Source organism: Miniopterus schreibersii (assembly GCF_964146895.1).
Source record: "Miniopterus schreibersii genome assembly, chromosome: 11".
NCBI classification, from domain to species: domain Eukaryota; kingdom Metazoa; phylum Chordata; class Mammalia; order Chiroptera; family Miniopteridae; genus Miniopterus; species Miniopterus schreibersii.
The window spans coordinates 38,089,210-38,314,910 of NC_138111.1; the positions used below are offsets into that span (position 1 = coordinate 38,089,210).

At 39.0% G+C, this 225,701-nt stretch overlaps 1 protein-coding gene across 1 annotated transcript; it reads right to left on the reverse strand.

Moving 5' to 3' along the window:
- Nucleotides 1-32,658: 32,658 nt before the first annotated feature.
- Nucleotides 32,659-184,449, reverse strand: TMC1 (transmembrane channel like 1; the record flags this gene model as incomplete). The annotated part of the gene is made up of 23 exons (XM_081150770.1): nucleotides 32,659-32,681; nucleotides 33,717-33,768; nucleotides 33,869-33,947; nucleotides 37,528-37,653; nucleotides 41,800-42,039; nucleotides 45,782-45,849; nucleotides 54,298-54,426; nucleotides 58,729-58,890; nucleotides 59,004-59,183; nucleotides 61,740-61,934; nucleotides 62,516-62,660; nucleotides 67,161-67,303; nucleotides 78,609-78,707; nucleotides 81,883-81,989; nucleotides 92,123-92,204; nucleotides 92,373-92,463; nucleotides 110,382-110,510; nucleotides 115,514-115,682; nucleotides 118,754-118,801; nucleotides 149,391-149,576; nucleotides 176,403-176,554; nucleotides 177,086-177,190; nucleotides 184,313-184,449. 23 exons carry the CDS (start codon nucleotides 184,447-184,449, stop codon nucleotides 32,659-32,661), a joined length of 2,847 nt encoding a protein of 948 aa, XP_081006896.1.
- Nucleotides 184,450-225,701: the final 41,252 nt, after the last annotated feature.

Genomic DNA, 225,701 nt, shown 5'->3' on the forward strand with positions numbered 1-225,701 from the left:
TAGGTAGACAAGTTAATATTATAATGGCATCAAACCAGAACATTTTTTAAATGTATAACAAAGAGGGCTGAACACAGAACAAGACAAAAGCCAGAAGCAAGTTTAAGTATTTGAAAATTTAAACTTCACTGTATAAATAAGACATTACAGGATTAAACAGAAAATATCTGCTTTATATTGGCTCGTTGTGAGCCTGCAGACATTATTTGTATTCCTTTTTCCCCAATTTATAAAGCCACACTGGCAATAATTCTTTAAACCTTGAAAAGCTAAAGGTGTTTTATTAGTCCATGTGCTGCAGGAAATACAAAAACATATGTGATCTCATTGTCCTCAATATCCACATGGCAGAAAGCATTTTTTATTTTCAGCAATACCAGACTAAGTCACAGAAATTGGAAGTATTTGTTCGTTAAGAGACAATATCAGGACTTAGATATGGATTCTCAAATGTCCAATGTCCTTCCCCACCCCTTCCCATTTTTTAGGCTATATGCTTCTAAATTTATTTTAAAACAGCCAAGGAGAAATAGGAGGAAACATTTTTTCTTAAATTTTTGTGGCCAATTGAAAATAGGGCTAACCAAAGTAAAGAATTTTAACTATTTCTTCACATAATTTGGGAGGAAATGATGAACCCCAAATGCCCCTTTCCCTGAGTAATGCTTGTAATCTTTTGACCAAGGAATTTCACTTGAACCTTTACAAGTACACATGTACTAACAACTAAACTTTTATATTTTGGTGGCATTTTCAGAGTATGTCAAATAACCAGGTTATGTTTTTACATGCAGCACAAGTTCCCAATTAGAACTTCATTTTCTGGTTTACTTTGGAATTTTAAAAAATGTTTTCTGGAGATGGCGTTTGAACCTCCCTATTTTGGTGGTGAAAGAATCTTAAGGGTCCAAGATGGCTGTGGAGTAGATGTATGTTACACTCACCTCCTCCCAGGACCAAACTGGGAGGTTCAAACTAAAATTGCAGCTAACTTTAGTTTGAATTATGTAGTTGTTAAATTACAACTAAAATATAGAGCAATTAGCCTGAATAAAAAACTGAAGACTAGCTAAAGAGAAATCTTATAACCAAGGATTTACAGAAGAAGTCACATCAAGACTGGTAGGAAGGGTAGGGATGTGAAAAAGGCTGTCTCCACTCTTATGGGTGATGGCTGAGATTCCAGAGGGATATCTTAGCTGCAAAGTTTCCTCCTGAGAAGCATGGGGTTTCAACCCCATACAGGGCTCCCTGCTCCAGAGCACCAGAACTGGGAAGAGGTGCCCACATAATATCTGGCTATGAAAATCTTTGGGAATTCTGTCTGCCAGGGAGGGACCGGAGACTATAAGAGACAAAGGTGAGCTTTTAAAGGGACAATGCACAAAATCTTGTTCACAGCCACTCACTCTGGGCCCTGGGGGAAGGAGGAGAGGATTATAGTCATGGGAAGAGAGACTGAAGTTTGTGGCTCTGATGAGAACTGAAGAGACAGCTGCCAGGAATCCTGTGCTGAGTTCCTCTTGCATACCACAGATACTATCTTTCTTGGGTGGAGCACTCCCCTCCATATGGCATCAGCCTGGTGGGGAGAAGGGAATGCAATAGCTCCACACTCTGGACTCACTGTTGCCCCACCATGTAGAGCTTTCACCCTGCTGAGGAGTCAGCTGCTGGGCAGGGATGTAGAAGTCTGGGTAGACTCAGGGGATGTCAGTGACTGAGTTGTGTGGTTTTGGGGTGGGTCTGTTACCCCCATTTTTTCCTGAACCTGACTGGGGCCTCCATGTCACTAGAGATACACTAGCCCCACTCCCTGGGCTCTCAGCAGCCCCACCCTCCTGATTCCTGGTGGTTCTACCCTGTGGAAGTCGGCAAAATCTGGGATGACTGAGTTGTGCTGCTCTGGGGAGGGGGTCACTACCTCCACCACCCCTAAGCCTGACTGGCACTTTCCCCTCATTGGAGATCCATTAGCCCCATCCTGACTCCCAGTGGTCCTGCCCTGCTGAGACTGAGCTTCTGGTAGAAACTAGGACAGATTTAGCTCTGTGGCTCTAAGTCAGGGGCCATTTTTCTCATGCACATCCCAATGGTTCAGAACCCTCCCTTCACATGGCCAAATCTAGGTCTAGTTAGCCTGATAAACTTTGCTTATCTCACCCTGATGACTCTCTGAGACCCTGCACCATCACAAAGGTGTGTGATTAACCAGTGGATGGCAGCTAAACTTGGTATAGTCTGGGACATTTGCTGAGTGGCCTCAGACCTAGCACTGCATAGATCTGCATAGATCTGGTGAACACCATTGGCCCCTACCTGGTGACTCACTAAGAACCTACCTCATGCAACTTGAGTACTGCCAGAGGTTCTTTCAGTAACTGAGATTAATAGGCAATTGGCAGGCAGAGGTAGGCAGAGGCGGATCTTGGGGATCCTTGGGACTTTTGCTGACCTGACCTTGGGCCTGGTTGGTAAAAGCCAGCCTTGGTGCACATACCCAGGCCCAGCAGAGGCAGCCATTAGTAGCTCCAAACAGGATACCCAGGGCCAGTCACAGGCAGCATCTAACATTAGCTTGCACCAGAATCCCTCCCAAGAGGCTCCAGAACCAAGACAACCAGTGGCCATCTTCAGACAACGTCAGAGCAGGATCCCACAAGGGGCGTATACAAAGGGAGGTCATGCCAAGCACCAGACATAGAGTTCAATAAAATCGTTATAAGGATGCTCACAGAACTTAAAACTACAACAGCATGAAAAATGACATAGAAACCATTTTTTAAAAGTCAGAAATGAAGAACACAATAGCTGAAATAAAGAATACACTAGAAAGAATTAACAGTAGGTTGGATAAAGCAGAGGATCTAATCAGTGACTTGGAAGACAAGGTAACAAAACACACCCAATCAGAGCATCAAAAAGAAAAAAGAACTTTAAAAAATGAGAATAGTTTAAGGGACCTTTGGGACAATGTGAAGCATATCAACATGGGCATCACAGGATTACCAGAAAGAGAAGAGAGAGAGCAAGGCATTGAAAACATACCTGGAAACAAGATAATATTTTCACAAAACCATTATCTAATTTGTCAGTGTTTATCTAACACTAACAAAATACTAATATCTAACACACGATCCACATATACTTTTCTCTAATGGTCCCACTAATGTCCTTTATGCCATTTTCCCCTTGATCCAAAATTTAATCTAGGATAGTGCATTGCATTTACTTATCATGGCCTCCTCCAGTCTTACTAGTCCTTTATAATGGCAATAGAACTCATAAACACACTTAATATTTAGTCAGGTTGGTTAGCACTGCCTTGGACAGGAGAGAAATCTAGGGGACACCAAAACTTAGAGTTACTGAGTTAACAAGAATTAGAAAAAAGAGGGTTGAATAGTTTTACAGAATAGATGTTTTATTTTAAGATTTGTTTATTAATTATCATCTGCCATGATAAACAAACAAGAACGTTTATATAGGCTGAAAAATATGTTTTCTCCCTTGGACAATTTTGAAGAAAAACTGTATGTTAGACAATTATTAAGCCTTTCTCATTTAGCAGTAATTCAACAGATAATGGTGGCTGTTGATATTTGGGAAACAATATGTTCTACAAAATAACATGGTCCTTAATGCCAAGCAATCTGGTTTCAAATTCCTGCTCTGCACTCTCCTTGGGATTTGAGACAAGACACATAACCTTCCTAAATTTGAGCTCCTTTATCTGCAGAAAGGAATTAATGACAGTAGTTATCTAATTGGGTTATTCTATTAAGTGAAATAATGTAAAACACTTAGTAGGATTCCTAAGATATAACAAGTGCCTAATACATGTTACTAATCTACCGATGAATGACTTGATATTAATAACAACAATATCAACAACAACAAAAAAGCCTCTTTAGACTCCAAAGAAATTATCTTTCTCTTAACATTGACTTTGTACCTTCAACATGTTCTTTTTCTTATTCTCCCAGTGTCATAGCTGTTAAGTTAATCTCAGTTAGGACCTCATACTAGTGATTTGTCCATCCCTTCCATCATTAAATAATAAAAATAATAATTTCCTTCGATAAAGGTTAAAATTTACCATCAAAGAAAGAACAGGGTGGAGAAGAATGAGTGCAGAAAAACTTCCCTTAGAGTTGAGGTTAGGAATTTAAATACATTTAATACCAAAGTGGAGTAAGTTCTAATTAAATGAACTCAACTGCCATTCACCGCTGAGTTTCCAGTCATCACGGTTAATCTTTAAGTTAATAGTCGGGACCGTGGAACAAAGTGAACAACAAACAGAAAAGGCTGGTTTCAAATGCAGCGCAGGAGCCCACAATGACGTCGGTCGCCAGTGGCTGATTCAGAGACTCAGCCCACATGAGTTCAATGGGAAGGATTAGTGAACTTAAAAGCACATGGCTTAGTATTTGCGCTCTCTGTTCAGTCATTCCACAGTCACATAACCACAAAATGTCAGAGCTGGAAAAGAACCCAGTGTTTTTCTAGCCCAGTAACTTCATTTCACAGTGGCGTGGAGACATCGAGAGACGTTTGGAAGGCCACTAAATTACCACCCGCACAACTTGGCTAATGCCTTCTGTGTTCTGACTGCTTGTTTGGTGTCACTGCCTGTGTCCCAGGTGGCACTAGAGATGTTTGATTGATATTTCATTAAATATATAACATTTATTGTTGTACTTTATTATATATTTTTTCCTTTTGTCCAAGATTATGTAACCCCACTGTTGCATTTGGTTGTATGTATTTTATTTACTCCTTTTTGTTTAGGAAAGAAAAAGTTCTAAGTGATAGTTTTTTTTATAAGTTCTCGAATAATACAAATTAGTTACAATCACCTGCAAGGCAAAGGGCCGTAATTTAGCCACAAAAATTAAAATCTATTACATTTACTTAACAGTTATTGGAAGTCTACTGTGTTCAAAATACCATAAGCTGCAAAAGAAATAATGAATATTAAGTCTTTGTTCTGTGCAAATACCTTTCTAGGTGTCTTTCAGACATTATTTGCTTCATAGAAAAGTGAAAGATCTTGCTTTTACACTGCTTAACTCTAATAGTGGAGATGAGAAATATGCACAGAATGATGGAAATAAAAGATAGAATATACAGAGTATGATAAGATGGATAGCAACAAAATCTGCAGTTGTTTGGAGGAGCAAAGTGGTTTCCCCCTGGAGTGGCTTTCACGGAGGAGGCAGCATTTGTGTTATTGTGTGGTTGTGATATTGTCCTAGAGGCTTTACAGGATGTTAGCACTGGAGGGAACTGGGTAAATATATAAAAATAATATTATATTTACTTATATTATATATGAGAGTAAGTATTATAAAATTCTCTGCCCAGAGATGTTCAAAACAATGATCTCCACAAATCTAGTGTCCCAGGTCTTATGCAGCCAAGTGAAGTGATTATGGCATTTCTATAACATCAAGCCTTTTAAGCTACTTTCAGATGATTTTCAAAGATAAAAACATTTGATTAGGGCTCATCTACAATAATAAGAAGAGCGCCAGTTTTTAGGTAAGTCAAGTCTTAAGGGAAAGGGTAAAGAAGGAAGTATTTAGATTTAAGATTCTTTTATAGCTAAATTATGGCTAAGGGAAAAATCAGCGCAAGATTTGGAGAAATGAGGAATGAAAACACAGGGTGATTTGTTGCATGGATGCTGAAGGGGGAGGAAGAACTGTATTTTATTATTGTGTTAAGGTTGGCAGTGTTTCTATATGGCTTAAGTCAGTGGTCACCTTCACCCAGAAGCCTCCCTCCCACACAATTGTCCCTTCCACTCTCCCCATTAGTTGCCTGTCCTGTATGTCCCATAGCACACCCAGTTAACCTCTCACTTAGAAGTCATCGTTCCCAACTCTCACCCTCTGTTTACTCGCTCGCCTCACACTTTAGGCTGAGAAACGACAAGCCGAGATTTGGCTTTTGTTTTACATTCCTAGATCCAGTACAATCCTCAGCACTTATTAGGAGTTCCAATAAAACTTATAGAATGAATTTGCACTCTGACACCCTGTTCTTTTGCATGCTCTGGTTACACTTCCCAAAAATATGTTTTATTTGTAAAACGTGTATGTTGCATTGGCCACGACTCCGGGTTTTGCCTTTTGCTCTTCCCAGTCCTCTAACTCTGGGGATGATGGAAAGGGCTTGGATCCTGGGATCAGGGAATGGAGGCTGAGACAGAACCAGGGACGCTTGTCTTGGCACAGGCTGCAGGTGCCGAGGAAAAAGCGAAGCGGATCAGAAGCGCACCCTCCTTCCCGCAGGCGGGCCTTCGATCCCTACGAGGGGTACTGCGGAGATTTCGCCTGAGAGCGCTAACGTCAGCGGCACACAGACTTGCTTCAAAGAGCCAGCTCCTGACTCTGATGTGGATAATTGTGCCACTTTGGGTAGAATAACTATTCTAGGCTTCCCTTTCTCCATCTCATCAGTGAAATGGATACCTGAGAGTACCAGCTTCAGAGGCTTGTGAGAATTAATCCATGTAATTAACTAATTTAGCATGGTCTTCAGCTCATAGTCTGAGATTCGTAAAAGTTAGCAGTGAATCGTTAGCTGCTCCATCAGTCATGACAGTTAACATTTTTGCTGCGTTTCCTAGGGCACTTTCACACACGTTATTGTATTTGATTCTGGTAACATCTCATGAGGTGAGCTGGGAAGGTGTTGTTATCCCAGTGACTATATAAGAAATCTTAACTTCTGAGAGATTTACAGACTTGATCAGAATCACACAGGGAAGGCACCATGGCACAAAGGTTATGGGGAAACTTTTGATTTGATTCCTCAGGCTCCGAGACGGGGCCCCCAACATTAGGAATTGTTCTTTCTCTCACTGTACTTTTAAAGTCAGAGCCTGCCAGAGAAGCAGCTATGGCAAAGGACATCAATTCACTGTTGGGGAAGGAAAGGAAAGAAGAAAGGAAGGTGGTTCTTATGCACTGAGGTGAGGTGGCATTTCTCCTTCATGTCACCCATAAGCTGCATGGTGTTAGTTCTGCACGGGGAATGGGTGCATGTAAGGGATACGGGTCTCAATGCTACTGGAATAATGACCCCATAAGTTCACTCCTTAGGGGATGCTCTATTTCCCCTTCAAATCCTGCCTGCTAACTCTTTCATGTTCTCTCACCATTTCTAACACTGCACAGAACATAGAACAGGGTCTGCGGGGACAGCGTAAGAATGGAAGGGACAAATTGGAGAGTGCCATCTGGACATCCCAGAGTCCTCTCTATTTGGGGCCTGAGAATTTGATCACAAATCCAATCATGTAGAAAAGATGAAGAAACACTCTAAAAGAATGTCTGAATGGTGATGGAAGTGGGACACCATGGAAATATCTGGATCTTTCATCCAAACAAATCCTAGAAGCAAAATGATGGTTATTAAAGAGCCCGAAACCCTCCCCTAAACAGGACTTACAGCAATGAGCATTCTGAAATATAAACCCTCCGATCCTTGCAAATCCCAGGCCTCTTTGTGTATAACTGAAACGGAGAGGTCTGCCGAAGCTTCTCTCCAGGCAGAAAGGGCTGGGGGTAGATGAAAATGTTTAGCTGCAACCTGCCCTTGGTATAATTGCATGTTCTGAACAACATCAAACAAAAAGGCAGCCTCGACTTTATTGGCATGAGGTGCTATTAGGATGTCAAGAATCCTGTGATCTCCAACTGCAAGAATAGGCAGAAAATGACTGTGCAGAGGATATTAAAAGATTGAAGGATATTCTCTCGTTGCGCTATCATTTTTTCCCTTCAATCATTCTGAGTCACATTCTGGAAGGGAAAACTAGGTAGGATTTTCCCATAAGGTAGATGGTGTAATTTAAAGAAAAAGAGTGGTTTTGCTAGGTTTATAAAAGTCCCATCCAATCTCTTGGTTTATAAGGTGTTTTTTTTAGATCCAAAGAACTGAAGGTAGCTATGCCATGATTATATCCAGCAAGTCAAAGGGAAGCACTGAAACTACATTTCTGTAAGTTGTCCACATTTCAACGAACTTCCCAGGGTTGTTTGGTTGTTGTTAGTGTGACAGATTGTTTGCCATAGATCTGAGGAGGAAGTCAGAATAAAATCACCACAAAGTCAAACTCCTCCCTCTAGAAACAGACAAAATCTTTCTAAACCTGCCGTGGGATTATAAGTGGCGAGGGATCTGGTATACATTTTAATCCCAGGCCTTTCACTATATAGACAAAAATATTGAGGCTTCGAGAGCTTAGTCAGTGGCAGTGTCATGATCAGCACCCAGGGTTGCTAATTCGTAGACCGAGACGTGCCCCACTGTCAAGCTACCTGCAACTTTTCCAACATAAACTATTTGTATCTTCAGGTTGGACATGACTTGAGGGTTTCTGGCACATGTTGCTGATTGTTGTTTTGTTTTGCTAGCTTAGCATGTGCTTGGGGAACCTGTTTTTCTCCATGCTTATCCATATAGTTTGGGGAAGTTGGAACCCATGTACTTCCTCTAACTTCTGGGATGGGTTTTAAGTCAAATCTAGTCAATCAGAGATTTTATCTTCCTGGGCTCGACGATGGTGGTGTTGAGTTAGGCACATAACCCCAGCAAAGCCAATCAGAACACTATCTGGGACAATTGCTAAAATTATAGGTAATGATTACTGGCACACCTGGCATATAGAATAAATGAGACTTAGAGGACCTAATTGGTATACGGCTTTGTTTTTACTGCCCACTGTCTCCTTTAGTGGGAGAATTCTTCTGATCCTGTATGAGAACTCCAATAGACTGATGAATTTATTTCACTTTCAGGGAATAAAACATTCTTTATATTTTTTAAAGATGTAGTTCAGCATTTATCACAACCTTCTGAAGTATATGCTATTTTAACGTCCACTTTACAGATGAGAAAACAGGTTTAGTGGTGTTATGTAAAGTCACAGGGTGTGGCTGACCCTGAACTCAAACTCAGGTCAACCTCTGAATAATAACCTTATTCTGACTTCTGTTTCTGCACCTCCTTTTCTTCTCTCGGGGCTTTATCTAATGAGCATTTCCTTAATACTCCTGAATTAGTCAGGATAGGCCATACTGTGCTGCAGTAACAGATAAAACTTCAAACCTCAGTGGCTTTGCACGGTGGAGGCTTATTACTCTCACATAAAGTCTCATATGGGTACTGCAGCCTCCCTGCATCTTTCATCTATGCCATCTGGGGTGCATGACCTTCTACACAGTCACTCCAAGGGAAGAGATAAATGGAAGAGGCACACTAGATTTGAACTCCCTCAGCCCAGAAGTGATACATTACACATGTAATCTGGCTCACAAAACATTAAGAAATTGTATTGGCTTTTTATAACCCATGTCACCATCACAAGAAAATGCATTCTATTTCAAAGTCAACTCAAAACTGTACATTTTCCTAAATATTAAATAAGCTCATTCACTTTTCTGTATATTTCCCAATCCTCTCATCACTTTTGCCAGGCAGACCCCACAATATACAGATAGAATTATTATGAAAGGTCTAGAAGAAGAAAGCTTTGGGTGACTCTAATTTGGAGTTTATCGGGTATTCATGTCTTCTTCGTGTGGGCACCCAGTTTTTGTAATATAAGGAACCTGCAATTAACCCTAGAAACATCTGTGTGCTTCTGCCACCTCACTGTCAAATATAACATCTGTGAACAATCACTCCTGTGTCCAGCATCTACACATTAAAATAGCAAGATTCTGTAAATCCTTCAAAGCAACTGAGGAAAAAGTGAAGAATCTATTACTATCTAAAGAACATTAATCAAAATAAGACATCCTAAAAAGCCCAAGGATAAAAGAAATGCAGAAGCTATCAAAAGGCCCTATCCTTCAGTAAGATAATGCAAGATGTTGAAAAAATGTCTTACTAGAATATAAGTGGAAGAGGAAGACAAGCTGCTACTCTGACAATTGTTTGCCCACATTTATCATGTTAATCATGACAGTTCAGTTGGGATATATATCTCCTCTTAGTTTTTGTTTTTGTTTTTGCCTTTGCCACCACAATAAATGACAGCCATGTTTACTGAGCTATAGGCACGAGACTAAGCACTGTGTGTGTGTGTGTGTGTGTGTTCTATACAATTTCGTTTCATCCTGGTAACATCATAAGGGAATAAAGAATCTTTCTTCATTATATGGTGAGAGATATTGAAGTGCAGAAGGGAAAGTTATTTTTTATAGCTTTTTTAAAAAATTTATCTTTATTGTTGAAAGTATTACAGATGTCCCCTTTTATTCCTCCACTGATTCCCTCTCCCCCTCACCCACCCCACCCCCAGGCCTTCCCCACACCAATGTCTGTGTCCATAGGTTATGCATATAAACATATAAGTTCTTTGATGAATCTCTCCTCACCCACTCCCCCACCCCCACCTTCCCTCTGAGATCCCTCAGTCTGTTCCATGCTTCTATGTCTCTGGATCTATTTTGTTCATCAGTTTATTTTGTTCATTATATTCCATGTATGACTGGGCCATGTGGTACTTGCCTTTCTCTGACTGGCTTATTTCACTTAGCATAATGCTCTCCAGGTCCACCCATGATGTCCCAAAGGATAAGAGATCATTCTTTTTCATAGCTGCATAGTATTCCACAGTGTAAATGTCCCACAGCTGTTTAATCCACCCATTTACTGATAGGCACTTGGGCTGTTTCCAGATCTTAGTTATTGTGAATTGCTCTGCTATGAACATAGGGGCCCATAAGTTTTTTCTGATTGGTGTTTCAGGTTCCTTAGTATATATTCCTAGAAGTGGGATCACTGGGTCAAATGGCAGTTCAATTTTTAATTTTTTGAGGAATCTCTGTACTGTTTCCCATAGTGGCTGCACCAGTCTGCATTCTCACCAGCAGAGTATGAAGGTTCCCTTTTTTCCATATCCTCGCCAACATTTGCTGATGGCAGCCATTCGGACAGGTGTGAAGTGATACCTCACTGTGGTTTTTATTTGGATCTCTCTGATGATTCATGACTCAGCATTTTTTTCATATGTCTCTTGGCCATCTGTATGCCCTCTTTTCAATGTCATAAGCCTACTAAGTTGTAAGCCAGCATTCATAACTTCATTGAGATGACTTCAAAAGGAGTCCTCTCACCAAATTAAAAAAGGGGAGTACAAGACCTCAACCAAAACCTCTTAAAGTATTCCAAGTAGCCTCTACTCTGTCTAGACCAGCCAACATGTGGTAGAAATAAGCAAAGAGAATAGGAGGGAACCCACAGAACCAGATGGTAAAATAGGTTCCAGGGCCTGGGGGGTGGGGAAGGTGGAAAGATGTTAGTCAAAGGGCTCAAACTTCTAGTTATAAAATGAATAAGTTTTGGAGATCTAATGTACTATAGTTAATAATGTGACTTTAGTTAATAATACTGTATTGTACACTTGAAATTTGCTAGGAGAGTATACCTTTACATACCACACCAAAAGAAGGGGGGAGATAACTATGTGAAGTGATGAATGTTTTTACATATATCAGACATCACACTATATACCTTAAATATATACAATTCTCTTTGTCAGTTATAACTCAATAAAGCTGAAGAAAAAATAATGAGACAAGAAGCTTGAGGCTTTTCTCTCCTCTCATCAGAACCCAGCCAGGGTTAAACAAGGTAGTCCCTCTGCCCTTACATGCTTTTACTCCACCAACTAATTCATTCATTTCTTCATTTGTGGGTTGGTTTATTGTTGATTTATTAACTCAACATTTTTGCCCCCTTGTGTACCCAAACTTCTGAATGTTCTGCTGCTTAACCCCTCCTTATTCAAACCTCCACACCCAGAGGGACTCCTGAGCTCAAAAGAACCTTCCTGCCCAGCCCTCTGAGTAATGAGGACTCCAGACCCACACCACCACACCCAGCTCCCCAGTTACTGTGACCCTACTAGTTTTATGACAAGCCGGTAGCACAAAACCAACTGGCAATAAAACACTTGAAAAGATTCTCCTCATCAAGAGAGTGGTTTTAATTCAATGGAAACTTTGCAGACAAGAAAGTAAGACTGAAAGCCTAAAGTCTCTAAAGCCGGGCAGCCCCGACTTCAAATCATGGTTCCACAGTTCACACTGTAGGACCTTGATCAAGTTAAGTTTAAAGTTTTCCCTTGCAATATGGGGGTAAAAATGACACCCAGCCCATGGGTTAAGAAGATTAAACAGGATCATATAAAACACTTAGGACATATGATACTATGCATTCCAGTCACCATTCTAGGTGGTAGAGACACAGCAAAGAAGAATACTGAGAAATGTCATGCTTTTAGCCAGTATATGCTCTAATGGGGGATAGAGGTAATAAATAAATAGACAAAAATTACAATATTTTGGATGGTTATAAGTGCTAAGAAGAAACACAAAGCAACCTGGCCGGGCGTGGCTCAGCGGTTGAGCGTCGACCTGGGACCCAGGCGATCGGGGTTCGATTCCCGGTCAGGGCACATGCCCGGGCTGCGGGCTCAATCAATGACTCTCTCGTCATTGATGTTTCTGTCTCTCTCTCTCCCTCTCCCTTCCTCTCTCTGAAATTAATAAAGATATATTTAAAAAAGAAAAAAGTACTGCCTTCCCCATTTAAAAAAAAAAAAAAGAAAAAGAAAGAAACATAAAGCAGGATAAATGTCTAAGAGTGGCCCTCGAGCAACTGGGGTACTCTCGAGGAAACATGGGGTGAGGAACATAGAGTGATTGCTGATGTACCTGCTCCCCAGTGTGAGCTGCCCATAACAGGCCTCACCAAGTAGACCTTAAAACTGACAGTTCTGTTGTGGAAAATGAGAAAGAAATTCATAAAGTTGCCATTTATATCAATGTTTCCTTACTCTCCCTTTGCCTGTGTGAAGGCTATCCAAAGTCCCTGAAAATATCCGACTGGGTCTTTTTATTTAACAAATTGCTGATCAAACTCACTGTTTCATCCAAATTTGTTAGCCTGCAGAACCCAGAGCACTTTCAATGAAGGAAGGGGCATGAGGCCTTGCAGGCTTCATAGTCATATGCCATTTCCCATTTGTTAGAGTCAGCATCTTACATGTGGTAACATCCCTGAGCTAGGATATTTGAAGAACCACCAGCCTTTTATGCTGATGGAGAAGGTAACAGACAGTGTGGTGATTACCAGAGGGAAAGAAGGGTAGGAGGAGGTAGGAGAGGGTAAAGGGGGGGTAAATGGTGACAGGAGACTTGATTTTGGGTGGTAAACATACAATACAATATACAGGTGGTGTATTATAGAATTGCACACCTGAAATCTATATAATTTTATTAACCAATGTCACCCCCAAATATTCAATTTTTAAAAACATCTCCCCCAAAATGTCACCAGTAAATTCCAAACCAACCCCTAGAGGGCAGTATCTCTCCTTTGACCTGGCCATTAGCAGGGCCCTCTCTTCCTGGATTGTCTTTTCTTTCTGAGACAAGTGAAGCTTCCTCACAGCACAGATAACTTACCCAAGGCAACCACACGTGCTCAGAAAAAAGGAGAGCGCAAAATAAGGTTTTTCAGAGATTTTTAAAAACTTTTTCTCACTTTTTAAATCGACTTAGTTTTACCTTTCTTAAATTTCATATAAATGTAGTCATTCAGCACCTTTGTGTTTGGCTTCTTTTGCTTAACATAATGTGTTTGAGATTAATTCACGTTGTGTGTATCAGTAAATCGTTATTGTTGTTAGACTGTATGGATATAACTCAATTTGTCCATTTACTTGTTGGACCTTTGAGTTGCTTCCAGTTACGAGATATTATAAATAACGCTGATAAGTATAAACATTAATGGGGGGGGGGGGACCACATCAGTGTTCAGAGTAAAAAGAGATATTTGGCAGCAGTTTCCATGGGTTTCTTATGACCCTCCCCCTCAACTCCCCCTCTCACCCCCTATCCCCACACACATGCTCCCGACTATTGGCTCCCTATAATGCATCCTACACAAAGAAATTGCCTCTTAAAAGCCTCCCTCATTCCATTCTTCTGTCTGGGGCACCCTGTTGGGGTGTTCAATCTTCAAGGTCCCTTTAGCAGGTCCCAAGGCTCCGGGAACCACTAACACTTTCCCACACGGTCTGCCTGGCTCTTATTCTCCACGGCAGCCCTGAGCCCATGCAGCTCCTTACTGCTTATGCTGAATCCTCACCGCCTTCCTCACTGCTGTGGCCCCACACCAATAACCTGCTTAACGTGAGGCCTATTGGACAGGACAGCTGACCCCACGTGCTTCCAGTCTTTCTCTTTCAGTATAATGGCTCTTGCAGCTGAATTTTGATATGCTGGCTTCTAAGAGGTTATCACCCTTTGGCTCAACAGGATAGAGGCTGGCTTTAAAGTGGCAACACCCTCCTTAGGGTGGGTTCTGGTCTGTGCAAACTGACCCACATGGCCCACATGCTGAAGCAGGGCAGGAGGTGTTTGGAAGGCGGAACGAAGCACAAAGAGGCCAGCTTTGGAGAGCCTGTCCTGCTCCCTCCAGCTCCAACCAGAACAGCTTCTGTATCTCTGCACAGTGTGCTTCAACAACAGGTTTTTAGTGGAAAAGGGCTATGGAAAAGGTTGAAAACTTCTGGTTTGGACTGACTCCAGCTTTGCCCCTTAAACAAGTTTCAGGGTAGTGTGACTCAATGCACTACAAAACCCCTTGCACACCAACCACCTATATCTCAAAGTGGAGCCCTGACTGGCTTTATCCCACCTTTCTTCACGCAACAGTTGATGATTAAGAACATATTCTGTACAGCTGAATGTGAGCAAGAGAGAACACCTACAAAAAAGACAGAGTAATATAGATCTGCTCTCTTTTGTGTGAACATCTTAATGCTGGTTTCCAGGGCCTGGCTTCTAGACCTCTAAGGTCCCTTAAAAAATATCTCCCAGGAAGGCCTATGACTGCCATGCTTCCTTGACATCCCAGGGTCCCTGAGTCATGCTCCACATGTTAGATATTGAAAAATCCTCAGGGTCACTAAAATCAGCTTGGTGGCATCACTTAGTAAGCTTAACACCAAGCAGGTGCTTCTCACATCCACAATAAACTATAATGTTTTTAAATTTTTCATTTCTTGCCAAGAAAGATAGATCCCATAGGAGAGATAATGAACTGGGTCTCATACCACACCAAGTGAGAAAGAAAGAAAGAAAGAAAGAAGAAAGAAGAAAGAAGAAAGAAGAAAGAAGAAAGAAGGAAAGAAAGAAAGAAGGAAGGAAGGAAGGAAGGAAGGAAGGAAGGAAGGAAGGAAGGAAGGAAGGAAGGAAGGAAGGAAGGAAGGAAGAAAGAAAGAAAGAAAGAAAGAAAGAAAGAAAGAAAGAAAGAAAGAAAGAGAGAGAGAGAGAGAGAGAGAAAGAGAGAGAGAGAAAGAGAGAAAGAGAGAAAGAAGAAAGAAAGAAAAAAAGAAAGAAAGAAAGAAAGAAAGAAAGAAAGAAAGAAAGAAAGAAAGAAAGAAAGAAAGAAAGAAAGAAAGAAAGGTAGATAGAGATAGATGATAGATGAGATAGATGATAGATAGATAGATAGATAGATAGATAGATAGATAGATAGATGATAGATAGATAGATAGATAGATGATAGATAGATAGATGATAGATTAAGAAGAAAAGATTAAAGAGGAAAGATTGAAAAGGAAATAATTTGGGGCCACTCTTTGAGTGGGGTCTATAATTCTAGTGTCTGGCCTGCTGGGCATAATGGTGAACTGGTCTCCCGCTGGGAGGACAACAATATTTCACACTTCGTCCTCAAGATTTCCTCAGGTTTGAATATAAAACAAAAATCCAGCCCAAATAATACATCCCAATACAGTTCATCCTAATACAGTTAATCCTAAGGCATAGCTAAGTGAGCTAATAAAGTTTCCTTTTAAGTTGCATCTCTGATACTTGCAACCAAAATAAGAAATAATTATCTCTCTCTTTCACTCACAAATACAGTCAAATAAAACATATTCCCATATTATATATAAGGAAATGTAGGCTCCAAAATTTCTTTTATTCTTTTCTTCCCCCTGGACTGTCATAAGTTTGATATATATCACTTTTCAATGTTTTGGCAGCTTCATCTATGCATAAAAAAAAAAAAAAGGGGGACAGGGGCAGAAAGTGACAGTAATTATCACAATTTATTTTTTTCTTGTCACATGTCCTAGAAAAGATACAAGTCATTCTTGGATAATTTAACACTTAGAAGGATGGCCCAGAACGCAAGTAAAAAGCCTCAGTGCTTTCTCAGTCAGTGTAGCTGCAGGAACAAGGGTGTCCAACTTCTTTCGAAGAGAGCTTTAAATTCATCTCACTCCTTTGGAATATGTGAAAATATATTAAAATGTCGGTCTTTGGTTTTTTTGCTTTGTTATGTTTCCTTCCTGCTGCTCGCAAGAGTATGAAGAGAGGAGGTGCACAAGTAAAAAGGACAAGTCAGAACTACGTCTTCTCTTGATTTTTTTGCCACTGAAATAGAAATGTTATAATAATAATAGTTGCTGGTTATTAAATCCTGCTAAGCACATCATGGTTTCATTTAATCTTTGCAGCATTGTGCACGGATGTTATTATCTCCACCTGACAGATGAAGACTGTGGCTGGGGAGGTGGGGATGGGAATTTGGCCAAAGTCTTAACAGGTCCCAGTTGCTAGGAGCCATTATCCTGAACTAGGCACCTCACATGATGATCTTGAGAAACCTTCCTAGCATCCCTAGCATAAATGCATGACTACTAACGTGCTTGTAACTTGTCGAAGTCACAAACTAAGTGGTAAAACTTAGGTCTTTCTAACTCCAAAATATGTGCTCTGACTACTGCACTACATTCTCATACGTCGTCAGAAAAAACGTCCCGTGTTTCGTTAGCTCAACATATATGGTCACCATGATAGCCCACAGTGATAAATTTAGGTGTTTACTATGGATTTTCTGAAAAGCATTTTGAAAACATTCTTCAGCAGGCATTAGCTGAGGCTTCCTCTGGGCCAGGCCCTGGGCTGGACACTGCAGGCATGGCCATGATAGAGGTGACTTTGGACTTGTCCCTAAGGAGCACACAGTTTAGGAGACTTGGAGGTAGGGGGAAATAAATTAGAGAACAAAGGGCAAAGTTGCACACTTGTACAACACACACCCAGTAACTCAGAGACCCACCAACCACTAAAGCAGAGTTTCTCAGTCATGGCACTATGGACATTTAGAGCTGGATAAGTCTCTGTTGTGGGGGCTGCCCAGTGCATTATGAGATGTTTACCAGCATCTCTGAATTCTATCCATTAATTGCCTGTAGCACTCTCCTTCCCCAGTTGTGACAACCAAAATTGTCTCCAGAATTACCAAATATCCCTTGGAGATGGGAGGCAAGGGAGGCCCCCAGTTGAAAAGCACTGCCCTAGAGGTACATTGTGGAAATGATAAACAAAGAAACCAATAAAATCGTAGGTTGCTAATGATGCTACCTGATTTTTAAATAAGGGCTTTTTATGTGCCAAGTACTTTAAAAACCTAATCTCATTTCATTCCTTTTTACGTTTAATTTACTTTTCAACTACAGTTCTCATCATAACCTTATGATATGTAAAAGTTGTGATGATGCCCATTTTATAGGCCCGACTGAGGCACAAAGAGCTTAAGTAACTGACCCAAAGCTGCACAACAGTGACTGGGGAGAACTGGGATGGGAACTCTGGCTTGTCATCTTTATCAATGCACTGAGACATGAGAAGCATTTTCAAAGCCTTTCAAGGTCCACTCATTTTCTCTACATGTCTGCAGACCAAAGATAAAACCTATCAACATAAGAGAAAGAATATTTATAACTTTATGTTCAGTGTAATCCTTTATATCTTACTCATCCTGGATCTAATTAATCCAGCTTATTGGATGATTCAGTTATGGGAGTCTTGCCACATACCTAGAGAAAATAAATTTTAATTTGGAACAACAGAATAAGTTTCATATCTTGGTTTATATCTTTGTGATTTGGCAGTCCAATCACTAACTGTGTGGAGGCCAAAACAAACCCTAAAGAAAATAAAATGCTACTGGCTGAGAGAAAATACATCGTTATTTCTATTGGAGTGACTTAACAATGGGAAAAAGAAAAAAAAAAAAACACACCAGGAAATCTCCTCCCCATTTAATAAATACCTGTAAGGGATCATCAAGGTTACTAGAACGTTTTCGTTTAATTTGCCAATCTATCATTTGAGCAATGAAAGCCAATTTACATTAGTTACATTTCCCAGAAAGTTCCCACTCAGGAAATTCTAAGTGGATTTTTTTTATAGATGGGGTTTTTAAATCGTCCATTTGGTAGGCTTGCATAGACAGGATGGAATAGTTATCGTTTCCATACTTTTACTCCAATAGACTATTAGCATCTGCTCTTTGTTATCCAATTTACTTTTCTGTCTACGGTCTATTAGTGCATTATCCAAAATCCTGTAAGTACAGGAACATCAACCTAGGAATCATAATTGTCACTGAAGCGTTATTAAATCAATGGATTTAATTATGAATTGTAGTCTGTGAAATCAGGAACTGGGGGGGCGGGAGCCACCAGAAACATTCTGACTCAGGGTGACCAACTCGATAGCTCCTAATTAGCCCGCTGCATAGGCGGGTCAGAGAAGATAAGGAATGTATGTCAGGCCTCTCACAGTCACGTATGTAAACCCTGGACAGATGCGTGTATGTCAGGTTGGTATCGTGGGACTCTCAATGAGTTGATTTAAAAGAAAAATCGTTTGTAGGTAGGACATGACATGTATGCCTGGTTCAAGTTTGCCTTTATGTCATTTCTGTGGAGAGAAAGAGAACCAGATCTGCTAGTAAATTTAATATAATAAAACTTGTCCAAGAAGCAAGGAGAATGGCTAATTCTGATAGGATTTCCCCCATTCACCACAACTATGTTTACCCCACAATAAAATAAGCCTAGTGCTCATGTATACAAAGGAAACAGTTAAATTCTTCCTCATTCAAAGTCTTTATAACTGAGCAAACTTCCTGCTCCACTCTAAGCTGGCTGACTTCTATTTATCTTTTTAGGTCTACACTTAAATGTCACTTAAAAAACTTTTTCCCCTAACCGCCTAATTGTAATTAAGTTCCTATATGATGCTCTCTTAAAAGCTGCACATTTTATGCATAGCATTTATACCCATTTATGATTTTCCGTGTTGTGTTTATGTATTTAACGCTAGTCTTACCACTGAACGCCTGGCCGACCCCTGCACCGCAAGGCCCCAGCAGCCTGTGGAGACTTGTGCATCTTTCATGAATGAATAATGAATAGATGAGCAGCAGAAACGAGCGTGACTGTTGTCTCCCCTAAGAGAAGCCAAGAGCAGCCCCTGCTCCTGGTAGGCGCTGGCTGTATTTTGTTTCTCTTCAAAAAACATCTGTAATATTCCTTCGTGTATGTTTATATTACAATTCTTTTTTCTTGGTCCAGCTGGAATAAGTCTCTACTCCTTGCAACGGAAGTGTCCTGTATCACAACCAGAGAATGGAGCGCTTCAATGTCACCGTCAGAGCCAATAGGATAATGCCACATTCTGGTAGGAAACATCAGAGGATAGAAGCTCCCGGATTTTGCCTTGTTTACCTTGGCTTCGCCCAATCTGATACAGAAACCCTCAGCCAAATGCCCTTCCTAAATTTAACCCTTTCATAAACCGGCCTCTGCCTCCACCTGGTGGAGGTATAGAAACCTGCGGCAATAAACCAATCCAGCTGAGGGTTAGGAGGCCCCAGGCCTATCTCATTTCTTGAAAAGACACATTAAGAAGCACAAAGTCCCAGCTCTAAAAACAGTCACGGGGATGTAAAGCATGCCCTAGGGAGTATGCCCAACAATACTGTGATAGCTTTGTATGGTGTCAGGCTTATGGGGTGATCACTTCAGAAGGTATAGAAAGGCTATATACCAGGTATATCCTACGCTGTATACCTGAAACTAATAGAATATTCTGTATCAATTGCAGTTAAAAAGAAATTTTAAAAGATACAGAATGTGTATGTTCCAAAGCAAATTTAAAAGAAAAAGAAAGAAAGGAAGGAAGAAAAGGCACCGACCCAGAACGCCAGATGACTGACCTCCTGTGATGTGACTTGCTGCTCAGAGGCCCAGGAACAGGCAGGGCCCATCGTCTGCCTCAGCTCTCTGCCTCCGCTCTTCCACCCTGTGTCCCGCCGTGCATTTTAAGAGTCCGGGGACCTGCATATTCCATTTGCCCAGGTACTTGGCAGCCGGCTTCTGGTTAGCTTCCCCTGAGGAGGCTACTGCAGGAGCTTGGGAGGCAGAGCTGGGAGAAGGGGTTTGCTTCCTGTCCCATGTCCTGTTGGCGTTTTTCAGTGGCAGGGGGCGGTCGGCGCCCCATCATCATCTTTTAGCACTTCCAGCACCCACAGCTGGAAGATCTAGTCAGAGCACACTCATAAAAGTATGTGTTATTAATTGGGGTTGGAAGAAGAATTTGTCAACACACTAGTCCCTCCCTATACCAACACCATAGATACTGAATTACCAGAGACCAGAAGCCTAGCAGGCCTGTGACTTCAGCTACCTTTGGCCTTTGATATAGCGAGACCTTTTACATTTTATATTTTTATATTTTACCTATCATTGTCATAGGGGGCATTGCAATCATAATTCTCTAGTGGCATCTAGATTGAAAATCTGTTATTGGGCTTTTAAAACTGAACTGGAAATATATATTTATGTATCTATATCTCCTACTTAATCACAAACTCTTTGGGGCTTCATTCATTCATCCAGGCCCCGGCACATAGTAAAGTGTTCAATAAATATTTTTGAAGAAACTACTGAGAGGATAACATTTTGTGAATACTATAAATGCTGCAAAGGGAAGGCAGAAAACATTGCTCATATATTATTGATGGGAAAATAAATTGGTGCAACTCTTTGGAACTCCAGTTAGCAATGTCTTATAAATATGATCATTAGCTTTGACTGCACTTATAGGAATCTGGCCTTAGGTAATAATGAAAAAAAAAAAAAGTGAAGCAAAACAAAATAATTGGAAACAAACTGCATGTGTACCCACAGGGAATTGGTAAAATATATTACAGTTCACTCATTGGGTGAAAAATTAGCCCTCCATTAAAAATACATTTTGAATATGTTTTAGCATTATGAAAATTTATTTATGGCATAAGCTTATTTTAAAGGCAGCATTCAGAAAAAATATGACAATATTATGAAACATACAGATTAAAAACTGGAAGGAAATAGCATCAAAACTGTAACTATTAATTCCTTCCCCTTTCCATTTCTCAAGTTATGTAAGGCATGGTTTTGTAAATTGCTTTGCCTTCTGTCCTTGCATTTGCATCAGAATTAGATGCATTTTAAAAAATTTTTATTTCCTTCAACTACCTATTTAGTTGCAGGAATCAAACAGAGGATACATTTTATAAAATGTAATGTAACCTAGGAACAAATTCTACTTTCAGATTTTAGCTCATAGCAAGCATGAATTTCAGGAACCCCATTACTTTTGATATATCATATTTTTACAAGTTGTGTACATATGTTTAACATAAGTAAATGTTGCCTCTGCCTTTGGAAAAATAAGAAAGAAGGGGAAAAATACAGTAAGTTGAAATTACAATGAAATAATGACTCAGAGAGACTTAAAAACATTAAAACATTGTTAAGCATCCCAGCCAATGACCACCACCAACAGGAGAGTGAGGCCATTGGACTTTCCAGCTAAGCCCAGCCACCAATCTTTCAAATCATGACCACATTGAAATCATGTAGCAGTTTCTCTCAGAAAGAGAATTCTTGAAATACTCCATAATGTTAAATGTTTTTTTATGACCTTGATGATGTAGATTTTTTAGCACAGCCTCTATGGCAACCTCAAGATTATTAGCCCAAGCTCAACAATCTAGGGAACTTAATATTCTCTCTAACTGCTTTTCTTCGTGGGATGGGGACAGTGGAGAATACACCTTTTCCAGATACTGTACCTAATTTTACCCAGGATCCCTGTTAGTCCGAATAGATAGTGGTAATTGAATGTTATTGTGCATAAATAAACCTAGGGAGTTTTTTTAAAAAATATAGATTTTAGGGCCCCACTCAGCAGAGACTAAGACTGAAAAAAATAAAAGGGTAGAGTTCAGAAATTTGCATACTTAATGAGCATGTATAACTACCATTCCCATCCTACGAGTAAATCTGATGAAGGTGGCCTGTTTATTGAGAAATAGTGTCTTAAACACTTCTCAGAATATATTGATCATGAAAATGCTGCCAATTTGGGGGCCTTCCTTACACTCACAGTGGAATGAACTAGATTGGATTTCTTCAAACTTGCCTCACTTGCAGCTACTTCCCAGTCTATTAGGCAGCATCCTATTGATTTTGTCATTAAAGCTTTGGGAATTTGTATTGACTCAGTCATTGTCTTTGTGAGAAAATTTAGTTCCTCTTTCTAACATGTATATGATGACCTATTTGTTTACCAATATACCAGATACATCATCAAGTCCACACACTAGTGTAATGATTATCAGTGTTCAAGATAAAGTCTACATCTCAACTCTATATGTGGATTTATTTGAAACCCAAGCTCCATTTCTAAGCTGACATCTTGTGGCTTGAGAGAAGAAAAGATGGTAGCTTCAGGTATGCCATCATTATTTGCTCTCCAAATTGCCTTTTCATCTCCCGAGCTGCCAAATTAATGCTCACCTCTTCAAATATACTGACCACCTGTAACCACTGCTGGTATTCCTTTATTCCTTGGTACTATTGTTTCAGACTCTCAAATGCTCCTTCTCTTCACCACCTGCTTTTCTGACTCTTATTAACATATGTCCTTGGATGAGCCCTGAAATGAAGCATGACCACGTATGATTATCATCATCATCGTCATCGACATCAAGTAAACATTTATTGCACACATACTAAGTGACATATTTTTCTAAGTACTATAGATTTCATTTTATTTCATCTCCACAATTTTATGAGGTCTGTGTGTTATCTCTAATTTACAAGCAAGGACATTTTATAGTGGCTTTTCTCCTTTCATTCTTTCTTCTTAATCTGCATTGAAATTTCCTCAAAGGAAATTCCAAATACCACCATGTCTCAGAATAACCTTGTTTTGTTAAAACTTTGTTGAGATGCTGTAGGAACTTAACTCTTGTTTATATCGATAACCTATGATAAACTGGTTTCATTATATGTTCTTTTGCTTAAAGTTGCAGAACCTAATGATCACATTAAGTGAGGACTTCTTCCCAGGTCTCTAGTCTGCCAGCTTTTGGACGGTAACTACACCACTAGCTCTCCTGATTCTCAGGATTTCTGGCTCAGACTAGAACTGCATTATTGGTTCTTCTAGGTTCCCAGCTTGCTGACTATAAAATTTGAGACTTGTCAGCCTCCATAACCATGTGAGCCAATCAAACATACACACACACACAAATCTATATATACTGTATACATCCTATTGGTTCTGTTTTGTTCTCTAAAGAGCCCTGATTGATACAGGCTGGGGGCTTGGAGGCCAGCCAAATTCATGTCTAACCATGCAGCCTGCCATTTCACTAGCACAGTATAATGGAATATTGCACTTGATCAGAAAGTACTGATAAATATATTAAAGCAATTATTGCAGTGAGAATGATTCATATTAATAAAGATTTAAAAAACAAAACAGGAAGCAAACCACTGTTGATCAAATTACTTATGTTCTAGGCACTGGCTATAGGGAAAGCTCAATGCAGTGCCATTTATCTCTAAAGCAGGGGGCATCCTGCCTCTCCTTCTCTGACACTATTTATAAAGGGGACCTACTTATCTCTTTACTGTAGTGATAGAGTTTGAAAATGAAAATGCTGAGCCTCTATTACAGGACAGTAGCACTGACATATTTTTCCCCTCTAACAGCAAACATCTAGAAATAACAGAAAACATATTTTAAGGGATTGTCAGCCATGCTGAATATTAAAAAGAAGAAACCTTAGAATAAGCAATATATGTGAGAAATCCTGGAAATACTAAAAGCCAACAAGCTGGATTTATAAGAAAAAAATCATAGAACAAGAGGAGCATGAGGAAGTTCCAGGGGAAAGGTGGGATCAGTGCTCAGGGTATCACACACTAGGATTTCAATGTGGAGATTCTTTCCCTGGATGTTGTGGGAAATTTTTGTTTTTTCAGAATCTCAGGAAAAAAGGAAAAACTACTTAATTCTTCTGAGAGGCTAACAATCAACCTGGAGGCAGCACTGGTTCCAAGAAATTCACTGATATCTAGATGAAAGCAAGATGTTTGGGGCCTGAAGATTAACGTGGAAACCTCCAGGAGCTGGACAGCAGGAGAGATGCAGGAAGGATTCAGTAAGCTAGTTTTGCGGTCCAATAGTTGTTGTCATGTTATAAATGGGTGTTCAGGGCACTGTTTGCTGCTAAGTGAGTTATTCTTGCAAATAAAATAAATATCAATTATTTTAACCTCATAGTGTACTTTTAAAAAAATCCCATGAGAGGTGTGCCAAGAAATGACAAGTTTGGAAAGTAAGATAGGTCCTTAAATTAACAACTTCAACTGGTGATTCTGTGCAGTACTGAGAACTTGCCAGCAGGTCTAATGTTGTGTCACTCCAATACTCCCCCAAGAATATTTTCTGGCATTTTCCAGTGTTTGACTAGCTGATCTAGGCTGCGGTTCTTTGTAAGTGCCTTCAGGGAGGACATGCAAGGAGAAGACGGTGAGAACATCATTGGAGAAGACTCCCTTGGGAAATCTGAAACTGATCTCGGTCCTCACTGAGCTTCATGGGGGAAGTACTGTTACTCTCCAGGCTTTACAGGGGAGGAAACTAAGTCTACAAAGCTGTGTGCTTTCCCCCAGGTCATGAGTGAACACATGGCAAAGCTGGAGCCATGCTCTTCTCCATGGGTCCATAGCACCACCCCCCATGCTGTTTGGACAGCCTGGAGCTGGCACAGTGACAAGTCTTGGCCTCTGGCCTTAAGAGCTCAAACTCTGCAGGGTAAACAGGCACATAAATAAGTAGCTGTGAGATGATCATGAGCAGGAGGAAGAGAAGGAAATGGAGAAGGGAAAGTTACAGGGCTAAGACGAGGCCATGAAGCCCAGGCTGGACCATTGCGCATAACCCAGCAGATAGGACTGCCCAGTCCCAGGGCCACCATCCTGCAGATGCAGCCTCTCTGCCTTCGTCACATTATGTGCAAGACAGGAGACCCCTCACCCCACCTCAGAGACTGGTGTGAGGACCGCAAAAGTGGATCCAGGGGAGGTGTCGAGAGCCTGTGTTAGTATAATTATGATGAGGGATGAGTGGGTTATTAAAGTGGACTGAAAAGATCTGGCAAGTCTTCTTGGATAGCTTTAGATTCCAGCTGAGCCTTGAAAGAAGAGTGGTTATTTGAAAAACAAAAACAACTCAAGTCTAGATGCAGCCAACAAAGCACCTTTCAGACAGCAGGAGCGACTAGGAAATGAAACAACAAACAGACTACATCCCAGCTCAGGGCGTGGTGTGTGGGCTGATGTAACAGGGCAGGGTGTGGGCTGATGTATTAGGACGGTGTGTCGGCCTTTGTATTGGGACTGAAGTGCACAGAGATTTCAAGAGAAGTAGAGGAAACAAAGCTGGAAACCTAAGCAAGACCTAGGTCTTAAGCCGGAGAGGCATCTTTAGGTACTTCAGGTCATAGGGACTAACCACTGGTTTTCTGTTACCTAAGTGAAAATGTATTTCTTGTCTCAGGTAATCCTGTCTTTCCTTCTACTTTAAACCTAAAATTTGAGCTCTAAGCCTATAGAACCCCAAATGGCTCCAAACTTTATGTTCTTCTTGCTACTTTACCTCTGTCTGGAGCACATATCATGGTAAAAAAAAAAAATAAATTAAATGCATAACATAAAAATAATAAAATATAAAATAAAAATTAGACTGATATGCTATTATGCTGGATTTTAGGGCGTTTGCTGTCTGTTTTTACAGTTAGTGAAACAATTCTTAACAAAGTCAAGCCCTGTAGGCAATCTCAGCAGCAAGAGATCACCTAAAATGTTATAGGATAATGGTTTCAATTTTGCATGAATTAGTGTTAACGTCATTTAAATTTTAGAAAAAAAAGTGTGAGCTCCCCCTAGTGGTAGTACATTTTGAAATCGGAACTAAACCCAAATTATTTGTGCAGGGAAAGCATGAATATGTCTTGGTGACCCACGATAGAAATTTCATTTTTTCAAAGACAAAAAGACCAGCAATGCCCTGGAAAGTGGTTTCAGAATGTGTAAAAGAGAGCTGTTTATTTGAAGAACTTTTAATATCGGAAATATCAGAGTGAACACTGATAGCCCTTGGATAGCATCTTGACAACAGTTGGAATGTGTGTGTGTGTGTGTGTTGTTAATGTGTGCTAATTACTAACATTTAAAATATTTTAGTGCATGGTATAAAAATCCAGGTTTCCAGCTTCTCTTTAAAAATTGGAAGATCTGGGAGCCCTGAGTCTAATAATTAGCTGGAACTGAGTAGGTCATGCTCCCTAAAGATAGGAGTTTTCATTTTGCCACAGTCCCACTAGACAACTTCACTTATTGTGTTCTTTCTTCGCTGCTCTTGGATTCTGGGCTTGGGATCCTGATAAAGCAGAAGTACATAGCAAAAGGCTCCAATGGTGTTGAAAGAGCACAAAATTTGGAAAAAGGACTCTTCTGGTTCCCAGCTTTGTCACCTCCTGGCTGGGCCACCTTGGGCAAAAACAGTCTGTATCTTTAAGCCTCTGTCATTCTTGCATTCTCATCATTTCTTATATTTATACAATCCTGCTCTGTGTGTGTGTGGGGGGGGGGTTCTAAACAGAGTAAAAATAGAGCATGTAGAGCAGGTATGGATTATACTCGACAAAACTCTTTTTGCTAAATGATGTTTATTTCTCTAAAACAAGGAAATGATGAAAATTTAAACACTTTTTATGAGGTCCTTCCTACTCCCCATGAGGTCTTAAGTAATCAAAACCATTCAAAAAAGTGCCCGCTGGTTGTCCCTTTCTTATCAGCTATGTTTGGACTCCAGTGCCACCTTCTCAGCCAAGCCTCTCCGAGCGCCTTGCCCACGCAGCCCTCCCAGCCACTCTGTCGCACTCAACTCATTTCACCTCTTTGCTTAGTCATTACCAGTAGCAGAAGTTGCTTCATTTTTTAAATTTACTGGTGTTTATTCAGCTTATTTGTTTTCGTAGTGGTTTATTGTCTGTGTCCTCCTTAGGGAAAGAGACCCGTGAGCGCCTGGCACTAGCTGCCCCACAAGCCTTGACACACTTCCTAGGGTAGTGTTTTCCGCTCTGTACTGAAGGCTGGTTGGTTCCCTACATTCTCACTTGTTCTCTCCAAAGAGCTTAGAAAGGACAAGAGCAAGTGAGAATCGTGGAAATCCAGCTGTTATCAAAGAAGACCAAGAAGATCTTGCTGTGTACTCTCTTGTAGTTCCCCCAGTCCCTCAAATCAACGCCTGAGGGGTGCCTATCATGGGTGTCTGTTGTGAGGACGCCACAGTCCTTTCCAGGGGGTCACCTGCCATGCTCCTCAGGCTGCCACTTGATGGTAGTGTCCAGTGGTGTCATGTTCCATCCACACGTGAGCAGATGTCTCTCTCCCCTTCCATGTGGCAGGCTTTACTTCTCAACCACCAACAGAACATCACATGTACCCCCATGTCCCAGATCCTCCCTCCACCAACCTGCTCCGTTAGCTTCTATCTGCAGTCTCTGTCTGCCTCCACTGGGCTCTAACTTAGGCCATTCCATTCCCCCATTTCCTCAAAGCAGCATCACTCCCGTCCCCCCCATGAAAGTCAAATGCTCCTATCAGATGGGTGGGAGCCACCAGCTCTATCAGCCTATCAGGAAATTTCTAGCAGTTCTGAAACCCAGCTCTGTGTGATTTAATTGAAACCCTTATTAAAATTTATTTCATATATTCAGGTTTTTAGAGCAATATTGTCCAATAGAAATGTAATGCAGTCACATGCAAGCTACATGTTATTTAAATTTTCTAATTAGCCACATTAAAGAAAAGGGGAAGAGTGGAAGTAGTTTTACTAAATTATTTTATTTAACCAAATATAACACTTTTATTGATTTTTAGAGAGAGAGGAAGGGAGAGGGAGAGAGAGAGAGAGAAACATCAACGTGAGAGCAACTGCCTCCTGCACACCCCCAAGCCCACAACCCAGGTAAGTGCCCTGACCAGGAATCAAACCGGCAACATTTTGGTGCATGGGAAGAAGCCCAACCAACTTAACCACACTGGCCAGGTCTTGAGATACTTTACGTTAGCTTTTTTAAACAGAGTCTTTGAAATCCAGTGTGTATTTCACATTTAAAGAAAATTTCAATTTCCAGTCACCTTGCAAGTGTTCACTGGTCACATGTGGCTAGTGGCTACCCTACTGGGCAGCTCAGGTTTAAAGCATGGGGAAGAACTTTAGGAATCACCCTTGGCAACTCCCTTATATTGTAAATGAGACTTACAAAGGTTACATGGTTTCCAAGCAGTCAAACAGCATCAGTAGCAGAAACAGGAGTAGAGCACTGAGACCCTAAGGCTAGCATGCATTTTCATTCATTAAATGCTGCTTTTCTTAAGATGGTCAAGCCACTCTGCTACAAAACGTTCCCATCAGAAAAATTACTAAGAACGTGTCAGAATAATCTGGACAGTTGTTTTCATAGGATCTATAAAGATTGGGGATTTCCAATTGAGTAAAACCTTCTTTGCAATTGGCTTTTGATTAATATCCTTTTGAATCAGATTAATTAAAATAATTCTAAATTTTTAACTAGAAGATAACTAAAATTTTCAAATAAAAATATTTTATGAACAAAAAAGGAGAGCCAGGGGTAATATTTATCCAACTCTTAACTAAGTGCCTGGCGCTCAGGGGTTCTCAGCATCATCTTATAGTTTCTTTAGCAACTTGAGTGGAGACAACTACAATCCTTTTTAAAGATGAGGTATTTGAGCTTAGTGAGTGTAAATAATTAGCCCCAGTCAAAAAACTCCTAACGATAACAACAACAACATCACATGACCAGTGGGTAAACTTAGTTGGGAACATCGAGAACAGCACTTGAACACAAACTCTGGCCCTGACTCCCAGGCCAGTGCTCTTTCCTTCCACCACTCAGCCCCCACAATTACCTAGTCATCTGCTGACTAGAGATGCCTGGGGACTTTTCTGAGATCTAGGTCCAAAAGGCTATTTCCACTGGGTCTTATGTATTGTTCCACTAGGGACAAACATTTCCTGTGGAATCAACTTATTCCATATTCAGTTGCAATCAGTTGAAATTCTAGCCATGGCTCCTCTTGCAGCAGGCTAATTCTCATCTGCTGATGAATCCTTCCAGTCATTTATGCAATTCTGAATTCTATCTCAAATATATTTATTAACTCTGAGGTCAATAACCCAAGCACCTTGCTTTTCAGACCTATCTCTATGTGGCTAATTCACATTTCAACAGTGTCCTTAATTACTTCACAGAGTTTATATGTATGGTCAAGCAGAAAAATTAATTATACCATGGCTGCAAATATTTCCAGCTTCATAAAAACAAGAATGACAGCCATGGTTATTGCTGAGCACTAACCACATCCTAGGCACAGTACTATGTTCTGTGTAGGCTCTATCTCTTTTAATCCCGAATAGAGAAACTCTATGGAATAGGACTCTTATTATTCCCATTTTTAGAGATGAGAAACATGAGGTTTTGAGAGCTCAAACAATTTCCTTAAAGTCAGGTGACATATGTTCATTTTTGCCTATTTTAAATGAGCATGAACATTTCCATGAAATGTTTGGTTGGCTAACAAGCAAAAAATCAAGGCATGACTACTGAATAAAAGGAACAGCAAATGAGTAACAAAGTGAATAACATTTTGGTGCCTCCTAGCCTGCAGTATTGAATAAAAGCAAAAGATGCCTTCTGTGGCTCCATTTGGACACATTCTCACTAATACTGCAAGCCAGCGCTGAGCCCTGAGCCCAGCTGAGTCATTCAGATGCCTAAGCACGAGTCGATGTCAAGTTAGATGGAGTCAGCTAAGTTTACACAGCATCTACCTTCGAAAGTTCCAAAGTTTTGCAAAAATATCTCCAGTTGTATTAGCCAATTTTCTTTATTAGTTGCAAATATTGTATTCCTATTTTCAGTAGAAATGATACAGCTCAGAGAATAAAGCTGTGGAATTCTTTCTTTTGGTCCAGTGCTCAGTTTAGCACAGCCCCATTCTCCCCTCTAGGATCTGAGCTGAAAGAAACTTCCAGAACCCTGCAAATTCTGATCCATGGTGTTTCTACTTACTGCAATGGGAGGGTCACCTAATTTGTGTTTGTCTTTGTTGCTTGCTATCTAAAAGGAGCATAATTATATTCCATCTCAATGGAAACCATAAAGCTAGAACTTTGCTTTCCCTTTGAAGACCAAGGCATCCAAAATAGCTACTAATAATTATCCAGCATATTGGCAAATGTGTTTTCCTATCTGATGTACTAAATGATCTTTAATTATTCTTTCCACGTCTTCCTCATCGCTTACTTAAACATAATGTGCTGGATGGTGCAGAATATGTTTGTTTACAAAAGAAAGAAAATTCAGAAAATGGACTAAATGATGGGGTCTTATTAAAAAACTATATCTAGATCCACAGATACTTGTCCATGTAGAGGTATGGAAATAATTTCAACAGCTGTCTGGAAACTGAAAGGGTAAATTTTTCTAAAAATGCTTAACTTAAATCAGGTAGGTATTTAAGTGCACCTAAAAACCAAACTTATTTTTTAATTTATAGAAAGATTGAGATGTATACCATAAGCATTTGTTCAAAAAGCACATTGCTCTTAGGAGGTAAAGTCCTTGGGGGATAGTTTGTCATCTCTCACCATCTTCATTATAAAGTAGATCAAGAACAAGGGAGTGTAATTCACATTGTAAATTTGGCAGCACATATAAACCAATTCTCTAATTTTATTACTGCACATTGCAAAAATGATTCAAGTAGAAATAAGCAGTAACTTTATTTAATAATCTTCATTATAATCTAATGAGACAAGAAAGTCAGCATATCAACAGATAATTTCATTTCTTACATCATAGTGATATTTTCATGCAAATAACAGAAGTTTTTGATTCACAATGCAACTGCTGTAAGTTAAATTGATTCAATTTAATTAACAAGCATTTATTCAGCGCCTACCTGTGCACAGCACTATACTAGGCATACAAAAGAGTTAGAAGATAAGATCCCTGCTCATGGAAGCTTACAGTCTGGATAGGATAGATAACCCATGCATTCAAGAAACAATAAAGAACCATTATAATTCACAGGAAAGTCAATAAATTAATAAACCCTGAATTAAAGACACAAGAGTCCAAATAAAGACTATCAAGGGAGTGATACAATTGGGAATAAAGACTAGTCTGGATAATTTGACCAGAGGAAGGAAGCCTTGAATTTGGTATAATGGAAGTGATGAACACATGAATTGGTAGAGGAACAGGGTGATAACTCTATGGCCAGTCGAAGATAGAAAAGAAGGAGAAATATAAAGACAGGGTGATAAAAAACCAGTAAGTCAATTGCAGGGAATGGCAGGCAAATTGGCTTACCTCTGGAAAAGAGCAGGAGTTAGGGGGTGTAAGTGAGGTTCACACAGGCTGGCCAAGGGGATCGATTGTTACTATTCAAAGTCACTTTAAACTTTAAATAAATAATAATGCTTAAGCACATCTAAAACTGAAGGCCCCCCTAAAAGTGTGTGTTTTCCTAACCTTAACAAAAAGCAAAGAAAAATTATGCAATATGAGAATCTAAGCTGAGGAGATATGATCATTGGAAGTCAAATGATCAGACTGCCATGAAATAACAATCACTTGTGGTGTCATTTTTAAAACAAAACTCATAAAATTTGGTTGTCTAAGAGCCATGTACCCCCTTAACTCCTTGCTGATCTGGTCCCTAATTCACTTAGGATATTATTCTTCTAAAACACCCATTCTATTTCATATTAAATCCAGGAACAAATAAAAAGGCCTTGGGTGAATATTTCAGTGAGTCATAGATGGAGACAGGTAGAAAAAAAGAGAAGAGAGAATGTTTGTTTCAAAAAGTGAGTTAATGAGTGCTTAAAATGAGTACTTTATGAAGATAGCGCTAAACTTGGAAAAAGAGGGTGAAGTAATCCTGCTCCCAGGCCAAGAAAACTAAGGCAGAAGAAACGTATAAAGTGAAAGTCCATAGTGAGCAAAAAGTTTCTAAATTAACCTGTATCTCTGAATTGAACCTTCTTTTAAACTCAATTTGTTAGAGAAAAATGTCAAGGAAATGGGTCAGGGGAGAAAATGGCAGTGCAGGAACAAACCCTTCGTTTGGAATAAGGTGGAGGTCCTTCTCGTTGCGTCAGGACTGGCGAAGCCTCATTGACCTGTCTGACCTTGATACTCCGACAGGGGAACAGCAACTCCACAGTGCTGTTCTCTGGGCCTTCACGTAAGTCAGTGCTTTTAAACAGGAAGGCAAGGAGTACCTCTGGGCCCCCAACTTGTCTATGAAAGTTACTGGCCACCAGCAGCTGCAGCTGTTCAAAAATAAATAAATTAATTAGTAATAAGAGAGAGAAAAGGAGGAAGCAGATAAAAATTTTGCTTTCAATGTGCTTAATGGTTTTGAATGAAGTACTCTGAAATCCATATCTTCCAAATGTGCTGTGTTACTGATGTCGTGTTTTCCACCCCCCCCCCCCCCCCCCCCCGCTCCCTTGGTCCACCTGGTTCACCCCCTGCCCCAGGCATTCACCACCTTATTGTCTGTGTCCAGGGATAATGAATATTTGCATATAAGTTCTTTGGCTAATCTCTTTCCCCACCTGCCCCTTTCCCTCTGAGATTCATCAGTCTATTCCATGTTTCCATGCCTCTGGTTCTATTTTATTTATCAGTTGATTTTGTTGGTTAGATTCCACATATAAGTGAGATCATGTGATATTTCCTTCTCTGACTGGCTTATTTTATTCAGCAAATACTCTCCACGTTCATCCACGCTGTCTCAAAGGGTTAGAGATCCTTCTTTTTTACAGCTGCATAGTATTCCATTCTGTAAGTGTACCACTCATCTACTGATGGGCACTTGAGCTATTTCCAGATCTTAACTATTGTAAACAATGCTGCTACGAACATGGGGGTGCATATGGTCTTTCTGGTTGGGGTTTCAGGATTCTTAGGCTATATTTCTAGAAGTGGGGTCATGGGGTTAAATGGCAGTTCCATTTTTAATTTTTTGAGGAAACTCCAGACTGTTTTCCACAGTGCCTGCACTATGTTTCTCTCTTGCATCGATATTTCTCTCTCTCAATCCCTTCCTCTCTTTTAAAAAAATTAATAAAAAACATCCTCGAGTTTATATTCCTGAATTTTTCTTTGTCCCACTGCAAAAACAGCCAACCCCCCTGGCTATGATGCCTGAGAAAGGCTACACAGGTGGACAGTAGGAATGTGGAATGATTTGCTTAGTTAGGGTAATAATGCCACTCTGCTGCAAATGCCCCCGTTTAAAGAAAAAAAAGGATCATACTGTTTGTAGGAAAAAAGTTTGCAAACATAAACATATCTCCAACCTGCGCGTGCGGCTGCCATTTTCTTGTTTCTCAGTTTGTTCTCCAAAGCTTGCTATACGATGAAAAAAAGAGGGAAGAAAAACATGAGATTTCCTGGTGTTTTCCACTACTTGAATAAAGGCAATCATTCTGCGAACTACATTGTAACCTACCTGTTTCATCTTCTTTTGTAGATCCAGGTTTGCTGCCTTCTGGCCCTTTGCAGTAGCATTAAGGTAATAGATGGTCAAACTAAATTTAAAAAAATAATAAAATATATAGTATTTTTCAGTTCCTCAATATTCCTCTTAAGTTTACATTAAATCATAGACTGTTGGCACTGGAGTAGACGTTAAGGTATTTTCTACTCTAAACCTCTTATTTGGTGGATAAGAGACCAGGTGAGGTACAGAGAGGAAAGAAGCCACTCAGTTGCAGTGACTAGGGGTGGACCTGGCAAGTTGGACCTCAAGTCTTTTCCTCCACAGCCAGGGGCTCTGTTCACTGTGACTTATTGCCTAATTTTAGCCTCTTCTTGGAAATATGTTATCAGTTTAAATTATAATTGAAAGTAATATTTTAAATTGATGTTAATGGCCTCCAAGAGAATGGACTATTTACTGAAGCTTAGGAAATGTGTCGAATAAAAAGGAACTGACTTTCTGCATTAAATTCCTTCCTTCGGCTTTTACAACTAAAATATAATCCCTCCTAGTCATAGTTATTTAACATGACTGCTTTTTCCATAGGAAGTATTGTTTGTATTTCTCCCTCCTTCAAAAAAAAAAAAAAAAAGAATATTCTTGGCTTTTAAGTAATATTTACATTTCTAGAAAGAGTAAATTCCAGCCAAACATTGCTGCAAAAATCAGTATGCTCATCATTACTTAAAGCAACACAAATAAATAAAAAAAGAAAATATGCAGTAAAAAAAAAAAAAAAAAGGTAACTGGCATTGCTCTTCGTTGTAAATAACTGGATACTGAACACATTTTCTCTACTCACCAACATGCCAGATTATACCCTTTATGAGCCATCTGGTGCTGGCTACACAATTATCGATATGGTTTAGCTGGGTTTGTTTATCTCTTCAGTGAGTGGCAGGAGTTTGAATGAAATTACATACATGAAAGCATCTGGTACAATATCTGGCATGAAATCAGTGTTCAATAAATGTGTTTGTGTGTTATAGATTTTCTTAGAAAAGTGCCCAGAATTGGAGGGGAAACTCAGACCTCACAAGTCATTTGCAGCTCTGGAATTCTCTATTTTCCACTTTTTTTTTGTCTTGTGATGCATCTTAAATGTATATTCCTTATAAATCATTTTTTAGTCTCCAAAGGAATAAAACTGCCTGCAGAGAACTAACCTAAACTCTACTCAGTTACCAAAAACCACCTAAGCTGATTTAATATGACCCCTTGGGGAAATTCAAAATGCTTGTAACATGTAACATTCTCTAATTAAAGATAATAAAAAGCCAAGTTAATTGTTTGGGCCCCATAAAGTACAACATGAGACCTCAGGGTTTGAAAGATAAAATCAGCAATAAACTGAAATTTGGCTTTTAAATTAGAACTTCAGAACTAAAATGAACCTTGCAGCACCTCTATTTGGCCTCCTATCCTGCTTGCTTTCCTCTAGACCTGGTCACTATCTGGGGTGGGCAAATGATGGCGTCCAGGGAAAATTTGACTCCCAGCCTCTGTAGTAGGGCCCATGAGCTAAGAATGATTTTCACATTTTTTTAATGGTTATTTAAGAATTTGCATAATACCCTCAATTTTACCTCTTGGTCCACAAAGCCTAAAACACCTACTCTCTGGCCCTTTAAGAAAAGGTGTGCCCACCCAGGGTGTAGACCATCCCTGAGAAGTGGCTTCTAGCGCTTCTGAACATGCCCACTCCTCTGAAGCTCAGTGTTTGGTGCTGCAGATGAGTGAGGGGACTAAGACATGGGAAATAAGACATGGGTTTGAATTCATTTATTAGCCATTAAATTTGGGGGAAATCTTCAAGCACTATCAATAATATGATCAGTGAGGCCAACTTCTTCTTAAGGTTCTTGTGAAAATTAAATGAGTTAATATATGGAACAAAGGCAGCGTTGGTTCCTCTACCACATTCCCAAGACAGCTTATTAAATATTTAGTTAGTGATATCGGAACATTGTTGCTCCTTTGCTTAAAAATAAATCTGCCTCTCAACTAGTTAAGAATATAGTCATAAAATCTGACATTAAATTGTGTGTATGTGTTTTTTGAAACAAGATCTCATTTATACCGCTAACGGGCTTTGACTTTTGAAAGCCACAGGAAACTTAACCAGCTCTCAGAAGCCGCTATATCATAAAAATATGGAGAAGGAAAAGTTGCTCAAGGCCATCTGGTGAAACATGCCGCCTCTGGCTTGTCGTTTTCTAACACATCTGCACCAGAGATTCACTGTCAGATCCTAAACGCCACCCCATGATCGAGGTTCTAATATATAATAGTAATCCGTCTGATAAGAATTTAAAAAATTCCTAAGCTACAGTATCTTACTTTCTTAAACACTGGGATGGGATTTTGCAGAAAAATTTCAGTCATCAAATTGAAATGAAGCAAGTTGAGCCAAATTTCATCTAACTGAAAAGCAGTCTCTAAAAAAGAGGACAGGAATCTGTTTTACTGTTTAATTATCCGCACAGGCTATTAGCTCTCCCTCAAAGAAGGAGTCATAGTGTAAAGGGGCGGCTGTCGGATTTACTGTCGAAGTCCTACTGTTACTATTCTGCTATGGTCTCACCTGGGGAAAGTCACTTCACCCCTCTGGGTCAGCCTCTTAATTTATACAATTGAAGAATATATCACCTGCCTTCACTGATGTGGCTCATGACCGTGACCACCGCAAAGACGATGGTAACAACTTGGCCCAGACCAGCTCATTTACCTCGAACCACTGGGAATTCTCTCACTAAGATTTCCTCGTTTTCCTTTTATTCAAACAAATCCAACCCTTGTGTCAGCTTTGTTTCTAAAGTTTCCCTGAGGATGGTTCCACGCGTGCCGCCTGACTGAGAGCTGTGGCAGTTCCCGGCCTCCTATTTGGGCGGGTGCTGGGGAATGGAAGGGAGGCCTAGGGCACCGTCCCTAGCTCTTCCATAGCAAGCATGTATTTTTACTTAGAATGTAAGTTTATCTGTGGCGGCCAGGAGTCAGGAGCCAGTGAAAGGAATGTGGGAACAAAAGCCCCCTCCCAAGTTCACCTTTAAGCATCACCTCTGACTCTCGAAGGACAGGCTGGGTGACCCTTCCAAGACCCTTCTGGTCCTCTGATTCTGTTATTATGGACACAGTTACTGATGGCCTCCTAGGTACCAGGACAGGGTAATTTTTTAAGACCCCTTAGCCCTGATCCCTGAAATATATTCCCAAGGAGAACATTAACTTAGAGGTTCATCATTTCCGTGTGTTCACAGCCATCTGCTTTATGGAACAAGAGGTGGGGGCCAGGAGCTGGGGGGAAGCTCGATGTGCTGATTAGATCTAGCATTTAACATTTATGTTTCCCTTGCTTTAGCTGTTTACAGATAATTATTTTGGTTACTTGGGAACAAATCTTATAATCCTAGGCAGGCAAAGACAGATGCAGACTGCTGTGAAATATGTCCAAGAGGATCAGAATATGGCTCATAAATTTAAGCCTCTCACCACCATGTAAATCAGCACTGAATTTGGTTTGGTTGTAGCACAACCCTTGAAGAGAGTGAAGGAGCTGAGAAAGCTGAGACTGAAAAGGAGCCGGGAAGAGCATGACACAGGCTCTTTCTGTGAGGAGAGAAAGCACATACACCATAACCAAAACCACGGCAATGACCAGGCCGGGGTTAGAAAGCTGTCTCAAGATCTTCGCCATCCAGCTTGGGAAATCATGCTCCAGTGTTTCTCCAATGACTTCGAACATCCTATTTTTGCCACTGGGGGGTGGGAAAAAAGGAGAGATTTTATTTAAAGCATATGGAAACCATGGTTACAGTAAAACAACAACAGAAACTAGAAATCTTTCACAAACGCTGCCTAAATACTCTTTCAGGATAGGAATCTGATGTTTCACTGTAACTCCTGATACTCTGACCTTATATTGTCAATTTACGAATAAAATATGATAAATTTTATCCCAACATAAACACATAATTAAAGCATATAGGAAATTCACCACAGAATTGGGAGACACATTTTAAAAGCTGTATTTCTAAGATTTCGATTGAAATATGTTCTATAACTAGCTTATCAGCCTCCCCTCAGCCAGCTCTCCTTATAGAACATAAACAGTGCACTCAGTTTTTAAATTAGCCTTGGAAATGAGCATAAGGAATAGCTTAATGGAATCAAATCCACATATAATCCAATACATCTTTCCATGCAATAGCTTCTATCTCATTTTTCCACCCAACCCCTTTCATGAGAGCTATTAATAGGTAACCACACTGAATGAGGAGTCCTTTTTCTCTCAATATTTCTTCTGGACAGGTCTTAAAAAATACCAGCTCAGTTCCACTGCCAAACACATAAAATCAGAAGAGAAGGAAAAATAAGCTTAAAGGCAAAAGCCCTAAATGGGCAAAAGACCCAAACCCTATAAACTAAAATAATGAGAGCAGATGTCTGCCTTAACTTAGTATATAAAATTATAAAGTAATGTCCATCTTGCTAAGTGATTATTTTGGTTATGCATATTGATTTTACTATAGAAAGATGTAATTTTCAGAATAGAAACTAGGTATTTATCACCAAGTTTTATGTATCATCAGAATAAAGGTTGGGATAATACAGTATATAATATTTTGGTTTCATTTTATTTTATCTTTAAACATTCACAGGGTCTGGATCTGGATCATTTTATTTCTCCTGAACTAATAATATCTTTCAATAGACTGAGAATGACTCCAAGTATCTTCTCAGGCGTCCCTGGACTACTGAAGTACAATTTTTGCTACATGAGTTATAGATCTCCACACTAATGAGAAACACCTATGATACATAAAGGAGAATAGAGTTTATAGAAAATTTAAGGTTATATCAACTTATTCCACTAAAGTTCCTTCTTCATCATCCGTCTGTATCTGAGCCACATGGAATACAGCAAGGGTAAGGTAAGCAAGGAGGAGAGAAGACGAGACAGCCTACCCTCCCTTCTCCGGCCTGTCCAGCTGAGCTAATGAATGTGGTTAGAACGGGGAGACTGGAACTTGACAAAATAATCCCTAACTACAAAGGTCTGCTTTGCATCCTAGTGTGTCCCAAATGCAAAGTGATTGGCAGCTCTGGGGATTGTCAGATAACTTTCCTAGATCAGGTCTCTTACCAAGAATCGAGCTCTCTTCATTTTGCACAAACTATAAAAGCATCTATAAATCCTTGGCAATCCCTTTTTCTAACAGGTCAACATATGCCACTTCGCAGTATTCCCAGAAATCCTTTCCAGTCTGCTGTGGCCACAGTCAAGTGAAATGCTGCTACATTTACCCTATAGTTTTCCTATGGACATAGCTCCATCGGAATGTAATAGCAGTGTCACAATATAATATAAACCTAAACATATTGTAGGATCTCAATTATTTTTAAAAATCAGCATAAAAAAGAAAACCAGGATACAAAGTGCCAAAATGTTGATTGTTATTTCAGGACTTTGTGGGTTATGGGTAGTGCTTGTTTTCATGTGATGATGTTTCTACAGTTTCCAGGTTTTCTAGTACAAACACATATCACCATTGCAGTAAGATGAAAAATACATAAAAATATAATTACCGTAATGTTAGCAGAGAAGGGTATGAGAATCTAGAGAACTGGAAAATGTTCAGATTATTAGAGAGGAGGGTGGGAAAGAAGTGTCAGGAAATATGGTGGAGCAATTAGAAGAATCTTCTTCATCTGAATACCAAAGAAATAGTTTTTAAATTATTGAACTATTTAAGGTAAATCCATTTAATAGTCTATTGAAATAATTTTTCTGGGAAATTCACCCTCTCTAGCCAGGTCTTGTGAAACCAGAACAAGCTAAACTATCTCACCAAATTGCTTTGCAGAATGGATCTTCTTAGGTATTGTGGCCACTGTATCTGAAAACATACTTGCCTCTAGGAGCAACTGGCCATCACTGTGATGTCTCCATTGACTTACTTCAAATGCATGTCTGCCAGCTGGCTGCCCACCCAGGTATTAAGAAGGGTCAGACACTCTTTGCTTGGCAGACTGGGGAAACCTACTCCAACTCAGGGTCCCCCGGATGACAAGTCATGAGGCTCCTTCATTTTCACCTAATTTCTAGGGATGAACAACTCTTTTAAATTTTTAAATCCCCACAAATAAAAATGTATACATTCTTTTGCCCCCAAATGAGAAAACTGACAGGAAAAATAGACTATCTAAATAGGATAGAGACAACCCTTTCCCCAATGCTTCATTGAAAATATTTAAATTTTCTTGATCTCAAAATAGTGATATATATTTAGTAATTTTGCCTAAGTTTGCCAATTAGAAAATACTTGGTAAAAATCATATATTATCCCTTAGACACAGACAATTTTTTTTCATTACAATCATCATAACTTGTGATATAGAGGCAAAGAAGCCAGAGCTCAAAAATCTGAAATTGTGCAGTCACTGTACGTGTCCAGCTCAATATCTTTAATGTGAATGCACCTCTAAATCACCACCCAGCTAGGTGTTGACATTGTGGAGTTTTCCTTGTAGACAGCTAAGTTCCTTTGATATATTTTTCTGAGAAAGATCAATTTCCAATTAAAAAGTTAAAAGCACACCTAAAATTTATCCTGGATATTTAGTTGTGTGGGTAATCTGCGGTTAACTGAAGTCTTTGCATGGCTTATCTCTTGAACTTTGTGCTCTGAAATTCATCCAGGATTTATCAAGACCAATCTCTCCTTTAAGACTGCAATTTCATATTTAGTCTCCAGATGTCACTCTCTGCATTATTTATTTCAGCCCACTGGGGGGGGGGGGGAGGCGGGGAATGAACAGGACTTGTCAACATCGGCTTCCTGAATTGACAGAACTCCAGCTATTTTTGCTCTATCCGATGACTTAACATTTTCTTTCTGTCTTTCCCAGTAAAGCAATAGTAACTCAGACTATTATTAGAGTGAAACGCCTCTTTTACACTTAAGTCAATGGGCAACAAACCTTTTGACTTAATTTTAGTAACTTGGGTCTGACAGCATAACAGGGAAATTATGTGAGGCCACTGTGACATCGTGGTTGTCGTTTACATGGCTTTTCACATTTATATTTTCTTCACTGAAAAGGAGAAAAAACTCCAGTGTATGCTGCCCAGTGACTCAACATGCAGAGCTTTGCGGGGAGACTTGTGGTGGAGTCATCCCCTGATGGAATGAAATCTCAGTCTTCCAGATCGTGGGGACTTTGCTGTCTTGATAAGTGTCAGAGAGAGAACTATGTCACAGAGAACTGTAGAAGGTACACTTCCAATTTGGATCAAAGAGCCATCTTGACTCTTTATTACTGCTTAAGCGATTTATCCCTGTTACCTAGGGAGAATATATGTGAGAAACAACGTTTACATTTTACTGGCATGTAGCATTTGGATTATAAATTGTGAGACCCTCTTTATATTATTATCTAATAAGGATCCCATGTCCAAGGTGGCATGTGGGGTAGTCTACTATATTTATTTACTCTATATTTTATTTTTTCAACTTGATGGTCCACATGAGACATAGCAATAGCTTCAAATGTCTGGAAGTGAAGGCCCAGCATCAGGAAAACATTCCCATCCAGACCAGCTCTTGGCTATCTCCTTATATGGAAATCACTCGGATTAACTGTCCATATTTTACCCAGGCAGAGCCTGGAGCAGTTAAATTATTTTCCCTTTTATGATTCTCAAATGAGAAAATAGATGGAACTTGCTTAAAAAAATCTCCATGACACAGAATGAGCCTGAATACCCAAAAGATCTCATTCCTCCATACCAAAATGCCATTATGTGCAAAAAAAAAGAAATAACTCATACAACGATTGACCATTCCTATGTCCAAGCCCGAAAGAAAACTACGCCCCAGTGGAATTTCAAAGGCAAGAACCTGAAGGGGCCACAGTCGAAGGAGGGCGGCAGGGAGACGATCATGTAGAGGACGGGCATGGTGGACAGGAAGAGAATTAGCAGCAGCATGCCCAGGTAGAAGTTGTTCGATCTGGAAGCCTTGAAGACTCTGGCCTCGGGGACGTTGCAGCACATCACAGCCCAGCACTGGAAGTACATGGAGGTGTGGAGCCGGAGGATGTTGATGCCTGGGAGGCTGGGAGCGAAGAAGGAGCCCATCCTGGAAAGGAAAACAGGGCTCCGCTCAATTCAGGTCTTGGCTCCAGGACACGTTTGTTTCCCATCGCGCCTGTTTGCCAAAGGCGGGAAACGTATTGCGATTCTCAAACACGCAAGCCCTTTTTATAAATAAACTGGGCTCCTCTGTTTCCATCTTCTATCCACATTTTACCACCTCCCCCATTATTACAGGTATTGTATATATAATCCCTTCGTAGAAATTATCTAGATCCTTAATTATATCTGCTATCATTAGTAACTTTAAATTGGAGCACAGTAAACTATCTATGTATTACATTTATTTTCCTTCTGTCTTCTACTTCTAAATTAAACTTAATTTCCCTTAATACTCATATCGCTGATTAATATAACCTCCAAAAAATAACTTTAATAACTGACTCTTAAAACCACTCATTTTATTCACATAAACTGCACATTTGGATTAATTACTTTTGCCATGGCTAATAAATTTTTGTTTAATGAAAGAGAATTAAATATTTCATTTTCTGATACTATTTTCTATTTGTTTTAGAGCTGATGGGAAGGATATATTTATTTGTGTATAATATGCTGTGTTTTGTTGATACTTCATAGTAAGCTTTATGTATTTTAGGGATGAAAACTTAACACATAGTTTATCACTTACATGTTTACTTTATCTTGCCCTGGAAACCCACTGTACATCAGATTTTTAAAGAGTATGTTTAAATGCCGTTTTTAAACAAGAATCACTTTGGTGAGGTCATTCTTATTTGATAGCTTCATTGGTTATTGCAACAAAATAAATTTTATTTTCTTTGATTCGAAAATCCATTAACATCATAAAACCAAAAAAAGTTTTTAGAACTTATTATTTTAGAAATTTAAGCAAAATCCTATTTTTAAAGCTGTCCCAACTATAATAAAGACCTCACTCAACATTTCTAGTTAGGATTAGCATTTTAATCAATCCAATGTAAATTTGGTATATTATTTGAGGGAGGGGAGTTGAGTTAGATGCATGCATCATTTGTCTGTATGCATATATATGTACACACTTATTATATGTACATGCATCTTTAGATAATTAAATTTTAATTTTTCCAAATGAGTATCACATAGGCATTTTGAACAAATGAAACAAGAGCCATAACCTAGAAAAACTGGTCCTGGCACAGCGATATCTGAACCTTAATGCTCATCTTATCTTTGTTCAGGACTCCGTAATCAGCTTGGCTCACTAAGTGCCTTACCCAGACGTGATCCCATCATCTGTCAGGCAAAGATCACTGTAATACCTTAGCCCGATAAAATGCTTTTCTTTCAAGAAGATCAAAGCAAGTAAGAGCTTCTTTTATTTAGCTCTTCTTATTACTCCAGTGACATGGTACATGTCAAGCAAATTATTCACGTGTGATCAACTGAGAAAATGAGGTAGCAAAAGGTGACAAGCCTGGGGGGGATGGTGTACAATGAGACAGTGATGCAGCAATGTCTAAACTCCTCTTCTCTCTCCATTGACTCTACATCCTGCTGTGATAGAGATAATTTGTGCTTTCGTCACTTAAAAGCATGATTACAAAAGCCTCTGCTGCCTATTTCAAAAGTAAGTGTGTAATATAAAGATTTACTGATCATTTCAGCCAATTCATAACAAAACAGATTTTAACCTATAAATGTTTGACTTTAATAACATCAGTGGAAGCTACCTCTACTATTTAGAAGCACCTAAAGCAGTCATCGAATGTCTCCAGTCACAGACTGATGGAACTGGATACAAAATCCCCATATTCTTTTAATTGTTTCTGTAGCAAATGGTCAAACTCAGTCATCAGATCCTCATACATCATGAAATAGATGACCATGTGTGAGAGCCCTTGTGCAGGAGAGCCTGCTGAAGTCAGATTACACAGCCCACACACCTCCCTCACCAACTTCCTGGGAGTTAGGAAAAGAGAGTTTGTGCCAAGGGTTGACCTAAAGGTGAATAATAGTTCTTTTGCTCTGGAACTCTGGTATGTGCTCACTGTTGTCCACTCAGAAAGCACAGTCACTTTCTAGAGTCCTGTACAGACTCATCAGAAGCGAGACTTGATCCACAGCTGAAGGATGAATACATAGAAAGTAATAGTGCCGTGATACTGAGGGATTTAGATGATGCATCTGCCCATGAGAGAACTGGAGATTTTTAGATATTAAAGAATGTAAATATGAACAATAGTGATATAGAGAAACAGCTGTAAAATTGCAAGTGAAACCAATCAGGATATCATTGCAACAGCTTTTCTGATAATGAAAGGGAATTTCTAGGCAAGTCTGTTGTCTAAATTCTTTAAGAACAAGAAAGAGACATACAGCCTATGTCTGCACAAATGATGCCCTTCAGGCCCGAGGGGTTGACGGCACTCTACAAGAGCCAGGGAGTTTTAAAACTAACATAGTACAGTGATTTCTCATTCCTCCAGTAGCAATGTTCTCCATTTTTCTGCCATGACGGGGGAATCCTCTCCAGGGAATGAAGTATCCGGGACCCACAGAAGCAGCTCCCTTGGCTCTGTTAGTAGCTGTATGTTGGGCCACCTTGACTTTCCTTCCTGCTTGGAGAATCAAGGATGCATTTCACCCCTTCATGACTCTCTGGACACATGACCCATAACTTGCAAATTTAGCCAAGAAGTACATTTTAAAATACACCCAACAATGGAGAGCATAATCTGTTCTTCGAAGTGATTGATCTAATGAGGCCCAAGAATTTGACAGGCCACATGGCAGCAAGACGGGGTCCTTGACTATGGTCTTTAAAGCACTAAAGCAAAATAATTTTAACATTTGCAGACAGGTCCAGTCTCACAAAGGTTTAATAATTCAGGCCAGCAATGGTTGAAAGATTTGAATGACATATGATACTTGTGCAGAAACTGAGACTAGTCACTAGTACTTGTACATAAAAATGGTGTGGTCAGTGGCACAATATTATACTAGGCATGTATCAGCAGAGTAAAGAAGCTCAATTGTAACTGCTTGTGGGTTGGCGTGCTCTTAGTTAAGAGTGACAGATTTCCAAGACACATGGTCCCCAGATGAATTGCATGCTGTGATTCAATTTTCAAACTCAAAAACGGTTTCGACTGTATCAATTCATCTTAACCTGTCAAGGATTACAGGGAGAAAGCTTTCACTTAATAAAAGATATGACAGTCCTTTGTACATCAAAAGGAATAATTCTGATGTGCAAATGGCCCTGTGAAACAAGTTCCAAAGTAACGATCATATTTTTAACTTGACCTTCCTGAAACAGGTGTTTCATCTCTATAAACTATTGGATTTGGTAAGAAACTATTTTTAACAGTAGCTATAAGTTGTGTTTTAAATATATTCAATAGTGATGACAAGATAAAATCAGTTTCTCAGAAAGAACTTACATTAATTTATTTCATACTCAACATGTAGTAATGTGATCATTAATGTTTCACTGTTAGATCCTAGATAGATAATATAAAACACCTTCCAATAATCTACCAACCAGAACATAGATGTGCATCATTTGATGGAGTGCTCTGCCAAAGAGGCAGATGCCTTTGAAGACCAAGACTGAAGATTTGAAAAAGAAAAAAGTAAACTGTTCATAGCCATCCATTCTGCAAAGGCAGATGTTGACTTAGACATAGGTTGTGGTCTCCCATGACACCAGGCTACAGTGCTTTATGCGGTAATGATCTTGAAGGCTTTTCAAAAAGTGGTAGACTATTCAACAGCTGGCCTACCAGATCATGCCTTGGTTGAAGATCAGGGCGAGGACGTTGCCACTGATGTCAAATTCGGTGTAGGAAGGCTAGAAGAGACACAGACGTTCATTGGATTAGTATCTCAAGGGGTGAATACTGAAAGGCATGTGTTCTCTGTTTCTGTATAGGGTGGCTAAGCTCTCAATTACGTTCTTGCAGCAGCAACGGTGTAACAACCAATATAACAAATAATTAGCAATAAATAAAATAATAAAGCACCCTTTTTAACATTGTAAGACTAATTTTAAAGTGCTGTCATTCAATGCTGTGAAAGTGTCGTGAGACAGGCTCCCCTACACTGCTGGTGAAAGTAAATATCGGAGTAGTCTTTTAGAAAAACAATTTGGTGATACATAATAAAAGCTTTAAAAACCTCATTCTCATTGATTCTGTTAAGTCTATTTCTTGGAATGTTTTTTAACAAAGTAATTTTAAATGTTGAAAAATATAAACAAGCAGAGGTGAAGCCATCTAAATGTCTAATATTGGTTAAATTAATATGGTACATTTATACTATGACACATATTGCAGCTAATTACATCACTGTTGGAAGAGTATTGACATACACAAGAGCAAAAAAAAAAAAAAATATATATATATATATATTTCCATTGCTTTTCAGAGAGTGTGAAAGAGAGAGAGAGATAGAAACATTGAAATGAGAGACGCACTGACTGGTTGCCTCCCACATGCGCCCTGACCGGGGCTGGGGATCAAGCTTGTAACCGAGGTACATGCCCAGACCAGAATTAAACCAGAGACCCTTAAGTCTGCAGGCGAATGCTCTAACCTCTAAGCCAAACCAACTAAGGAGAGAAAACTATATTTTAATGTTAAACAAAAAATATACAAAATTAAACATTCATTATCTTTGTCAACTCATTATGAAAGTATGCATAAAGAAAAGACTTGAAAGTACTCACCAAAATTAATAGTTATTTCATGTCGGTGATGGGTTATGGCCTTTAATTTCTTCAAGTTTTGTATATTGTAAAACATTTTTCAACACAAATATGTGAATTTCTTTTACAATAAAATAAATATAGAGAAATATAGCAAAAGGTAAAGAAGTTATTTAACTCAGTGTCCAGTGCTTGTCTCCTAGATAAATACTGCTTAGGGCAGCAGGACCAAGCGGTTCTTTGCGTGGAGGAGCCACTGATAAGAACTGAGGTAGGTATCTGTCCTAGGGTGGCCCATCCAAAGGCTTCTTGGTGACATAATAGGCATTCTAGAAAAAAAGCTCCCATCAATGGGGTTAATGCTCATTAGCAGAGGAAATAAAGTTTGCTTCTATTTAATTTAAAATAGAAAATAGTCAGGCAGGAGACTGAGTAATTGGTAACAAGAGAAAAAGAGACCAGGAAAAAGATAGGAAGTAAAAGGACCAAGAGACCAGGAAAGAGAGACCAAGAGACTGGAAGGTCCCTATCACTCACTGCCCCAGATCCTGACATCTGCCGGTGTGACTTCAGACCTTATGTATCCTCATAATAACTCCCTCCCCAACACACACACACACACACACACACACACACACACACACACACACACACACAAAACCTGAAAGGGTCTCTGTTCTGCCCAGACCCAAGAACCCAGACATATATTTGTAAGACGGTAGGACAAGTCTTTGATTTGGAGCTCCAACAAAATTATCACAAAATTCAAATGCTTTGTTCAAGAATTCTTGAATCCAGGTCAACTTCATCGCTTTCCCAAAAGGCAGTGGTACTCTCCTAGTCAACTGAAAGACACGGGCAATGTGCCTCATTAACAGGTTCCAGGAATATACAGCAAGACTAGTACAACAAAGTAGTTAAATAACAAAATAAAATGATACAGAATGAATGAATATGTAGCCCTACTGTATTAAGCAGGACAAAGGTGACCTGGATGATTTCAAAGTAAATTCACTCAAGATACTGCTAAAATATATAAAAAGTGTTTCACTCGTTTGTCAATGTGCAAAAAAAAAAACCGAAAAAAACAGGATTTTGTTGACAGTTTTTGTCTTAAAATCAACAATGGAAAAAAATATGGCCTTCATGGAGAAAAATAAATTGCTTCTAATCACAAAAAACATTAATTCTGAGTCTCTTTCCCTGGGAGCACTTTGCTCTGGATCATATATTCTCCTTGCCTGGAGCCCTGTTAGATCACAGAACACATTTGACAAATGCTCAGCCGGGTGTCAGGCAACATCTGTGGCCTTAGAGCAGCTCTGCTCTGTGTCAGTTCCAAATTCAAACCTTCACTCTTGAATGCTCTAGAATAGTGTCATGATTTAGCCTATTGAACTACAGACGATGAAAAATCCAACCTTTTAGAACTGCATGCCCTTATTCTCATGAGCACACAAACCTCTTAAAGGTCATTTGAGATGAGATCTTTTTGTTACCAGGTGACTAGAAAAGCTCAAAGGACACACAGAGAACCCCTGCCCCTGTCTGCAGCAGGGCAGCTGGAGGAATAAAAGCTTTGATGCATAAACTGACCCGATGCAGACAAAGGGTACAGGGCAGCCTTGCCGTGCCAAGCGTTCTGTGACACTGATACTTTACAGAGAGGCAGACCTGAGTGTAAGACGCTGCCCTACCTTTTCCTAGCTGGGTGGCCAGTCACTAATCTCTTCAGGCCTCTGTTTCCTCATAGATAAATTTATGAAACAAATTAGATTAGGGGTTGGCACACTATGGTCCATGAGCCATATCTGGAGGATGGGGGAAGAGGCTGAAAGTTTTAAGCTTCTAATCATGGCTTGGACTTTCTGGTGACCAGCCTCCATCCTGAAGCTATCCAAATCCACCAAGAGTTGCTTCATTAGAACAAAAGATGTTCCTATCACCCAAGAAGTTCCAAGGAATTGAAAAGCTCTGTGTCAGGAACCAGGGTCAAAGACCAAATATTAGAACAAAAGATGTACCTAGCACCTTTATTGTCTAGAACATTAGAAAGGTATTAAGGCGTTCTCTGCCAGGAGCTTGGAATGAAGACCAAAATAGGTATTTCTCATTATATCACAATAATATACTTGCAGAAGCAAACACACTATCCAGCCCCTTATTGAGAAAGTTTGTCGACTTCTATACTAAATAATTTCTAAAATCCTTTTCTAATCTAAAATATGTAATTGGTTGAAAATTAAACTCAGTTATTAAAGAATTGCTTTTCTGTAAACACCTTAGAAATATAATTTAATAATGTAGACTCAGACACTCCCACTTTAAAGATAAAACAAAAGTGAAAAGGCAACCCACAACACACACACACACATGCACACACACACACACACACACATACATGCACACACAGAGTAATAAAATGCAATGTTCATTCCTTTAGAGGTAGACTTTTTCTAAACATATAAGATTATATTATAGTTTAAATTTTAAAGCAATACTTTAATAACATCAGTGTAAATCAATTTGCAATGTGTTTAATTGCCTCTAAAATCTAAAAAGCTTAAAGGTAAATGAAGCTTGAGGAATGAAAAGGTTTCCTTGAAATCTGAGATAAGGAATGTTTCAAGTGGAATAGTTGTAATAAATTCACTAATAAGATTTTTAGGGGTGAGTAACCAAAGAGCCCATTTGACTTTGGGCTGAGGTCCTTAATAGTCAAGAGATTGGAAATTATCTTGTTTTATAGTTGGACCTTTGTTTGTGATGAGCTAGTGTTAGTCATCTACCCAGAAGGAAGACATGGTGCTCATTGGACTAAGAGCCTGGGAAAACCCACTCTGTCTGTAAGTTTAGTTATTTGGGGCAGATCATCAACCTATGAATATTGTGAAATGGAATTCAGGATCTCAGAGGGAATTCAGTTATTGCAAGGAACTGCCTGACTTTCTTTACACAAATCTCACTTCCCAAAGTTGGAAGCACTCCTCTTAGAGCTGCAGGCTAGCCTGCCTGTGGCTCTAAGGCAATACTTCTCAAGTGCAATCCCCAGACAAGAAGCAGCAGCTTTACCTGGGAACTTGCGAGTAAATTTTCGGACCCATCCCAGATTTTTTGAATCAGAAATACGGTTTTCACCTGCAGCTCTCTATAGACAGATTCCTATGTTTTCACCTCCAGTTCCCTGTAGACAGATTCCTATGTTTTCACCTGCAGTTCCCCGTAGACAGATTCTGTCCAGTATTCAAGTGGAGCTTCAAATCCAACCTGTGCTGTCCCTTTTCCCATGTTCTCATCCCTTATGGGATACCCATGACTGCTTACTGATCCTTTATCATGCCATCTTCCTGGACGGCTAAATAATATTTCATTCTTAGCTGGAAAACATCAGTTTATCTTCTAATTCTATATCCCAACCTCTCCTGTTAACTCCATTCTACTGAAAGTGACCTGTCTAAGCCTGGGGGCACCTTAAGTCACAAATGCCTTAGATTGGCTCATGAATTAACTGTGATGTGCAGAGTCCTTGAAATTTCTAGGGTTAAGCATTACAGTGAAAATCAACATGATAGAAATCCAGTTGATGGCTTTGAAGTTGATCAAACATGGTTTTGAGTCTTAACTCCACCACTGATCAACTAGCTATATGTGTAATTATAATATATTCAAATACAGAATATCACACAACCATTTAAAAACTATGTCATAAAAGAAGAGTTAATAGCATAAGGAAATGGTCACTGTTAGTTTAAAATAGCAGGCGACTAAGTCATTAACTATATATTTTTATAAAAATGTAGTTTATATATTTTAATAATATATATAAAATATGCATTTATAATATATATACATTTAAAATATATGTTTATCAAAATCTCTAATGAGCTTACAGTACTTGTTTATCTACATTTATATAAATTTAATACTATGTGATTCAAATAATCCAAATAAGTAATGTCATGAGTGGCAGGATTACCTGTGATTTTTATTTTCATTTTTAACTCATACTGGATTTTCCAGATTTTCTGTTCTCTGCCTGCACTGCCTATATTTTCCAGCTGCTGAGCCCTGTCTCATACCTGTCCCTCACTGAGAATGCTTCCTTCCATCTTAAGCTTTTGAAATTCTGATCATCCTTCAAGATTTGGCTCAAATGTCTCTTCCTCTGTTATGTCTACATTTCTATTGACCTCTCCCCTTCCCTTCCCAAAGTAGCTTTCTCCTATGACATTTATATCTTCTGCCCTGTATTGACAATGGGAGCTTCCAAGATTAAAGAGGAGTAGAGTGTGAGAAACTGGTGCATGAATAAGACTGAAGAGGGCAGTGGTTTTTCAGTTCCAGCCAATTTCTCCTGAGTGGGAATATGGGCCTCATGTTTCCAAGCCTTCTAATACATTAAAACAAGCAATAAACCCATATTTCTTTATGTAAACCTCTCAGTTTTAAAATATTAGCTCATTAAAAACAAACAAACAAACAAACAAACAAACCACTCTGTGGACCAAAGGAAAAAATATCTGTAAGTTGAATCTAGCTTGCAGGCCCAAGTTTGCAACTACTCAGGCTTACATCTTTTCTCTCTCTGTATCCCTTTATTACCTAGCACAGAGGTTTGCTCATAATGTTTCCCACCTAGTAGGCATTCAATTGTGTAAGCTGTCTACTTGGTGGGCCAATGATAATCAGAATCATATCAAAGATCCATCATCCAACCTTAATGTTTGTTTGTTTTTCCATTGATCTCCAGAGATAGTAGAAGGGGAGAGGGAGGGGAGAGGGAGGAACGGAAAGAGAGGGGGAGAGAGAGAGAGAGAGAGAGAGAGAGAAACATTAATGTGAGAGAGACACTTGGTTGATTGCCTCCCGCATGTGCCCCAGGGATAGAACCTGAGACCCAGGTACGCGCCCTTGACTGGGAATCAAACGCACAAACCTTCAGTGTACAGGGCAATGCTCTAACCACTGAGCAACATCGGTCAGAGCCCATCCTTAATGTTTTAAAACTTGTTTTAATGCTGAACTTCTCCCTGAAGAGCTTTCCAAAAGTAACATGGAAGAAAATTTTTTCTCTATGGCCTAAAACAGGAACTTGTCTTTTTTCCCGTACTTTGTACTAACTCAGGAGCACTGTCAGCACTCAATGAATAATAAATTAGCCATTTAATTATAGCTTTTATGCATCCAGGCCGTGTTGTATTGACTTCATATTTGAAGCAAAATTTTCTAGCACTTAAGAAGAAAGTGGTAAGGGATAAAAGGCAAGCATAAGCTAAGTGATAGTCTAACAACAAAAAAAAAGGCAATTTTTATGTCTGCTTCAGAAGAGCTGAATCAGGCAAGGAAAATAGAAATGAAACCAAGCCAGCTGAATACCTCATAGCAGGGAATGGGAAAGCTACACAACAGCGTTCTGGATCTATGGCATTACCTCACTGTCGTTCACCAAAGAGCATTACCTAACTGCTTTTGGCTGGTCCGAGAGCCACTTTCAGTGAGGATGGTAGAAATGACCTAAGAAAAGGTACGATCTCAAAGTCAGATAGCCAGGCAGAAGAGCTGGCCTGGAGCCTTGGAAACAGTTCTGAACGTAGGGCTTGTCCTGACACTTGGGCATGAGACAGGAATGAGGTCAAGGGTAAAGGATATCCCTTCACTAGTGAGAAGAGAAACATCATTGGCTCAAGAATACTAAGCCGGAGCTGACTCCATGGGCACATGCTTAGAAGCAAACAGAATTCTGTCAATAGATGGTGTTGCCTTGATGGTGCTAGAATGAAGAGGTTCATCATTGAACCAGCCAGTCAACACCTAATGCCTGCTATGCGACAGGCATAGTTCTAAGCATAGAGGTCAAGGCTTCTGTTTCATAGAACTTTCATTCTAACAGAGGGAGACAGATAATAAGCACTTTTTTAAAAGGAAATGTCAAATGGTTATACATCATCTGAAGAAAATGAAATTGTGTTGAGACTGTCTGCTAGGCTATATTAAAAGAGACTGTCAGAGAAGAGCTCTAAGGAGGTGACATATTATCTGAGTCCTTAATGACAGGAAGCAATGACTCATGCCAAATTCTAGGAACCTGTACCCCTGGAGGGAGGAACAGAGACACAATGGAAGGACCATCTTGTGTTTGAGCATAAGAAAGACTCCCAATGTTTGTGGACTTTACAATGAAAGAGCTAAAGTAGTAAGAGATGAGCTCAGAGGGAAAGAAAAGGAACAACTCATACAGGGTATCGAAGGTCCTAGACAGGGATTTGGAATTCCTTCTAAGTAAGCTACTGGAGGATTTTAAGCAAATGAGTACGGCCAACCCCCAGGTCATATTTCCCAAGATGACGGTTTCATTTGCAAAAGAGGGACAGCGGGCAGCCAGAGTGTGTTAGATCGCAGAGCAGTAGCATGCGCTCTGCCGCCGCCTTGGAACTTTGTGAGGTGAGCTGGGGTTGAGCATAGAGGGTGAGCTGGCGATGGAGTCAACACCGGTGGAACTCAGAGGAAGTGTGCTGTTGCCATGGGAAAGGAAGTCAGCTTGCTGGAATTCAGCTCCACCCCTTGCCAGAGACCTATCAGCGCCCTGGGCCTTCCTCAAAACTTCCTCAAAAGCCCCCTGCTTGTCTCTGCTGAGCTCTTACTAGACTGTGAACTTTATGAAGTAAGCACCATATTTATTAAATTCTTCTATCTCCCATGTGCTGCACAGTGACTAGCCATGATATGTGTCTAAGAGTTTATTTAGTAGAATTCAAAGAAATTAATAGAATAAGCAGTTGACACTGCCCATTCTGCCTTCTTTCTAGAAATGCCAGCAAGCTTCATGAAGAGGGGGCTGATTATGGATCTGAGATTTACTGAGTTTACCATCCATTGTTTCAGCCATCTCGTGCTAATTTATGAGAATACTGTAAGCCATGATGCTCAAGCCTGACCCCCTCTGAATTAGAACTATACTCATTGGTCTTCATTTACAGTAGTTCCCCCTTATTTGCAGTTTCATTTTCCATAGTTCAGTTATCCATGGTCAACTATAGTTCAAAAATACTAAATGGAAAATTCCAGGAATGAGCAATTCATATGTTTTAAATCGCCCGCTGTAGTGTGATGAAATCTTGCACCACCCTGCTCTGGTCTGTCCCGCTCAGGACTTTGTCCAGTGTATCCGTGCTGCAGATTCTCCCTGCCCTGTAGTCACTTAGTAGCCATCTCGGTTATCATATCAATTGTGATATTGCAGTACCTGTGTTCAAATAACATTTTTACTTAATAATGGCTCCAAGACACAAGAGTAGTGATGTGGCAATTCAAATATTTTAAAAAGAAGCCATAAAGTGCTTCCTTTAAGTAAAAAGGTATGTACATAAAAAAAAAAAAAAATAGTATATATAAGGTTCGGTACTTTCCTGGTTTCAGGAATCCGCTGGGGGCCTTGGAATGTGGTCTCCTCAGATAAGAGGGGGGACAACTGGATTGACATCTACAGAGGACATCCTACCCCTAAATTCCAAGATGTCTTCTGCTTGAAAATTATGTATAAACAATGAGTCACAAAAGAATAATCTGATTTAAAAAAATGGATATCATACTTACATATCCATATTCTAAATCCCAGCACCAGCAGTAATTGCAAAATCTTACAAAACATGCCCGGAGAAAGTCCCCAATGAGGATTGTGACATAGGTGGTCAAAACATCAGAAACGGTCAGCCGCACAAATTCCTGTTGAGATATTATTTACATTAAAATTTGCATTTCTCTCTTTAAAAGGTCCTAATGTTGATATCAAATTTGTCATGTTTCTAAATAGCATGAGCACAGAAACTGCAATTAGTGGTAAAGAAACCAGTTAGGCACATCTAGCAAATGAAAAATGTTTCATCTTTATTTTATTTGTCTACGTAATTATTTTCTGTTCCAAAATCACTGTATCAAAAGTCTTCTTACTGATAAACTTTTATAAGCATGAAGCAAGAACCCCAAATAGGAAGTTACCGGTCACACAGAAATTTAAAATTTAATCTGGCAAACAACAATATTTATAAAGTTAAAAGACAAACTTGGAAAAAGTATTTGCAGCATAGAAAATAGAAGATTAATTTTTCTAACACATTAAAAAACGTTTACAAATCAGTATGACAATAGATGGGTGATCCAATTAGGAAAACAATTGACAAACAGCACAAACAAGAAGGCGAAATTAGCCAGTCAGAGAAAGACAAGGATAACGTGATCTCACTCTTGTGTGGAATCTAAAGAGCAAAATAAACTGAACAAAATAGATCCAGAGACAAAGGAGCATGGAACAGACTGACGAATCTCAGAGGGAAGGCGGGAGGGGGTGGGTACGTGGGGAGAGGTTAACCGAAGAACTTAACAGCATATATGCATAACCCATGGACACAGATAATAGTGTGATGAAGGCCTGGGGCAGCGGGTAAGGGTGAGGTAGAAGGGGTCAAGGGGGAAAAAAAGGGGATATCTGTAATACTATCAAAAATAAAGATAAGTAAATAAATAGAATAAATCCTCAGGAGAAAATACAAAGTCAAAACATTCAGAAATGCTCAAGCCCCACAGTAATATAAATTAAAACAATGAGTTGTTACCTCACAGAGTGATAAATACTTAACAGTCCATGCCTCTCCATGTTGGCAAGGGTGAGGGGAAATAGGCACTGTCATAAACTTAAGGGGATGCCAGACTGGCACAATGTTTGAGGGAAATTGGTGAAGATGCATCACATTTTAAAGTGTGTGGAATTTGATCAAGGAAATCCAGTTCTAAAAAGGTATCCCAAGGCAATATTAACAGAAGTGCACAAATCTATATGTATAATATGAAAGTATAAAAATTGGAAACAAGTCAAATATGCCCCCAGATAAAAATTGAAAACAAGTCAAATATGCTCAGGAAGAGATCAATTAAATAAAACAGGATGTCTACACAACAGAATATTGTGAGCTCTTAAAAGAAAATGTTGCCCTAGGTGGTTTGGCTCAGTGATTAGAGCTTCAGCCTGTGGACTGAAAGGTCTTGGGTTTGAGTCCAGTCAAGGGCACGTACCTCGGTTGCAGGATCAATCCCCACCCTGCAAGCAGGAGGCAACCAATCGATGTGTCTCTCTCACATAGATGTTTCTCTCTCTCTCTTCCACTCTCTCTGAAAAGCAATGGAAAAAATATCCTCAGGTGAGGATTAAAAAGAAAAAAAAAAAAGAGAAAGTGTTATTGTGGTTATGAATGCATAACTATGTGAAAGAATATATACTAGAGTCATTGAATTATATACTTTGTGAAATGTATGGTCTATGAATTGTATCTCAATAAAGTTGTTTAAAAAGTGCTAAAATGCTATGCTCTAATAAGAAGGTTTTGAAAAATTTACAAAACAGGATAATTGGTGTGAACTAATTTGTTGACAAAAATCCTGTGTGTGTGTGTGATTGAGATATATATAAAAACTTCAAATTGTCCAGCAACCATGCCCATTAATCTAGTATGGCACTATGTGTTATTAATGCCCCACTTGGTGAAATTGAGAATCTCTGGAATAAAGGTAAGAATATACGTATAGCTCAACTGAGATGCTGTCAGGTCACAGCTATATGTAGTTGTTTGCCGCAGCAACAGATGGAGTAAAAAGGTGGGCCAGAGAGTGTGAGGCTACTGCATAATCTGAAGATTTCTGTCTAAGCCGACTCCTGTGGCTCTAGCTGTCCATACTCTTCTTGTATTGCTCTTCACTCTGTCTTCTCTGCTCCAGCCCCACTGGCTTTCTTTCAGACCTCATCCTCCACACTCTTCAGGCTACAGGACCTTTGCATGTGGTCTTTGCTCGATCCCTCTGACCTCACCTTGTGACTCAGTCTGTGCCAACAAATATACATCACCGCATCATCGCTGATTTAGGGAAGTCTGGCTCACTTCGCCGACAGGGCAAGCTTCCCGATAAGAAGTTCTCAGGTCCCATGCATTTCATTCTTATAGTGCTTGTTGCCATTGTAAATTTGCAACTTTTGCATAATTATTTAATTACTGGCTTTCTTTCCCCCGAGATTAACATTTTCACAAGGGCAGAGAACTGGTCCACTTTATTCTCCTTTTCATTTCCCAGGCAACTTGAGTTCAGATTCTAATAACCAGTATCACTTAGAGGTAGGCTATGAAGGATATTTTTAGGTTCCCACTGCCAGGTTAGGAAGGCTTCCTCAGGCAAGAGAAAAGTTCAGAGTGTTTTTGAAGTCCTCCCCAGCCTCCTAAGAACCCTCACTCCAATGCTTAGGATTCTTTTTTTTTTTCCTAAGAAGTGTCCCAGCTTTCAATTAAATAGCATAAGAGGATTCAAACATATATTAAAATATAGCCCGGCTGGCGTGGCTCAGAGGTTGAGCATTGACCTAGGATCCAGGAGATCAAGGTTCAATTCCCGGTCAAGGCACATGCCCTGGTTGTGGGCTCGATCCCCGGCAGGGGACTTGCAGGAGACAGCTGATCAATGACTCTCTCATCATTGATGTTTCTATCTCTCTCTCCCTCTCCCTTTCTCTCTCTGAAATCAATAAAATATATTTTAAAAATAAAATAAATGTAAAATATTTACTTATATACTATAGAAGCAATACACTGCTTTATAAGAAAGGGAATCTCAAAAATGGTAGCCCAGCCCATCTCTGGGATATTGTCCAATCCCAGATCTAGCATGCTAGTCAGGATGGGAGCATGGTCTCCACACAGACTTCCCATCGAGCCCTGAGCTTCATGACGAACAACTTTACATTCAATAATATTTAGTTAAAATGTCTGGCCAGCTTTGATCAATAAACTTAAGGGATCATTAGCAGGTACAAGGAGGACATTAGACAAGGGGCATCACAGAAGGCCTCAGACAGTGGGTATTCCATGGCAGGAGTTTGGAGAGCATGGGTAGGTGGAAATCATGTTTCTGGGGGAGAGTTCAGCACTGCGGGCAAGGACACAAACTCGTTAAACTCCACGGGGCTCCAGTCATTGACTTCTTTTGAGGTTTGAGCAAATTGCTTTACCTTTCTAAGTCATAGTCTCCTCACCTATAAAATATAGAGCTTATCTCAGAGGCGGATTTAATAACATGACTTATCTCAGAGGGTAATTTAATATTCAAGTGTTTGGCATATTAGAAGCATTCAATAAATTGTTATCTTAGGCCAAAATTATTCAAATAATTTTTCAAAGATCATATTATTGCTGGCACTAAACCACTGTCTGACAGAAGCACTATGACATATTTTTAAATGTCTTTTCATTAATGATGAACCAAAGTCCAAAATCAGTTCATAAAATGTACATTAGAAACGTCAATTCTAATGAGATAAACTTAAAGGCTTTTCAAAATATAAATTGGATCTGTATAGAAATAAGGGACCCAAAGTAGATTTTGTTGTTTTTCTTGAGTTTGGTTTCTCTTATTGGGCAGAAAGCCATCTGAAACATTATTTATTTTCTCTGGTAAAAATCACTACTTTTGAACTGGGCTATTTACACAATCATCATGAAAATGACTAACCTAAAATTATCTTTCCTTTAATGCTTAAGAGGCAATTATTTGACAAAAATTATTATTACCGAAATTAGTATTAGTGCATGCTCCCAAAGAACCTTTTTTTTTTTTTTTTTTTTTTTATGGCAAACAGGTGACACTAAATATAAGTCTATTTAAATATTCTCTTGGATCTGTATCTAAATCTAGGTGCTTTATTAAAACACAAATAGATAGTAAACAACTCACTTTGTTTGAAAATAATCATTCCTTTATATGCAACTGTAAAAGGGGTGTAAAGTAGAACTTCCCTCAGTGGATGGATGTGAGGAGTGCATGAGTTAATGTATATGAAATTCACAGCCAGCACATGGTAAGCATTCAATACATCTTAGCAATTTTTTATTAGTAAGCAATAAAACAAAACAAAACGGCTACGCTTACAAAAGAACTACTGATTCTGCTCCTTTTTAATCCATTGTCATGCACTTCTGTTTGTGACATTACCTGTCCCACCATCGTTTCCCAGCAGGGTCCTCGAGGTACATCTGCAGGGTGCACATAAAAAGGTGCCCCAGTGCTATTTCCAGTGAGTGTTGCATTGTAGGCCTTGATCATGTTGGCTTCCCAGATGGTAATATTGACCCTTACTAGCTTTTCCTCTTCAATCTAGGAAGCAAAGTGTTAGAAACAAAAGTGAAGATAACAGATTTCAAATGCATGTCTGGCAATCTTGAGACTGGAATGTAACAATGCGCTGATGGCAAGGACACAAGATTTACCTTGTTGTTGATCTCATCCATCAAAGCAAGAATGAATACATACAAGTTGCCTAAAAGAAGAGCAAAAATGCGTAGCAGTAGCCATTTCAGAGCAATGAGGGGATGGTAGTCTTCTAATTCAGCAAACAAGTCAAACAATGTTGGACAGAACATCCCCAGGAGGGACATGACCATGTTCATCTACAAGGAGACACAAGGGATAAACTAGGTTAATAGTATTTAGAAATTATCATTGCTTTCCTCTAGAATTTTGCAAGATTCCTGCTAGATTCCTTTGATCTTTTATTAGACCAAAGAAGATGATCCCATGCACTTTTAAAATTCAATCTTACTCAAACATCAGGGACAATATCAACTCACATTCTCAAGATTTGGTTGTATATGAGCTTGTGTATGTGCCAGTAATAACAGTGTTTCCTGGTATAAGGAGGGATCCAATTTACATCACTCTCTATCCAAAGAGCACGTGTTGTTCTACACGGTAACAGATTCTGACATGATGACGCGCTACACTACATATTTCCCAAGCAATAGGAAATGACCTGCTTGAAGAATGAGGTACAAATTGGAAACACTAGCTTGACAATCATCAGATGCATATGGGCTAGTTTAATCGCTTAGAATGAATGAATTCCTTGAGATGGACTCAGGACTAAATACTGAATTTGAGGAAATGCAAACTCTTAGGAGCAAAAAAAAAAGTGCTTTATCCAAGAAAACAGAGGACATTCAGAGAAACAAAAAGAGAACACATAGCATGATGTTATTGAAGCCACTGAAACCAAGGCAAGACAGATTCAAAAATGAACTGGTTTATGATGCCGAAGGCAGGAGAATAAAAAAGGGGGGTGGGGGAGAAAAAGAGAAAAGGAGAGAGAGATAGGACAAGTAGGAAATGTGTGATCTTTAACTCCTGATTGACTGGCACTCTCATGATTATATTATCTGGCTAAATTAAATCAAAGGAAAGAATCTAGAGCAGGTACTACTCTCATGATGGGGGAAAAAGTCTTCTTTAAATTAGAAAAGATTTCAGGTAACTTTAGCAATTGTCTCTCCAAAATCCTGGCTCAAGCTGTCACCATTAAATATTTTCTATTTCCCCCTGTGGTCTCCATGTTTTGAATGATTTAAAGCACCAGACTATATTTAGAAAATAATCGTCAATAGATTTTTTTCCATTTTTGTTAAGAGCATTGTATATGCATGACCAGCAGGAGCTAAAAATCAGCATAGCATAAAATCAGCATGATATAATTTCAGCCTAATGTAAAAACTTGGCAGATCCTGTGCAATCTTATATAAGGTAAATTTAATTCTGTTTCATCAAATTTATAAAGTTATTCATAAATCCCCACTATTACATTTGTTGGCTCCTAGGACTCAGGGGTCCCCTAAAATGGGTATTAAATAGGTTCTTACAAAGAGTAACCCTTTTAATGGTAATCAACTACCACCCATCTTTTTCTGTGATTTATTTATACAAAAATATGATCAGTATGAACCATGGACCAAAGTGGCATGATAATTCTGCTCACAAATACTATCACAACTATAAGAAAGAACTTTGACAGCAAACTTAGTAAAGGCTTTGAGGTTTGTTTGGTTGTTTAAGTAAATAAAATCTTTCCACCAATTGACTGTCTTATACATTTCCATGAGATGTCTGTGTTGTTATAGTCTCTTAAATGAATGGTCTTTCATCTCCAGTGTTACCACTTCTGAAATGCCTAGAATGTTTTTGTTTGAAACCTTTGTTGTAAGTTATACCATTTTCTGTCCAAAAAATTTTAAGGAGATGGTATACTTATGAAGACTTAATCTTTTTGGTCTACAGGCTCTGCAGAAATTTCAGTGTGGGAAGTCGATACTTCCCACAGACTAAATCTACCCAGACTTTGAAAATGCCCAAGTTCTAAATGGTATGCTGGAAAATTTCATTAAAGAGAACGGGCCTTATCAACAACATATGATCAATGATTTCCTGATTCTAAATATCTACCTCTGACCTCCCTTCTCTGACCTGCTAAATGGGCAGATACGCTGGGGGGGAAAATCACATTCATAACATTTAATTGCTGGCAAAGCGCTAACCTTCCTAATTGGAATAGCATTCAGAGGGGGAGGAAATAAGGCCAAGGAGGAGAAAACGGAGATAGGCAGCTGGCTGCTAGTGAAAGACAGAGAGAAGGCCAGACTTGCCCAAAGTGGGGGAGGCAACCAGGATGTGTCCATGAGAGAAACACAGGAACCAGGGCTCTATCACAGCTGCTTCAGAGAATTCGGGCAACAATTGGATCTTTCAATGACAGATGCAGGAGCTACAGCGAAATCAACATAAGGTCCTGAAAAGAGTGTGGGGTTTGAAACCAGGAGTTCTAGCTTTTAACTCTCACTTTTCTCCATGGTTCTGTGACCACAAACAAATCACCTAATCTCCTGAGATTCATCATCCCCATTGGTAAACTGTACTGGTTGGCATATATATGTGCTAATATCTCTTCCAACTATATAAACTTCCAGAATGTCCCAAAATGAAAAACAGACAGACAGTAGGCAGATTTGCAAATAAGGTTGGAATAGAGTGGAGCATGTGGGACAGGGCTGGTTAATTCCTGGGGCAGGATGGAGGGGAGAGGTAAAGAGTGGCCTTATTTGCTGTTCCGCCATAGAAGCATAACCCACAAAATCTCAAATGTCAGGTTCTAAGCACATAAAAAGCATGCAGAGACGAACTTCATTTTTTTCCCACCACCCAAGGGTGTCAGGATCTTGCTGAGCAAATTCCTGGGATCGCTTCACAGCCCAAAAGATGAGGTATCCACTCCCGGCAAGTGTTAGAAACACGAAGAAGTTGGCGAGAAACCTCAGGAATCTGATCAAGTGGACGTTTTCTTCTACTTGGGCTGCTCTTTCTTCTATTATAGCTTCCTATATAAAAGAAAACGGAGGGCGGGGGGACATCTGAGTTACAAATGTATCATGAACTCAGGAATTAACTTTGCAAACATCAGAATGTGAAGAATGAAAATAAACTAAATCTGGAATTCCACAAATCAGTGAATATTGCAAGCAAGGGAAAACAAGTGAAAGGAGGAATTCTTACAAACCGACTCTGGTCCACCTAATAGGATAGTCCTCATTATAAATTCTCTTTTGGTACAGTTTTCTTAAAGCTACAAAGTAATACTTTGAAGTAATTTTAAATATTGAGCTATCTTATTCCTGTAAATAGCGAGCATTGTTCTATTATGTAAAATATCTGATTCTGATTACCAATGGTCTCCTATTTTTAAGCCAATGGCATTATTTTATTACCAAATTTAGAGAAGAAATAGTGCTCTCATGGGTAATCAGATATTTTCCAGTCATAATCAGAACCTGGTAAGCAGAAATTATGAGTAAATCTTTCTTTTAATTCTTGAGATACTTTGCTAGCTGGAACATAAGGAATAGCTCCAATTTTACTCTTAACGATACAAAGGAAAGACTCTTGAATCTGGCGTCTTTACCTTAAAGTTCATCGTGATAGAATTGAATTTGTTGTCTGCTGTTTCCGGATTGCCAATCAGGTAGTCCCAGCTACAGAACACCTTCCAGCTGAAGTTGAAGGTGTTGTCATCACCACCCCCATCGTCACCAATATTTTTGGTCATCCTATAAAAACAGAGAGTTTAATCCAGCAACCAGAATATATATATACATATATATATATATACACACACACGCACACACACACAAAAGGAAAGGGCAGTCAGGGTCAAAATATCATAATTATAGGTTAATTGGAGAAGCAATATGTAAAAGACAGATTTTCAAACATGATTTTTTAATAATCAGAAAATACAAATTTATTTCTAAATTTTGCTTTAATTTTTTAAACTGCATTTTTCAGGCTTTCAAGATTAAAAGACTAGTAAACATTAATGATTTTAACAATAAAACTGGTTATATAAAATACATGGCTTTTATTTGTTTTCCTAAACTCTTTTCTTAGCCTCGTATACTGGGCTCTTAACCTTTTGTGGTATAAGACTCTCTTTAGGAATCTGAAGAAAACCATTGGGTCCCTCCCCAGGAAAAGAAAATATGAGTAAGCTCTGACACTTTTCTACACAGTTTCAGTTGGTTCCCAGACACCCTGAAGCCTAGGATGGACTAAGTCAGGTCAGGTCAGGAAATAACTGCATCTATTTCAATTCTCCCTAGAATCGCCTCCCAAACCATGATTACACTGAATACATGAACTTTCTCCCTGCTCTACAACTCTTGATCAAAAATAAAGATTTTTATACATCCTTTATGCCAAGTAGTTACATATATTCTACTTAGTAATTTAAAATTTTTTTTTGATTGGAGAGTTTAAAATGCATTTATTTACAGGTTAATTTGAGTGGTTAGAGAACTATATTCTATTTATTCCACTTCCTTTTTTCCCCTCATCACTATAAGTAGCAAAAGTGAAATTTCATATGATACATATTTTAAAATGGTCTCATAAGGTTTCGGTTTTTAAAACTATTATAATGATATGGAAGCAAAAAAGAAAGGAGCACAATTACATAAAGCTGACATCATAGGTCGTCAGGCATCTTTAAGGTCATCTAAAGTCCCCCACTGTCTCCACCCCTTATGGAAGTTTATATATTTTAAATGGGCTAATGTGTTATGAAGAATAACCAAATATAATTATTCCTTATATTAATCTACTACTTTATCCTTTGCAAATGGTGTTTATGTGTATTATTATACTATTCTTCTCAAAAACTTAGCAGGAGGTCAGAGTAGTTAATATCATTTTCTTCTTACAGCTGGGGAAGCTGAGGGTTAAAATGACAAAGTCATGACCTGTACCTACGTTATCCAGCAGGAAACCACAGAGGTGGGTAAAGGGCTTAGGTTTCCAGCTTCACTCTGGTGCCCAAGCTAGGACACCATGCGATATGTTGAACCATATAAAGTGCCTTTTATTAGGTCAAAAAGCATTGAAATTAAATGTTTTCCATGGTTTAACCAAGGGAGAAAATTATTTATTTGAGTAAGATGCCATCATTTGTCTTTGCACTGGGCCTCAAGTATATATGAAAGCTTGACAGATACATTTTGAATAAAAGCTGATCACTGGCAAAATTCTGTAGCCATTGATGACCTCCCAGAGAGGGGAGTTGGAGCTGGACAAGCAAACTGGGAACATCCAGTATGTGGGAACTGGCAAGACAGGGAGCAGGGTACTGATAGGAGTTAGGAAGGAGATCCCTGGCAACCTGCCCACAACACATCTTTGTTGAGAAATGGCCCTGCTAGCTATAAAATGTTCCATGTACAGCTCTCTACCCCTTGTCTATAGAGGAAGACAATGTACATCCTTATGAAACTTTTTTCTTTTGCAGGAAAGTTATTGTTTTGAACTATTATATCTCTGAACAACTGCAATGAATCTTTGTTTTTCTGGCAGGTTGTAGAAAGCAATTGTTCTGTTTATGCCTTTGCCTAGGGTTTTATACTGAACTTCTTGCCTTAGACCACAAGTTTACATCTTCCTTTACGTATCGGGGTCATTTGGTCATTCTGTGGATGCATGTGGAGGTTTTTCATGTGTCAAATAAATGCTTTCATAAATCCTAAACCAACAGGGTCACTATAATGTAGCCTCTGCTAAAATGAAAGTCAGGAAGGAGAAGGGGATGGAGAGGGAGGTAAGAAGCAACTCTGCAGATGCTCACAGCATAAGAACATGACAGAAGGGAAAAAAGACAGAGACAGAACTATTCTAAACAGCATGCACACATTCTTGAGAAAGAAGAAACTGCAGCAAGTATTTGATTTGAGTAATGTATCTCATAAAGCCACCCATGTTTATTACAAGAACATATTCTGTCAGGGCGGGGAGGAGGGGGAGGAGATGATAAAGGATTTTGTACAATCATTTATATCTCATCAATTCTTTTTCTACCAAACCTCGTTCCCAGGGCTAGGGGTGGGTGGGAGTCACGGATTGCTTTGTAACTGTCTTGCTATACACATCAATGAGTTTAAACCACTAGCCAATCAGGTAACAAACAACCAAAGGACCATGACTGGAGGGAGGCACCAAAACCAGGTTGGTTTGATTGGCATAATATGAATGACTTTGAGGGGGAAAATGTGGACTTGGTGCCCTGTGCCTATCCTAAATGGCATCTGTAAGCCAGTTAGTAAAAACTGCCATTTCCTCTAGGCCAGCATTATCCAATACAGTCACCACCAGAAGCATGTGTTTAAATAAAATATATTATTTAACTTAATTAATTCAATGTTTATCTCTCCTCTCTTTCAAAAAAATTTCAATAAATTTTTTAATTAAATTAATTGTACCTGTGTGTTTATTTAATAATGGATACTAAAAAATTTTTAGGTGAAATGTGTGGATCATCTTGTATTTCTTTGCACAATGCTGCTCTATAGCCTTTAAATTCACCTGCCTGAAAATTATTGTAATGAGTACACAAATCCATTAATGTATAACTGCATAACCATATATGACTGGCCTGCCATTGGGGCTATGTTTGATTCTTTAATAAGCCAATGGATTATAACCCTAACAAAATTATTAACATTTATTAATTACTTACCACCAGCCAGACATGATCTCACTGCTTCTATGTATTAACTCATTTAGTCCTCAAGGCCATTATGAGACCAAGGTGTTATTACAATTTTATTAAGATGGGAAACTAGAGAACAGAACATTCGTGCAATTTGCCAAAGGTCTTCCAGTACATGGTAGAGCTGGGATTTGAATCCATGCAGACCTGCTGGGGAGTCCACCAGGATACACAGCCTCTGCGGAGTCACTAAAAGGAGCTGAGTACCTGGACCATACACAAGCTTGCTTTCCCAGTGACTAAGGAGACTGATGGACCAACACAGAAACAATACCCATGAGGCCTCTGTAATGTAACTGGCACCCTTGACTTTAATCTTGCCAAATGGAAATGGTTCAAGACTAGAAATATTTTAGATTTTAGAATGTAGTAGTACTGTATCAGTTAGATAGATACCTAATATTTAAGATCTCTGATTAGACAGTAAATATTTTGGATATGGGGTATCCCTTAAGACTTTTGTCGTATCCTGAAAGGACTTAAAAACTAAATATGACAGTGTTCTTTGGTGAAACCAATAATTGTGACAGGGACAAGACCCAAAGTGTGTCACAGACTGTTCCAGAGAGCTCCGCTCAATGTGACTTGGACCCTCAGACAGAGGTTCTTCCCTGAACTGAAGCAAATGGCCAATTTACCCTTTGCACAGTCAAATAAGAGGGTTGGGGCGTTAACTGATGTGTCTCAACTCTTCTCCTAAGCTAGTGAAGAGAATTGGCTGAAGGACGGGTTATTCATAGCCCCAAACAACTGTGCTAGGTTTCTGCAGTGTCTTTACTCAGAGTAGTACAAATACAGGGTGGGCAAAAGTAGGTTTACAGTTGTGAGTACGTGAAACAGAGTTTATTCTTGTATTCTTATTTATTAATTATTGCATTATTTTCCATACAAGCAACTGTAAAGTGACTTTGCCCCACCTGCATATTTGAGGCAGAGGGGAAAGTGGACTGCTGTCTCATCAGTCCCCAGTAAAATTCTTCCTCATGCTGTAATAAATCCCTCTCCAAGACAAATCATGATGATACAGTTGATCATGATGGTCTCGCTGGGGGCCACTTGTTTTTGCTGTCTTTCGCAGCTGAAATTTTTGGATGAGTAATTATACTGGTTTAAAAAAAACAAACAGAGAACAACAGTTTCTGCCTATTGAATAGATTCTGCAAGTCACAAACCTCTGTACACAAAACGAGGGGTCAGCAGCTGTTTCCCAGTCTTGTTTGCAACATTGATTCACACTTCGAAGTACAAAAAGGCCCATATAAAAACACGCTTACAAGCTGGATGGGCACGTAGCCATCAGTGCAGCCCAGCGGGGTGCCCCGAAGGCCTGTGCCTGTGCTCAACCCTTTTGTTTAGAGGATGTAACAGTCTCCCATTAGTGTCGGTATTAAAATAACATTTTATCTCATAGACGCTGCATCCCCCAAATGTAAAACAAAAAAATATATAGATCCATTCTCCCATTTGATTCCAGAAATCATTGCTTGCTTCCCAAGAGGCCAATGAAACTTACGCTTTAAGAACAACCAGGAAGCTGTATCCAATGCACATGATCCCCACCAGAAAATAGGAGAGCGGCAATCTGAAATTCATCCATCCAATTGTTCGTTTATTGTCGTAATAGCCATAAAAGAGAACGGAATATTGCGCCAAGCCCTAAAAGCCAACAACAAAGCCACTTAGCAGATGTTGTAAACAGCGACTCACAGAAAAAAAGATGGACTTCTAAGAGGAATGACAACATCAGTCATTTTCAAACTTGGGAGATGGCTCTGACATGGGCCCTATTGTTTTTGCTTCACAGAGTAAATGTTTCAGCTGCCATACTGATTGGCAGTTACTTAGTTTATTTGAAATTCAGGGACTTCTAAATAGACCCAATTTTTAATCAAATATAGGTTTGCTCAGCTGTGGAGCCATTACCATGAAATGCCCATTGAGTGAAACATCAAAACAGAAAAGGAACAGGCTCAAAGATAGAGAACAGACTGACAGCTATGGGGGGGGGAGGGGCAGGGTTGGGTGACAAAGGTGGAGAGATTTAAGCAAAAAAAAACCCCAAAACAAAAAAAATCAAAACTCATAGACACAGACAACAGCATGGTGATTGTCAGAGGGTAAGTGGGATAGGGGGTTAGAAAAAGGTAAAGGAGGGATAAATGGTGACAGAAAGAGACTTGACTTGGGGTGGTGAACACACAATACAATAATATGAAGTATTATAGAATTATACACCTAAAACCTATATAATCTTATTAACCAATGTCACCCCAATAAATTCAATAAAAAAGCAGTTTATGGTGTCATTAGATTTATAATTTTAAGAGCTTGCTTAATGTTGGGCAGAAGTTCTGAAGCATGCTTCCTCAAATTGTTACGGCAGGTTTCCACTTCCAGTCACCTGAGCTCTCCTAAACCAAAGAAGCTGTGTCTTAGCTCAAGGGAGAAACCAGTGAGATGACAATGGAAGCAATCTACACAACCTTCTTTTCATCGAGACTATTACAGCAGTCTCCCATAACAAGCTTGTTTATTTGTGTGATTACACGCCCTTTCCTTAAAATTACCCACCAGTGTTGGAATCACCACTTTCCAAAGCCACCTGGGTAGAACATACACAGAGGCTGGCATATTCTGATGCTGCTTCCTTTACAGTATTTTCATCTTTCTTTCCTTCTCTGTGTTTTTCACTCTCATCATGGAAGTATTATTTCCATATTACTATGCATCCACTTCCTGAGCTGCTCTCTAATTTCATCTCTCTGGCAATAACTTAATTACTGTGCTTCATAAAGTGAGGAGACAATAACATGCCAATGAGGGGCTTCCTCTTGAGGTCAAGTGAGCCACCCTTGAATCTTAGAAAATCCAATTGGCTGACTTTAACATCATTTATGCAAAGCCAGGGACTTGGAAGCCCACTGTTGAAAAGGGAGGAGAGGAAATGGGAAAGGGAAGAGTCGAAAAGAAGGAGGAAGTGACCTAGATGCTAATTTCCAGGGGAAGAATGAAGAGAAGTCATTTAGAAAATGGCCTTAAACAAAGATTATGCCTAGCTCAAATAAGAGGTTAATGAAGATCTGAAAAAGCTATTGCTTTCAAAATTTGCAGCAAATTTATTTAATATTCTGTAAGAATTAGCAAGGGGGAGAAAACATCTCCAGAAAAATCTCAGAAGAGCTCAAGGGCTTAAGTAGGGGCAGGATGTGATGGGAGGGTATAGGAAAAAACAAAGTGACTCCCTGCACCTTACCTGCCTGTATCTGCATTTTTTAGCTCAAGAAAAAATAAAGCCAACCCCCAAAGAAAATTTGAGGCTAAACAACTAGCAGAAACCTCAAGTAGGAGAAGCAAGTGAGCTAATCTTGTGTCCAAGATAGTTAACAAAATAGACCCAAGTTGGCCAACTGCCCAAGACCCAGAAATCATTCCAGGAGAATAATCATTGGGATGACTTCCCTGCACTTGATTCCATGACATATTCTTCTTTCACATTCATCTAGGTAAGGTCCCTGCTTCCTCTCAGCTATTTTAAATCCAATCACCTTCTACCCTGTCCAGAACCTTCAAACTGGCCCTCTTGTCCCCAGGAAACAATGCCAGAGCCTGGTAAGTATTGGCATTTGGCCCTTTGTCTAGTTTAAAGACATCGTGAGCTGTTTATTTTTTCCCCTAACTCTAAGGCATTCATTTTACAAACTCCTTTGTTATTCCCTGCAACTGACCCTTACCTCATTTCCTAGCTACTGACTTGCCACTTGGTGATAATGATTGTGGCTATAATATCAATCAATGAGTTTTGATGAGCACGTCGCATTTGCTGAAAACTTGACATCATCTCACAGAATCCTCACAAGAACCCGGTGAACTCGCTACTGTCAGGGGAAATAGTTTTCCTTAACTCTTTTGAAAAGCTTTCAGAAGGCCTCATCTCTATATTTATAAACATTACAACCTGAGATCTTTTTCTAATTCATAATGACAGTATTAGGATTAAAAGACACCACCAAAAGAACATGAAAGGAGCTATCTAACAAGCATCTGGTGAACCTGTTAGGTTAGCACAATAGCTACTGGGGCAGCTGGCTCATCTGGTGTATGTACCAGTCAACACATGCTCAGTGACTGGCACTTCATAAATGTTAGATCACATCCAGTCGTAAAGGCCTGGTTTTTGGAATCCTGATTATTTGACAAAGGCTTCTTCAGTTTGCCTGTTACTACATATGCAGTCAAGTTTAAATGACAAAGGTAGTGTTGAAGAGAGAAATTTTAAAAAGCTTTATCCAATCTATCTTGAAGGGTGGCTTAAAAGAGAGACACCCTTCCTCTTCCACCCAGCTGGCGCACTACACTCCACACATTTCTCTCCTTTTCTTAAAACTCCAACAGCAGACATCTGGAAGTGACTAAAATAGCAATGACTCGTAGCCCAGCCAAGGTTCTACTCGGTTTCCATGTGAGCACGCATGGCTTTCTGTGCGGGAGCTCTCTCCCACCCCTAAATCGGTGACAGAGAAGCCACAGTTGGAGCCAAGTTTCAAATGAGCGCTGAGAGGTCCTGTCCAACTCTGGGTTCCATGCTTATTCATCATCTATCAATCGAAATTTTTGTCTCAATGCTGCAGATGGTCTAGTCTATAATCAATGACACCCTTCAGCAAGAAAGAGAATGTTTTGATGATATAGTCGCTAGGAAACAACTTGTGTATTTATTTATCTAGATAACTTGTATTGAGTCCTTACTATTTGCCAAACACTATACATAGGTGGAGTAGGTGGAGTAGCAGACTGGACTATAGAGGCCCTCAAAAAAGTTCTGTACATCAAATATTCTCTTCATAAGCACTTATCACCTGAAATTACATTAGAACTCCATCCTTGTGGTGTCTCTCATGACTACAAATAGAGTGAAAGAAACACTCTATACCCAGAATGGTAAATGAGTTTCAACATCCTTAGCAATTCTTTTCAATTTGTAGTTACTGTCAGACCATTATTCTGAAAAAAACAAATCATAAAGTCAAACTGATAAGAAAGGAAGCTGTAACTTCCTTTCTGTTAAGACATGAGAGGGCACTACGTCAGTCAGGGTATATTTCTACTTCTTTTTGAGTTGTTATCAGTCATTTACACTTTAGTGTGTTTTAAAAAAAGTTTCAAGTGTGGATGAAAAAGGAATGATGTCACAATATCTGGTAGAGTGGGACACAGGAGAGAAGCAAGAAGTGAAAGTCTAATAACACCCATAACAAAGCTTAAGTAACTTAATGTAACAACTGCACCCAGCCTGGCACTTATGGGTTATGTGCTGAATTCTAGCCCATGACCACCCTCCAGTCAGACTCAGCAAACTTCCACCTCATGCTCCTCTCACCTCTGAGTTTACTTTCCTTTTGCTACAACCCAGATCCAGAGTTATGAAACAGATGCTATATGACTCTTAACAAGGGAGCAAGTTGATTGCAAAGAGAAAGCTAGATGGAGCCTTAGCAGATCTAGTTTTCAGTGGAAGGAATAAGCTTCTACCTGTCAACGGTATTATAGACAGTGAACTCTGGGCCCTCACGAAGCTGTAAAGTAGACAGTTCCTTTCAGTGCCCATCTATGTGTTGGTGAACCTTTGCCTCCTTCCCAGATAGGTGTCATTGTTGCTGCCTCCCTTCCCCTTGCTGGCTTGTGGATCCCTTGCTCTCATAATTCAGGGCTCTCTCTTCCTGCCTCTCCTTCTCAAACAAATCATTCAGAACTTGCATGGGAAATAGAGTTACTGTTTACTGGATCCTCTCAGGACTCCAGTAAACTTCAGTACAGAATCCTCCCTCCATGTGTCTAGGATATATATTTGTTAGTTTGAGACTGTCGCATTGTATGGCACATTTAATTAGACCATAAGGTCCCTCTGGGCAGGGATTATATGTTAGTTATTTTTTTATTTCCCAGCATCTGTCATTCAACTTATGCTTGTGGAATGACTGAATGAAAAAAAGAAATTGCTTCTGGTGGTCATTAGCAATCCTCAGTTAGATTAAGTTCCTTCAAGTTTTTATCTAAACAACCCTTTTCTAATTTTCTGCTCTTTACTACCCCATTTTAATAAAATAGAATAAATCATTCAAGACAGTAACATGACAATAACAATCTCATGTTGGAAATTAATGAATCAAAACAACAAAAAAGTGTCTGGGAGACACTAAAGCTGGCAAAATGCCTTAATTTTTTCTGCTGTCTAATTGCCTCAAACTCTTACAAAATGAGACATCCCAGTGCTAGAAAATGAGCTGCTATGTATGAATTCTTCCCACATAAGAAAACTAGTCTTCATTTGTTTCACAAGATAGACATTAAAAGCATTATATTATGGGGGTTTGTTGTTCTTTGACGTCTAGACTTGTAAATCTGCCCATTAGTTCTTTGAAGTCATGCAGAATGAAGCATTGTGAATTCATACATGAAAAGCAATGGGTGTGGTCATTGGGATACAGCTCATGCTGGGAATTACCTTAGTATTATCTATTTAAGAATGAATTTTTGAACAAATAAAAATATTTTTAAAAATAGAGAAAATATTGAGACTTAGAAAAAAGAAATGAATTCAAAAATTTTCAATCCCATATAAGTAGTGCATATTTTATTTCAAATAGTTAAGATGATGGAATGTAATTAATTTGAGGTACTTTTTATAAAAAGCAAATAATGTCTATTGGAGATACATGATGTTAGAACATAGGATAAAGTTTTTACTGAATTGCTTTCAAATGTTTATAAATTTAAATAATCTATTTGTCACAGTAGATGCATTGGACTCTGATTTGGTGCTATTTGTATTATATAATGTAATTTAATAGTTTGCAAGGTTCTAGCCTAACTCAATGGCTCAGCCTTTAATCTATTAGGTTGACAGCCAGTATTTAGATATCCGCAAATTCCTACCATGTAAACTGAGCTCTTTCAAACCACCTTAGTCTCTTACTTGGTCATAATGATAGATTGTCCCTTGTCTCACATTTATCTTGTCTTCCTCCAATCTGTTGAGTTTTTCAAAATTCGAGTCTGATAATGCCACTACCCACACACCACCCACTTAAATTACTTTTAATTGCTCTGAGAAAAAAAATGATCATGTCTTAAATTCTAGAATGTCCCACATGGTTTGATATCCTTCTATCTCTCCACTGCCACCTGTCCCTGACACCCCTTCACACTCTGAACTCTAATTTCACTGTCATTATGGTTCCTTGAGTGAGACAACCCTCTTTCACCACAAGGCCTTTGCATTTGCTGTTTTCATTACCTAGAATGTATCTCCCTTCTCTCAAATTGAGAGCTTGTACTGACTTTTCAGAGCCACTTTCAAATGCCACTTTCTCAGAAAAACTTAGCTCCTATTATCCACCTCCCTCCCTTAGGTAATAAGTAAGGTCAGGTGTCCTGCTATATGTTCCCTAAATACTATTTACCTTACTTTCATAGCACTTGGCACAGTTTTATGTACGTTTAGTTTTGTGATTATTTGATTACTCTACTAGACTTTAAGTTTCTGAGGACAGAGACCTTGTTGGGTTTTGCTCACCTTCGCTTAATGCCTAGCACACTGCCTGGTACCTAGATAATCTTCAATAAATGTTCACTGAACTGATGAAAAGACTCATTTCTGAAATCACATCCAAAGAAGTTATGCTTCATGTTAAGCGTGGCATCAGGATCATAAGCATTCCAAATTTTTGCAAAAATAAGCTCATCTTTTGTTTGGCCAGGCACAGCTTGAGGGAGATACTGAAAAATGGAAGTTATTGCTGAAGATGAAACAAAGCCCTGGTAGGACTACAGACCATAAGGAATCAGTTGTCCAAGTTTAAGAGAACAGAAGGACACCAAGAAAGCTAAAAGCAGGCCCAGGGATGTCTCCTATCACAAGCTATAGATATGTCATACAGAAGTCCAGGAGCAGCAGGTTAAGAAAGCCGTGAAACAAAAGAACCTAGGACCTATAACAGAATACAAAATGCCTCTCATTTTAATCAAACCTCATGAGTCTTTGAACCAAATGGAACTGCACTGGACACTGAGGGAGTAAAGCAAATACAGGAGCCCTTAGATCCTGCCAATCCCAGTCCATGTGCCCAAGCAGGGCCACCCTCTGCTCAGTGAAATCTTCAAAGGAGTAATACTATGGATAGAGATGAGAGGATTCTCACCCTTTCCAATCTAAGATCTCCAGTCCAGGGAAGAATCATATCCCTTGGACTCTACAAGCCCAGATTTGTCCTCAAGAGGCTTAGCAATCTGGCTTGGGGTTATACTTTTGCTCTCACCAATGAATAATTTATGATCTAGGAGTTCAGTCCCTGCTGAGTCAGCACTTGACTAGGTTGAAACAATGGCTGTGGCAAAGAAGTCATGCTAGTGTGTTTGAAACTTGTTGAAACTAAATACCAAGAACAAAGCAACAGAAACAGTTCTGATCTAAAGTAGAGGAGCCTAGTCACATTTTCAGAGCCAACAGACCCTTATAGCAGCCCTTCAAAAGATAGCTTCCAGTTACCACCACTTTGGATTGACCAAAATAGATTATGATGTGTCCATCCTGAGACCACACCCCACCAGGATTCCTCCAGCAAATGACTGAGCATGGTGAGGAACACTAGACCCAGGTTATTCTTGAGTGACATGGGAGTCTTCCAATAGTCATTTCTTGCTTAGGGACTCATCCTTAGCCCAGCCAAGACTTTTTTCAGAACTGTACTGCAGTCTGAGACTCTTCTTATCAACTCTTCCTTCCCTCTCTCCTTTCACAGGTATCAGACCTGCTTTGCCACCGGAAGCCTCTCTCTTACCCCATTCTGCTCATATTCCCTTTTCTCATTTACAGTCACCCCCTCCCCTATTTTTCCTACACCTAATATCATTTTGGTGTCTATTTCTCAGGAAACCTAAAGTGATTTACCTCTTCCAAAAGACTCCTTGAAAATAAAGATGCATTTGAACTGCTGAAATAGTCCAAAAAGAAAAGCTATATTATTCCACATGTGAATCATAATGTGTATCTTCTAAATGTGGTCAGTACAATAAGAGATGAAGGGACTTAAGATAACAGATATGTTTGAGAGGAGATGCTCTCACTTTGAAAGATCATCACTTAAAAGAACTGTTGATGATCGTGAAATAAGGAACTGAACTGCTATTTGTTAACATTCAGAATGTCTGTGACAGTCTCCCTCGAGTATAGACCTCCCTCAAGTAGGAAATATGGCAGAAGTGGGCAGGGAAGAAGAATAGGCTTTGAATGATGTTAGAGTAAAACAATTTGACATTAAAGTCAGCCACATTTTAGCTTGAATTTCAGTGTCTCCTCTAATTACAAGTTCTGTCTTTGGCAAACTAACTTCTCTCAGTCCCAGTTCTCTCAACTATACAATGATTATTGATTTTCATCTTGAAGGGTTGTTATAAAATGCAATGCATGGGCCTCATTAACACATAATAGGTGTTAATTTCCCCATCCTGCCCAACAGAGCTTCCCCCACCTCCCACAGCTATTAAGACCAGCAGAACAGGCAAGGAAAAACTGATGTACTACTTATCCATAGGCAATATACAAGATGCCCTCAAGCTGGAAAGCTAAATGCATTCCCCTTTTTTCACAACTCAAGCCTTTACCCATATGATCTCACTGTCTGATGTCAGCTCAAGCTCCTTCCAAATTCCACCTCAGTTCTTCCCTCTCTCTCCCTTAAAAGAATATCACAACTATACAGTCTCTTCCTCTTTATCATTCCTACATCACCCTGTGTCTCCAAGTATCTTGCCAACACATGCATCTTCTTCTTACTGACTTAAACTGCTTCTGATTCTACAGCTTCAAATACCATTTCTGCTAATTGGATTCATAGTATACATATTAGATAATCTCCCTATTTCTTACTATCTTAATAAAATGTATTTTCCCCTGATCAGTAAGATCAATCACTAAGCATTCAATAAAAGGATTAAAAATATAGTGCTTTCTACATGATGACTTTGAGAAGCCGTAAGACTGACTGACCTAGAATATATGAAATGGTATTTGTCTGCTATTAATTAAAGAGAATTTGGATGAATTGCGATACACGCTTATAAGTCACAGAACATCGAGCTTCCGAGGAGTTACTCCATGGGGGAGGGGAGTATAGGGGGAAGTTTCAGGCTTCCAACATGAAGCTCAACAGAGAAGCAGCTCCTTACAACCTTCCCCACCTCCATCCTAAAGGTTTTCCTGGCCCTTGCCATTTTATAGCCCCCTCTACCACAAGAGGTCATGCCTGCCTCTATTAACTGTGTTCTATAAATATTTTCCGCTTCTCTTTTCCTGCATCGATATGGCATTGCTTAGCTAAACTGGCACATTAATCTTCTTAGATGCAACAAACCATTAATCCATGGTCCAATTAGACTGTTCAGGCACCAGTCATCTATGTCTTGGGCCAGAAACATGTCTTTCCCCCAGGCATCTCTGGAAGTGCAGAATTCTGAGTTTTCAGGGATCCCAAGGACATTTGGTCAAGGGTTTCCTCCATGGTGTCATGATAGATGGAATCCGGGGCTGTCCAGTTAGGTCATCTTATAATACAGAGCGGGCTCCTTTATGAGGTAATTGTTCTGACGATCAAGTAAAAAGCTCAGGCAAGAGTAAACACTAAACCTGTCATTCTATTTGAGGAGCTAATTTAGAAATTGCATATTTACTGTAAAAGCTGAAAATGGGACCCTTTGTGAGGAAGATGTAGCATTAAATGAAGTCAGTCTGTGTTCCAGGAACACTCCGTGAGAGGCTTGTTGGAAATCAATGCAGGAAAGTTACGACAGGCAAAGGACATAGGAAGGGCACTAGATTAGGAACCACTCATTAGCCGTAAGATCCTGAGCGCGCTTCCATAACTCAGTTTCCCTAACTTTATAACCTGGGACATGGGATGGAAGATCTCTAAGGACACCTCTCTCTCTAAAAATCTCTTACTTTGTGATACGTCAGACAACTGAGTGGTTACAGGATGCAGAAAAATGAAGAAAGCCTAAGTGAATAATATCACTTTTATTTTTTCTTGGCCTTTTGACATTCTCTCACTGCCTTAGACTCATTTTTCTTCAGGCAGGCTTAGACTGATAAAGGAAAATGAATATCGAAGAAGCCACCTTCCTCTTCATCTTTTCCAACTGATTAAATATCTCTCAGATCCCAAATGGACATTTTTACCAAAGCTTTTAATTTCAGTTATTTGACAAATGTGTATGTACTTAAACTTCCAAAATATGCTTAAAAACAAAAGAGGCTTTTGTTCATATTTTCAGTTCTTCTTTTCTCTGATACGACCAGACATCAGAAAATGAAGATGATATTATTAGTTCTTAAACTTATTAACCAGACTTGAAGTTCATTATCTTGTTAGTCAGAGGAAGACATTGAGAAATCAAAGTGGTGTCAGGGGGCATAGTAATATTTTTTTTGAAATTTAAGCAAGAGAGGGGGGTGGGGAGGAAGAGAGATGGAAAAAGTAAGAAGTAACAGAAAGGGGACATAAAAGTTAAGAAACAAAAGCTAACTTAGAGGCCATCTACTTTATGAAACCCAGACCTTTCCAGGCAAAATATCAACCACTTCCTCAGGGTTCCCCAGTATCTTTTTATACATTTTGCTCCCTTAGTACATAACATATTGTATATTAGTTGCCTATGTATATTTCTTCTGCAGTCATGAGTGCCTGGAGCTCAAGAGAATTATGCCCCATTCATCTTTGTAAAACCAGTGTGTATTTATATTCCATAAATAAATGCTGAACTGAAATGAAAACTCCACTGACGGGTGATTTCAGATTTCAAAGGCCACAGAGTGGGGGGGCTCCCACTATGCTTATTCTATATTTTCACTTATTTATTTACAGACTGGGAACTTTCTTAAAGCTTATGTTTTCCAGTGCTGGTCACATAAATTAACTCCTATGGTTCTTATCTCAAGGCTGTAAACATGCTCCCTCTTACTCAGATCACCAGTCAACAGGATTTATTAAGCTTCTACTGATTGAGGATATAAGGGTATGAAAGAAGATGCAGCACATGTGCCCACTCTTTAGGAAGCTCACAATTTAGGGGGGTTGACGATAGAATTCAAAACATCTGTGAAAGAGACATTTTAACACTATGAACGTGAAGGCTGCTTATTGTTTTTCTCTCCTTTCTTCATTCCCCAGTCTACATAAAAATGTGTTCTCGTTTGCTCGTTTTCAAAAATTCCTTGAATCATCAATTCCCCAATCTCCACTTTGCTGCTTTTTCATCCTGTGCACTTTCAAGCATTTCCAATTTGGTCACACTTTTTAAAAGAACATGTGTCACAGACCTGAATCACACTCCAAAATGATTCCCAATGGACAGGGAGGAGTCTCTGCCATACCAATAGACCCCACCCAGGGGAGCTCAAAGACGAATACTCATTTCAGTACTACAGGGGAGAAATCCCCATTTGGGTACCACGAGCAAGTGATCCTCATTTTGGTATTATTTAGAAGTTAGAATTTAGTATTGCTGGTACTTAATATTTAGCTTTATTTGGTATTGACTGTTTAGTAACACTACATAGGCCTGTTTAGAGAGTGAAGAGGGTAATGTGCAATCTAAAAGCTCTAATTTCCTAAGAACACTTATGCAAACTCTTCCTTTAAGCCAGAGGTAAGAATGTTGCTTGAACTCTTTGAACCCTGAGCTCACCTTCAGTCAGTAGTCAATGTTCCCATTTAATCATATTATCATATTCCCAAACCCTACCCACTTTTCTTTTCTTTCTTTCTCTCATTTTTTTTTTTTTTTTAAACAGGAGCAAAACCATCTGTCTTAAGACCTTCACCCAGCCCCAGCAGAAGAGGCCACAGGGTTTCAGAATCAGGAGAGATTCCTCTTCCTACTGACACAGCTGTGCGGAGACACTTACGTTGAAGTCGTACAATACACCAAAGTTCGCTGCAGATGCCTCTTCAGCCCTGGGAACTGTTTTTCTAGGTAAACTGCCATATGGCAAACCCCAGAGGTACTATATGGAAAAGCAAAGAGAGCAGTTAACGATTGGATACAAAGTCTGACCCACACATGTGATCACAAATCATTTTGTTTAAATGCACCTCTGAGGCCTTTTCATGAGGACTGTGGATCTCCATGTGGGGGTCCCATTCTCCGTGTGAATCTCCTATTAAATTCAGAATTGAGAACAAAGGGAGTGCTAAGGACCCTGCATTTTGAGTTCAGTGGGCCACCAGCAGTTGGGCCAACCACACTGTCCAGAAAACTACCCACCAGCATTCTTCAAACTGGTCTCATTTAGGGGAGGTCTGGAAAGGACAGAGGTGGCCTTTGGGGACTTCGGTGTTCTAGGAAACCATACTACCCACACCTTCATAGGGGGTGAGGTGGAAGAAGAATCTCTCCCTCATGTCAAGGAAGAGAGTTCTTAAAAGAATCACGCATAGGATTTGAGGGTGACAAGAAGAGGAAGACTGACTGCACCCTGATTATGATACCTGCCTCACCATTCACTCAGGCTTACTGCCCTGGTCTTGGGCTATCAGATTAGAAGAGAGGTTATTAAGGGCGGAGCAAGCCAGTAAGGGGGCAAGAATAATATCCTATCAGGAGCTTTGGTGAAAACTGGAAAAAGCACCCCACTAGCCCCAGGGTATGCACATGGCTTGCCAAGCAGATGCTGCTTCTTGTATGAGATGAAACGTTCCCTTCCCCGGGGTAAGGCTACAGGATGAATGTGGATGGAAACCTGGGTGCAAAGCCTGACTGGGCAAGGGCTGGAAATCAGCCTCTACTCCCTTTTTCCACACAAGCTGCGCTGTTTCCATGACAGCCCTGCAGCTCCTCTGGCTTCCTAGGATGAAACAGAATAGAGGATGAATTCGACCAGTTCTATCTCACCCCAAAGTTGGGAGGCACAGAGGACCAAAGAGATTAGGGTTTTCCCAGGGACACAGGAACTCTCGGCAAACGGGCATATGCATTAGAGGAACACTGAGTGGGGCTGCTGGGTGGAGGCATCTGAAAAATGGAGCCTTGTTACCAGGAGATGACCAGCCCTGGCTGCTGTGGTTGTGTAATGTTAGCACGAAAGATACCCATCCTCTTTTGTTCTTTTGCTGGAGTTGGTAATCATTGCTCAGAAAACAGGATGCCCCTAACATCTAATACAACCTGTAAAAATGCATCCCAAGCTGCCCTGGCCTGTGTGGCTCTGTTGGCTGAATGTCATCCAATGCACCAAGAGGTCTCCTGTTGATTCCTGGTAAGGGCACAACAGGTTGTGGGCTTGATCCCCAGTAGTGGGCGTGCAGGAGGCAGCTGATGGATGTTTCTCTTTCTTATCGATGATTCTCTCCTTCTCCCTTCCTCTCTCTCTAAAATCAATTTAAAAAAAAAAAAAAAAAAGGGTCCAGCCCTGCCGGGCATGGCTCAGCAGTTGAGTGTAGACCTAGGATCCAGGCGATTGGGGTTCGATTCCCTGTCAGGGCACATGCCTGGGTTGAGGGCTCGATCCCCAGTCGGGAGAGTGCAGGAGGCAGCCAATCAATGACTCTCTCATCATTGATGTTTCTATCTCTTTCTCTCCCTCTCCTTTCCTCTCTCTGAAATCAATGAAGATATATTTTAAAAAAAAAAGCGTCCAAAGTCAATATACTTCCTAGTTCTAGGATTATATCCAATCAAATATATATTAGCTCCCTCCACTACATACTATTAAGGGTTCTGCAATTTCATATAGTTGGGACAAATTAGCTACAACTTTTCATTTCCTCTACATGGAGGTAGCATGGGATGGGAGAAACAGTAAATGCTGCTGATAACTCTCTGTGGGTATATACCCTGAGTCTGACACTAAGGAGTATCAATAGTAGCCAGTGTTAAAGTTTTAAGTTTTCTTAGAGAGATGAGCAAAAATAAAGCTAGGGTTAATTTGAAGTAGATAATACAAACACATTCTCCTGCATCTCCTGAAAGTTTTTACCTTGGAGATGAACTATACAGGACTTCTGATCTATGTCCACTGTCTTCTATGAGCCAGATAACTGTAGAACCCCCAGAGTTATCTCAGCAATTATAAAACTAGTAGGTTAGGGTGCAAAATCTAAAACAAGATTAACTCTGGGATGCTAGCTAAATTCAATAAGCATTATGGACTAAATTTTCACATTTTTAAAATGGGGGAACAAAAACTTTTATAATCTACCTCATAAATTTGTTGTGAGGCTCATTAAGTAAAAGAAATGAAAGTGTTTTGCACTTATAAAAAGCAAAGAACTCAATGAATATAAGGCAGTATGAATATTATTATGCTAATGGAGGCTGGATATAGGAATGGGCCCTGATTTGAAACCATGGCGATAAAAACTTACAACACCAAGTTTTGGCTCTTTTCAGTTCTGTACTGAACAAATTGGCTTTAAAATATTGGCACTTAACAAGACTGTTTGCAGGTTAAATAAAGCCTAACTCAATTTATGTATGGTACACATCCACAGAGGTCTTTGAGTCATTTAACTTCACATGGGTGAAAGACTCCCAACCTCACTCTTGCTTCTTTGCCTTAGCTGATTCTCACCACGTCAGCTCAGGGCTTTTCCTTCATCTGTCTTCAGTTTATTTTAGTCTCCCCTCTGATCTTGGTCCTAAGGAACCCCACCTCATTTGGGGTGTGTGTGTGTGTGTGTGTGTGTGTGTGTGTGTGTGTCTGGGTTATCTTACTTTATATCTGTAAAAAAATTTGCTCACTTTGTGTTTCTTTAGTATATAAAAGCTGGATGCCTTGAGTTGCTTTAAGAAGAATTTCTTTCAAAGCAAACTTGGCAAAATAAATTCAACTCACAAGGTATCAAAGCCTTTCTCTTGGGCAACTAACATTTGGGCACAGGGACCACCTTGGGAATCTGACAGAAGACATGAACCTTTTCCCATAAAAATGTACATAAAAGCATACACATGACATTTTACATATGACTTCAGGAGGCTCACATACCCTTTGGAGCAAGGATTAGGACTTCTGGCCCATGGGCACCATTTCGAAGATTAACTTTGCCACAAATGCTATGACTCTAAGGGTGGATTAACCAGTTAGTCATTCTACACTTAAAGAAAAAAGAGCTTTCCTGGGAGAGTGATCATATTAGAAACTTGTTTCAACATGTTTTGTAAACTGGAAGTCAGAGTCTTACCTCTGGCAACATGATGAGGCTAAATGTCAGGATGAAGAGAACCATATTTACTCCATACATCCATCTCATGAAGAGGAAGTATGAAGCCACTGATGAGCCAAACTGACCTATTAAAAAGAAAATTAAAAAGTTAAGGATTTCCAGGCAAGATGGTAGCATAGGTAAATGCAGTACTCAAATCCTCCCTCAACCACATCAAAGTTACAACTGAAGGAGAGAACAAACATTATTCAGAATGACCTGAAATCTAGCTGAATGAAAGCCCTACAACTAGGGATTTAAAGAATAAGCCACATCGAGAGGGATAGGAGGGCAGAGACACAAAATGAGCTAGTCCCATACCTACGTGTGGTGGGTAAAAATCAGGAGGGATATCTCGGCTGCAAAGGTTACCCCTGAGGAGCCATGGATCCCAGCCCCACACCAGGCTTCCAAGCCCAGGGCTCCAGTGCTAGGAAGAGACGTCCCCATAACTTCTGACTGTAAAAATCAGTGGGGATTGTGGCTGAGTGAGATTAGACTTCTGGAGTCTCAGGCAGTTTCTCTTAAAGGGGTCACACATGGACTTACCTAGACTCCCTCCCTCTGAGCTCCAGCACTGGGGCAGCAGCTTGAAAGGAACCAGGAACATATGCGGAAAAACTGAATTGTCTGGCATCAGTACAAGAGCTAGGGGGCAGCTTTCTGCCAGACAAAAGTGCTGTCAGAGGCCATTTTCCTTTTCTGAGACACCCCCACAGGGCCAGCAGGCAGATGCCATATTTGAGTATCCATCAACCTGACTGGCACTGTTTTCCCTGCCCTGGTGATTTCCTGAGACCTTTTCCCACCCAACTTTCAGGCCCACCCAAGCTGTTTCCAGTGCCTTTTCCATACAAGTGGCTCATGCTTTGGACTTTCCTAAAATTTCTCAAATAACATCTGGCCTCAGTGTGCCCCATACCTCTCACTAAGTGGCCCCAGTTTGACTTCTCCTAAGCACCTACAAGTCCAGCACAAATAACCGTCATCTTCAGATTGCCTTGTAGCTCAAGCCAGGTGGCCCAGGGCAGAACAGAAGCAGCAGCTGGCCTTGACCTGCACCTCCCAGGAGGCCCCAGAGCCAGTGCCCCCAGAGCCAGCACCCTCAGTGGACAGCTTCAGACCACATCACAGCACCATCTAACCACCTCCAAAAGCAACATACTCAAGGAACAGACTCAGCTGGCACCAGAGACCCACTGAAGTAAGCCCTACTCTGTGGATTGAGCCCCTGCACAGCTCATCCTCTATGGTGGTTAGGGTTCACAGCTAGTCCTTGCAGCTGATCATCCTGGGGGTAAATCCCTTCCATTGACGTGCCAACAACAATCAAGGCTCAACTACAATAGGAGGGTGTACACAGCCCATACAGGGTGGGAGCAGTGCACAACTCAGGTGAACAGAGAGTCTGTGCCACTGGACCCTACAGGGCACCTACTACATTAGACCACTCTACCAAGCCCGAGACACATATCAGCTCTACCTAATACATAGAAACAAACTTGGGGAGACTGCCAAAATGAGGACACAAAGAAACACGTACCAAATAAAATAATAGAACAAAACTCCAGAAAAAGAACTAAATAAAATGGAGACAAGCCATCGACTAGATGCAGAATTCAAAACACTGGTTATAATGAACTTAGGGGGAGAGTTGATGAACTTAGACAGAACTTCAATAGCATAAATAAGGACATGGAAGCCATAAAAAAGAATCAGTCAGAAATGAAGGAGACACTAACTGAAATGAAGAATACTTTACAGGGAATCAACAGTAAAGTAGATAAAGCCAAGAATCAAAACAGTGATTTGGAATATAAGAAAGCAAAAAAGCCCCAATCAAAATAGCAAAAAGAAAAAGAGTCCAAAAAAATGAGGATACTGTAAGGAGACTCTGGGAAAACTTCAAGTGTACCAATATTCACATCATGGGAGTACCAGGAGGAGAAGGGAGAGAGCAAGAAGTTGAAAACCTATTTGAAAAAATAATGACAGAAAATTTCCCTAACCTGGTGAAGAAAATAGACATATAAGTCCAGGAAGCACAGAGAGTCCCAAACAAGAGGAACCCAAAGAGGCCTACACCAAGACACATCATAATTAAAATGCCAAAGTTTAAAGACAAAGAGAGAATCTTAAAAGCAGCAAGAGAAAAGCAAGTAGTTACCTACAAGGGAGCTCTCATAAGAGTATCAGCTGATTTCTCAACAGAAACTTTGCAGTCCAGAAGGGAGTGGCAAGAAATATTCAAAGTGATGAAAAGCAAGTACCTACAACCAAGATTGCTCTACTCAGCAAAACTACCCTTTAGAATCAAAGAACAAATAAAGAGCTTCCTAGACAAGAAAAAGCTAAAGGAGTTCATCACCACCAAACCAGTATTACATGAAATGTTAAAAGGTCTTTTTAAAAAGAAGAAAAAAAGATAAAAAATATGAACATAAAATGAAAATAAATACATATCTATCAACAATTGAATCTAAAAGACAAAGTAAATGAACAGGCAGAACAGAAGTGGGCTCGTGGACACAAAATATTTGGCAGTTGCCAGATGGGAGTGGTGTTGAAGGAATGGGTGAAAAAAGTGAAGGGATTGAGAAGTGCACCTTGGTTATTGTGGAATGGTCATGGGGGTGTGAAGTGCAGCCTAGGGAGTATGGCCCATAGTGTTCTAGTGGCTGTGTGTGGTGTTGGATGGGTGTGGGCTTTGTTGAGATGATTATTTAGTAAGTCATATATAATTTCTGGTCACTGGAGTGTGCACTTGAAGCTAGTATGATAATGTGTGTGTGTTTAAAGAAAGAAAAAAGAGGATACAAATTAAAAAGCTGAAAGGACAGAACAAAAGCTATGTCTTGACACCTTCCAAAATAAATCTGTTCATTGCAATACACTGGTTCCATTCACATGTACAGTCTCTAGCATACTTCTTTTTCTATTTGGAAGAGAAGATGTTAATGATGGAGATGCCCTCTTTTATGTAGCTATAGTTGTATAAAATGATTATGACCTACAGCTTATACTCCATCCAAGGAAAAGCTGCTTTTTGTTTAGCAGCTAGGATTGCCATCTGAAGAGCCCATTTTATTCCTTGAGTTAATACAGTTAAGTGAGCAAATATATATAAAGTGGTTACTACAGTGCCTGGCTGGCAGTTAGCTATCATCATAATTACACGTATTTGCTGTACTTCTCCCTCCTTTTTCTCAGGCAAACAATACTCTTCTCAAAAAGTTTTCCCAGTCTTCCCAATTCTCATTTTCAGTTGCTCAAGAACAATGGACAGCTTTGGCCACGTGCTGCATCAACCCCTTTGTCCTGTCTCATTCAGCAAAATACCTCCAGTGACCATAAAAGGAAGTCAATGTTTACATAGACATTTAAAAAGAAGTCAATTAGTTTGAAGTCTGAATATTTGGATTCATTTCACTTTGTAGAGGGGTGCAGAGTTCTACAAGATTTCCAAAAGTGTGTGGTTTTCATAAGTGCACTCCACCTCCCCACCCCCCCACCCCACCTCCCCAGGTTCTGTAACCAGATGCACTGGCCCGTGTGCAGAAAGGCTATAGCAGATCCCCCCTTCTCAGGACATCTGATCATCCACCTGGCTCTCAGTGATTTCATATTGTTTCATGGCTCTTATCTATGTTCTCTGGTAACTACTACCTGAGGACTGCTTCAGCCAGGCTCACTCCTCATGTTTTATTGAAAGCAGTGGACTTCCAGCTTGTTAATAGTTACAAGTACTCATTAATGGGAGAAGAACCTTGTCTCTAGGTTTCTAGGGTCAGCTTTTCCTTGGAATCACTCTTGAGATCCTCTGGTGCAGAGTCTCAAGCACAGGATATGGGCCCTTCCTTCCTTCCTTCCTTCCTTCCTTCCTTCCTTCCTTCCTTCCTTCCTTCCTTCCTTCCTCCCTTCCTCCCTTCCTCCCTTCCTCCCTTCCTCCCTTCCTTCTTCCCTCCCTTCCTTCCTCCCTCCCTTCCTTCCTTCCTCTTTTTCTTTCCCCTTCCTTCCTTCCTTCCTTCCTTCCTTCCTTCCTTCCTTCCTTCCTTCCTTCCTTCCTTCCTTCCCTCCTTCCCTCCTTCCCTCCTTCCCTCCTTCCCTCCTTTCTTCCTTCCTTTTATAGTTTTGGTCTTCTAATTAACACCACAGCCCATTCACTCCCAGCCCCTAAGACACAACCCCTGGCAAATGAGTGTAAATATATCTAAAGGTAAAAAAAGAGGGGCATATTAAATGTTTCAGAAAATATCTCCTCTCCCTATATAATCCATACATACTATAGATGAAATACTTTAGACTCCAGCACTTCCAAACTCCAGTTCTCGGACTTGAAATTGGCTTCACAACCATTTTATTGGGGAATAGAGAAGTCATATCTACCTATTTTCTTTACCAAATCCTAAGCGTCGAGAAAATAAATTGCAGGGAAATCAATTTCATTAAAACTAGAGTGATTGTAGGAAAGACCCAGACAGGTCAAAAAGACAGAAGAATCCAGAAACCAATGTTCCTTCCGCATGGCACCTACTGACGGCAGAGGGGCAAGAACACTAACAAAACAAAGAGCTTGAAGGAGAGAAAACAAATCAACTGATTGACATTAAGTCTCTAAAGGACCTTTCTCTGTCTCAACATAAAGATGGAAAAGAAATCTTCCCTCTGCATGTCCATTTATCCTAGCAGTCCTCTCCTACTGGAGGCTGTTGACAAAAACTGGCATTCACTAAAAACAAGCCTTAATATAGTTTGGCTAAAAGAGCATGATGAAAAAGAAGAGTCATTTTCATCTACTTTGTCTCTCAGATAAAACTCATTTATTCTTGTAAATAACAATAATGAGTAATAATAATAACAATAATAACAGCTAACATGCAGGATGGGGCAAAAGTAGGTTTACAGTTGTGAGCATGTGAAACACAGCATTTATTCTTATATTATTATTCATTAATTATTGTATTATTTTCCATACAAACAACTGTAAACCTACTTTGCTCCACCCTGTATGTTGATGGCCTACTATGTATATGAAGAACTTTATCAGCATCAACTTGTTTTACTGCCTCTAGAACTTGGTGAGGTTAAGTATTATTAGTCCCACTGTGTGGATGGGGAATTAAAAACTTAAAACACAGACAGTACCTGAACCAAGAACTTCGTTAGTAATGATAATAGGTACCATTTAATGAACCTTTGTTTCAAACACCTATTAGACCTCTGCATATTAATTCATTTAACCACCATCAAATCCCTGCAAGTGCAGAATTATTGCATTCCCATTTTACAGAGACTTGAGCTCATAGATTACACAGCTAGTAAATGATGGAGCCAGGGTTACACAGGTAGTTATATAGGTGGTAAATGATGGAGCTGGTAGTGTTGATTTATATGTGTTTGACTCCAAATCTAGATCTCTCTTAGTCACAGTACTACATTACTCCTCAAGTAGAATCATAGTTCAGTTTTAAAAATAACAACTATGTTATACAGAATAAATATGCAATAAATGTGTGTGCCCTCAAGGATATAGATAACATCCATCAATCAGCTAAGACCAGTCAAATTCACCCATTTGGACGGACCCATAAGTTATCAATTATTTTTTCTTTAATATAACTAATGAATGCTGTTTCCATAGTATATTATTAATATAATAAAACAGAGCCTTAGGTATGTATAATGTGAGGCCTTAGGCATATGCAGTATTCTTGTTCCTGAATTTTCTTGTGTTTATTTTAAATTAAGTTTAAAGTTTCACCTTTCCCTCTGGTTATTTATTATTAAGGCAAAGTAATTTGTAGTCTGTCATCATGTATAATTTCCTCTTGAACAGATGGGTAAGAAGACAAGCAGATAAATGTGAGCATTTCGAAATGGGAAAAGACCAATTAAATCACCTGCTGTATGAGTACAATATAAATGCCATCTTGTTAGGCTAGGATACAAAGTAGTTCCTTTCAAACTGGTCTAGGCATAGATTGTTAAATGTGGCAAATTTGATTTGTATTTTCTGGAGCCCCTGAGCTAACAAAGAAACATGAATGAGTTTTTAAAGTCTGTGCTTAGGGCTGCCTATCTGGAGATCTTTCCAGTCTGAAAAGCAGGCCAATCATACCTTAATTTTGGCCTTGTATCCTATTAAGAAGAAGTAGATTTTGATTCTGGAAAAGACTTGTAATCTGTAGTTTGAAAGACATTCAATAATTTAATCCATGACTTGAATAGTAATGTTAGTGTCATGATGGGTATAGATTATATTTCCCAGGAGTACAAATATACAGCTTCTTTGGTAAAATAAGCAATGCAATGTAGCTAATCATGTGAATTACTTCAGGCAACACTGGGGTTTTAAGCGTGACCTCTTCATAAGGCTGGCATGCAACAAAACTCCATGGCATCCTCATGTGATATAGAATTTCACAGCATCCTTTTGTGGTAGGAGTTACCAAATCTATTTTTCGTATGAAAAAAAGTTGGGAGTCATCAGGTGAGTACCTGGTCCACGTTGGTAAAGGGGATCCAGGTCTTACTGGAATCGAGATGGAAACAGCATAAGTTTTAGACTTAATTTGAGTTCCCCTCTTGATTCTGTCAATTATTGCAGAGAGCTTTGTGAAAACTCCTTGAAGGCTGGTAATCGTGAACTCTTTTAAAACCACATTTTAAAAATATTTGTTCAATATTTACTTAGAGATTGAGCAGAGCGAGGGCGAGTTGGATTCGAAAGACTACTGGGAGTGGAGCTCAAAAGCTCCTCTTTTAAATATGCCATTTACCAAAATCCATAATCATCTTCATTATATAATTGCTTATGTTTTATGATCTGTCTACACACATATACACTCACACACACACACTACCTCATTTGAATGTAAAATCAATGAAAGCAGAGTCTTTACCTGTGCTCATCAGCACATCATCTCCAGTGCCTAGAAACATGCCTGATAGCGACTGACACTAAGTGAGTGTTTGCTCAATTAACTAATCAATCAAGTCCGGCTTATTCTGAAGATTAAATGAAGTATTATGTTAGACAATTCTGATTACAAAGTGAATTAATCATTTTTTTTAACACTTTGTAAGATTTAATGGTCATTTCTTGAAGAGAAACTAATATATATTAGTTTTGTAATATAAAATATACGATTTAAAAATAAGGTACTCATTTAACCTATATTTTTCTGAAAATAAATTGCAGAGAAAGTAAATTATTCAGGCCTCTCTTACTATAAACCTGTTTTCCATTTAACAGTTTCAGTAATTTATACTCAAGAGTATAAAGATGCTTGCCCGGCTGGGTGTGGCTCAGCAGTTGAGCATCAACCTAGGATCCAGGAGATCCCAGTTCAATTCCCAGTCAAAGCACATGCCCGGGTTGTGGGCTCGATCCCCAGACGGGGGAGTACAGGAGGTAGCCGATCAATGACTCTCTCAACATTGATGTTTCTCTCTCTCTCTCCCTCTCCCTTCCTCTCTCTGGAATCATAAAGACATATTTTTAAAAAGTATAAAGATATTTATACATACATCTAAAACTGGTTGTAATTAATAAATTATAGAACGTTGGATTGAAAATGGCCCTGTGTAGTAACTAGCTAAACTCTGAAATTTGTGGAAACTTCCAATGGGGAAACGGAGGACAGGGATATAAAAGGATTACCCAAACTACAAAGTCAATTGGGGCAAAAAGACTTCAACCTTTATAAAACCAATTCCATGTTCTACTTCTCCTATTCAGTCAGCTTCAGAAACCATCACAGACACATGCTTGCCCTGGCTTTGGAAGACTATTTTCTATGAGATGGTGAGTCCAACCCAATATACCCCTAGAAAGGTTTTAGACTTTTCAGCTAATACAATGGCCCCAAAGCATGTGATCTGCTTATGACTATCATTTAAATCATAGTACTTTAAGAATCTTATAAAATGTGAAACGTATGAGTAACTAAATAACTCATTTAAAATAAAGATATGATAATATTTATTATGGAAAATAATGCCCCAAATAGGTAAACTATTAAAGAAATCTGCAACTATTCATCTTGCTATTGACCTGGTAGGATCCCCCCTAGGACCCAATGCAAAAGAAAAAAAATTATAATATCTTCCTCAAAGTAGAAATTGTTTCCCACCTTATATCTTAACTCCTCTACTAACAAATTCTGGAACAACTTAGCCACAGCTCTAAAATAGGAAGGCCAATGTGCACATGGCAGGCACTTTAAAGATTAAATGAAATAGTGTTTGTAGAGTGTCTGACTCATGGTGGTACTTAGTAAATGATTGTAGTGATTGCTGATAGAACAGAAAATAAGGGTCAATTCTCCACAGTGAGGCAAAGCACCATTAAAGGTGAAGAAAATAGGACAACCTAATCAAATAATAAATTATATATTGAAGGGAAAATAATCCATGTTTGTTTGAATTGTCCAGTTTGACTATTTCAAATTTTCTGGAGGAAGGGGGGAGAAGAAAAGATAACTGAAAGTATTGAGTAGCTCTCAGTTTGATTTTTCCACTGTAACACACATGATAGATGGTGGTCATAGGGGTAACTCATTTTTTGTGTGCAATGTCTGGCAATAAAAATAAAAATAATTCTGTTTCTATTCCACTCAAGGCAGGCTACTGCAACACAAATGAGCAGGGCATCATTATTTAGATAGACTGGAACCTACTCTAGTGTACCTTAAACATAAGTAATTTGCAAATATATATATAGAGAGAGAATATATATATTCTATCAATAATTATAAATTTCTTAGAACACATCACATAACATCAAGATTCAACCCTATCATTTTCAGAAAAGAGTAGACTGTTGCCTAGAGGGATGAAATGGCTAGTTTAGTCAGAGCCAACCACTAATCTATGGCAAAGCAAGAACAAAATTGCATCGGGATCTTAATGCTCCAAATGGCCTTCTGTTCCTCAATGCCTCTCAAGGTGCCATCTTTCAGCTGAATGGTTAAAACCTAATGATTCCATGATGTCTGGATTTTTTTTTTTTTATGTACCTAAATTCCTTCTGTTTCTCAGAATGGTAGATATTTGGAGGATTTGTCTATATTAAATTTTACTCAGCACATATTTATTAAGGCCAAACATGTTCTAGGCCTAGTGATCCAAGAATCAATAAAACAAAGTCTCTGCTTTCCTATTGTGTAGAAGAAATGAGCACAAATAAAATAAAACCAAATTATATTAAAAATTCTAGTAAAATACAGTATTTTAGATAGTTATAAGTGCTAAGGAGGAAAATAAAGCAAGGAAGAGATGGTACAGAAATATGTTGGAGGAGTGCAATTAATGAGCTGATGTATTTTAACTCATCGCCATTTGATAACGAGAGACAGAGGGCTGTGCGTGAATAGCACCCGCTAGGCGTGAGCAATGGTGCGGGTGCAGCGTCCCTCAGCTGTGCTGTCTCCCTGTGGAGGCTCTGTTTTAATGATGCAACGCCACACTTACCCAGCGGGGGAAACGGGGCCTGGAAGAAAATCAGGCCCTAGTCTAAACCTTTTGAAATCAGAATATAGCAAGATGGTGCTCAACACTGGCTCTAAAAAATGGTATCCCTTTTTCTTTATATTCTTCCTTTTAAAAATAATTTCATTATATTTACAATATTTAAAAAATTGTATTTGCCTTATTCTAAGCCTAGAGCACTGTTCTAAATAGGTTTTTAATGAAGTATATTCTCCTGCCTTCCCTGTACACTGTGAATATTGTGTAAGATGCAGGCACAACATGATATTCAGATTGCAAGCTCCTGGATGATTATTGCTTACTCTACTTCAGAGGTTTGAAAATGGGGCTTTAAGATTTCTTCATTCTCTTTAGACATGCATTTTGATTATTGTCGTGAGAGTATTTATATTTTCAATGTCATGTTCACTGCCAAAATAAAATCTCTGCCTTCCTGATGGCATGACTCAATGCCACTGTCCAGGAGGCTGACTTCCCTTGTAGGAGAGAGCGCAAGGTCAGAGGGAGACTATTTTGGTCTCACATTGGAAGGGAGAGTGAGATTCCAGCACTGTGATGGGTAAGTGCTGGCCAGTCTTCACAGTGAGAAAAAAAGATGTAAAAAACAGGTTGTTTGTTTATTTATCTTCTTGTTTTTAATCTTTCCCACTAAGAAAGGCATTGGATAAGCTAATGAGACATTTATGCAGGACAACTTCCCATCCAATGAGATCTGTTGAGCACTTACTTTCAATTGCTTTGATTTTATTTTCCCACGGGACACAAGCAGCTTTGAAGTTCTCAAAATCACGGAGAAATTTGACCCATTTCTGAAAAGGAAGCCAAGAACATCAGTAAAACCCAACCTCCTATTTGTCAAGATGTTGTTGTTTTCTTCTCTTTCTCAGAACATAACCAATTTTCTCCCCTTTACGGGTCAATATGACCTCCATTGAGAATATATGGCATCAGCCAAATTGAGTTATGAAAATACTTACCTTGGCCATCATCATCTTAAATGCAAACCACCGTTTTCCTTTCCCTTTCCCAAGAGCGCCTTCATTTTCACTCACAAATTTTTTTGCTTCCCTAAGACGAGAGAACAAAAGAAGGGGTGGGTGGGGGTGAGTGGAGAGTAATAGAATATAAAGGTAGTAAACATTTAATTTTGTTAATTTTTTCAATCTTATTCCTTCTAGACCCTTAATAAGTGAATCTGAGCTGTATTTCATAACCTAGGGACTTGTAACAGATGCTTAGGTTGTTTGATTCTGACCAGGGAGAATAAGACATTTTAGTCTTGCTTATTTATCAGCTGAAGGCATTGAAAAGCAAGGCATTTATGCTAAATGTCAAAATAGAGAACCCAAGCTCTTCTCATTTCTACCACATATAAAATTGAATCTGAAGTTTACTTCAGATTTTGGCAGTCAGAATGTTTATTTTAAAATACTTTCTTTCCTTCTTTTTTAAGGATTATTATTTTAGCAAAAATAGGGCAAAGAGTTTAGGGCAAATTGACATGCAACACAGTTACTGACCTGGTATTAATCTTGTAAAAACAATTACACCTTAAAACAGAAAAATCATATTATGCAACGCAAATGAGGTTGAAGGAAGAAGAAAAAGGAAAGGAATCCTCTTTAGCCTTACATTTAGAAAGGGCTTCAAATTTATACTTTAACATTATTTTCAAATATTTATACATTTACAGTAGTTATATTAGTGTCTTTGTGTGTGTTAAAAAGCATCTATCAAAATGGGTAATGTGAACATATTAAAAATGTACACTATTTATAACTTTGGTGAACTTTGTTATTGTTGTTTGTTTGATATATATATTAAAAAAAACTTTATAAAGTAGAGGTGGGCCAGGCCTGTTTGGACGTCTCAGGGGCCATAGAGAACCCAAGAGATAACCCAGCCCTGGACGGTGATCATACAGGTGCAATGCTGGTGTCAGCTGGAGGGTCCCTGGAACATGCAGTATTACAGATAAGACCGTTCAGCACATGACTATAAATAAACCTATTAACAAACAAAATAAATCTTGAAAAGTCGGTGAAGGAATTTTTGTAACGTGTTCTTTAGTGTTGAAGTCACAATTTTACAATACTTAGTGACCAAACACAACACACACAGGCTGACATGGTCGATAACTAGACGGCGGTGCCTTACTGTTCACCTATGTATGTGTGCCACCCATGTTCTGCCATTAAACACACAAGCACAATGAGGAGATTCTCTGCAGTCATCAAACAGACCCCCCAAAATCAGTTCCTTGACAGCAGGGCCAATATCTTTACCTTCTGTGTCTCCCACAGTGCTGACCACTACTTTGACTATAGGAGGTGCTTAATAAACCTAAACCTCCTGCAAATACAGCTGAACGGCATAGAACTCAGGCTAGAAATAGAGGAGTACGTACTAATTGTATTTTCTACATCAATGCTTGAAGACAAAGTCATTCTAGACATTAGGATAATACTTTTCCTTGTTAGTCTTCTCAGAAACTTAATAGGGAAGCCTCCTGGAAATGGAGAAAAGCTATTAGACTGGCCTTGTTTTCAAATGCTCTGACATTTGACATGACCTCTGGGCTGTGAAGATTAATTGAAAAATGATTTCTAAAACATTCTACAGGTTCTAGAAGATTCAATAAAGCCACATCAAAAACAATAAACTGAGTTCTCAGGACTGGGTTTTAGATGCACACAATCAGGAAAACGTTACATTTAAGCATTACCTATGTGTTATAGAGATGATAAGACAGGCGTGTGGCACCTAGCAGGCATTTATAAATGTTGAACTGATCTAAACTGAAAATCAGGTTATAGTTCTAACTCAGCCTCTGAGATTTGTCTCTGTGACCTTGGGCATGACTTTGATGCTCTCTGGACACACATTGACAAGTGTTCTGTGTCTCAAAAGAAACACACGGGCCCAAGACTCACAGAGACCTGAGCAGCTTCTGGCACAGATCCCCTTTGTTACTCTGTGGCCTTTAACAGGTCAGTATTCCCCAACAAACAGACAAAAATCAGGCAACTGTTTTCCTCCCTGCTTGCCAGGATGGTGGCAAGAATAAAGTGAAGTCATCTATGTGAAAGCTTTGAAGGGATTATTACACAGTCAATAGTTCTACAGTGATGCCTGTTTTGCAACTGCAAATTTGTTCTAGTATGATTGATAGATGATGGAACAATCTGAGCATAACACAAGTTTTTGTTTGCTTATGTGTGATTTTTATCTACAAAAAACACTAGGTGAATGCTGAAAATTGCATCCAGCTAAACCTAGCAGTATAATAAACAAAATGTACACACTTCAAGTTACGAAAGCCACATCCATTCACAGCTGGTGTTACAATGACCCTCCTCCCACACTTTACAATAACACAAATTGCCACCCTGCTAAAACACTTCCCCAGCAAACTGCAGGTCTTTTTCACAGTAAACTGCCACGTTTATTGTAGTAGTTATGTATTTCTTCACCATTTAACATGTATAAAATGTTGCTGTCATTTTACACCTTTTTGTGTATCACTAATGACATTTCTGAGTATTGTTCCCCTATTCCCATTTTTCCTATAAATCCTATCGTTTTCATTGCCTATTGCATATTGCAGTGATTTTAAGGAACCTATACAACTAGTTATATAGCAGAACTGATTATAATTCAATTAGTTGGCATCAAGAATTTTGAAATCCATAAAACCAATTATACATAGGAATTTTTACATCATTCTCTAATATAATAACACATACAAATAGAAAATCAAAAATTCTTAGTAGTTAAATTTGTTTTTCAAATGTCAAAGTGCCTACTTTATGGAAGTATTCACTACCCTGGATACTTAGCAGATAATTGAAAGGTGCTCAGTTGGGCCTATTAGAGTTGTATCACTTACTAGATGAGTGGCCAGTTAGAAAACTGGACTGCTCTAAGCAGTCAGAAGTGTAAAGAGATAGCCATTCTACTCTATATTTCTGACAATATTTTTAATTTTGTAAGCTGATGGTGGTACAGAAAGAACTATCACAATTTAAGAGAGAGAGAGCAAAGTCAGGGTTATAACCAAATTGAAATCACCACAAAATTAATTATAAATTCATTGACAATATAGAAATTTATTTACATGGCAGCCATAGGTTTTCATCATTTATTATTAATATAATTTTCCTTTGAACAATCTAAACAAGATTTTATTATCTGTCTTCAATTGCCAAGTCCTGACTCTAAGCATAGTTTCACCTTTCCCAATGACTACCCCACACTGCCCTCAATATACATATATAAAAGTCTGGACTTCACTCTACTCCACATAGTCTCAGGTGTGAATTTCTTTTCTTCCCTGAGTCCCTAATCTCTCCTCCATTCTTCAAGAGATCTCCCCCCAAATTTAATATAAAAGGGATCCCCGAACAGCCACTCTATCTCCTCTTGCTCCACAATGCCCACCCTGGCCAAAATAACTACTAGACAATTCATCAGGAATCTGGGGAATGACTTGAAAACAAAGTCAGAGGCCATAGAATGGGTAGAGAGTAACTATTTAACAAGAACAGATTCTTGATTCCCGTGATGTGATACTCTTGGGATGTAAGGAAGCATGTTTGCTGCTTGCAGGCCTAGAAGAAGGAACACTGGACTGCATGTGGTCAGTGACTCAGGAAGAGAACATGCTTTAACACTATTTCCACGGCTGACCTTTGCAGTGAGTTGGCATGATGTTAGGATGAAAGAAAATCAGTATCACCCAATCCCATCCTTCTTGATAACAGATTTCTTAACCAGAAGACATCTTTCACTGCGCTATTAGAAATAAGATGCAAAAAGAAACTATCTAATACGGAGCTAAACGCTGAGTAATATTTATCCCACTGAAGTGCCCGTGATATATATCAGAATGCAAGAAAAGAAAAAGCAATGTATTTGAAAACTAAAAAGCAAGAGTATTTCTTCATATTTTTCTTATAGTTAATCTATTTCCTACCCATTTATATTTATCTGGACAACTTAAAAGGATTTTTCTACATGACTAAAATGAAGTAGACTTTTGTGGATAAACTTTGAATATCTAAACTGTCCAAATTTATGACTGTAAAATGTGTGTCATCCCCTTGAATTGCATTCAACAAAAGCCACCTGCCAAGACTATAAGCTGGCCTCCAGGTCCCAGAACTCAAGTAAGCCCTGGTACAATATGCACAGCTCTCTGAGCTGTAACCCCAGACTCAGGGATGAATAATTGAGTGAGGTCTATTTAATGACAATGATACCTGGCCTCATAATTAATTTATCAACCCCTTGTGTTGGTAATTAGAATAATAAGGTTTCATAGGCTTTCAAGAATGCTTTCACAGTTAGTTGAAGGAGCACACTTTGGCCTAACTTACAAAATAGATAATTTACCCATAACACATGATACCACCCTGATTGCACAGGGGATTTAGGGCATGCTATGTTGCCTTTGACGCATACTCATCCCAGGAAACATGTTCTCTGTCTGAGTTAGGTTAAGTTGACTTTTCTTCCCTCCTGTTTTCATTTTGATAGTATGATTGAGCAACCCATTTATTGCTCCAGTAAATGAAAGACATTTCAAAACTTGTCTTTAAAGAAACTGTAATCAAAACTTGTATTCATGAATACTTCCCAGTAAAGGGATAAAAAGAATGAGAAGTCTTCTTTTAATAAGCAAATTTAAAAAAAAATGACCATTTAAGTGAACTAAAAGTTAAAACTCTGATTTTCCTAAAATATTATTGAGTAATTGAAAGAAAACTGCAGAGGTAAGAACTAGTCTAATGTGCAGAAACTAAAAATAAGGACTATAAGCCTCCTAGATAATAGAACTCCATAGTTAGACTGTTAGAATTATTTAAAATCATCCTAATACTGGAAGTGATGGTTCAAAAATCTGTTTCTATAAAGAGGCTGCTGGTGGCAGTAGTTGTAATTGTTAAGATGCTCAGGTGCTGCCTCTATAAAATAGAGATGATAGCTATCTCACTGGGTTTTAGAATGCTTTATAGAAAATAATGGATGCATGTATGAATGTATGCAATGTGGTCATGGCAAAAAATAAGAGCACTATAAATAGCACTCTACATATTTGGAAACTTGATAAATTGCCCTTGATAAATAAAAACATCAGAAACAATCTGAAAACAAGTAACAAATAAACAAAGAACAAGTGAAACATTAGCCTGTGCATTCATATAGCCTCTTAGCCTACATGCCTGGCTTATTTTGGTGTGCTTCTATTTAGATAGTACCACTTCACAGATTTTATATATATATGGAGAGAGACCGAGAGAGAACCAAGCCTCTAAAATTTTTATTAGCGGTAAACTTTAGCGATAAACTGTATACAAAGAGTTCTTAAGGCAATTTTTTCACTAGCTCTGATGCTATCCATGGAAATGTGTGAAAGCCAGCTGTTGGTGTTGATGAGTAACTAAAGCAATGCTTGGATATGTTGAATTTATATTAAGTTCAAAATTACTACCCATGGAAATTCTTCAGACCTAGGAAGGCTTCTTTGCTCCTTGGAGCAATGAAACAATGCTAATTTTCAGGGCTGCCTTAAATGTCAAATAAAGACTCAAACACATTTTTGTTATACACTAGAGATCAGTCAGTCAGCATCTCAGAGTAATTTCAGATGACTCAAAGTTGAAATGACATAGTTGGGCTTTAGTTGTTTAATAAAAAAAACTACACTAGATCCACTTGTACTCACTGATTAGGTTTTTTTCTAATTCTTCTCTGTACCTGGCTAATTTAAGACACAATCTATGATTTAAAATGTATTCCTTTGTATTATTATAACAGGGGAGTGGGGAAAAAGGACCATGCAGATTTTCCCAGGAGCTAAAAGATTGTGCTGACTTTTGGTCACAACAGAAACTGGTTTTCCACCATAGAAGGACACCAAAAAATGCTAAGATCATCAGCAGAGATAATGAATGTACAACAAAGTTACCGTAATGAATTCTTTCTCAGTGGAAAGCAATCTACAATCATAACTTTATAAACATCTCTCCAGATATTCTTATTCATCTCTATATTAAGGATTTTATCCTACTTGGTTTTGTTTTAATGAATCAATTGAGCATGCAATTAACAACACTAATACCTGAAAGCAAGGGTGATATTATGTGGACTGCGAAGAACCAGGCCATATCCCTAAGACATCTAGGTATATTCTAGCCTACAATTATTGCTTTGTTTTTTGAGCAGAAATGAGATTTGAGAAGAATGTGACCTTAAAGTCACAAGTAATTCTTAAGATCAGGAGCCCAAGAGTCATAAGAAAAGCTAAATCTAAAACCTTATTTCAACCTTACATCACTAAAAATTTGCAAATGGCAGGGTTCCCCACCTACCCTCTCCCAACCCCTTTACTGTGGGGAAACTATTCTCAGAAGTAGATAAAAATAGGACTGAAAATATAAGTTGCTATCCATTGCTATGGCCATCCAAAATTCTGGTCAATGAGCAAATTTGTTTCACTTTTATCATTCTTTCCTTCTCTTTTAGTGGCCATTTTTAAAAGAATTTATTCAGTATGTTTTATGTTCTTAGGAATGCGTTTAGTGCTTTGAAAGAAATAAAACATGTAGATTCCTTTCTAAAGCTTAAATTCTATTAAGAAAAATGAGTTATAGGCCCATAAAATTGTTGTATAACAGTGCTGCGCAGCCTTGAAGTGAAAAGGGATTAGAGAGCGGAGGCCTGAGCTTGCTGCAGATATTGTAGACGAGACAAGAATGAAGCTGGACTCTAAAGGGCTGATAGAATTTGAGTAGGCAGAGAAAGGCATTCTAGGCGTCGGTTTGCAAGAATTTCCCTAACAGAGGAGGTATTTCCACCATGAATCACATTTACAATCTTATATTCTTAGCTATATTGACATTCAGATCTTCGCAAGGCCATTTACAGGGCTTGGTAGACAGACTGTGCTAATTCTGGTGGCTCATGTGCATTCTAATCAAACATATCTGGCTAAATACTGTGAGACCAGAGGATGTACATGGTGCTGCCTCAGAGTGAGAGGAGCCATTCTGCTTTGAAAGTGTGGGTAAAATATTTCTGCACAACACTTACGTGTTCATATTTACACTTTGTAAGCATGTCTAAGTATTATAAAATATTTTTTCACATATTGTATGGTAATATTTAGAAGTGCTAAAGAGCCTTAGTTTTCTTTTGAAACTAGGCGTTCTGCCTTTTGATCCACCAGTGGCAAGAAATTTTAAATGATGTCATTTCAATGAACTCTGCAAATAATCGACTAGCTGGTAAATTTGACTATTGCCCCATGACAAACTTAGATCTGCAGGTCTGTCCTATGCACTTAGCAACACAACTTAGGTGAGGTCACCCAAAGAGCACACCATGCTCCTATGCTGTGTTGACTCGCAATCTTAATATTTCACAGTTTCCTTCCATAGCTTCCCTTCTAACCTTGCCTGATCCTTGTGACCAATCACTGGTCAAAAAGGACTGTAATAGCGTATGCATAAATATAAAAATTAATTCATCCAAGGAGGCACGTATCTTTATGTAGATATCTGAGTGTGTATGTGTAGGTATATGTGCAATCGTATACACATAAACACACATATACATATATATATACATGTGTATATGTAAACTCATGCATATATTGCAAAAGCACAATTAACATACTATTTAAAAAGAAGTGTTTTATATTATTTTTAAATGCTTACTTTTCAGAACTGCAGAAGGAAAACTTGACACATTATATTTGGTATATAAAATTATTCTTTCTCTCATATAATCTGTTGTGATATTCTAATATAATGCTCTCCAAACATTAACTTTTAGTATATGCATTTTAATAAGGCTTAACCATTTTTATTCTATAGCAACAGGCTTATTTAAGTCCCCAGAATAGTATTCCACTTGCCATTCCTTGGTCATATACATAAAGATATCTTTAAAAATTCCTTGGTTATTCTATTATAATGCACCTAATAAAGTAAAGGGCTATCTTCACAATTTGTACCTTATCTGAGATCTGGATGGCAATGCCCCAGAACAACAAGGAAGCATTTCTCAAAGCAATCTTAGTGCACATTTGCTTTTCTTTTATTGTTACAGCATTATGTGAAATATATTTGAAAGCATTTCTTCCAAGATAATTTTTTAGTGGTAATTAATGAATTCCTCCTTTTAATTACCCTTCAAAGATAATATAGTTATAGATAGTCTAATAATAAGTTGCAAAATTTAGCTGTCACTGATAGCACAAATTCTAAAGAGTCCAAGTTAGGTAAATTGCTATTTATCAAAAATTAGAGGGTAGAGTACCCTTGCAAGCTGTGAAACCTGATTCAGTGTGTTACCATATATAATACATTGACTGATAAGACTCTAGGAAATGAGGTACAATGAAATGAAATTAAGGTAATAGTAGCCACACTTTATCTATATAGAAGGCAACTTTAGAACTTCCCTATGTCTAAGATTTATTCTTTATTATAATTATTATTTTCTTACACTGTAAAAAAAAATCCCTGTTTATTTCAGTTTTGGGGTTATTTGAATTTTGGATAAGTAGGTGTTTGTAGAAAGTAGTGAATTAGATTGGTTGCCAAGATTCTTGGAAAGCTTCTTTGAATATTAGCATTTTTAGATCCATTTTCCCAATATCCTTATACCAACTACCTGGCAGAATCTCAGGCTGATTTAACTAGGCTCTGTACTTGAGATTTTGAGGTTGATACAAGCATCATAAATGCCTTAAAAACTCTCCCAAAGAGATGGGAGCAGTGAGCCACCTGAAAAACCTGCCAAACCACAGTGAAAAATAGAACATCTCCAGGTAACTGTGGCAAAATGGTGCAGTATAGATAAGAAGGATTAAGCAAATCATGGCACAAATAAAGGAGGAGGATTCTTGGTAGACAAAAGTATCCCAAATGTTTCAGAGCTGACTGCCTTGACAATTAAAAAATTTTCCAAAATAGTCATGTGCCAAGAAAAAAACAATAATTTGGTTCCTTTCAATATCCTTTCAGGGAGAATTTCAAAATATTTTTTTAAAAACATTACTAGAATTGACCACAGTAATTTTCCAGGCACTCACAATAATACAGTAAATAGTAACAGGCTAAATTCTGAGTCAAAGAATTGTCAGGGGCATTGTTCGTATTTAATATGGAAAGATTCGTTCCAATGCAATGAAAATGATGAGATAAGCAATTGTTGCAGGTGAGCTCTAATGTGAATATTAAGCCAAAATAGATTTCTGATCTCAATCAAAAATTGGTTACTCTTGAATTTTTTTCCCCCCGTCTTTAAGACAAATTGTAGAAGAGAAAAAATGAAAATGGAAGGAGGAGAAGGGAGAAAGATTGAAACTCTGTTCATGATCACAGATTTGGGAGGAAATTCTAAAATATAAAAGGAAAGACTTTTAGCAGGGTGTTAAGATAAAAACCAGGATAAGAGGTTATTAATGGACTTTGCATCTTTATCTGGAGTCCTGAAATTATAGACTAGTGTTTGTCCTTCGCACAGGCAGCTCTAATTCAAGCATTTCATTGTTGATTACAGACTAAATATAGGAAATATGTTACAACATTATAAACAGTTTTTTTCTTTAGCCTCTGCTCTCAGTTCCTCCAGATTAAGGTTCCTCTAACATAAATTTAGTTAATCAAAGGCATTACTAGCTCCCCCAATGAGATGCTGGAGCTGACTCAGCCACCGACTGTTGAATTTTCACAAATTTTGTGAGCTGATTTTTAAACTGTTGGCAGCTTGAAATTGGTCAGAATGGGAGTATTTATGTGATGGAAATTGGTAAATACTGCAAATCAGTGCTTTTTACCAGCACATTCCTGCCCTTTACTCACATATTCATCTGGGGCCTTAAAAGGCCCCCATCATGTTAATGATCCCCTTGCCTTCAGAATGAGTGTCCAACAACAAAATGAAGCACCATTAACATTGTCCCTCACACAGGAAACAGTAACTGAATGCTTATGGGGTACAGAACACTATGCTGGGCCCTAAGCAAAAAAAGGGCTGTAAGACATCTTCATATCCTGAGAAACTCCAAATCTTTTCTGAAGGGAAGGAGATTTACATACAATTTTTAAAACGCAATACAATGTAGCATAACTAGAGAACCAAATGAATAATGGTCTATTTGAGTCCCATTTCTAAAGGAGTTGGCAAAGAAAACCCTGAGGAGAGACAATAATTCATGAAGGAAATAGAACTCAGGACTGGAAGAAGCAGAGGAATGAAGGATAGCAGAAAAGTAGAGGAGACTGGACTCAAGTGAGAAAGTGTACCCAGGAAGTCTAGAGAAGATCAAAATCATGTCACTGGAAAACATGATTCAAGTGAGAAGCAGTGCAGCACACGAGAAAAAACATGAGGTTTTAGAGGTGGAGAAACCTAAATGTGAGTCTTCACCTTGACAGTTATTAGCTGTGTGAGGCGACTGTACCTCAGTGAGTCTCGGTTTTCTCATCTGTAAAACAGCGATAACTTCGTTTTCAAGATTTCTATGAAAATTAAATAAGTTAATGTGTGTATCATCTCCTAGCACAGAATTTGATACACAGTAGACACTCAAAAAAATATGAAAATGGTTTTGGCCATCTCCAAACCCTCCTGGTCATTATCATCAATAACTAATGATTTGGAAAGGGAATTGGAATTCAGAGTATGAATTCACATAGTGGAGCTCACTGATTTTTTTAAGCAAAAGCCTTTAAACTTTGTTAATGACTGGGAAGACACTGAAGGTTCTGAACATGGGAATGACATGTTCAAGTGGTATTTTAAAAGAACAGCCTTGCTGTAGTTCATGAACACTGTCTTTGGAGTTACATAGACTTGGGTTCTATAATGTAAATTTACTGAATTATTTAAGTAATTATATAAGTGATTATTGAATTCTGCTATTGGAATGGATGGAACTCATAGAAGTATTAAACATAGATAATAATAAAGCTCTTGGCTCATTATATTCAAATGAAACTCATAGATAGGATCAAATTATGGACCTATGACTGTGTAATTACACCAGACTCCACACTCAGGTGGGTCCAGTGCTTAATTTAATGCTCTGACATTGTCATCTTGTAATTTTTAATAATTGAATTTTTTTATTATTTTAACAAGGGCCTTGAATTTTCACTTTGCACCAGATTCTGCAAATTATGTAGCTGGTCCTGCATGTAGGATATATTAAATATAGCTAATAAATAATTTTGTAGCATGTTACAAAGGCATAATTTATAAGATGTGTTCCAATACAGATTGTAAGTTAGCACACTATAATACCAGCCAAAGAAAGACAGAAAATAGAAAATATGATGAATAAATAAGAATATTATAATCAGAAAGACATGAAAAAACCAAGTTATGATCCTGTCACTTTGGGACAGATATCTGTAACTCCTAAAATTGACCACTCATGCCCGGCTGGCATGATTCAGGGATCACACATCGACCTATGATCAAGGAGATCACAGTTCTACTCCCGGTCAGGACACATGCCCAGGTTTCGGGATCAATCCCGAGTAGGGGGCATGCAAGAGGCAGCAGATCAATGACTTTCTATCATCATTGATGTTTCTATCTTTCTGTCTTCTTTCCTCTATCTGAAATCAATATGAGTTCTGCTCAAAAAAAGCAGTTACAACTTGTGGCATTTCAACAGGCTAATTGACACGATATTATTATGGTCAGGAAGCACTCTGATAGAGCAAATGCCTACCCTTGGCCTACGTCATCTTTAGTCCATGGGCCCCTTTGGGATCTCAGTTCTCTTAACCATACCATCAGTAGGGTGCGAGAGACAGGCCATAGGAACACTGTGAAATCCAGGATTCAAGAAGTGTGGTTCTGTGGCCTACACTACCACTCTACTGCTATTCTATTCCTCACATGTTCATTTATCCCATGTCTTTGCCCTCGCTTCTCACTGTGCTTAAATTTACTTAATAAGCCATCTGATATGAACATGTTAATTTGATTTGTGAACCTTTCAGTCCCATGACTTCCGGGAGAGCTTGCCTGGTAGTATACTTAGAGATCGTCACATCAAAGTAATTTTCTAAACAAGATCAAATCATGGCTCTATCACTTAACAGCAGTTCAAACATAAACAATTATTTATCCTCTGTGAGCTTAGTTTTCTTTATATGAAAGCCCAAAAAACAATACTTACCTCAAAGGGTAGTTGCAAGTGATAAATGAAATTATGATGGTAAGTGAAGAATAGCTAACATGTATAAAATGATTACTATGTACCAGGCACCATTCTCAGTGCTTTAGGCCTATTAACTGATTTAATCATCTCTATAACTCTGTGAAATACTACTACTTTTATCTCAATTTATAAGTGAGGAAATCTCAAGGATGTAGAGGTTAAGAAACTTACTCAAGGTCAAAGCATAAAGCTTGATACCTAGTAAACACTTGTTAAATAGTAGATAAATTGAATGTCAATTTATATTTTGATCTACTAAATTCAAATATACAGATTGCCTTAGACTCTCCATTCTTTGAATGAGAAAATCAACAATCTACCCAAGATACCTGTAATGTACAATAACTGAAGGCCTGTTCTTTGGTTGAACTGTTGGTTAAAAAGAATCCCAAATGCTTGAAGCATGTGTTAGTGAGTATATACACATTCTAAAAAGTCTTCTTGTGAGGAATCCCTCATTCCTCTACAATAAGAGATGAAGGAAAGGCCTTTGTGAACTAAAGTAGAAATCATGTTTATTGCCTAATAAAATCTTAAGTTATAAGGAAACTAAAAAAGGGGTATTCTTCCCAGATGGCTTAAACAGAGGAAATCAATTCTATCTTTTCTCATTTTCTTAGAAATACATTAGTTCCCATAATCAAAAAAATAAAATAAAAAACTAACAAAAATAAGTGTGGGAGGGTGCAGGGAGGTTGAATAAAGAAGAACGTTATATTAATGACTAGCTGACAGTTTCAAGCACCTGTTTATGTGTAAACGAAATCCTAAAAGAAACTTTCTTGGCTTCGCTGTGTGTTTCATTAATAAATCACCAGGCACAGTCAGCCAATGGGCAACTCCCAGAAATACTGGGTCAGGGTGCTACAAAGCTCACAAATAAAGCAGTCAGTATCATAGCTAAATAAACATTTTTGTTATCCAAATAAATATTTTTTAAAATGGCTTCTACCCAACAGGCAGTCCCATGCAAAAGTATACTTGGAGTGTGCTTGTACCCTAACCTGTAGACTCATAAAGTGTGAGAGCTGCTCCCTTCCTCAAATAAGCTTCTTTAAATATCCGGTGAAGTGATGCTTTTTTAAAAACTGTTTTTTATGTGACTAGGCACAGAAGCATTTTCATTTCCAAAGAATGCTTTATATGGAAGTGCACTGAGTAGAAGAGAGAAACTGTAGGTCTCCTCTGCTTGAAGTTGGCATTGTGGCAAAGCAGCCCTCCCTGTGCCTCTGCCTCCCTTGCATTGAAGGGATTTCTCCAAACCACTTGAACTTTGAGGACAACAGTTTGAAAACCACGGGCCACAATCCAATTTCTTCATTTTATAAATAAATAAACTGAGGCTCAGAGAGGTGAAGTTAGAGGCAGAGCTTAGATCAGAGTCTAAGTCTCTTTAATTTTCAATCCAAAATCTATTCTTTCTACTAAGACAACATAGAGTGGTTACTTATTTAGGTTTAGTCATGAGGGCATTTAATTTACAACACAGAGTGTTCTGATATAGTTAAAGGTTTTACGTTTCAGGATGAGTAATAAGTAGACCTGTTATTTTCCACCCAGGTGTTTTATTTCACCGGTGGTGGCTGCTACCAGGTTAGTGTGGCCACCTCTTACAGGCAGGAAAGATCTAGTCATCCAACTTCTGAGTTAAACCCATACACAACTTAAAAACAGATTATACTTAAAATCCCCACTGTTGAATACTCTTTAGTTAGTTAACAAATAAAAAATAGGAACTGACCTTCAAATAATTGGAAAATACACCACAATTTCCCTTTCCTCAGCACCTCCCCCCCCACATATACACATAGCCTCACCTATTCAATAGACTGTTCACAGAGCAGAATGTTCTGCTTAATGAAGTTTTCTGTTTCTCAGAGTTAAAGACAATCTCAACCCTGAATGTATGTAAATAACTTCTAGAGTAAAAAATATATACACACATTCCTGGTCTGAGCTAGGTGCACATATCCCTCCACCCAAAGATTCTTATTCAGTAAGTATGAGGCTACTGGAGTGTGTGAAACTGTATTATACACAGGAAAACATACACTGAAGAACACCGTGCCACAGTGATGGTGGAAAGAGGCTTCCCTTCATCCCTAAAGAGCATTGAAATTCTGCTGCCTTGAAATTGCATAATGCCAGTTCCTGAGCCATATTTGAGAATTCATATGGATTTACAACCCATTCTTAGAGCTTCTTGCCAATGTATTAATTGTTTATATTAAACTGTCTCTCCACCCTAAGTCCTGAGGATGCCCATGTCCCTAGTGGTAGACATTCTTTCGAAAACCGAGAACTATCTAAGTGTCCCACAACATCCTCAGAATCATAAGCTTCCTGAGGCTTTACTCTAAAACATCTTGAAACCCTGACCCTCTCTAAAATTTATTTCAGAGTTCAGAGTCATAATGCAAGTTTTGGAACCCAGACACAGATCCAAACTTGTGATAAAAATATCTGCTCCAGTTATATTGAGCCTAAAGCCTTAGGTTCCATAGATTTAGCAGGAGTCGTGACTAGAGGCCAATTCTGGGAATAACATAATCCTTAGAAATACTCTCTCAGAGTTAGATGTCCCTGAAAGATGTATAGGGAGGGAGGAAAGCTGCCTGACTCCCATGTTTTAGTAACATTGGAGTAGAGAAAACTTTACCTACATGAACTATTGACTACTTGCTCAAATAATGTGAATAATTGAAATTCACAGGAGAGAAGCTCAAAACAGCATTCAAAAGCCTACAGAGAGAGACAGATCAGGCACCAGAGTACCAATAACTTCATCATGGAGGCTCAGACAAAGAGAATCAGGCTGACCGTAGCAGCTGGCACCAGGTGTGCTGAGAGTTGCACAGCCACCAAGCAGGAACCATGTCTGGTCGTGGAGAATTGTCTCAAGACAGTAAGCATTGCTGACAGGAGACAACCTACAGTTGTTTCTCCTCTGGGCCTAAATTTGTGCTTCCATTCTGCAAAGCTAGTTTTGGCTTGGATGTTCTGAATCACTGTCTTGGGAACATGCCTAACCTACTCCACAGCTGCACAGGTAGGAGACAGCAAACTCCGGTGCATACTGCATTCAGCCAAGAAGCATGAACGGCTGAAGTGCATTGTTTGGGAACTGTGCAAACTGAGGAGTGAATGTCCTGTTAGTAGGGGACAGTGATTGCGCAGCCCCAGCTGTGATTTTCATGTAGGAATGTGGGACCAGACCTTCACTTACCCAGGAGAAGCTAGACATCTGGATTTTTTAAAAGTGGAATTTCCCATTTTTAAAAGTTTAACAATAAAATATTATTACAAAAATTCCCCAAAATTGTTAAAATGGTAAATTTTATGTATATCTTGACACAATAAAAAAAATAACAAAAGAAAAAGAAAGGAAAACTATGTGAGCCAAATAAAAACCATCTGTAGTCTAGATTCAACTGTGGACTTACCATTTTCAACCTCTGCCCTAGTAATAGGGTCTGGTGTTGGCCTTTCTTTCATCCCAATCCCTATCTTCCCACTTTTAAAAATGGCTTAATCTCTGGACTCTTGGCCAAGGGCCCAGGTTCTGGAATCTACCACAAGACCACCCTGAGTGTACATTTTGAAAATCCTGAGAGGGTTCTGGCCCTGGATTCTGCCAAATTGTCAAGATAGCCTACTTCCTTTGTTGTGGCATCAATATTTTATTGTCCATCCAGACTACAACCAATATTGTCACCATCCCTCAAGGGTCCTGGTTTGGCCTGTGGCTAGGTCTGCTCCTACCTGGCCCTGCCAGGTCCACTCTCTTTCCATTTCTCCTGTCACACTGCGGGAAATCGGGCAACACCACGTCTGCCCTGAGATGAAAAAGTTATTACAACTTGCATGTCCCAGCTATGTGCTATGTTCTGGCACCATGTGTTGCATGAATTATTTCACTTAATGATTCCCATAACCCTCTACATTTGTATAATTTCATAAGGAGCCATAAAAAGTACATAATTCATTTAAAATTGCACAGTTAAGGTAATATTTTAAACAAAAATAAAATAAAAATAAATAAATTTAAAAAATAAAATTGCACAGTTATTAAGTGGAAGATCTGAAATTCAAGCTTAAGTCTGAAGCTCACACCTGCTCCACTGCGCTACATGGGAGAAACCGGCAAAGGATAGTGGGACATGTATTTCTATACCCCCATACAGATGGCAAGGGAAGAGATGGCCTTTGGCATTCTTACTCAACTTCATACTATGCTTTGAAAGTTCACAATATTATCACTTTCCAATTTTATGACTTTCTATGTACAGTTACCTATGGTTCTCAAGTTTGGGGATTTCATGGCCAGTAATATTTCAAAATAGATTTTGGGAGCCCACATAAGGTTGCCAAGCTTCTATTTTGCCAAGTAAGTATATTTTGAAACCTATCACTTAGCATCATTATCACTTCATTGAATGTAAACTTTTAACACACATATGCACATGCACACGTGTTTGTGGGTCCATGGAAGCAGGAGCACTGCTTGCTTTTGCCTTCCTTCATGGCTGAGGTGCACATGCACACACAGGAATTCCCGGCAACAACTGTGTGAGGCAAAGTGTGCTGGGAAAACCGTTGTTTGAAACTTGGAAAACCTTACTTCACAAAACAGAACAATACCATTTGATGACTAGGTTCCCGCCTCATGGGTAGATCTAGAATATCTTATTTTAAATATGATGGAAGTGAGGCCCTGGGAGGTTAAGCAATTTCCTTAAAAAACACATAAGCTTTTCCAGAGCCAAGACTAGAAATGAGTTATCTTGGTAGCTCCTTCAGTTCTCTTTTCATCACCAGGGACAATAATACTATCATTTTCACTGTGTGTGTGTATGTGTGTGTATACAATATTTAACATTGTGAGTTAAATAGGCTTATGGAGGGATAGCTTTGGAAAGGCACCACTATTTTTAAAAATGGTTGTGTGGAAAAATGCAATCTGCAGCATGAACTTTCATGCAAATGTGACTGTTTTCACAGACACATTCCCTTTTTCACTCTCTGCCTCTCCCAACCACCATGGCAAGATTGTATAGTGTGATCCTCAGAAGTGAATCTACTTCCATTTTCCAGGAAAGATAAGCATTTGATTCTTAATATCAGAAGTTTATAAATCTGTGTGTCTCTGAGTATCTTTGCCCCTTCATCAGCACTCAATATAAGAGTAAAACCGGGTCACTGACATGTTACCAGGGAATAGTTATTAACACAGCCCTTAATTATAATTGTGTTTACCGTTCTGTTGGCCTAGCATCTTCCCTGCACTTTAAAGAGAGCTGTCACATGAAAATATCATTTTAGGCTGGAACTCTGTAGAGAAAGAAGACTGCATAATCCACACAAACTTATAAAATTCTAATATATCTTTTTCAGAGGGATCATAACTATTGTATTAAACTAAGGAAACTCTTAGTTCAAGGAATAAATGATTAAAGGTGACCACAGGGATGATAAGACTCCAAACAATAAATTTGCTTATAATTTCAAATTTGTAATTATTAGCCCAGCCTCTCTAGTGATGTGATATATATATGTATATATACATATATATATGATATATTATGTATATATGACCATGAACATTGTATAATAATATGAGTATTATATATATGACATATCACATATAGTGTTATACGTTAAATATAGGTAATACACAGAGGATTTAGGAGATCAGAATCAAGGAAACTGTTTCTAATTATGGAAAGTGGCATCATACTTGAGAACTTCAATTTTCTTCTCCATTTTCCAAGGCTTGCATTTGACATTAGCAATCATTTGTCTTTGTTCATCCAATTCTGCCTTTAATCTTTCCAGTTCCTCTTCATCAATTTCATCATCTTCATCCCTTTAAAAGAAAAAAACTTAATAAAGTTATGTTTTGCTTGACTTCCAAACTTAAAAAAAAATGATATCAGAAACTCAGTCGTGTATCAACTGGGCTGTACATAATGAGTGCTGAGATCCATAAGCATTGAACAGAGATTCAGGATTTCGGGAATTAATATAACTTTAAAGAATAGTATTTACATTCTGATGTCCTAAATCTAAGCTGTTCTTATATAAATAGTCCACAGCTTCAAACTCTCACAATAGTTACAGATCTATCAAGATCAATTTCTCAACTCTTTGTTCCCTTGTACACTTCCTCCCACCAATTCTACATTTCATTTTTAAACTTTATTTTTCAGTAAGGATAGTAAATTAGAGATGAAGATGTTTTTGAAGTGCACTTAAATTGTTTAAGAAAGCTCTGACTCAAGAGAAAGAGAAAAATTGAGATAAAAAAAAATTTGTTTCTCAAAGCTCACTTAATTTTTTAATTAGCTCAAAACTTCAATTGATAAAATTCAACTTGAATTATATTTGGTGGAAGTGAATCCTTTGAAGAGGCTTTCAAGGGAATTTAATTTCTTACTGAGCAAATGAGATACGTCTTTTCTCTTCTGTGTTCCTAGTATTGCAAAAATATTATAGGGTCCAGAACACAAAGAAATTAAAATGAAAACATGAGAACATAATTTTAAATTGAGGAATGTAATGCCATGTTGTGGAGATCATTTTTTTGGGGAGGAGGGTAATAGATTGTTTCAGTTATTAAGCTTTTGTCACTCAAGTTCAAACCCACCTTTTTGTATTTAATATGCAATGCTGGGGCTGGGATTCTAGGGTGCATTTCTGCTTTGTCAGCTGGCTCGCTATTAGGTTGACACTAATAAGGAACTTGATCTTTCCTTTGGTTTTGTGTTTGCTTCTTGGGGTGATGCTTCCTCTTCAGCAATGCTTCTTTTTTTGTTTGTTTGCTTTTGTTTTTGTTTTTGTTAACCTCATGCGAGGATATTTTTTCCATTGAATTTTTTTAGAGTGGGAGGTAGGGAGATAGAGAGAAAGAGAGAGAAACATCAATGCGAGACACTTCCGACAGAGCCAGGGATTGAACCTGCAACCCAGGTATGTGCCCTTGACTAGGAATCTACCCAAGACCCTTTGATGTGCAGGCCAGTGCTCTAACCACTAAGCACACCAGCCAGCGCTTAGCAATGCTTCTTCACTCGAGAAGCTTCAGGGCATTCCCACAGCTGCAGGGGACTCTAGTTTCCCAGTGTTCCCAGCACTAGCAGAATGAGCTCTATCACCTGAGCATTGTCCCCTCTGCAGTGCTTTCAGCTCAGTAGGTCCCTTCTCCATGCTTCTAAATTTTAATTTCAATCTCTTTCCATTGTTCCTCTAGCCCTTGGGTGGTAGCTGTTACCTAAAGTTGCTATTGCCATGATACCTTAGTGTTCTCTTTTCACTTTTCCAGTAACCTAGTTAACAATTATTTATTATTTATTAAGCAGTTTCTTTGTTAAATGCTCTCGGTTCAATTAGCTGTTCATATTTTTTCAACTAACTGGACCCCCACAAAGACACTGTGATCTGAGTCAGAGTTACTCAGAAACATATTTTGTTGTTCACTTAGTTTATGAACAAACACAGCAGGAAATGGCAAGAGCTGTTTTTGAAACTTCCAGCTGAGGAACAGGAGGACATAGCCATAGTTTTACAGTCCACATCATAAAATGACCTTGCAATCTCCTCTCTTTTTCACCAATCCATAGGTTTAATGATGTCACGATTACTGAAATAAAAATTCATATTAACCTTCTAAAATAACACTTCGTGTTGACAGGTTGATTTTTGGTCAATTCAGATATTTTTGCTTAGAATAGTATTTTGACTCAAGAGAACTATAAAAGTACACTGTACTAAAATACAACTCTGACTGACATTAGGTTGTTTCTGTTTTAATTACTTGATGTTTATTATATAAAAATCTTATGGTGACATAAAACACTTGAGGATTGTTTTAGTACGTTTATAGCCACAATTTGTTTTTTTAATTTGCCAATTAGAATAATATGTGAGTTGGTTTGTCCTAGGAAGAGAAATACATTTTAGTTAAGATGATTGCTATACTAAAAATTACCCAAAATATTGTTTCCATGTAGACATAGGCTAAATCTAAACTATATAGAATCACTTTCAAATACACAGGTAATTAAAATATTACAGGGAAACTGCTTTTCTAGGAACCACTCAAAGAAAGTGCTAATCATATTAAAAAAATATATAGCACAGACATGCATCATCTTCTAAAATTTAGGGCTGATTTGTGCAAGAATGGCTTTCTATCTTAAATTTTATTTATTTAAACAACAGTTGTTAGGGAAAAGGGGATCATGTGCTGAATTTCTCACTGCTATGAACATATTACTTATTCACTTAAAACTGGGTCAGGAATAACCTGTAATATTATTAGAAATACTCCAAAATGTCTAAGAAGGCAGTGTTTTTTAACCATCTCCAAAGATAGCATTATTACCTTGGTTTTAGTTGGTTTCAAATGTTTTGTCAGCACAAGGGAAATTCCCTAAAGTCTTTCACTTCAACATTTAAAATTCAAAAGATCATGAATTAATTAACCTAAATAAATGTGCCCTGGTTTGCCTACTAATCTTTCTCAAAATAAATTTGCTAATACATGTTCTTATTCAAAAAAAAGATGCTTATCTTCAAAATGAACAATAGAAAATGAACCCTTAAACAGAGATCAGAACTATCAATCATCCCAAATAATTTATGATACAATTCAGAATATTTGCACAAATTGTGACAGCAATAATATAATTGGCAAAACCTATGAAGATGAAGTTCATTTTAGCCAAGTTGGCTCTGTGGAGGAATGGGGAGGTAGAAAAGAGGGGTGCTTGTGGGTTTCTCAGGATCAGGATAAGAATGGGACCAGTTAGGGATGGACACTGTCAAAGGGACAAGATTTCCTCAGGCAGCAGGGACCAAGACCTGGTGGTCCTATCCTCAGAGGTTGAGCAATTGACATGAGGGCCTTGAACAGACCAAGAGAGCAGAGAAATTCCCACCCAACTCACTTTTCTAAAAGGACCTCACATAAATGGAGAGGAAAGGCAAACTCTAGAACACAACCTGTGTCACGCATATGTGTTGGTGATATTTCCTTAATAAAATACTACTGTCGGGTACATAAGCTTTGCTAATAGAAAATATATCTAAAAAATAAGTAATAATAAGGCATGGAATTTAAAAGTATGTTGTCTTTTATTTTTGAAAGGAACAAAGCATGAAGATACTTTAAAAGAAAATACAACAAAAAAATGCCAGCCCTGGCCTGTGTGGCTCAGTTGGGTGTCATCTGTGCATCAGGAGGTGGCTGGGTTGATTCCTGGTCAGGGCACATGCCTGGGTTGTGGGTTCGATCCCTGGTCCCTAGGGGTGTGCAGGAGGCAGCTGTTCAATGTTCTGCTCTCACATCGATGTTTCTCTTTCTCTCTCCCTCTCCCTTCCTCTGTCTCTAAAAATCAATAAAAGTTATATTTTTAAAGATCGGAGTAAAAATTTAAAGCAGGTGGTAACTGGGTTATCATAAAAAAAGAAAGAGGAGGGGCTTGGGAAGCAGGAGAAAGAAAAGAAAGAGAAGGAAGGAGAGGAGGAGAGAAAAGAGGAGGGAGATTTAAAAACAGGAATTAATAAAAATATAATAAAGAAGGGTTACTCTTTTATTTTAAAAGGAGCCACCATCTATTAACGCTAAACTTCTCTAACAAAATTTTCATACAGTTGTATTTAATTATAATTATTTGTGAGCAGGAAAGTAATAGTTAATAATTGAACACTGGACTGTGTCATCTTAGAAGGACACCTTGGAAAGTTCCTCATCATTCAAAGTCCTAGGAGTGCTTGGGAGGCCATCTCCTCACCTCATGGTTATTCCGGCGCCCTACCACCTGGGATTGGCAAGAGTGGTTTGACCATTCTCTTAAATCCTTTCCAAAGGGTCTAGGATTTCTATTATTAGATTTGCTTTACACATACGGTTTTCCAAACTGTCTGCTATCTACAAATTTCTGGAAAGCAAAGACCAAAAAATTATTTTCTTGGATTTTCCCTAAATAGTATTGAATATATTATTCTACACAAAATCAGCACTCAGTAAAATGTTGGCCTGGTGGAACCAAAAAAGAAACAGTGTATTAAAAAGGAAATGACAGGCCAGCCAGTGTGGCTCAGCAGCTGAGCACTGACCTAGGATCCAGGAGATTGGGGTTCGATTCCCGGTCAGGGCACATGCCTGGGTTGCAGGCTTGGTCCCCAACAAGGAGCGTGCAGGAGGCAGCCGATCAATGGCTCTCTCATCATTGATGTTTCTCTCTCTCCCTCTCCCTCTCTCTGAAATCAATAAAGATACATTTTTTAAAAAAAAAGAAAATGACAATGCCAATCCTCTGCAACAGAGGCCCATACACATTTTTTTTTCTGTAAAGGGAAAGATAGTTGATGTATTAGGCTTTGAGTGCTACATACAGCTCTGTCCCTATATTGTCTTTGTTTTTTTTATTAATAACCCTTTAAAACTATAAGAACCATTCTTAGCTCTTGGGCTGGAATTAGCTATAGTTTTCCAACCCCTCCTAGTTAAATAAAGTAATTGGGGCTCATTGTTTAGGAGTTTTCCACTTCGATAATAATGTATATAACCAATGGGATAATTATAAAATATTTAAATTAATTATAACATGTTAATAACTATGGCCATTAAAATCTCTCATAAAGGAATTCCTCTTAGGCCATTTTTAATTTATATCCATTTGTAAATCCTATTTTAATATTAAAATACATTTAACGAAGTAGAGTAAAGTGGCAGCATCGTATCAAGCCTGTCTTTCTAAAAGTAGTTTTGATGACCAATTTTAAAGCCAAAGAGGCCTGAACGGAATGGCCTTCCAGCCATGGGGGCTTCGGAAGGAAGTTTCCTTGGGGTGGGGCCTGACTTACGCGCCCCGCCTCAGCTTCTTCCTCCTCTCCTTCTCCCTGGCCTTCTTGGTCTCTTCGTCCTCTGGTTCAGGTGGCGGGTCGTCCTCGCTGATAACATCTCTGGTCCGTTTCCTCTTAGGCCTCATGCTCTCCCTTCGAGGTAACTTATCTTCTTCCTCCTCTTCGTCACCTACAGGGCAGTTAGTGCTGCAGTGAGCAATGCGGGAAAGTGTTCCTTCCCGCCACCCAATGGACGCTTACTTTTGAATTAGTGTCACACGTCTGACACCAGTTCTCCATATCATGATAAGATGTACCGCGCCACATAGATTTCATAACCTTCCATTTAAATACATTTACCTAGGTTATCATTTATTTTGTGGTTCATCTACTCAAATATGTGAATGTAGAACTATGCATTTTAATAATCTTTAGAATTCCAGTCTTCATTCATTTGGGTAACTAGATGACATGGAGTTTAACATCACATCATGAGCTGCAAACCAAGGTTAGGGGTTACCAATCCAACACATATGTGTTGACTTCCACCTGTGTCTTAGAACAGAGGACAGGAATGACTAGAATAATCCTGAAGACATTAACTTAGCCCTTGAGATTTCTCCTAATTCAAATTATCCTCATTCTTGATTATAAATATTTCTTTCTTCTTTTTCCTAAATATCCCCTTCTCAAATGAACTTGATAAATTCATAGTAAATACACTTGCTTGATCATTCTATCCTTATGAATAGAAATAACTTGTCAATACAAATTTAATGTAAAACTGAAAGAAATGATGTTGGTGTTTTTTTTTTTTTTAATTAACTAACAATGCCTCATTTTCCCATAACCTCTTAGGAAGCTTCCAGGTAGAGTAGGAAGAGAATTCAGTTCCCTCCTTCACAGTTTATAGGATATAATCCTACTCTACTTTCATCTCTGTAAAATTTTAATTTTCTTAACTTATTCTGACATTCAGCATCAACTTCTATAAAAATCAAATATTATTTATATTTATTACTATCTCTTTTATTTAGAAGCTGCTATGTAGTTTTCAATTGTACTTCAATAGAAAATTATAAATTGTCTACAGCATAACCTCTGTATTATCTGATTCGATTCTTGGGAGCTGTTTTGTAAGTTTGTAAATTATAGATAATTGGAGAGCAATGCAAAATAATTCTTGTCTGCAGACATACAAATAAACTGTTTAGTAGAGAAATAATTATCCTTCACCAAAAAAGGGGAAAAAACCCATAAAACTGTTATGTCTCTATTTGCATATCATTTCAATATTCCTGATCTATAAATGCGTCTGTTCTTTGGATTTGCCTTTGAGCTGGTTGTAACCCCTCATCAGATTTCTCATTCATTAGTTAAATATGTTCATTTTTGCACATAAGCTTTATCTTTTAACATTACTTATCAAAACTTTTTAAGTGATATTTTAAATCATTGCCTATACTATTAAAGTTTGGTAACACAGATTGAAAACTACTCAGTTATCAAAACTGAACATGAGTTTCACTGGTTGAACACTATGGCAAATGCCATGTGTTATTTGCTCATTCTGGCATTCTGAAAATTTACCCAGCCTTTATTAGGCACGTTAGTCCCTGATTACAGAAAGGACAAAGCTTGATATGTACTGAGGAACAATTTCACCCACAAATAACTCAAGAACTCAAGCAGCCACCCAGTACTCTGTATTTCAGTGTATTTTGTATTAAAAATAAACTATTAAACTTGCAGAACTTTACCATGGATGAAAAGTTTGCCATTAGATTTATCTTTTACCACTTAAGAATAAAAAGGCTGTCTTTAGTGCTTTAACTAATTTCCAAATATTCAAATTCTAAAAAAATAAATGTCTCCAGTTGACTACTAAATGCAGATTTGTATATAATGTTACTTTTTGGGATTAGCTTGATTCAACATTAAAGGGTAGCAGAATATGCCACCTCAAAATGTGACTGTTGGAGTTCAAAATATACCACCCCAAAATATGCCACTTTGGTATGTTGATTACTTTGAGCTGTAGACATTTGGAAAACAGCAAATTCAGGAAGAAGCTTTCTCTAAACTACATTATCTGCCCAACAACACATTCAACAACAGTTGTTCAATTATCATAAATCCCCACCCCAGGAGTTTCATCCCCAGTGAAGGTTGACACATCACAGGAAAGAAGACTAGAAGTAGACTCTGCATCCAGACAAACTTTGTCACAACCTATCATACTTCCCATCTCTTCTCTTAAGGGCCCGTTCATCTTTCCTAAAAATCATTTACTCTCTGTTAAAAGGCCTACATCCCCCTCCTTTTCCCTATTAAGATGGTATTTAAGTCTAAATTAAATAGACTAAGCCACCTCAGAGAGTTACTTATTTTTCCCGGGCATCTCCCATATACACATGAGTTGTATGTGTTAATAAACTTGTTTGTGTTTTCTCTTGTTTAACTGTCTTATATTATAGGGGTCTTAGCTTAAAACTCAAAAAGGTAGAGGGAAAATTATTTTTCCCTCCCCTACATTATTCAAACCATGGTATCCAGGATCTGTGTGAGATTCTGGGCTCTTTTCAAATGCAGCAAATTGATGACAACAAATGGCACTGTGAACATTCACTGGTGGCCATATTGCACTTAGGTTATTATATTGATGGTGTTGATGTGTCATCTAATTGAGATGCTGCTTTTCCTTTCAGTTTTGGGAAATTCGAAGCTTTTGCTCACATGATTTTTCCCATGTTCCAGCCCATGAGTGATCTGCGAGTCTGGAAAGGGGTTTCAATCCAGGCTCTTGAGCTAAATCTACACTAAGTAAAAACAACAGAGCAATTTGGACAAAATACAAAAGAACTTGCTTACTCATTTTAATTGAACCGCCTGATCAGTTCAATCAAAATGGCCAATCTGTTCCATTGTAATAGATTCCTCTTTAGAGAAAAACTTTTAGGACAAAGACTATAACAAGGAAAACAGTGGAGAAATAAAAAAGCACGCTTTTCTGGACTAGCAACTACTTGATCATGAGTAACGTGTAAATTGGGCAGGATGTGTGTGTGCCAATTGAATGGAATCTAGAGTGGAGATTCTACTTGCTGGACTTGATCTCTTTTGCGAGACCATCAGAAGTCATTCACACATGCCCCTGTGCTTACACGTGGTGGTGTAATCCCATAAGATAAGAGGATGAATCCCCTGAATTCACTGCTATTCCACAGGAAACATATCCCACATGGGTCCATCCCCACTTACTTGAACTTTCCTCAGTATCATCTTCTTTTTCCTCCACTTGGATTTGTACTGTTGAGGAAAGAAAAAACAAAGTGACTCTTTAAGGGACGGTACAGTTGTCAGTCACTGTTTTTTATTATTTTTATAATAAAGTTCCTTTGTGCAGTTAATAAAAACATTTTTCAGTAAACTTGTCCCAATGAGCATTGTTTATCAAATATCCACAGCTACGGGTTCTTACACAGTGTTGTGCAAAGATTTCTCTGCCTCACTGCCTTCGAGCATTTGCAAAACATATCAATTATAAGCCTGTCAGCTCAATTTAAAATAGCTTCAACCAAAATAAATTCATTGCAATAAATAGAGTTGGGGTTTGTTAAATTATTTTATTCTATGAAAACTGAATTTTTAGTAAAGCTATATCCACATGCATAACTGGTTATTATAACCAAATCAATTTATTAAAATAGAGAATATTTCATTCTAACCAGCAAACCAATGTGAAAGAGTCTTTTTAAAAGTGCTTAAAGGCTGACATTTTCTATTTCAATTGTTTCTTAAGTATTATATGGATACAAACTAAATTTTCTAATATATGATTTACCTTGACAATGTGAAGATAAGAGATATTGCAGTTCTTTCTAAGACAAAAAACATTTCTTCTGTTTATCTCTCACCCCATACTAAAACAGTACAGTGTCTTTTTAGTTTTGCTCCATTTTTATGAAGACATATAAAGATTTTACAAAATTTTTAATGTAAAGTAATATGGGAAAATATATTAATTGGCAGATTTTTTCCCCTTGTCAACTATTATCCATTCATTATTTGTTTAGTCAGCCAGAGACAAGCAAAGCTCTGAGACTTGGCATGGTAAAATTACAGTAGACTAATTCTTTAAAACCATAGTCTAGTAACCTGCTTATAAAATATTAATTTTATCATTTTTATTTAAGGTGGATGGGCATAAGTAAAAAAAAAAAAATTAAAGATGGCAATGTTGTTGTGAACACAGGAAACAACCTCTGGTTTTGTTTCTGCTCAAGCGCTGTCAAAGGTTATTATTCAGAACTTAACAGGCATATTGCAAAGGCAACACATGCCAAGAGTTTAAATTCCATTCACAAAGAAGATTATTGTAAAAGTACTTTTTGCCTTTAAAAAGCATCTGCATAAAAATTTTTAGAATATGCAAAAATGTTATCATTCAACATCAGCCATGCAATGCAAAAATAATTGCTCTTTTATTCAGAGTGGATATATGCCTACTGTCACTGGCTGTAACTGGATCTGCACAAAGATCTTTATGTCACCACTGAGAGTTCACGATAGTGAAGGCAGACACTTCTAAGAAGATATTCTATATTCAACAATAGGTCATGGTCTTTTATTTGCAATTAATGCCACCTCCAAGCTTCATCAGTCAAAGGAGAAGTCCCTAGGAAGGCATTTTAATGCTATAAGATTAGCCTCAGAGCAATGTCTGGTCAGTGTGTATAAAATACAGAAACAGTTAAGGACAAATAGCAAAGGCTGATGCATAGCCCATTCTACAACATGCTAAAGCAAAAATTCACATAAAATGTTATACTGATTTATGATAATCAACCCACTAGACAAGATTAAATAAAGCTAATTAAATGAAATAAAAAAAAAATACTAAATGAACAAAAATGTAAGAAAATCTTTAGGAAGGATCATATATATATTAAATAAAATCAGCAGAATGAAATGTCTCAAAACAAAGAGATGAGCAACAAATCAATTTTCTTTGATAACATGGGAGAGAAAAAAACAGGGTTGAAATCATAGATCATCTTTTCAGATACTAGACGAATAGTCATAAATGACCATTAAGTGAAACCTAAAAATTCACAATAGGAGACATCCTGGTGGCGGCAAGTAAAGAACTAAAAAAGAGCTATGGTTTCTAAGTGATGTAATGGAGAGTATTGAAGAAAAACCCCTTCCCTCCTCTGAGTGACTTTCCAACAGTAACTGTCTCAGTTGGTGCATGATCATCTGCACATGTTCATTAGGTGCCCTCTTTACTGAATAGCATTCCCTTGTCTGGAAGTTGAGTCAGGGGCCATGAACAGTCATTTTTATAGTTATTGCGATCACAATTGGTTTGTTCGTGATTCAAAGGATCAGCAAAGGCATCATCAGCCTCAAGAACTAAATTGCAGCACTGTGACCAGGAGATTTAAGACTCCGTGAACCTCAGAACAAACTTGACTTTAATGGACTATTATTTGGCCTGAAAAGCAACTGTAATGCTGGTCTGTATCTCCTGCAACTCAAAGTGATGCTAAAGAACTAAGCTAAGAAAGCCCTCCAAGACAAAAAGACTGTTCAAGAGAAACTCAGAACACTTAAATGGGAGCAACACACTGTCTTTCCCTTCTCAGACAATGTTTGGCATGGCCTCTTGCCATTCCTTCTCTCAGCAATTTAGTAGTTTATTTCCAATCCCATGACCCCTTCATGCTTTGGCTGCTTCCCAAAACCTATTGATTATGTACTTTAAAAATAAACTCTCTCTTGCAGAGTGATTCGGAGGACAGTGAATAAGTGGAAGGGAGGATCCTGTTAAAATGTTGGAGGCAACAAGCAAAACTCCATTGAAGTAAGCCTATTTAAGACAGGAATATGCAATAGGAGCAGATGAACTCCTAGGCAACCCAGATCCTCATTTCATGCAAATAGACCCAGTAATTAAAAACACTAAAAGGAAACAACAGCAAAATGTCACATTTCAAATGTATTGGAATCATTCAGAAAAGTGGATGTTGTTCCAGGCTTTCTTTTTTAACCAGTAGCACTGGAAGTAGTTTATGTTCCTCAGGATCAGAGTGGCCAAGTGGCTGGAGGAGTTAAATGATATTGCCTATTCCTCTGACCCACATTTATAATTCTTGAAGGGATGTTTGCAGCACCAGGTTATTACTTTGGAAACTAGAAATTCATTTATTCCATTAGCATTTATTGTAAACACTCACAAGAGAGTACAGAGAGAAATGCTCTGGGATGGGAGTTTGTAGACTGTAGAACACCACTGCTTTTCAGAAGTTTTGCTCTTTGATAGCAGTAAAATCTACAGTTAGTTATGAGGATCTTATCCAGCTTACTTGGGTTATAGCAACAATTTGTTAGTTATGTTTATTAGGCTTTTGGGGGTGTTCTTTTTCAAGGCTCCTTTGTGTGTGTGAGGAAATGTCGACATCAGTCCCTTGCATTTCAGTGGGATACCTTTCCCCTCAGACTGCACTGCCACGAGAAAGATATTAATCTATGCTGTAACGATCTTAGCTGAAGAACCCACGTCATCAGTCCGTGGTATGATGTGGGATGTGAGAGGAAGAGGAAAATCCAGGCCAACCCCAGGGATTTTGGCCTGGTAACCAGAAGGATAGAACTGCAAAAGAAGGGGGAGGGAAAGCTGTAGGGAGAATAGCATAAATGGGAAGAGCGGGTTGAAGATCAGGAGTTTAATCTGACACGTTGGATTTGAGAGACATTCAAGCTTCAGTTGAGTAAGCAGTGGATATCTGAGTCTTCCAGCTGGGCTGATCATCAAATTAACAGACAGGTTAACCAGGAGAAAACCAAATTCTAATATGCGCACCTGGGGAATTTACATAAGCATGAAAATTCCAAAGACAGTGAGGCAACATTAGAAATATATGACAATTTGGACAAAGAAAAAAAGGGGGAAATGGGGTCTCGGATTTCAGAATTAAGAAGGGGTGATTTACAGGGAGCTGAAGAAGAGCTGAACACACCGCAGGCAAATTCTTGCTAGGCAACTCAGAAACAATGGGACAAAGCAGGCCTCTACCTTACAGGCCCCTGCCGGAAGCCTTCCTATTTAACATACTTAATTCAAGTTAGGCTAAGGCATACTAAAATTTCCTTCCTAAAGCAGGTTTTTGTATGAATCTCTAGGGTAGAAAACAGGGGAGGATCAAAGGTTCTTTCTGAGTCTTTTGTTTCTTAATAACAGCTTTAAACCAGTATCCCAAAAGGCATCTTCAGAGTGGCAAAATTTTGGTCCCCCTCAGCTACTTTTAGTTAAGGACAAGAAGATGCTTATGACATTTGTTTACAACAATCCCAAATCCTTCAAATGATGGAATTAAGCATAATAGTTTTTGAGTAAAGAATCCTCTCAGGAGTAGTAAACACATACTAAGATCATTGCCCTTAAATATCATCAAGGTATCTAGGAAAAAACGTTTAATTAAACAAACCTAGGCTGATAGCCTTTCTGGATGTGACAGTATCTTCTTTAAGACCATTGGGGAAAAAAAAAAACACAATGGGGCACATACATTAAAAAACACCCCAGCCCCGGCAGGCATGGCTCAGGGGTTGAGCATTGACCTAGGATCCAGGAGATCACGGTTCAATTCCTGGTCAGGGTTGCTGGGCTCGATTCCCAGTTGGGGGCCTGTAGGAAGCAGCTGATCAATGACTCTCTCATCATTGATGTTTTCGTTTTTCTCTTTCTCTCTCCCTCTCCCTTCCTCTCTCTGAAATCAATAAAGATATATTAAAAAAAAAAAAACTAAACAAAAACCCACCCCAATATAATTAATGCAAAAAGGCTGGTCATATTTTCAAATATTATAATATCTTGGAGATACTAAATAGATCTTTTATTTAATTAATTAATTTATTTGTATCCTTATCTGAGGATATTTTTTCCATTGAGTTTTTAAAGAGAGTAGACGGGAAGGAGGAGGGAGAGAGGTACATTGATGTGAGAGCGACACATGAGTTCGCTGCTTCCTGCATGAACCCGACCCTGTCCGGGGAGTGAACCTGCAACCGAGGTACATGCTCTTGACTGGGAATCGCGCCCACGGCCCTTTGTTCTGCGGCCTACGCTCTACACCATTAAGCCAAACTGGCCGGGGCCTAAATAGCTCTTTTAAATCACTGTGGTTATAAAACTACAAAAAGAATAATAATTTGGGTCCCAAAGAGGGGAGTAGGCAAGAAATACAACTGCTGTAGCATTTGTCATTCTATGGTGTTTTTCCTCTAGGTAAATTTATTATTATTATTTTTTTAGGATCTGATGCCCTTAAAAGTAGAACATAAATAGTGACTGATACTTGCTTTATTAATATTTATTAATATTATAAAATATTGTAGTTGCCAAATAGAACAGGATGAATTCTGTAGAGAAACACACTTTACTATATAAGGTCCCGGAGAGAGAATGGTTAACCCTGAAAAGAACGGAGAGAGAAAAAGATCCACTTAAAATAAAATCCTTACTTCTATCCTTTTACAATGAAAATAAATATTTTTTACATGCATAAAAAGGAGAGTTTTTTGGGGTTTTTTTGCACTTTTCCCTTCTGTTTTTATTGTACATGAAATTAAAATTGAACACAGGCTGAGTGAAGAGGATAACTGGTATATTTCTGAATTCTACCACCCTTGAGTTGGAAGAGTAACTATGAAATACTGAAGCATAATTCTTCAAATAGCGAATTATATATATTGGAGTATTTGCGAGAAACTACAATTAGATATTTCATGACACCATTGGTCTACAGAAAGAATAAAAACAGCTTTTATTCTATGTGGTTTGGAGGGTTGGCTTTTTGTTAACTATACAAATTCAATAAATAAATAGCTATTTACAAAGGCATTTAGAGCTCTCTGTGGTTACAAAAAAGTAGTGATGTGTCTTGCTTTTTCTCTGCATTTAGATTATTTTGGGGGAGGGGATCTTTCTTATTTAACCATGCTGTCATAATATAGATTCAGAGTGTGTGCTCTCACAGTGCAATTACCACCATAAAGGGCAACCACTGTAAATAAGTGTGCTGAAATAAAAATACATTAGCTTGTGTGAGTTTTTGTGGCTAGAATCTTTTATAGTAATAGGATACCAAAATAACAACCAGATGAAAATAATGCCTTATAAAACCCTGGTGGCTATGCTTATATCCTTGGATTGCTTAGAACAAAAAAGCATCTTTCTGTCCCCCAAAGCATTTTTGCAATATTCCAAGTCATAAAGAATGGTTGTCAGGATTTATGGCTAAACAAACAAAATGAAACAAACAAAAAAAACTCTAAAGAATTATGAAATGACTGAAAGCAGACAATTGATCCTAGAGCATAAAGAAGCAGGAAGCGAGGCTGGCTGAACTCTGTACAGTCCTCACATGCCTTCCTTACACTGTTTTTGTTCCCATAGAAGATGCTAATTACTGCTCATTAGCATACATTAGCAAATGTTAATGAGTGTCTTCTAAAGAACAAAAGGCAGTGGGGGCAGAGTAGAGTCAGAAAGAAGGCTGAATGGTGAGAAAAAGGGTGCAACAGAAGAGAAGACAGAGAACATGAGTGGTTAATTGCTTGGATTTGTAGTTTCCTGAAATTTCAGAAAACCGTCTCCCTGACAAAATAGTAAAGCTCCCAAAAAGATAAAATAATTTAGTTTGTTTTTCTCTAGAAAAAAAGAAAAGAAAGAAAAAGACAGAGCAGTCATTAACTAAAACAATCATTTTTTTCCCCTACTCTTTAGCTGCTTGGGGAGAAATTATACTTTGTAGGATTTGCTATTGAACTAGGAATATTAGTTAACATTGAAATCAGTTAATGAAAAGGAATTTTGAATTCTAGGTGTCCTCATAAGTTTGTAATCATTGTGACCACCCATCCACCCATTCCAGTTTTTCCCCCACAGACTCAATTTATTGTATTCAATAAGACTAAACCTGTAATTTGGATATGGTCTGTAATTTTATTAAAATAGTTCACATAGACTGTGGTGTATGCATTAATTTCTATCCTAAGGGCAGTGGTTAACTCTAGCTAGTAATACACAATGTTAGAATGAAGATTTAACATCTGAAAAACCAGTCAGAAGCACTTCAGCCATCCCTAGCTCAAATTAATACCAGATGGTTTGTTAATTGAAGTAATGCTTATTAGAAATGAATTTTGTGAAATGAAATGTGATGAAGGTATGTCAATTGGCTAGACATATTGACTACACCCTGTCCTGGTTTTCGCAGGGTAGGAGAATATACCAGGCTCAATAATCATCTTCTTTTGGAATGACAGACCCGAGATTCATATGGTCTTTTGTTTTGGCACTAAATGGAAAATTTTGTTATCTCACAAAACCCTTATGAAGTGGGCATTATTATTCTCATTTTCCAGATAAGGAATCAGAGAACTGGAGAGGAGAAGTGAGTAAAAAACCTCAGCTAGCATAGCTAGTAATTTACAGAGCTGAGATTTGGCTTGAAGTCATCCCAAATCCATCAACAAGAATTATTGATTTTACATCCTGGATCTGTCTGTTTCTCTCAGTCACCACTGTCAAAATCACAGAAAAGCTGTCATTGCCTTTTTCCAGGAATATTGAATTAGCCCCTCTTGTGCCATTCAATCCATTCTCCATGCTGCAGTTATCATGGATGTAATTTTACATTTACTTATTAGATTGTGTTGTTTGTTTGGCAATATATAAACTACAAATATTCAAGGTTGCATCTAATTGCCTCTTCATAACAGCCAATAGGATATATCTTATCCTTTCCATTTTTCAGGTGACTTTATAAAAAATAAAAATCACAGTAAAACTTTGAAACTCTCGAGGAAATATGTTTTGTCAAAAATAACAAAATTGCCACTCACTGTAGAATATTAGAAGAAATAGGTTTTCCCCCTAAAATATTATATATTACATTTTGTACAAATAACAAATGCTTTGGTTTCAGTAAAGCTAAAAGGGCAATTAAGAATAGAAAAAGGAAGGTGGGACAGAGAGAGAGAGACTTAGGCAAATCTTCTGGAGTCAGAAAATAGAGGTCTAGAAAAAAAAAAGATCTTGAAGGTGGAGGAGAAAGCAGATAATAAAAGCTTAAATACAAGACAAGACCATGAACCCATATGCCTCAAATAAAAGATCATTTTAAATTTAAGACAAAGTGGGAGTCGTGCATTGGTATAAGCATCATTCTAAATAGCAGGGGCAAAATGAGAACTTTTGGGGTGAAATATATTAAGAATTTATAAATGGAAGAGCTTTTTTTTGGTATTTTTTTTTTTAATTTTAGATAAAAGTAAAAGAAACAAGCAGATGACATGATACTGTATATAAAGAACCCTAAAGATTCCACCAAAAAACTACCAGAACTGATAAATGAGTTCAGTAAAGTAGCATACACAATACATATCCTGAAAACAGTTACATTTTTATGCACCAATAATGAACTATAAGAAAAGGAAACTAATAAAACAATCCCATTTACAAATGTGTTAAAAACCCCCACAAAAACCTAGGAATAAATTTAACCAAGGACATAAAAGACCTGAACTCAATAAATTATAGGACACTGAAGAAAGAAACTGAAGAAGACACAAATAAGTGGAAGCATATATCATGTTCATGGAAAGGAAGAATTAACATCATTAAAATGTCCATACTACCTAAAGCAACCTATAGATTCAATGAAATTCCTATCAAGATACCAATGGAGTATTTCACAGAACTAGAACAAGTATTTCAAAAATTTATATAAAACCACAAAAGACCCCAAATAGCTACAGCAATCTTGAGAAAGAACAAAGTTAGAGGAATCATGTTACCTGATATCAAACTATACTACAAGGCCATAGTAATCAAAACAGCATGGTACTGGCATAAAAAGACATACAGATCAATGGAACAGAATAGAAAGCCCAGAAATAAACCCATGCCCTATGGTTAATTAATATTTGACAAAGGAGGCAAAAACATACTGAAAGGTTAAAGTTGGTGGTGGGTAGGCAGGCTAAATAGCCATCTCAGATGGTGAATAAAGAAAAATTAAATTTATTTAAAGCAAAGGAAATTGGGGATGGGGATATCCAAAGGAAGGGCTACATAGCACCGAGCCAAAGGGTATTGGGTCCATGATGGCAGCAAAAATGTACTTAGGACAGTGAAACAAGGAAGGGCATAGAAGAAGCAACTAGAGAGCCCAGGCTGGGATGCTTTGGCTCACTGAGAAGTCAGAGAAAAGGGGGCCTTGGAGACAGGTTCAGGGGGTAAGCCCAAGATGAGCTGCCGCTGCCCATTGCTCCCCTGGATGCGAGTCTAGTGGGGTCCCTTCAGAGGAAAGTGGGGGGAAGGGAATTGTGCTGTCTTGCTTCCCTGGGGAGAGTACGTGCTGGATCCTTTATCTTGAGTGTATGTATTTATCTTTCTCTTGCAGGTAGAAATCTTAGGGAAGGTCTTAAGGGAGGGTCTTAATAGAATATTCATCAGCTTTCCAGGAGTGCTCTTTCAGGGTCATGGTCTTCACTGATTGATCAGTACCAGGGCAGGGGGTCATTTGTCAATGTAGCTGTTCCTGAGACATTCACAGCATCACTTGTCTAGTTTTGCTGTTTTTCTGGGCCTGGAGTTGAAATACAACTGAGGCCTAGATGTTATCTTTAGGGAAGAAAAGGTCGGGGGGTCTAAACCATATACCCAGTGATACGCTAGGGAAGGGTAAGTTACCCTGGGGGTGAAGTTCTTGTTTTCCCAGTTTTGCCCCTTGCTAGGTATCTGGGGCTTCCCTGGTGAATTTCTATACTTGGCCCATTGTCCTTGCTCTGCTTATATCTGTCTAACACATAAAATTGGGTAAAGACAGTCTATTCAATAAATGGTGCTGGGAAAATAAGAAAGGTACATGCGAAAAAAATGAAACTAGACCACCTCCTTAAACCATACACAAGAATAAACTCAAAATGCATTAAAGACTTAAATGTTAGATTTGAAGCCATAAAAATCCTAGACTAAAACAGGCAGTAAAATCTCAGACATTTCTCATAGGAAACAAAGCAAAAATAAACAAACAGGACCACGTCAAACCAAACAGTTTTTGCACAGCAAAGGAAACCATCAACAAAATGAAAAGACAACCTATCGAATGGGGGAACATATTGGCCAATGATACAGCTGATAAGGGGTTAATATCCAAAATTTATAAAGAACCTATAAAACTCAACACCAAGAAAACAAACAATTCAATTAAAAAATGGGCAAAGCACCTGAATAGAGGCTTCCCAAAGAGGACATACAGATGGCCAATAAACATATGAAAAGGTGCTCAATGTCACCATTCATCAGAGAGATACAAATTAAAACCAAAATGAGATATCACCTCACACCTGTCAGAATGGCTACCATCAATAAATCAACAAACCACAAGCGTTGGCAAGGATGTGGAGAAAAGGGAACCTTAGTACACTGCTGGTGAGAAAGCAGGTTGGTACAGCCACTATAGAAAGCAGTATGGAGTTACCTCAAGAATTAAAAATGGCCCGGCCGGGCGTGGCTCAGCGGTTGATTGTCGACCTAGGATCCAGGCTATCGGGGTTCGATTCCCGGTCAGGGCACATGCCCGGGTTGCAGGCTCGATCCCCAGTCGGGGCGTGCAGGAGGCAGCCGATCAATTACTCTCTCATCATTGATGTTTCTCTCTCTCTCTCTCTCTCCCTTTCCTCTCTCTGAAATCAATAAGGATATATAAAAAAAAAAAAAAAAAAAGAATTAAAAATGGAACTAACTGCCTTATGACCCAGCGATTCCATCTCTGGGAATATATAGGAAGAAACCCAAAACACTAACTCGAAAGAATATTTTATGCACCCATACGTTCATGGCAGCATTATTTACAATAGCCAAGATTTGAAAGCAGCCCTAGTGGCCATCAGTAGATGAGTGGATTAAAAAGCTGTGGTATATTTACACATTTACTCAATGGAATACTATGAGGCCTTAAAAAAAAGGAACTCTCACCTTTTGTAGCAGCATGGTTGGACCTGGAGAGTATTATGCTAAGTGAAATAAGCCAGTCAGAGAAAAAGACAAGTACCATATGATTTCACTTTTATGTGGAATCTAATGAACAAAATAAACTAACAAACAAAACAGAAACTGACTCATAGATAGAGAACAGACAACTGTCAGAGAGAAGGCGGGTTGGGGGGAGGTATGGTGATTGTCAGGGGGAAGGGAGCCAGAGGGAGGTAGAACAGAGTAAAGAGGAGATAAATAGTGATGAAGGAGACTTGATTTTGGGTGGTGAACACACAATACAATATACAGATAATGTATTATAGAATTGTATACCTGAAACCCATATAATTTTATTAACCAATGTCACCCCAATAAAAATACATAAAAATGAAAAAAATAAAGACAAAAAGGTAAAAAACTAGGTAAACACAGAAATTTTTTTAGTTGGATGAGAGCTAGGAGTGTTACCAATAAATACATCAATTTTTTTTGTTCCAACACATAAGTATTTAGTATAGATGCTAAAGGGTAACATTATTAAAACAAAGGAAAGAATTTATGTCTGTGACTTTATGATCCATTCCTGGCATCATTTTGGTCATGGTTATTAAACATATTACATAAAGATTACAACCAGTGATTTCTAATTATCTTTCTTTTTGTAGACTATCAGAGTCAAAACTGGCCAAATCACGTATCTCACAAGGGTCAACCAATTCCTGGGTGAAATTGATACCTCAATGAAAAGCAGAATATAATATAATCTATGACAATAAAATTGAGACCATATGTATAACATATGTAACTTTTTCTTTAAAAAAAAAAAGCTAAAATTATTAAGACCTTTTTTTTGTGCAAAATACATTCCAACTAATGTCGTTTCATTTCATGCTCATAATAATGTAATAAGATAGTAATTACAAGCATTATTTTACTGTAAGAGACCTGAGGCTCAGAAAAATTAACTGATTTGTTAAAGTCTCTATAGTAAGAAAGTGGCAGAACCACAAATCAAAGCTAGGAGAATGAGTATGAATTCCAAAACTCAAGTTCTTAAACAATAGAATTTATTCTTCTAAAATGAAACATTGTCTTCAATGTGAAAATGAACAAGCTAACTGAGGATACACATCCAAGATTTATCTGTGCCTGATGGGACTAATTACTGAGATCAATATGTTCCAGTTCAACTCTTTCCTTCTATCAAAGAAACTCTGGATACACTCTGTTCAATGACTTGCCAAAGATCACAAAACCAATAAGTGGCAAAACCATGATTTAAATCCTAGCCTTCTATTTCCACATCTGTTTTCACACCATGCATTGTAAAAGTTCACCTGAAAGGTGCCAAAGTCTCTGCTATAAAGTCAACAACGATGAATGCAAGCAACTTAGCAACACAGGGGGTCTGAAATAGGACATATGCATAGATTCAAATCCAGGTTTCTGCTAGCAACTTCAGTCGCTACATGGCCAAACGGTGGTTAACACAAAATGCATATCTGGATACCACAAGTTTGCCACACTTTATTCTTTAGCCCAGGCTCCATTCAACTCAGTACCTCTCACAGATGTCCCTCAGAGCATTAACATAAGTGCTCAGTGGATGCTTGTTAAGTCAATGATTTAAACCAGAGTAAATACCAAACCAGAAGGACACAGGGTAGATCCGAACACCAGTCTGTCTCGAGAGTAAATTATACTGTGACAAGAGGCAATCCCACCATTTGCCATCAGTATTGGCTATGGGAAGAATAGGGAACAATGATGGGGTATTAATAATTTATTGTCCATATCTGAGCTATATTCTAAGCATAACCTCATCCAATGTAGTTCAATAAATATATATCGTTCATCTACTCTGTGCAAGGCTCCGTGCCCAATATTAGAGAAGATGCATGCATTAGTAAGAGCGTGTGATGATTAATTTTATGTGTCACCTTTTCTGAGCCACAGAATAACCAGATATTTGGTTAAGCATTATTCTGGGTGTGTCTTTATAAAGAAGGCCTGAATCATAAAACATGAAAAAAAACAAAACAAAAACAGGAATAGAGCAGCCAGTATTTAGCAAAAAACATTTGATTCCCACAGTGTTAAGAAAGAAGCTAGCTCATAAAATGTTAATAGTGCTTTCTTTAGTAGTGGCTAAAATGTTCCAGCTTGTAATAGAGCTCAGGAAAATGCTTCTGGAACATTCTGGAAGTTTAAAGAGAAGTGATGGGAGAGGGTGCTAGTCAATTAACTCTCCTTTGTCTTAGTTGCCAAATTAAGAGACCTCAGTGACTATTGTTAGGGCAGGCTCCTGCCATGATCCTCACTTTACAGAGAAGAGATCAGTAGTAAAAGGTGGCACAGATAATTTACCTATTAGTTCATTCAAGCAACAAGAATATACTTAGTGTCTGTGGAGACAAACAAAGCACTAAAAGGGACTTTATAGCTTAGGTGAAGGACCACTGTCTTGTTCTTAGAATCAAACAGATCTGAGTTCAAATCCTGGCTCTGCCACTCAAAAAGCATGACCACAGGCTCCTTTTCAACCTCTCTGAGCATCAGCTCCCATTTCAGCAAATCATGTAAACAAATAATCTCATAGGAAGGTTGTGATAATTAAACCAGTGTGTGGCAGTGTCTGGTGTATAGAAAGAATTCAAATCTACATTAATCTAATGAAACCTGGGGAGCCATAAAGCAAATAAGAGGTAAAACATTTGGCGTTAAGTAGGAATATATTTAATTACCTGATATCTAATGTCAAGGACAGAAGCTGAGAGAAAGGAGATATCTCAGAGCTGAGATGATCAGAATAAGCAGCATGAAAGGGGCAGACTTAAATTGTGTCTCCAGGTGTCAGGATCCCCGAAGTCGTCTATCTCATCTTAACAACAGGAATAAAGCTGAACAAACTGAAAATCAACAACTCTTCTTAGGTCTTTCAGAGAATTGAGGTTATAGGGCAAACTGCAGCCTCAAAACTGGAGAGAGAGACAGGAAGATGCAGAGGATCACAACTTACTGGAGCAGAACCCTCTGTTCAAACTGTTACTGGGTAGGAAAACCTACACTGTAACTGACAAATCGCTGGAGGCTCCTGTGGATGACTGGGAATTAAAGGAATCTCAAAAACAGAGTGGGATTGGTGGAGAGGAAGGACAACTCCATTGGGGAAAATGGGGGTGGAGGTGGAATTTGTAACAATAGATGCTGTTCCATGACTGTGTTACTCATAAACAATTCAAAAATTGCAAGGATCAAAAATATCCAGGGTCCACAGAGAAAGCCAATGATGGTTGTGTTACTAAGTGAATAAATCTATTTGATATAGTGAGTTGCATATAGGTGTTTGTCTTCAGTATTTCCCAAGATCCAACCACACATGGTAGTGAAGGGATTTTAAGAAGTACAAACCGGCAAAGAAGGAGCATCAATGGATGAGAGCTGTCTACAAGATTGTAAAAATGAGAAAACAGAAAAGAGGTTTCTGGTTTATCTAGGTGAAGGAATGTAGTAGTGCCTGTACATTTTTATAGTGAATGTAGTGGCAACTAAAGGGAAGGAGCTGGTTTACACCTCAGAATCTAGGGGTCAGATCTTAGAGGCCCAAAGGAGAGGGCAGGGGTGGGACTAAGGGTAGAAAACTGCCCTAACCTGAAAGTCAGCTCTGGAAGTTTCCTTTGTCATTCCCACCTCACTGAGGATGCAAAAGCCAGATGAAAAAAACAAAAACTACAAGTTACCACTAATTTTCCTACCGTGCTTTAATTTTCTTCATAGCACTGTCACCACTTGGCATTATGTTATCCAGTTATTTGCTAATTGATACACTGTTTATTTTCCCCACAAGTCAGGTAAGCTCCTGGAAGAAAGGAGTTTTATTGATTTTCTTCAACTCTTTATCTTTAGTGTCTGGCAAATAGTAAGAACTCAGTAAATATCTGTGGCATGAAAGAGTGAGTGAATGAATGAATGAGTGAATGAGTGAACAAACCAATCCATTAATGAACAATAGGGATATTACCAATACCTTCCAGTCTCATTCTTACTAAATTTCCCTGAGCCTTGGGGCCTTTGGATTATTATAGAAAACTTTTCCAAGAGGAAGGAAGATCATGAGCAAAGTCACATGGAAGGAGGCACAGGCCATGGAGGGAATAGAAATTTGCCAAAGAGATGAGACTGCTTCTTCAGGGTTCTTTTCTAATTCCCTTAGAGAAGAGTCTATATTCTCCTTAACTGCATCTCTTATACCTCTCAATAAATTGTTCCTCTTGAGAATTCTAATATTTTAATTTGCCATCTTCTCACTACAGCATTCATGCAGCCTGGCACCTCTGCCCATCACATAACCCAAGCCTCCTCCATTCAGATGAGATGCGACTGCAGGGGATTGAGAAGGAATCAAGGCAAGGGACCAATGCCATTATACAAGTCATTCCTCTTCATAGAGAAAGCAAATGTCACTCACTCCTGAATGGGAGAATTTTCCCTCCTACCAGTTGATGCTAATAGCTCACACGCATCAGTTGCCCTCACCTACATCTAGCCATGGACCAGCAGAAATTCATTGGGGGGGGGAAAGCTAAACAGATTTTTTTAAAGGAAGCAAACTATTGAAGGTTTATGAGATTAATCTCCAAGTCTATAAACTAAGGTGGCATCATGATGCCAGGGGTAACATTCAGGTCTCCTGACCCACTACCTGAGTCACCAGTTGCCAGACTTATAGATTCCAAAGAAGAGTTTGTAGCGGTTTATTTCAGTTTACAGATGCTTCCCCCATCTCATCCTGGGTTATTTGAATGCAGTGTTAAAGCACCCTGGATGTGATATTCTATGCTTGAAATATCTTTGCACCACTTTCTATAGCAACCTATCTAAATAAGTCATGAAATCTAAAAATATACTTAATTCCACAAGTTCTGCCTTTGATCCCCTATAACCTACCAAGGAAAACAATACCAGAGGCCAATCTCCTTTTCTAACACAGCCTGCAAGCAGCAATTAAGAACAAGGAGTGGGGCCCTAGACTAGAAATGTCTCTTCTTATATCTACCAAAAAGCAGGTCTCAGGAAGTGTCTTATAAAACCTAGGTCTACTCCTTTTGTTATCTATGTATTTGTTCAAACAGTCCACCATTCTTCAATATATTTACTAAGTCTTAACCCTTTTTGTGGGGATATATGGTATTGAAAGTTATCCATGCTCCTGTTTTCCTAGATCTTCCAGTATAATCTGTGATACAATGATATGTCCTGAAATTTCTAGAAGAGTCCTGATTACAAATATTTTGCTAGCTATGATGTATTATTGCAAAATTCTTTCCCTTATTTAAAAAGTAACACATGTTGAATACATAGCTTATTAAGTGAATACACTTTCTCTCATATCATTAAAACAAAACAAACAAAACCTTTGAGTGCTATTAAACATCAAAACATAAATGATGAGCTGTGACACATGCAAAGGTTTCCTAAAGAGACAGAATAAATGTCATCCAGTTAAAGAGATCAGATTCTGGGCAAGATAAATCATTCCCATATTTCTTCCTGTTGGCAAATCTGGACTGTTCTATCAGACCTGGTGGTAACATCCTTCAAGTCTATCAACCTATTTTGGCTCTGACTATGGGCCCTGCTGACAACATCTGCATTATCATCTGGTTCCACATGTAGACTTTCTCTAGAGCAATAATGTGCTAGATAGCAAACACAAACCATCCACGAGCAGACTCACCTGATCCTTGGACTTTTCCACTTTTGTGAATTTGAAAACAAAATGTTACAGAATGAAATTTAATTTTATAAAAGTTTTTAATTATGTAAAGAAACTCACAAATTTGAATCAAATGATTTGGCCAAGAGTCTCAATATTTGGTCTGGTAAAAATGGTCACTCCATAGTAGGGACATAAATAACATCTCCACTCCAAAGCACATGGAGAAAGTGACAGGTAAATGATGCAGACTTAATACCACAGAAAACATTAACAGGAAGAAATTGAGTCTTACTGAGGAAATCCAGAAAAGCATCAGAAAGGAGGTGGTAATCAACTGAGCTTTGAAGATGGGTGGAGTGATGATAGGAAAAGATTGAGAGAGACTAAGGTGATTACTACGATAAAATAAAATATAGAGGTTGGTGCACGTGCTCAGCAGTCAGGGAATGAAGTAGAGCAACTAGATTAGATACGAGTTCAAAGTAAGACTAAGTTCAAATGGCAGAAGACCATGACAAACCAGTTTGGGGAGTTCAAATGTCACATGGCAGCAATGCAAACGATCTAAGCCTTCTGATGAAAGAAGAGACACAATGGAATGATACTCTAAGAATTAGGCAAGATCTGAAAAATATCAGACATGGCTGAAAATTGAAAAACACACTTTTAACTACCCATAATTTATATTCCAGTGTAAAAATAACATACTAACATTCCTCACTCAGATAGCTGGATGAAAGCAAGCTAAAATGAAAGGTGGAAGACCGAGAGCTTTAGAATACCTGATCCTAGATCATGATGGTATTATTATAACACGGGGAAGCCAAAGGAGAGCACAAATCAAGATACTTCATAATTTTGAATGGAACTTGCAAGCACCCCCTGCAGGGTCCAGGAGATGTTTTTCAGTAAGAAACTTGCCGTGAAGATGTTAAAAACTAGAATATATTTATTTTCTAAGTATTCAGTGGAAGTTCAGCATTGCCAATATGTATCTATAAGAAAAATTTTTGTGTGGAGTCAGAGAAACTCTAGAACTCTGTAAAACTATTTGTGTATTTGGGGAGTTGCAGCAGAAGTACAGAGGCAGGAAAACTTTTCTTGTTTGAATCAAAAACATATTTTCAAAGGCAGATAGAGTGGAGGAAGATGCTATGTATTGGTCATTGCCTCTCAAAAACCAGATGTTTAAGAACTGGAGAAATGACTGGAATGTAATTCAGTAAGTTCAATGAAAAAGAAGTATATTCCATTTCACAAAATCACCATATGTAAAGGCTTGGACTAGTTGCAAACTTGACTTGCACACAATATTGGCTGTGGGGTGAAAAATAAAAAATAAAAAAAAACAGCCCGGCTGGCTTGGCTCAGCAGCTGAGCATCCACCTATGATCCAGGAGATTGAGGTTCAATTCCCAGTCAGGGTACATGCCTGGGTTGAGGGCTTGATCCTCAGTTGGGGGTGTGCAGGAGGCAGCCGATCAATGACTCTCATCACTGATGTTTCTATCAATCTCTCTCCCTCTACCTTCCTCTCTCTGAAATCAATAAAGACATATTTAAAAATAAATAAATAAATAAATAAATAAATAAATAAATAAACACATTCATCTACTATTGTTGGGAAGTCTGTTTAATTATTTATTACCCAGGAAGTGTTATTATGTTACATAAATAAGGAACCCATTTTCAGTTTTGACTTTAAGCAAAAAATAGCATTAATATCAAGGGGGAAGAAAGACCTAATCAAACTACACAGGAAGATTATAGACAATCCTCCCCTCCAGGAAAAAGGACAGACATGAGAATTAAGACAGACCATTAGCCCTCAGGAGTAGAAAAAGACTTGTAGTGTCATGAAGTCATTCTCGGAGTTAGAAAGCAAAGATTGTGAACTCTCTGTCCTAAGTAATTAAGTCCCTGTAATCACAAATAGAGATCCCAGCTAAGATTAGACCAGAAGCAGAATGGAGCACACAGATGGTGAATGAGCCACACCACCCCATAAGAAATTCCTTAGCTGTCTTGCTTTAAGGCTCTAACTAGTTCCCTTAAGAGGAAGAACTGGACATTTATATCAAAATATATTATATGCCCTATTAACTATAATTATAGTTCACTTCAATAAGTGATCCTTTGTAGGAAGGATAAATAAATGCTACCTTTAATCAGGCTTCTTCAGATTTCACTTTCCCAGCCCTGGATAACATTTTAGGCAGAACCTATAGCTTTCTGGTCATTTATAAGAACCACATCACTTTTATAATTCATATTTATTTTTTGGTGTTAAGGTATTAAAATATCCAATCCAGTCTAAATTAAAACTTCAATCTCATATCCTTTCCAAAGCATTTCCCTCTTTTTACTCATGCTAAGAACCTAGTCATGGAGACTGAAGTGGGGGAGGGAATGGAGACACCTTTGACCATTTCTCCTAACTTATGCCTCCTCCACTCACTATGTGATTTCCGATGCTTGCATGGCATGGAATAATAAAATGAGTATTGGAAGGGCAGAAAGTTAAGCATTTTTGCTCACACTGGGTGGCCACCATGCCTTGTGGTCCATCTATGTCTATGGCATGGGAAAATTTGTGAATTCTTCAGAACCATCCTTTTTGCACTGAGGAAACTCTCACACAATGTTTTGGGGTTTTTTACTTGGTTAATGCATTCCACTGGGGCCTTTTGCTAAACTCCCATAGGTATTGCCCCAATAGTTCCCCCCATAGGCAGCTTCTTTAGCTCTACAATCCTCACCACAGCAAACAACCTTCTGGGGTGAAGAATCATCAAAATCACTCAATCCCTGTTACTTTCCACTGCATCTACTTAGCCCAAGAGGAATGTATGGATACTTGCCTTGATAAATAATGAAAATATAAGCTGTTTTCAATAATTCAATAATATTTCAATTATTTCAAATCAACACATTCCTATTGGTAGATAATGCATATTATGTACACTTAGCAAAAAAATTGTCTATGACAGAATAAAAATTGACTAGAAAGGGAGAAGAAAATTAGTATTTATGGAGGATTTTGTGCATATAAATTAGACTAAAATAGAAGAAATTATTAGTTATAGTGAACAGCCATCACTTTATTATCCCAGTTACTCTGCTTTTATGGGAACTTTCCTACCAACTTCCCAACATTTTCTGTGAACTGTACCCTGACACAAACATACACATGTTTATTCATCCACATGGCTGAAAAAAATGAAAGTTTTCATACTCTTAGCTTCTGCCTTACCTGTCATGTCTACTGTAAAAAGTAAACATGACAGGTAAGAGAGAGAAAATCATATGTAGCCAGAAAGAATTAAGCAGATTTACAGAAGTAAGACACAAAGAGAATTTTCTGGGTTTGCTGTAGTACTTTAGCCTCTGGTTCTAGTTGAGCCTGAGACTGAACATCATCCTTGCCTTTGGGTCCCATGAGTGTCCACCACCTCCAGCTCTCTTTTTGTTTAGGTTAGCTAAGCTGGAATATTTTATCTTTAACTAAATTGCCCTTAACTAACATACCCATTCAAGATCTAAAGCCTGAAAGAAGTGAAGAAAGAATTTATACCTGGGTTTGCATGATTCTAACATTTGTTCCACTACCCACACTGCTGAGAGATAATGACATGGTATAGTGATAAGAGCAAGAACAGGCTTGGGATGCATAAACAGAACTGTAGCAGTCAGAAATTTGATGTAATCATCCAAACTTACTCATAACTATTCAGATTCATATCTGCTGAATGTTTTAGCTCTGCATCTAAGGAATGATCTGGTTAAATTAAAGAACGTTCACTAGAGAGCCATAGAAAAAGATTAAAGAGTTGCAAAAGAAAAAAAGCACATAGTGTATATTGCCACTACAATTCAATTCACACTTCATATCTTGCATTCAACCATCTTTCTCATTATGATCTTATACTACTTTTTAACATTTTCTATGTATTTGTCTCATTTCCCTAAATAGGTTATGAGCTTTTTAAAGTCCAGGAGTGTCTGTTATACTTTATGTTGTATTCAATAATCAATAAACATTATGTTAAATGCACTAAAGATCCATAGCTTGTTCAAACCCAAGGGGATGAGAGGATAATTTAAGAATAGTACTGGTAAATATGAAGCTCTACATTGACGGGGGCTGACTTTTCCCCATACAACAACCAGAAGAGGAGGAAGAATTCTCACATATTAATGTAAAATATTTGAATTTGTCTTAAAAATAAATTCCTAAATTGAAACAACTGTTATAGAACATGTCACAGGAAGAAAAAAATCTTAGAGATTCACCTTTTTCATTGGGATATTTTTACTGGCTAGGACAATTTTGGCTTGAATCTTTTTAATGCTGTCTCATTAATACAGAGTTATGGATTTCATGACTCTCCTTCAAGTCCCTCCAAGGCCTATGAAGACATCAGATAAGAGTAGTAATTCATCTTTCTTTCCCCATTATAATATTCCATATGGATATACTCAATGTTTATGAATATTGGCATATAAATACTAAAAATCTATATCATTGGCTAAAAGCCAGGTCTGTGAGAACTAATCCAAAGTAGAAAAACATGTTTGAAGATATTCTCAATCTGTTTACATTACCTAGAAGCTATGATAACTAAAGGGAATCCTTGAATAATTAAACCCAAGCATACTATAAACACAGCATTGGAATTTAGCTTCTAGCTACAATGAAGTAACTAGAAATGCATTAGCTCTCGTACTTTAAGCAACAACAAAGTCAGATAAAATATATGAAATATCTCTTTTCGACATTGCTCAACAGACAGCCCAAGGCAGTGATCTTTGAAAGAAAAAAAGCAAATGCGATGGGCCCTGACATTGCCTGATAATTTTCCTGAGAGTTTCTAGGTTACAACACAGGAAAAGGGGAACCCAAATAGAGGTTTGTGGTCTCACTGAGTTGAGGAGACACTGTTCTGATTTTAGGGAGTCCAATGCAGCCATAATTTGTGTGGTGAAATAACCAGGAAAAAAGGCGCTACAGTGGAATCTAATGGGAAAAAACAACTGACAAACAAAAAAGATCCAGAGACATAGAAGCATGCAACAGATTGACTTATTTTAGAGGGTGGGGGGGAAGAGATTAACCAATGAATTTATATACATATATGCATAGCCCATGACAGACAGTGCGGGGAAGGCTGGGGAGGGGGCAGGAGCAGAGTGGAGGGGATAATTGAGGGGGGAAGAGGACACCTGTAATACTTTCAACAATAAAGATAAATTAAAAAAAGAAAAAAGACTACAGAGGAAAAAAAGCTTTGGAGATCTGCAGATAAACCCTCTCAAACTTTGGCTGAGTACTGATGTGTGCATACACGTGTGGTGACTACCACAACCAAGGAAAGAACCAAGAGAGAGGAGTGGGCAGGATAGTTTCTGGAGCTCACGAGTCAGGAGTTCAAGTTTGCCACCAGTCAGAGAGGAGAGACCTCCTAATTCGTGGAGAATTGGTTAGAGTCCTCAGCAGGTTATTACCTGGACCAAGTTAGCCCTGTGCTGAACTCACCTTAACAGAGCTTAATAGCATCCAGCTAATTCAAAGTAACTGAACTGCATCCCAGAAAATAATCAAACAATGTATATAAATTTTTCAAAAGACTATAAAAATCCAGAACCCAAAAATGTAAAATTCAATATTACCAATAATGAATAAAAAAATTACTAGATAAGCAAAAAGTGGAAAAAATAATGTGTCACAACCAGGAGAGCAATTAAATGAATCAATTAAATGCAGAAATGATAGATGATGGAATTAGCAGACAATAACAGTAAACAGCTATTATAAATATACTCTCTATGTTTAAGAAAATCATAAGAAAAAATATTTTTAAAATAGAAATCAAATTCTTGAGATGAAAAATACAGCATCTAAAATGAGAAATATACTAGATGGGATGAACAATAAATTAGACATCGATGAAGAAAAGAGTACCAAACTTGAAGACACAGATATTGTCAAAAACAAAACAAAAACAACACACACATAGAAGGAAAACAAGATTTAAAAAAAGAAAAGCTATGGGATTATATTAAACAGTCTAAAATATATGTACTTGGAGTCCCAGAGAGGGAGTCAGAAAAAAATGAGAAAATAATGGCCAAAATTGTTTTAAATTTGATAGAAACTATAAACACAAGATCCAGGAAGCTCAGCAAATTCTAAACAGAAAATAGAAGAATAAAACTATGTCAAGGCACAGCACAGACAAAGTATTAAAATGAACAGTAATACTGAAAATATCTTAAAAGCAGCCAGAGCAAAGTGACACAAAGATTGATCCAACTTCTCATCAAAAGCTATGAAAAAGAGAATGCTTTAAAGCACTGAAAGAAAAAATACATATATATATCAAATTAGAATTCTATTTCTATAAAAAATGTCTTTCAAAAATAACGTAAAGACTCTCTCAGACATAAAAAATTTGAGTAAATTCATTGCCAGCAGACCTGTACTACAAGAAATATTAAAGGAAGTTATTCAGGCAGTAGACTACCTGCAAGCCCAGACTTTTAGGGTCTCTGTCACTTCCAGAGTTGAATGGAGCGCCACACCATAAAGTGTGGTATCTGGCATCTTACAGAGATGCTCCATCAAAGGGGTTGGATAACACAACTCAGATCTGTTGTGTTAACCCTCCGTGGGGTGAAAACAGGAAATAGGAGGGATCCAGGCAGACAAATTTACCTTTCTTCTATCTCTTCATGGGCTACTCCTAGAAATAGTGTTTTCTTGTGTCCTGTCTGGAGAAGATCCACAGGCTGAGTAAAACACCTGCCAGTTGACCTGCTATGTCCCTTCATAGCTTGTTGAAAGTGGTAGACATCATGGTAAGATGTCCCTTGTCATTGCTTCACAGCTAGCCATCATGGTAACTCATCACTGCACATTGTACAGAGCTTGGCATGTGAATAGGCACCAATAATGGAAACTATTGTTATGATACTATGATCTTATGTAACCAAAAGAGGCAATTCTATCATTCTTTTCCTTTCTTATAAAGTCTAAGCATTGTCTAAAAAATGACATTTATTATGTATTAATTTGTATCCATTTTATTAAATAGAAAACCAAACAGAGCTTTCATAAAAAAAGCCTGAAAGAAGATACCCAAATGTCAATGGTGATCTTTTTATTGTGGGATACTATGTTTTTTGTTGATGTTATTATTTAATATATCTTTCTAAAATTTACACATTTCTACAACATATATTCCACTCATAATCAAAATAACGCAATGAAAGTTTAAAACATCCATTGTTGTTAAAGCAATAAGATAAATAATAGACAATATTAATAAACAGCAAGAATAATCAATTCCAACTGCTTGTTTAATGAGATGGTTGTCATGAAGATAGCCTGAGCAGCCTTATTGCAAGTTTTTGTAAGAATTATTGAATTTCTAAAAAGAGCCTGCCAACACCATCACTACCAAAATAGCCAGAGCTGCTTAAGGACCCCAGGTTGGGAAACCCTAGAGGTGCTGACGTTTAATGTCTACATAAGATTCAAACCCTGATCTTATTAGTGGAAAACCAACCCCACCTGTTAAAAGCTAATATACAACTCTGGGCTATTTCTAGTAACTTCTTTGGAAATTGTTTAGAGCCTCAAAAGAAGTGGTTGTTTTTTATATCTGTTTGGTTACCTACTTCAGTAATGATATTCTTAAGACTGTCTAGTGTTTGAAGTCAATAAAATTATTAAGCATATTAAATATGATACTTCTCAGGTTCTCAGGGCACAGGGCTGAAGCTGGGTGACTCTAATAGGTTATCTCCAGGTGTGGTCTCTGTCTCCACTTTCCAAGCTAAGATGAAATAAATCAGATAAAGGAATGGCGGCGCCAGGGCCATCTGGATTTGGAGATCTATGCTGAAAAGCAAACATGTTTTACTAGGTTTCTCATAGTTAAAAATTCTACCTGTTTCCCTGGCTGGTGTGCTCAGTTGGTTGGAGCGGCGTCACACCAAAAGGTGGCAGGTCTGATTCCGGTCAGGGCACATACGCAGGTTTCGGGTTTGATCCCCGGCGGGGCATGCATTGGGGGCTGCCTACTGATGTTTCTCTCTCACATCAATGTTTTTCTCTCTCCCCTTTCCTCTCTAAAATCAATAATATATATTTTTAAAACCTACCAGTTTGTCTTTTGGGGACTGAAATGAGGCTGAGAGCAGATCCAAATGTTAGCTACGTAAGCATCACAGAATGACAGCTGAACACCTCACACGCTCTCTCGATGGTACTGAGATGCGCCCCTATGACAAGTCATAGCAAACAAAAATGCGTGGCTCGCCTCTTCACAGAAGTACTCCTAATTGGTTTTTATGTCTCGCTTCATCTTGCCCTGCCTTAATCTTCTTTACTCTCCTTTTCAACTTTACTTAACTCTGACTGTATTTAATTCACAAACTGAAGCAGAACAGGTTTCCTTCACCACGCTGTCCCACACACCAACCTCACAGTAGGTCACTGTTATGGATTGAACCCTGAATTTGAGTTGCTGCGCTGGAATCTCAGTGTATTTTACTTCCCCTCATTGTCTTCCTAAGTGAAAGAAAGGCAAGTCTTTCTAGTTGGTGAAATCATATGTCCATTAAAGAAAACAAGTTGAAGAAATATTGAACCCTTTCCAATTTCTTAAGAAACAAAGAAACTCTAACCACACACACACACACACACACACAAAATCAAAAGGGAAAAGCCCCAAAGGGGGAACAAAAATTGTGAAAAATCTTTTCAGTGTTCAATCTCTAAGAAAGGTAGACTATTCTACAACCAGGTCTTTATTTGAAATACCTTTCTTGGGCGGCATCCTGGGAGGTCCTGTCAGAAAGTCTCAGCTACCGGCTGACCTGCAGAAGGATGACAGGTTGAAGAGACAAATGTTTCAGGTTTGGTCCAGCACATCCACACACGTCTGCCTGTCGCTGAAAGTGCTCCCTGGTGCCATTTCACAGTCTGAAACATTAGAAGGTACTAATTTCCTCACCATTAAATTTTCATGAATGTTTAGTTTGCCATTTAGGGATGGAGTACACAGGTCAAAAGGGCTGTATTTGGAACTTATGTTTGAAATAAAACCAAACTGGTCATGTAAGTCCTATTCAAAGCAAATATGGCTTCATCCCACTCTGTAGGTGTTTGCTTGCCTCATTTTAGATGCCTTTCATTCTAGGGTTTTATCCTAATGACATATACTGAGGGCAGTGAAAGTGAGTGCACTCTTAGAAAGGTGAGAAATACTGACCACTAAGAACACTAGGCAAATTAAATGAGTAAATAAAGAAGATACTGCTACACCTGGAGTTCGGGTTTAAGTAGCAAAGCTCCAGAACAATCCATCTCCAATGGGGAGAAACCTGGAGACACTGTCTTCATTTTCTCAACTTCTCTGAAAATAAAACTTGCTATAAGAGGAAACTGTTATTTTCCAGGCAAGATTTTAAAACTTTTTTTTTCTATCAGAACTTCTCATAGAAAGGTAATAATATTTTCCTATAGTAGTAAACAAAATATTTTTCCATCTTTAAGAGAAAGAAAGGAGACAGAGCTGAAATTTAATGTTGCAAAACAGGTGGTCTTTTTGACAGTGAAGACACCAGCATTCTCTGGTTACTTCAGCGATAGCCACTGACCTTGGCAAGAGGAAGCAGTGTTCTGAAATGGATCCTGGTGGTACATTTACACCACAGCGGCTTTTGGCTTCACAAATGGATTTGTGCACAGATCTGACCCTTCTAGAATATAAAGGTTGCTACATAGATTTTAGCCAAAGTAGTTTGTAGCATACTTGGAATTATGACTTAAGCCAAAGCTATGTAAGGCTGATGCTCACAGAGTTTTTTCCTATTTGGACACTAGATCTTAATTGTAATGGTGAGATAGGATATAGCTGATACAAGTACTCATATTTACAGATGCCCAGAGTGGTTCTTGAACTTGGGAATTTGTAAAGAGATTATGAAGTTTTGTTGCAAATCATTGGGCCTGTAATCTAGGGTGAGAAAAATATGTAATTTAATTTAGGTTAACTTAGATATAAATATATAAAATAACTCTAAATACTATTCTGACAAAAACCATAATAAACATATGGGTAATTTAACAAATGATGCTCTGCAAGCCTTCGATTCAGAAACGCATAAAAGCAATACTAAACAATATATTAAAGACAGAAGCCATAAAGAAAGAATGGAAGAATTCAACTACATTAAAATAAGAAATTTCTATTCACCAAAAGGTATTTCAAAGAAACTTTTAAAAGTAGGAAACATTTACAATCACACAACACTTCATAAAAGTATAAAAAACAAAGAACTTCTACCTATCAACAAGAATATAAGCACCCCAAAAGGGAAAAAAGGGAAAAAGATTTGAACAAATACTTCACATGTGAAGATATAAAATGACCTGTAACCCAAGAGAAAAATGAACAAAAACATGAACTATAATTTCTCAGGGGATGGAAACACAGAGCCACTGGACATGTGAAGAAAGGCACAATCTCATTTAGATAATCTCAAATCGAGACCACTAGCAGTATGTGTATGTTGGTTCATAACCTCAGGAGTTCCCTGGGTGAAATCTGAAACTAGCCCCCGAAAAGGGGGGTCAAGGAGAAACAGAAAAAAGAGGCAGACCACTCCAGATTGGCAGGTGGCAGTTTTAACAAGCAAGGGAACTTACAAGGCTTGTCTTGGGCAGCCACAAGATGAGTAGATCTCTGCACCTGCCCACCAGAATCTTAAAAGCCTATATAGAAGCCTTAACAGGCTCAGTCATGTATGTAGTCCAGATGGTCTCAACAATACCTTTCTGTCTCAAGACTGTGTCCTTGAGACAGCTTCTGATGTGGGGAAGACAAAACGAACACACATTCCAAGAACAGGGCATGGGATGAAGCTTTGATTGCTTGGCTCCGGCTCAAGGGTGAGGTCCTCTTGATGACCTCCTCCAAGACTCCACTCCTCATGACTGGCTCTTACAATCTTACATGCCTTCCCGCCCCCTTTCACAATGTGCCATGAGCAAGGAGTTTCACCAGCACAGAGGTGGCTCATTGGCAGCTATCTGGCTGTACTAGAGGCAGAAACCATAGCAACAATGTAGGCACATGCAAGAGAAAACACAGATTAAGAGAATGATTCCCAAAGTAAGCAATGATTCTTTCCTCCAAAATCCCCATGATCCGTACCACTGATTTATTAAATTCCTTAGGCTGGGAGTTAAATCACTCAGGGTGTTCACTTGTATCTACATGTGCTTTAATAAAGATGATACATTAGCTGAGTCATCAGGTATAAACACACAACATTCTGCTTAGATAATGACAGAGGTGCGTCTTTGAGAGGCAGTCATAACATCCAAGGTCATCCTATTTTGCAGTACAGCTTTTTTCATTAGAGACGTTTCAATGTTCAATAAAGACAGGCTTGCCAGCTATCATTTAAGGCTTGTTGGGTGAATGTACTAAGGGCTTCTTTGTGTGCTATAAAGTCCACCAGGCCAGTGGAGGGAACAATGACTATGGCAGATGATCGATCTTATCAGTGGAAAACAAAATGTGCCCATCTAGCCTTGAGGAGAGGGAGGTAGGCAAGTTTTGTTATTATGGGGCAGATTCTCCCCTGTGCCCAGGGAAAACCCAGGGTGCAGAAGCCCAGCAACTTAGATGAAAGCTATGGCCAAAGATCTGTGCCATACAAACATTAGGTCCCATTTGGAGCTACCCAATAAATACCTTGGCAGTTCAACCAGTCTGCCAGCACCAAACCAGTCTCAATCTTTTAATGTGACAGACTGACTGCACAGTTCCAGTGACATCTATCCTATATCCCTGGTACAGTTGGGTAGGTTCTGTTTGCAGGAGATTTTTGTTCCCAACAAAGGAGTGCATGAGTGCTGGTGGACAGGGGGCTTCTCTGCTGCAAATAGGCATCCACTTTGTCAAAGTGGGAGCTTCAGCCCTGGCGAGGTAATTTGATGGAAATATTCTCAATTGACCCCATGATGGGAAGGGAAGTTCTTACTATGATATGCTGCTCCTTCGTGAGAGGTTCTACTTGAAGGAGTGCTGTGTATATTGGAGAGCTGTTTCTCTAGGGGGTATATTGGGTTTCCGCTCCTTCCAGAATTAAGACCAAAGTCCTAAGGTCCTCTCTCCTTCTGTTGTTTCTGCCACAGAGCGTACCCCCTACCTTTCAGAATCACAGACACATTCCACTCAAATGGTAGCCCTGACTGGAAGAGGCCCAGAGCTTAAATCTGTTTCACTAGTATTTTTGCCTTCTCAAAGGTGACTTGTTGTTCTGATCCCCAGACCCACATATGTCCTTTCTTTTCTAGGTGGTATAAGGATGGAGGCACTGTGCCCGGTGGGGAATAAAAGTCCTCCCCAAACTCCAAATCCCTACAAAAACTTGCACCCCTTTCACATTCTTAAAGGTTGGATAAGCTTGCACCTTATCAGTAACCATTTCTGCAACAGCACACATCAAAGCATGCAGTGTCCAGCAGCAGAGGCAAGTCTTCACATGTCAACATTACATCATCCGTGTAATGGGAGCATTCTGTTGATATGGAGAAGGAGAACAGGGACATATCTCCAGACATTGTTGGGCTGTGCAAGTGGCCTTGGGGAAGCACTTGAAAGGTCCATTGTTGGCCCTCCCATGTGAGGGCAAATCGATCTTGTGACTCAGCAGCTGGGGATATACAGAAAAAAGCATTTGCCAAGTCCATTACAGCATGGTGCAAGACTAGGAATGTGGCCAAGGTATCTAAGATGGTGGCAGTGTATGGATGTCTAATTTTCTATAGTCCATGGTCTCTACCATGAGCCACATGGCTTTTTCACCAGCCATGTCAGGCTATTGAAAGAACTATGGGCATAGAGGACAATGCTTATTTGGTGAAGTTCTTGGGTAGTTTCTCCTAGTTTCTTGTGCCCCACCCCCCAAGCAATTTATATTGTTTTGAGAGTTAACCACTATTTTCTGAGGTCCCAGTTGGAATTTCGCCTCAGCACTGGATTGATCACTCTAACTCAGAGGCAGAACTCACTGATAGAGTTTTGCAGAGCTTGACCTTGAAAGATGTCAATGCCCAATGTTCATATTCATTATTATTATTTTTTTTAACTTCGCCACTAGCTCATGGGTTCCATGAGTGCAGGAACACCTCAACTTTGATCTCTAGATTCCACATTATTTATCACTGTGCCTGGAAGAAAGCTCAACAAATAGTTCTTTGAATGTGGACAGTATTGAATAATAAACATAGTTGCCTTCCTAGTAATACAACCCAGTAATTGTCATGACTTTGAAAAGCAAATTGTTTAGAAAAAATATAAGTTTCAGAGTCAGCAAACCTAGGTTCAAACTTCCAGCTCTTACTAACCAGTGTCCTTGGAATAATTACCTAATGTCTTTGAAACACCATTGGAACAAATGGTGATCATAAAACATACCTTATAGGATTGTTTGAATTTAAATGATGTAGTGACTATAACTAAAAAAAATCTGGCATATAGTAGTAGATCAAAAATTAGTAGACTTTTTCTAGTTATTGCTGAATATTTCCATTTTGTGTATATTTCCATTCCATGCATATTTTTATTCCATGTATATTTACATTATAATAAATATTAACAAATTCAAAGGATTTGATTCCTGTGGATGTATTTTCCTTTGAATCATCAAGGCCAAGAGATAAGATCAATTGTACTGACCATCTTCTTGCTGCCTAGGCAAGATATTCCTTTCAAGTAGATCTTAGGAAAGAATTTGTTCTAATCATAGTTAAGAAAAGAAGGTCTATATTTTACAAAGGCAACAGAAATAAGGTTTTCTGTAAAATAACACTATCTAATCATCTACTGCTTAATTTTTTTTGTTTGCCCCATTATACTATGGCTGAAGTTATTTATGGACCTGAAATTGTTATAAATAAAAGTCTTCCTATCCCTGATGGCAGAAAAAAAGCTTTTTTGGAACATGCTCTACTTTTCATCTCTAAAAATATATTCACTTGGGCCACACTAAAGAAGCATGTGAAATCTTTCCCGTTGAAAATCCTATTTAAATCAGTGTGGTACGTTCAGCACAAGCACGTGCATGCACACGAGGTGACCGCTCACACACCTGAAGCCCCCTGAGGCTCGGCTTCTCCGATTTATCGCACAGCCACAATCCACGCGTGCGTTCCGCATGCCCTCCTTGAGGCCAAAAGGCATTTGCATCCATCTGCCAACCAGATGAACCCAGACAAGGAGTCACAAAGCCTACACAAACGAGGAGGACACAAATATTTATGCAGAATAAATTTGCCAAGATCTTTTCCCCTCTACCCTTATCTAAAACCCCATGGTAAACTGTTTTTAAGTCCATATGCTTTGGTTTCCCTTCTGATGACAGCTCAGACCATTTCCCCAGGACTTTGTGTTCTCGGGCCTCATTCCATGCAATTCTACATGATTAAACGTAGAATGTGTGGAGCGCAGTATAGTGTTAAGTACAAAAACGTGCTCGATGCACAAGTATTTGTTTTCTAACTTTCCCAAACCCCTCTGAGCATTCAAAGGATCATCCTCCACACCCCACAGTTCCTTCCACAGAGTCAAAGTTGTTGCCCCAGGTAGGACTTCTCAGATGCTGAGAAATGCCAAAGAATTTTCCATTTTAGAAGTTTCTGGCATCCAAAAACATGAAGAATTGCTCCCAAAAGAGATTTTCAAAAATAACAGTACATTTTAAACTTTTACATCTAACAAAAGAATGTTTCTAAGTACAATACACTCCGGCGATATTTACAAGGAAACGATAGGATTTGTAGAAAGATGCTGCAGCCAGGGTAGTGGAGGAATGCAACAGGAGCTGAAAATGCATGCCACACATTATCTTGCAAATCTTTTAGTTGATGTTTTGTGTGTGTAAACCCTCATTTGGAAATGACATTTGAAATATAAAGTTCAAGTCCTTGGAAATGTAAATATTTGATGTGAAGACCTTACTCCCAGGCTCATCCTAGAGCTTGCCTCCACGCCAGCCTCCAAAGAGATGGGATAAGATTCCCCCTGAAAAGAGGTGGGGAAGAGAGGCTTAGAGGAGCCTTTAGAAGCCATTATAACAAGATCTCCTTACAGGTTGAACTGAGAATTCTTCCCCACAAACCCCTAGCAACTCATTCACTGTCGCCGAGAAGGCCTTGACCCCCACTTGGATAAGCAGAGTCCCACACCAGCCTCCCTTGACAATCAGGCCCATGAATTAGCAGGCTATGACTAGAATCATTTTCCCCAGACTTCTCCGGCAAAAGTAAGATATTCCTCCTGCAGAGATGACTCAAGAGTTTATAACTTTTAAACTGAGATTCTTTTTCTGGAGTAATTACAAGGCACCAATGAACATTGAATACTGAGCACTATTTTAAATGGTGAACTATTTTAATTACAAGAGAAGCAATAAGAGATTTAAAGTGATTATAATGATACACACACACACAATAATATATTTATAACTGGAAACTGGAGGTTAAAGTATAACAGTATATCTACACCACGATATGACCTATTTATATTACTGTAGAATTCTAGGATTCAAGACGTGATGCGATTGTTATGGGTTTTGAATTATAGAAAAAGAATTATGTACGGACCAATGTAGTAAAAGTCAACGCCATGCAGTAAAACAGCACGGGCACTGGCACCCTCCTTCTCATCTTCTCTTCCCTCATTAACTCTTCAGTCTGGCTTCTGCCCCCATCACTGACTAACCCACAATTTCCCTGAAACTATTTTTGCCAACAACGTAAATTCATCGTTGCTAAATCCAAGGAACACTTTGCAGTCTTTGTCTTACTCGCCCTCCCTCCACAGTGTTTGACTCAGAAAGCAATCCTTCTTTCTGCATGCTCTCATTCTTGACTTCCTTCATATCATCTTTCTTGACTGTCATCTGATCACCTTGTCCATGCCTTCTCAGTCTCCTTGCAAATGCTTCTTTCTTTTTGATCCCTTCAGTGTTACTACTAAAGGTGCCACTATAGGTTCTTTTTTTCTTTCTCAATGTACATTATCTCCCCCGTGACTTCATCAGTTAAAATGGCTTCAATGACTTTCTCCTTGTTAAAGTACTTCCTAATCTATATATCCAAGCCAGATCTCTCTCCTGAGCTCTAGACCTAAAGAGCCAACTGCCTACCAGACATCTGTATCAGTTACCTATATTGCACAACAAACCACCCCAAAATAGTAACTTAAACAATGACAATGATTTATTTTATGTATGAATTTGGAAGTCAACTGGGTTCAGCGAATGAGTTCTCACTGCATACAGAGCTCTCATGCAGTTGTGGTGAGATAATGGCTGGGCATGAGATCATCTCAAAGTCTTCTTAATTCAAATATGTTTTCTACTCGTTTCCTATGGCATCTTTCTCTAAGGTGATTTTGGTTTGTTTGTTTATTGAAATGACTATCAAAACAGAGATAAAACTAAAGCTCTAATAATTAGGGAAATTTTTAATGAGACATGAGAATACCCACAAGTAATATCTGATTCTTTTTTTTTTAGTATCTGGTTCTTCAAGGAAATACAATTCAGGAAATCCAAGAGCCATGCGCACGTTTTGGAGTTAAGAACAGAAAATTTTCAAACTGTCCCCTCACTAATGTCAAGGTTCTCCTCTGATACACTGACTTACAGGGTTGCTGTTATGATCAGTAATAACATCTGTGAGGCACACAGAAGGAATCAATAAATAGTAGCTTTATATCCTGAGAGCATTGCTATTAAATTGCTAAGAATCCAAGTGTATATGTTTTTCATATAGATTTCATCTTGCCAAAATTGTTTTATTAAGAATGTAATACACTCCTCATGCCCAAGCAAAAATGTGTTACAATAAAGTGTTATGCTCTGATGACTATTAGTTACAGGTTAGATGGTATTTATTCCCAGTTTCTTAACAAATACCATTTGTCTTCTTTAACTGCTTTCACTGCAATAAAATCTCAATGCAAAGAGCAGAAGTGCAAGCAAAGAGATATTACATGATCTTTGAATTTGTCTTTATTCTCAGTCCACTTAATTTGTATTACCATTTGGGTGCTTATCCTACCTCTGCTGTAATAAGGCATTTACATTGTGTCTTCATCCTAAAAAGACTCCATGAGACAAGAGCCCATTTAGAGTAAACTATATCTAACATTGTGCTTTGCATGTGTAAGTGACTGAAAAATCAAGGACTGCAAACACAAATGCTTTCATGAGCCAGGCATGTATTATAAATTAATGAAGCAGGAACAATTTAAAATAATAGGGATCCGTGGGGAGCATATAGAATTGGAGCAAGCATATCCCATCTGAAGACATTTATACATAATAAAATAAAATATAAAATAAACATAAATAATAAAATAAAATATAAATCTATAAGCTACATTAGACTCTAAGACACCTAGCTTATGACTTCTGTATAAATCTTGGGTGAACCTGAATCAGAAGCTGAATTAAGGCTAAGAAAGAACTAAACATGGATTAGCCTAAGAAAATCAGGATTCAGGTCTGAGCCAGAAGCCCCACTGATTCTAGCTTAATCTCCACAGCCCCTCGCTCTCTCACCATCTCCCTTTGGCCTCCCTGATGCCAGCACCTCCCCATTCTTCCTTATATCAGTCTCCCCAAAGCACTACATCAGAGGCCTTTATTTTTTTATTATTTACCCACAAAACATAAAATCCACCCTTTAACCATTTTAGAGTGTGAAATTCAGTGACATTTAGTACATTTCACTATGTCTACAACCATCACCACACTCTAGTTTCAGACCATCTTCATCACCCCAAGAGGAGACTCTGCCCATTAAGCAGTCATTCCCCACACCCCTCATCCCAACCCCTGGCAGCCACTAGTTTGCTTTCTGTGAGACCTTTATTTTTGTTTTTCTTTGCACCCTCAGTGGAGCCAACATCCAAAGAAAATCAGAGCAGAACTCAACTCTGATAAGGCAGGAAACCAGCCATAGGGTTAGGGCAGAATAAAGCTCTCTGCCGTGCTCACTGGATTCAGAGTTAGGGTGGGAGGGGAAACCAGTAAGGAACCCTTTTGCTTCCCTCATTCTGGCTAAAGAGCCCATCATCCCACCCAAGTCAACCGATGTGACAGGGCTTCTATTCTCTCTGTTTTTAACTGCAATTTACTTTATCTTATCTAGTTTTTTTGTTCTATTCCTTTTGAAACAAATGTGTTTTAAATTGCATCTTTTTTTTCTTTTAACACAATAAATCTGAAGACCCAAGCCTAATGAGATCATTTCCTTATAGAGGTTTCCTTTCTGTTCTCCACTGAGTGTTTCACTTCTTTGCACCCTAATCTGTGGCTGATTATACTGTTTGCCCCAGCAAATACGTTTGCTTTATGCTTCAAGTCAGCTGAAAGGAGTTTAATATGCCTGGTGCAAACACACACACACTCCCTCTTGTGAGAAAGCACTTTCTTTGGCTGCATTCGGATCCCAGATTGACAGTGTCAGTCTCCTTGGGAATTTCATGGGGCGCTTTGGAAAAGGATCTCCCTCCAAGGCCTAATTGCTCTAAAATAGTGAATTGCCTGATAGTTACAGTAATGTATCTATCAAAAATACCTCTTGAGGGAGGGAGACAGGGAGGGATTAAAAAAAAAACAAAACCTCTTGAGGTGCAACATAATCACTATAAATCTGCACTGACCAGATTTAAGACTCTTAAAGAGCAATCTTTTTGTCACTTATTATTAGTCTGTGATAAATTCACCTCTATCAAACTCGGCCATTTTTCTCTAGGTTTAGGAGATGAGTACAAAGCTTTCTGCACACAGATGGAGGATCCAGGTTAACTTCAAAATAATGCAAATATAATTCTAAAACGATAACCACATGTTTCACTTTTGACTATTTTTCTTTGCTTGGTGAAGATGACCTTGGCTTAGTCATCTCACTTTTTTTAGGGGGAAGGGTTCTTCTTTGCTCATCTTTATTTTATTTATTTTTAAAAAATATATCTTTATTGATTTCAGAGAGAGGAAAGGAGCGGTAGAGAGAGGAGAAACATCAATGATGAGAGAGTCATTGATCGGCTGCGTCCTGCACGCCCCCGACTGGGGATCAAGCTCACAACCCAGGCATGTGCCCTGACCTGGAATTGAACCCCGATCGCCTGGATCCTAGGTCGATGTTCAACCTCTGAGCCACTCCCGGCTGGGCTTTGCTCATATTTAAAATGAAAAAAGTTGAACTAGATCAGTAGTTTCCTACCCAGAGTATCAAATCTCTGAATGCAAGCATTACCTATAGTCTGAAAAATAATATAGCTCTCCATTCAAATGCTACCACTTCAAAAAATATTTGCATTTTTCGGTTAGACAAATATTTAGTAAACATATTTTCTATTAAAAATATAAAAATTATGTATGCTAACTATATAAAATTGGAAAATAAAGAGTAGATAAAATAAAACTGCCTGTAATCCTACCACAGATACAGTAATTACTCACAGTCACTGTGTATTCATCCAGTTTTCTTTCTATGCATATTTATACATATATTATTTTTAGCAAATGGAAATATACTGTAAGTATGATATTTCATAACATATTTTACTTAATAATATATTGTAAACAGTTTTCTAAATCATAAACTATTTTTCTACAAAGTTTAAATGACATTCCTATATATAAGTACATATTGCTATTTTTAAATGTTTAGGCTGCTTCTATTATTTCATTGTGTTTAATAATGCTGCTATGAACATCTATGATAGGATTATTAATTATATTCATATCATTGTGAATTAAGAATTGTTATTCCTGCCCAGCCGGTGTGGATCAGTGGTTGAGCATCAGCCTAAGATCCAGAAGACTGTGGTTTGATTCCCAGTCAGGGCACATGCCCGGGTTGCGGGCTCGATCTCCAGTTGGGGGCGTGCAGAAGGCAGCCGATCAATGACTCTCATCATTGATGTTTCTGTCTTTCTCTCTCCACCTCTCCCTTCTTCTTTCTGAAATCAATAAAGACATATTTTTTTAAAAAAAGAATTGTTATTCCTAATAATGTTCAAATTATTGCAACTCTAAATGATGGGAGCCCTTTTTCACTGGCCCCCGAGTTCTTTTGATACAACTCCTAGAGTCTTTTATAGCTTCCCTGCTTTCCAGCATGATCAATTGTACAGGCACCTTTTTGTACGTGTTCTGCCCAATATCTGACATCAGCCAGTTCTCCAAGGAGCCCCATTTCTTTTAGTGGAATGGTATTTCAAGAGCACCATCTGGGCAGTAGGGGAGTTTATTGCTACTGCTACTGGCTTGGTACTTGTTGCTCTGTCTTTTTAGGGAACAGAACTAAAAAATAATTAATTTTTAAGAGGAAAAGTATTATGAGTTGATAGCGATCTTTCAAATCTCAACTTACGATAATAAGGTTATTACTAATTTCTTTAATTTTATAATTTTATCTCTTTTTGTTTACTCTGAAAAACTTGGTTCCTAATAATATTAACATAATCATGTTTACCTTTCATTCTAATATCTGTACATTCATAGCTTAAGATAAAGTAAAACATGATAGCATTAGTATATGTAAATATGCACATATAAAATACTTTTAGAGTAACAAAATCAAAATGATTTTAAATTGTTTTTAATTTATTTACAGTTGAAATACAATATTATATTAGTTTCAGGTGTAGAGCATAGTGGTTAGACATTTATACAACTTATGAAGTGTTCCCGCTGATAATTCTAGTACCCATCTCACACCATACATAGTTATTACAATATTATTGACTATATTCCCTATGCTGTACTTTATATACCCATGATCATTCTGTCACTGCCAATTCATACTTCTTAATTCCTTTTACATTCAGCCCTCCAATCCCCCTCCCACCTGGCAACCATCGGTTTGTTCTCTGTACCTGAGTGTTTCTGTTATTTTGTTCTTTAGATTCCCCAGAAGTGAAATCATGTGGTACTTGTCTTTCCCTGACTGAGTTATTTCACTTAGCAAAATAAGTCCCTCTAAGTCCATCCATGTTATTGCAAATGATAAGATTTCTTTCTTTTTATGGCGGGGTAATATTCCTTTGTATATATGTACCACATCTCCTTTATCCAGTTGTCTGTTAGTGGACATGTAGGTTGTTTTTACATCTTGACTATTGTAAATAATGCAGTGAACATAGGGATGCATACATCTTTTTGAATTAGCGTTTTGGATTTCTTCAGATAAACACCCAGAACCAAAATTGCTAAGTCATATGGTAGCTTTATTTTTAATTTTTGAGGCAACTTCATACTGCTTTCCACAGCAGCTGCACCAATTTACAATCCCACTAACAGTGCACGAGGGTTTCCTTTTCTCCACACCCTCCCCAATGCTTGTTTGTTGACTTTTTGATGATAGCCATTCTGACAAGTGTGAGGTTATCTCATCCTGGTGTTAATATACATTTCTCTGATGATTAGTGACATTGAATATCTTTTCATAAGTCTACTGGCCATCTTCAATATTATAATTATTAACAATAATTGTTAAAAACTATGCTTATTGCAGTTCTTTTACCTTCATTTATATCTCACTAGGGACATGCAGTCAAATTACTAAGAATATTATTCTAAGCAAAATAAGCCAGTCAGAAAAAGCTAAGAACCATATGATTTCACTCATATGTGGGATATAAAACCAAAACTCATAGACACAGACAACAGTGTGGTGGTTACCACAGGGAAGGGGTGGGAAGATAGAAAAGAGTGAAGGGAGCCAAATACATGGTGACAGGAAATGATTTGGCTTTGGGTGGGGGGCACACAATGCAATATACAGAGCATGTATCATAGAATTGTACACTTGAAACTTGTATGACCCTACTGACCAGTGCCACCCAAGAAATTTCCTTTTAAAAAAATAATTTAAAAGGAAAATAAATAAAATAAAGTAACTTGAAAATTTCTTTTGTGTGGTTTTGCCACCAACTCAATTTATAGTTAGGTTAATGTGTTTATTTTTACCTCCTTTTAAGAAATTGTTCCTTTTAATTTTTCTAATTATAGAATTTAACTTGGTTTTAAGGTCAGATCTACTAAGAAGCTATATCCAGAGAAGTCTTGCTTCTATCCCTGCCCTCTTTACCCTTTCCATCTCCATTCATACACAGGGTGGGGCTAAAGTAGGTTTACGGTTGTTCGTATGGAAAATAATAATTAAGAAATAATAATTCAAGAATAAACTGTTTCACATACAACTGTAAACCTACTTTGGCCCCACCCTGTATTTATGGAGAAAGAGAAGACTGATTTTAAGGAATTGGCTCACCCAATTGTGGAGACTAGCAAATCCAAAATTTGCAGGACAAGCCACCAAGTTGAAAATTCAGATAAGAGCTGATGTTGCAGTCTTTTCTTCTTTTTTTAAACACTTTATTAAATTTATTGGAGTGACAATGGTTAATATGAACATATAAGTTTCAGGTGTGGGTTTATATGTTATAAGATCTGTATATTGCTCTATGTGCTCACCACCCAAAGTCATATCTTCTCCCATCACCATATATTAAGACCCCCTTCACCCCTTCCCTCTGGCAACCACCACACTGTTGTTTGTGTCCGCAAGTTTCAGTTTTATATCCCACATATGAGTGAAATCATATGATGTTGCAGTCTTGAGGCCAAATTCCTTCTTTTGGGGAATGCTCAGTCTTTGATAAGATTATCAACTGATGAGATGAGGTCCACACCCATTATTGAGGGTAATCTGCTTTACTCAGACTCCTGGCTTAAATGTTAGTCAGTTCTAAAAATTACTTTCACAGCAATATCCAGGCTAGTGTCTGACCAAAAACTGGGCACCATACCCTAGCCAAGTTGACACAAATTAACTATCATGTGTACACATATATATTTTTATATATACACGTTTGTGTGTATATACACACACATACTCTCCTTGGATAAATAGTAGCTTACAATTTGTTTTGTCTGTCTTTCTGTTAAACTTAACAATCTATCCTGAATGTTACTCCTGGCAGTGTATAGAAACAGTCCTTGTTCTGTCTCTCACATGTGTAGTACTCCATTGTGTGGATATAACATCATGAGTTCACACAGTCCCTATTGGTTGACATTTGAATTTTTTTCACTCTTTTGCTCTTATAAATCATTCTGTAGTGAATAGCATTGCATGCAATTATTTTCATGTACTAGCATTTTGTAAAATGCATATAAATGCCTGTGTGATAAATGAAATTACTTTGGAACATTACCGAATTCACAATGGTCTTTTACCATTTGGAACTGTCTCAGTTAACATATTTGAAACATGAACCTGTCATCATGTTTGGGCCTAAGAAAATCTTTAACACTTAAAAGGAGTCCTTGTACTGGACTATCAAGCATTTTTCATGCCCAGAAGAAAATGTATGAGTAGTTCTTAAAGAAAAAAAAATCCTCTCTCATTTTTTAACTTAATTTTCTATATTATAATAATGTTACATAAATATGTAATACAAAATGAGATATAAACTACTTATGAGTACAGTCCTTATATAATAACAAGACTAAACACCTTTACAAACTCAAAGCTAGCAGACCTACAATGTTAATAACATTTAATTCAACAATACTAATTTAAATCGACAGGTGCTAATGGCTTTTAGAAAGTGGAGCCATTCCTTTCATTGTAAACATTGCACTGGTTTGGGAAGAGGGGAGAACAGGCCTTTTGGGATTAGGTTCACCCATCCTCCTGTGCCCTTGTCATGGTTTGATACTCTCATCACTTGACTCTATTAAAATGACTGAAAACTGGAGCATACCAGCCCATTCCATCATTTGGCCTCACTTACAAATTAGACTGACCTCTCTTCCCATATGTTTGTATTTGACAATTGCAGGCATATGACTTAGTACTAACACAATCCCCATTATATGTCAGTACTAAGCTCTGAGGTTCAGTCTGGTGATCATGAACATTGTACCTCAATCCTGATCATTATACATGAATTTGCATAATATATATACATACAAACATATTTTCACTTTAAATTTCCCTGAAGTTTCACATCTAGTAAGAATAGAGCTGAGATTCAAACTCCGATCTTGCTGTTCCACTGTACTATCCAGGCTAACACAAGGCAGTGGTTTGTCATGAGTTGGGGAAGTGAAGGCAGAGTGGTTGTGACTCACTGGGAGAGCCTCGGGATCTGAATCCAGATAATTGTAGTCCAGCTCTACTGTGAACTAGCTTTGTGAATTTGGGCATGCCGCTGAACCTCTCTAGATTTCAGATGAGGAAGCTATGAAGGGATCTAGCCATGATCTAACCCAGAGGACTGAATTAGACCATGTCTCGGGCCCCTGACAGTTCTAAAATTCTGTGAATTTTCTGTAGTAGCCAAACATCCATTTTTTGACAAAAGGATGACTTAAGCAATGTTCTCCCTGTTGACTCTGGAGTTTCTGAGTCCATCTAAGCATCAACCAACAGGGTCAAAGAAGGACTGGGAAATTATTTTGTGAATTTAGGGAGTATCTACTCCAAATAATTTAATAAAATGAATATCTGACTGAAGGACATGGTTTTAAAAATCTATACACTGCCTTGGAATCACAGTATTAGAGAAGAAAAGACCTTTTAGAGATCACTCAGTACAATCTCTCCTTGTACTGATACAAGTTTATGATTTCCCCAAGACCACACAGTTTTGCTTGTATTATAGGCAATTTCATCACCTGGGTTATTAATATCTAACATACCAGAATGCTCTCAAAATTATCTTCTCATATTCACTACAAAAAAATACAGAAAAAGAAAGCAGAATGAGACAGTGGTTAAGTGTAGGCTGTGAAATTAAGTTACCTGGGTGTAAAGTCTAACAGCACCACTTACTGTGTGATTTTAAGCCAATTATGTAATCTCTTCAAGCCTGAGTTTTTTCCATCTGTAAAATGAGGGTGACAATAATTGCACATACCTCCAATTTATCACCAGAATTAAAATAGTAAACCATGTAGATGGTTTAGTGTATTGCCTGGCAATAGGAAATAATCAATATTAGCTAGGTTTAAGATTATATTGTATAGCCCGGCTGAGCATGTCTCAGAGGCTGAGCATTGACTTAGGATCCAGGAGATGGTGGTTCGATTCCCGGTCAGGGCACATACCGGTATTGTGGGCTCTATCCCCAGTCGGGGGTGTGCAGGAGGCAGGCAGCAAATCAATGACAACTCTCTCATCATCGATGTTTCTCTGTCTCTCTCTTCCTCCATCTGAAATCAATAAAGATATATTTAAAAAAAAAAAAGATTATATTGTATATTTACTACATTGGCTAAATTGGAGTCAATTGCACTCCATTGGTATTCAGGATCAGGATTATTCTAAAACAATCTGTCAAGGATTATCAATCTATAAATTAGGGTGTGATAAAAGTGTCCACTCTAAAAATAAACTCTAAAATTAATTTTGAGGAGAGACCTAGGTAGAGCTGTTTTTCACTGTAGTACATTAAGGTCAAATTATTCCCTTGAGAACCCTGCAAAAATGACTCTAAAATCACATATAAGTGACATTTCATCTACCGTTCTTCTCCAAATTTTTGTCCCCCATTAAGCAGTCAATGATTTGAGTTTTGCCAGTGTATGGACATCACTTTAATATCACCATATTTAACTGACAACGATTAAATCCATTTAACACACTGAGTATGAGTTTTAAAAGGCCTTTGTGACTGTTTATCTTATCTTTTTGGACCTTTAAACTTAATAGCATTGGTTGCAATAAAGAAGTAATTTCCAAAAGTTAAGCATCTCTTCAAGGCCACTGCCAGGCTGCTCTATTGATTGAATTTTGATGTTATCCAGACACAGATTTCCATGTGTCCTTGCTCTTCAGCTTGCCCACTAATGTGTGCAGGGGTGCAGCTTGTGGGGGCTGGGAGGAGGTGGGTGCTGGGGGGCTGGAGGATGAGTGGCTAAGCCTGAGAAATATTAGAATACTGAAAGGGAGAGGAAGTGAGACATAGTCCCCTGTCATTAAACCAAAAACATTAGTCAAAAGAAGTAGCAGTTCAGTTCAGGGAATATAAATGTTGCAGTTTTCCTCTGGTTCAAGGATAATATATAGGTTCATTTAAAAGTCAGAGTACCATAACCCATGTTGGAGCTATCTACTTCTCTCCTTCCCTTTCTGAAATGTTAAGGTAGCCAGTCTTAAACACAGAGCTTCATAAGATTAAAATCAAAAGCTAGACTAGCTCAGGGGCACATTCCCCAACATACTTTTCTAACCATTCATTTTCCTAGCTGTCATTCTTACTCCCTCTTGCCATTAATAAAGTGTCTCAGTCTTTCCCAACTCCTGAGACCTTCATTAGTGCCATCTGACTACACTAGGCCATGCCACCCACACACACACAAAGAAAACAGTCCCCCCTTTCAGTATTCTAATGTGTCTTATGTTCAGCTATTCATCTTCCAGCCCCCCCCCACCACCCACCACCCACACTTATACCATATTCATATCTATTCCATTGGACCAAATATAATTCTTCCACTGAGCAGTCCTTCATCTTAATAAGCAAGTTAAGAAAATCTAGGAAGACACAGCTTCAGAATGTCAGACAGACAAAACTTTGCTAAAAGAGGCATGAACGCTATATCTATCCAAAAGATACTTAGGGAACAAAAAGAGTAAGTTAAGGTAGATTAATATGACTAATGATTTGAGGGATGAAAAAATTGTTGATGAAACTATCACAGTTCTTAATAAATGCTTCATATCCCACTTTTCTAAGAAGTACTGTAAAATGATGTGAAAATTAGAGCTAGAAAAAACATGATTCTACCAGTCCTAATAGCTATAAAATTAACTGATTTTTTTCACTAAAGTCACAGTGACATGATGAACAAACTGACAATCTCCTTAACCTCTTCAAGACCAGGATTTCTTGACCTCTGCATCCCTGACCTCTACCCACTAGATGCCAGTAACATTCCTTCTCCAGTTGTGATAAACAAAAAAAATGTCTCAAGACTTTGCCAAACATCCAGCATGGGGCAAAATGTTCCCAAATTGAGAACCACTCTCACAGATTAAAGAGCAGAGTGGCTTGTCCTACATCAGGGGTCAGTAAACCATAACCCATTGGCCAAAAGAGAAACCCACTGCCTGGCTTCATAAATAAAGTTTCACTGGACCACAGCCACACTCATTCATTTACTTGTCTGTGGCTGCCTTCTCACTCAAACAGCAGAGTCGAGTAGTGATGACAGAGATTGTATGACCCATAAAACCAAAAATATTTACTATCTGGCTGTTTAGGAAACAAGTGTGCCAACCCCTGCCCTAGTCTATTGGTTTCAAACATGTGTTTTGTGATGACAAGTTTTTATAATGAAATCTTACATAAAACTTGTGTCAGACAGGGTCCAGATGGAACATTCAACTTCGGTAATTTGAGGAAGTGAAGCATATGCAGAATAATTTCTGTAGGCATTTGTAAAGGTGTGGCAGAGCACAGAGAGATCAAAAGGCTAAGAAAGGTGAGCTTATTACCATCTCTAGGTCTGAAGGGGAGAGGACCAAGATCACCTGTAGGAAGGGAAGTAGAGGAATGAATGCCTCCCTCACAGTCTTCCTCCTTCCAACCCCATGCTAGAGTTCCCCAATGGCCAGGTCCAAACAGAAGCAAGAGGGCAAGATAACCCATTGCCCTTATAAGTCTGCCTCCCAAGTCACAGAGCAGAGTGTAGGAAGGTGGAGGGTGGACCTGGAGAGCAAACAGGACTTCCCCAGCCTAGAGCCCTAATATCTCAAACTGATCAAAGCCAAGATCCTGTGATACTTATGGGAGAAGGTACTGAGATCAGCATAGATTGGCCTTAATTTCAGACTCACTGATCCAAGTTGAAACAGGGATCACTTTGAAAATCCTGTCCTAAATCCTCTCTGGCTTTCTGACTTTATTTGTCTCCCTTCTAAAACAAAATTCTATAGGCAGATAGATCAATGCTACCTTTTCTAACAACTATAATCCTTAAATCCATTTCCACCATTCAGACCTTCAACCCCAAGTACCAACATGCCCCCCAACCCTCCCTGCCGTCTACTTTTCTGCTAGCATCCTCAAGCTGCTAAACATTGGTAGAAAAGTTTTAAGTACCCTGATTACTGAGTCCATCATAATGTCATAATATCAGACAAGAGGGGCCTAACTGCTTGCTCAGCTTCCCAGTAGTGTCAGCCCTTGACTAAAACTGCCCTGAATATTTTGATCACCAAATCTGATAGACTTTTCCCACACCCTCATCAACCTTATCTTCTCTGCAGCAAGAGATCCTGCCATCATCCCTGCCTTCTTGATTTACTGCTTCCTCTGGCTTACACAGTGTTATGCATTCTAGGATTGTACACTGGAACCTAGGCATATTACGTATCAGTGTTTCCTCCTTGATGATGAGATTATAATTACAGGAAACTTCATCACCAAGTGATGATGGCCCTTTTATTTCATTCTGAAAAGATAAGAGCTTTAATACTAAACAGGGCATTGCCGTAATCAGAGGAGAAGCTTTATGCTTAGCTTGAGAACATAGACATTTTTCTGACCTAACATATCCATGAAAGATGCTGTGTGTATGTATGTGTGTGTGTGTGTGTGTGTGAGAGAGAGAGAGAGAGAGAGAGAGAGAGGGAGGGAGGGAGGGAGGGAGGGAGGGGGGAGGGAGGGAGGGAGGGAGAGAAGGAGAAAGGGAGAGAGGGAGGGAGGGAGGGAGGGAGAGAAGGAGAGAGAAAGGGAGAGAGAGCATGAGGGAAGGAGAGGGAGAGAAAGAATTTTCTGGGCATTACACATACATGGTTATGAGTAAAAAGAGGAGAACAGGCAAAGAGCCAGTAAAGTAAGCAATAAAAAATCCCTGGTGTGCGGTCAAGCATGAAGTTGTAGCTTCAGATGTCAGTGACTCCAGCAATGAGTTAATAAGCCAGTAAAGTATGTGTGCATTTTAGATGTTCAGACCCCAAAGCACTTGATGCAAAGTGATGTACATGGCCAAGTCAGGGTCATACTCTTGTTCCCCAAGATGCCTTAAATATTTAGCAGAGCCATCTGTTTGCTATTGAAAAACTAATCTCCACAAAGCTCTCAAGACCACCTCCATATACAGTACTGTAAATGCCATTGAATAAAATAAAAATAAAATGATCTATGGTGGGTGGCAATTTATTCTTTCTCCCACCACTTCCCAAAACTAAAAGCCAGAACTAAAGAGTAGATGCTCTTTATTTTTGTTATGAGTCAGCAGGTTTGGCAATTTATGGTCAGAAATGTTCCTTGGGGACGAAGTAACTTTCTATCTCAAAATATGAATGTTTTCACAAAGAAAGACATCTATAGCCGAGCAAGGCAATATTGGTCCTGAAACACAAAATGTTCCCAGAGTTCCAAAGTTTCTGGATTGGTGGCAATTCATTAGCGTATATAATGCTGAATTCAATCTTAAACCATCACTTACTGGCTGAGTGACCTTGTGTAAGTTACTTTACTTTCTCAAACCTTGGTTTCATTTGTAACAATGTCATAGAGAAGGAAAAATAGTTTTCCTCTACCCTTCTGAGTTTTAGTTGAGACCCTTGTAATAAAAGACAGATTCATAAGAGAAAAACAAACAGAGAAAACGAGTGGCTCTCTGGGCGGCTTAGCACTCCCACTTAAATACCATCTTCAGCTAAAGACAAAAGAAAGAAAAGTGGGAGGAGGCAGTTATGGGGCGGTTGCCAGGAAAAGTTTAGTAAACAAGGGTAAGGTTGTTTTGCAGATCGCAGCCTGATGCCTTCTTCACCGATAAGAACTTCTAGTGATTTAGAGTCATACTGGTACAGAGAGGGAGACTCCCTTACAAATGAGAGTTCCTTTGTAAAGGTAGATTTTCCTCACAAAACGGTACTTTCTACTCTGTTTTCAGAGCTTCTCTGATCTGTGCTGTTTCTCAAAATAATCAACTCAAAATAATCCTCATGTCCAAGATGAATATTTTGGGGTGGCACCGTCTGCTGCCCTTCAATGTGATACTAAAAATGCCTGCATCATAGAGTTACCATGAGAATTAAATATATTAATATTAGTAAGATATTCAGAACACAGTTGGAACACAGAACGTGCCCAATAAAAATTAGCCATTGTTATTTCAGAGCAGTGGTTCTCCGTGTGTGGTTCCTGGACCAGCAGCCATAGGGTCACCTGGGAAATTGTGACAAATTCTCAGGCCTCATGCCAGGCCAACTGAATCAGGAATTCCGGGGACAGGGCCCGGTGTTCTGTTTGAACTCGCCCTGCAGGTGATTCTGTGATCCACAGTGGAATTTGAGAACCATACATATAGAATAGAGGGCGAGGAATAGACTGAAGAAATAAAATGGAGTCACTCTAGTCAAGCTGCTAAATTACCAAAATCAAGTAGGTTGAAGTATGAGGAAAAGAGTCTATTCTTGTTTTAATGAGTTTAGGAACTTAAACTTTTGAACTTTCCAGCCCTGCATTAATGCCTAGATATACACCACACTCTCAAATAACTCTCTGATTACTTCCTGAAGGACTAAGAAATGTTTACTTTACCAGATGACCTGATATCCACTATCCAGACCACTGATCATCTAGAGAATTAACAAATTGGACCAATCCAGAGGCTAAGAATGCAGGATTGCTTCTTCTCAAGAATGCACTCTTTACTAGAAGAACTCTTAGCTCTCCTTTCTTCTTCAGAATACTCTAGGTATTGCCTTAATTGTGCTTACACTTTGCAAATCCGAAGGCCCTTGAATAAATCTTTATCATTTATTTCTAGCCAAAGCCTCCAGACTCTTTTTGAGCTTGTTCAATAAAAGTAAAATAGAAAATAAGTTCTAACTGAATGCATTACTAAGGATTTCTGTTTTTTGTGACTATTTACATACATGAGAATAGCTAATTTTATTTTTTTAAATAACTAGAGAAAGAATTCCAGGGATGGCTTGAGAACTATAGGATTTCTGTAGGATAACTCTTACCATTATATTTTTGACTCTGCTGGATAAAGTACTTCATACCACATGACCATGTTCCAAGAGATCTATTATCAAATTCTGTTAATGTATTTTATAAAGCCAAAGATTCAAAGGAAAAACTTATTTTAAAAATAGCCTACAGTGATCATTGTGAGACTGTACATTTGAACACAGACTATTATTCATTAGTCTTAAGCATTTTGATAAACAGTACTGTACAACTGTAAGATTGGAGCATAGGTATATGGTAAATCGGTGACAAAGCTAGATACAGGCATGTAACAGAATTTCTATACCTGTGTATTTTGTTACTTGAGTATAGTCAATAAGATGTGTACACAGGTAAAGGTAAAATTGCCATTTAAAGCAAAGGAAACTAGAGTGTATATTTTTTTCACTTTATACTCCACACTGCTGCCATAGAGATTTTTCTACACTACACATTTAATCATGTCACCATGCAGCTTAAAAGACTTAAATACCTCCCTTAAGCCTTTGTAGTCTGGCACCTGTTAACTTAGTTCATGGACCCCAATCCTATAATTACACTTCCTCCTTGTAGCCTTCCTGACAGCCCACTCCCCACCACTGAGGACTTGGTCACTCTTAACTCAAAGCTTCCCAAACACCGTGTGCTAACCCTTAGTACTAATTTTTACATTGCATATAAGTATTGTTTGAATGTCTGTCTCTCAACAAGACTTTTACTTACTTAACTTTTACTGACAGCAAAAAATGCATTTTCATTTTTGGGTCCCCAGCAGTTGGCATAAAGCTCGGAGCAAAAGGCATGCTTAGTAAGTAAAGGCTTTTCATGGGTCTAAAATGTGAGATCTATGCATGAGCCAGGAAAACACAGCAATCATCTGGAGCCTTTCTCCACCCACATTAAGATCAAATCTTTACATTTGAGAAAAACCTCCTCCACTTCCAAGGTTCCAGTAGACATACTCTCCAAAACAGAACATCCTGTCTGTTGCCATTGTTTTCTGAGAGACACTGAAACTCTCACTTCATTTCAGATATCCTGACCCCCCAAATTACAACATCAGTTGATATTGAAATGAACCCCCAATTTTTATCCCAGGCCCTAAGTCATGAGTCTTAAAATTTAAGTCAAAGCTGCAAGATAAGCTGGGTGTAGCAATTGGGAGGCAGCTGACCTCACATTTGTTGGCCTTCTGAATAATCCCCCTGGCTCCAGAATCATGGTAGTTATTTGGTCATAGACAACCAACCACAACCCCGCTACCATTTCACTACTTTTCAGACTGACATTTTAGAATAGTTTCCCTTCTCAGCTTGGCTCGGTTCTGTGCCCCTGGTATTTTATTCTTGCTAAATCATTCAGCCTGAAGCATTTGGCCCAGAGTAGCTGGGATATCCAGCCAGATGTCTAAGCCTGTTTCTTCCCTGGAGTACTCAACACTTATAAGTTACAACAGCTTGAATTAATTGCAAATTGTTTGATAATATCCTACTTGTAGGGTTGCTCACCATCATGTCCCTATCTACTGCTATGTCCATCAGGTCAAAAGACAATTTCCAGTTTTTCAGTGAATTGGAACAATGGATGGGGTCTGAATGGAATGAAAATAACTCCCCACAAAGTACCCAGCTCTTCATAGTCTGCACTGAGAAATCTATTGATCATGTCCTGTTGATTCTGAGATGTATGAGGCTCCCCCTTCCCTTGAAATTTCTGATGTTCTTTTGCAATGATCAATGGAAGCTTTAGTTTTCTCATCTTTGCAGGACTTCTGTATTAATTAATGTAGGTAATATAAATAAAGCAAGGTGCTGGCACACACCACATACATTGTAAATAACCAATAAATGGCAGTTATTGCAATTGGATTTTGGAGGCTGTATTAGTTTCCTAGGGCTGCTGTAATAAGTACTAAAAACAATAGAAGTTTAATGTCTCACAATTCTGGAGACTAAAAGTCCAAAACCAAGGTGTTGGCAGGATCATACTTTTTCTGATAGCTGTAGGAGAGATTCCTTCCTTCTAGCTTCCAGTGGTTGCTAGAAATCTATGCATTATTGGCTTATAGATGTATTATTCTGGTCATATGGCTGTCTTCTCCCTGAATGTCTTCTTATCAGCTTTCCTCTGTGTGTATGTCTCTGTGTCCAAATGTCTCCTTTTTATAAAGATACAAGTCCCATTGAATTAGAGCCTCATGACCTCATTTTAACTTCATTACCTCTATAAATTTCCAAATAAGGCCACATTCTGAAGTACTGGGGGTTAGGATTTCAACCTATGTTTTTGGGGAAGGGGACACAGTTCAACCTGTAACAGAAGTGAAGGCCAGCAGAATATTTCACCCTAAAATATGCTACTTTGGTAAGCTGATTATTTTGAGTTGTAGGCACTTTCAAAACAGCAAATGCAAGGAGAGGCTTTCTCTGAACCCCCTTTATCTGCCTAAAGACAGAGCTTCAAAAGGAACTCAACGGTCATAAATCCCTTCCCTGGGAGTTTCATCAGCCAGAGAAGAATGGCTCTTATCCCAAGATAGAAGACTAGTAGTTGACACTACACCCAGAAAAACTTTGTCACAAACTACCATACCTCTAACCTAAGGGTCTATTTTCTAAGGACCCAGTCATCTTTCCTAAAAATCATGTACTCTCCCCTAAAAGGCCTACATTCTCCCTCCCCTTTCCCTATTAAGATACTATTTAAGACAACTTCAGGCTGCTTCAGGGATTTACACATCTTTCCCTAGGTACCTCTGATGTAATGAGGTATTCATGTTAACAAATTTCTGTTTGTTTTTCTCTTGTTAATCTATCTACTATTGTAGGGGGTCTCAGCTAGAACTCAGAGGGCTAGAGGAGAAATTATTTTTCCTTCCCTCCAGAGGCACAGTGGTAAAAATATAGAATGGTATTTTGTTTTGTTTTTTAATAACTTGCACAATTCCATTCTGTTGACCTTCCTTTTCTTGCTGGGTAGCAGCATTTCTAATTATATTTAAGTCTAGTGTTAAAACTTTTCAATCCACTTTGGTTATTAGGGCAGTCAGACAAGTTACCACCTCAGGCTCTGGCTGTCCCCTGAGTGCACCTGCTTGGGGACAGGGAGCGTGAGTAGGGACATGTTAGTAAACCAGCTCTACAGGGGAGAGAAAATTAAAAGGCTCCAATTTGTAGCATTTTCTGATTTCCACTGTATATTGAGTGACATGTTGAGTACTCCCACCATGGCTCAGTCAAGCTACCAATGAACAACTGGCAAAATTCCTGAAATTTAAACCTAGCCTCATGAACATCCATGATCTGCTTCCAGTATGTCACTGAAGGCATGGTCTACTTTCTCATGACTACCTTCTCCCTTTCTCCTCTCTGATTCTCCAGCTTGTGCCTACCCCCAAAACTTCAGGTAAGAATGAGGGAGGCAACATTGACTTATTTGAGAAACCACAAGCTGCTGATGGCAATTCTGACGTCCCTTTCTGGTGGTTGTTGCTGCTTCTCTATCACCAACATGGCAGGGCCATCGGTCTCCTGGACATGCATTTGTTCATTCATAGGAGGGTACTGAGGATGCCTTTTTTTGGTTTGGAAAATCCAACTTCAGCATGACCTCCTATACTCATCTCACTAGCCCTTTCCAACCAAGAGACTTCTTGAAATTAGGATCCACTCTCCTACTGGTCAGCCCCTTTTGGAGATATCTGCAAGAAGGCTTTTGCCCCATCCATCTTCTTTGGAACACACCTACTGGAGAGAAATCTAAATATCTTTTCAAATAAAATGGTGGGAAATGCAGATGTTCCCTGGTACTCCCCCTCCTATTTAAGTCATGTCTCTCCTACCACTTTTTTCATGTCCAATTAGCATCAAACACTCTGCTGCTCCAATAGGCAGCATCTTTAAGACAAGGGACCATTGTCAGCACCCAACCAAGTGGAGAGAAATAAACAGATGGCTCTGACATCCCCAGGTGTACAGGAAAAGGAAAGAAACAAGTCCAAGGCTCTTCTCCCCCGTGGGAAAAAAAAGTCAGAAGAAATAGTTTCCACGATATAAATTCTGCTTTCTCCCAAAAGACATCTTCCTTTCTCCTGGTCCCCTGTAAGTGTGGTTCACTGTTAAAAACTGTTAAGCCATCTTTGCCTTTTTAGCAGTAGGGAGGCAAAGATTAGGAATCTCATAGCCCCAAACCAGGCCCTTAGCCTTGGGGAATTTAGTAATTTTATTATCAAGGCTCCACGTCCACTGTATTTGCTATACTTTTGTCAACCTCTGGGGGTGGAAAAAGATATTAGTAATCATAGATGACATTATGGAGCAGGGAACAATCACCACCTTATAATGCTCCGTTACATTATTTTTCTAGTATTGGAGGAAAAATATGACCTTGCTTTTCATCAAAACTCACCATAATCAAATCTGCCTTCCAAGTTGGAAGAACAGAGAGAGGAAATAATTCATGTTACTTGGAAAATAAATCTCTGTGCTGCCCTCTTTCAATTGCAGAGACTGGTGGGCAATGAGGACAGAGCCCTAAAGAAAATTGTTTAGCGGAGCAAAAGCACATCCATTTGTCTTGGGAGCTACAGGAAAATCCCAGAACAGAGACTGAGGATAGGGCCTATTTCCATTTCTGAGGGGGAAGCTACAGAAATAAAGGAGGGAGCAGAAAAAGATAATAGAAAAGCCTCACTATGGTGGCTGAGGTTATTTTTTTCCATTTAAGATGTTTGCTCTGCTAGGATCTAAACCCCTATCTGTCTTCTCAAATATGCAATAAAGACTGTTACACAAAAATGCCCCCAGGAAGGTGTGTGTGTTTTTTCATGCAACTCAAAGAAAAGGGAATGAGCATGGCATTTGGTTCAGCACAGGGTGGAGAGAAGGGAACGTGCATGGGGGGGGGCGGAGGTTGGGACTATGGGATGGTCTCCCAGAAGCTGGAAGTGGGAGCCAGCGCTGAGCTGACTTTAATCCCTGGGAAGATGTAGAAATCCTGGAGAAGACAGAGAACAGAGGGTCTGCGTTGGCATCTGGGTTTTATTATGATACTGTTGTTACTGTTGCTATCTTCCATTAAGGGAGCCAAAGAGAACACAGGATACAGGTCCCAATAACATTAAAGGCCCGGTGGCCCCTCTGTCTGGGCCAGGGACTTGTGAGAGGTGTCATTACCAGCTCTCTGTCTGCCCCTAGTAAACACTAGCTTTTATTCAAACCCATGGCCACGTGGTGAAAAGCTTGGAAAATGAAGCCTTTCCCTGGGGCTGACGTGAGTAGCCAGGATCACCCCATGCCAGTTCATACAAGCGGCTACTAGGGTTTTTCAATCTTAATCTAACAGAGCGTGAGGAACAGGTGCCCTCAAAATGGCCCTTCCTCTTTCAGAAACTGAAGCCTGTCACAGAGCACTGTGGCTCCGCGGAGCTGAGCAGCCCTGAGCTAACCTGCGCTACTGTGGGGCACGCGGTCCCCGTGTCCGTGGACCCACTTGGCAAGAAAACTTTTCCTGCCCGTGTGACTGGCACTTGTGTGACTCTTTCTTCTCTATACAGGAAGCAAACTGAGTGAACAGAACTTTGTTTGGTCCATGACAAGTGTAAAATGTACTCTCTAACGAGGCAGCCTTAGAAAGCCTTTCCTAGTAAACTTTGCTGGTTGGGAGCTCCGCATCTCATCATCTGAGCCGTCTCCCACGTGGCGATTTCGAGATAGTTGCCACGGCTCTGCTGTAACACAAGCAGCAAAGCCCTCGGCGGACTGTATTTCAATTTGTGAAATCCAAATCCGCAAATATTTACAAGGTTGCTGGTGGCCGATGTACCTTCCACGCTGTCATAAAATGAAGTAGGAACATGAGATTTTCGCGGGGCTTATGTACAAGCCACTGACAGTCAAGGATTGCACACATTTATTTCCAGAGCCTCTAGTGGGTTTTTCCTTCGTTCTTTCCTCCTGCTTTTTAAGCTTTCATTTCTCTACTTAGTTCTGTATTTTCCTCAAGGTGGAATGAAAGTCTTTAACATTTGAATTCCACGAAGGATGCCTGAGGACATACAACTCTAATTGCTTTAAGCTGCCTGAAGCTTAAACACACAGCACAGCAGTTTCCAGAGGAGACGTGTATACGGTTTCTTCCCAGGCCCGCGTGGGTGTAGATTTACACGGTGTGCCTTTGACTACCTTTCGACTTGGAAAAGTCCCTGCTGCTGGTCAGAAGGTGTGCTGCTGGGTACTTTCGTAACGAAGTCCTTCATTATTGGGGTCGGTCATTGTGTAAACTGGAATAGCAGCAAGGTTTTCGTACATGTCAGTTTCCTGTTTCACAAAATCAGGCGGTTGTGTGATCTGCTATCTCGCTAGCGCCGTCGTGATTCACGCGGCACACAAACAAGAGGGAACTAGGGCGCCACACCTCTGACACTAATCTTCGATTTAATTGGCACATTATGAGGGCAAAATAATTGGAAAATGGGAGATGGGAGGGAAAGGAATGGAATGAGGACAAGAGAAGGAAGGAACGTTAATAAGTTAATTAGACATTAGGGAACCTCCAGGCTCCCATTTTATTTTCCATTCATATCTTTCCTTGGCTAGAAATCTGCCTCAAAAATAGAAACCCCATATTTTGGAGGGTATGCTAATAGGCTTAGGATGTATAAACAGTCTTTATACTTGTTAGCAGCTGGGTTGTCTTGTCCCCCTTTGTAACCCTGGTATCTGGCATATAAAAGGTATTCAATGGAGGCTCTGATGAATATTTGTAGAATAAATGTTTAAAGCTCATGTGGTGACCATTGCATGCAAGGCTGATAAGGAAATAAAGAGATCAGGTGGTGAGCACTTGAACTCAAGAATCACTATCTATGTCATTGAAGTGGAGCAGCCAGATCTGATGAGCCTCCTAAGTGATGCAAAGGAGAGTACATGTCATATTCCTGCAAAACTTGAACTGAATCAAGCTTTTGGAGCCGGCTTCCAGCTGAAAAAGAGAAAGGCAGCTTGAGGAACAAGCTAAACACCACCTCAGGGAAACAGGCAAATCCAGAATGGGGGACATTCTACAGGTCAGCTTACTAATATCCTCAACAAGTCAATGACACGAAGAGAGGGAGAGAGAGAGAAAGAGAGAGAAGAGAGAACAAACTACTCAGGACCTTGATTGGATCCAAATTTGAACAAATAAAATATACAAAGACAATTGGGGAGATTGGAATGTGTACTGTCCGTTAAGTGATTCCAAGGATTTATTGTTTACTCATGGATAATAGTGACGTTATGGCTATGTAAGAAAATCTCCATGTTTTTAGACATGCGTATTGGAATAGAATAATGTGACTTAACATACACATAAAGGGAGGGGAATGGTGAATCTTGTGTGGCAAAATCTTTATAATCACTGAGTTTGGGTGATATGTGTAAGGACGATATATGTATAAGGGTACATTTTGTTGTTCTCTATAATTTATGTTTGAAACATTTATAATATAATTCTTTTCAAAAGTAAACACTTTGGAGGACATTCTGACCAGGAAGGGGCAAAGGGAACTTTTAAGTGCTAGAAATGTTATGAGATCTGGGTGGTAGTCACATAGATGTGCACATATGCAAAACTCATCAAACTACATATTAGAAACATGTGCTCTTTATTGCATTTAAGTTATGCGGCATCAAAATAAACAAACTAGTTTCCATTTTTAGGAAGCAAAATTCAATTAAATAAACATCTTCATGGGTAATTAAATGCAATACATGTCTGTTCCCTTGGTCCCATCAGCCACCATCACTTAAGAGATTCCTGAGAATTCCTGCAACCACTCTTTAATTGTTCTTCTATGTCCCAAAAAGCAATGACATTCAGTCACTGGGAACACTATCTCCATGTTTTAGAGACTGGTAAAACGATCACCCAGTTTCTGAGGTGATAGGGTTTGAAAAAGAGACAATTATAAGCATTGGCTTTGAGTGATCAGCGTCTCAGAGCCCTGGAAAGAAGTGGAGTAAGAATTGCTGTCCTCAGGCAAAGGGATAGAAGGAGAGTGTCCTGGGGAAGAAGTCAGAATGGGGGACATCAGTAGGCAGACAGTGACTCCATAGAGGTGGGCCCCCAGGTCTGAGGCTCAGAAAAAGTATGTGGACACAGACTATCCCACTCTCACCAGAAAATCCTGGGACTAGTGTTGGAAGAACTGCTGTTGAGCCCAGCTGGGCATGGCTCAGCCATTGAGCATTGACCTAGAATCCAGGCAATCAGGGTTCGATTCCCGGTCAGGGCACATGCCTGGGTTGCAGGCTGCAGCAGATCAATGACTCTCTCATCACTGATATTTCTATCTCTCTCTCCCTCTCCTTTCCTCTCTCTGAAATCAATAAAGATATATTTTTTTTAAAAAAAGAACTGCTGTTGATGTTGCTCCTAACTGCAGGAAAAGAAAGGAAGGATGGCTCAGTGAGCAGCTATCCAAGGTTTTTTTCACATAGCCCATAGAATGAAGAGTGGTAGACAGGGGGAGTACTCACACCTTAGTGTAATTAGTTTAATGACTAAATCTGATCCCTTTCATGTGTACAGAATGATATAGAGGAGGAAGATGATGCCTGGAAGGAAGAGAACTGAGGAGGCAGGCAGCCCCGACTGTCTCCAAATAGCCTTTGGGGTTATTCTTCCCTTGTCTTTCACACGTGAACACTGCACAGCCCAATAGCCTTATGGTCCAGTCCCATAGGATCTAAGAAGTTCGAGAGCTGTCCCCTTTAGTTCAACCTAGCAGTGTTTCTGCTGGTGTGGCTGATCAGGTGTATGGTTCACACCATAGTAATCTCCTAACAAACATTGTTCCACCACACCCTTGGTGTTCTCTGCAATACAGATACGCTGAGAATTTTCCAAATATTTAAATTCTGGTTACTTTTTGCTTCACAATTCCTTCTACAATTCATTTCTCTCTTCTTGCATTTCACTATAAGCAGTAAGGAGAAACCAACACTTTGCTGAGAAATTTCCTCAATTAAACACCCAATGTCATCGCTTGCAGGTTCTACCTCCCACAGAACACTAGAATGTGAACACAGTTTAGTCAAGTTCTTTGCCACGTTATAACAGATTGCCTTTTCTCTGTTGTTCAATAACACGTTCCTCAGTTCTGCCTGAGACTTCACCAGAATGGCCTTTACCATCCATATTTCTACCCACATTCTGTCATGATTGTTTAGGTATTTTTTAAGAAGATGACAGCCTTTTTTTACAGCTCTCTTTTTCTTTCTGAGTTCTCGCCAGAATTACCTTTAACACTCCCACATTTTTAGGCATTGTTTCAGCAGCTCCCCAACTTCATGGTCCTGCTTAGGCTGCCAGAACAAAACGCCATAGACTGGGTGGCTTGAAAATTAAGCTCTGGAGGCTGGGAAACCCAAGATCAAGGTACTGGCAGATTCAGTGTCTTGTGAGAGCCCCCTTTCGGGTTTGCAGATGGCCAACTTCTCACTGTGTCCTCACAGAGCAGAGAGACGAAGCTCTGATGTTTCCTCCTCCTCTTATATAAGGGCACTAACCCTATAATGGGGCTCCACCTCCATGACCTCATCTAACCCTAGTTACCTCCCAAAGGCCCTACTTTCTAATATCATCACTTTGGGGATTAGGGCCTCAATGTATGAATTGGGGTGGGGTGACACAAGCCTACCACAGCAGAGTTTAGTTTATCCTCATGGAAACAAACCCTATAATTAGAGAAGACAATGTTAGGATGAACCCAACACTGTGGATGGCAAAGTACAAAAACAAACAGGGCTCTTGATATCATTGAACCCCTGGATCAACCCTCATTTGCAGGCCATTCTAATGGTAGATTTTCCATTTATATTAGAAATAAATTCCCTTATTATTTAAGCCTATTTGAATCAAAACCACTTAACTGGTAGGGGGATGATGTTCTGTATTATGTGACCCCCTACAATGATCATATCTGGATGGAATAACAGAGAGCGCCAGACCCTTGAGCAAATATTATACAGGATGTACAGTGGTCTATGAAGGATCCTCACTCACCCGTCAGTTCCAAAATGCAAATCAGCCCGAGAAGCCCAGCTATATTGCCTGTTCCTGTTTTTCTGCGATGCTGGCTCTGGATGGAGATCTCTAACTTCCTTATTTCCATATGTCCTTCCAATAAACCCCTCTTAGTTATGGTACCTCTCTTCCTTGGAAACCCAACACAATTTTCAATAAGCATCCCATTTTTTCAACTAGCTCTCTCAAAAGAGAGTCTATCTTCCCTCTTACACAGTTTACTTGAATTTTTCAAGTATAAAAAAAAATATGCAGAATGGGCAGTGGCCAAATACAAAAGCTCTGTCTGATAGTGATATCATATCCAGGGAAGTGACTGACCAGACTTACTTCAGTAAGTCTACTGGTAGCCACAGGAGTAGTTTACTTAGATGCAGAGCAGAATTGGGCTTGTGTGGGGATGGAATGGGGGTGGGAGGGAAAGTATGTCCATCTCCTACCGGCATTGTAGCATCTCCTCAAACCATTTCAAAATTTCAAGGAGAAAGGATTAGTTGGAACAATGTGATAGAATATGAAACAGACATGATAGACATTAAATCAATTACATACATTGTGGGATACATAGTCACAGTGCTTGTTTTCTATCCCAGAATTAAAGTCACATTTCTTCTCCATTATGAGAGAAATTAGAAACAAATATTATGAGTACGCTCTCATACCTCTCTTCATCAGATTGTGCAGCCCCTCCTGTCGCCAATTTTAGTAACACCATGCCCTGCAGGAGGAGGGCCTCGATGAGTAATGCTGGAGGAGCCAAGGAGAAACTAGGGGGGTTAAACACAAAGGGCTAAAAATGAGCAAGATCCTTACTCACCCATCAGTTCCAAAATGCAAATCAGCCCGAGAAGCCAGCTATATTGCCTGTTCCTGTTTTTCTGCGAAGCTAGCTCTGGGTGGAGATCTCTAACTTCCTTATTTCCATATGTCCTTCCAATAAACCCCTCTTAATTACAGTACCCCTCTTCCTTGAAAACTCAACACAATTTTCAGTAAGCATCCCAGTTTTTCAACTAGCTCTCTCAAAAGAGAATCTATCTCCCCTCTTACACAGTTTACTCGAATTTTTTAAGTATTAAAAAAAAATGAGTTTTTTCTCCCAGAGTCACATTTGTTTAAACAACCCCGAGCCTGATCTCAGATCATAGCTGTTTCCACCAGATGGCGCTGTTGCTGGTTCACACACCCAAGTCCTGCAAAACAATCTCATTAGCCAATAAACACCAACTGCTTCACGGAGCTGACTGCTTCTCCCCCTTCTGGAGACTTGACCACTGTCTTCACCACCACCACCACCTCTGTAACTAATCTGGACTCTCAACAACTCTCCCAGAGGATTTGGTATTGTGCTAAACCCTCCCTCAGAGGCAATGGCGTCCTCATAAAATCTAGTAAGGGAGACGGACATTTAGCAAATGACCATACAAATAAACACGTAATCACTGACTCTGATTCGTGGTGTAGAAGGAAACAAAGGTACCTGGTTGCTAACACGACACATGACTAAGACTGAGGAGTGGAACCAGAGGTGCAAAAGGAGTTAAATTGTGGAAGGGGGGGGGAAGCATTCTCCCTAACAGAGCAGCAAGCAAGAAGGCACTGAGGCTGGAAGGATTATGGCACTTTGGAAAGGCCAAGAAAAAGAGAAGCCAGAGATTTAAAACTGAAGATAAGAGCAGACTAAAAGAGGAGAACTGAGTGACCCCATGAGAAGTTGCTGGCTTCAATGACCAATTATCCAATGGCCCCCCAATTTACATCCCTAATCATCTACACTTCCAAGTCGTATATATATGTCCCTACTTGATCAATCCACTTAGTTGTTTCAAAGGTGCCCTCCAATGCTTGTGTAGCACTTAACTCATGATCTTCTCTGGTCTGATAGGCTGCTACTGATGCATGGCACAACCCATATATTCAGTTGCAAAATTCAGAAAACGGAAGCGTCCTTGAATCTTCCTTCACCTAAAGCTGCATAGACAATCTACCACCAAAGCATGATGATTTCATCTACCATCTGATAGCTTTTCTCCACATCAGTGATTCTCCAAGTGTGGTCTATAAACTAGCAACATTAGCATCTCCAGGGAACTTGTGAAAAACTTAGATTGTCAGGCCCTGCTCCAGATCTACTGAATCCGGGAGCGTTTGAACAAGCCCTCCAGGGGATTGGAAACTCACTGCATTTTGAGAACCGCTGCCCTACCCCTGTAGCCCCTCTGCTGTTGCTATGGACCTATTCCGTCGTTTCTTTTCTGGGCTACTGTGGTGACTATGCAATTGTTCTTCCCCACATCCATCAAAGCCTCCTTCTAGGGTGAAACTCAACCCTGGCAGATACGATAATCTACTGGGATCTACTCTAAACCAACTGAATCCAAATCTCTGGGGATGCGACCCAGGCTTTGGTATTGCTTAAGAGCTACACTTTGAAAGCCAAGACAGAGAACTTAACATTAATTCATTCTCATGTGCAGACAGACTGATTTTTTAAAACAATGCAGATGTGGTCTTGAAATTCCCCTAAGTAAAACCGGCCAGAATCAAACCCACATTCCTAACACCTATAAGGCAGACAAGTGATCCAGCCCCTGCCCTTAAAGCCACACGCCCTCGAGCTTCTACCACACTGGTCTTCGATCTTTGCAGGCTCCTTGTTTGCTCTTCCTTCAGAGTTTTGCAGGTGCTGCTTGCTCTCTGGGCCTAAGTTGCTCTGTCTTACCCCTTGTGCCTAGTAATCCTCACTCATTCTGCAGATCTCAGTTCCATCTTCCCTCCCTCAGGGAAGTCTTTCCCAACCTTCTTTGTAATGGGAGGGCTAGGCTGGGGAGGATCCAGATATCCTAGTTTGCCCAGGAAGTCCTGATTTATGGACTTATGGTTTATGAATTTCTTAGTTGTAATTTTTATATTCACTTATCATTATTTAATTCTTGTTCACTTTCCCCACTGGATTATAAACTGCAGGAGTTTGACACCCAGGTCACATTAACAAATTTTGTTGGACTTTTTGAGGTGGGCACTCATTAGCGTTCTAGACTCATTAGGGAGAAAATGAGTCTAGAGAGTTTAAGCATCTTTCCCTATTACACAGCTAGTAAATAGTGTGGCCAGAATTTGAACCTCATCCAGGGATTTCTAACAGCATAACCACCAAACTGTGCTTGAGGAGAGATTTCTACATCCTGATTGAGTGCCTGAGCTTCCATGGTAGACCAAAATTAAGTTTTACTTGGTTCTTATTAAAACTGAGCTCAGCATGAAGGCTGCACAGTTATTTCCTTTCCATTGAAATTGCAATCTGCTCCAAAGAAATGAAGCTTTTGGCTCTCAGGGTATAAAGGGCAAGTGTGTGGGAGAAGCCAGAGATCAAACGGTCAAGTATACTTGTTATAGAATTTTTCATGAGCTGAATCCAAATGCTATCAGTGGAGCAACTCTCCCTTGAATTTGAAAGAGTGAGAACAAAGGGTGAGGGGAAAGGCAGATGCTGGTGCATAATCAGGAGCCAGATGGAATGGTCCAGGCCTGGGGACAGGGAGTAGATGCAGGCAAGGGCTGAGACACAGGTCACAGAGAAGCCAATGCAGCAGAAGCTGAGAAACTGGATCTCCTTCAGCACAGAACACAGGGGGAAGCATTCCATCCCCTGTAGTTCATCAGTGGATCCCCTGAACATACTAGCTGCCCTTCTTATTTTTGCATGAAACCAAGTTAAAACTCTAGGAAGTCATTTTGCACCTTTGATTCTCAGTTTCCTCATATGGAAAATGAGGAAGTTCAACTTAGATGACTTTGAAATAATGCTCTCAGCTCTAAAATTCTATGGATCTGAAAGAGTAGTAGGCAGTTAGGCATGAGCAGAGCAGGAACGAAAGGCCAGGTATGTTGTCACTGGGAGGAAAGTCTTGAGTGCCTAGCAATGAGAAAAACTAGGAAAAACAACTATTTTACGCTAAGACCTCGCTCCCAAGGTGACCTTTCCTCCCTTAGCATGTCACCAGTCATGCGGTTTAGATCCCCTTGTAGGAGGGACAAGGGGGCCAGAGAATAGCCTCACACAACTCCCATACAACCCTTGTAGGACTTTTCCCTTAAGGATTAAGTCCTCAGGACAATGAGCTTCTGACCTGCACCAAATAATCTTAGGAACAAAGCCTCAGGTCTGTTGACCACAGAGACAGAGTTCTGCTCTAACTAGAGATAACATCTAGGCCTCTGTTGTACTTTTGCTCCAGGCACAGAAAAGCAGCAAAACCAGATGGAGCAATACCATGGCTGACATCAAGGACCAGATGCAATGGCCAATGACCCCTACCCTAGAGCCTTCCAATCAGTAGAGACCAGGATCCTAAAAAGACACACCTGAAGCTGGTGAATATTCTATTGAGACACTTCCCTGAGGCATCCCCTAAAATCCCCACATTTAGAGAACGGATACAAACCCTTAAGACAAAGAATCCAGTGCGTGCTCTCTCTTTCTCTCTCTCACTCTGTCCCTCTCTCTCTCTTTCCCTCTCTAGATCATGCCCATGCCTTTCTTCCTTTTCTTCCCTCAGGGCCATTATCTTTGCTTGCTTTCTCCTAAGCTCCAAGGGCCTTTCTTTTGCCTCTGTAACATGTTTTCTGAATACACACAGCCCAGCTGGCTCACTTCTTCTGCCTCTGTGACTTGCTAAATAAACTTGTGCCAGAGTTCTTGGGTCTGAATTCTTCTTATCTGAACTCAAGAACTGAAGTTGCTGATCTGAGGTCTAACTCCACCATTAATAGTTCTATGACCCACAGCCAATGCTGTTAGGATTGACTCCAAAAAGATAGGAATACTGATGGATATTGGTAATAATCCCCTTTTCAAAATCAGAAAAAGGATGGCCCATTTATGCTGCTCCTCAACACAGCATCGGATTCCTGAAGAAAGCATTTCAGGTCATCACCAGCCTGTTTTGAAGTCTAAATGAAATCATGAAGTTCAAAGCAAAATGAATCCAAAGCAGAGTGAATGCCACTAATCTATAAAATCCCCAAACAAGTAAACGAAACTACTGTGGAAACACACATTTAACAGAAAAAAATAATAACAGTTTTTAAAAAAAATAATTTTGTTTCCATTAGAATGAATCATGTATAATTTTAGACAGTTAAACCAGAATAAACTCAGGTTGCAGTTTACATTTATGAAACACAGTGTATTTAATCTATATTTCACAGTTGGATCAAACATTTTTATAAAAGTTTTATGTCAGCATTAGGAGTGAGTAGCTAGGAGGCAGAACCAGCTGGAACACTGAGGTGAGTTCAGCTCTGATGTGCCCTGACTTGTGCTGTTCACTTATCTAGAATGCTCATTCCCTGAACTTCACCTTAAAAAGTCTTGCCATTTCTTCTACCCTGGGAATAAACCTGGGAAGCATTTATTTTTCTTTCTGGGAAGCATTTTTAAAACGTCGCCTCCAGATTTTTTGACCGTCCTTTTGAAACAGCTTATGTTCCCTCCCCCTAAATCTGGGCTCTATACTCCTTGATGAACAGAATATGATAGAAGTGATGCTCTGCCAGTTTCCAGATTCAGGCTTTAAGAAACTGGCAGCTTTTACTTTCTGCCTTGGAACCCGGCCACCATGCTGTGAGGAAGCCAAACGGCCACATGTAGAGGCCACGTGTAGGTGGTCCAGCTGACGGTCACAGCTGAGGTCTCAGTTTATAGTCAGCATCAGCTGCCAGACATGTGAGTGATCAAGCTCTCAGATGATTCTGGCCCCCAGTTTCTGAGCTGTCCCAGCTGACGCCACATGGTATACGAATGAGCTGTTCCCACCCAACCCTATCCAAATTTCAGCTTCCTGAGCGAATTAAATGATTATTGCTATCCTTAGCCCTTAAGTTTGGAGTGCAAAGCCACTGATATTTTTAAAAGTAATTGTTACCCACATATGACCAGGTTTCTTAATGGGAGCACTATTGAGATTTTGGGCTAGATAATTACTTGTTGGGGCATATTATCTTGTGCACTGTAGGATGTTCAGCAGCATCGTTGGTCTCTACCCACTAGATGCCAGTAGCACCACCACCCTGAACTGAGTTAACCCAAAATGTCTCCATTAGAAGGAGTCCCAGTTGAGAACCACTGGCCTAGACAACTGATATAACCATCAACTTGCAGAATAAGTGGCTTCCTCTTTACACTTTGAAAGCCCTTCAGAGACACTTTTCTATGGCACTCATATTATCTATAATATGGACTTACAGTTAGTTCCTTGGACTCTGTCACTCTGAAGACTGAGGGCAGGTGGAACAGTAGGACAGGTGTAATGATTGACCTAGAGCTTGAGTTTTCTATTAGTGATGCACCAAGTGAGGTGGCTTCAACTCACAGTCTCTCCCATCAGAGTGACCCGATTCAGGGCCACCACAGAGGCTTGTGCAGTGCAAGGATTGCACAACGGGACCCAAACGCAGGGGTAAGTAGTCACTGAGATCCATTCCACTCTGCTTACTATGCTCCCTCCACATGGGAGGAGGGGTTTTCCTCAGTCAGCTGTCTGAAGAAGAGCCTTTTAAAAAACTTCACAATGAGGCCAGCAGCTGCTCTGACGCAAGTTACAGACACATCCACACCGAACAGGACTAGAAAATCAGAACTGCCCTGCCTGGTATCCACACAGGAATTCCCTTTGTCCTGGATCTTAGAGAGATGGGGAGCTAGTTTAAGCCACTGGACAAAAGTGAGTGAAAGAAATTCAAGGTAAGACTGCCTAGTTTGAAAGAAACATAGTGAAAAGTTAAGTCTCCTTCCTACTTCTGATCATTAATATTCCCTCCCAGGGCCTTCCAAAGGAACACTAGGATATATGTATAGTGTATACGCTACATATATACACCATATGCACACGCTACATATATACACACTATATACACTATGTACACTATATATATACACAGTATATACACACACTATACTTATATACACACATAATATACATACACTCTACATATATACAAATTATATACACCATGCACACTACATATATACACTATACACACACTATATATACATACTATATACACACACACTACACATATACACACTATATACACTATGTACACACATATATATACACTATATATACACACCATATATACAACTATATATACACACTACATATATGCACACTATATACACAATGTACACAACATATATACACTATATATACACACTATATACAGAGAGATACAGTAAAATGTATACATAGACTCCTCTTTTTAAAACACAAATGAAGCATACTTTATACATTATTCTTCATCTTTTTATTTTATTTAATTTAAACATTATCTTTATTGATTTCAAAGAGAGGACAGGAGAGGAAGGGAGAGATAGAAACATCAGTGATGAGAGAGTCACTGATCATCTCCCTCCTACACGCCCCTGACTGGGGATCGAGCCCGCAACCCGGGCATGTGCCCCGGCCGGGAATCGAACCCTGATCGCCTGGATCCTAGGTCAGCGCTCAGCCGCTGAGCCACGCCCTGCCGGGCTTCATCTTTTTTTTAAACTTAGACATACATCTTAGACACTGTGCCTTATTACATGCCTCATTGTTTTAAAAGCACATATTTAATTTTATGGATAGACATAATGTATCTCTTCCATATTGATGGGCATCTAAGTTGTCACCAATCTTCTGCTATTAAAATTATTGCTTAAATAAGTAGCTTGAGACATAAAAAAAAAAAAAAAGACTGTCTAGTTTGTGTTAGGCGAACTTTATGAGGATTCCCTAAAACCCGTTATTTACCTGAATCAAACTGGCATCTCCATTCAGTGACCTCAAACCCCTAAGCCCTAATGTGTAGGCCTGTGGGGCTCTTAATCTACGCAAATTCTGTACCAATTAGAACCATTAATTGAAGTTTCCATATAAAATGCCTGCTGAACTGTATACATCTGTGCCTGTCGAAATGAGCCCTTGTGCAAATTGTTTCCAAAAGCACACAGCCAGGCGGAATCTCTGCCATTGCCGTTCATGAAGTTTCCCTCTGGTTTTGCCCTAGCAGCTTTTCTAGATGTTAGAAATTAGCTGCCAAAGTCACACAGCTCGGGGTGGTGCCCTGGTCAGCGGGAGTCCAACGTCCACCCGGGCGAGCGCCAGGGCGGTGGCATCCCTGCCGCCCGCAGCCTCTGCCCGGCCCTGGCAGGGCCCCGGTGGAGCTGCCGCTGAGTGCACCGAACTGCGCCAGCCCTGGGCGGACAGCGGGCCACTCTGGCCCAGCACCTTCTCTCTCCACTGACACCTTTCCCCGGACGCCGCAGGAAGCCGTGTTTTCTGCCCCCATTTCAGTCTGTTCCAATCGGGGAAACTCGCATCCCGACTCCCCTGCTCTTAACCCTCGGGCCCTGCCTCTACTTGGGAAGAGGCAGTTGGCCTCCGTCATCACTTTCGGCTTCCCCCTTCTTCCTGGACTGCCTTCTCCTTCCCTCTTAGCTTCCCCTCTTCATTATGACTGGCAGTTCAGAAATAGCCCGGTGGTGATTGACAGCATTAGAGAAGTCCCAGGGAGCACCCTCTATCGAGAACAAGGGGCGCTCGTTTCTCAACTGGAAGGCATGTAATGAGGACTGGTGGGCTGAAACTCCCAGCAGCGCCCTTCAAAAAGCCCTGCTCCCTCCACATAAACCTGTCTTCCTCCAGGAGCCATAGTAAGGATAATCTACGACTTATTAATAATGCTCTGCAGCAACGCTGACAACCTTGTGTCACTTCTGACGGCAATTTGGTGACATTATTCTTTCTTCATGCAGCCTCCTTGGCTCAGAATGACCCGCCCTCAGGTTTTTTTGCCTTCGAAAAACCTCTTCAGCTTGGAAGCCTTTGAAGAATGAATCGTTCCTTCTCCTGTACCCCTCCATTGAATTGTTTTTATTGCTGTTTAACACCTATTTCATTTGGTCTCACAGTATTTGTATTTGTCGTTCCTTCTTAGCCTCCGAGGCCCTTGAGAGACGGAGCCCTGTTAGTACTTGTGGACCTCTCTGCTGGGAGCACATCTGCCCGCCACATGGGAAGTGAACCTGAGGCGAACGCTGAAATGCAACGGGCTTCTGTGGGTTGGACTAGAAACCTAAAGATCACTCACAAAGTCATCTCCCTGCAAAAATGCATTGGTTTTCAAACAGCTGACTTACTGGTTTTTTATAATCCAACTTTACTCCGTAACGATTTCAGGAAGACTATGGACTTGTACAATTTTTTTCTAGTGGCATATTTTGTAAACTGAAGCCAGGATTAAAGGTCAATACAAGAAAAAAGGAAGAACCCAGATATGTGGTCCATAGAATCTTATACAGCCCATAGAAACTTAAAAGTTAGGCTACAAATTCGGCTCTGAGCTTCCTGGCAGCCAAAGCACAAAGGAAAATATGTTCAATAACATGCTTCTCATTGTCCAGAAAGAGAAAACATACCATTGCTTGGGGGAAACAACATTTTCCTGGTACTTAGTTCTGAAACAAAAGCTCTTGTATAAGATTTTTAATAGGGAATATAGAGTAAGCAAACAATGATGCTCATTTGGAATTTTGGTGCATAATTTGTTCTTGGGACCTCTAATAAAGGGTCATATGGTGAGAGGCAGAGCCAGAGAGGTTAAAGTGGTGAAGTTATTTTATCTGCTCATAAATAACAAAGGTTATTAGATGTCTAATAATTAAACCCATGCATCACCTAACATAACATCCTAGAAATAGATGTAAAATTGTTTTGTTCTTTTGTTTTGTAAAATGGTTTTGTTTGTTTTTGTTTGTTTGTGATAACAATGAAGACATATTTCTGTTTTGTAGAAGTTTTGAATGGGAATTTGTAGATAATTGACTCAATATTTCTGAGTTTTAGCATGGGTTCCACAAGTGGGGTATTTAAAAAGGGTATGAATAACTTACATTTAATCGTTAAACCAGCAAGATTATTAAATTAGAAATAAAATTACTTTCAAGAAATATAAAAAAAGTCAAGATTTTCAAAATCAACAGTTTCATTGAATTTTGTTTTCCCCATACATTGAAGTAACAATTCCAGAAAATAAAAAAAAAAGAGTCTATGTGATAAATTAGCATACAAAGAGAGAAGGCAGAGGGGAATGGAGGATTTAAAAAGATTAGTCAACCTCTTTGGAAACTTCCAAGGGGGCTATTTGGGTCTCACTGTCACAAGTAAATCCCCCTTCAGATAGTAACTAAATCCCAAGTTAATATACAGGCTGACTATGGAAGCCAAAATAAACTGTGCTTTAAATTACATCTTAAACATTTAGAAGAAAACAACAAGAAGTAAATCAGCTGTATAGCCAGAACATCGAGTCACAGCACAATTTTCTAAATGTGTTTTTCTTACAGTTGGCCAACTTTTATAAATCCTTGTATGCTTATTGTTAAGTATAAGATGCCATCATTCCTTCTAAACTTATCCAACACAAAAATTGAAGCACTATTTTACTAATTTTGTTTTCTGCCAATCATCTCCAAAACATTCTCTTGAACCCAAGGAAAACAATTCAGACTTATTTACAGTGCTCTGGAGCATGAGAATGTAAAATGTGGAGTGTTCACCCCCAAAATAGTTTACTAATAAAAATAACCAGACTTTTGAGTCACTTCATATTATTGGGTTTTATTTATAGAGTATGGTGCTGTTATTCTGGAAAAACAGTGGTGATGAGAGGGCAAATAAACTGCTAAGCAAAATGTATCAAGAATATATTTGAAATCTGAGCAGAATTTGAAATTGAGCTGCCCTGATACTTCTTGCAGGGTCACTGTAAAGTGAAACTGTAATTCTTCTTTTAGTAATTAAGCTGACCCAAGAGTATGCATGGCTAGAAGCTCTAATCCAGTGAGAATCCATTTAGAACAGAGAATGAAAGATATAAATGATCCAAATGCCTCTCAGTACACCAACCGCAATTCAAGTTGTTACAATCCTACGAGCAAGAATTGACCATTACAGACAGCCAGGGATATAACCTAATATTTAAAGACGGCAGTGAAGAAACAATCTGAGAAGCTAAATGTAACTGAAGAAAAGTAAGTAACTGAGGACCCCTAAACTAAGTTTTCCTTGTCAAACTTCTTTTTTCCCTTATTCTATTTAACAATGATGCCTCAGCTACCCAAGAAAACTTTATGTATTTTGAACTCTCAAATGCTAATTGTTCGCTAATCATTATGTATTATTTAGGAGGCTGAAGATATTGAAATAAATTCATTTTTCAAATGTAGTCCAAGTAGCATAAAAATTCTTTTTGCGTTGGGATGAAACTGTCGCACAGTGTACCCGGCTTCTGCTGAGCGGCCTGGACCTTCTGCACTTACCGAAAGAGGCAGAGTCAGCAAGTACTGTTTTCCACCCTGAAACCTCTGACTAAGGGCAGAGTTGCATGGGAGCATTTCTGCTTTGACTTGGACAGTATCCAACACTGAATGAGATTATAGTTTTGAGGAGGTGCCTGCCGCGTTATCAGCAGATGCATGTTCAAAAATCTCCCCACCCTTGCTTCGCTTTGAAGGAATACAGTTCAAGGCTAAATGAGACTTTCCAAGGCCACTGGATGTTAGCTTTCCTTTGCCTGGGAATCCAAGCTAGAGGGAGACCACAAGTAAGGATTTGCCAGCTGTGGTAAACATAAATTAATCAAGCAGGTAGTTGGCATGATCAGCCTTCACTCCGTGTGTGTGTGCCCACATGCAAATGTGCACCCCCAGGTTTAGGAAGGGGGGTTGGAGGTCACGGTCTTCAATGCCTGAGATGTGCAAGGGGAGATATAAAGAGATAGGCGAGACAGGGCAAAACTGAAGCCAGGTTGGGTCCCCGTGCTTGCTCAGTCAGATACCGTGAGTGTTGTGAAGGAAATGAGAAGGGTGTGTGTAATAAAATTGCTGGTTGAGAAAGATATGAGCGAGGCTGCACAGTGAGCCGACAGAGGGGTTACCGGGAAACAAGCAAGGCCATTCTTCCAAGCAAAGAAATAAGAAAAAAGGACAAGAGAATATAGTGGGGGAAATGCACGGTACTCTAGGTTGGTGCTTCTTAAACTTTAGGGTACATCAGAATCATTTGGGGGGCTTGATAAAATACAGACTTCTGGACCTCATTCCCACAGAAAAGAACTTAGTAGGTCTAAGACAGCACCTGGGTATTTGCATTTCTAACAAGATCCCAGGTCATGCCTTTCTGCTGGTCCAGGGACCACACTTTTTAAGTAGTAAGACTGTAGATACTGCCTGGCCTGAGTGGCTCAGAGGTTGAGCATTGACCTAGGATCCAGGAGATCGTGGTTCCATTCCCAGTCAGGGCACATGCCCGGGTTTCATGCTCGATTCCCAGCAGGGGGTGTGCAGGAGGCAGCCGATCAATGATTCCATCATTGATGTTTCTATCTCTCTCTCCCTCTCCTTCCTCTCTCTGAAATCAATAAAGATATATTTAAAAAAGAAAAAGAGACTGTAGATACTGACAGATCTGAGTCTGAAGCCTTGCTTTGCCATTTCCTAATGATGTACCTTTGGGAAAATTACCTAGACTCTCTGAATCTTGGTTTCCTCATCCTTAAAATAAAGATGATGCTATATACACTTCATTAGAGTATTGTGAAGATTAAAGGAAATAACATATTTAAAGTACCTGGGACATAGTAGACACTTCCTAAATACTCCCATTTCCACCCCTCTGCAGGGAGAGGAAGGGAAATGGAATCATGCCCAGGAGGAGCTCCAGGAAAAAAGACGGAGGCTATGTTTCCAGAACCTAAAGCAGTGTTGCTTAATCGTGGCAGGCATCAGAATCAACTGGAGTGCCATTTAGGAGTGGAGATTCCTGGGCCCCATCCTTGAGTCCAAGGACCAAGTGGAGTCAATGGCACTGTTGCTGGAAAGGGGACCTGTCGTCCCAAGCGGGTCTGCCTAGGGCCAGCTGGTAGTGTGTGGGTTCTTGACTTCATGAAGGAAAAATTTCACAACAGGAGTCCAGATGACTATGAGGGAACATTTATTAAAGCTGGGGACAGTAAAACAAGAAAGGGCTTAGCATAGAAGAAGCAACAGGAGAGCCTAGGTTGGGCTGTCCTAGCTCTCTGGGAAGTCAGAGAAAAGGAAGCCTTGGTGTCAAGTTCAGGGCACTAGACTAAGATGAGCTGACTCTGCCCACTTCTGCCCTGGTTGCAAGTTACAGCGGGTCCCTTGGAGTTTAGGAGATACATGCCTGTGTGAGAAGAAGAGGGGAAAAGGGAATGGTGGGGTGAGGAGGTGCTCCCCAAGGGAGACCACATGCTGGGTCCTTTGTCTTAAGGCTTTTTTTCTCTCCTGCAGGCAGGAATCTTAGGGGAGGTCTCAGGGGATGGTTTTAGCAGAATTTTCATCAGTTTTCTAGGTGTGCTCCTTTATGGCCGTGGTCTTCACTGATTGGTCAATGTCAGGGCAGGGGTTCATCAGTCATCGTAGCTGGTCCTAGTCTTTCCCATGTGGTTTTGCTGTTTTTCTGGGTCTGGAGCTGAAATACAACTGAGGCCTAGATGTTATTTCTAGGGAGGTGACCTGTATTTGCTGTAAATTGCTGTTAGTTTGTTCAGCTATCTGTCTCAGTTTTCCTATTCCACTTGTCCTAACTTACTGGCCTGTCTCAGCACTGGCGTGGAGACCGGGTGATTCTGAGGCCAGCCAGGGGTGAGCCCAGTGACATACAGAAATGCGAGTGTAAGGTTTCTAAGGCAGAGTCCTGGACAGCAGAGACCAGGCAGGTGATGCTGGGAACTAGGGAGACAAAATTGTAGATTCAAGGGCAGTAATGAGATTAGGAGAAGCCAGAGAAAGCAGCTTGCAGAGAAGAAAGAAGGGTGGTAAAAGGATCAGTTTGAGTAAGTGCTTAGGTTACCAAACTTTGACCTGCACTTTAAAAAGGGCAGCTGAGCCCGGCCAGCATGGCTTAGCATTGACCTATGATCCAGGAGAATGCAGTTCGATTCCCAGTCAGGCACATGCCTGAGTTGTAGGCTCGACCCCCAGAAGGGGACGTGCAGGAGACAGCCGATCAATGACTTTCTCACCATTGATGTTTCTATCTCTCTCTCTCCCTCTGCCTTCCTCTCTCTGAAATCAATAAAGACATATTTAAAAAGAAAAATAAGGCAGCTGAACAGATTATAAAAAATGTGTAAATATACATGTGATTACAACCCCTTTCTCTGGAGAAAGGCTTGGCTCTGTTGCCAAATGGATTGTGTTGATTTTTAAAAGTGGACAAGGTAGGACAAAGAAGCAAGAAGGAACTAGGGAAATTCCAGAAGCCTCGGATCCTCAAACAGCCGTCCTCAATTCGGGATTACCTTTCTCAGATCAATTCCAGTGATGGAAAGTGGAAAGTTATCCACCTGCCAGCATCAACAGGAGTTAAGACAGGGAGTTTTCTATTCTGATGCTTCATTCATTCGGTGCTTTCCCGAGGCCCTCAGGCACTTCTAAAGTATGTTGCTGAGAATGCTAAGCTTGAGAAAGGCAGTTGGTGATGTGGTTTTAATGATAAATATGAAAAATGACACATATCATAATTCATCCTTGACTATGCCCAAGACACATTAGCATATTTAATACTCTAAGACCGCTCCCTTATTGGAAATCCTTGTTTCACTAAAGGCTTTTGTAGCAACCTTGCTGTCACTAATTCCTGGGAACAAGCCACCAGAAACACTGCCCTATGGTAAAATCTGTATTAACCACACCCTCTGTCTGCCCCATTGCCAAGATTGGGAACTGAAAGCTGCACTGTCTAAAGGCAGAGTCGTTCAGACTCCAAACACTTCCTGTTGAAAGACAACTTCTCTGGGCTTTCAGATTCACCGCCTGCAAAGAGGGATAAGAGCACTGCTGGTTTGTCAGTTGGCTTTCGTCACTGGAGTGGTTAATAAGCAGATAGTACTTTTAATAATATGGACATGCCTATATGGGATTCTCCACCCCCTGTAGGGAGATCAGAACACACACACACACACAACAGGGTGGAGAGAAATTATTTGTGTGAAAGAAAAAAATGACAGGGTCAAAAGTCCTTGAGAAGGAAAATAAAATTGCAAGAGGTAAAGATGAAAACACAGTGTGCTGGCTGGTGGCTGAGTGAAGGCCCATAACTCAGTTGGCTTGTTTTCCAGCAAGCTAATACTACCTTCCCTTGAAATCCCAGCTTGTAAATAGATTTATAGCTGCTCAGGCACAATATGCCAGATACTAAAAAAATCCACTTAGTCATTTCATTGTGCCTGGTGAACCAGTTTTGCAAGAGTTAACCTAATCCCTTGCATAAAGCTGAAAAGAGTTTGCCAAAAGCTTTAGCAGGAAGAGTCCTGCTCTGTGCCTACAGGTTAGCTGATCTTGATCAGGCTGCTACAGAAACTAAGATCTTACTTATTTGCTGGGCGAACTGTTTATTACCTGACTAGAACTGAAGGTATTACCCAGTGTCCCGGCCAGTACCTGTGGGAGTAACACTTCTCTCTTTTATACAATCACAGTGAGTGCACCGAGACTTTGAGGTTCCTTTTCCTTTGCTCTACCCATGGCCCTGGTGTAACTGTCTGCAAACTGGGAGCTTCTAAATTGCTTGTGCCAGCTTTTCCTGTCAACTCCCAGAGTGATTAAAGAATTTTAAAGCAATTAATCTAGACTTGACTCTCCTAGGTGGTGAGCCGCCTGAGGGCAGGAACAATGTGGTGGCGGCAGGGTTTCTAAGACGAGGGACAGGGAGCAGATGTGTTGCTGGAAAAGGAGCAGTTGAAGGCACAATAAACACATTAATTATCCTTAGATTATATGTTCTCGGTCAATAAAAAATTAGCAAGTTTTCTGTACACCAGAAACTAGTATAAAATGATATTGAATGTCAACTGTATTTTAAATTTTATTTATTATTTATTTATTTATTTACACTTTTTAAAATCCTCACCTGAGGATACTTTTTTCATTGCTTTTCAGAGAGAGTGGAAGAGAAGGAGGGAGGGAGGGAGGGAGGGAGGGAGGGAGGGAGGGAGGGAGGGAGGGAGGGAGGGAGGGAGGGAGGGAAAGGAAGATAGAGAGAGAGAGAGAGAGAGAGAGAGAGAAACATCATCCTGGGCCTGGGATTGAGCCTGCAACTGAGGTTCAGAATCAAACCCTGGACCCTTCAGTCCGCAGGCCAACACTCTAGCCACTGAGCAAACCAGCTAGGGCTAAAATTTTTTAAAAGAGAAAAAAAAGCAACAGGTTTTTCTGAGGATAATTTTGATTAAATTAAGAAAAATCCCAATTGCCAATATTGCAGAATGTCAAGGCTGGTGAGTGAAGCATGCTCCAGGGGGTTCAAGTTGGGGGTGCAGTGAGGGGCCGGGCACAGCCCATCAAACCGCCCCTTGGTGCCAGGCAGGAAACAACTGATTCATCTTGATACAGCCCAGCTCTTAGCACATAATTAGCACATGTCTGTTGATGCAAAGGGGCACTGAGCATTAGAGAGGAAGAGGAAGGGGAAGCTAGAAGAGAGGGATGGGAAAGAAAAAGAACCGAAAGAAGAGGGTCTAGAGAAAGAGTTCAGACAGGAAAGAGAAAAGAGAAGAACGGAGAGGACGAGAGGTAGAAAAAAGAGAAAAAGACCATGACATATTTTGCACATAAACTGAGATTATCCAAGATATTTATGGGGGTCTTCAGAGTTCAAATGTATTTTTAACTTCTTGGCAACTACTACAGTTGTTGGAGCTCACCATAATCACAGTTCTTGCTCAGTGAAATTGGACTTTTTTTTTCTTTCCACATCTGAGCTTTTTTTTCTTTCTGCATCTGAGCTACTTTTTAGAAGTGATTCATACAGCTTGCTTTGTTATCTTAAGGGAGATTCTGCCAAAGGGCTCTGCCCAAGTGGTGCCATCTCTTTAGGCACAGAGGAAACCTGCTTTACTTCCGCAGGTTTACCACCGAAAATAATTTCCTGGGGACCTTCTAACAAGTCTTTCCTGTATTTCTGAACACTTGTTTATCAGATGGGAAGGTATGTGTGAGCCTAGTTTTAATCGCCCCAGCTCTCTTGACTGATTCAGAGATACCAATCAGAAGCTAATGCTTTATAGTGCTGTCATTTCCACTCTAGAGGGGGAAAAAATGTCACAAGTCCTGGATTGTAAAGTAACAAGATGAGCAATACAGAAGGGAGAAGGGAGAGAGAGAGAGAGAGAGAGAGACATGGCAGAGCAAGGACCTAGGCCACCCTGAAAGCTGCTGTGACCCCACACCCTCTGGTAAAAGGCTCCTTTGTTTCAGTTAGTTGCCTTCTGGGCAAGAATGGACCAATAAAAGCAAACCATCTGTGCATGTACTTCTCTCAGTTGTCTACAAAAATCCCCATAGTTGTTACCTTCTGGGAGTTCAGAATGTTGTCATTGTTCCCAAATCTTGTTCCAGAGATCTACAAATTTAAGAATGTGGCATTTAGTTTTTAAACCTCATTTAGTATTGTGGAATAATAATGTAAATGAGACAATACATGTAAATCCATTATGCAAGTGTATTCTGTCTCCTTTTAAGTAGCAAGAGGGAGATGAAAGGAAGATCAGGGTAGGGGCTGAGAGAGGAAACCTGGCTGAAAGAAGTGCAACAGCCTCCTGAGAGTTGGCAGCTCGCTCCTCTCCCCACACCCAGCTCTAGCTGGGGAATCCAACAGTCATACTGAAGTCTTTGTGGGAGACAGATAAGCGAACAGTTACAATGAGCAAATCCAACAATGGGGGATGGGAGTGTAAGCCCAATGTGATAGTTAATTGTATGTGTCAACTTGACTGGGCTAAGGAATGCCCAGATAACTGGTAAAACATTATTTTGGGGTGTGTCTGTGAGAGATTAGCATCTGAATGGGCAGACTGAGTAAAGAAGGTGGCTCTCACAGAAGCAGGTGGACATCATCCAACCTGTTGAGGGCCTCAATAGAATGAAAAAGCAGAGGAAAGTGAATTTGCTTTCTTTGCTTGAGCTGGGACATCCATCTTCTCCTGCCCTCATCGATTGGCTTTCCTGGTCCTCAGGTCTTTGGATTCCTACAGAATTATACCACCAGCTTTTCTTGTTCTTCAGCTTGTAGACAACAAATTATGAGACTTCCTGGCCTCCATAATTGAGCGAGCATATTCTTATAATAAATCTCCCATGTAAATCTCAATATATCCTCAACATATCCTACTGGTACTGTTTCTCTGCAAAGCCCTGATCAGCACATAGGGAGATGTGAGAGCATATGTGAGCACTGTAGAAGGAGCAAGTGGCCAGAAAAATTCTCAGAGAGTTCACTTCTAAAGGTTCACCTTCAGCATGTGTCATACTTCTCATGACTCTCATCGCAGAATAGGTATAGAAAGTGACAAAGAAATAACTATCATCCACCTTAAGTTAACTTGCCACCCTATACCAGTTCAGACTTCCTATGATTAGCAGGTGGATTTTCACAATCTCCCTGTGAATGGGTAAGGTTTCCAATGGAGTTTCAAAACTGATTCCATATTATTGGAGGAAAGAGTGATGTTAAATGCCTTTTGTAAAAGGAAACAGTCTTTGAAATTGGATTATCATCTTAATCTGGGTTGAAAGGAAAATTTTCAACTGGAGAACAGTCTGAAGGAGTACAACATCTGTAATGGAAGAAGTCTCTGCAGCAATAATCAGATATTTGTTTTGCATTCCTGATATTTTATATCAGTTCTTGAGCCAAGGGGTAAGACAGGATGGCCACCCATGCTGGAGCAAAGAATGGGTTGAGCACTCCATTAAATGAAGGTCACTCAACACACTCCCTTATCTAAGTTCTTTAACCATATTGACTAGAGGAGACCCTGTCCACAGCTCTTCCTGTTAGTCCCAATTCTGCCATGACAAAAATTCTTGGTTTCCAAGAAACACCCATGAGGAGGCACAGGGCAATGTTATAGTCTAATCAAAACAGCAGAAAAGAAAAAGACAAAAAAAGGAAAAAATTTTATTTATTTATTCATTAATATATCTTTATTGATTTCAGAGAGAGGAAAGGAGAGGGAGAGAGAGAGATAGAAACATCAATGATGAGAGAGTCATTGATCGGCTGCAGCCCACAACCCGGGCATGTGCCCTGACCGGGAATCGAACCCTGATCTCCTGGATCCTAGGTCGATGCTTAACCGCTGAGCCACGCCCGGCTGGGCAGGAAAACATTTTAAAAAGTAAACATGTGACATAAATACCACCAAAATGTTACAGAAACAGAAATTTTATAATTAAAGAGAATGAAACAAGTGAGATTTTTTTATCCCGAGAATTATTTAGGATCATTATAAACCATACAAAGGAGAACAAGACCAGCCACTTTGAAAACTATTATCTGCTTCCTTAATGGCTTAAAGTGAGGTATGTTCTTTTTCAAGATCCATACAGAACTTAGCAACAACGTCCCTTTTTTCCTTCATTCTGGGTCATTGTGGTGGGTAGAAATACTGGCACAGCATGCCAATGTCATTCTGTACGATGAGGCCATTCGTGGGTGGTGCTTTAGGTAGTTGCACAGTCATTCTACCTTCTATTCTAAAGCTCTTATTTACAGGACACACTGCTCCTCTGCCTATATCACCCTTCTTTATTCTGAGCTAGCCTTCATTTTGTTCAATTTATACTGAAACAAATGTTATACTTAACTTCTGGGTATAGGGGGATGAAGGCAAAAAGGATATCCCTAAAGTAAAGTATCTGAGAGAGAGAGCAGTTGGATGGGCTATGACCAGACACGTATGAACTGGGCAAAGTATATGAACTGAAAATTCATAAGAGAGAAAATCTAAATGGTTAATAAGCTTGAAAAAAAAGTTCAACCTTACTAATTATCAAGGGAAACACTTATTAAAACAATACTGAAATACTGTATTAATCTGGGGTTTTCAGAGAAACAAAACCAATAGGAGATATCTAGATATAAATATAGATATAGCTATAGATATAGACTGATACATAGGCATAACTATAGGTATAGATATAGATATATTTTAATAAGGAATTGGCTCATGCAGCTATGCAGGCTGAGAAGCCCCAATCTCTGCAGTCAGTAATTTGGAGACCCAGGAAAGCTGACGGTGTAGTTCCAGTCTGAGTGAGAAGACCTGAGAACCAAGAGAGCCAGTGGTGTAAGTTCTAGTCCAAGTCCTATTGCGAAGGCAGGAGAAGACCCATGATCCCACTTGAATACCGTCAGGCATGGAGTGAGAAATCTCCCTTACTTTTCCTTTTGGTTCTATTTAGGTCTTCAATGGATTGGATGAGGCCCACCCACATTGGGGATGGGTGGGTAGGGACAATCCAAATGTTAGTCACATCCAGAAACACCTTCACAGACACACTCAGAATCATATTTAACTAAATACCCCGTGGCCCAGTCAAGCTGACACATAAAATTAACCGTCACAGATATACCATTGCGTAATCAATAAGATTTACAAAAATTTTAAATCTAAAAAAAGCAAGCGCTGGCAAGGAATGAAAGAAATCTGGAAAGTGTACAAATTGCTAGTGGGAATGAAAACTGGTATCTCCCCCCGTGGAAAGTCGTTTGTCAATCTCTAGTAAAGTTGAGTATGGGTACCTCCCATAGTCTCACTTCTATAAAGTCTTTTATATTTCTACAAGATGTTCAAGAATACACTTTATAGCACTACTAACAATACCAAGAAAAGTGAAATTGTGTATCATAGAGATTTTAAAAGTAATCTATGTGAAGCAACATAACTCTCAGAAACATAACATTGCATTTAAAGAAAACAAATTGAAAAAGGGTACACAGTGTGATACTGAGTATAAACATTTAATATAAATAATAAAATAATAGAAAATATTACTATATATTATTTCTGGATAGAGAGATATGTAGAAAGTTATTTTAAAAAACAAACATGCATCAAGCCGATTCACACCAACTTCAGGATAGGGCAAACTTTTGGGATACAGAAAAGGAGAGAGGAGAGGAAAAGAGAAAGAAGTGATAGCAATGGGGTCATTTAGTTCTAACTAAAATTTTATTTACATAAAAGGAAATTTGGCAATGCTGATTTCTTTTAAATCTAAATGCTATGCATGCAGGTCTTACATTATTTTCTCTACTTTTTTCCCCCCAAAATTGAAAATGGAATACGTGAATTCAAAAGCTGTATTATAGTAAGATCCCATAAAATATAATGAGTGGTCAAGTAAAAGAATATACACTAAAAACCCTGCAAGACTGTAGGCCAAATTGCTAGTAATAGTTGTTTCTGGGAAAGATACTTAAGGGGCTTTTTTCACTGCTTTCTACATTTTTTTTTTTAACTTTTGCCATGATCTTGGATTACCGTTGTAGGTAGAACATCCAGCCAAAATGTTGAAAAGGGACAGAGAAGGTAAAGAAAGATGTAAAGAAACTTACCTTTAGGTCTTTACTCCAAAAGACACCCTTGGAGCCCCACCCCTTGGTGTCATTTTTCAAAGAGTAGGCCAGAGGAAAAAAAGAATGCATTTATGTTCTTAGAAGCCAATAACTAGCTAAGCCCCAATTTCGCAATTATGCAACACCAGCTGCCATTTCTGAACATTCACAAAGAGCTAAAAAAGGGCTCATTATGTTCCTCTGAAATCTGCTCTTTATCCTGTATTCTCTGCCTAGAAGAATGTTGCCACTCGACTCACGAAGCCCAATCAATTCCACCACCTTAACAGCTTTGACACCCCACCCTCAGCCCAAAGCCACCACCTTCGGTCAAGCCATTTCAGTCCATTGATTCCTCTTCCTGCCTCAGGCTTTAACCCTTCAACTCTGTCTAGCAAACAGCGGTCAGGGCAATCAACCTGAAATACATCTGATTATATAAATCCTTTCCTCAATTAATCATCTCCACAAAACGTGTCCTTGTTTCTCATTACTGACAAGATAAATGGCCAATTCTTTGAAATGGCTTTAAAAGCCTGGAGCCCTTTAAGAACTAGCTCCTGTCTCTCTCACCAGGCTGACCTCTTTCCATGCACACTTCAGGTCTATAATCTTTCTGTAGTTTCCTGGACTTCACTCTGTGTTTTGTTTATGTCGCTTCCTCTGCATAAAATGCCTGGCTCTATCCACCTGTACATGTACTTTACCAATAAGCTCAGCCCCCTACTTCCTTTATAAAGATTTTCTTGCTTCTTACCTACTTATACACACACACACACACACACACACACACACACACACACACACGTCATTTGGTCACAGACTCCAGTTTTTTTCACTGCGCCCTACTCTTATTTTATGGATTTAAAGATTTCCAAATTCTTCCTGGGTGTACCAAATACAAACTGTTGGTTTTAATTATTTATTTTTTAGTTCATGTCTGTATTTCTCAAATTACTTCCATTTTGATTGGGGTCGGTTAGTTTTTCTTGGATTGTCTTGTTATGCTGTTGGTTTTCCAAACATGACTGATAATGCTATATATAGCTTATTATTCAATTTACCTTTCATTTTCTAAAATTAAAAAAAAATTTCTTATCTGCTAATAATGTCTCTTTCTTTTCCCTTTGCTGTATAGGTTTACTTAATTTTGTACATTCACAGTTCTATTTCAGAGAGGTATGGGGAAGCACAAGGAGTAAATGCGAATGTTCAGTCTACTATCTTGGATCAGAGAACTAGCCAAACATTTTAAAATCCACTGAGTTAACAGGCATTTCATAATAATGAAAAAAAAAATCAACAAATTTCTCAATACCCAAAATATTTAAGAATGTAAGTCAAGAGTATTATAGTTAAGCAATATTTATTTATAATAACTGAAGCTTGCAGTGTAAGCTTCTTTGAGAAACACCCTATGTCCTCTACATCTTTGAACCCACCGCGCTTAACATAGTGCTAAACTTATAGCATGGCTCAGTGAGTAGCTGCTGAATAAATGCAACATTAGCAGAAGTTCTTGAAGAAATCCTGTTTTATTTTGATCATATTCATGCTAGAATATGGTTCTTAGTTTCCATTTTAGTTGGAAAGTGGGGAAATCTGATCAAAACAAAAGTACAAGAAACATGTTTAGAGTAGGGGTTCCTACCTCTGTTGTGTCAAGTAGTGCATTTTCTCCATAGGTAAAGCTTTGTGACTGATTGTGGGGCAGAGGGGAGTTTGTTGAAGAGGGAACTTCAGCTTGGGGGTTTGAGAAAAGGTGGAGGAGGAAGCAGTAAATTTGAAAAAAAGGAGCTGACTACAAAATCAAAACCATTTTAATCTTGGAGATCCTTTTCTACCAGAAATCCCCAAAGAAATAATCAGTATGGGTCCCATACCCTCTTCTTCCCTTCCCATACCTCCACATACTTACAGGTTTTCAATTCTCACTAATTATATACTCACTGGCCACAGAAATGGAAATTTGACCAAAGTGTAAATTTAATGTATGGAATAAAACAGGATCTAGGACTTTGATTACAACAAAGTTTTAGAGCCCCAAGATGAAGTCTTGATTAATAAACAAAGATGGAAAAGGCAGGATTGTTTATTGGAGACAAAATAAGATGGCATTAGTATCTTAGCTCTCTTTAGCTGAAGATCTACTTTGTAAATGGTGCTAAATAGTCACTTATTCCTTCCAAAGGACTGGTTTTCTTTTAGTGTCAAATATCTGAAACTGTCCTGGGGAAAGTGGTTACAATGATGAACAAATTTTTCCATGCTTGAAAAGTTTAAACGATAGTGGGGAGTACAGAGAAGTCAATAGCTATCTAAAAGAAGGTTTGATAATTCTTATTATGGGGTGATCACCAGGTGCTTTTGGAACATAAACAGGAACACATGTTCTCAGTGAGCAGTTAGGAAAGTGTTCCCAAGGGAAGTGGCATCTTCTGTGAAATCTGAAGAATTAATACAAGTTTTTCAGGGAAATGTTTACAGGGAGTCTTCATGGAAAAGGGAAAGAGAATCATGCAGCAGAGAGAACAGCCTTGAGGACAGAGAAGAGGCTACGAAATCCTACTAGGAATGTATTATGGTTGGGGCATCATCTGTGAAGTGGAGAGTGGTGAGGCTTGAGGCAGGAAAATCAAAAAGGGACTTACGCCCCACACTAGAGAGCTTGAAGTTGACCATGAAGGCAAAGTGGAAGATGATAACACAGCTGATACTGGGGGGCTACAGGGTCTGATTCTCATTTTGGAAAGATCTCTCTGGCTATATTATGTGGAATGTATGAAGAGATGAAAATGACTAAGCACTTGGTGTTGGGAGCTCAGGTCTGTGGCAGTAACCTCAAGAAAGAGGAGAGTGACCCCAGACTAAAATAGTAGGGGTAGATTAGAAAGAAATGGATGGAATCCATTTGAAAGATATGTCTGTGGCAGAATCAACAACAATCAAATAAGCTTTATATGAGTCCAAAGACTCTAAAGTGTTCAGCTATTCACAGTGGAGTCTCCTTATGGGCTCTTCCTGTTTCCAGCCTGTTCTCCTGCCTTCACATCTATCATTGTTGAGTCTCCTCTTTTCTGCAAAGGTCCTGTTCTTTTAGCAATTGTGATCCACTCCCCATCTTCCCCTCCAACCTTGAGGATTGCTTTCTCCTCTCCCCTTCCCACCCACCTCAATCCTATACATGTCCCAAAGCCTAAGGCATTCCTCATGGAGTGGCTTCCTGGGGGCTTCCATTAGAAAGGCAATGGCAGACCTTGACTTCTCTGGGCCTTTGGAAGAACTGATGGCTGATGAGGGAATGGAGGAGGAACTTCCACACAACTGGTCGTTTTTAGGAGCTTACCTCCCGTAAGAGCCAGTGCCTCTTCTTGACTTATTCTACACATGGTCCCCCAGCCACTGCTGAAATAATTGCATGTGGGTACACACATGAAAAGTGTTTAAACACACACCCTTCCAAAGAACAAGTATTAATTCTTTTTTTTTTTTTACAAGTATTAATTCTCAAAGATATATAGCATATAAAATGATAAGAGTAAAGCTAAACGTTTTCCTAACTACCTCACAATTTGCAAGGCACCTCTTATGCAATAGATTTAGTGTTTTATTTCCTCCTCAGCTTTCGAATCGTTCTTCAGTCTTGGCAGGAATAAAAAAGGGCCTGTTGCTGAATTGTAACACTTCCTCATGGTCACTTTCTAAGCACCCAATTCAAAACTCTGAGATTTCATCAAATTCATAGTCAAAGTTGCTCTGCCTAGGGTACGTTTTGTTTCAGATATACCTACCTGTCATGTTCTTCTAGCCGAATGATATAAATTGTTTAGCAGCAGTGCAGTACTGTAGAAAGGACACCTAATAAAGTAAGATTGTGCCTCAAAAATGCTTACTAACTGCCTGACATCAAATAAATCTTTTCATTTCTCTGAGCCTTAGTTTCCTCATCAGTAACTGATGGGTAACATGGGTTTGTTGGTTTGTTTGTTTTCATAATTTATATTGAGTGCATATACAGTATGTATATAAAAGTAGCTGACATATAGTGGGAATTCAAAAATATATTATACTTATTTTTTGGTTAAAGTTAGAAATCATCTAATGCAACCATTAGTTTTTGCCTATAAAATGTTGAAGCACAGAAAGGGGTAAGGTTCACCCAGTCCCACAAAGTGACAGAGTCAAAAATAGATGCCAAGTCTCCTGATTCTTGCTCAATGTTCTTTTCATTACACCTTCTGGGGTGAGACTGGAGTGTGTGATTAAAGAGATGAAGCCTTTCAGTACAGAATCTGTGCCCCAAGGACATGTTCCCCTTCCCCAAATGACTAGGCTAATGCCAGTTCTTTTCAATGTCTATGTGGTTTTGCCTTGGATGGAAAAGATATTTTCCAGCACCACCTATCCGATTATTCTGTTTTGAAAGGGTAATCTGTCAGGCACATCAAACATTAAAAGCAGTGGGAACATTCTGAGGTTTGTAGTGTGTATATTTTCTCCCTGATTAAATCTTCACTTCTCAGCTATCAGACAAAAGGGAGGGAAAACTGTTCCCCTCCTCCCCTAAAAGAAGAAAAGCTTTTTAAAACAGTTGGCAGAATCCACTATTCAAAGTGGAAAAATAAAATTTTCAAGCAACATCAGATGAAAGAGGCAAAAGAACACATGTGTTCAGGATAAAGTTTGTTTTCTCTCAGGCTAAAATATTGCTGCTTCATGATTCTAAGCTATTATTATTCAAGCCAGATTGTAGCCAGCAATTTTATCAACACAATTTAATGCTTTCCCTAGCTTACAATAATTAGGAAAATATAGGGGAAGTTTTAAGCTGATCTCAACAAATAACAAAAAAAAACCCTGGCATTGGTAAAAACGCAATTTTTCTAAGTGGCAGAGTAAATAAAGGATTGGTACACAAGACTCAAAGTTTCTTCTTTATCCACAACTGATATGTGTGATTGAGATTATCACCAGGACTTTGATATGATCACCTAGGAAATGACAATCAAGAAGGGCCTAGGCTATGGATGTCCCACCAGTATCTCAGACTCAATATATTCAAATTAAAATTCAATATCTTTCTCTCCTCTCCCAATTTATTCTCCCTCCAGTATTCCCAATCTCAGCAAAAGCATCATCAATCACTGAAGACATCAATTTATTCTTTCCCCCCATCTTCTATCTTTCTCCCATCCCAAATGATCTCTTAAGTCCATTTTTTAAATCCTTGAAATAATTCTGGAATCCACTGCTACTATGTTAATCCTGATTGTCATTGTCTCTTCAACTATTGGCACTTGGATTTGATGAATTGGTCCCTTGGAGTCCTCTCCTATAAACCTCCAATCCATACTCCTTACGGCAAGCCAAATTACTATTGTAATATATAAAGCTAATGATGGTCTAAATCTTTCTATGGCTCCCTATTGCCTAAATAAGGCCAAATTTTTCATCTGGTCTGGAAGACTTTTGTCAATTGAATCTCAATCCACTTTCCAACCTCTTCTCATCATCAAGACTATGTAGTTGCAGCTTCAACTCTCCCCAAAGTACTCAGTTTCTCAAAAAAAAAAAATTAAAAAATCCTTGTTATGCTGTACTCTCTCTTTATAAGTCCTGCATTTGAACCATATCATTGTCCACCTGTTAACTTTCTCCTTAATCTGAAAGACAGATCAAATGCCACATCTCCGTCAAGTTTTCATTGAATCCCCAAAGACTTAGTTGCGTCTTTGTATTTCCATACCACAGTTAATAAACGATTGTTAAATCAATTATCCCATTATATTATGATTATTTGCTTACTAACAAATTCCTGAACACATTAGGTTGTATCTTCCTAATACAATGTCCAACACAATAAGTATTCAAATGTTTATGAATCAAACTATCTATCCCTCCTGTAGTGATGATAAATATGAACGATCTTCATGTATAATCTCACTTAAACTTCCAGCTATAAGAAAAATATATTGGTTTTCAAGCAATCTACCATGCGCTGCAAAATATATATCACATAAATTACATAGAATTTTGTAAATTACAAAGAGCACTGTTCCACACATATGTCAGGCAGCAGTTGAGCAGGTCATATAACTAAGCATAGGACATAGTCAATTTGGTGAGTACGAGAGCGTGAAAAGAAATGTTGTAATGCAAAGCCAGTGACCAAAAAAACCCACAAAAGTGCTTTTTTTAAAAAATTTTTTTATGAGAATCTGCAAGACCCTTGCCTTGGAGTATATAAGAGGATATAGTCAGGGAAGGACAGAACTTAAAGAGTCAATGTTCGCAGGTAACCAAGTGGATAGAATGGTAACTAAGGGTGTTTTATAGCATGGTGAGATATCATTAGACAGTAGATGTTATAATTATCACTACCTTGTTTGGGGCCTTTTAACATCTCCAGCCATCTGGAGATGTTAAAAGGTCCCAAAACGCGCACTATTTGAAAGTATGCCTAAAAGGTAATGAAGTAATTGAGGAAGAATCACAGAATATTGTTTTGAAATTGGCAACCTGGGTTTAAATCCCAGCTCTGAACTCTTATCTCTGTTAACCTTTGACAAGTCACTTTTTAACCTTGCTGATCCTCAGAGTGTTCTGCTCTAAGACAGGACACGACCTGCTTCACAAGATTGAGAGAGTTAATCAAACTAAAAACAGTTTCTGCCTCGGAGTAAGCCCCTCTTAATGTTACCTGTTGCTGTTTGTTGACATTATTGTATTACTATGGCCAGTAGTGAGACTAATAAGTTAACTTCATTTTATCAGCTGTCCCTGCCACTGCTGTGATCTCCTAAAACGGATAGTTTCACTTCCATGAAAATCTACTATATGGTTCAGAGACAAAGACCAGAAACCTAAACACAGCTGAGTTCATTTTTCTTCTCTCTCCAGAAGTCCCCAAACAGCCTTGCTATTGTCATTGTCCTGTATCTGATCGGAAATACACATTTGTTGGAAAAATCAAATCTAAATATCTGTGGCTAATAGGTGTCCCTACAGAGGCCTGATGCAATCAGAAAAATAAAGTAATAATTATCATGTTTATTTGGGTGGTAAAGTGAAGTTTAGTTGAGGAGAGCTGGTGAAACTTACAAAACACTACCTAGGGAAGCAGACAGGAGATAAACACAGGGGAAGAAAGTGAGAGCTCTATCAAAGATACTTACAAATTGAGTATATTAGGGCAACGTTCATGTGCATGAGGCTGACTCGGGATATACAAGGACACGGGAGAGCATTAACTTATCTGACCAAAGTTAAATAAAGATCAATGGCCGTAAATGTTTATATATGCATGTGTAATTCTGTGGTACATTCATGCTTTGCTTCTGCAATCAGATACTTGTGTAATGCAACTCCAGTGAACTAAGTAGTAATAGCTTATGACTCATGACATAATTGTTTTCATCCAAACATCAGAGTTTGACAGTTGTATATGGTAGGTATTAACACCTGCTTCTTGAGGATATTGTGATAATTAGTGTTTTCAACAATGTTTTGAGCTGTAAAAAGCTAGAAACAAATGTAGGGTGATCTGTCATGGTTATCATTCATTTTTCTTGTAATCAAGGTCACATAGGCCCAGTGGCTCCTTTCAACATACCTATTTAAGAATAAATTGATATTCCTCAGCCAAATAAAAGCTTTCAGACAATGGAATTCTTCCCTAAATTCAACCTGAAATCAATATGTTCCAAAATAATTGATGCCTCTTAAACACATTGAAGTCTGGTTTGTGCACCCATTACCAATAACCTCCTTGTTGCTAAATCCATCTAGACACTTCTTAATCCTCACAGCATTTGACATGGTTGACCACTACTCTCTTTCTTTAGCCAATCTTCTTTAAAATATGTTTTTATTTAGATGAAAGCATTATAAATGAATTCGTTTTCTTCATCTCAACTTCCCAAAATTTAACAATTCTTTTTTGGTGACCATCATGATATCCTATTTTTCTGGGTTTGGTGTCTGCTTTGCAGGTTCTCTTTTGTTTGTCCATTCCACAGCTCTTTTATTTCTCTCTTTCTTTGTTTTTCTTGTCTAGGCCCTGTTCTTTGCTATCTGGACTCCCTGCTGCTGAGCAGCATCACCCATTACTGTGGTTTCACAAGAAAGCCACAGAGTGCTGAAGGAGCTCAGAAGAAGACCTGGTCATTATAAAGGGAGTACTGTGGAGTAGGTCACCATTGAGATGATCCCTTAAGAATGTGGTAAAAGAGGGCCATGTGAAGTTTCTAGTATAAAATTGAAGTTATGTTTGTGTAAAATTATCTCTCTTATTCTGTTGTCTATTTCAGCTTACTCTTTATAAAAGAAATGCTTTCCTCTCAAGGTAATTTGTGTCTCAAATCTAAATGAAGTTCATTTTAAAGAAAAAGATCTTTGGCTCATTCCTTACATTAAAATGTGTTTATCTGAATTCAATAAGGCATCAAATTGAAAAGTTATGTGACTTACTTAGACCCTAAGTTTTTTCAAACAAAAATTCTTGTGATTGCAGAGTAGACTCTTCCATTTGGAGAGAAAAGTGGACTTTATTTGCATTTCTTATATTCAAAATAAAATTGTTGAAACCAGAAATTACACTTTTTATAATGAAAAGTATAACTTATAAACACAAGTTTCAAGGTATTAATACTTTAACAGAATTCTTTTGCATCACACACATACAGTAAGTATTTTAATTTAATTTCTTTTTTAATTTTTTTAATATTTTTTTTTATTGATTTCAGAGAGAGGAAGGGAGAGGGAGAGAGAGAGCTAGATACATCAATGATGAGAGAGTCATTGATCGGCTGCCTCCTGCACACAGCCTGCTGCGCATCAAGCCTGAAACCCGGGCATGTGCCCTGACCCAGAATCAAATCTCATCTCCTGGAGCATAGGTCGATGCTCAACCGCTGAGCCACACTGGCCAGGCAGTAAGCATTTTAAATGGAGATACCGTTCAACAGAAAAAACATAGGACTGGCAAGTATCACATGATCTCACTCATATGTAAAATCTAAAAAACAAAATAAACTGATGAACAAAAAAAAGTGGTACCTTGGTTTTCGAACGTCTCTGTTGACGAACATTTCGGGTTACCAACGCTGTAAATCCGGTGGAAACGCTCCTGTGCTCGAACGTTTCCGAACCTGAATGGTCTTCGGGAACAGAGTACATTGGAAAACCGAGACACCACTGTAGATCCAGAGACACAGAAGCATGGAACAGACTGACCAATTTCAGAGGGAAGGCGGGGGTGGGTGGGTGGGTGGGAAGAGATTAACCGAGAATTTATATGCACATATGCATACCCCATGGACATAGATAATAGTGTGGTGAAAGCCTAGGGTGGGGGGTAGGGGAGCAGGGGGGGCAGAAAGGTCAATGGGGGAAAAGGGGAACTTCTATAATATTTTCAACAATAAAGATAAATTAAAAAGAGAGAGAGAGGACATAAAAACCAGGAGAGTCAGTTTGGGAGGGGTGTGGACTTCGATGAATTTCCCCAAAGGAGACAGACAGGTGGTGCAGCATCTGGATGACTCTGCAATTTTGCCAAACATTTTTGTACTTGTAAAGTGTTTTAAAATAATTCCTCCTCACAAGCATGTAAGCCAGATCACCATTATCATCCTGACTCTTCAAACGATGAAACAGAAATAGAGATCAGTGAAGCAATCTGCCTTCTTCCAATAGAAAAATGGCAAGTGGTGACAGATAAAAACCACTGAGCCTGAAATTCTATTTTGCTGTGTGAGCTGGAGTCCAGTTCTCTGGTTGGATGAGTGCTCCTCAGCATTTGCCAAATTTGAACAGACAAAGCAGTGCATGCTTGTGACAGTTTACCAGATAATTCAGGTCAGAATCTCCCTGTGACCTTGGAATCTCAAAAACAGTGTAACCTGAATTATTTCACAAACTCATGACTTTATGTTTAGCTTTACAGAGGGCCATCGACACACTAGTATTCCACAGGAAGGGGAAGATATTTAACTCTCATTGGGTTGGGTTGAGGTAAAGTAATGAGAGTGAATGGGAATTTTGTTGGGGGGGACAGAGGGCCGGGAGAGAGAGAGACTCACTAAATAAACAGACAAGTTAAGAATGTTTCCTATGCCTTCTGTTTGAACAATTCTCCTCACTAAAGAGGCAGTCTTATTTAATTTCTGGCTTCTCTATGGTGTTAGGGGAGCACATATACTCTCTCTGAATATAACCTGAAATGTTATTTAATGTTTAATTTTTAAATAATTTAATAGTGACCTTTAACATTATTAGAATCATTGCTCCCAGTGAGCCTGCCTCCGGGTTCTGACGCACTCCACGCTGGCCCAGCTGTGGAGGCCCACGGAGCGAGGAGCCCCAGCCGGAGCTGTAGGTATTGCTCAACGACAGTGCAAAGGAAAGCTTGTTTTTCCTCTCCAGCCTCTCTCGAACCAAAGCACAGGAGGACCTGAGCAAGCAGGACAAAGCCACAGGCAAGTGACTCACTGGAAATCTTGAATGTTTGCTTAGTAAGGTCTTCTGCAGATCTCAGATCAAACAGTGCAGGCTCCTCCTTCCTCGGCCAGTCCTGACTAACAGTTTAGATGCCATTAGGCGTGTTGCCAATGATGTCTGCTCAGGAGACTCATGGCCCAGGTCTGGGGAGACATTTGTTTGGTGGTGGTATTTCTTATTTTTCAGTTCTTAAGTTTTTGTGTGTGTTTTTTGTTTGTTTAAATCATGGTAAAATATTAAATGAACAAAAACACAAAGTGCTCGATATTGAACAACACCAAAATGTGTTCAATATTAAACATTTGGAAAGGACAGAACATTTTTTAAAACTGCAGGAAAATAATCGCCCTTAATCTCTTCCAGAAGCAACCTGTTAACACTTCTGTCATTCTTTTACGCCAGGGTTTCTCAACCTCAACACTGTTGACATATTGGACTGTTTAATTCCTTGCTGTATGCATGGGGTCGGGGGAGAGTCTCTGTTGTGCATTGTAAGATGTTCAGCAACATCCTTGGCCTCTGCTCACTAGAGGCCAGTAGCATTCCACCTCCCACCTCCAATTATGATAATGAAACATGTTCCCACACATTGTCAAGTGTCACCTGAGGGCAAAAGTACCCCAATTAAGAACAATTGCTTTAAACAGTATATTTTTGGAAAAAAAGAGTGTCAATTTGAGGTTTATATATAGGAAAAATTTTGGAAATTCCTTAGGGAGAACTCAATCCAAGCTTTCATTTCACAAGGCACAAGGCTCACAGACAAGTGACTTGTGCAGTCACCCAGTGCATTAGTGGTCAGATCCACTTAGCTTCTGATCTACTGATCTTCTTATTTTTCTTTTTTTGTAATTCTTGTACAGTATTCCTACTTGATAGTCACATATGTGGGAAACAATCAAAAGTGTGTTGGTTTTGAATTTCAAGCAAATTATCATTCCTCATATGAGGCCTGAGTCTTTCCTCCTCTTTACACTCATCCCTGGCCAATGATGACCAGTTGCACAGGTGGTAACAAATTCTATTTTTACTAAAAGGAAATCTGGCTCTTTAAACTTACAGTCCTTCTGCTAAGGGGCCCTCAAGAAATTCCCAGAAGTTCTTTGTTTCAGAACCTAGTGCCCTTTTTTTTCCTGCTCCTTGTTATTTATCTTCATCGGGCAATAATCCAGCGATTTAGCGTACTTTTTCTCCCATCTTTGTTCTGATCCATTAATCTAAACATCAGCCCTAAATCTGTCTCCTGGAAAGCCCCTGCTTCTCTTCAAATCCAAACCCTCAATATCTTCCATCTGGACTAAGAGTGATAGTCTCCTTACTTCTGCTCTTGGGCCTCTACAATACATAATCCATTCTGCACACAGCTCTATCTTTTTAAAATGCAAATCAGATCAAGTCATTCCTCTGCTTAAACTCTTCCCATGGCTTTCCATTACACTTTAAAATACAAATTCCTTGCCCTGGCCAACGAGGCCTTATGTCTTGCCAGCCCTCCACCCCCTTTGCTTCAAACACACTGGCCTGTGGTTGTTCTCAGACATTCCAAACTCTGCCCACCTCAGGGTCCTTGCACTTGCCCTTTCCTCTGCCTGGAATGCACTTCCTCCATGTTCCTGTGGCTGGCTTTATCACTTAAGTCAGTTCTTCAGGGAGGGCTCCACCCTATTAACATAGCTACCTCTGCCTGCACCTCCATCACTCCGAGTCATATTACCAGATTCCTGGTCTTCATAATATTTATTTTTATATCTTAATCTAAATAATCATATCTATTAGTTTACTTTTTATCACCTTTATTTTCCCTATCCCTCAGCAGAATGTCTGTGTGTGTTTGAATGGAGGAGTGAATGAATGAATTACAAACTTAGGGAACACTTATGCAAATAGAATTTAGGATCCTTGGCATCCTTCTCTAACAACCATCAGCCCTCCAATTCAAATCCATTCTCCACTTCCTGTTCCATCTTCACTGGGCCATACAATATATAGCAAACAGTCATACCCAAAGCACCGAAGTGTTCACTTGGTGACATTGATTTAATAATCCATGCCCTATCTGACTCTGAATGAGTCACTTAGATTTTATAAAATTTCCCAATTACATAAGATGTCACTAACAGTCCTGCTTTTCATTTTAACCTTAGTCATGAATTCATTTACCTGAGTAACATCATCTAATAGGCCCCAAGCCAAAAAAGACCTAAGAAAATAGTTACTAAGAGGATTCTGCATATTTGCATGGGATTACCACTACCACTACCTCATCTGGATGTTGTGAGAGCATATGAGATAATATCTCTGGAGCATTTAAGTTTAATAAGAGACACTCATAGACATGAAAAATGAAACTACTGATTTTTCTGACACTCCAATGTGTCATTTATATGCCTTTTACTAACAATTACATTAAAGTAGGTCAACTTTTGTGCATTTCTCGTAAGTCAACAGAAATCTAGTTGCTTAAGGCATTTACCCAAGAAATTGCAGCTCAGAATTCAAGAATATTTACAAATAAAGAAACTGAGTAAATTTCAGGAATTTTCTGCCTCCTTTACTCTCTGGGGCCTTTAACTGTTGTAATAGATCACAGAATGTCAGAGAGCGAGAAGGACCCTTATAAAGTCATCTGATCGAACCCCTTTATTTTATAATGAGATTTTGTGATGATCAAACCCCTTTATTCATGATAAGAAAGCCACACCCACAAAGTCATATACCAAAATCCTTTAAGCTTGTTAGTAGTAGAGGCCAGCTTAGTGCCAGCTTCTCCTACTTTCACTCCAAGGATTGTCCTGTCACATCCTATTGCTGCTCATGTGCCATTATTCTGTTACCCTCCTCTAACTTTCAAAGGTCAAGCTCAAACCAAGAGGGAAGAATGACATACTAAGGTCAAGATCTCACCAAGAGCCCAGTCAGATGTGGCTCAGCAGTTGAGCACCAACCTAGGATCCAGGAGATTGTGGTTTGATTTCCTGTCAGGGCACATGCCTGAGTTTCAGGCTCGATCTCCAGTCAGGGGGCATGTAGGAGGCAGCCGATCAATGACTCTCTCATCATTGATGTTTCTATCTCTCTCTCTCCTTCTCCTTACCTCTCTGAAATCAATAAAGATGTGTTTAAAAAAAAAAATCTCACCAAGAAACAACACATAGTTTTGTCCTAATATTTCCAGGTTTTGGTCTGTTGATGAGAAATAACCACTCTGGTTGAAAGTATGCAAATAGCATCTGGAAAGAATTCAGGTCAACACAGTCAACATTTTCAAACCTTGGCTAATTTGGGCAGCAGCCCTCTGGAATGCTCAGCAGGCTGGAGCAACACTAGATCCAGAAGTAAGTAGCCTGAGGCAAAAGTTAAGAAAAAAATTTTAATTTAAAAAGTATTTTTGGTAGGAAAGAACTGTCCTTAGTTGTTCAGCAACGAATGAACATAGCTAAGAAAAGCCAAAGCCCAAAAGACAACACCCAATACAGTGGAATCAGTCAATTTCTTAAATGCTTTTAAAATATCAAGACTTTAAAGAATCAAAAGTCAATAGTGTGTGTGCTATGCATCATGAGGAAATATTGTTAGGTATTTTCTGCCCTTTTTGAGAATGTGGACCAATAGTAAATGAATTTTTTAAAGGACTTCCATTTGTGAAAGTTAACAGAAATATCCAGACATAAAATTCAGTTAGCTTAAAAATTGAATTTGTTTTCAGATAGCCGTAGAGATACACCAGTATTTAGACACACACACACACACACACACACACACACACACAAATGTATTGAAAAGATCAATTGAGATAGTTCCATATAGAACTGGCAGCATAATTTCTAATCATTATGTGTCTAGGGCATCAGAATTTCAACTATTTTTAAGAGAAAATGCAAGATGAAAGTAACCATAGTCATTTCTATACATTGAGTCAGCCACTTCTCAGGAGAGATCAATTTAAAATAAGCCTTTAAAATGTCAAGCTGGCAGGAAAATGTATCAGAAGTACAGGCAAGCTCTGATAAAAATATGAGCACACTATTATGGTGTAAATTCTACTTTCTATTCTATTTCATGCTTCATTTTATTCCTTTTTTGTCCCTCCAAAATCTAGCAATAGAGAAGATTAGAGAATCCATAACTGAGTCATTTCATAAATAAATGGATTTCTTTTAGTATAGAGTTGAAATTACATGAGATGTTTAACTCTACATTCAGGTTTTCTCATCCTGGGTGGTTAAAATTCCAAAAAATAAAGTAAAATAAAATAAAAATTAATAATAGCACAGCAACTGACATGTGACTATGCTTTATATCTTGGAACATTGTACTTTTATTTAATTTCATTTTATTTTTTTAAATATATCTTTATTGATTTCAGAGAGAGGAAGGGAGAGGGATAGAGAGAGAGAAACATCATTGCAGCTGCCTCCTGCACGCCCCCTACTGGGGATAGAGCCCACAACCCAGGCATGTGCCCTGACAGGGAATCGAACCACGATCTCTTGGATCCTAGGTTGATGCTCAACTGCTGGGTCACACCAGCCGGGCTGTACTTATATTTTAAAATATATAGAATTGAACCCTAAAAGTCACATTTTATGTAATGTTAAGAATTACATGAATATATATATATATATATATATATATATATATACACATATTTGTGTAAATGTACACATGTATAGTTACACATACATAATATTTAAATTTTAAAAGAAATTATCATATGTAAAAAGAAAAGCATTGAGATGCTGACACCATACCTTTTTAAATATAATAAATAGAACAACAATATAAATCAGAATAGAAATAGTCACAATATGCTAAAATCCAGTTATTATCATCTCATGGTACAAACAAGATAGGTAGTCAATTAGCTGGTTTTTCAAATAGCAAGTAATTCAATGTAAGTATCATTTATTTGCTTGCAAAGTATTCCCTGGTTCTTTAATTTAAAATTTAGGTAATTCTAATCTGATTAACAGAGACTACTTTTCCAGGTGCTTTGTACTCCTTGTTAGCATGGTGGACTCACTAAAGAAGAGAAAGCATAATTAAAGTCTTTAATGCAATATAAAGTATGATTTGGGATGATCACTTATGATGGGACTATATGAGTGTATAAGGCCTTGCAACAGACATCTGCTGAGTAATAAAACCCAGCGAAGATGTTTGTGAATAAAGTTGCTTCTTTGAAACATTAGGCTCTGGGGATCTATTGCTTCTTATAAACTGTTCTAAAATCTTCCTTTATTCATTTACTCTGCAAATATTTATTGTCTGTTCGCTATGTGCAGGCACTGTGGAAGGCACTAAATTAAACGGTGGATAGAAGGGATATAGTTTCTTCCCTTATAGAGAATACAAACTACAATCTAGTGGAGGAGACAGATACTTCACATAAACAAACAAAGAAGTATATAACTGCAAAGTGTTATACATACTATATGAGAGATAAAGAGAATTTGGAGATTAAGATTAAATGAAGGGGGCATAAGTATTGAAACTAGAGAACATTGCTCTCAGGAGTGTGTATACGCCCAGGGCTAGGACAGTGTGATGTCTTTAGAAAGCTCAGAAGCAGTAATAAAACTGACTAAAATCATTCTGCTTTTTATCTTCATCATCCACTGGCAATTCTAAACAATGTCGACAATAAAGCACTTCTCCTGGGGGGAAAAATCTTTTGTTGATCTAAGTTCTAAATAATTGCTGCGGTTACTGTTGAATTTTAATAACTGAAAAGTAGCACATTTCTATTACTTATCCTTTAAGACACACAGAATTCTACATGGAAGTTAATTTGAAGAGCTCCCAGTTACACAATCAGTTCCCAACACACACAGACACAGTGCTGTGAACTGAATGTTTGTGTCTCCCCGCCAAATTCATGTGGTGATGCCTAAATCCCCAAAGCACTGGTATTTAGAGGCCGGGGCCTCTGGGAGGTAATTAGGTCAGGAGGGTGGAGCCCTCATAATGGGATTAGCGCCTTTATTAGAAAAGACATTCAAGAGGTACTCTGCTCTCCACCACGAGAGGATTGCACAAGGAGATGGCCCTCTCCAAGCTAGGGAGTTGGCCCCAACAGACACCACATCTGCTGGCACTTTGATCTTGGACTTCGAAGCCTCCAGACTGCGAGAAATAAATTGTTTTTAAGCCACCTAGCCTGTGGTATTCTGCAGCTTACAGCAGTAGGAACTAAGACACTCAGCCACACGCATTTGTTCCCACCTTAGGTTCAGGGAGGTGCGGAATAATTAGAGTCAGCCTCAGTCCCGGTGCGCGTCTCCAAGTCTTTGATCCCTTTTTGTAGCTCCTAATCCTCCCGATGTGTCACACCCTGAGCACACGTGACATGCTCAGTTATGTCCATATTGTGGATGGCAAATATGAAAGAAAGGATTCATTCTTAGGTTTCTTTCCTATTTCTGGGAAAACTGCTGCTGAACTCACATAAAAGTTACAACACAACAACTGGATAGGAAAAGACTGGACATAAACCTCCACTGTGGTAAAAATAAACAAATATATACACACATATGACAACGCTACAACTGTAGCCATTACTCACTGGGGATTTGGGTAAAAATTCAAAGAGGTTCATTTGAAATTTTTATCTGTGCCCTGTGCAAATCATCCTCCAAATCTTTGAGGAGTTCACAATTTTGGAAGTTTTTCTTCATACATATTTTTGAAAACCTTGAAAAAATATATTCCTCCTTTTCATCAATTTTAAAAAGATTCATTGGTGGGAAATGCTGCCGATTGCAAGAATGTGTGAATAGGCTTTCCCAGAACAATGGAGTATTTATTCACTTGGAAGCTGTACACAGAATAAAGACACATTTTGAAACGTTAATCCCAACCTTTGACCTACTGTAAGATACTAAAGAAAATGTGTACACAGGAAGATCGCTCAGGTTTTTCTCTTTGCTAAGGCTATTTTTCTTTTCTGACTTAACTTTTTTCCTGGAGTGAAGTTTTAGTTGAGGTTAATCAGATAAAGAAATTTGCCGAGACAGAATCGGCTTTGGGCAATGTGTGTGAAACACCAGGTTTTAAAATTTTTCCTTGAGGATCAGTGCACAGAAATTATGGAGAACCCAATAAATATACAACACCAATTGTAAGAAAATGGACACTTATGTAGAAAAAAAAAATCAAATTCTGAAGAAAAAGATCAGTAGCAACAATAAAATCAAAAGGACATTTGAGTGCATTGATCATTTTTACCAAGAATGGGCACTTGCTCTAAAGCCATGGATTATAACGTCAATGTTTGTTATCATTTAGTGATTTTCTCTAACTTTTTGCAGAAGAACTTCAGAGGTTTTTTAGCAAATATGACAAATTTATGAAAAATATTTTTTTAGTGAAGATACTTTAGTGGAACATTATGAGTGAAGAGACATTTAAAAGCCACTAGAATCTATTTCAAAGAAGCAGTAACATGGCCAATTTTACGGTTTCTGGAAATTATCATGCAATAGGATTGTTATGATTCTGCTAAATGCATTTATTTCTTTAAGATTTTCTGGACTATATCTGTTGTTCTGTGTAAAAGAGACTTTTTAAAATTAAACTTGATAAAAATTATTCTTTGATTAACTGTGAATAAAGACAGATTGACAAATCTGGTTATACTGTCTATTGAACCTGAACAGCCAAAGATCAATTTTAATAAAGTCACTGGGAAATTTGCCAAGGTAAGTCTTAGAAAGAGAACCTGTAATATTATTATACATTATTGTGACAGACCAATATATTGGTATAAGGGTTTGTTTTTTGCTTTTGTTTTTTTCTTTCTTAGAAAACACATCAATGTAATTTACAAAGTAGTAAAACTGAAGAATGGGAAGGAAAAGGCCATTCAAGGGGCAGGGCTAAAATCATTCCATGTAGAAGGAATAACCAGAGTAAACACTGTGTATTATTAAAAAATGGGGTGTGTTTGAGGAATTAAAAGAAAAAAATGTGGCTGGAAGACAGTATGTAAAATAGAGAATGCTTTGGGTTGTGCCTGGAGAAGTAAGCAGGAGCCAAATCATATAGCACCCTATCGGCTATGGAAATGAATTTAAATTTTATTTTAAGCACAAAAAGAAAACATTGAAGTATTTTAAACAGGAAAGTAGTGTGATCAAATTTGTTTTTACAAGATAACTCTGGTTGCAGTGCTGAGAATAGATGGTAGGAAAGCAAGGATGAAAATGTGGAGACCAATAAGAAGATTATTTTGATAATCTAAATGAAAAGTTGTTATGGCTTGATGACAAGGGGAGATGAAAAGCAGTGGATAGGCCTGAACCCAGCAGATAAATTTGGAATCTACATTTGGAGTAGAACTGATAAAATTTGCTCACAATACAGATGGCAAGAGTCAACAAAAGTGGAATTAAGAAGTCCCACATTTTTGGTTTAAACAATTAGTGGATAGTGGGTCTTTGGTTGAGGAGAGGAAACTGGTTTAGCAAGGAAAACCCTTTCTCACTGCTCAAAGGCAACCTCACACAAAAAACAAGTATAACAGTAAAGATAAAATGTAAAGCCAGACCCTCACTCTTTTTAATCCTCACCTGAGGATATGTTTATTGATTTTTAGAGAGAGAGGAAGGGAGAGAGAGAGAGAGAGAGAAACATCCATGTGAAAGAGAAACATCGCTTGGTTGCCTCGAACCCTCAACCTAGGTATATGCCCTAACTGGGAATCAAACCTGCAACTTTTTATTATTATTATTGACTTTAAAGGGAGAGGAAGGGAAGGAGGGAAGGAGGGAGGGGAGGAAAAAGAGACAGAAAGAGAAACATCGATTTGTTGTTCCACTTATTTATGCTTTGATTGGTTGATTCTTGTATGTGCCCTAACTGGGGATCGAACCCACAACCTTGGTGTATGGGAATGATGCTCTAACCAACTGAGCTACCCAGCCAGGGTAAACCCAGAGCCTTTTGGTGTACGGGACAATGCTCCAACCAACTGAGCCACGTGGCCCAATCATCATATACTGAAAGCCAAGGCAAGATCTAGCCGGTATTTTCATATTACACATTAGAAAGCTGAATTCTAAAGGTAGCAGATGACCTGTTCTGTGAGTCAGAGCTTGGATCAGAAGTCTTGTCCTAGGTCAGATTCTTTGGCTCTCGAACTCCAAATACTTCGCTCAGGTTTTTTTTTGTTTGTTTGTTTTATAACTCTTTTTACTTTATCTCCTCTTTCAGTTTTAAGCTATGTCTGCTAAGAGAGCCTATGAACTCACCTCTTGCTAAAGTCACAAGCAGTGTTGCCAAGAATGTTCTTCCTGCCTTCAGATCCCTAGGTCTAGCCAAACCTCATTCATGAGAATCACATGGAACACTGGCGATCAGGAAAATTTTACCCATCAAGCTTTGTCTTCTGAAGTTAATACCCTCAAAACCATCCTGGAAGGCTTCTAGGCTCTTTAAGGAAGTATGGTTACTCAAACAATTCTTTCAGGCACTTATTCAGTATCTACTGTTCTATAGGCTATGAATGATCCAAAGGGATGACCTTGGATCCTTTGTACCCAGAAGTTTTAAATTTGGTTGGAGAGATTAAGATAAAGAGGTAAGAATTGGTTAAGGGACAGTGCTGGTTAATATAAGACTTAATATCAAAATAGGTGGCTAGCCCAGCGAGGGCCATGGCATTTCAGAAAAGGTGGCCATCCATGTAGGTGAGAGAAATTAAAGATTATGGGGCTAGAGATGGAAATCAAAGAACAGGTTTGAAAAGGTGAAAAGGAGAGCAGAAGCAAACTTTAACTCAGAGAAACCAATCCAGCTCAGGGTTTGGCCAAGCTTCCAAAAGGGTCGGGAGTTTTAATAAAGAACAAATAAAATAGTGTTGGTGATTGTATTTAAAGGAGGCAGAACAGCTAAGCTGAGAAGAATAACTAATCACTATGCTTGTATTAACTCAATTTAGCCTTAAAACAACTCTACGAGGAGGTACTGTTTAGCTCCATTTCACAGATGAGAAAACTGAGGCAGGGAGTGGTTATGTAACTTGCCTCAGTCACACAGTGTTGGGTTTCAAGCCCACATAGTTTGCTTATAGATCCTGTGCTCTTAACTACTATAGCACGTGGTTTCTCACATGAGTGCCAGTGGTTTATAGCAGCCAAAGAGAGAGGTATCAAAACGGCGATGATGAAGTCTGGAAATAATGATTAGGGATCAAAAGAAATGACTACAAGTGCCTGCACAGACAGGGTCAGATTGCAAGGACAGAAGCAGGCCTAAGTGCCAGCTTACAAACAGTAAGGATGAAGGTAAACATTCAGAACAAGTTCTAGAAAGACATAGCTCCCAGTTTGGAGAGGGAGTGGGATTAAAATTTAAAAAGTAAAAAAGTCAAGGGCAAGCACAACCAAGGATAAGCAAGCCTCGCTGAAGCAGATTCCTGACTGCCCCCAATTTCAACACCTCTGTCCTTGCACCTTAAGGAAGAATCACATCAGCCTCTGAAAGGAAAATAATGGAATAAAATGTGATAGTGAAGACTGAGCATGAAATGCTTAGGACACACTGAAACCTATCTTCCTATCTCCTTCATGAGGTAAAGAACAAGTATTAAAATGGAGGAAGAAACAATGTCAACTAGATATTGCAGATTGTAGGACCCTGAAATTCAGGATGCGTGGCTAGAATTGAATTTTGGAGATAATATGGATCCACTGAAGGTTCTTGAGGCAGAGTAAAGGACACAATTGGCATATCAAATACCCTCACTTGACTGTGGTTTATAAATTGGATTAGAGGGAAAAGAAAGGCGATAGTCTGAAAAGTTTAAATGCAGCCACGGTAAGACATGCAATTTGTTATCGAGGATTTGAGAAGGCAGTTAAAACAATGATGGAAATACAAGTTTCCAGGAGAAATCCAAACTTTCAGGGATGAAGTCTCACAACCCTGAGAGAGTTTCTTCCTGTAGTGCTCACAGTTTACAAGGGTACTTTTGTAGCACCTTTGACAACATCCTAAAAAGATGAGTCCTCGGAACAGAGGTGAACCGTGTAATTTTAGGTAGACCTATAGTTTCCCTTGAAAACATTCTTTCACCCATGACAAATATAGCCTTAAGCAATATCCCAGATGATTCATGTGGCTGTAACACACCCAACTAGTTTTTCTTTCTAAGAGACCCATGAATCGACTGTCTTTGTCTAAGAATTGGGACAATTCACAAGTATTGGCTTAACAGATAATAGACACACTCTTAAAGCAAGAGTAGTGATACTGAAAATAAACCATTTCTACTTTGATATAAAAAAAATTAATAATAACCCTTTTCTTTCACCAGATCTTTGAGTACTCTAAATCTTTATAACAGGCTGTCAGTTACATCATTGGTCTTTGGTATTTTTTATTTCTTAACCACTATTTTCAGGGATGTTTTAAAAAAGCATTCAGAATAAAAACCTAAAAGTTGCTTTTAAAAAATTTTTCAATCAGCAGTGCCCTCGGTGGTCCCCTGGATCTGTCTTTTGCTTCAACAGCGCTTGGATGGAACAGACTAAGGGACACCCCTTCTTCCAGCCTCCAACCACCCTCCAACCTCTTTTACAGTCACCACCTTCAGAATCACCCCAGCCATCCTCAGCCTGAGACCAGCCAACACCATTTTTTTACCTTAACTCCTTACTGCCCAGCAACCATGAGCTCCTAAATTCATCAGCAGCTGTGTTCATTTCCAGGATGTGCTATGAACCTTCCCAAGGTAAATGGGGCAAAACTCGGGATGCCATGGAAGCCACAGTGTCCTGGAGAGGAACCTGACTCAGGCCCTTTGGGATCCGCATGCCTGGGATCTACCTGCACAGACCCTCAGCTCTGTGACTTCCTGGAGAACACTTCCTGGGTGAGCAGGTGAAACCTACGAGGCTGGGTGACACCTGACTCCCCTCCACAGGCTGACCTGCCCCCAGGCTGGGCTGGGCAAGTATCTCTTCCAAAGACTCACCATCAAGCAGGATTAGGAGCCTTTGGAGCCCAGAGGCCTTTGAGGGGCCCCTCTGCATTCCCCTGGTGTCTGGCTTTTGCCTGAGCCTCTCCCTAAAATCACTAGGCATCCTTTTAACCATCCTAGAGCCCTCTCCCATGCATTGGGCCAAGTGGAAACAATAAAGCATTTTGAAGTAAAATTTTTTTTTTAATTTACAATCTTGTGAAGTGAGCTCTCAGTTTCTTCATCAGTAAAGTAAGGAAGTTGAACTGGACATTCTCGCAGGAGCTAAATATATATTATTCCAGTAATGTTTTCATAAATATTTTTCTGATGATGGTTTTCAAAATAGCTGGGATTTTTTTCCACATATGCCAAAATAATATTTAGACCACAAATTTTAAAAATTATATAATCCACAGCTATATTAGCTCTTAACCAATCAATTATAATTTCATCATGGATACGATCTTTTAATTAATTGTTTACCAGTTCTTGGTTGTATGAGTGAAGAATTTTTCCAGAATACTTATAAATATAACAAATTGAATCACCTTAAAGAGCTTTCTTTGATGGAGCTCTTTTACATCTCTTAGCACCTCCCTCCACATCTCCTCCATCTTTCCTGTGAACTACTGTCTATAAAATGGTTAAAGGAATGGATCCTAATGTCATATTTCTGTTTCATGGTCCTACCCTATGACCGTAGTCAGTTGGGCCAGGAGAAGGCATCTGACTCCACAATCTGGAATTGGAAAAGAAGAGAAAAACAGCTGCCTCTTTCCAGGTAGCTGGAGGTGGAACATATAACTTTGGTAACTTTCAGCAATTGTATTTTTCCACTGATGCATGAAAAAGTAGAAAAGTCTAGTCTGCAAAGAAAGAGAAAAAAATCCTGAAATCAGCCACATAGACAAAGACATGTTCAAGTCTCTGGTCTAGTTTATTCCCAAAGCATAGATATTTCTGTCTTAGATTGTGTCAGTGTGTCCTATATCATCAAAAATTCTCATTATTTGCATAAGCTACCTCAGATGGATCTCTGCTCTGAGTGTGTCATTTGTCTCTCCAGAACAAGAATACTCACATGACAAGCAGTGCAAGGTTGTGCGGCTGGCATCTCCCCAGACTCATCAGATTGCCCGGGTGCTCTCAGCCACAACTCTGGTGGTTGCTGGGAGACATCTCTGGTGGAATATGTTCAGGAGAAAATAAGGAGGGGGAGCAGCAGTCTGCTTAAAGCACAGCTCACAGGAGTTGCCAGGCCATGTCCTCTTCCTCCAATTTTTCATCCAGTCTCTGGAGCAGAGTTATCTGCCTGGGTAAAAGTAAATCATTCTGGCTGCACAAAGATCCTTCTAGAGCCAGGTATCTCTCTCTCTCTTGGGTTCCTCAAGACTTCACAAGCCTATCTCAAATTATGCACTATGAGCTGTGGGAGTTCTCTTTATAAATACACTCCACAGCAAGGTGCTCAGCTTTTGACAGGCAAAGCAAGAAGAGGGGCACTTGAGCTGGTCCTAGCAGCTATCTCAGCATCCTTCTCCAAGGCTAGGAAAGAATCAGACCTTACTATAGAATGTAGCTTCCTCCTTCCCCTCACCCCCACCCCCACTTTTGCATGTATGCAGATTTAGGGAAAAATCAGTTTGTCACAATGACAGGATCCTCTATACCAAGTAAGCCCAAGCCCAGACTAGTACACTGACTCCCATTTAGGAATTCTGAGCCATAGGGTCATTATAAATAAATTACTTTGCCTTTTCCTTCTTAACCATTCCTCGGGCACTCAGGAAATTTAGTCTCATCAGCAAGCCCTTACAAGACTAGATTTGCATTTTGTCTTTCTGAAGATTAATTTGATTCTGTCCAAGAAAATTAAAATACACTACAGTACTCTTTTTAAAGTCTCACCATAGTCCATGGTAAAAAATCAGCATGGCTCTTGAGAATCTGCTTCATCTCACCTCACCACAAAACCATAGCCTCAAGATGACTTAGCTTTAAGTCCAACAAACTATTTTAAATCAAAACTTACCTCTGCTTCTCCTGTCAGACTAGGTAATGTAAAACAATCCTCTCACAAAAGATGACTAAAAAAGCTTGATGAAATTTTAAGAGACAAAAATCTTAGAGGCGTCAAAGAGCTAAAATGATATGATGAACTACCAGTCCCCAAAACAGAAGGGATGGGAATCCAAATAGGTAATATACTCCAGAGGCTTCAGATATTGGAATTACTTTAAAAGGTTTATATACAACTGTGTTTGCTAAGTTCAAGGAGACAAAAGTCAAACTTTAAAATTCTGGCAAGAAACAGATATCCTAGAACTGAAAAATTTGATAACTGAAATCAGGAATTCAATAAATAGACTTAACAGTATACTAAACACTGCTGAAAAAAGAATTAGTGAACTGAAAGATATGTCACAATAAATTATCTAGAATGAAACACAAAGACATAAAAAAGAGAAATACAAGAGAGGAAGTAAGAGCCATGGAAAATATATTGAGACGAACTTGAATGCATTTCATTGGAATCTCAGAAGAGAGACAGATAGTGGGGCAGAGGCATTATTTGAAGAGACAATAGCTGAGATTATTTTGGAACTCATGAAGTATAGCATTTATCATCAACAATATAGCAATAGGATAGCAATTATCTTGCAGGATTTCATACTGTAAAATAATTCATAATATATCAAGGAAGAAACATCAGTTGTGGGCAACCATATGTCCTGGGTGCATCCACTTATCCATTCTCAGTCCCAACTGGTCTTTAGCTGTTGCTCCACACAGGATCAACTGTCTTTGTGTATCCTTTATTTTCACTGCAAGATCATTTAGCTCTGAAGTCTTTTCCATGACTATACAGCTCTCAGCCATGTAAAACGTTCTGCTGCTCTTTGATTGCCCTGGGCTTTAAAGAAACCCCATGAAGTTGTCTCATATGCACCAGTCCAAGTACACCTCAATGATATTCTCATTATCTCCAATTCATGATGGTCATGTAGAAATTCTGAGTTCTGCCTTTTCCTCCAGACCCTATATTACTCCCTGACCTCCATTCCCAAAACTTATGGTGGGGAGAGATGGGGGAATAGTTCTTACCCTCTACCCTCAGAACTGGGGCAAAGCCCTTAATTGGGAAGCCAAGTTTTCATTCTCTCCCTTCTTCTGGAAATTTTTATCTAGTTGCAGGTGGGAAAGACTGATTTAATCTGATAGTTTTATTCTAAATTTTCTCTCTTATATCCAGACTAATGGATTTATTACCCGAAGGACAAATATTAGATTCTCTCTTAAGTGTTGTTCTGAGTCACTTTTTCCCAGTAGCAATGAATATCACTAAATAAAACATAGTAAAGGCAAAGAAAAAAGATCAACCTGGGAACAACCTGGGAATGAAAATCTCAAAATGTTATTTAAGAACATGAACCAAAAATGTTGACAAATGCATTTACATATTATATTAATTATATTATATTTATTACATATATTATATTTTATATTATATTATATTACATTTATATACACATACACAAAAGACAATGCACAGATATTATTCTGTGCATGAGTTTACCACAGCAGAGTTTATTATTCACAAAGTCACAGGAACTTTTGTTCAATACCTAAATATCTTCTAACTAACTTTTTAATGTTCTGGGCCCATATTTTATCATATTTTTAAATAAATGCCTAATTATATAATATCTGGCCTTGCCCAGTCTTCATGCTTCTCGGGTCTTTTACAAGCACACAAAAAGAGGGATTTCACAATTATTTACCTAATCCTGTTAGATAAATCTATCACGTAAGTGTGACAGAAGTCCCAATGAAACTCAGTTTACAGGCCTACCAGCCTCAGGAATACAAGAAATTTAGAAAGTAATGCGGCCCAGCCAGGTGTGGCTCAGTGGTTGAGCATCTACCTAGGATCCAGGCGATCAGAGTTCGATTCCTGGTCAGCGCACATGCCCGGGTTGCAGGCTTCATCCTCAGTCAGGGGCGTGCAGGAGGCAGCCGATCAATGACTTTCTCATCATTGATGTTTCAATCTCTCTCTCTCCCTCTCCTTTCCTCTCTCTGAAATCAATAAAGATATATTAAAAAAAGAAAAAAAAGAAAGAAAGTAATGTGGACTCCCTGAAGGAAGAGAGAAGAGGGATGTTAGGGCTGACAGCCAAGTCTTGGGTTCTCAGATTCAGGACCTTTGTTCTGGGGGGTAAATGCCCCAAGAAAATGGGAATACTGAAGGACTTGGGCCCATTCTCAGGTTTCAGAGAACAGGTATAAGTACTACCTAGAGGGGTAGAAACCATGAGGCCATATGGGGTGAGTGGGGAGGTGAGTCCCACAGTATCATTGTCATTTAATGAAAGAGCTCTAAGTCTAGCTTACAGAAGTGGAAGCCCTTTCTTCCAGCAACAGAGACAGCCCAGTGATTGCAACTGATAACAGTGACAGCTGGAACAATAACAAGTCCTCTTGCAACAAGCAAGGGGCAGAACAATCCATAGAGGTGGCAGCAGGGAAACAGAACCAGTGCGGGCATACAGGGAACAGGCGAGTTCTGCAAAAGGCACTGCAGGGGTGCTGGCAAACACAACAAAGAGAGTCCAGCAACAAGAGGAGGGTGAGTCACTCAGGGCCTGGGGGAGGGCAGAGGAAAGAAGCCTCTCTCCGGATGGTAAACATCCCCAGATGAGCAGTCAAATCAGGAAACACCAGAATACCCACCAGTGGCTGCACAGCCAGATTCCTGGGTCCAACCACAGAACAGCTACATCAGAGTATCTGGAAGAAGAATCTAGAAATCTGAATTTTAAACAAGTTTTTAGGGTGCCTTTTTTTAACAGTACTGCTCATAGATCTGAGCAACTGGGAATCCTGCCCTGGACCCTAAGTTTCAGAGAAACTTCTTCCAGCCATGTTCCTCATGGGGCAAAGTGTCCTAAGGGTCAAGAGAACATGCCCAACAGGACCCCATGCCCACTTGATACATACGCACTCCCTACCCAGACCATGTTCCTGGTACCCAAGGCCCTGCATTATCTGTCCAAATGACAGTAAGAACAATTCCAGGGCCTGGATAGATCTCTCTTCTCAGTCTATTCTCCCACAGGTGGACCACACTACCTGGTGTGCACAACACCAAAACCAAGTATTTTCCAAGGGGGCTTGGTGGACAAAGAGCTTGTACTTGCCTGCTGGGCTGATCACATGCTCTCCAAGCCTCTCCCACTAGGCCAAGAGCAGGAGTAGGAAAAGAATGGGAGTCTCCCCCTTCTCTCTCTCCATCCATACTTGTGCCCTGGGCCCACAGATGTTAGGGAAATCTACTGGTCT